This window comes from Cyrtonyx montezumae, unplaced genomic scaffold (assembly GCF_038088225.1).
Source record: "Cyrtonyx montezumae isolate F1298 unplaced genomic scaffold, pur_monq_1.0 scaffold_30, whole genome shotgun sequence".
In the NCBI taxonomy this organism is placed as follows: domain Eukaryota; kingdom Metazoa; phylum Chordata; class Aves; order Galliformes; family Odontophoridae; genus Cyrtonyx; species Cyrtonyx montezumae.
Window position 1 is genome coordinate 3,797,125 of NW_027072035.1, and position 288,358 is coordinate 4,085,482.

Here is a 288,358-nt window from a genome sequence, read left to right on the forward strand (position 1 = left end):
AATACTGGCACTACAGTATTGAATATCCTTTCAAACTTCAGTACAAGGACTTGGAGCACTAATGCATGGCAGCTCTCTGAACTCAGGCAATTCATATAACAGGATTCATGTCAAACTGAAGTGGTTGTTGAGTCAGAAGAATTGAGTATAACGAGTACATCCATGTACTAGAGAATTTCTAGCTGGTGTCTTCCATTCTCCATCTTATAGGTAAACGGAGTAGTTCAGACAGAAGTGTGCTGTTCATGCATGCCTGATGCGTGGTTTTGAATGCGCTGTTTTGAATGCTTACACATAGAAGTGTGCCTATGAGATGACAAGGACTCTATTTTACTTCATGTTCATAAGATGCACCCTGCAGTTCCTTGCTAGACTCAGCATGGTGAGTCACCTGTAATTTCCAGCCAAAATCAGGCTCTCTGCAACCAGCTTTTCAAACATGTTGTAGGTCATAGTGTCTGGTATGATAAATGTACCCTGTAAGCAACAAGGTCAACAAAGTATTTAGAAAGAAAGTGCAATTTTACACCAGGGACTTGAGGCACAGAGGAATTTAAGATACTTGCCCAAGGTCATGCTAGATGCTCTTAGGCATAAGTCTGAGAATAGAGCTGTGGTCTGGAGCATGCCCCATGGGGCACCTAGCCTTTTCACCTTGCCTGCAGTCCTGCTACATTCCATGCTGGTCTGTATGAAATTGCCTCTTGTGGACCATTTTAGAAGTCCTGTGAACAGAACAGGCCTGTGGTTGTGTTTTCTTTTTGCAATTGTATTCTAACTCTCATGTGTGGCTATTTGTTTTTCTCTGAAGGCCCATACACTATTAGCAATATGAAGTCAGATTTAAGTTCTGTGGTGAGTTTGGTGTTATTATTGAAGCTTGAGATCTCTGCATGGCCACCAGTCTACAGCCAAAGCCTCACAGGTTGTGAAGCTCTGCAGTCTCAGTGGCTTAGGAACAAATGGAAGAGCCACAGGAAAAAAAACAGCTGAGCTTACTGCTTTCTATCAGGAAGCATCAAAATACATGTTGGCAATCACAAGGACATCTACGAGAGCAGGGTGCTTCCTTAGTATGATGCTGGCCAAGACAGGTTTCCCTACTGCCCATCTGCAGGTGGCAGGGGCATAGCAGGGATACCACTGTAAACTTGCCCCCTTCACGCAGTGAAGCATCTAATTCCCATTTTCCTTCCTGCTGGCTGTGCGGTCTAGGTGTTGGGACAGGATATGGCATCATTTCTGCTTCCTGTTGTTAGGCTTATATTATGAACATATATATTACTTTGCTAATATCTCTTATTCATAACTCCCTGGCTTTTTCTCACACCTTCATCTAATGATAACACTCTCCATTATTGTTTTACACGTTCTTTCACAAACTCCATAGAATTCATTCTGACACAGCCTTCATGCAGATGTGTGGTTTGACAACTGCTACATGCCTGGTGCTCATTTTATGTGGGGCTTCTTCAGGGACCCTGCTTCAGTACCCTGACTATACATGGTAGCAAACTTTCTGTGGAAACACTTCTGTTTGGTGTGGGAAGCTATTCCTGAAGCATCTCAAAAATAACTCGACTGCAAACTCTAGCAGCCGTGAGGCTAATATCCCTCTTTGCTATCATCAAGCTTTGGATCTTCTGCCAGAAACGAATCTGAATATCAACAGTACAACAAAGCTTGGACTGATGAAAGTACACTTTAGTAATCTTCCCCAGAATAGCATAAACTCTAAATCAACACTATCAGCTAGCCTTTAAAGACCTTAATGTTCTGGGGAGAGGCGTGTGTTGGTTTTTTTTTAATTTTTTATTTTTTTAATCACCATAGCTTTCTCTTTCTCTTCTCTTGATTTCTATTCAAAATTATCTGCTTTATTCTGGGTGTTCAATAGGTGAGGCTGATAGCAATCTTTCTTGCTCATGTTATGCCACCAGTCAATGTAATTGTCTACAAAAGAAACAAAATCAATTACTTATCTCCCCTCCCCCATGTGTTGCTTAGAGAAAGGGAATAAATTATCTAACTACCAGATGTGGACATTGCTTCCCTTCTTTAAGGTAGGATTGTGGTGGATGTATGACAAATACAGACCTTTCATGTGATAAGTGCAAAAAATGAACCTCTTCAAAGCCCTTCCTGCTGTTCATCTTGACTCTGTACTGAGAGCAAAGCAGCTTCTGTTACAAATGTCTGCATTTCAAAAATACTTAAAATCCATAATCAGAGAAATCTTATCAAAAATAATCTTGCACTTCAGTCCTGATTCATTTAAATTAAAAAAAAATCAGTCTGAGATAAATTTTATAATGGTAAGTAGACTTCCTGCCCTACCCATAAAAATAGGTGAATTATATATCAAACATTCCTTCTTATGGCATGAATATTGAAATATTAATCTTTTTGACTCCACAAAGCTCATGAAGGAAATATGTTGCTGTCTGCTTCTGCAGATAGGCTTGGACAAAGGTGTCAAATTAGAAAAAAAATTATGTTCAAGAAAAAATACTATACATCTATAAGAGTTGATGGATCTTTTATACTGTCTATGTGATATATACTTAACAAACCATACATTTCAAATCTGATGTGACATACTGGAGAAATGTGTTAAGATGTGTTAAAGTATCTGTATAGGCTGGATCATAGTCATACACATCTATGTATACACACATGGCTATGTGGAGGTATATAAAATGTCATAATGACTACAGTAACAAAATGCTGGAGGTATAACCATTGCACTATATGAAACTAAATCAAAATGTAAATGAGACATCTTAGGAAAATTATTAATGCTTCTGTTTCTGCCTTTAGAAGCAGAGCCCTTGCTCTGGATTTTGTTTGTTTGTTTTTTCCAGAAATTAGCAAGTGGCTGATTAGAAAGTGTGAAGAACCATTTGCCTGGTAGAATACACTTTGAAGGTAGTTCAGACTGAATCTCTTATATCCCCTGCCTCCAAAATTTATTCTTCTCAACATTTCTCCTTCAAGTTTGTTGGAAACAGTATTTAAGAACTAGAAAAGTTTCAGCAAAAGAAATCCATTCAGTGAACAGGCATCAGTGAAATACTAAGACAGCATAACACTGCTGTACAAAGGAACCCACAACGGAATCAATCAGTGGCAGATGAAAAACTTGACAAAAGTAGCCTGGAAAGAAAAAGCTTTAAAGTAAACTTTCATGTATTTAATCCATTCTTCTTCACCTAAACAGCAGATTCTGCTGACTGAAACAGGAGTGGGAGTGGGCCCTGTAAATCAAGTGATGATGGCTGAACAAGGGACAAATCTATGTGCAAAGACTGCAAGTGAAAAAAAATTGGTCAGAAATAAATTTTCTCACTTGGAAAAGTACTCTCATAAAAAGTGTAAGTTTTTTTTTTTTAATTGAAAGCATTTTGTAAGCAGATTAATAAGCCTTTTAAAAAGGTTTTTAATAGCCTGTAAACCAGAAAAGTTAGTGAATTGAGGTCAGACAGGCCTAATGAAGGATGTTACCTGGGTCAGATTTCACCTGGTCATGAGGTCTGTGACACTCTCCGGCATCTGGGTAGGTGGGTTGCATTCTGAAGGGACAAGTGCACATTCAGTAATAAGAAAGAAGAAACTGCATGTCTTAAATCCTAATCCCAGTTAAACAGAGTATTCTATAGTCACGTTATCTATTATTGCTAGCAGTAGTTATTGGAGGCGGTAGATGTGGCAAATCAAATGAGATGTGGAAAATCATGAGCATGAGAAAGGAGAATTCCCACAGCATCAACACAAGAACACAACAGGGAATAAGCATGTAAGAAGCAGATTGTGATCTCCTAAGGTTAATAAGTAAAACTGTTGAAATAACAGAAGATATGGAGCAAGACTAAGATACAAATGAATTAACTACTGAAAATATGCTAAAAGAAGGCAGGGTAATATCAAAAAGCTTTCAATTATTTACACTTTATTGCACCGAATCTATAAGTGCACTTTATTGCACTGAATCTGTAAGTGTCATGTCATGCTTTGTCTCATTTCGGGGCCATGTGGAGAGAGCAACCACAGGAATAATACCACCAGCAATTTGTCCCCCATTTACAGTCATACTGATCCTCTTCCTCATTTACAAGTGAGATTTTACACAAGGAGGACTTACTGAAAAGTCACCTGCTGGGAAAATAGCTTCTTGATCACTGGTCGGAACGTGTTTGGGTACAGCAAGCAGCTAACAGGGTGTTGCTTGGAACTACCCTTTTAATAAAAAGAAAACAAGGCTTACAAAATCTTTATCCCTTATTTATTTGGTGTTTTATTTTGAAATACTGGGATATTTTGGGGGTATATGACTTCCTGGACTGTGACGAAGGGTTTCATGGATTGCTCTCACATGCTCTCTCTGTCTCTTTTTCTACATAACTATACTGTATGTAGTTATGCATGTTTGGCATTGTCCATAGAAAAGTATATCTCATTTGTGTGAAGTAGATTATATCCACTTTACTCATGTGTGTTTTACTGATAGCCATGTTTAGACTAGACCATGGAGAATATTTTATTTATTATAAAGACAAAAGACCCTTGATGTAATGTTTCACCTCTTGAGGGGGTCATTGTGTATCTTTTGTCCATTTGCTTTTAGCAAGGTAGAAGCTTGTCAGGAGAAAATCAGTATCTGCACAAACACCACTTCAGTCCTTTTACTTCAGGTCCCAATGCTTGCATCAGCAACAGTATTTCAGGAATCACGTGGTTTCACTGTCCTCACAGAGGCATATTTTCTTCACTTTTATTCATCCATGAATATAAAGACATTGCAAATTCTATTAATGCTTGGCAAATCATGGAGGAGGCTATGTGAGATGTTACATACCATCGATCATTTACAGTGTATCAGCAAGTTGCTCCCTGGTCTGACAACATGATACATGCCATAAGAGCTAAAAGATCATGATCACCCATATGCACTAGTAAAAACATGATCTCTGAGAGGTAATGGACTTGCTATGAAGTACACATCTGATGAAGACGATGTCAGAAAGAATAAAAGTTTCCTCTGCACTATTAGCACGTTGCCCCTTCTCACAGGAAAATCCTGTGAATTCATGATGCAGGACAAGTTTTTACAAACACAGAGAGTACTTACATGGAGTCATACACACATCAGCCCTAAAACCATTTTTTGAGAGCCCAAGACATTTTACTTTACAATAAATGTGTATTTAATTCAAGTGATCCCTTTTTTCCATGCAGCAGAGAATGGGAATTCAGCCTGGGCCTCTTGCCACATGTCACAAGCAGCTATCTGTGTGCCCAGTAGTGAGGCAAACCCTTACTGTTGTCAGATGTTTCCCCGTTTCTAGTAATGGGCAATAGTGGGTGTCTGGGGGCACTGGCCATTACTTGTGCCTCTTTCTCACTGCTGTCCCTGTGTTCTTATACTTCTTCAGTTTTTTCTTTTCTGCATGAATAAATTGATTTCTTTAATAAGTACTGATATTAAGGAATTTGTGGTAGCCTTCATTTTTCAAAAGTGCTGTGGCCCTGACCTATAGAAGCAATGATAAGCCCTAGATCATGCCCAAGGTGCATTTTAGAAGGAAATTCACAGTACAAATTTAGTTAAAATCAGAAAAAGTCCTTTGCTTGTGCAAACTCATTTTATGAATTGTGTGAAATCACTGTGGTAAAAACGAACACAAAACACTCATCTTGAATATTGAATTTAATTCAAAAAGTTGAAAACTTGGAAGGTTATAGTTTCAAATGAAAACATCTTCCTTTCCACTCTGAAAACATTTCTGTGGACAGATAAACTCCACATACACGTACATAACACGTTTGTAAACACAGATACATTCATACACTCACTTGAAGAATTACACAACAGCTTTCATTTCAGACTGGCAATGTCAAAATAAATACACAGTAATTGTGATATGCCATATTTGGCATGTGGATCCAGATAGCTGACATCACATCCACTTTTTGCTACAAATTAGCTATGAGGAACAAAAGAAATTATTTCTTTAGTCTTTATCCACTGATTTTTGATAAGAAGACACATATGTTCAGTGGGCTTGTGCACACAATACAGAGCACCTAGCATCAGTACATCCCTGAAAAGTGCTGTATGTCTTATAACTTGCTGTTGGCGCTGAGGTCTTTTATAAACACAAATATTATGATCAAACATCTGCACATCAATCAGTGCTTCTGTTCTTATTTTTCAGTCACAAAGATCAATCAGTAACACACCAAGATTTCACAATTATCACACACATCTTATTAAGTTCCTGCTGGTTATAACAAAATACCTTGGGCTTTTACTATCACCCACACCATTTTATTAGAAGCATTACTTTTGGAGCAACCAGCACATTTGGAGAGATGCTGAGATTTCACAGAGTGGTAAGTCTGTTCTCTGCCAATGCATACATGAGGCAGCCTAGCTCTGCCTTTAAGCTGGGCAGCCTCTTTCGTCCATGGAGCTTTCCAGGATGTGGCTAGGCATTCAGAGAGCAACAGAAATCAAATTACTGTTGCAGAGTAGGTGCAACAGAGCAGTACCTTACCTACAGCCCTTTGGGGGGTGTGGGTAAGGGTGTCCCCACAGCAGGTGGGGTGTAGGTAATGGGGTGTCCCCACAGCAGAATTTACATTTCAATCCCAGAGCTCCTGAGGCTGTGAAACAAGGGCAACAGGATAGAGTTTCTCAAGCAGGACTGAATTTTCCATGTATACTAGCAAAGAGGATTTCCCACAGAAAAGAGGAAAAGCAGATACTGAGAAACAGTGGAGAAGCATGCAGTGTACTTTTCTATCTCTCTTTGACTTTGCAAAACTTGCTTGCTCAAGCTTTATGAGAGGCAGAAATTAATCAACAGTAAAGCGACAGTGATAAATCACACCAACTCCCCATATACAGAAATACTCAAGTGTGAGCACAGAAGTATCTTTTTCTTTATTTATATCTATTGATATATATGTAAATCATCCAAGACTCATACTGCCACAATAACATTTGAATTACATCTGAAATCAGTCAACCTAATTAATACCTGCCCCATGGCTGCCATAATTGCTCTTATTCCAGCCAATCTGCTTTAGCAGCTACCACTGACATGAGCATCTTAATGAAGTGGCAATTATCTGTGTGTGATCACCTCCACTCAAGCATTCGCTCATTTACTTGCATAATTTTTATGGCTTTTTTTTGTCATGAGAAAATCCTTTATGAAGACATGTTAGCAACACTTACAGTGAGAGAGGAAGAGCAAAAGTAATCTCCAATAGCCGATATTTCAGCTCCCATTGTAAAAAGAGATTAATTCAATTATATTAAATATATGGCATCCAGGAACAGGGGTCAGAGTCAGTGACAGGAACTGAGAAATGGGAGCTAATCTCTTATTAGCACAGCACCAAAGAGGAAGAAAAAACCTAAGGTAAAGGCACAGGAAGCAAGAAGTGCCACTTTAGACAACTATTTCTCTGAAGCCTTACCTTTAAGATTCATATAACTTGAAGTTATTTATAACCACCTAAGAATTTCCCATCTTTATTTCTGTTTTTGGAGCTGCTTTCCAGTTACCTCCTAAACAGATACGATTGTTTACTGCGTTTTGTGCTTGCCACTGTTCTCAGCCTCTCTCTTCCTTATCATACTTTTTGAGATGATCATTGGTATACATAAATGTTTCAAATTAGATCTGAGTAATCTCTTTACTTCCATCCTTTTCAGTAGGAGTCAATTCAAATCCACTAATCTTTCTCCAAGTTTTAACTTCAAAACACACAATACTTCACAGTGAAAGGCAACAATACCCCATCATGATTAAAATCTTGCTAAGATTTTTTCTATGCATAATGTATATGGACTTTTGCAACTCCTTTTGCATTGAAGCACTTAATTATTATTGCAAATCTTTGCCAATTCTGCAGGAAATTCTCACAGAAATGAAATCTTTTTTTTTTTTTTTTCCATTTTAGGCCTCTACTGATATGATCAGACATTTCTCTTGCCTTTTTTTGTTACCCACCATAACACAATGCATTAGAAAAATCAGACTTCTGCTTAGAACTTACACTTTTATTAGAAAAAATTGTCCTTTTAGCTTTGGTGAATTAACACACATGGAATTACAGCATCAGGATGTCCCTATGAAATTTACCATATTATCACAGTAGAAAGTGAAAAGTAACCCACATGTGACCATGAGGACACCTCATTTACTCTTGTTTTTACCCTAAGTTACTTCTTACTTATCAGGATAAGAGATTTTTACCTCTAGCTTTTGATGTCACTTCATGTCCACAGCTACCTTCAGAGCAGGAGCTGGCACACTCTTTTGCAGAGATATGATTGAAATGAGACACCTGCAGTTCTTGCACAGCGTATGCTCTTGAGATGGAATTTCAATATATGCAAGAAATACTTCCTCAGTTGAGGAGTATGGAAAACACTCTGTATTTTTAAGTAGGTGTTTATTTTAGCTCTGACTGCTGTCACTAAAAGGGCCCAGCAAATGCATCTCTAAAAATATAGAGATTATTTTTCAGCTATAAATAGGTGCTTTGAGAAATGAATACTGAGAGATTTTAGCTGTTGCAGACACATGTAATGGCTTGCCCTGTGGTAAACGTAAGACACCTTGCACTTATAGCAATAGGTAAGAATGTGCAGCTGGGTGATAGATGGCCACTGATGAGCCACACATTCAGCCCTTTGCTCCAAATTGTTTCTCTGAGTAGCTGGTCTGAGCTTTTTGGATAAAGTACAGCTGCAAGCTCCCAGTCAAGATGTCATGAAGGTGAGAGCAAAGAGATTTGTTGTGTCTGCCCAGCTGACAGGAACAAGTGTGGTCAGCCCACTCCTGCAGAAACTACAGGAAAGGCTGGGGGATGCACAAAAGCAGCACTTGTCCCTCACTCTGCAACATCTTCACTTCAGCAGAGGTCGAACGAAAGGGCCTGAACTGTATTTGTCATCTCTACAGTTAGATTCAGTGGCTCTCTCCCCTCTCCACCCCTCCCCACCCCTCCCCTCCCCTCCCTTCCCCTCCCTTCCCATCCTTCTATTAATTTTGCTGCAGTTTAAGGAGATGCTCAAAGATGCACAAATTTTCACAAAAATGTGTCTGGCAAGATAATGAGTATTGTTATCTCTTGAGTATGATACATTCCCCAAAAAAGACTATTCAACATTTGTTCATTTCCTTTTCTTTTATTTAATAGCAAAAACCAACCAAACAAAAAACAGCACAGGAACTAAGAATGTTTCCCCTTACAAAAAAAAAAAAAAAAAAAAAACGGAATTACAACAAAACCCCAAAATGCTGTTTAAATCAGTATGCTATTTTTACATTAAATGATGATGTGCCAGAAGTTCCTAAAAGTGCACTTGAGACTTTGCTATACATCCTGATTTATATGGAAAACACTTAAGTGACAGACTCTTACAAATGCCTCAGACTGATACCAAGCTTGGTTAGTGAAGCCACAAAGGATGCTGAGGCTGGAAGTGAGGAGTCACTGACTCCCCTGTCTGTTGCTAAACTGCTAGCTCATGTCTTTCTATTAATGTTGCTTATATTTTTAGAAATGCTCCATGTTACTCTTTGCTTAACCATTCAAACATAAATTTCTTTTCTCTTGACCTATTGGCTGAATTTTACTTACTGTTTTCACCTTTTATAGCAAAAGGGGCTGATGTCTATCTGTACTTCAACATTCCTGTTGATGTCTCCTAGCTGTAGACTGAAGTCAGGCTACCATAAAGACAGCATCTGTTTTCCTTGCTTTTGTTTAACACTGTTTTTAATCCTTAACTTTTACTAGGCAAAATAGCCTAGTATTATATTGCAATAGTATAGCCTACTATTGCAATCCAGAGAGAGATTTTAATTACAGACTAACTCAAACATCAAAGTTCACCAGCCTCTAGGCCTCAATTTTGCAATATGCTGATCCATCTCACCTGGCTAATCATGCTGATGTGGCCAAGAGCTGGATGGTCTTTGCAACTGTGCTTTTCTGTCTCAAAGGGAATAGAGCAGAAACCAGGAAAGACCAGCAAAAGTCAGGGATGACGAGAGAGAAGGTACAGCCTCTTCCTGAGGTACTGGAATTATTACATTGGAGAACTACTGACTGAGGTATGGTGGCCCTGCAGAGATCTGAGAGCTGGGGCACATGGACAGAGCTGGGGCAAGGGCTTGATGCCCACTGCAGTACATGCCCTGCTGCCAGGCACAGGTTTTCACATGGCTGTGGCTAAACTGGGGAACACTTCCACACAGGATATGGAGGTGCTGAAGTCCTACTGTGGTGCAAAGGATACTAAAGTTCACCATAAAAAAAGCCAGAAAGATGTCAAATACAGACCTAGCTTGCTAGATGATAGGGCAATACACAGGGCTGCTTTGCTGCATTCTTGCTCTGCCCAGCCCTGAACATTGGCTGTTGACAGTTGCCACTGGTGGGACAGAAGGTGAAGCTTTAGTCTGATCTGGTAAAGTACTTCATAGGCATTCCCTTCTCAAAATTTCTTACTTGCTTTATCCTGATGCTTTCACAGCATCAAGACATGTTGCCAAACAGAAAAATTTTATTTCAAAGTGAAAGGACAAAAAACAAAACAAACAAACAAACAAAACAAAGAAAAAAACATCCTAATATCTGAATGTACAAATGTGATAATTTCTGTACACCAGGCCATGGGAACAGGTCCAGAGGATGGCCATGAAGATGATCAGAAGGCTGGAGAACCTCTTGTATGAAGGAAAGTTTGAGAGAGCTGGCCTTGATGAGACTGGAGAAGAGAAGGCTGTGGTAAGGCCTGATTGAGGCTGGTGGTGGCAACCCTGCCCATGGTAGGGGTGTGCAGATGGAAGATCTTCCACACTCTCCTGTGTAACTCACTCTAGGGAACCTGCTGTAGCTTAGACTTTATGATCTCCAGAGATTCCTTCCACTACCTATGATTCTATGATTATGTGATTGTCTGGCTTTATTTGCTTCTTTGGAACAGGGGAAAGTCAATGGACCTAATTGCTAGTGTTGAAAGAAATTATCTCTTTGCACATTTTCCCTCAATTTCAGGGAGATGTTTTGTAACCCAGCTGAGCATTGCTGGGTGAGATGTTGTGATGGCTTAGTCAACTATATTGTAGGTTATATCTAGAAAGTCTATCAAAAAATGGTTCTTCATAAAAAAACCAAAAAAACTTCTTCACAAAGAACTATTAATTTGCTTCAGTGGGAGAAAGTAGGAAAAAAACAAATCACAAACTGAAGAACAAACAAAAACTAGACAATTCTAGTTTTAAAGAACTCTGCTTTCGCAATGCTACTTTGCTACTCACATAGCACCAGGAACAAATACTAGCTGAACAGCCTCCTAGAAATATGAATATAAAACACATCAAGCACTAAAACAAGATTTGTATAAACTGGAGAATATAAGGTTATAAAAGCATACAGGACACCCAGCCAAGATTCAAGTGCTGAATGACTGTAGAATGGAAAAGTTGCAAATCTGCCAAAACACAGAATTCTGTGTTCCCTTCAGAATGAAAACTTTTTCTCAAAACCACCATGCACGAAAGAGGCAAGGCTATAACTGCTGTTAGAATGGGGTGAAGGGAGTTTACTTTGAAGAACATTAATGAATCTACAAAAGGTACAGCTGTGTGGGCATGGCTTGGGATTCAACATAAACTGCATTTAAGAAAAGCCTGTCAGAAGCAGCTCTCATTTGCCAGATTTGGCTAAAGCATTTTCAAACTGAGAAGAGACAAGACAGATACAGGATCACACACTGGTATGCTCATCAACATACTTTCTACTACCTTTACCCAACTGAACCTGCTGTAGCGCTATTTTGCTTTAGGAATAATTCTCAGGGAGGGTTCTCATTGTAAACAGCGCTGTGGTCCACTGTCCATCCCCATAGAATGTAGTCCGCATTTACAGTCCTCTGTGGCTTGTGAAGGGCAAAGCTGCACCTTCTGTCACCTGTCTATAGAGACCATCCTTCTTTCAGAGGCTACAGGAAAAATGGCCATCCATGTTTCCTCATAGAATCTGATGCAGTGAGGTTGATCTATGGATGAGTCCCCTGCAAACACCATCCTGATTTGAATATGCAGGCCAGTGAAAACCTGGTGGAGCCAGACAGGATTCAAAGCTGCTGTGAGGGCTCCTGCCCATCTGTACAGAGAAGCACTAAGCTGTGGTCTGGTCATGGAAACTTACGGTCTTTCGTGATGCACTTCTGAATCAATATCTGCTGATTACAGATGAGATGAAATTTTGTTCTGACGACATTTCACAAAAAAATAACAAAGCATGAAAATCTCTCTGATGCATTTACCTGTCCTTTTAGGAGCTGTGCAGAGTATTTTGTTACTTGGATAATTATTGAGTTCCCAGAGTATTTCATACAAGCAGTCTTTGGTCTAGTGGTTTGATATATAAACAGAGCATGCACTCACAGCAGCGTTTAGCTCCCCTGTGTTGCCTTCACTGCAATGGGATGCTCAGATGTGTTTTCTGGGAATGTTTGAAACCAGGTCCTTAGTTCTTAGTAACTGCTGGTGTTGGCACAATCTTCTGGATATTTACAACACTCATTTTTGGTTTTATGTCACCATTACTCTCTTTTTTTGATAAACATTACTTTTTTTTTTCTCACACAGATACTTGCTTTGAAACTCAGGCTTTTTTTCTGTGCCATTTTTTAATGGTTCTTGTTAATTTCTAGCTTCTTAAGCCACTCATCGGCTTTACTTCTTTATGGGTTTGCATGACATTTGTTACATCAGGTTTTTAGAAGCTCTGTGCTAAACCTCTGCTTTGATAGCTCTATTCAAAACAACTCCTTGAAGGAACATGGCTTCCTCCAGGTATACACCAACTGTTGGTAGCCATGTAGGAGGGATAGGCTGCACTCAGGGACTTGCAGAGTTTTTATTACACTGCACCCCTTTAAGAGGTGTGGAAAACAGAAGCTCAGGAAAGGAAAGGCAAACTGAGAACATGAGGGACAGATGGAGGCCTGGTGAAGGTGGTAATGACGGGCAACATAGAATCATAGAATCATTAAGGAAGAAAAGACCACCATGCCCACTAACCATATCCCTTAGTGTTGACACATTTCTTGAACACTTTCAGAGATGGTGACTGCACCATTTCCATGGGCAAAAGAAAACATGAGAGCATGGAATGTGGGCTGCTGGAAGATAGCCTGATGTCTTTGCAGCAACCAGATGTCCAGAGCATGGTGAGTGCTGCCAGGAGGCAACAGGACTCAAGGCACAGTGACATGGAGGGCAGGTGCCTCAGAGAAGAATCACAGAATCCTAGAATCATAGGGGTTGGAAGGGACTCAAGAGATCATTGAGTCCAACACCCCTGCCAAAGCAAGTTCCCTACACCAGGTCGCACACGTAGGCGTTCAGGCAGGTCTTGAACATCTCCAGAGAAGGAGACTCCACACCCCCCCTGTGCAGCCTGTGCCAGTGCTCCGTCACCCTCACCGTAAAGAAGTTCTTGTGCACATTTGTGCAGAACCTCCTGTGCTGCAGTTTCTGTCCGTTCCCCCTTATCCTGTCTCCAAACACTGCTGAAAAGAGTCTGGCCTCACCACTTTGTCCCCCACACCTCAGATATTTATAAACCTGGATCAGGTCCCCTCTCAGTCTTCTTTTCTCAAGGATAAACAGACCCAGTTCACTTAGCCTTTCTTCATAGGGGAGATCCTCCAGGCCCTTCACCATCTCTGTGGCCCTGCACTGGACTCTTTCCAAGAGATCCCTGGTTTTTTTTTATACTGGGGAGCCCAGAACTGGACACAGTACTCCAGATGAGGCCTCACCAGGGCAGAGTAGAGGGGGAGGATCAGCTCCCTTGACCTGCTGGCCACGCTCTTTTTAATGCATCCCAGAATGCCACTGGCCCTCTTCGCCATGAGGGCACACTGCTGGCTCATGGTCAACCTGTCGTCCACCAGGACACCTAGGTCCCTCTCTACAGAGCTCTTCTCCAGCAGCTCATCCCCCAGCCTGTACTGGTGCATGCAATTATTACTCCCTAAATGCAAAACTCTACACTTGCTTTTGTTAAATTTCATTCTGTTTCTGACTGCCCAGCTCTCCAGCCTGTCCAGGTCTTACTGAATGGCAGCACAGCCTTCAGGTGTGTCAGCCAATCCTCCCAACTTCATATCACCAGCAAACTTGCTGAGGGTGGCCACTATCCCCTCATCAGGGTCACTGATGAAGATGTTGAACAAGACTGGACCCAGCATGGACCTCTGGGGGACACCGCTGGTTACAGGCCTCTGGTTGGACTCTGCACCGCCAATGACAACCCTCTGCACTCTGCCAGTCAACCAGCTCTCAACCCACTTGACTGTCCGCTCGTCTACCCCACACATCCTTAGCTTTGTTATAACGATGTCATGGGGGACAGTACCAAATTCCTTGCTGAAAAGAGAAGTAAAGTGGCTGAGCTGCTTGAAACTCTGGGACCACTCTGCAGGCTGGTCCTGCAGCTGCAAATCACGGGGGCTGGGGATCCCATCCTGTGTAGCACTGTGGTAGGACTGTCCCTCTCACAGCTTTCACTAGATACCTGTCTGCACCTCTCTTGGAGATAGCTGTGTTACCTGGACCAATAATTCATACCTGGAGCAGATGCTGTTATGGTTTTTTAACTAAACTAGAGGAATTAATGGAACCATTCCTACCTTAAGATCTTAACTCCTGACACATCCTTAGATGAAGACTGGGAATTTTGAATTAAAACATGTGGGTGAGAGAATTGGCCTAGAAAACTGCTCTATTGATTAATTACATTTACCAATTTTTTTAAAGTACTTCTATTTTTTTTGACTGTGAATTCATCTGGCTTATTCTTCCAGCCATTTGATCTCATTAAGTCTCTGTCTGCTAAAGAGCTCTCTGCTAGCAGTACAGCCTCTGCAGGCAGCTGCTTCTAAACAGGGAGCGAGTCACCTCTTAACCTTTCCTTGGCTGACTAAACTGTGCTTCTTTGTTAAATTGCTTTTCCTGGTCGCCCCATAACTCTCGTTGTTTTCTTCTGAGCTCTTTTCAGTGCTGCAATGTATCCATCCTATGGGCTCCAAACAGAGGTATGGGATTTCATAGTGACTGAACAGATATCAGACGTAGCTGCAGGATAACATCTTCCTGCTTCTTCTGAGCAGCAGCCCTGTATTTACTATTTACTTCACAAGGCACACTTGAAGGGCAGGGTACAAGGGATAATCTGCCCTTTAAAAATGCTTGAATCCTTTATTTCCAAATTTTATCTATATTTGTGTGTCTCGTATCCCTCACTGCAACATAAATGGATGTAATTAGAACAGAATAATAATAACAATTCAATAATAACAAATTATCAGTGAGACACTGCCTTACTGTTGTGATATGGGTCTGAAAATAATCATGATCTATTCACCATTCCACCAGTTTTGTCTCATCCTCCAAATTTTCCAGCTGTATATTTATCAGTATCTAAGAGAAAATACTCCAAATGGCACTGTATTGCAAACAGACTCCTCACAGACCCACAGAAATGCCTCCATTTATCATCTATCCTTGTAACTTTGAGATCTAACAGCAGGCAGACATCTGAACTTGGGTCTGCCAAGCTGATGCACGAAGGATCTTCTTGTCCAGATTTACACTGGCAGGTAGGGTTCATCCAGTGTCTGACTCAACAATGGTCTGAAAACTCTGCTGAAGTAATGCTTGGTAGAGATCCAGGATCTGTGTGCTTCATAATTCATTCCAGTCTTCAGACTATGGACAGTCCCCCGTGGCTGATTAACAGTGATTTTCCAGAAGTTAAGCTACAAAGTATGTCCTGTGTGTAAAGGAAAGCTTAAAAAATAATAGTAATAATTAAAAAATAAGAAAAATAAAAAGAGGATAGGAAACAAACAAACAAAACAACAGTGACAGAACCCCAGCAACAAGAAATTCCCCTTCTGCTGCCCCTCAAATAAAATAAAAAACAAAACAAAACAAAAAAAAAGAGTACTTACTGGATTTAGTAACAGAAAAAGAGAGAGCTGTGCTGGTTCTAAGAGATTCACATCGAAGTGCAGGCCTGCTAGGCTGCAGTTCTGGACAAAGCTTACATTCTGTTGGACCAGTAGCTGCCATCTGTGCTGGTCTTGCTTGTTTGTTTTTAGACCTATTGCTCTGAAATCCTTGCCCAGATCCCAGGACTGCTGCTAGCTGGATCAGTTCTGTCCCCCAGCCCTGCAAAGTGGACACAGCGTGCTCATCCTGACCCCCTGGCCCCCTCAGAGCTTCTGCTTCAGGCACAGAGGGTGTTTAGGGCACAGGGCAGACCCTAACTCCTGCTGAAAATAGTATTGGTATTTGAAGCAAGGAGAGCAGATGGCACACTGGGGAGTTTCAAGGTGGAGAGGGACAGGGGAAAACAAACAGGTAGTGCTATGGATGGGGAGAATAGTATTTAAGGATGACTTAGGCTCCTTGAAGCTGCATTGTGGAGCAGGAAGACATGGAGTGGAGGGGACAAGCTCAGGGGCTGGTGGAGGAGATTTTATGGGCCAGGAGGCTGTGCTGGAGTAGTAGAGAACATCCGGATAATTCCATGAAGCATTCTTGCCCTTCTGGACACATAATGCTCTTATGCACGCAAATAGGAATAACAAAGGCCCAGAAAATATTTGATAGGAAAAAAGGCATTCACTGCAGAACTAAAAAGAAGTCCCAGCAACGCATACTTCTGCCAAAATTCCTCTATCTCTTCGGGAGGGGGCAGGGGGAAGTGAAAGAAAGGCTAGACCTGGTTACTAGGAGGTAAGCGTCTGAACAAAGGGAAAGTTTAATGGGATTGTGGTCATCAGCCCTGCAAGCTACTATGCTGGAAAATGATCTATGGCTTCCCAGCTTTTCCTGTGGTGAAGACAGTAAAATAGAAATAGGGCACCACAGTTCAAAGGTGAAGAGCACTGGCAGGCCTCATCCACTGTTTTTCTTAATGTGTTTACTGTGAACTTCACAGACGGTGAGTATCGGTTCTTTTTAGAGGTCTTTTATGTGACAGTTCTATTATCTATAAAGTCAGAGCAGTTGTGGCTTTGTCCTCAGCACACAATTTCAAACAACTGGTCATCAAGGTGGTAGCTGATAGATTTTTGTGGATGTGACATCTTTACCTCTCCTTCTCAAAGAGATGTTGATTGAGTGCTTAAGTACAGCTGTTTTTGTCTTTTTTTTAATTATTATTATTTTTAATATCTATCCTCTAATTAGAGATAAGAACCAGTGTTGGTGAGAAAATGAAGCTTAAATAGTCTGATATGATTGTTCATTTATCACCTATGGATGTAGTAAAAAATATTTTCCAAATAAAGCCTTGCATATTGTCTCCCATTCAGTGGCCAAAGAAAAGCAAGTTTGAATAAATAATAATAATTAAAACAAAATAAAACAACAAAAAAAATCTACTTACTGCAGAAAAACCAAACAAAAGCCCATCTACTTACAGTGGATTGTTTCCTAAAGGCTGCAGAAAATACAAATGTTCATTAAAAATATATTCCATATCTCAGAGGCAGCATCAATAGCTGTATGATGTGGCAGTTTCTATAGTGACTGCTTTCATTTGAAAGCCCGTTAAGCAGTCAGACAAAACCAGAGCAACTGGTATAGTATGTGTTCCCCCCTCCTACAAATACTGAATACACAGATTTTCTGCTGTGAATCGGGAATGCCCCTCCCTGTGAAAGAGCCTTTGTTGCACACTGGAGAGTAGTGGGAAGGCTGCAGAAACAGCCGAGCAGAAAAATTATTCATCTTCCCACTGGCACGTGGCTGGCTCCCACAGGACCTTGTTGGGGCTGTCCCCTGTGCCATGAAACCATCTCAGTCTCCCTGTCCTCAGAAGTAAAGCACAAAGCAAAGTAATGTTAAAAAAGCACCAGAAGCTGAGATTCGTATTTTGGGCTTCCTGAAAACGTCTGGGCAATGCTGTTGGGTCACAGAGCACAGTTACAGTCCTTGGGAGAGAGATACACACTGGTCATTTCCAAGAAAAAAAAGTAGAACTCCTTTTATTTTCTTCTTCAGGAAGCCTTTGTTCTCCCCCAGCATCTTTGGCCTACTTTTATTTCATAGGGGGTTAACACTTTTTTGCCTTGTGATATGAGAGCTTTATGTCAGCGCACTGAGACATACCATGTGCCTGACTCCTAATGTAAATTTTCAGCTGATTTTCATGAATGCCTTGTTGTGCACTAATTCCCAGAGAATGGAGAACAAGAGGTACGCTCAACAAAAGTTTTATACATATATATATTTCCCTTGTGGCTGCTTCTTACTCTATTAGTAGTGTCATCCTCCTCGATGCTATCCAGATTGTCCCCAGTGGCTGACTGACGACAAGAGGGTATAAGCACTTCAGTCCTGTGGAAAAGGAAAAATAAAATAAAATAATAATAATAATAATAATAATAAACCTACCTCTGCTCAGTGTCCAAAGAAATATGACTCACTCTGCCGTAACACTGAGTTACCCTCACCTCTAATATAACGATCCAAGTGTGCCCGGGCTATTTCTGAGTAAATAATTCAATGGAGCATGATTTACTTCATTCATCTCAGATCTCTGCTTACGGAATGGTGGTGAGACGATCTTAATTTCCTACCTCCTGTTGAGTTTCTGAGTTGAATTTCCCCTTTCCAAATGAAATGTTTTGCTTGAGAATTGAGTGCTTAAAGTGGAAGGCACACCGGCCAGAAGCATCAATCACATGGCATTGCTTTGTTGCATTTCTTGCATTTTCTGGTCAGACAGTGCTTGAGATTATAAGTGTGGGGATGCTCCATTTAGGAGAGGGGTGTTTTAGGTATCAAAATTCTGAATTCAAAATAGGCTTTCTGCAGGTGAGAACAAAATTAACTTGTAACAATAATCATGAAAAATAAACACACACACACACTTCCCATATTTCAAGGAATAGATCGAGAAAAATACCTGCATACCTTTGCTTAACTCTAAAAGATAAGCTGGCACACTGACCATGAGCCATTCTTACAGTAATTAGCTTTTTATCAGGAGAAAACATCATCAACATTGTTTCTTCTCTTAACATACAACGCAAATAGATAATGCTTTAATTAAAAAAAAAAATAAAAAGTGTGCAGTCAAAGTAGACCTTAATGCCCTTTAAATTGATCAAATAAAACTGTGTTGTGGACAAGAAAATGATCTCAGTAATTCATGTTCAACCTGATGCACTATTGTTCTTCAGCATCTGTGACAAAACCAGAGGTTATAGGTGCACTTCAGAAAGAAGCTTGATAAATTAATGCAGTGTCCATACACAAACACTGAAAGAAGGGTGACATGCTGGTTGCTATGGCAGTTGCAGCAGTGCTGCAGAAATTAGAAGAGCTGATTTTGGTACCTGAGCATGCTACAGAACTCTTCTGAGATCTCACACAAGCTACTGACATTGGTTGTGGAAGCCCCATCCCTGATGGATTTCAAGGCAAGGCTGGATGTGGCTCTGGGCAGCCTGATTTAGTGGTTGGCAACTCTGCTCACCACAGGGGGTTGAAACTAGATGACCTTTGAGGTTCTTTTCAACTCAGGCCATTCTGTGATATGATTCTATGGTATGTTATGGTCCACATGTGGCACTGGGACATGTTCTGAGCTGCAGTACTGCGCAGAGTTAGCAGCCATGTGCTACAGCCATGCACTGTGCTGCTGGGATGGTTTATTGCCTGTCCAGAGGCATGTGTTCTTCATTGTTATAAGCCATAAAGCTCACAACTGTGATTTTCAGTAGTTCCTAGGGCTGACCTAGTTTTCTTCAAGAGAGTTCAGCAGGATCAGAGTAGAGGTAATTCAAGGTGGCTTTGAAAAAAGGGCCCTACAATGTCCTTTCTGTGTTACTTCTAGCTCTGGTCACAAAAGGAATAGAAAATAGCATCTGAATCATTTCTGTGATATCTTTACCATTCTTCTATATAAATGGTGCTCAGAGAATTTGAGTAAATTGCTTCATACTGAAATCCATTGGTTCACTGCTACCTGCCAGGGATTGTTTACAAATTGCAAATGGGCATGCTACAGAAGAAATCAGCCATGTCATTTGTCAAAGTTATTTATCACCTCAGCTGAGTTTACTGAGCACAGGCATAGTTGTGCAATTTGCAGGTAGGATGAAGAAGAGTTTGGAGAAACCTTGCCTTTTTATTAGACACACAGGCAGGCTTTTGTGTGAAACAGCAAGTTTGTGTTGTAAATCACCTTTCTGATGCATATTGAGCCTCCACAGGAGACAAAAGCACTGACAGACCTTGCTCCTTTGACTCTGACCCCATACTCCCTGCCACCTGGGAGCAAGCTGTCGCTGCAATGTTTTCTATGTCAGCAGAGTTGGGTTTCCCAGCTGGTTCCCTGCGAGTCCCTCCTTGCACAGCACAGAGCTCTGTCACCCACTGGTGCTCAGGTGAGTGGTGGGCTGGTCTAGCTTTCTCTTGCTATTGGAGCCTGGAATAATGTGCTAATGACAAATGGATGCACATGTTTCTGAAGCACAGAGGAGGATTGCTGCTGACTTCAAGCCCTTACATTTTTCTAGGTCTAAGATCTGCTTCTTTACACTCTGTATAATGCCCCATGCATTGCATTTCCAGAAAATACCCCACTTACTGCATTTCCACATATTTTGTTCTTCATTTTGAAAGTACAAATGCTTATTTTCAGTGAAATCTCACCTGTTCCTATGCTACATAGCTCCCCTGCACTAAGCAGCCTCCACCTGCCCTCAAGAGCAACATCGCCGCTGGAAGCCCCCAGCATGGCACAGTTGCTGCTGGGCACAGGATCCTCTCCATAAGCTGCAGGCCAACCCACCACGCTGCCTGGAGCTCACCTCCTACTTGTGAGTGCCAAAGAGAATGTGGGATCTGACACTTTTGCTGTGTTAAGAAAAAAGGACAAGTGGCTTTGACAGTCTTGATTAAAATCCCACCGTGATGTGAGAAAATATACTTCAGGTATTTGAATTGACACTTTCTTCCCAACCAATCTCTCTGTAAAGTCATCCATTCTTTTATCATGTCTTGGCTATCTGGGACACATTGGCTATAGTGGGCACATAAGAATTGCCTTTGCACGAATCCTCCGCGTGGTGAAGCAGAACTTCAACTCCAGGTGTTTGGAACAGCTTCATGCCCTGGGATAAACACTGCTCTGGATGAGATCTCTATGACCAGCTGTCCACAGCAAAACAGTCAGCAGCAAGTCTAATGCAGCAACGCGTTTTGCAATGAGATTTTGTGACCAGATACTCACTCTGACCATTTTGTAATGAAAAACATGCAAGAGGAGGACAAAAACTAAAATGATACTCAGTTATTCTTGTTGTCTGAAGGATATTCAAAAGGAAAAAAATATATACGTCCTTTGTTGAAATTAAATTAGAAAACATTGAAATGCATCATTAAATTTTAACACTTGACCGTAATAAAAAGGGGAATGCAGAAGGAAATTGGACAAATGATTGATGTAGGCCTGGCACATCTCAGTTCCATTAAGGCAGTGAGATGTCTGGTAAGCCTGAAGCACTTTGCATTAACTTGCCAACCCCACCCATTCTGCTGCTGCTGCACTGTGCCTGGCTGCTGTTGCAAAGGAGCAGGGCTGATGCAGCCATGAGCTCTCAGCTTGCTGCCACTCCTGCACTGTGAGATCTGCTGCTTCCTCTGAGCAAGGGATGGGAGGGGGCAGCAGTGAAAGCTCTCTTCAGTTTTGAAAGGAAGATTTATTGATTCTTGAGAATATTGCATTTTATAGTGATCTGCCTTTTCCAGTTAATGCAACGTGAATCTGAACCTGGAAAATTTATGATGGCTTTTTAGATCAATACAAGCCTGCCCAGAAGCACGTTGCTTATGCAGTGACCAAAAAAAAGAGAGAGAGGACAAGGTTAGATATTTCAGCTGCAGACCAAAGAACAATAAATATTGTTTGTGGATCAATTTCCCTATGAGGTGATCCAGCTGCTGAACCTCCAAGAGATCACAAAATAAACCACAGCCAACAAGTAATTTTTTTTTAATTGAAAACAGAGATTTTGGGCAAGGACAGCGTTGAAAAAGCTCACTTAAATAAAAATAAAATAAAATAAAGCATGAAGAAAGCAATCATCTCTCTTTCATGTACTGCCAGGAAAAAAAAAAACAACAAAAAAACAACCCACTGTTTTCTAATGGATGACTATCACTAGCCTTAACAGCACAGCTGAGTTCTGCAGTGAGTTTTCTGCATCAACATGCAGCTTGCACATTTCAGGAATCCTGTCCACTACTGAGATCTCAGCTGTTCTTTGCAGTGGGCCAGTCTGGGTGATATGTCTTAGTCTCTAACAGACTTCCCATTCCCTTGAGACTGCATCTCAGGATCTGAGAGGTAAGAACACGTGTTCTTAAAGCAGAATCCATTATAATTTTTTTATTATGAAGTTTAGGGTGGTTTTGTGTGTGTGTTCTTTTTTTTCAGTAATTATTATTTTTCTTAGATATGGTCTTTATCTGTGATAATGTGCTGAGGCAAATAAATACTCATATAAACAGTTAGAAGAGTGCTAAGAGCTCTATACATGGTAGAGCTAAAAACATGGTAAACATGGTAGCCCTCCACAATATCTTATAACAGATACCGTAGCAGTGGAGTGTGTGGCCAACAGATGGTTGAGCAGTGTTCTCTTTTAATTTTTAATCTTTTTGCTGCATTTCATAACCACAATGATTGTCATCCAAGCTTTGTACATCTCTTATGCTGGGTGTGAAATCAAGTGACACCTCTTCCCTATTCTTCCCACACCCCAGCTTTACTTTAATGAAATGGTGTTCCTCTGAGTCCCCAATAAACTCTGTTAAATATGAATTACCTGCTTTATGAGATGTAACCTTAACACTCTCTTGTATGCTCCACATGTAAATAGTGCTGAGAACCTCTTCACTCCAATCGATTATTACTGTTATTTTTTCAGAAACATGTCCCAGATATATCAATCTCAGAATCTCAAAGACCTTCAACTCCAAACCTTTGGTGCAGTGAAGATACTGTTGTTTTTCTGGACAGTGCCAGGTGCATTAAAACTGCCTTGAGTTGTCAATACTTGGCATTCAGCTAACAGGAGAGCACAAGCTGTAGCTCAGTAGCCAGATAAAAAGAAGGCCTGTTACACCGAGTTTGTTGACTGTTTATAAGTTTCAGCCATTGCCATGCTGAAGACTGTGCCCATCCTGGGGAAGCTACCAAAGGGTTTCTATTCAGTGGCACCAAGAGAAGAGACTGAAGAGTTGAGGAGGAAAGACAGCCAGATGTGGGCCATAGTTACATCAGATGGCCTGACCGCTTTACCTGTGGTTGATCTCCATAAATTAGGTAATCCAGTATTGGCTTTCACCTGGAAAACTGTACAGTGTCCTAAATAGTGCTCTTGGGTAGAGTCTGGGTGTGCAGAAACTTTTGTTAGGAGACAATGAACGTGGCCTTTATGTTGCTGGGAAAAAATGCTGATGTTGTAAGAACCTGAGTGATTAGTGAATAGGTTGTGAAACAGAAACAAAATAGTTTCTTGCCTCTGTTTTGTAGAAAATGCCCAAGCGCTGCAGTCAAGACCCTGCTGCCAAATGCCACTGAGTTCTGGAATTCACCCAGTCCCCTTTTAGTTTCCAAAATGCTTCATATAGGAGCCTAGGATTCACTAAGATTGTGAGTTGCACAAACAGTAATAGTATGAAGAAAATGAGAGAAATGCTTTTAAAAGAATGAAAAGTCAACAAAGAAATGTGTTAGAGAAGAATCAAAATGTCAATTCCTGGCAGACCTTTGTTTTCATTTTGGTAGGGGCTTGCAATGTGCTTTGCCTTTTGAAGAAATTGTGGGGTCCTCTATAATAAACTTCTAATCTCAAGCATTTTATGGTTTTCCACCACTGCTCCCCCAATACAGCTGCAGTATATTGCTAAGACCCTGTGATTCAGCCCTTTTGCCTGACAGTCTGCAGACAAATGCGTTCATTTTCAATAGAGGTCATAAGTTAAAGGGAAGCAGGAGAGCTATAAAATGAAAACGTATGCCATCTGAAACTCTGTGACAGAAACAATATAGGGCAGATATTGGTAATGCAATGTAAACATTGGATGCAAGCCCAGCAACAAAGCTGGAAAAGCAGCATTTCAACCAGCACAACTCAGAAAGAACTGGATCTCTGGGAAAGAGTTCTAAGCCTGTCAGTTTCTGTTTTGCCCCAATAGTTTGAAATTGTAGCAGCAGGGGCTCTTGCTTAGAAAGGCCATCTTTCATCTCCCATGCTGCCAGGGACAGCGAAAGGCATCACACGCTTATTTTTCCCCAGACACTTTGAACAATGAGGCAAATCAGAAGGGAAGGTGTAGCAAGGACTTTTGTGAAAGTAAGGAGTGAAATGATGTGGGATAATAGGTAGTGAGCTTGAAACCTGTTCTGTGCAGAGCCAGACCTGCTTTCATTTGCTGCAGCTTTCTGCTGGAGGTGCATTTCCCTGATTTAATGGCCCAGATTTGACTGGGGATGCTCACTTGCCATGCTGAAGCTTTATTTGAAGCTTGATCTTTAGGTTACTTATCGCTTCAGTGGAATCTCTTCCTGGCCTTATTTTGGATCAATTCAAAGCCTCCCACTCTTCTCATTTTTGCACATTTCTCTGGATCACAGTTAGTCACTGGTAAAGGTCAAAACAGCAGAGAAATTCAAACTGCTAAATGAGTTCTCATGTGTGTATGGTGAACTTCCATTTATTTCTGCATTCAGTATTAGCATTTGCATATGTATGCAAAGCCCAACTAATAAGAACCTAGCAATGAATGCATGAATTCAAATGAATGAATATCCACTTGCATGTAAAAAGGCATGCCTTTCATCAGTTTCACTTACGGTTTTAGAGGAAGGAGTTTTAAAAATAGTACTGAAAATAGAAACTTAAGATAGGTAGAACTAGCTAGAGGCTGGAGAAAACTTGATAATGACAGCCGGAAGGAACTCCAGAGCTTACAAGAAACGTCTACAATACCAAAGTTGACTTGCATAAGGGTAATCAGTAGCAATATTGCTGTGGGTGGTTCAATGACTAATGAATTTCAAGTTTTAAATGCTGCATCTATCATGGAATATACTATTACCCATCCAAAGGGGACTAATATGAACAGTGATTAAATCTTGCAACTCTTAAAGCAAATTCTGTGTTGGAAATGCAACATTCCAAATCTGTCACCAAGTGTTATGCTAATCTCCCATTCACTTTTCTGGCAGTTCCCCTTTCACAATGGTGGCAAATGCCCAAGGGCTCTGAGACAGGTGGCCCTGACCCAAAGAATAGTAAAAAAGAGAAATCAGATTTTTTTAAAAATAGGCATGTAGGGATTCAAACCATCCTGCTATCATTTAAGAGGCCTTTATAAGAGGTATTATAGGAAGGACTTCATCTTCAGTATTAAGACTCCCCAACAATACAAAGTGAACAAACTGAAGTCTCCAAAGATTGGACGTTGGTAAATGATGGTAAATACTCTGGTAGAGAATGACATGAGAATATCAAAAGCTACTTATAATGCTTTAAAATGAGAGGGCAAGAATGTGAGAAACTATTACATGTCAATGCAGGAAATAGGACACATCTTGCCACTGCATCCAAAGAATGCAAGAGCTGGGGCAGGGCATTCTCAAAAACTCTGTCATACAGAAGCCCTTACCATGGAAAAGGCTGCATGTCAGGCTAAACATCTTTCCTTTTCATTAATTTGTTTCCTATCTTGTACACAAAATATCTTTATCTGTTGATTTTATTTTGCATAAGCAGAGCATCCATTGCCATGATTTTGTAGTGTTTGGGTTCCCCTCTTACATGGACTTTGATAGAGGGTAGTGTTTCATTACAAATCCACCATGACTTGCAATTTTCTGTTTTCTTGCATTGCTCCTAAAGGCTGTGTTGATGATTATTTAAATGCCCTCTTATTAGCAAATGTCCTCCTAAGCTGAGCAAATAAACATCAGCTTTTTAAAATAAAATTTCCTCTACAAATGTTGGCAATTAGAAAGTAATTGGAAAGCAAAAACAGACAAAAAAAATAAAAAAACTGAGTTTAAGAGCGCACTTAGCAGCATGGAAATATGAATCTGAAGGAATAAAGCATTAAATAAAAGTGGGGAGGAGGTTTGGTCAATTTTCTAAGTTCCTGCTTTGTCACACAAATATTTTTGTGTTCAGATTCTCCTTTCAGTAAGCATGTAAAGTAGAGGACAGTATCCAATGCCATTAAAATCTACCTTTTTTAAGTATTGAGCCAAGGGGATAGAAGGGAAGAATACAGCACTGAGTGGAAAGATGGATTCACCAAATCAAAAATAAACACAGCAGGACAAAAGAAAGCAGTGGAGGTGGGGAAGACTGTGTGTAAACTTGAGGCTTTGTTGCAGGCAGAGGGCTTCCAGGAGGCTGCTGGAACAGGGGAGGGTCCTTGCTGCGTGTCACAGAGCTTGTCTGCATGCTTACATACAAGCAACAGACACTGTTCTGCTCCTGCTGATGAGTGATGAGCAGGGCCCAGCTCCTTCTGCTTGCTTGACATTCTCTCAGGCTTGTGAGGCTGTAGAATTTCAGACTTTGGTGTTTCTTTCCCACTCCACTTTTTAAAGAAGATTAATATATAGACATGTATATATGTTTTTCATATTGAGACTCTGCCTGCATGCAGCCTTATGGCTTCTGGGACTCTCATGAAGCCAAAAGGATGTTGCTGTCACAAATCAAACTGGGACATTCCTCAGACTTCAAGGATGCAGGACCCAGGGTTACAAAATTTTTACTTTAGTTTAGCCATGACCAAAGGACCCCTGCTCTGGTAGGAAATGAGAGGCAGAGACCCATGGCAACCTGAAGTGGCGCCACACCCCAGACAGACAAGGTGCACACACCTGGACTCAGCCCTGCCCAGCCCTGATCCCACAGAAGCCATGAGCAGCTCTAGCGCAGGGCGGGTGGGCAGGCTCTGGCCCTGGCTCTGTTCCTGCACGTCTTGCTCTTCTGAGGAGCTGTTTTTGTCAAAACAATACTGCAGTTGTTTTGTTGCATGAGCAGTGTGTTGTTCTTTGTACATCCTGTGAAACTGCTCAGGCCTGAGATTACAGCCACGGCAGACACAAAACAATCTGAAGGGTAGTGGTAAACATGTGGTGCCTGAGTTACTCAGCTGTATGTTTTGTCTGGAAAATTGATAGCAGAGTGTTGTGTTTGCTCATATTTTGAGAGCAATTGGTCAATGTATTTGTTTCCTTCTGGTTCGAAGCTGAACAAAAAATTCATTCAAGAAATACACTGAGACTTGTTAATTTTCCACTGATTCTGAAAAAGGAGAATTTTCCCTATAGCTAGTATGCTTATTGCAGTAATTAGTAACTAATGTGCTGAAACCCGCGTTTGGATTTTTGCCACCAGCTATCTGACGTTAATGCACTTCTAATATCCCTTTACAAAAGTGTTCATCCTAAAGCACGCTGGTGTATAGATTGCATGTGTATTGAAGTGTGATTGTGATGTTTGTCTGTGAATGTAGAGACAGCAAGTGCATACAGGCATACAGATCAGTCTCTCGTCATAGCATATACCTTATATATATTTAAAGAACCATAGTGCTGGGATGTGGCACATATTTTTAGCATGGCTGAAATGCAGTCACGTTATGGTTGGAAGGAGGAAGACCATTAGCAAACCATTGTGCAGGAAACAGCCATTGCAGTCAAATGCATCAGGCAGATTCTCGCTCTTTTGTGAAACCCAGTGCTATCTTGAGCATGCAGGTAGCAAGGAGGCAGCTGGTGGGTTAAATTGTTTCAGTATCTAATCTATGCTAGCACATGCTTACCTTATCCTGCTTTATCCTCCTCCTCATGAATCTGTTTGCTTCAGGCAATTGTTTAGTTATGTTGTTGGAAAAACACTGTCCTTGAGTACTGCAAAGCTGGCTCTCCTACAGGGCCAGCAAGGGCTGCACCAGAGAGGGATGTTCCCATCAGTCTGAAGCATTTATTGTTCTTTTCTTTCAGACACCTGCAGCACACAGCACCAAATCACTCAGCCAGGATTTGGGTTACTGGGTAATGATGTGAAACAAATTAATAATGATGAGGTACTCCTGTGTGTAGATGAAGGAAAACTAAATAATTTAAATAAAAAAAAATAGAAAAAGAATTTTCTATGAAAAACTTATACTTCTAATGAGGTGCAGTAAGGGACTGTGATCTCTATGTGTACCTTTGCTCTGTACAGCAATACTATGTAGTTGTTTCTCACAGTAGAAATCTGCATCTTCTTTATCCTGGCAGTCTTCTTTGAAAGCTGGGGGCATTCCCCTCATTCACACACAGGCCTGGAGCAGGCCTAGGCCCAGCTAGAGTCAAAGCAAAGCAAGAAAGCACTGCCAGGAGCTGTTCTTTAGACTACCAAACATCCTCTGTCCCAGGTATGTCTCCCTGTGACCCCCCCAGCATCAGGCATCACTGGGGCATCCACCCCCTGACATCTCTGTTGTTGCTGGTGGATCTTCACTGGGGATGGTGGAAGATAGACTGTGTCCAACTTGGCTGCAGCTGAGGCATGCTGTAAGAATCATAGAATTGTTTGAGTTGAAAGAAACCCTTACCAGCCATCTAGTTCAACTCCCCTGCAATGAACAGGGACACCCACAGCTAGATCAGGTGCTCAGAGCCCTGTCCAGCCGGACCTCGAGTGTCTCCAAAAATGGGGCATTCACCACGTCCCTGGGCAACCTGCAAGGGGCTGTGGGGGTGTCCCACCTGCTCCCAGACATGTGCAGGGAAGTGTGTGTATGTGGTGACACAGGGCATGCTCCCATGGGGATCCCTTCTTGGAGAAGAAAGGACACATACAGTCCCAGACATGCAGTCACTCGTGGGTGGGGAAGCATTGTATGTCCCTGCAGGGCTGCAGGGTAAAATGTGCTTAGAGCAGAAATCCGCATGCACTGGGAAAAAGGTGTGCATTGGATTGCCATTTCTTTTATCTTTAGAACTGTACTGTGACTATTTTAAGTCAGTACACTCCACACAAGATCCAGAGTCAAAATGAGCTCACTTCTGTTTTTTTTTCTTGTTATTTATTTATTTTTCCTTGCAAATAAGATGGTGTCTGTGCTGTATAAGCCTTTGAAGTTAATCAAACTGCATATAAAAGGCTGGCACACATTTCATTTCAAGATGCCATCCTATTCTCCATTTGCTGTAGCTTCACATGCAGCAGGCAGGATGCTGATCTAATTTCTGCCCTTATGAATCCAGAATAACACCACCAGCTTTGATGTCAACATGTGGCAGCAAGAACCTGGCAGCACATCGCTCTCACTCATTTACCAGCTGCCATCTATTAATTGTTGCTTTCATGCTCCTGACACATAGTTCAACCTGAGCAGCAGCAGGGCCATCCTAGCCAACCCTATGGCCTTGGACTAAGGTTTGGCTGTGAGAGATGTTGTGCATGTGCTCTGTGAGCTTCCTGGTTAAAAGCCATGAGGTACACAAGGATAAGTAGTTTGGTCTGTATTGGGCTTCCTAGACCAGCTAGAACAGTTCTGCCCACATGTGCAGATGTGCAGATGATTGGGATGTGCAGCCAGCATCAGATCAATGTGGTAGGGCAGCATTCAGACTGCTGGGGTTGAGAGAGGAGACAGGATGGCACTGAGAAGAGATTTTAACACAGCAGACAGCTAACTGCAGGTTATTTTGCCTGATGTTTCAAAAGGGCCTTCTTGTCTGAAACCTTTGCATTCTGAAGAGCAGGGATGAGTCATCACTTTGAAAATTTCTAAGTCACTTCAGAGCCCTTGGGACTCCTTTCTGAAAATTCTGGCAGCTGGATTTTCTCTGCTTCTTATAGTAAACCTTGCTGAACCAGCTCTGGCTGCTCAATATAGTCTCAAAATAGTACTGCAAAGTGGAAAGTCTGTACTGTTTCTCATTTCTTGAATAAGAATTTGACAAGAGGTGTAAATATTAGGATCAAATCCAGCCATCATGATTCCTACACAAATTTTCTGTCCCATCTATTAGTAAACTTTGTCTGTGTGTGCAATTAAATAATGCCTGCTCGAGGGATGAGATTAATAAGTTAGTATAAATCAGTGCAATTCCTTTTGAAACCAGTGCCCAGACTCACAGTGACTGGCTCTGGACAATAAGACAGAAGCAATGTTTTCTGTTGTTGTTGTTGGGTTTTCTTTTTTTTTCTTTCCTTTTTTTTTTTTTTTTTTTTTTTCTGACAGAAGAAAGGCTGCTCTGTGAGTCTGCTCCTGGTGTTTCATTCTGGTGCATTCAAATGCCCACCAGCTTCCTTCTGCGTCCTCTGAAAAGCAAGTTTTGTACATAAGTGAATGAATAGAATATCTGCCTAGTATTTTGGAACCCCATCATTTAATTTATTTTCTATTGCTGTAGTCCAGAAGTGTGGCATAGAAGTTGTAGCTGCTGTGAATCACTGTCTTACTACAGTGATACAAAGCATATGTGTCCCTGCTTTGAAAGAAAGCACTGCTCCTTTGTAGTCTTTTCCACTTTTGCCAGGTGTGGCATAATATATGTGTATATGCATATGTATAAAAAATATCCCATGCATTAAATATGAAAGGCAATGTCATTTCTCAGTTAAACAATATAATTTTTCGTCTTAGCAGTCAAAGGTTATCTCTCATTCTAAGATGATCTCTGTATGCATTTAATATTTTTACTATTGCATTCCCAGCCTTTCCAGCTGAGACAGGAGTGTGAATCCCAGTGAAATAAAGATGTCTTGGTTTTGGCAAATCAAGTGAAAGACTTTGCTACACTGGTATTTAACAAAAAATCAGAGAATCTGTGCTAATGAGCTTCTTCTGAGTGAGGGAAAACAGCATTCATAAGGTAATGTTTAAAGAAATGGGGAAAGAAAAAAAACCCAAAAACCTAGAAGAGTTTCATGAATAGCCAGCCTTCACTGCATCTGCCAGTTATTTGATGTATTAATTGACAAGCACTACATATACTAATTCCAATACATGCATGTAAGAAACTTAAATGACATGCAAAAATATATGTAAAATAACAACATGAAGATTATAATTCTATCATAAGGTAAAAAAAACCTGAACCTATAAAGGCAGAAGTATGGAAGTGTTCCTTTACAGGGCCTTTCATCATAAGCTTATAACTGCAGGGTATGAAATTCAAAATTGCAGGGAATGACATGCCACGATTGTAAGAAATCCCATCATCAGCCTCCTGGGATATCATTAAACTGATTGAGGACAAGATCAAAATCGTCTGGGTAGTGATTTCCGGAGTCATACTGATGACGTCTATCCAACAGCCCCACTATCACTCAGGTTGCAAATTAAAGAACTGTCATGAAAACATCATGTGGAACCACAGACCATTGTTTTATGCTGAAGGCCTTTCTTCACACAAAGGAAACATTATGTCACTTTATTTTTTTCAAATGTTGAGTGCTGGTATGCACGTATATCCATTGTGAAGACAGCCTCAAGACATATTTTGACTAAGCTATCACTGGAATATCCCATTAATATTTTGTTCATATTAGAGGAAGGGAGGAAAGAATAAATAAGGGCTTAAGTGTGGGCAAAATGATACCCGTGTCATATTCCTCTAGTTTGGTAAATGCAGCGTTGACAGAAGAAGAAATTTAATGTTTCTTCTGTATTTGTACTGCTACAGTATTTTCCAGCTTCTGGTGCCAGCAGTGAGGAGTACTGAATCACTGTTTTGGATATCAGGTGTCCTGGTTACCAGAAACTATGCTCAAGGAAGTGATTAGAAAATATGTTCTGAATATCACACTAGAAATAGAACTGAACAAATATTCATTTAAAGCAATATGTAAACCATTCTAACCTATGAGAATGTCTCCCATGACATCCTTGTGGTTAAGCTCTGGAAGTGTGTGCTTGATGAGTGGACAGTGAGGTTGACAGAGAACTGTCTGACTGGCAGAGATCAGCGAGTTGTGATCACTGGTCCAGGAGGAAGCCTGTAGTTAAAGGCCTGTAACTATCAGTGCTCCACAGGAATAGGTACTGGATCCAGTCTTTCAACATCTTCATTAATAACCTGGATGAAGGGATAGAGTGCAGCCTCAGCAGGTTTGCTGATTATACAAAGCTGGGAGGAGTGGCTGACACAACAGAAGGCTGTGCTGTCATTCACCAAGATCTGAACAGGCTGGAGAGCTGGGCAGAAAGGAATCTAATGAAGTTCCACAAGGGCAAGCATAGTCTTACACTTGGGCAGGAATAACCACACGCATCAGTACAGGTTAGGGGATGACCTGTAGGAAAGAAGCTCTGCAGAGAAAGATCTGGGTGTCCTCATGGACAACAGGTTGATCATGAGCCAGCAGTGTCGCCTTGCAGCCATGAAAGCCAATGATATCCCAAATAGAGAGGCCAGGAGGTCAAGGGAGGTGATCCTCCCCATCTGTGATGCCCTGGTGAGGCTACTTCTGGAGTACTGTGCCCAGGTCTGGGCTCCCCATTTCACGAAAGACCAGACACTACTGGACAGAGTCCAGCTGAGGGCTGCAAAGATTGTTGAGCCCTGGAGCATCTCTCATACAAGAAAAGGCTGAGAAAGCTGGGAGTGTTCAGCCTGGAGAAGGTAAGAGTGAGAGGGGATCTTATCAATGCTTACCTAACATGCATGAGTCCAGTGAATGTGGCCAGTCTCTTTTCAGAGGTACCCAGCAAGTGGACAAGGGCCCTGAGCACAAAAAGGAACACAGGTAGTTCCACATGAACATCAGGAAAGTCTTATTTTGAAGGTGACAGAGAACTGGAACAGGTTATCTAGAGAGGTTGTGGAATCTCCTTCTCTGGAGATATTTAAAACACATCTGGGTGCATTCTTGTGCAACCTTCTGTAGGTAATTTGCTTTAGCAGGGGGTTGGACCAGATGATTTCCAGAGATCCCTTCCAACCTCTACAATTCTGTAATTAAGTAACTGCTTATCTCCTATGAAACTTTTATTTGCCACGTCCCTTTGAAATGTCCCAGGCAAGATGTTGTCATCTAAATCAGAATAATTTCATTAATCACCATGGCATTGCTCCTGCACTCTCTAATGGACTTGGGGTTAGGCCTGTTTTTCACCTGGAGCTGCAGTTACCTAAGCCTGCAGGAACCATGTTTCAGAAACTCAAGGCTGTTTTTTGACTGAAGATTCTTAGCTGAGTGTTCATCATTTCATCAAAGCAATTCCTGTGCTTTCGTTAGGAAAAAATAAGACCCAGCTACTGAAATTTTCAAGGATTGGAGATCAGAATTAAAGGTATTATTCATTCTTTATTGGGAATGAAATTGCCTATGACAATAGAAGAAGAGTTTATATGGCTCTTAATTTATGTCTGTTGTAATTTTCCTATTCAGTTTGGTGGCGTTTGGCCACACCTCATCCCCAAAATTCAGGATGCTAGGAGTGCTTTATCAAAGGCAGATATTTGTCCCAAACAGATAGGATATTCCTAAGCAATGGGATTTGAGGGTTTATGTATTTATTTACTCTGGGGATTTCAAACTGTTTGGCCTATTGGAGTAATCAATGAATTGGGCTAGAATATTATTTATTGGTGCTTAATAGTATGTGAAGATATGGAATTTCAAAGCTTTGTACTGCCTTCATAGGTGTAAAAGGAGTTTCACATCCCATCTTTGGGGTATTGCATTGCACTGACTGTTCAAGAGACAGCTCTCTGAGCTGCAGATGCCGTGTGCTTTGTCAAGATGTAAAAATGTTTCTTTCTTCCTGTGCTAGCTGCAGAAATCTAAATAAAGCCATTCAGACTAAAGGCGTGCATGAGCTGATAAGATGCACAATACTGTGTTTCATGGAATAACATAACAGCATTGGTTGTGAATTTATAATGCAACTGTGTGTGGACTTTTTAAATTTAGGAAGTAAACTGTTTTCAGTGAAGGAGCATAATAAACCATGAAAATTGTTCTTGCTGTAGAGCAAATGAGGAACAAGCTATCAGGCTCTGTGAACATTTCTTTGACAGAAAATGCATAGATTGAACTATCAGACAAGCCCTTTTTTTTCAGAGACTCTGATGTCAAGACTGCTTTCATTTTTCTCCTCTGTTGAAATAAATGGACAGTATTCCTGTCTGCTAGTGACTACAAGGGAGCTACAAGCTTCATGAATAAGCCTTCTTAAAAACCTCCTTTGGCCCAATTCTGCTTTAGACAACTAACTGAATTAAAAAATTGGAAACAAATAAAACAAAACAAAACCCCCAACTGATCTAGGAATCTTTAGTCTTTCCTCAGAATTTCAGCTAATTAATTGGTTTCTCAGATCTCTGCATTGCTTCAGATGTGGTATTTCTGTTCTCACAGTTACTGGTTGTTGTGGTTTAACCCAGCAGGCAGCTCAACACCACACAGCTGTGAGCCTGCTGCCGCCAAGTAGGATGTGGGAGGGAATCAAAAAAGGTAAGTGTGAGAACCTGTGGGTTGAGATACCGACAGTTTAATAAGAAGAAGGGAAAAAGAATAAAAATACACAAAACAACCAATTCACAACAGAATTGTTTGCCACCAGCCAACTGATGTCCAGCCAGCCCATGAGCACAAGCAGCCCCCTAGTCAACTCCCCTCAGTTCATTATTGTTCAGCATGATTTCCTATAGTACAAGACATTCTTGTGGTCAGCTGTCCTGCTTCTGTTCTCAGCCGTGTGCAGCCCCTTGCTGGCACAGCAGTGTGAGAAGCTGAGACATCCTTGGCTCTGTGCAGTGCTGCTCTGCAATAACTGAAACATCAGTGTGTGATAAGCACTGTTATTTTTCCGACAGCCAAAACACAGCACCACATCAGTTGCTGGCAGAAAACTAATTCTGTCCCTGCTGAAACCAGGGCACTGGTGACCTTACCCTTACAGCTACCCTTAACTGTTTTGTTAGCTTGGCACTGCTGTGTGTAGAAGTATCCTGGGGCTACTTATCCACCCTCAGATCTCTATAACACTCTGGTGAAGGTGATAAAGTTTACCACTGTTGTAACACTTCTCAGTGATCTTCATGACAGTGAATTGAACTACTCACACTGAACATGATGACACTTGAAAAAGGAGACAGGAAAAAGGGCTGAAGAAATTGGTTCTTACATAAGAAAATGAACAAATTTTCATTCAAGGTACAAGATATTAGGAACTTAGTTATCAATCAGGATTCACCCAAATCCATTAACCATAATTCCCCCCACAGAGACAGATGAGTTATCTTTGTATGGAGGAAGAGTGCAGAATGGTTCCTGCAACATGAATACTGTGTGGACAAAAAAGCAGGAGACAATGTCAGTCTGCAGTTTAACAAGTATTTATGTCTTTCAAAGCTATAAAAACAGTGAATCGCTGTGTTGTACCTCAGAGAAAGGCTGAAGCCTGACTTCTTATTTCACCTTTCAGGTCATAAACGGAGGCTGACAGTAAGTAGCCGACACTGAGTTTCTTCTGAGCATGCCTAGCAGGGGGGGCTTGCTTTTTGCAAAGCGCATTTTCTATCTTAAGGAGAGAAGGATGGAACTGAGTTGTGCTGTATCACTCTCCTTGCAATCTGTTCTGGCACGGCTCCCAGCTCTGTGTGAGGGAGTTCAGCCATCCTGCAGCCTTGTCTTCGGATAGCAGTGAGGCTAACGAAGGCGGGAGGCATCACAGCAGAAAGAGCTGAAAATATTGTCATATTTTAGGAGGTGAAGGATGCAAATACTGTAGCATAAAGCCCCTTGCTTTGTATGAAGCGGTTGCTGGAGTGAAATACTAACCTATTTTCATAGCAAGGTATGTGTGAGAAGCCTCGAGGGCCCCCATTTAGCTGGTCTGGATAAAATGTGAGAAAAACAAAACAAACAACAACAAAAACAAACACAAAGGAATTCTTAAGTGCCATTGTTTGATAGAAACAACCTTCCTTGCCTGCATTTAAGAGATTGCTCTCTGTGTAGCTCAGCTGATCGTAGGCTTTGCTTTATCATCACCACTGAGCCTCCAGTTGGACAGGATCCTAGAGCTAAAAGCCTGAAGCTTCCAGAGAAGGAGCACACTTGGCAGCAGTTACTGATGGTGTAGCACCTTTTGGGTCAGCTTGCTTTGGAGAAATCAAACTGGAAAATTTCTTCAGCCTAGTTGTACAGACACTTGTCTTCTGTAGCCACCTGCAGATCTTAACCACTTTTGGAGCATCAAGGAGAGAGGCACAGTGTGAAAAATCTTCATCTGCATACCTTTATTTCACTCTTTTTGCCATTTGTACTGTATAGAAATCTCCATAGATGGCACTTCTCATTGGGCATGCAACAGCAAGTTAAATCTTACAGCAGAATTTGCTGTGCTGTGCTCTCCAGTGTTACAGGGCATGCAGAATGTTTTGATACTGGGCCATGGAGGTAGTGCTAGGCTAAGTGTCTTCTCACCTGCCAGAAAAGCATGAGGCAGTGTGGCTGCTCCAGGTGTGGCTGATGAACGCTGCAGCAGCTCACTTATCTGGTACAGCTTGGCTCTTGGAAACACAGAACAGATCCTCTGGTGGCTGTGTTACTATAGAGACAGTGCCCAGTGCCACTCGCCCTTCTACTGCTTCAGCACCTTGCATAGATAAACCCTGCCAGAAGAATTCTGCTCAGTGTTTTCCCCAAGATGAAAGTCTTGAACAATGTGTAAATATGCAGTCAGACATTCTTCTTGTTAATCTACATTAAAATCTTGCAGGTTCTTGATTTCTTCAAGAAGAATGTCAGTTCTGCATGATTTTTTGCCTTGATTAGATTGATTTAAACAGGTTAACACTGCGCTCCCTCAACCTATATATGGATACACAACTCTGCCTGCAGCACTCATCTCCTTTAGCCCACATCTACAGCCCAATTATTGGTCACTCTTATGCTGATTATATATTATAATAATATATAATTATATAATATAATTTTATATATATATATATATATAATTTCCATCAAACAATTGTATTACTAGATGCTACATCAAGTACAAGCAAACCAGCTGGGGACAGGTGAGAAATCAAATCACAGAATCATCAATTGTTTCACTTGGAGGGGACCCTTAAAGGTCATGTAGTCCAACTGTCCTGCAATGAACAGGGAGACACCCAATGCTAGATCAGGTTGCTCAGAGTCCCATCCAGCCTGACCTAGGATGTCTCCAGGGATGGGGCATCCACCCACCTCTCTAAGCAACTTCTTCCAGTGCCTCACCACTCTTAGCATAAAAAAAAATTCTTCCTTATATACAATCTTATACAATCTCCACTCCTTTAGTTTGAGACAGTTTCCCCTTGCCCTACCACAACAGAGCCTGCTGAAAAATCTGTCCCCTTCTGTCTTACAGCCACTCTTTAGATACTGGAGGGCCACTGCCAGGTCACCTTGAAGCCTTCTCTTCTCCAGGCTAAACAGCCCCAGCTCTCTCAGCCTGTCCTCGTAAAAGAGGTGTTCCACCCCTTGAATCATTTTTGTAGCTGTCCTCTGGATGCACTCCAACAGGTTTATGTGTCTCCTGTACTGAGGTCTCCCTATCTGGATGTAGTACTCCAGGTGAGGTGTCACCAGCACATACTAGAGAAGCAGGATCATCTCCCTCAACCTGCTGGCCATGCTTCTTTTGATGCAGCCTAGGGTAATGGTTGGCTTTCTGGGCTGTGAAGGCACACTGCTGGCTCACGTCTAGCTTCTCATCCACCAGCACCCTCAAGTTCTTTTCAGCAGAGATGTGTTCCAACCATACATCCCCCAGCTTGTACTGATAGTGGGATTGCTGTGGCCCAGGTGCAAGACCTTACACCTGGCTTTGTTGAACCTCAAGAGGACTTCCTAGGCCCACTGCTTGAGCCTGTCGAGATCCAATGGCATCCTAGGTCTCCACCCATTCCCTCTGACCAAGCCATGTATAAAAACAAGTCATCACTAGATGGCCACTTAAAATATTCAGCTGCTGAAACAGGCAATTAAAATTACCACTTCACATTATGAATTTCTTTCTGTTTCACAGTGGATTGCAAAGACTAGTGGAATTTAATCAGTATTTCCAGCTAGGTTTCAAAGGGCGTGGGACTGGCATGAATCACACCATCTGTCGGCTTCCCTCCTTCCCACTGTCTGTGACTTCTGTTTTTAGGGAAAGGTTTCAATCAAGTTTGAAAAAGTGAACAACATCTGAAATGCAGTTAGGTTTTTGCATATATTATTAGCACTAGTGGCAGGCAGGAGGAGGCAATCGGCACCCCTCTTTCAGAGAAGGCAGTAAGAATGCAGTTACCACCCACTGCTTGGCAGTAATCCCCAGCTAGCAGCAGTGGTGTCCCGCTCAGCTGTGTGTGTGTGGTGCTTCGATAGGCTGTATGCACACGCAGGTGGTGGTAACACTGAAAACAAAGCCAGGAAAGCTGGGCTTCTTGTGTCAGAATCTAAACAAAGGAGTCGAAGAATACCAGAAGGGACTAGAATAACCTTTCTTTGAATATTTAGCATTGGAATCCCATTAATATAAGATTCTGCTTTCATTTAACAAGAGTTTCTAGCTTTCAGTATTCTGAGGAAAGCTGGAAAATAAGATTTATGGGTATCAAAAAGCAATTTTTAAACAATAAAACCTACAAAATATATATATTTTTCAATCTCATATTTAAAAATAAAGATCACATAAGCTGAGATGAGAGGACAGAGCTTATTCTTAATGCCACAAATACACTTGTTTTAACTCAATAAGAAAGAACCTTTATCAAATGTTCTGCAGCATGGTAATATATCTGTAGTCAGACTACTTGCCCCATTACTTCCTTGAGATGAATTCTGCTACAAGTAGAATAATTGATACCCCAGAGGTAGATTCTATGTAAGTGAAAATCTAAAGCAAGAGTGAGCTTGTTTTCAGACATTGTGTCTCTCCCTGAGCAAAAGTCACTTTAATGAGTTGGTGGGAAGTCAAGTCAATAAATCTTTTACATAAAATATTGGTATAATGCTTATGGTAACCAAGTGTGTATATAGATGTGGTAATGTTGTAATGCTGTAAAGTTAGAAAAAATGTTCTCTTGTATTTAATCTTCATTTAGGTTCAAGTTTGAGATCAATATTTTTCTTGTGTTTAGGCTGTTTTTAAGTTACAAATTTTAAGTCTTTCCCGGTTTCACAGTGTGTTGAAAAGGGTATGTCTTGAATATAGTTTGTAGATAAGCTTAGAACTAGAAAACCACCACTGAAAACAAAGAAACAAAAAACACATAGAAACAATCAAAGAAGGAGTTTTCTATCAACATCAGTATTTAATATATTTTTTCTTTCAGTGATATTTCCTCCAGGTTTTGCTAGTTTACTTATTTATTTATTTTTTTACTAAAATAAGAAAATTATAATGCAATTCTGGTTCAGACAACCACATCAAACTACACAATAAAATGGTTAGGAGAACACTGCTGACAGCAGAAACCAAACGTGCTTCTTGTTATCTCTGCCAACAGTGCAGTTGAACTGTGAAGTTCTTATTAGTATCTTGAAGACAGCTGAGTCAGCTTCATAAAACTCAGCAGGTGCACAAAACCCATAGACACAAACCTGTTCCTTCACTGTTCAGTGATGCTTCCTTCACAACTATAGTCCCACAGAGGTTTGCTAGTGTTTGTCCATAATGTAGGGCTTTATCCCCTTGAGCCTTACTTCCCAGGTAGAGTTAAGCGCACAGAGAATGCATTAGAAAACTAGGGCTTCAGTCAAAAATTGTATAGTTAAGAATATTACTGGATCACAAGTTTAACATCAGGCAGGGTGTACACGAAACTGAGGACAATTGCTCTGGTTCTTGAGTTGAATATTTGAACCAGAAACTGTTGGGACTTGGCTTAAAATGGTTGAAAAGTTGTTCTGCATTCCAGTTGCACTGTATTGTAAAATATGTGGTAATTCATATTTATTTACATTTTATTTGGGAATTATCTTGATTTATTATACATTTCTCTGCAGATGGCATACCTATTATCAATCGGTTACTCAGAGCTATGTTAATTTAAACCTAAATAACAGATTTACAAGTCTCCAGGGACACAAAAGATTAGAAAATAGAATGCAGGGAGACAACTGTTTTGTCACTGGGACATGCTATATATTTTATTTGCTTTTTGAGGTGTCTGGAGTAAAATTCTTTGTCTATAGAAAGTCAGTATGTAAATTCCACTTCAAAATTAGATTTTGCTTTAAGTACAGATAAGGGTTTCTAGTTTCAGGAGCCTTTTAAAATGTCTGTTCTCATGCCTCCTGAGTCTGATGACAAAATGATTTGCATCACTTTGTGACAACACTTTCAGAAAACATTGTCCATTTTACACCAATACAAAAATGCAGTAAAACTTCTTGGCCAGCCAGGCCAGCCCCGTCAGGCACTGGGGTCTCCAAACCTTACAATGAGCATGTGAAACAGAATCTTTGTCTCTCAGAACATAGCAAGACTTTCAGGAAAGAAAGAATGAAGCAAAATGATGCCATGGGGGTGAAAAACCTTCCTGCCCATTCCTGAGAATTTTTTTCAAAGCTGATTTCTTGAACAGCTGTTGCAAAGGGTTTGGCCTGACCTGTGAAGCTCAGCCAATAGGTGGTGAAAAGCATGGTAAGGAGTCAAGGCAAAGCCTTGCTGGATAAAAGTGACAAATTTGCAAGCTGTTTCAGGAATTAGACAGCTTGTCTAGAGAAGATGCCCTTCTCTTACGTTGTGCTCTGTTCCTATCACCAGGTTGATCAATACATTGTTTTAAAGAACCAACCATATTCACCATCAGCCACAGACTCACAAAGGGACTAACGTCAATACTGTACTCAGTCAGGCCTCTTGGGTAAGAATGATCAGTGCTCTCGTTTAGCACTTAGAATAAAAAGGGAAAACAGTGTGATGGGTTTTCTAAAGGCATAAACTTGTAGGCAGGAAAAGAAGCTGAGTTGCAGCTATTTGCCTCACCATGAACACCGTTAATTTATAAAATATCTCTGCTCCAATTTTAGTTGGAATATTTCTAAAGAAAATAACCCTTAATTGTAATTGATTTGTAGGTGGTCCATAGAATTTTGTGTTAATGTATTTATTCAACTTGCATTCTGAGGTATAAAGAAACCAGTACAAAATGATGCTTTAAAGGCAACACTCAAGGCAAAACAGCTTGTAGGCCCTTGACATATTTAAGAACAAGAAAATCAATTTTCCCCTCAAACACCGTATTGGACAGTACTTCTAAGCATCTGAATAATGGCATGTATTAATGATTTTGTACAGTGACTCGCTGATTTATTGTGAAGATTCAGAGAGAGCTGAATGCTTAGTAAAGTCCCACCAAGCTTTTCTCATTGAGGAAGTAAGAACACAGGGCACAATCCATGTGCCAAAACAAGGATTTTGGAAATCCAGCATGAATGCATACTGCTTGGCACATATCTAAAGTATCCCATTGCAGACATTTACAGCAGTTACCTCCGTTGGAAGGCTTCTTTTTTTCATCTTCAATTTCTGTTTACACAGTGGAAGGTAGGGAAATACTTGCACTAATTCAAATATTGCTTGCACATTTGGGGTACTTTCCATTATTTCATTGAATTTAGGTTTCAATAGCAGGGAAACTTATTTGATAGAAAACAAATCTTTTGTAAAATGATCTGCACAGCAAAATGTTTGTGACACATGTGTGTCACTAGAGAAGCAGGTGATACACACTGAAAACAAATGCAAATCAGTATTATAGGATGAGGTTATGGGTCACCATCTACCAATATGACATGGAGGCGGAGGGAAAAAAGGCAAAGTAAATGAGCTCTCTTTCATCTAAAGTGTACATCAATGCTTTTTCCCTCTGGGGATCCTGGTAGCCAATGAATATTTCAAGAAGAAAAGTCAGGGGGTTTGTCTTCAGTTGTAATTTAGCCATCATTTTATTTGGACATTTAAGATTAGATGAAGGGCAGCAATAAGTCTACTGAACAAGCAACAGCGTGTTCGTTCACTTCAGTAGAATTTCACATTCCACCTGTGCATGCCAATGATAGGACGTTGTGTCTTCTAAGAACCAATGTCCTTGTGACTTGCCATCAGCTGAGCATCCAGAGCTACTTTAGCTTTCATTCAGAACTCAAGTTTCTTTCAGTAAACAATACAAAACATCACAGTTTTAAGATCTAGTTACCACAGAGTTTTTTAGGCATTTAAACTAGTGGCCCAAATTGAAAAGTTTGTTTCCCTCATTGAATACCTAGAGAAGGGAAGCACTGCCACTGGGTACTGCTCACAGTTCTGAACATCATCTCATACTGTCCTGATGACACATGGAGCATTTTCTTCCCAACTTGGGACACCCAAGTTTGTCATCTTGCTTAGAGAACTGGGAGTTCCCAATACTCATGGTGCATTTTCCAAACATAGCTTGAAATTGCTGTTGTTGGGAAACGCTAACATAATCATTACCCTATGCACGTATATGTAACATAAGTGGTAATGCACAAAGACAGACCATTACATCATTATGGCTGCTATAAGACAAGGGATGCAGTTATAGCGGTCTCAACTCAAGAAATGCTGAAGCTGCAAAACAACCAGGCTTCAATTTTCTTCCCATTAAAACATGCAAGATATTTGCAGTGAGTTCATTATGTCCCAGATTTGACACAGTGTGAGATAAAGCCTGGAGAGATGCACAAGCAAATCTGAAAAACAAGGCAATAATCGATTAAACTGGACGTAAGAAGAAGAGAACAAAGTGTCCACATTAAGGATAGTCCAATTTCTGCAAACCTGACCTTCTAGGACATGGTAAGCCAATTGCATGAAAATATGTGAAGTATTTCCAAAAGGAAGTCTAGAAGTTCTTCAGGGCCACTTACACATTATTATAACCCCTAGGAAATTTTAAGCATACATTTAAATGAAGTGGCTCATGCACACCTTTTTCCATTGGTATACCCCATGCTTACCCATGGATGCTCATGCCCATCATCCAAACTTGAAATACTTGCTGTCAGTCTCAGCTTATAATAACACCCACAGCTGCATTTCAGGGCCTTGCCTGGGGACTAATTGCTATGCCTTGAGCCATGTGTTTATACCTGTCAGTCATTAAACCAGCAGCAGTGCTCATCCCTGATCATTAATACTAGTTCAATATCAGCCTAGTTACAAAGCAGATGAGCTTTTACTGAGGTAGTTAGGATGCGATAACTGTATAGCTGCGAGCAAATCAGATCATTCCCAACCACTATCCATGCTGTGTATAAAAATAATTCTTCCAGGTGGTTTAAAGCAATTGGCTGTGAGCCAAACAACTCACCTAAGCATTCCGGGATTGCATAATGAAATACTACTTGCCATGCCTTATTGCTTAATTATTGCTATCAGCTTCCAGAATTTCAGTAAACTAAACATGCTGCACAATGAGAATAAGCCAGAGGCACTGTGTAATGGGTAAAAAGAGAACTGTAGTACTATATTATACTGAATATACTATTACCCCAACACAGTAAACTTTTCAATCTCTTCTATTTTGACTTGAAATAAAATGTGTTTATAGCGTACTTTTATTCCAGTGTGCCTGGATTTTAAATTCTCTGAATTATAATGGAACTCCCTTTGTTAATACTACCACAGCAAATAAAAGCGCATCTGGAGAGTAGATGAGCAAACTCCTCAAGCTGAGACAGCAAAAGAGAAAGCAAAAGGAGAACAATCATTGTTTCATGCTATGAAATCTCAACTTCGCTCCTTTGCATAGTGACAATATCTCTCTTTTTAGTCAGTAACATATAATCACGAAATCGTAGAATGGTTTGGATTGGAGGAGACCTTAAAGATAAGTTTCCAACACCCTACCATAAGCATGCCTGCCACTCATCAGATAGGAAAACCAGGGCCCCATCTAACTGAACACCTCCAGGGATGAGGCATCCACAGTTTCTCTGGGCAGCTCATTCTAGTGCCTCAACACTCTGAGTCAAAAATTCCTTCCTACCATCTAACTGAAATCTCCCCTCTTTCAGTTTAAAGCCATTCCCCCTTGTCCTATCACTATCATACTGTGTAAAACTGGTCTCCCTCTTGTTTGTAAGATCCCCTCAAGTACTGAAAGGCCATGATGAAGAGAGAAACACTTAGTAAACAACAGAGTAAAAATTAGAGAAAAAAAACCCCTTAAAAGTAAAACATACAGGGAGGAAATTGATTAGAAGAAATGAAATGTCAACATAAAGAAATACTATTGGTTTTGCTGTTCTCCAAGAATTTAATATTTTCTGGAAGAATATGGCTAAAAGTGGCCTAAAATCTGAGAAATGATTAATCCCTGTTACATCTATGTTTTCTCCCATGTATTTCAAGCAGCTTTCCAAAGCTCAGCAAGTATTCCTATCTGCAGCTTTTAAACGAGAGAACAGGATACTAATGAAGGTCAAAGATGTAAGTTGTGATAAATCCACTTATGTGACAAATATAAAAGATGTTGTTTCACTTGGAGTGGCTCCTTTCACTCATTCAGAATTGCCTAAGTTTACTTTCCTCACTAAAATAAGGTTTTAATAAGCTTTACTGATATTAGCAGTGGAGAACAAATTCAGCTCTTGGAAGATCCGCTGAATTTTATTCAGTTTATTTACCATCAGAAGAAATGTTAATTAAATTCTCAGTGCAAAATATCACTGTAGTTGCATCAATCCAAAATAACTCAGCTTGACATTCAGTGTTTATCAGATTCTAGAGTGTGTGTTCTTCCTCAGGCACAAGGAAACAAACTAAAAGAAAAAAACCAAAACAATAAAACCAAACCCTAAAAAAAGCTTATAAATGGAAATGTGTCTTGGAAATCACTGGAAAATAACTCTTATGAAAGCTTTAGTGGCTACTGCAAATCAGACAACAAGGCAGTGCCAGGCTGGAGATACATCAGATGCCGCAGATTATTGCCCATGCACTTGTTGCTGGTGACATATGTAGTTTGTGAACAGCCATCAGTGGCACAGTGGAAAGTTAAGGGAGTCAGGCAAGCAGCCTTGGGAAATATTTCTCCCCAAAAAAGAGCAGTTCTGAGAGATCACAACACACTCAGTCTGGAAAATGCTTACTCACAAGAGCATCCCATTAGCATTCGGACCCGGAGCCAGAGCACATTGGCATTGCTTGAAAAGCAGCTGACAAGCAGCATGCTGTATAGCAACCCCTCAGTATGATACTGTGCTTCTTCATTGGACAAACAGCCGTGTTAAAGGCAGCAGGGTTTGTTACTGAGGGCTGGAGCTCCATAGGAATCTGCAGGTGCCTTCTCAGATGTCGTGGAAGGCAAATAAAGAATTCTAGTCTGTTGTCAAGAATTTAAATTCTGTGTGGTAATCAGCATCTCTTAGGGACCGACTGCACACATGATAAAGGCTGGAATTTGATTAAAATTATAGGGATGGGAAAATGGGTGCCACGGGGATTCTGGCAGCAGATTGTAGGGTGCAGCCTGTGTGGCCAGCACTCTTCATGGGAAAGGCAGAAGAACATGACTGTGAGGAGTTACTCCTTCCTGAGGGGAAGAGGTGACTGCTTTGGGAAGTGCCTGCCTTGGCATACCTCTGTGCTTTGGCATACCTTGGGCTTTGCAGGGCAGAGGCAGAAAGGAAAAAAGTGCTAGAATCAACACTCTCTCCCTTATTTTTTCCCAAATTATGAATTGCTGCCCCACTGACTCTCTTAAGGAGAAAGAATCATAGAATGATAGAATCCTAGAATCATAGGGGTTGGAAGGGACTCAAGAGATCATTGAGTCCAACCCCCCCTGCCAAAGCAGGTTCCCAACACCAGGTCGCACACATAGGCGTCCAGGCAGGTCTTGAATATCTCCAGAGAAGACTCCACATCCCCCTGTGCAGCTGTGCCAGTGCTCCGTCACCCTCACTGTAAAGAAGTTCTTGCGCACGCTCGTGTGGAACCTCCTGTGCTGCAGTTTCTGTCCGTTCCCCCTTGTCCTGTCTCCACACACTGCTGAAAAGAGTCTGGCCTCACCACTTTGTCCCCCACACCTCAGATATTTATAAACCTGGATCAGGTCCCCTCTCAGTCTTTTTTTCTCAAGGCTAAAGAGACCTAGTTCACTCAGTCTTTCTTCATAGGGGAGATCCTCCAGGCCCTTCACCATCTTTGTGGCCCTGCGCTGGACTCTTTCCAACAGATCCCTGTCTTTTTTTATACTGGGGAGCCCAGAACTGGACACAGAACTCCAGATGAGGCCTCACCAGGGCAGAGTAGAGGGGGAGGATCACCTCCCTTGACCTGCTGGCCACACTTTTTAATGTATCCCAGAATGCCACTGGCCCTCCTGGCCACGAGAGCACACTGCTGGCTCATGGCCAACATGTCGTCCAGAACACCCAGGTCCCTCTCTACAGAGCTCTTCTCCAGCAGCTCATCCCCCAGCCTGTACTGGTGCGTGCAATTATTCCTCCCTAAATGCAAAACTCTACACTTGCTTTTGTTAAATTTCATTCTGTTTCTGACTGCCCAGCTCTCCAGCCTGTCCAGGTCTTGCTGAATGGCAGCACAGCCTTCAGGTTTGTCAGCCAATCCTCCCAACTTCATATCATCAGCAAACTTGCTGAGGGTGGCCACTATCCCCTCATCAGGGTCATTGACAAAGATGTTTAAAAACATTGAGAGGCCGTTGACTAAAGTTTGCAGAATGATCCTTGCTAAACAAATCCCAGCCTCCTGCAAAACACTGATGACCAGGAATAACTTATCAAATTAAAGAACAAATATAGCAGAAAGAATGGAAATGTCACAGGAAAAACATCCTTAAATCATCTTCACTATGCATCACTATTGGAGTGCATGGAACAGACAGATAAATGGTAGACAAAACACAAGGGGACATCAGAAACAAGACAAAATTATGCTGAAAAACTGAGTGATAGCAATGTTGCTAATAAGCCACAACAGAAAGGGCAAGAAGGTAGAAAGGAAGCAGATGGTCAGTCTTGCAGGTGGTACAAATAAACAATTATGGTGTTTTGTTTTCAGGCAGGTAAAATGAAGCTAACGATTCCTCTTGATCATATTGTAGCCATACCAAGTTCTATTGAAAATTAACATGTTTTGATGTAACTCCAATAGTTTAAAGTATTGGATTATTATGAGTGTAACACTAAAGGGGACTTTAGTACTAGGCCTGCTCTGAAAGTAAAGCCTATTTTATTGTGTTGGCCCACAACAACAGAGGTGAACACTGGTGGTATGGCAGTAGAAGTTGACCTATGTAGAAAGACTAAAACTTGTTTAGGCAGAGCCACAAATCATTCTCATAGAGATAGGCTGCATTTCATTGCAATTTACTACACATATCTTTAGGTAAAATCCAGAATGAACAGCCATAACAAAACCCATGCAAGAACTTGGTCTGTACGTACATTAAGTCCTGCACCAGCATGCAGAATAGTGCAGTGCCCTGGTTACAGCTGCATATTACATGAAATTGTTGTGGCCTTGAAGAGGTAGTAGTGCAGGAGTATGATCTACTAAACCAGTGCAGTATGCTGGTGAAGTAATGCTCACCTAGATTTCTTGTTTCCTATTCAATTCCAATACAGCACTTCTGCTTTGGCATGCTTAAAGGAATATGCAAATTGTAACCTTCCTGCACGTGTCTGCAGTGACTAACAAGGCTGACACTGAAGAATACCACTTACAGTTCTCCAAAGGGCCCCTGAAGGGGTGCAGCATGGGGAGGGAGTTAGAGCATTTCATGCATGCAGGCAGCACAGTGTCCAGCACCAGCTCATGAGAGCCCTCAGCTTCTAGCTGCTCCCAAAGTTGAGATGACAGTGCAAATGTCATCATTCAAAACCTGAGCCTCGGTTTTCTCCTACCTCTCCAATCAAGGAAGAGCTTTAAAGCAGGCTTGGAAGGAAGCACATGTTGGAATTCAAGGCTACAGTGCTTCTTAGGTTAGTGTCATCAGGAGAATTAGCACTTTGCCCTTAGAAGGCAAAGGATGTCCTTAAACAAGTATTAAAAAAAACCTGCAGAACTCAACTCCTATAAATTCAAGCCATATCCTGTACCAACAGATCACTTTTCTCTCTCTTTTTCATAAGGGCTTATGAAATGATCTACATTCTCTTACCATTAGTTTTGTTGATGGTATTTTGATTATATATCCAGCTTTGCAGTACAATAAATATAATCTCTTTTATTGTTCTTATTATCAACTATTACTGAATTTTAAGTGTCATCCTTACCAGTAAACAGGATCTTGAAATAACTTTTTTACTTGAAATAACTTTATTTTCCCTCAGTGGAAAGAAATATATTTTTTTCCACTCAAAACAATGAGGTTTTTGTAATGTATGAGGATAATTTTGTTCAAAATAATTAATTTCTGATTTCTTCTTTTTAACACTCAAGAGAAAATTCCTTTTTTTTCACATTTCTTTCTCATTAAAGTGAAATATATTTCCATTTCCCTCTTATTTTCATCCTCTTCTTTTTCCACAGAACAAATAGGGGAAAATTACTCTGAACATACATATATATGTGTGTATATATATATATACTTATATATATATTGCAATTGGAATTACAGCAAAATGTTACTTGGTGTTATTTTTCTCTCACTTCAAGAAAGAGAGAGTCAAAAGTGAGAGAAAATGTTATTTTTGAAAGCGGCAGTGTTGCTTTCCTCACTTTTTTTCTTCTTTTGCAATGGTTTTATTCATTTATTTATTTATTTTCCTTCTTTCTTCACTTTTTTCTTCAGGGAAAGTGGGAGGAATGGGAAACAGCAGAAATGCTATCTGAAATGGGTATTTCACCACAAGCAAATGGAAACTTCTTGCTTTTGCTGTTTAGAAACTAGTCACTGAAATTGAAGAATTTAAATCACTTTAAATGAATGTCAGCCAAGTAGTTTTTATTTACGATGTAGTTAAGCACAAAGCTCACCATATTAAGAAGTCAATGTCTCCTCTTAGTATGTCCTTCCCAGAGTTAGTCCTTTGATGCTCTCCCAGCTCCCTCTGCTACTACTGCCCCTGACTCCTGTTCCCGACTGACAGAAGGGGGAATAAGAAAGAGCTCCACACCTGCTTCCTGCAGCCTGCTTTGCTGGGCTGGCATCAGAGCTATTCAGGCTATGAGGAGTCTGGGACATGAGGGGTGGACTGAGTGGGCTCAACGCACCACGCAGCCCTCACTGTTTTGGGGGGAACGAGGAGTGTAGAGTCACACACGGGGGAACACGGGGAGTAGGTAATTTGAGGAAGGCAGTGGTATGAAATGTTACAGGTATTATTTGCTGTGTTGGAGGTGGCATATTCTTGGCTGCCCAGAGGCTGTGGGGTTCCCTCCTCAGAGATCTCCAAAAGCTGCCTGACATGGCCCTAGGCACCCTGCTGTGGGTGTCCCTCCTGGGGCAGGGTTTGGGCCAGAGCGACACCGTGGCCCCTGCCAGCCTCAGCAAAGCTTAATTTCCAAAATAAACAGCATTGCCTCTTATGAAAAACCACCCACTTTGTGAACCCATTTCATGACATGTTCTGCAGCCTTCTGATTAATGTTTTACTTAGCCAAGAGAGACTACATACAGAGCCTCCTGAACATTAAGTTCTTAAATTGGTCTGAAGCAGCTTACGTGGACATGTATTTATTTTCTGCTGGTGGTGACATCTAGCCTTGGTCAAGGGGTCAACCTGAGGGCTTGGGCATCACTAAGATCTCATTTAAAGTCTGAAGACATGATTTGAACAAAACGTGAATGCTAGTCGGTAACAAATCACAAGCACCACCAAGAAGTGTCTTCTAGTTTTAAAGTGCTTTATTTAAAACAATCTGTTTACTTTAGAAAACACCATATTCACAAGAAAAATACAGCTTTATGTGCAAGGTTTGACTATATTCAGTTGTGGGAAACCAATCTGGTATTAAATGTCCTGGAGAAACAAAACCAAACTAAAGAAAGCAAGAAGACAAGGAACACTGGATATCAATCACTGTCCCGTTAAAACAGCAAGACACATAGTCCTCCTTCCTCCACTGAAGTGGCACACTTACGTGATTTAGCTGCAGCCAGAAAGCTGACATCACTTCAAACATGGAAGGTCACATGACACTGAGTCAGCTTTACACAGCACATCTCCACATTTCACCTAGCAGTGGATCTGATGATGCACTCCATACTGCAGAACACAAATGGGTTTCCAGCTACATAAAGGCAATGACAAACAGACATGGGAGTGGCCAGCTGGGCCAGTTGCAGTGTGCCCAACTGGCCATGGAGCTGGGAGCCTACCTTTCTCAGAGGCATACTTATGGGGTTAAAGCATCTCCTCTAGTCTGACTTTCATCTCAGATAAAGTGCCTTAAGCTGGTGAAAACCAGACAGACGTTGGCAGACGTTTCTGTCCCTTGTAGCACAAGGCCATTTTCTCCCAAAGGCAGCTCCTGGTGCTAAGAGTTTAATATGTGAAACATCCCCATCACCACAGGGGTTGGCTGTAACACTTCACCTGCTGTCACACAATGTGTTTACTGCACATTCTTTATGGTGCAAAATTCTCATAAAACAGAGGACTACCTCAGCAGGCTATTTCAGGTATAACTGCAGCACCTATCTGTAAGTCAGCATTTTCTTCTTTGACTCAGTACTTCAATGAGCCTTTTACTCTGAATCTCTGCAAGTATTTTTCCACAGGTGTGTGTCTTCACTTTTTCTTAAAAAACAAAAACAAAAAAGGACATGCTAAAAAGGAAGTGTAATGCCTTTTGCATATTTGCATTTCCCAGAATGCCAGATGTACAGGTCATCGTTTTACCTTTATGTCTGGGAATGACTGCCCACATTTTGGAAGCAGTGAGCAGATCCTTGAAGACCCTTCCACACCAGAGATCAGATACTCAAGTTGGTGACTGGCACAGGGGCACGCCCCAAAGCCATGTACTGCAAGGAACCAGTGGGCACCATGTGGTAAAACTTGCACTTAGAATACAGACTATCAGGGTGGGAGCATCACAGATAAGCAGGTACGCACACATCTTGAATTGGGCCCATGTACTCTATCTCATGGAAACTGCCAGGCTCAGCAGAGAAGTGCCATAGAACAGAGGTGCCCACGAACACTAGCTTTAGAAGAACTGCTACTAGTCCCTGGACATCTGCATGACTTCATTTGTTCTACGAGAAATGTCAGCCCTAACTCAGGAGGAGTGCAGCTCTCACCACGTCATCTCAGCCACCTGACATGGCTGTAAAAATGCCTGCAGCTCTCAGCGTAGGCAGCTCAGCAGAAGTCTCACTTGGATGCAACCTCCAATCACATTGCGCCGTGCTAGCCAAGGAGCTTAGTGCTGAATTCAGGCAGAACTATTCATACTAAAGCTTCCAGGTACTGTGGGGTGATATGATGCTATGGACCAGCAACTGGAGTAACAGTTTCAATCCAAGACTGATTGGCAGAGACAGTCTGTAACTATCAATTAAATGACAAGTGTATTGACAAGTATGTCAATTGGAATGATTACACTGTGCCACAAAACAAAGTGCTTATTCTAAGAAAGGAGACTTGGGGTATCAGTCCCTTCAGGCAAGCACTGGGTGTAACCAGTGTGCACCAGGCCATGGGAAGCAGTGAGAGCTGGAAGGAGCTGCACGCTGACATCTCCTCAGCCAGCAACCAGAGCTTATCTGGTAAACCAGGCTAACGTTTGCATCCTCTCCCAGGTGCCGCATCACTTCAGTCACACAAATGATGCTCAGTGTAACCAGGGCCTAGCTTCTGACAGTGAGAGGAACATCTCCAGGAGGCTGATTTATCCCAGAGTGCTGCATCCTGTTTTAGGGGAGGATCAAACACTTCTATAAGGTAACTGAATCTACCTCTCGAGGGGGTTTTGGTGAGCATGGGAGAGCGAATGTCTGTCTTCTACATGGATTTCCTGAGGAGCCCGCCCTTTCCTTTTGTGATGGAAGGCGTTTTCACTGGAGCTGTTTGAGTGTGGTAAAAAGCAGCCACCTGAAGCCCTTTGAAATTCCGTGGCCTTAGCTATATGTTTTCTCCAGAAACACCACGGGAAGCACCCTATCCATAACCCCTGGGGTGAGTCACAAATCCATGCACCCTGAAGGCAGGCAGGAGCCCTACGTTTGAAACATCTCATGAAGCAAACTGTAAGAATATCACTTAAAATAGCTAGCAGTTAAGGTCTAGTGAGCAGCGCTGCAGCATCGCAGGGCGATGCAGAGGTCCCGGAGCCGCATCCCACCCGGCCAGGCGCAGCCGTAGCCCGGCAGTGTCCTGCACCAGCCAGGGCCGGGGGCTGCGAGACCGCGGGGCGGTGGGGTCCGCCGCCGACCCTCGGGCGTTGTTCGCACCCCGCGTCCTTCCTGCTTCCGGGGGCCGCCGCGGGGAGGATTTGCTGCAGATGACATCAGCCGTGGATGCTGGAAAAGCGGCGGCGGGGATGCGCGGCTCCCCCCCTTCCTCCTCCTCCTCCTTCTCCTCGGCAGGTCCCTGCCCTGCCCCGTCTCCGTATAAAAGCGCGGCCGCCTCCCCGCCCGCCCTCACTCCCTGCCGCCTGCGGAGCCGCCGCTGAGCGGGCCTACCTTTTCCCCTCAGCGCCCCGGAGCCGCGGGGTGGAGCGGGGGGTGCGATGGCCACGGTAGTGGTGGAAGCGGACTCGGAGCCCTCCTGCAGCCTCCCGAACCCGGCCGCCCCATCGCCCAGCCTGTCGCACCGCTTCCTGGACAGCAAGTTCTACCTGCTGGTGGTCATCGGCGAGCTGGTGACCGAGGAGCACCTGCGCCGGGCGATCGCCACCATCGAACGAGGTGAGGTGGCGGCGGCGGAGCGCACGGAGCGAGCGCGGCAGCCCCCGCCCGCACGGCCCCGCCGGCCGCTCCCCGCTCGATGCCCGCGGCACCCCGGCGGGGGGCTCCGTGCTGCCGCTCCCGCTGCCTCCCCCTCCCCCCCCACGGCCGGGATGGGGAGCGCCCAGCCCGGCTCCGAGCCCCAGCGCTCGTCCTTTCTTTAACCGCGGGTCCCGACCCCGCCCGCACCCCGGGGCGCCCCGCGGGGTACTCCCGCCCCGCTCCCGCAGCCCCTACCCCGCGCTCCCGCCCTGCACCATTGTCGGGGCTGCGGCGGACGCCCAGTCTGTCTGCCCGGAGACACCGGCGGGTGGGCGTGGCGCAGTCCGCACTGCGGTCCCTATGGCAGCCCGGAGCGGACAAAGGGCGCCCGCGCCGCCGCCGCCGGGGAAGGGGCTGGGTGGGGGATGCAGCCCATCCCCGTCCCCATCCCCGTCCCCATCCCCGTCCCCGTCGCAGCGCCTCAGACCCCGGCGACGGCGGGGCGATTTCCCATCGACCGCAGGGCTGCGGCTCCATCCCTGCGCATTGTGCCCCAAGTTTCGGCAGCTCGATGCGGAATCCTACGGGACCCGAGCATGACACACACCCACCCCTATGCTGAAAGAAATAAAAAGGATGCGGGTAACGAGGCTGCAGTCTGAGTCTGCCCAGCCCCGTTATTGTCGAGCTCAGGCTGCTGTAGCTCGCTGCTCGTTTGTCCTTTCGCTAAGACGGCTTTGGGTGAAGGTACCACACGTAAAATGACTGAGTTCTGTAAGTTCTTAACGCGGTTTCTAATAAAGGAGGTTGCGTTGTGCATGGAGGGGCAAAAAGCCCTGTTGCCATAACAGTGGTATGAAGCACAAAGGAAACGATTGGCAGATCCCATAGTTGGCTAAACTCGCTTAAGATGTGACATTTTTTTTTAGTGTATACCTTGTTCTGGGCTGATAGAAGTGCAAAAATCAGAAATACGCTATTGTTAGAAAGGAGAGAGGGAGCCTGCAAGGGAGATTTGGTAGCAGCTTTGCATGTAGGTGTGGTTCAGCACTCCAGCTAGGACTTTGCTAGCCTCTATTGTTGTGTTCCCAACCCTTGTTGCTGCAGTTGGCAGTTTCTCCTGGTTCTTTTTTGTGGCTGTTCATGGTAAAGAGCTGCCACATCCCAGCTTACCAGCTTCACCATGACCCGTTGATCTTTATCATAACCATTGTCTCCTAGGAAGAACAACCAATGCAGATGCTTTGTCATTCAGAGCCTCTTGAGCACTGCGCTTCTCTCATTCTAACTAATTGTTGATTGTGTTGAAAGTGGATTAGCTGAATTTCAAATAAATTAATGCAATTTATAGAGCAAATGGATAAAACTTCTATAAAGACATCTGATGTTGACCTTCCTCTGAGGAAATGTTCTTCAGTTGCTTCTTGAAGCTTCTATTGTACAGCTCATGCTGCGTAGCTCTGTTGCTGCTACCTCTGTCCAATAAGCGTAACACCTGGTTACAGTTTTAGGTATTAAAAGGAAAAATTTTGGCATTTTTATTCATCATTTTGGATGAGAAGTCGCCTCACTCTTCCTGATGTCAGATGATCTGATTGGGATCTTGCCTGCTAGGAAAAAAACCTTGGTCAGATTTTGGGGTGCGCTGTTCTAAATCAGTACACTAAGAGTCTGAAGTTCTGTCTGCTTGAAGGCTTGACTAGTCTTTCTCTTTGGAAAGTACTCTGTAGTTGGGAAAAACCTTTGTCCTCAGCAGAGCCTTAAATGGTTTTAGGGTTCTTGATAACTCTGCCTCAGGGTCTTCTCTTGTGCTTCTCCTAAGTACCACCACAGAAAAGTGTGGATTCATGCCCTGAACTGCAGAGCAATATGCCAGCAAAAACATCTCCTGATCGGACATCAGTGGCGTGATGCTACGTAACCTGGTGGAATGCAGAGTCATTTCTTAATATATCATGAAGTGGGAATTGCTTGGCAAGCTGCATTTTCAGTAATTACATTTGGGATGTCATTTTGCTGAGGGGGCAGTCCTCCAACCCATCATCCAGTAAAGAAGAAGAGGAGAGTAAGGAGAAAGCTTCAGGATCTTTCCACTGATTTGTCAGATGCTGCGGGGTGTGCCCTGTCTGCTGACTGATTAGCCCTGTGTCTGGTGGCGCTGTGCTCCAGACACTGCAGAAAGAAGGAAATCGCTACAACTCAGTTGTCCTCCAAGTAGTTTCTTCCATGCTGATAATAATACACATCATTGGACTGACCTTGCATTTTTGCTCCAGATTTAGTTTCATTGTACCTAAACTCGATTTGGTTGTATGTACTTGATACATTTATACTACATTTTAAGGTATTTGTAGAATTCTTGCATCCAAAATGCTGAATCATGCATCTGTGAATCTGGCCTATTTTAACAAAATCTCATCTTCAGTCTCTGTTTTGATAGCACGCCTAGGCTTTTCTTTTTAGTTAGTTTGCGCTGAGTGCTGCATTTTGGACATTGATGGGCTCAGTGATCTGACTGTGCCTAGTCAGAATCATACCCCACTGCAAATCTGGATTCACAACAAAAATGATTTGGGATGGTGGGCAGGCTCTGTCATTTGCAGAAGTGCTGAATCATAGTCCATATTGCTTAACTGACCTCCAGAAAGCTTTGCAGCCTTCCCACACAGGCTTGCTGTTGGAGGCCAGTGGACTGCTGTCTTCTTGCTTCTTCATGTTCAACACTCAGTGTACTCTTATCTTCATGGTCAGCATCAGTTCACTACTCATACATTTAATCTGTGCTGTACATGTGCAGCAATATATCATATTTACTTTCTTGCTCTCAAATATTCCAACACCTGGAAGATATTAAAGCTTGCTGAGCTGTGTCTGCCTGCCAAAACTACGCCCTGAAAATGCGCCATATGGCCAAGAGATTTTTGAGAAATGAAAAAAAGGGAGACTTGCAGAAGAGTCATCACTTATGCCTCTGAACGGTGATGCATCGGAAGTGATTGATGATAGTTCCATTATTATACTTTGGAGTGGTTGTGAAACATAGATGATACTGTGTTTTCAGATCTTTTTAGAGCTTAATATTGCATCTGCTTAACAGGGAGGATATCAGAGACAAACATGCTCATGCCTTGACTGGACTGCTAACAAGGAAGAAGTGCTCAATGAATTCTCTCTAAAGAAACTCTTGAAATGCAGATACCCATATTTGCATGTTCAGAGCTGCAATGGGAGAACAGCAGAGCAGATCTGGTTTCTCTACTCTTTTTCCTCCTCATCCTTCAGCTCTGCAATATGACGTCTGCCAGAAGAAGCCCTGATGTTTCTGCTGACTTTAAAGATAAAGCATAGGAGGCAGTACTGGCAGGAAAGTTAGCAGACTGAAAACCAGATCAGTTCACCAGCAGAAGTGCTAGTAATTGTACAGTGTAAGGAGCTGGCCATATGCCTTTTCAAGCTTCTTCAGCCCCAAAGTACCAAGCCCCAAAATGGTTTAACCCAATGCCTTCATGCAAAGACATGGCCAAGCTTCTGGGAAGGGGTCAACAGATGCTTCGTCATCTGCGATTCCTTTGGCATTTGCTACCTAGTTTGTATATGTCTCATTACAAAAATCACAATAATGCTGGTGTTCAAAACCACAGCAGTGTCTGGACCTACCTGAAGTGCAACTGTCTGTTCATAGTTTTTGACAAGAAAACTATAGAAAAGTATTAAAATGTATTCTGTTAATTTGACTTTTTTAAGAAGTAGTCATCAAAATTGTACAGTAGGAAAATAAAATTATCTTTTGGTTGCAGTGGTTTCCCCCTTCCTCCCCCATCCAATGTCAATCCTTAAAATATATGATTTCAAAATATGTTTTTAAGATTGTATGTCAAGTGTCTCATTTTTCTCTGTAGCCTAGGAGAGAATAAAGATGTGACATTAATGTTTTTTCAAAGAAAAAAAGATCAAGCATAGTGTTTCTAAATATCAAAACTAGAGTTCTGATACTTCATAAATAAAAGATCACTTAATTTTTAATTTTAAATATTGTATGCTTCAAAGCTTTTGAATAAAGAAGTCATAGAATCACAGAGTGATTTAGGTTAGAAGGGACTTTAAAGATCAAATAGTTCCACACCCCTGGATGTGGGGAGGGCTGTCTACTCCAGCTCAGGCTGCCCAGGGCTCCATCCAGCCTGGCCTTTAACATCTCCAGGGATAGGGCATCCACAGCTTCTCTGGGCAGCCTGTGCCAGTGCCTCATTACCCTCTGAGTAAAGAATTCCCTCCTAATCTCTAATCTAAAACTCCCCTCTTGTGGTTTAAAGCCATTTCCCCTTGTCTTACTGTTATTTGACTGTGTAAAAATTTGGTCTCCAACTCCATTGTGGAAGGCCACAATGAAGTCTATCCAGAGTCTTCTCTAAGCCAAACAAGCCCAGCTCCCTCAGCCTGTCCTTCTAGGAGAAGGTGCTCCACCTCTTCAGTCATTTCTGTATCCCTCCTCTGAACCACTCAAACAGCTTCATGTCCTTATAGCCTTGACAGCTTTAGTACTTGATATTTTAATATTAACTTTCAACATGCTAGTTAATGCTATCCTTCTTTCAGGGGACAAACACAATATCACCGAAGTGATTCACGTTTTCACTTTTGTAAATCAGTCTTTTGCTATTTTTAAGTCAGTCCAAGGACATCAGTGACTTCTCACCATGTAGCCACTAGGGTGTGGGACAATCAGTCATAAAGCAGTGGCTTGAAAGGACTTCTGCCATTTGGAAAGGCGCTTTTCTCTTGCCCCTCTCCAGAGTGCTTCTGGGCATTCAACACTTTGCAAAAGATGTCTGTGAGGTGTGACAGGAATCAAGGCTGGGTTTGGGATTTAGAGATACACAAATAATGTGGATGTAAACCAAGAAATTTTCCAGTGCTGATATATCAAGATAGGTGTGTTTTTGTATTTTGAATTTTAGGAATCCGATCATGGGACACAAACCTGATTGAATGCAACTTGGATCAAGAACTGAAACTTTTTGTGTCTCGCCATTCTGCTCGATTCTCTCCTGAAGTTCGAGGTGAGCATATTTGACAAAGTGTTACATGTCCCATTATTTTCATTTGTGGATCTTTACAATGAATACTTTTTTTCTGTTCTTGTGTTGTTTTTTTGGTGTTATTGTTGTTTGTTTGTTTTTATTTTGTTTTAATATTGCTTGAAAGTTACATGTTTTTTAAACATTATGGCAAAAGGAAATGTCAGAAACGTTAAACTAATCAGGTTAGCATGATATATATCACTGTGATTAATTGTGGGGCCCCATTAACGTAAGATGAATCTCAGTTTTTGACTTAACTGTTTGTGTATGTAGTGCTAATCTATGTACCTAATTGCAGAGACTGAAGCTGTTACCTGTGGTAGGCAGAGCACATACAGAAAATAACCTGAAAGGTTAGCTCTGAAATTTGACAGAACCAGAAAGGTGTCACAGCTGCTATGCAAGTGTGGATTAAGAGCTTGGTATCTTGTCATGAAAAGCTAAGGGCTGGAGGGTCTGCCTTTACTCACAGGAACTTTCATAGGCTTTTCTGAGGAAACTAGAACTCTACAGGCTTTATGAAATTCAGTCAATTCTCCTGCCTTTTCTTCAAGCCTCTGCATTCTTTAGGAGATTCACAAAGATTTTGAAGAGTAACTAAACAACCAAATGAAACCAGCTCCACCAACTTGCCTCCCTAATAATTTTGTGAATTGTAAAATCCAATTTTGTTGCGATTATGTGGGAATACAGTTTGGTATGTTGTTTTGTTTGTTTTTTTTCCCTTTTGTTTATTTGTTTGTCTTGGTTTTGTTTGTTTTTTGTTGTTGTTTTTTCCCTTCTTTTTAACCATCTCCTTACTTTAACACAAATGCTAATTGTTCGTATCTAAAATTAATCTTTTTTATAAGTATATATGCACTTCTCAAAGGAGTATAACTTGATTTCATTGGTGAAATCATTGTGATAATGATCGCATTGACAAGTACAACATAGAAGTGACAAATGTTCTAAATTCTGGCTTCAGGACCATGATGAAAAGTGCTCTGAAATGTTGTGTCATACCACCACTTCACATGCATAGGGTCTTTTGCTGTTCACAGTTGATGAAGATACCATGGTGTCTTGCTAGCACGATAGCACTGACCTGATGGTTTTCCTACCAAACTGTCTAATGTAATGAATTCTTCCTCTTGCAGCATTGGATATAGCAAATTTTGCCGTTATTTCTCCATATCTAATGAGCCAGATTCAAGACAAAGATGTACCTCTATAGTTTTTCACCTGGTTCAAAAAACAACTGGTAAAGCAATACTCAGGACTTAATTACTCAGGGCTAGAATACATACATTTTGCTTTGTATTAAATAAATGCTCCTAATCAGTGACACCAATTGCTTCATTTTGCAGAAAGTTTATACAGATAAATGAAATTAAGAGAATATATTTTTAATAAACACATTGTGCAGTACAATGCATCTTCAACATAGACATATTTTACTTTAAAACTTCGGGAAAAAAAATAACCCACACTTCTCCTTCAGAAAAAGTATTCCTACGTATTTTATGGTTTTTGTTGTCTCATTAAGATGTTACTTCTTCATAGCGCTGAATGAATTAAAATAAAGCTAGTTTCAAATGGTTAAATACTGTGGTTTCATGTAGTAAATGAAAGAACTTTATGCACCTCTTTTTTTCAATTCAAATTTGAATTCAGTTTCAACCAATACTATCGAGTCTTCTAGGAATTCTCTAGAATTACATATTCCATTGTTTTATTATTATTTTTTTCTTGTTTGTCTAGACTTGTCTGTTTTGTCTGTCATTGTGTTGAATTACAGCTTAATTGCATGTGACTGGAATTCATCAACATCTCTATGACAAGCAGTAATGAATGTGTTTTTCAGCACTGCACAATCTTTAAACAATAAGCTGCCAAAATCCACATTGAAAGAGTATTGAGAGAGCTGTAAACCTGGAAAAAAGAGAAACATCCAAGAATAAAACTAACCCTCTTTACCAGTTTCTTCTCTCAGATTGAGTGGAAACCCACTGGTGCTTTTTGAGACTCATGGTACAGATTAGAGGACAAGATTTGTATCTCTGGTTCTTCAGTGTTGAATCTGCCTGAGGCTCCCTCTGAGTTTTCACTACTGATAGATAGATAGCAAGGAGGGTGGGATTCTTTTTGTTGCCTTGTGTTGATAAAATTTCAAAATATTTTCTGTTACAGTGCTCAGTTGTTGAATTTTGGTGAGTGCTCAACCTGTTAACTGGCCATACATACTATACATATTAAAGAGACTATTGTGGATACAAATCCCTTTTGGTCTCAAACTCAGAAATTCAGTGGGCTCTGGGTAACTAGGTGATCTCTTGTCTAAGAGAAATATTCATCCCAGGTGATGGGAAAGTGTGTGGCATGTCATATGGGATGTAATTAAACAGCCTTTTTTTCAGTCTTTTGAGACTCAACTCTTTGTATGACTCAAACATAGGGACAGTTTACTCTTGAGGAGTGGTAGAGTCATTTAGTTAGTCTGCACATCTCTTAGTACAGTGAGGTCTGAATACTAACTGAAGCCTATTTGATTATCATGTTTAATTATGATAATTTCTGTGCTGGCTCAATACATGCTTGTATACTTCTCAAATCAGCTCAAGGATACATGCAGCAGAAATGTGAACAGTATGACTTGTTCTCCCAGACGACGCTTGGAGGAAATGCGACCAACCCTGACCCTGTAACCATATGCCTGCAGTGTTGAAAGGAAGACATGAGAGATGTCAGTCAGAACAATAATTTATGTGTTTTCTCTTGAGGAATTTGAGGGGCAATCCTTGTTTGCAGCGGGTAGCCATGTAGATATTGATATAGAATCAAGCATGAGTGGATCTGAACACTTTTTGTGCTCTTAATAAGGGAATGGATAGTCACAGTGGTATTCATGTATCCTATATTCAGCTTCTAAGCAATGTGAGGATGATTTATGATACCCTGAAAAATTGAATTCAGATTGGAAATGCTAGTGAGATCTTCTCTGATACCTTGTAAAGCAGCTGAGTTTGCACTCTCTTTAATAATACCAAATCTGCAGAGATGTTGTCAGGTGCTGGTGAAAAATGAGTAACGGCGCTTATTAACTGGTTGCCAAGACAACAAGCAACATGACTTAAAATGGGTATTTGCCTCTGTTTTCTCTGTCACGTACTGGCATTGACTTCCATCTTACATTACCTTCAAAAGGACAAAAAATTCAAACAATGTACATGCTGGAAAAAGAGCCGTGTATCTGGTAAGGAGGCAGAACAAATGGAGATTATTCAAACTGCAGCTGTTGCTAATGATCCTTTCTCAATTAATGTATGTATGTATGTTTCAGCTGCATAAAGCTGAATATCCTGCTTCACAAAAGGCTGATTAAGTGGACTTTGCTTAGGGGTGAAACCCTTGAAGGCCTTCCACAAGGTATTGATATCTGCCATTTGCCCCCCTGCTTCCACCTGGTAACTCAGCAGTTGCACTGGTGTGTATGCAAATCCTTTAGTTTTTATTTAGATAGTTGATCAATACCTAGCCTTTCCTAACCTTGTTCCCCTGAAGAATTACTGCTCAAGTAGCATTCTGTGGCTTATACTTGAAGCATGTTTTTCATAAAAAACAGCTATCTGTGGAAAAATGAGCCTGAGCAGCTTCAGGTCTCCGTTGGCCACAAGTCAACAGCTGATCACTGCACTATCTTTAGCGAGTCCTTCCATACCTTCCTTACCTTTCATTTTCAGAAGCCTTCCTGTGGCTATAGAGGAACCTGTCAAAGAGCAAGAGGTGTCTGGTGTCCCTGCAGCATCCTCCTGCTTCAGCTGTGGCTGTGGGCTGATGTCCTTCAGGCTTCTTGATGAAGGCTCTCATACTCTGAAATTTGACCTCAAAAGCCTAACACCCTTCATTCTGAAAGTTAAAATCTCAGAAGTTATAATTAAGGATTATTAGTGTTCTGGGGTTTTGGGTCAAGAAGATTTTGGTCTCTGAAACCCACAGCTCTATTGTTTGCCAAGTCAGTCTTTAGTCCCATTGGGTATTACCAAAGCAGATGTACACCCTGTTAGTATATGTCTAGTACGTTGTGCGAGCTCTTGGAGTTGCTGATAAAATCCTATATTTCAGTGTCTTCGTACGTATTAAAAAATTACAGGAAGTCAAAATTCATCAAGTCAGATGACATAGATTCTTACGCAAAACCTATCAATTGCAATGAAACAAAAATGAGCCAGGATAGCAAGGCCTAATCTCATTTTTGCTTAGCTCATCTGAGGCAGAGGGGCAGAGATCATCAGTCTCACCCTCTGCCCACTGCTGCTGTGAGGTCTGTCCTGTTGATGGTACAGTCCTGTGCAGATGAGTGGAAGAGGTGAACTCAGCTGGTGTCTGAGCCCTGCTATCAAGCGCCTGGAAGTTAATTCAGACCAGGAACTCAAGTAGTCTAGTAGGCATATTCAGGAGCAATCTATAAATATGCTGCCAAAGATATTAAAGGCTGTGATAGCTGGAATAGCTATCAAGTGGAGTAATTTGAGCTCATTGTATGTTTGGAAAGGTTAATTTTAGCTGGCTACCAGACTTGTGTTTTAGATTATGTATGTATTGGAAGAATGAAAATGGAGGTGAAACAGGACTTGAATAGGGAATCTATCTGACTCATGCCACTGCAGCAGTGGCTGGTGGCCCCACAGGGTACTGCTGCTGGTAGCACAAGGGTGCAGGCCAACAGTGGGAGCAGGAGGAAGCAGGAATGAACAGAGTGGCTCAGTGGCACGAGCTCTTTTGTGTGTGATGCTGGGGTTTGTTAGCTTAGGAGAGGCTTACAGCATAACTGTTTCTGTGCTGGGGTACATTAATCATCAAAGCCTTCCTTTTCTAGTACTAATCAGAATGTCAGGGATGAGCAAATAAGTGATTCTATTTTTTTCTTCATTTTCAGTGAATTTATTGAACTTTTGCAACAATCATTCGGGCACTGAATTTCACTTCTGCTTTTCTTAGGAATGATCTCAAAGAAAATTAGCATGAATTTACATTAGTGCCACAGCACTAGTACCTGCTAATGCTAAGCTGCTAATATGAATCAGCAAAATGACTGAATTTATTTTTAAATGCCTTACAACTCCTCAATCTTTCTTCGTTACTATTTTGTTTTTGTTGCATGTCTAAAACTTAAGACTTAAACAATTATAATTCTTTTACCCTCGCTAAGTATTATTTACAGATGAACTACTTTTCATCCCTTCCATCATGGATTTATAATAAATATGTAACCAAAGCATCATTGCAGTTTTTTCATGTATTTTCTGGTTGTCACAAGTAACTTCTTTTTTTGCAATATCTATTTCTCTTCATTCTTAATTGTCCGTGTTTTCTATTACTTCTTGGTAACTGATTGTCAATCATTTGAGAAACTATGAAATGTTTCTAATTGGACTTTATCGTGAGGGAAAAATTTTGATCCATGCTTCCTGGTATTTTTAAGGTCAAACAACAACCAAGTGTTTGTGGTAAAAATGGAGAAAAGGCAATTTTAAACTTCTGCTTATTTCCAGATTAAAGCAGTCCTTGGTTTGCAGTGAGTTGCTTACCATTATGTTCCTCAGTAAGATCAAGCCCAGCCTGCATTGGGAAGAAGAGTTTAGAGACTCACTGTCTCCATGCTTGGTGGAGAGGGGAGCACATTATCAGTCCCTCTTGCCCGGTTTTGCATAAGAAGTACTACCGTGGGGTGCTGCATGAAGAGCTCCAGCCCTAACTCACTTTGTAGTGACAGAGGCAGGAGTCATGGCAAGAGATGCCTTACTGCCAGCCACAGGTCCAGGTGCTCCTTCTGACTGTAGCCCTCTGGGGGCAGTCCCAGTCCTCCAGAGTCCGTATGAGTAAGAGGAGATAATATGTGCATTAGTTGGTAAAAGACATAAATAGAAAGGTGAGTATTTCTGTAGCAGAAAGCTATGTATTTGCATGAAATCCTCCAATGGTTCCATCAAAGACATGATGGGTACTGGTTGCAAACTGTTTGTAGAGTCAAGTAGGAAAGTCTATATTTCTGATGTTATGCACTCACTGGCTATGTGTGAGTGACACGTAAACTCATGTAAGTAAGGATGTGATTCTTCTGATTCCTGGCTATTCTACTGGTTGGAACATGTCTTTTGTAATTCAAGTCTGGTTGCTGATATAAGGCATATTAAGTTTAAAAATAATAAACATAACAACCAAGCACTGCTTTTAGAAGTGAGTTTGTGAATTTCAGTATTCTTTTGATACAGCAACTTTGCATGCTTTGGTAATTGAGAGCTTCTCTGTAATGGTCAGCTGAATCATTCTTCTGTCTTCTATGTAACTGTATGTGGGAAGCATAGGGTATAGGGTTTAACAAAACAAACAAAACAACAACAAAGCAAAAATCCTTCCAAGGAGGTAAATCATATTCTTAGTGGTATAATCTCAGGCTTTGTGATCTCTGAGTGACACTAATGTGCTGTAGAGATTTCCAGCTGGAAGTTAAGTCCCCTGTGGAAGTTGTTCCAGTGTTATGACAAAGAAGATCGGTCCCAGCTTTGGCTCCTCTCTCTGGGGGCACAAATCAAGCTTTACTAGCTCTTATGAGCTGTTTGTGGTGGGTTGATCTGGCCAGCAGCCAAGCACCCACAGCTGCTCACTTGCTCTCCCCATCCCTGCCCCTCCCAGGAGGGATCAGAAAGTGAAAAAGCAATAAAACTCATGTATTTGGATAAAGACAGCTTAATAGGCAAAGTAGAGGGTGGTGAGGGGAAGGGGAAGAAAGGCAAAGCAAAGCAAGTCACTCACATTATTGCATGTGCATTCACACAGGCATATCACATTGGCCAGCCAGTCTTTTAAGCTATGGATTACCTTGGAAACTGAAACCTATACGTCTTTCTTGACCCTGACTTTAATTGCAGAGCATGAGTTATACATCATGTGTTTGATCAGTGAAAGTCAGCTGTTCCAGCCTTGTCTCCAGAGTTTTTGCCACCCCCCAGCCATTGTGGGGGGGGTCATCTATGAAATTGCCTGCATCCTCCAATGGTTTTCAGGCCATTCTAGGTATGCTGAGATACTGACACAGTGCTGGCTATTTCTAGGGAGGTCATAACCTGGTGTTTTCAGCCTACAGCAGTGTTTTATTTGTCACAATAACTCTTTCTCCCTTCCTGTCTTGACTTGTCACAAAAAAAAAAAAAGCAGAGATGACTTTAAAAGAAAGGGCCACTCCAGAATATTTTTTTCACTATCAGATGTGGAAGTGCCGTGCAGTGCAAGGCAGTCCTGCAGAGCTACTACTGTACCTGGTGAGCCATTGCCTCCAGCCAGGGCAGGGCAGAGCTGTGCAGGCACAGCCCCAGATTCCACTCTTGGGAACCAAGTGATAACATCAGTGATGGATGAGATTCTCAGAAGACCTGCAGGAGGGATCATCCTCCTTATTACATCACTATTCAGTTTTGCTGCAGTACTGTATTGGCAGAGACCTACTGCTGATTTTCACAGGCAGTTTTGCCTCTGCGATGGAAGTTTTTGCATAGACAGTACAGATCAGAAACATATTTGATGACATTTGCATCCAAAGCTTTTTTCCGTTTTCCTGATTCATTTTGTTATTTCTTCAGCTCGTTTTAAAAATTACATCCCATGCCGTTCTTCTTTCCTTGAATGAAATGCTGAGTTTGGATATTAGCAGATGTTTTCAAGGTGACAGTGAAGCTAGTATTTACCTTAGATGACACTCTTCCTCCTTTTTCCACTGCTGTTTCTCCTCCAGTCTTCCTGTGTGTCATAGTAACTCAAGGTGATACGGTGGTAAAATGCAAATTGCACATAGCTAGTACTGGGACTTTCAAACTTCCTCTCTCCTTGAAGCCACAGTGTAGCTGGGAACAAATCATTTATTTTATTTATTTATTTTTTTAAGAGTGTAGAAAAAAACTGTGGTCAGAAATATCTCTGCTCACACATAATGCTTTGTAATTTTTAATCCTTCTACTTTTGCTTTCTTCTGGCAATTCTAGTGTCTTCTTTGATCTTCCTTTTGAGCAGATTGCAGTATCTGACAGGGATTCTTATCTTAGTCTGGGCAGTGATCAGATTAGATTTAGACCTAAGTCCTTTTTAAGCTACATGAAATCTTAGTCCTCGTACTATTCCACATCTGCTGCTTATTTGCAGAGATGGGACACTCTAAGAGAATAGCATTTTGATGTGAGACCAGCTGTTTGTCACTGGATGCTCTAGCTAAGTTGATAGTTGGCTAAGCATGGACTGAACGCAAGTGAAATCTCATCAATAATTATTTAAAAAGGAAAATGGATAACGCAGAGGTGTAGATTAAGGGGATCTGCTTTGTCAAAGTACTATGACAATAGTTACTGCTTTGTAAGTAGAGTTAATAGATCTGATATTCTCTGCTGGGATGTTTGCTATCAAATCATGCTCTGGCTGTGTAAAGCTTGGAATTAGTGTTGCTAGAGCTGGCAGCCTGATAACAAAGACTCACTGTTGAGTTTGACATTGTTATAGGTTTTAAAGTTAAAAGCTTAAACTCAATATTCCAACCAAATATTTGAAGAGCTCTTGAGACTCATTTTTGAGATCCTATGAAATAAGAGTAATCGCAGGAAGGCAAAAGAAATGTTGGTCTTTCAGCTCTACTCATATTTTATCATTCTCTTATATCTTTTAAATTGCTGCTGTTTTCAAACATTACCTTTCTTCTGTAATAATACTTCTTGTAATAATAGCTTTCGGATGCAGAACTCATTTCAAGTAGATTTTCTGCATAGAAATCAGCATTGCATAATGCAGTTACAACTATGGAAATAAATAAATAAATAAATAGCCAACTTAATGGGCAGTTAATACAAAACACACTAGCAACCCGTATCATGTTTTCTTTCTTTTTTTGGAAGTACCATGTTGTGGAATTAATGCTCAGTCATGCCTTTTTGCCAGTAGATGGCATTCTCAATGCACATAGTTGCTGCGGTGCTGCAATCAAGCACAATTTAACCCCAGCAGGAACACTTGTCGACAGTTCTGAGGTCATAGTACCTAATATGATATGTATGTTTCTGTTTATTCTGAGATTTTCCTTGGAGTTTCATATAAATGAGATTGTTAACTGTGAAGGAGATGCATCCTTGAGTGCCAAACACACTCAGCAAACTTGAGGTCTCTCATAGCCAGCGTGGTAGCTCTCACAGTATGAATACCACAGGTAGCAGTTACTTAAGGTTGCATTAAATCTGTATAACCAGTAAGGAAAAAAGTAAGACCACTGTACATGTGATTGTATTTGTGCATAAATTAATGCACGCTGTAGACACATCTGAGGAAATACTTGTTAACAATACAGATTATGCATTCCATGTATTGTCAAGTTGTCTCCAGCAGACCTGAGCTTCCTTTCTTTTGAAACTGGAATACAATAATCACACCAAGTGTGATACCTCCTCTCTGGTGTTGAATTTAGGTTACAACATGAAGTAACAGACCTGAGACCTAGGCAGGTAGTCTCTGACTCGCTTGTCAAGTCTAGTACATCTCAGTTTTTTTCCTGTCTCAGTCCGCTGTGTGACTGTCTCTTAGGAACAGAATAATACAATAGCATGTCGTTTGACAAAGCACTCCGTTCAGTACTGTCTGTCTAAAAATACTTATTCATACAAATTAAATCCCAGAGAGAGATTTTTGTATTTCTTAGGAAAAAAAAATGTGGCTAAGTAATTGCAAAACACTGTATTTCCTAAATTAAGAGATATGGACCTTTGTCCTTCACTTCGTCCATCCACAGCATAACAACTTTGATACTCATTTGTTGTGGAAAAGCCTTGATCTGGATTATTCAGTTGCAGAGATATAATGACATTTAATTCTTTTTGTCTTGCTTCAGTTTCCCATCAAAGACTGTTCTGCCAAGTGTGCCAGTAGGGAATCTCGTGTCAGTGATTTATGCTGCATGGTCATCATTAGAATTCAGAATGAGGCCACCATCTCTCTTCAAATAAGCCACCAGCCAGCTGTTAGAAAATAATCACTACAGAGACCACTCAACTTGCCTTGAAAATAACATAAAAGATGAAAAGCTGAGATTAGCCGTTCACCATTTTAACTCCTTCAGATTTTGGTCCTGTATTTTTAAAGGAGAAATGAAAAAAGACCATTTGATAAAACTGAACACCTGCATCCATCTGTATGGGCAAAACCTTCCAATGTGTGCAAATACTGATAAACATTCAATACATGTCCCTTCAGCTGATTTAGCTGTGGGTAATGTAGCAGGGCTTTGAATGCTTTCAGGGGGCAAGTGTCTGTTACCACTTATAAGCAAACACAGCCATCAGTTTGTCTTAAATTGAGATTACTCCATCTCTTTGGCAAATTCTGCTTCTAGTATGTGTAAATTCTTCGTAATTTTACTGACAACCTAAGAGTCCCTCTACATTTACCCAGCTATTAGAGTATCACTGGAGAGCTTTTGAATAATTGCAGCATGCTGAGCCTATCAATAGATGGTTTGAAGGAACTGGCAATAGAGAGCTGATCTGTATTTTATCACAGGGTTGCACACAGAATGAAAGGCAGTACTGCTGAGTTGCTGTGGCACCACTTGAAGTAAAATCCTTGCTAGTTTTGGCATTGCTGGAGCTGGAAATAAATCACCTGACTTCCATTAAAACTAAACTCCTGTAGGAAGCTGAACGCTTGTGTGAAGTGTAATCCAAGATGGTAAAATACTGTCTGCCATTGCTAACAAAGCTTCATGTCAAGTGGGAGTGAAATGCTTTCAAGTAGTGCCACGTGTCCATGGCAGTGTGTGCTCTTTGATTACTGAAACGTTCTTGCCACTCCCAACTCCAGAAATGCTTACTGGGTAAGGTTAAAATGCCATGGAGAGTTGAAATAAAAAGAGATTTTGATTACTTCTTAGAGCTTGACTTAATGACTAACACAAGCTTCAAATCCTGGGGGAAGTGGGAAGCGGGGGTCCTTGCTTTTTGTCATCTCTGCAGTGCCATCCCCACCTCCTCACGACTGCTTATCTCATGGCAGAGGGTTAATGAGAAGACTGTGGGGCTGGAGTTGTGGAAGGCAATTTGAATTCCATCTGTGTGGATTATGATCTGGTGGAGTTCATTAGCATGCAGGCGGGCTTGAGCACATATCTTCCAAGAGGCCTGTGACTTCCAGGCATTTTCACACTGGCAGATCTGCTGTGCCTTATGTGTTTGGGCCACATTTTCATATTAGCACAGTTTAATTAGGCAAGGAGAGATTGCAGCATTTCCAGAATGATCTACTGATATGATAGATCAATACTTATTACAAGGACTCTTTCAAATAAATTTCTTTTCTGTTACACAGGTTTGCTCTTCAAGGGCCATAGAGCCATTTATGAAACAATTAAATAATCTCTGGTGTGAAGTAGAATATTAAAAAGGATTAGCTCTGGCAGGGTGAGGATTCCCACTAGTTTCTGCTATGTTCCCATGTCTTGTTTTTCTAATCTCATATTTAGGTTTGATGAAAGGGGCTGTGTTCAGAGACTGCTTCTGTTTCTTGCAGTAGTGTAATGGCAAAAAAAAAAAAAAAAAAAAGGTCAAGACCTTGGCTAAAAATGGTCAGTCCCAAAGGCGTTGAGGAATATGCAAATGCTCTGATGAGAGGAATGTTAGATAGCTCAATTCCATACATTTAGTGGTTATTCAAATTAGAAATTAAAGGCAAATATGAAATCATCCAGTCTTCTTAATATTCACATGGACAGACAGCATTTCAATAGCCATCCAGTGAATGTTAAATTAGGAGAGGTTGTATGTTCAAGTCAGTGTTGATTTTTTTGCTATAGAGTCCAATAAAGGCAGGACTTCCCTCAACATTATTTATTATTCTTGTTTTCCATGCGTAAGTACCTCTTCTCAAATTAAGAAATAATGTTCTGCAATTGTTCCTCTCTGAACTATCAGGAGGTGTAGGTGAGTTGGTTAACATCTAAGATTTCTCCTTGAAGTGTAATTCCCTTAGACGATGAAGCGTGTCAGACATAATGTGAATTGCACTTCATATGAAAAAAAAAAAGAAAAAGAATAAAATTCTGCCTATAATACAAGATAGTGAAAGGTTCTGATAGAGATCTAATGTCAATCTTAATATTTGTCTGTCAAGAGAAAATACGAAAATGTCAGAGGATACCTTCTCTCAAAGATGAGAAAATACATTAAATACTGGATTATTTTAATCTTTGAGAGGCAGAGTGGAACTATGTTGATATTTTGTACCTTAAATGTTCCCTGCACTTGGTGTTCAACTGATCATTATCCTAAAGTGTACTTGTATAATGTTCATTTAATATTAAGCATGTTAAATATCTTACCAGTGCTGACACTTTGTCATTCTAATGAAGTATAATTCAGGAATGTCTGTAATTATACAGTCTGTGTATAATTAGCAAAATTTCTGAAGGGAATGTATCACATCTAAAAGAACATTTTCTGCTTCACATACACTTCTTTCACCTGACATTTTGCCAGTCAGGGTGCAAGTTTTCTGCAAGAAACTCCGGTCTCCCTTTGAAATATAAGATGGAAAATTAACTCTTCTTCTAATTATGTCCACTGAATATGAAATCATGTGGATTGACCTGATGGAGATCATAGATACTTCTTTTATTGTTTTAGTAATTTGCTGTATTTGTTATGCATGAAAAATGCTTTTGATAACCCATGTTGATCACAGTCGCTAATGAACCAGTGCCTACAATTATTGTACTTAAATAAATATTTAGAACATACAGTGTTAGAAGGTTGATAATGAACACACACATAAGCTGAAGACACTGATTAATTTAATCAGGGTTATTTTGTTTGCTGGCAAACTATGGGTGAGTATGGGTGATGCCACTGGAAACTGTGGAAGTATTTATGCCATGGCTTTATATCTAGAGCAGAAATCAATTTCTGTTTCAGAAATATTGGTAGTGCTAAGTATTTTCTTTATTATAAAAGCAGTAGACATTTTTTTACTACTGTGTTGAGATTGATTATTTACAAAGCAGCTCAACAGTTAATACTATGAATCTTAATAATACTTGGAAGCATTCAGATTGAAATTGCATTCACATTTGATTTTCTCACTTAAGCAACAATGATAGTATAAAGCTAAGCACAGAGATCCAGTCATTTACAAACATCCATCTCCTAATTCTGAAAGATTCATCTTTTAATTTACAGCTTCAAGTTTCTAAGTTAGATGAGTATTTTAAAGACATACTTAAACTTCTGTAGGTTTTTTTTGTTGTTGTTATTGTTTGTTTTGTTGTGTTTTTTGTTTGTTCGTTTTTTCTTGTGTGTTTGTTTTGGTTTGTGGCTTTTTAGCTTTTATTTTATTTTTGTTGAATGTGGAAAACTGAATATTTGCTACTGGTTCCCCTGAGTCAAAGGAGGATACTCATCATCAAGGGCTATGGGGCCTTCCTTAGGGAAAACCTCTGTCAACCCACCTGATTGATAGAAAAGGTGTGATAAACACAATGTTCGTGAAAAAGTAAGGGCTCAGCACAACATTTTTCTGTGGTTAGAAACCAGACGTGCAAGAGATGCACTTGTCTTTGAGATGAGTGTATACTGGTAATGGAGAGTTGCCCATAAGAGCATTCAGTGTCAGGTGGTAGATCAAGCACTAGTACAGCCTCTCAAAAGCTGCTTATAGCAGAGGAATATGTTACTGACAGCAGTACTCAGAGGGAACATCAAGGGGAAAACGGGTGATGAGCAGACTAGATGGCTATTGTTTGTGGAATCCTGAGATGTCTCTGATGACTACAGAGGATTCGAATGGCGGAAATTCACTGTAGTTGCATCCATCACTAACCCATGGACTGAAAGAAGTTATTTCAATTCTGTTAGTTTTACTTTGCCCAGTTTTACAGTATTTTCGTGTCAGAACACTGTGGCTGCCAGCTGAAGGGATGGGGAGCTCCTGAACTTCTTAGGTTCATAGGTTCATAAGGTTGGAAAGGACCTACAAGATCATCTAGTCCAACCATCCTCCTATCACTATCCCTACCCAACTACTAAATCAAATCCCTTAGCACCTCATCTAAATGCTTCTTGAACAGCGCTAGGGATGGTGCCTCAACCACCTCCCTAGGCAGGCCATTCCAGTGCCTGACCACTCTTTCAGAGAAAAAGTGTTTCCTCAGGTCTAATCTAAATCTTCCCTGGCGCAACTTGTGGCCATTCCCTCTCGTCCTGTCGTTATTTATCAGGGAGAAGAGGCCCACCCCCTCCTCACCACAACCCCCCTTCAGGAAGTGGTAGAGTGCAATAAGGTCTCCTCTGAGCCTCCTCTTCTCCAGACTAAACAATCCCAGCTCCCTCAGCTGCTCCTCATAAGACTTGTGCTCCAGACCCCTCACCAGTTTTGTTGCCCTTCTCTGAACACGCTCCAGGGCCTCAATGTCCTTCTTGTAGTGAGGGGCCCAAAACTGAACACAGTACTCCAGGTGCGGCCGTAAACATTCTTGTTCTGCTCCTCAGTGTTCTCTTCCCAGCACCTGACTACTACCCCTGGGGCAGGTCCTGCAGCCTGCTCAGATCTCCTGCTGCACCTCAGCTCTTGGCTTTCTGTTCCTGACAGGCTCAGGCATTTATGGGAACCTCCAGGCACAGTTGGCTAGAAACAGCTCATTTTCCACAGCTCCCACCAGCTCTCTTTATCATCAGATCATAGAAAGCTGTGGAACTAAAATGGCAAATGCATTTACTCTTTGCTTTTCTTACTGACTGTGGTCTAGGTAAAGCTAGAAAGAAAGAGAGAAAAGAGCTAGAGAGTCACTCTGGATTTTATAATGAAGAGCTGGATTTATTTTGTGTAAGCTTTATTTTGAGAGGTTTTCAAACAAGGCTGCTGCAAACCAGTAAACTTGGCATATCCCTCCTGCTGCACTACCTATAAAGTAAATTAGAGCGATGATGAGAAGCATGGGATGCCTGGATGCCTACCTGTGCGACCTGGTGTAGGGAACCTGCTTTGGCAGGGAGAGTAGACTCGATGATCTCTAGAGGTCCCTTCCAACTCCTACGATTCTGTGATTCTGCTGCAGTGTGGCTATTACTGTCTTCATCAAAATGTTATGTTAAAAAAACTGAAGAAAATGTGTTGAACACAGACTGTTAAAAAGAAAAAAGTAAAAAAGGAAAAGACCATTTTCTTTATACTAACCCAAGGGAAATCTTGACATTTTGAAGTACGATAGATTTTTCCCAGGGGCAGTGCTTATTAATAACCTAAGGTGAAATACAGACCTGGAAATTGCTATCATGTTCTTGTGAAAAACAATGCAATATACACTGCTTGTTTTGTGTACTATTTAATACATTTTTCAGGTTAATAATTACTAAAGAAGAATTCTTAGAAAACTTAGACCTTTCAAACTATTACTAGATGAGTGACTCCTCAATAGATAGATGACCTGCTTCAGACCACTTCTCTGAACAGTAATGTTCAAATGTAGAGGTAATGAGCTATTGCGTTTTTCCTTACAGTTTTTTTTCAGTTGTTCGTTTTTTCATTATCCCATTCCTTTGCTAAAAGTACCTTTCTAATCTGATAATCAAGGAGGAATTGCAGCAAATCTTGACATGGCCAAATACTTCAGAACTTGAATGGTTAGTTTAATTATGAAGAAATAAATGTTTGTGAACAGAGTAATAAAATGCAGAACAAGGGAGTAAGTCCCCAAGTGGGAGATCATACATGCTGCTACTGATCTTGCAAAGGAATGCTTACTCTGCATAAATCGTTAGCTATTTTTATGCATTTGTATAATTTGCATAAACAGTGTAAATGCCAAAGCTGACATGAGACACTTAGATAAATGTATTTATCCTTTTAGTATTAAGGAAAGCCAAAACTTGCTTTTGTTTAAACCAATTTCCATTCTGAAATTCTATGGAAAAAAAGGAAAATTGTCATTAATACCAGAGGAACTCAGTATAGTCCTTCAATTATCAAGTATTACAAGATAGTGCTGTTAACAAACTATTGTATCTACAGAAGTTCTGCAGACGTCACCTTGGTCTTACAGTGCTTATAGCTGTGTGGACCGCAGGACGGTGGAGGCTAGAAATGAGGGTATACAGATTTGATTTCCCCCAACAGGAGTCTGTGTAGTAAAGATGTCCTGGATGTAGGAGTTTGGGACCACAGGACACCATGGTGTACCTGTCCTTTTGGAAATCCTTTATATTCCAAAGCCTGTCAGGTTCTTCTCCTGGCAGCTGCCAGCTCAGCTCCTCTTCAGTGAAGGATCCTCACTCAGCAGTACTCTTTGCATTACCATTTTTCAACGCTTCTTTGGATTCTCTCATATAGTCCTTATTCTGCTCCACTTCCTTTGTGGGTTTCCCATCAAGTTAGACTCTAAAGCTGTCAGCATAGGAAATATGCAATTTTCATGAAAGGGAAGACCACCAAAGGCAGAAGCAGAGATTCACAGGGAAAATTTAATTTGTGGGAGATCGTTTAAAATGAGTTTGTTCTTGTCTTTGTAGAAGGAACAAAAAGAAACTTTGCAGTGGAAATGTGATGAAAACCCAATGTTCTTGTGAACTTTCATTAATAATCAAAAAATAGTACAATAGATCTTCTGCCTATGTATTTTTCTAAGGGAAGCAATTTACAACAGTCAAATTCTAAAACTCACCATGAGCAGTTTGTGAAAAAAGTGCTGACAGTGTCTTATTTGTAGACAAAATGCAGAGCAAATCCTGTTAGGAGATTACACTCTAGCTTTGATAGGTGTACTACAAAGGATCTTGTACTGTCAGATGTCTTCTGAGTAGAAATATACCTGCATCTCAGGAGGAAATGCAAATAAAACTGATTTTTGTCAGGAAATTATATTACGGTTATATCTGGTTCTGTGAACTTCCTTTGCCAGATGAGATGACTTCACAGAGACTGCCATGGATCCAGACACTGTCATATGTTTTTTCTGTACTCCCTACAGAAATAGGGAGGGCAGCTTACGACTGGTCTGTGTGTAAGTCTTATTATCTGATGCATTATTATAAAAGGTAGCCAGGACTTTGAGAATAATCTTGTAATGATATGATGCAAAACAAACTCAAGAAGACAGTACAGGAAATTCAACCGTTGTATCAAGAGAGCAAGAATTTAAGATAAGAATTCTTAAATCTGTCTTAGACTAGGAAAGTGATGAAGTATGAGCTTTAGTTTTAGGCCTTAAGTCACAAAGTTCAAAAGCATAAAGAACTTTGAGAAGATCTGTTTGCCTACATCAGGTCCCTAGGCTGCAAAAGATAGAATTTTAATGCTTTCTCCATTTTTGTCCACAGAGTTCATGAACATAAGTGTTCAGTTGTCTCACTGCTGAGTGATCAATTTGAAGTTAGTAGCCATATAATTTTGCAGTCCTTATTACTTTATATTGAATTATCACTGTCCTGAACTAGTGAAATTAGCTAGGTACACAGTACAGAATTCTGTACCCTTAGCTGAAGAGATCAGTCTGGATTTTGTGGTCTGCAAGTAGAGAATGTGACCTGAGTCTGTTAACACCAAATTCCAATACTAGTTTTAATATGTAATAAAAACTGCCTTGTTTGTTAATTAATAGGGAAACCTTTGCAGTGCAGTGTGTTTCAGACCTTCCTATTAAAAATGCACAGCCCCTAATTTTGGGTGGGGAAGTTATTTTTACATGTCTTCAAACAGGACAGAACATCAAGTATCTTTCCCTTTTTGAAATACCTACCATGATGCACCAAAATGTTAATCCCTTGTAATTTAAAAAACCTATTCAGAGGTAGTGAAGGATCCATGGTCAAGCACTCAGAGCTCTGGAGGTCTGGTTGTCTCACTAATTTGAAGATCCTTCCTGCTCCTTCTCAGATGACCAAGCAGAAGTGCTGTTAAGTGGAGTCATTCTTGACCTGCTGCTGACAGCTGCCCATCTGAAGCACGCTTAGTTGGAAGCTCTGTTGCCTCTTTCACAGATTGTCCCTGTTCAGACCAGTAACAGTGTGATCCCACACATCCTTGAACCCAGCTGTCTTGCTGCACTCCTCGAACTGTAGAAAGATAAAGTTTGTGTCAATGTAACAGAAGCTAATGATAAAAATGGTGTCTTTGAGCTGTTCCTAATCTAGTAATGTAACTGATATCGCTGTCTGAGAACCTGAATCTTTGTGTGCTCCATTGCAAGGTGCAAATGCAACAACTGATAGAAAAATTTAATCTATTAGGAGGATATTGAATTTTTTTGTTTGTTTCAGCCACATGCAAAATATACTGAATGTTCTTGATTCTCAAAATCTGATTTCACCTATTAATTACAGCCAGAGAGAAGACAGTCTTTTCTTTTCACATTTGTTAAGGCCATATAGAAAAGAAAGCAAGATATGGGAAAGCACACAAAAATGAATGTAGAAAATGCTTCCAATTCTGTGACTCAAGCTTTTTTCCTTCTATGGTTTCCCCCATGCGCAAGGGGCAAAGGCAGGTGCTCATTGCTGGTTGTGAGGGCAAAAAAGAGAAAACTTGTAAATAAAAGTTTAAACTGGGGACTTCAGCTTTTCAGGGAATGTTCCCTGACCCTTTTAATGAGACAAATAAGGAAACAAGAATGTTAATATCCATTTATGATATTTTCCTTGGTTGTTTTTTTTTTTTTTTCCCTCTGGAATTGAACAACTTCCCTCCCAGACATCACTAGGCTGATCTGGACCTCATGCCTGCAACTTGGACTAATACTGTATATGAGATGCTTGTGGCTTTTACCAAGCCAGCTCTCTTTCATGCCTTCAAGCAATTGTTTATTAAAGATATTACAAATATATTAAGCATATTAAAACATTACAAACAATTTATTAAATACAAGAACTGAAGTTGTTGATTTTTAAATCACTCTGTATAGGCAATATTGCTGTATTTTTCTATTGAGACCTCAAAGATCACCCCGTTATTCAAGGTGCCTGAGAAATAAACTAATAACTCATTGCTAGTAGCATTTCAAATGGCACTGCAATTTGAGAGATGTGAGAAGACAACTGTACCTACCCTTAGGGAGAAGGGTAGAAGTCTGACCCGGCAGTTTATTTATATTTACATTTAGCAAACCTCTCCTGCTGTTGTAGAATATTTATTGTGCATTTGTCTTTGTGTCAGTTAATAAGCTGTATGCTGTAGAGCTGGAGATCACAAAAGACAGACAAATGAAATCAGACATGCTAGCTGATAAGAGAGGGAAGGGAAATAACTTCTTTCTAACTTTCAGTTGCCCTTAAATTGTCTCTGGACAAGTATCTAATATGATAGGACTTGTCCTCAACACCAAAAAGGATATAAACTGGAAGGTACTTTATGATTTCTTTATGGGCTTCAGTGGTACTTAAGATTTCTTTATGGACCAAAAAAGGGTGGCAGTTCAGGTGGTGACTTCCACGCACACTTAAAGTCATAGGCATCTGTGAATATTAAGAGGTGACAGTTTAAAACAGATGATTCTCAACTATCTTTATTTAAAATATATTTTTAACATACTAAGATACAATAAAAAGCTAAAGAGTAAGATTAATATTCAGAAGGCAAGAGATTGTCCTCAGAAATTTTTAGAACAGCTTAGGTATTCCAGTAGCGTACTGTGTGATTGAACATATTTCTGAATTTAGGCGACTCATTCAGTGGTCTTCTGGATTTGTCTGGATTGCACCTTAATGATCATTTTACAGATTAAGGAAAATGGCACTTAGAAGTGTAGAGGTTTTTTTTAAACTTTGTCTTCTGTTCTGTCTCCTGGATCTGATTTCTTTCAGAAAAGCTTGAATGAGATGATAGAAAATGCACAAATCTCTGCAGATACTTGGGATGCTTGCACCTAAATGACTGGAATGTCAATACCTTTAATGTAAAAACAAAAACAAAAAAAAAGGTTAAAGGACATTTTTTTCCTACTTGTTGCGCTGGAATGCTGGTTTTTCTCTATACTATACTCTGGTATTGCTGCTACTTGCATGTATCAAAATGCAGTCCACACGATCTGCTCAGTTATTAAAGATATTAGAAAGTAGAATTTCTTCAGCCTACTGCTAAGTACATGCTACAGACAGAATAACTGAATTTACTGTTGTTATGCCAATTTATATTAAGTGGAATCTGAGCCAGGAGGTAATTTCCATATAACTTGCAGATGGGATGCAGAGCTATACGAGAAAGGATGAATAATTTATGGCTGAGTTCATAATATTATAGAATCAATCTACAATTTACTTATTCTTGAAGCCATGGGAAAACATAGATTGTGGTACATGGTGAATGTATTAATTCATTGAAATCTGTCACCATTGAGGTTTCTTGGGATTATTAATTAGCAAGTTAAAATATTTTTGGCAGTGATTTTATCTTGTAAAACATATTTCCTGGGAAGTTACTTGTAGTGATTCTGTCTCTAGTGGTTTTGTCCAACTCCCACTGAAGTCATAGGTTCATAGGTTCATAAGGTTGGAAAGGACCTACAAGATCATCTAGTCCAACCATCCTCCTATCACTATCCCTACCCAACTACTAAATCAAATCCCTTAGCACCTCATCTAAACGCTTCTTGAACAGCGCTAGGGATGGTGCCTCAACCACCTCCCTAGGCAGGCCATTCCAGAGTCAATGGAGTCAATGGAGAATGTTCTATTGTCTGAAGATCAGAGGAATCAGCCCTTATTCCATGTAACATAGGTTGGTTTTTTTGTTCTTGTTTTATAATTATCACCAAAACTGGAAGTATATTAGCCAGGGAGATACTAGCATGTGGAATGCAAACTACTTGTATGTGGGAATTGTGTTGTGAGATGCAAACTATTCTGCAAGATGCCAGGAGATGCTTTATGGACAGGATCTTGGTGTTACATCTAGATAAGTCAGCACTGCTGTCAGTGTGTCCTGATAACTAGATGTTAGATATGAGTCCCTGCAAGATCCTTTGAACATTTCCCATTCTGAACTGGAATAGGTACCACTGATTCTGCTGCTGCTTTTCAGAGATTATTTACCCCAGGCATAGCTAGAAGAGGGAATAAAAAAGGAGGAGGAGGAGAGCTGGGGGAGGACTAATGCCTACCTATTCACACTAAGGGTGCACTGAAAATCCCAGAGGTCCATTAAGAAACAAAGTGCTCTTGTTGTTAGTGTCCCAGTCTTGAGTTTTAAGAGCCCTGATGTCATAGCCGGGGGCACTGGTGCAATTTCCAATCCCAGGGCTCCTCTCCTCCCTGTCTTCCCCTGAATATAATGTTTTTGTCAGAGGCGTTCTTTGGTTTTGGAGGCAATGATGTATGTATGTATCTTTTGGAGGTACAGCAGGGCATGGATGACAGTGCTATTTGAAAGCAGAGGGAAACAAACAAGATTAAATTGCACTCAAACATTTTCTGAGAAGAATGACTGAAAGCTGTTTTTGCAGCAGGAGTGGCAGAGAAGTTAGTTGCCGTAAGGATGTGCACCTTCATCCTGCTCTTCACAGGAGATCTGCCTTCCTGCACTTGTACATTAACACCTTGAATACTCTCTGCCACATTACACTGAAGCGTGTGAATTGGGGTTGTGTACAATCATTGTTGCAGAAAACTTCCATGGATTTTGCATAGAGATGTGATGCTGGGAAATCCAACAAAGTAACTTGACACAACAATGCAATATGTCAAGCAGGTATTCCCTTTATTACAGCGCTGGGTACATGGGGGATCTCTCCACCAAACGTGCACACCAAAGAGAGAAACGAATACGTATTTATATAGCACATGCATATTCATCACATTCCAAACTCTGGTTATCGAGGGAATTAAACCTAAGGGTCAATTTTGCTGTAAATTTTCAAACCTTGAAGGGGGAGTGCTCCTCATTATTCCTGAGGAGAGACACCTGTTTGGTTATCTTGTTGGGAGAACAGGATGTCCATCCTACTTTCTTATCGACAAGCTTATTAGTTCGATTTATGCCCATCCAACACATCTGGCCTAACAGATAAATCAAGAGGGAGTAGCACCTTTGTATCTGGATGATTCGCAGTTGTCTTTACTGTAGAGAAGCTGTTCTCATGATTCAAATGTTACATCTTCTCTCTGTCTTTGCTTTCTTGTTTATCTCCCCTAAAATAGTTATTTACAATGCTGTCTGCAGTTATTTGTTTGTATGTGGCAGTAGCCTCCTAAAGGGGTCTCCAAATCCTGTATCAGTGCAAGTGAGAAATTACCTAAAAGATGTGAGAATAGGTCTATAATAGGTAATAATCTCTGAATTGAAAATTCCACCTAAGAAACAGGAACTGTTACAGTGAAAATACTTGAGGGAATTAAAAAAAATAAATAAAAAAAGAGGAAGAGTCATTAAACATCCCTTTTTACTTTTTCTATTTTTGTATTGCACTGTTTTTGGAATAATACTGTAATTTGCTTAAATTTGTTTAAACCTATTGAAACTAGATTATCATCAGCTGAAGAAAATGTTCCCACTTTAAATTATGGCTTTTGACATATAGATAGTCTGGATCTCACTTGACAGTGTACTCAGAATTAGGGACAGTGCAGTTTTACCAAGTTTGCCATGTTTCAGTGCTTCAGTAGCTGAGTCATATTAATAAAGGGTATTTGTTTTCTAGGCAGAACTGCAATTTATTTTATACTTTATTGCTGCTAACAACTCTGTTTGAAATGTGAGTAATAGCAAAACCAAACCAAAACAAAACAAAAAAATGGTTGGCCAACAGCTGCAGCTGTGAAACATAGTGCTCACTCCTAGTAAATGCAGCCCACAGGGAAGAGCCACCAGCCCTGAGGCCTGGGGGTTGTCCAGGATAAAAGAGGCAAGTGGAGAGGAAGTGATCTGGAAGGAGCACTGGAGAGAAACCAGAAGGAGAATTTCTACTTCTATAACAAAAAATAAAAATATAAAAAATAAAAACAAAAATAAAAGAAGAAGAAGATTGTGGAGCTGCTCAAAGGGTCAGATAAGTATAGTTTAGTGGAAAGTTTCCTTTAAATAAAATTTGTGTTAGGTTAAAAATGCCCTTTTTTATTCTATGTTAAGTAAAAGCTGTTTCAGATAGAAGCAACAAATGCCACATTCTATCTTCCTTCTGCTGCCCACAGAATCTCCAACATGAACATGGTGCAGAAGTTCAGCTCCGTCAAAAACCATTGCGTTGGTTCATATACTCCTCAGGAGAGCTTTCATCCTGAACATTGCAAGCTGTGTTGAAAAACAGTCAGGCCAGAGTCTCATGGGCTGCTGGCTTTTCCTTCAATGGCTGCAGTTTCTCTGATAGATCTGTAGCCTTTGTGTTTGCAAACAGGGAAGAGCAGATTGCTGGAATACGTTGTTGAGAGCCATAATTAAGATCTTGTGTGATTCAGAAACGGTAAGGATTTACAGGCTGTAAAAACTGAAAGGGTACTTGTGTTCATTAGGCTTAAGTCACTGAATTGAACATACTGTTTGATGTATTTTCTGTTGCTTAGATGGGCAACGAATAAACATTCATATATGGTAAGGTTTGGAGTGGTTATTGAAAATGTGGGCATGTTGCTGAAGGCACATACCGTATTTCAGCAAAGTGAGAATGAAGAACCATCTCAAAGGAATGGCAGTATACAAGAGAAGCCACATGGGCAAAAAAAAAACTTACGGAGGATGCACGGAACTTTATTACTGTCATTAAATTTTAATTCAAACATCCTAACTGATTTTATGCTTATGAATATATCCCTCCCCCCAAAATGGTCTGCACATTCCACTTATGGCTTGAAAGATTACCCATACTCTGGTGATAGAAATAAGCCTTTAAGATTTTCAAAGACTGTCTGATATGACTGTTGAATGCTATAAAGTCTTTCTGAGTGTTAGTCCATTAAAAGAAATATTACAATGCCAACTGAAGTCTCACTGTCCCTGAGCAAATCATGAAAGCAATTTATAGCATTCAAAGGAGAGTGGCAGGGGACATTTTATAAATATATTAAAATAATAGCAGACATGCTGTGGCTTGGTGATACATCTATAAAATATAAGTCCACGTTTGACCTGAGGGAACAGCAGAGATGTGTTTACAGTTGCATATCAAGATTTAATATTCACTAACAGCTAATGGATTAAATCTTTATACAATGAGATCTGTGCCAAAGAACTTGTTATTTTCATGTTACAGCAACCAAGCCAATGACAGTTTGCAAATAAATGTGCCAGTTCTCTTGGGATTCTTTGATTTCATTCTACTTTTTTTATTCTTTGTCACATTAGGGAGAAAATATTTTCCCCAGTTATATATATAATTATGGGAAGTTAACTATTGAACATAGAAATATTGTCTTGGTCTAATGTTCATGCCAGATCACAACTGTGCTTAGAATTTGATTGGATAGTAGTCCATGCTTTGTTGTCTTCTAAATTAGAAACAAAAGCAGATAAACTTGTCTCATGGTATTTGGGAAAAAAAGAACAAGTTATTGGAAATCCTGGAATCCTACTGAAGACTGGGAAATGAGAGTTGTAAGGGATGTTAGGGAGAGGAGACAGAGGCATTATTTTGAAATCTCAGTCTAGTTTATTCCTACACCTTTGGTCATTGCTTAAAGCATTGGAAAGCATGGCTTTTATTCACAAGCCTTTTCCTGGAGGTGATGGGCATGTAGATTTACTCGCTTCCCTGATACCTGCACACAGCCCTGAACCCTCGACTGCAGTTCTCAGGAAATTGGTTCTCTAATTGGTATTAAGACAGGGGAGATTATGGTAGAGTAGTCTGTGTCCATGTGATATTTGCTCTTCTTGAAGGGGACATTCATTTATTTCTAAAGTCCCTACTCCTGGCTGACCAAAACGTATGTCTTCTGGTTCTTTCCTGTAACAGTATTAAGTGTAGCTTCAGGATAAGTATGAGGTGTTCCCAGCAGCACAGTCCCAGTATACAGTGGGATAACTGTAAACATGTTTACCTTTTTCTTCCTTTCTTAGACATGTGAAGAAAATAAATATTCTCTGTATTTAAAGAAATGATAACCCTTGCTCACAAAGAGTTGTATAAGAATATTAGCTAAAATTGAACAAAATTTTTCCCATGGAATGATATATAAAAAGCTGACCAACAGTCTGGTATCTAGCCTATTCTACTTGGCTCATGTAGAGAAGCCATGGAATCCAACAGGTTATTTTATTATCATGGAGTACCTAGTTTTCTTCAGGTGCTCTTAAAACAGTCTGAGGGGCTATTTCAGCAGTGAGCTATGACAGTTCAGATGAGAATGGTAGACAACAATCAGGATTGAGTGGTTTTCTTCAGTCAAACTTGGACGCTGTGGTAATGAAGAGTGTGGGTTATAGAGCATATCCTGCGTCATTGTGTGGGCGTGATATTGCATAAGAGGCTCATTTTATGTATAAGATGAGAATAGGTTAAGAAATGCTCTTAAGAGAACGAAGTGAAGTCCTACCTGGTGTGCAAAGGTGACATTGCTTTGCCTCATGCCACATGTGCAGTTCTAATGCATGTTACTGGCCTTAAGGCAGATGTGGTCTAAGAGTCACATTCAGTTTCAGTTGGTACGACAGTTGTCTGACTTGTGGACTTGACTTGCCTTATTTACTCCACAGATACCCATTCCTTGGCAGTACAAAGCATTGTACCATCATAGCTGAATAAGGAAAATGTTTTTCTCTTGATTGTTCTGTTTAACATGAAGATAATTCAACAGTATAACCTACAGGGCTACAGCTGAGGTCCTACAGAGGTGAGAACTGCTGAAGCTTGTTTACAGGGACAGTTTGTGTAAGGTGATGGCAATGCCTGCAGCGGGCCAGGGAGACAAGCAAAAGAAGTGGAAGGACCATCTTTATGACAAAAAAAGTCTCTCAAAATCTATATTTTTTTCTAAGTCAAATAGTTTAAATAGAACCTTTATATCTCTAGGATTCACCAATAATTGTTTAAAAGCTGTAAATGTAGATAAGTTATCAATGTGAATCATGAGATCCGCAGATGGAACATGTATCTACAAAACATGTACAAAGCACACAAAATAAAAGTACAGTACATTTATTTCTTCATTGTTTCCCTGATAATTGGAGCTCTCATTTCTCTATCTCCATATCAACAGATGAGCTGCATTAATAATGTTCTGCCAAGTCATCTCTCTAGATTTCGGTTTCGACACATTTGTAAATTCGTATTATTCGCTAGTTATCTTTTAAGTCTCATCTTGGCAATTAATTGCTGGAGGCTAGTTGGTGTCTATTGCCAAAAGTAATTACAAAGATGAAGTTTGTTTTAAAAGCTGGTAATCACTGCTCGTCCTGCTTGTGTCCTAAATCATTACAACTGGATGCAAGCCAGAAGAAATCAATTCTAACTTGTGCCCACTGTAAATGTCTTCCACTAAAGTTTAAATTTCCTACATTTCTTGATTCCAAATACAGAGCAGGGGCTGCCAAATTTATATATTTTATTCACATGATTGTGGAATTTGAATGATAAAACCTGCTTTAATTATTTAGTTGGTGCCTACAAATGGTTGCTTGATCATTGTTGTCCTTTCTGTTCAAATATGTGGGAAAACCAATTTGTAGGCTAGGACACTATCTAGTGTAAGTCAGCGAGACCCTGTTGATTTAAATGGTATACATTATTAACATAGCTAAAAAAAATCGCCACTCTAATTTAAGAATACTGTAGATAGCCTCTACAGTAGTGATGACGAAAGATAGAGGTGTCTCAAATGCTTTTCAATGTACTCATTTCTCTTGTACAGACATTTCTATTTTCTCTCATTGCTGTACTTAAGAGTTCTTAAAATCAGCCTTGCAGTGATTGTCCTTTCAGAAGTACTAGGTGAATCTGATCAAGAGGTCCATCCTGTGTGAGGATTGTACTGAAAAGCATCACAGTATGTTCATTCCCAAATTAACATCTCTGTACTTGAATCCATGACTCTCCACCTCACCTCAACAAAATAATGATGTTTTAAGTATCTACAGCTAAAAATAATTTAAAATGCTTCATACTTCAGTTTCAGATATTCAAACTGAAAATAAAACACATGTTGTTCTCAGTGGGGGAGAAAGTGTCAGGAGAATAGAATCGTAGCAGCTTAAAGATTAATCTGCTTGGCAGAGACCAGTCACTCCATGTGTTGAGGGAGCAGCCTTCCAGTTACAGGGCACCAGGTGGTCACCTATGGTTGATTTAAGAAGCAAACACTGCCGCAAATGCTATTAGTAGTGTGTAATGAGATTAACTCTGCATAGTATTTGCAATATCCTTGAGGTTTTTCCTGAAGCAGCACTGTGCTGATCACCACATCTTAAACAATGGAGAGTTTAATCTTTCATTGTTGTATGCACATAAATCTCACGGCCATTAATAGGTGTTAATCATTCACATAAAAGGAAGAATAGACCTTAAAGTTTAATGAGTTGTGGTGTGTAAAGGTTTCTAACAATTTCACAAAGGACCAGACTGAAATTGGAGGACTATTCCTGGTGGGTGAAATTATTAAGTATCTTCAGAGATTTGTACTTTTGAGGCATAAAAGGTGATTAGAGCTTCCCAAATAACAATGAAGATTTAGGAAAAGGCAGGAAGACTTAGCTGCAAGGGTCAGAACCTAGGGTAGAGTTCATATTTAATTATTTTTTTTCCTTTTCCACTGCAGGGTAAGCCTTTGCTTGCATGAAAATTTAAAGTAAGAAGTAGATCTATTCTTCACTTTTTTTTTTTAAACCATTTTTGTTTTTTTTCATATTTAAGCAGGTGTAGAGAGAATGAACAGAGACAGGAAAAAAAAAAGCTAAAATCCAAGTTGGACTTTTGACTGGCAACTGGAATCTGCCCACTTTTGTCATAGAAATGGCAGGCTTCTACTGTCACACTTACTGGTTCATTGATTTCTGATTTCCAAGCCCTTCTGATAAGAAGTATTTTTTTCTTTGTTCTTTGCCAGTGAATATGAGCTATCTCCATTGTTCATGTATTGCCAATGATACTGCAGTTTACAACAATAACTAGTGTAATTGCATAGTGAAATTTTAGATTTTAGGTATTAAAAGGCACATTTTTCAAGATAATATGGGTTCATATTTCCTGAAAATACTGTTTTTCTTTCCCATCTGTACTTGTTTTTGGTATTTCAGCTACAGGATAGCATTGTTTGTTTGTTTTTCACTATATATAATGTTTCAACTGGTTATTCTTAAGCACGTCAATGGTTAATTTAAGGACAGATACTGGAAGGACTAATTTGTGCTTTACTTTAATTATAGAAAAGAAAGCAAAAGGTCTTTTCCCATTGTGCAGTAACACATCACTAGCAGGTGTGCTTTCTCATTTTCTTTATGAAAATTTTGTATTTTGTTCACTGTGTTGTATGCACAGGTAAGTTATTTCATATTACATTTGCAATTTGTACAAGACTGTCATGGTGATGAACTAGATTATCACATCCAGTAAAAAATCAGAGGATTAAGGTGTTTTGAGGCTTTCAAGTGAGTCTCCCACTTGGCAGAATAAGGATCTATGTCTTGGAGTAAAGCAGTTGCTCTCCACTTTCAAATCAGAAAAGTTTATGCTGCTAGAATATGATGGTGAATGCAAACTCAGAAACCATTTAGTAATGCTTTTTCTCTCTCTCTCCTTTCCTTTTCTTTCTTTCTTTCTTTCTTTCTTTCTTTCTTTCTTTCTTTCTTTCTTTCTTTCTTTCTTTCTTTCTTTCTTTCTTTCTTTCTTTCTTTCTTTCTTTCTTTCTTTCTTTCTTTCTTTCTTTCTTTCTTTCTTTCTTTCTTTCTTTCTCTCTCTTCTTTCTTTCTTTCTGTCTTTCTTTCTTTCTTTCTGTCTTTCTTTCTTTCTTTCTTTCTTTCTTTCTTTCTTTCTTTCTTTCTTTCTTTCTTTCTTTCTTTCTTTCTTTCTTTCTTTCTTTCTTTCTTTCTTTCTTTCTTTCTTTCTTTCTTTCTTTCTTTCTTTCTTTCTTTCTTTCTTTCTTTCTTTCTTTCTTTCTTTCTCTCTTTCTTTCTTTCTCTTTCTTTCTCTCTTTCTTTCTTTCTTTCTTTCTTTCTTTCTTTCTTTCTTTCTTTCTTTCTTTCTTTCTTTCTTTCTTTCTTTCTTTCTTTCTTTCTTTCTTTCTTTCTTTCTTTCTTTCTTTCTTTCTGTCTTTCTTTCTGTCTTTCTTTCTTTCTTTCTGTCTTTCTTTCTTTCTGTCTTTCTTTCTTTCTTTCTGTCTTTCTTTCTTTCTGTTTTTCTGTCTTTCTGTCTTTCTGTCTTTCTTTCTTTCTTTCTTTCTTTCTTTCTTCTTTCTTCACTGACTATATGCGAAGCAAAATAAAAAGCTTTTAACAAGTTCTCCCATGGAGCTGAGAAGCTGAATGGTTGCCGAGGGAAAAGCTTAAACCCAGTTCTCATTAAGGGCTTAGAAACAGGGCATCTTGTTACGTTTTACAGTGTTTGCAAAAGCTCAGAGATATTCCACAGCTGGTAAATTAATCGATAGTAATAATGTGTATTTGTCAGACTTACAAGTTTCTATAGGTCATAAAAGTAAACTCAAGCATTCAAAAATATAACTTTTCTTCTGCAACACAGCTATTACCATTCTGTAATTTGTTCTGGAAACAACAATCAAGCTATAATGTTACTTGCAAAAGAGTAACTTCACCAGAACACAAACAGCATCATTAGGTGAATTATGTTTAAGGAGTTATTTTATGTATCAAATACCATACCACAAGAATCTAGAGTAGGTTGCAAACTAGTATTTGTTTTCCAAGAAAATGTATTGATTGGCAGGCTTAAGGAAGATTCAACCATTAATAATTTTATATATGGGAAATTAAGTGTCTGGTCTGAAGTGCCAGGCTTCCTTCAGCAGCTCTTAGTGCTTGCAAGCCGATCTTTCATTCATTATTAATGGACACTGTTCATGGCCACACCAATTCTTCTTTCAGCTGAAATAGGAGGAAGAACAGAAAGTATTATAGACTGAGAAACTGTAATTACTTAATAAATACATATATAAAAATACCTTCTTGAAGGAAGGAATGGATTCTCGACATGCAAGACCACTATACCTTGTCTTAAGAACTGTCTGATTTTCACAGGGATAGTAGATGAACTTAAAACCAAGTTCCATTTGCAGTAATGACCCCAAGACCAGAAATATCCCCCAGAGGATTTTAATGGCAGTATTGAGTTTGGCTTCAGCTGCCATAGCGATTAAAGCCCATTAGTACGTAAGCTAAAGCAATTTGGTAATGTTAACAGGGACTTTTTGAAATGATCAAAATCCATACTTTCCTTGAAAGGAGAGAGTGAAAGACTAGAAATTTGTTCAGATAGATATGTCTGGGAAGAGAATTTCTGAAATTATTTCTTTTTTTGAAATATTCATGTTGGTTTTCATCCCTCTGGTGCACATTTTGCATTTACATTCCCTAATGCTGCTGTGCTCCATTTTGCACATGAAGCTGTGAGTTATGGAGAAGTTCAAGCAAGCTTCTGCACAGAGTGCTGCAAGGAGAGGGAAGAAACTCCTGAAAAACTTCCCTTTAGCAGTTAGGATGGTGTGGGCAGGATGGTGGGAGCACAGCCCACCACTGCAGGACAGGGAGGTAAAATTGAAAGACTGCTGAAAAGAGGCTTTAGCAACTGCAGTGTTAGAAGGAAAGTGAAGTCTATTTTGCAGGTTTTTATTTTTTTATTACAAGGATCTTGGCTACTTGCTTAAATTCCATTAAGGAGAAACATGATGCTGACGTTTCCTGTCTTGGTTTCAGCAGTATGCGTTTATAATTAGAGAAATTCTTCCAGTCCACATTGAGCTCATTGGCAATTTTCCTACTGATTTCATTTGGATTTGTGTTAGGCACCATGTTGCTTAATAAAAGATTGGCACAATCATCCTTTATTTTAAGAATTTGTTAAAATTAATCTGATGCTTTTTTTTTTTTCCATAAAAAGCATTATTTGGTAATTTGTTTTTTTTCCATAAAAAGCAATATTTACAAATTTGCTTATCATTTTTAACAGCTAGTAAATGGTCTTCTGTGTACACTGAGTGCTCATTATAGCAAAGGAACACATATGCTTCTAACCATTCTATGATACGTGGTGCTGCTTGGTAAACCCGGAGTGTGAGGTAATGAGCCACAGAGGTATTGAGAAAGAAGTCATATTTTTCCCAAATAAAATTCTCTTTGGCTGTTTGACAGTTACTCCAACCTAGGATGTGAAGGAGAGGTTCTTTTTTTGTATACCTCAGCAAAATTAAAAATCATATTGTTGCAATAATTGCATAAGCAATTACACTGGGAAATCAACTACTCTGCTCATGGTTATTTTAGTTTTTGGGTCTAAGGTATTTTCTGGTGGTCTAAGAAGAAATGTCCTTCATTGCAGACAGAAAAGATTGTCTCTAGAATAGATCTGATGTACAGTTCTCTTTAATTTTCCCTGGTTAGTAGTGCTCCCAATGGCAGACTTGAATGCAGATTTTTTGTGACCTTCAGGATGATGAGTCAGCTCTGCATCACTGCAGTCCCCAGTCGGTGTATGTTGGCTGCCAATTTCTATGCAGTACCAGAGCAAAGTGCTGTGCAGCTGAAAACCCAAGGTCCAGATCTTTTCATCAGTTTTGCAGCTCATCTTAGAGCTGTCCTTGCCATCTTCCATGCATTTAAATTTTAATGTCAGGAGAGAGATTAGTATGAGTCAATTAAAAGGTTGCTGCCTGTGTTTTTATATAGGGTTGACCATAGCATGCATGTCATTAGCTTTCTAACCAGCTGCTGACAGCTTTTTACGATTACTACATGTAATGGAAATATGTAACTCAAGACCACTGCTTACACTTGTCCTGCCTGCTTGTATCAATTTTATGAGGTACAAATTCTGAGTGAAAAAGATGAAATTCATATAGTTTTGCTAGACAGTCCTGTCCAAATCTCTCACTAACTTCAGGGGATCCTGTATCTCCATTCTTCTGCTATTTGTAGCTAGAGCTCTAATGTCTGGAGTGATAAAGTTATTATTTGTTAAATAATATCTTGATAGCCAGGCATATGGCTTATGGAAGAATTTTAGCTGTGGAAAGTGGTTAATGGTGACTTAAGGAGATCTTCTGAAAAATAATCCATTATGCATAGCTTTTAAATATTCATTTTTTTATAAACCACTACACAGTGATGTACCCAGCAAAACCAAAAGGATTGCATGGCTAAGGCATTCTGCCTAGCTTCTAAAGATTCAGGTTTCTGTTTCTGTATGACATTGAAAAATATTTCCTTATCTCTATTTTATGAAGTTAAAATGCTTTCATACCTACCAGATGTGTTCAAAAGATAAAATAAATTTCCAATCTATGAAGCAGATATATGGAAATATTCCTAAATAAGATTAAAATATGCATTTCAGGAAGCCACTGTGAATCACAAATACTTTGTGTTGTATTTATATGAAGCATTAGTAAGTGCTAACTATTGCCCTGAAAATGAAATAATATATGATTTATATAAAAAGGCATTAAGAGCAAAATAGTTTAAGACAGAAAGCTGCCTATGTACATTTTTCATTTGATGAGTGTTGCAGTCTTCCAGCTGTCACGGAAACCTCTCATGAGTTTGCAGGTGTGATCCTTGAGGAAGATGGTGACTTCAGGTGAATGTCATTCCCTATCAGATACTTCAGAGAGAATGACATAGTGTGGCCACAGTATAGAACAAGGCAGTTCATATGATCAGATGATTGTATGGCCTTCTGGTAAGTAATCATTCATGGAGTAGTAGAATCATAAAGACTGGAAAGGACCAATAAGATCATAAAGTTTAGCCATCAACCCATGCCCACCATGCCCACTAAACATGTCCCTCAGTGTTACATCCACACAGTTCTTTAACACCTCCAGGGACAGTAACTCCACCATTTCCATGGGCAGGCTCTTCCAATGCGTCACCACTATTTCTTAGAATGTCTTCTTTTTTTTTTCCCCTAAAATACATATTCCTATATACTGAAGAAGCTGGATTTCTACCATAGGCACCAGTGCACCATGATTGCATAGCACCGACCATAGCTTAAGCCCCACGAGGACTCTGGAGCCACACACCTGTGTGTTTTCAGGGCTAATACCCAGACTATTTACAGAATCACAGAATTATAAGGGCTGAAAGGGACCTCTAGAGATTGAGTCCAACAATTGTCCTCACACCTTCCTTTGTCCTGCAGCCATGTCCTTTCAGTAGTGCCTGGCTGCTCTTCCCTTATATTTTGCCTATATAGAAAATTGCCCTGCTCTTTAAACACCACTTTTGTTCCTGCAATTAGATGGTGTCATTATTTGCAGTAGAGTCACAATGCTGTACTCATCTGTCTAAAAGCATAATTCTATAGCCATGCTTGTTTAAATTTATGTCCTTTGCTTGCCGTCTTCTCACTGAGTTTACACACTGAGTGCGTCCAAACAGAGTTGGACAGGGCTTCTGGGATTTGAGCTTTACTCACCTACTAGTCCTTAAATGGTCCAGGTCCCTGAAATAATAAAAGTGCCAGAGTTCTGAAACAACCGTGCCTGCCTGTAGCAACAATTGGGCATAAAAATAGCAAAGACTGCTGCTAGAAGGCCGGTACCTCAGCAACAGTTGGGTGGTATACTAGGTATGAAATAGAAGTACGAAATATTAGTCATTGGCAATGTTTTGTTACCCTAGAGTGGATAAGGAATGTTTGGTCTAGTAATGAAAGAAGTTATTAAAGGCGGCCACTCACTCAGAGAGCACTTTTGTCTGCAACTGCTCCTTAAAATATTTCAGTGTTCTTTAACTGTTGGTTAAAATGGACAGTGATAAACTGCTTTCTTTACCAAATGGCTTGTCCTTTTCCCTGTTGGTAGCAAATTTTAGTGCTAGAAGACTAATTTGCAAGTGAATTTATTGAACAAATTGGTGCTGCTGTTGACTGACTACTGGTTATAATTCTTCCTTAAACAAAGTGAAGGACGAACCCATTAATCAGGGGCATGGGACTCCACTATTGCAAGTGCAGTATGTAAACAGGAGGTATATTAGTTTCTTCAGCTCTGATTTTATTGAGCTACCTTTGATTCTAGTTTCACTCATAGCCTTAGTGAAATAGTAACAAAAACCATAAGTGACATAGTTAAGTTTCTGTGATATTTAAATGATTACAAGGAAAACAGTGACGCTCTACACTCCGTGTTAGTCTTCTAAATCTTTGTCACTGTCGAAAGGCTCAGCAATGTTAGTAGAACTGACTTTCCATTCACAGATGTCACGCCAGTTCAGCATGCTAGCCAGAATGCATTTTATTTTCAATCAAAAATGAACAAAGTACTCTGATATTCCTACAGATCAATAAGAGTTCCTGCAGGTAATAATGATTTTTCTTTCCTTGCACCCACTTAAATGTAAGAAGTCATTGGGTTACACTGAGCCCTGGGGGCAATTAATCTATCTTCATTGACATAAATGGAGTTACGCCTGTTTTGCTTACCCCATCCTGTCAGCTAGTTGTAAGACTGACTGATTATTCTTTGCAACTTCTTGCATTACCTGCAAGACTCTTAGAATGTGCCTGGAAGGGACTTTCTGAAACTCCGCTCCCGTACTCCAGTGCCTCAACATCATGCAACCATTTCTCTATCGTGTCTATGAATTCTACCCTTGCAGACAGAGAACTCCAAATTTTTATATCAGGATTTGTTTTGGCAGCTCTGCAAAACACTCTGTTTAATGCTTTAAATTTACCTGTTTCAGTATCTTGCAGTTCAGGTCTGCAATAAAGTACTCTGGTGACCCTATCTCAACTGAGAAAGTGGATGGAATGCTGCCTATCACTTATGCAAGATTACTTCAGATAACAGCTAATATGCTATAAAGGAGGTTCTTCTTCCTTTTTCCTTGATCTGGAATTGCTGCAATACTATGTTTTCAGGTTGACAGCCATGAAGTTTAGGGGCTGGTCACAATTACTGAGCTATTTGTTAATTTATGCCTGTTGATCTTTGTGATGAAAACAAGAAAAAAATGATTTATTCAATAAGTATAAGAAATAGCAACCGCTAGATGAACAGTCATCTGGAACTCAGAATACCCTGTTGATAAAGCAACCACACTGACAACCGTGTTATCATGACCTTTTTGAAGTCTCCACTGGAGAATAAGGTGAAACAACTAGCAGTTCGATGTTAGTGCAAAGGTAAAGGCTACGATTGTTTGCTAGGCAAAAGCTCAAAGGTAATTTATTACTTTAAATGAATCACATATAAAGGATACAGTAACCTCATAGTACCCTTCATCCAGCATGGTACATCTGAAGAGAGGTGGTTGAGATGACAAACATCAATTACTCCTTTCCATAAAAGTGATTGGCATACCTCCCCTCATGCACAAAAGATTTTTCTTCCCCTCAGTTTACAAAAGTTCTTCCACAAAAAGCAAGCAGCTAGGGAGTTGTGGACATTGCAGCTATTTTCAACTGCAAAGTACTAAACATTTCCAGCTGCAGAGAGTTCAGTGTCTATTGAATGCTTGTGAAGAAAAGTTTGTGAAAAAGTTTCTCTAGGAATCCTTGCAAGATGTGCCATCTGTTAATGCCACCAGGGTAGTGACTGGCATAATATACTGTTAAAGTGAAAGACAAACTATAAAGCTTTTTACAATAAAAAGCACATTAAAAGTTGCTGAAAAGCTGTATCTGAATGTTAGTTCAGGCATGAAACAGTCAATATCTGCAGAGAGATGTTCTCCCATTGCGCTTTCTCAAAGAATCAGAAAAGATTTTTCTGCTTTCTCTGTGGATGAGTAGTTCTGAATTTGACTTGATCTGATTGCATGGGAATAACCACAGTGAGAGTAAGGGAGTACTGATGTCCATCTCATTGGTGGGAAGGGCTGATAGTAACTATTCTGCTGAGTAGCATGTTGCCTAAAGTATGGATCCCCATGGGCTGGTGTTGCACAATCAAAGCCAATGAGAACAGTGTTAGAAATGGTCCTTGCTTGAAAAGGACTTGAAGCAGCAGTTACTTGCTTTCCCTTACCATTTGATCATATGTTGTGTTTGCACAAAATTAACTGCAATATAGTCCCTGCTAAAAGTGGGTCCCATGATCATTCTGCTCAATTGCCCTGAAAAGACCAACATAGAAAACTGTTGTGTCACTTCCCTAGAAGTAGTTCTAATCTCAGTAATCCTAGTTTAAATATCATAAATATTAGGTCAAACAGTGATCTATGAGATCCTCTGGCCATAGGAACTGGGGTGATTCTGGGATGAAGTAATTGTCGTGTGCTGTTTACTTCTCTACACTTTTGGACTGAATCTGAATCATACAGCTTTCATGACTCAATCTGTTTTTAATGTGAAACTTAAATTACTAAAATTTACGATGAACAGATACTTAAATTTCTTACAGTCAGAATTAATATTTATTTCCTGAATCTTTAGATAGGATTTTGACTTGCTTTCCAGAAACTAAAGGTGGATAACATCTGGCCACCCAACCACTACTGTGCAGTCTGGAAATTTCTTCCCTTCCTCTCTATCGTCACAAAACCATTCCAACAAAAGGGTAGAGATAGGCTGTAAAAATGATGTAGAGTTAATTTAGAGCAACCCCAGATGTTCTACACACATCCCCAGTTCTCCCACTCCATCTTTAATTTAGTAAGTCACAATATATAACCAGTGATGATCAGCAAATGTGCCTCCTCAGGTCAGTTCTGTCTCATCTGCAGAGGTGGCTTGGAGCCACGTCAGTGCAGCCTCACTCAAGTCAGTATTTCAAGTGGGATGGACACTGTCTAACTTTGCATGTGGCTAAATTCATTTCCAGCTACATTTAACATGTTAACATCTAATCATATATGAGGCTTTGTTTGGCCTGAAGCAAGTGTGTGTTCTGTGTCAGCAGCTATAACATGAGAAATTCCTGTGGCAGCCAGAGGGTGACAGTTTCTTTTGTTTCCTTCCCAGCAAGATTCAATAAACTCTTTTTAATCTCTCAATTTGACAGAAGCCTGTATAATAACTAAAATATCTGATCATAGGGCATGTTCTGAAGGAGTCTGTAGTAACAAAGCCATATAGATGTCTTATTGAATGCAATCTTATGTATGTATTCCTCTTAGTCAAGGAAGCAGACCCATTAAAATAAATTGAATTACAAAGGCTGATGCCAGCACTGGATGCTACAGAGGGTTACCTACCCTCCTCCCCCTCTGTAATATGCAGTCTGTCTCATTCTTTCAAATGAGTACACAAAAAGGCACAGGTCCTAAGAAAAGTAGGTTTATTTAAATAGATTTGCTTATTATCTACAAGTCTCCAGCCATTGTTAAGCACAAGAAAATAAGAGTAAACCAATTTCACATTTTAACCGAGAACATTTTTTTTCCCTTTATATCATTGGATTGCAAGCTGTTATGCTTATAAATGCAAAGCAAAAGCAGAAGTTGTAGTGAATAGAGACCTTGGTGAGCTCAGGGTGAGGAGGAGGAGGGTGCAGGACAAGCAAAGGCAGGACCAGGGCTGTGTGGGAACGGCTGGTGACCCACCCTCTCAGACTGCCTTGATGCTGCTCTTGTGTTTTCAGGAATGCAGAGCTCTTTTCACTGTCACTGTTCTTGGACTTGTTATTTTAAATCTCTTTGCAGGGGAGTTATTCGAAGTTGGCAAATAGGTGACTTGTTCTGTTCCCCCCTACTTCCTTCCAAGCTCCGTTAATTATTTTAATTAATTAATATTATTTGAGTGGTTTGCTTGGAAGGGAAAGTTATTCTGGTTTTGAACTAATTACCAGTCTGGATTTCTGAATGACAATACAGCTGCTAATTAATCTCACTGCAGTTCTCACAGAAAAAGATGCTGATAAGGGTTTGCCAATTACCATAAGAAAAAAAAATGTCGAGTCCTGTTGTGTTTTTTTGGCATCCACTCACAGTCAGATGAATATCACTGTTAAATACACAGACAAACTAACTACTAAGTAGGAGAGCCAGAAGGCTGTGCGGTGCACCAAAACTACCCAGACATTATTCATTCAGGAGCTAGCTGTTACTATGCATGTGTGTTCACCCTTGTTGTCTAACATTAACTTGTTACAGTTTTGTGAGTAGGGAGATGAAGCAGTATGGCAGGGCAGCATGGCAAGTGTCAGACCATCCTGTTGAGATTTTTTTTGGTGTCTCTTTGTTAGAGAACATTAGGGAAGTGGCTGAAATGGGAGTTTTGTCAGGCTTGGTCTCAGCTTTAATGAACTTGGTTTGTTTGGTGCAACTGGGCGGGGCTGGGATCTGCTTGGTGCACTGCTGGCAGAGAGGAGTGGGGACGGCCCCTGGCCTGCTCTGCTCTGCTCCCCTCACCAGCTGTGCTTGGTGGGTTGTGCCAGTGTATGGTGCAAATGTTCACTTTCCTTCTCGCAGCCCATGAAGACTTGGCTGCTGCTGCAACTGAGCTGCCTGTAGTTCCTGGGAAAGCTCATTTAAATCCACTTGGGGCTGTGTAGTCTCAGCAGTATTTGTGGTGCAGTTATGTCCTTGAAAACATGGGCCCAGGTGCTCTGCTGGTTGATGGTTACCTCAGTCCCTGATCACACCAGCTCAGTGGCACCAGGGTGAGTAACAGTGAAGGCACAACACCCACTATTGCCAGTATATTTACATTACCTTGCATTTCTGGAGATTCTGGCTTGTGGAACCCCATGGCATTGATGTTTCTGAAAACATGAGCCTGTGCAGTATCTGTGTCTGTGGGGAACCAGGGAGCTTTCATAAAGTATATGTAGCTTGCTAATGGAAAGAACTGGTTTGAACCTTGCTGCATGGCTGGTTTAATTTCATTTCTTTTTTTATTTCTTTTTATGCTTTGCAGGTCAGAAGATTCTTCACCACAGAAGTGATGTCTTAGAAACTGTAGTCTTGATCAATCCTTCGGATGAAGCAGTTAGTACCGAGGTAAGTCACTCAGAAATATTTCACTAGGTTGGTCATAAAAGCCCTTTTGTTTTTTTCACTAGGTGGGCAAGGTGAGAGCAGGTCTTAGCTGTGGATGAAAACACATTAGGAGTAAATACCATCAACATTATCAGCTATCCCTTGATCTTCTTTCTAGTTTTTTAGACTACTGGTAAAATGTCAGATGTGTAGAACAAGAGTAGATCTCTGATCCTAGCACTCTTTTCCCCATAATGCATGAAGTTCCCTTCCTGATGAAGTGGAAGCACCAGTGATGAAACTACAACTGTTCTGTTTTTCCACTGCTAATAGCTCTGGACGCCTACTTTACACATAACAAAATGTCTGAAAAGAAACAAGGTAACCTGAGACAAATTTAGGTCTCAGAACTCCAGCCTACATAGTGGTGACTCTGGTGTGATCTATGTGATTTGTCCTTCAGAGAGCGCATGACACGATCTATGGACTCTTGAGAGTGCCAGTTCCTCATAAACTTTAACTAGAGTTGAAGAACTAAGCAGGGAGTTTGAAGACAAAATTGAGAAGTTTGTCTAGTGAGACTAAAGGTTGGAAAAAGGAATAATAGTATTGTTTGCTGGTGCTGGGAAACACTGACATAGTATGATTCCTTTGAAGAAATGAAGTTACTCTGCTTATAGTACTTCGTAAAAAAAAATCTGTTTTTTACCAACATGAAGAAATACTGAAGTAAATGAAATTTATTAAGTTTTACAAATTTTTAAAAGTTTTTAAAAGTGACTAATACACCTCAGTTAATGGCAGCTCAATTTACTAAAAATTATGTGTGAAAATCTTTTACATTGCATTAGATTTGGAAGGGCAGCTGGATAGCAGCTCTTTTAAGATTGTCTTTAATGCATTTAGGCTTTCAGAGTAGAAAGCTTCAAAGTGTGTACAGAAGGAACTGCCAAAGCAGGGAAATGCTGTTTATGTCACTGTTGCCTATCTCCTTTTGTTGGGTGACTACATGGAAGAACATCACCAGTTAATGATTTCTGAACCCTGGCTTTACTCCTTGGGCTCAGGAAAATATTTGGCTGGGTTACCATTAATTTCCTCTCACTAGACTGTGGGAGGCAGTCTTTGCTTTGCCTTGACTGTGCCAAGCTGGTCACAGCCAGAAGTTAGAAGCTGACATTTACCTTGGCTGGCTAAGCAAGATTCTCACTGGACAAAAGCCAGAAGAGACGATAAGAAAGAGTTAGGAGAATTACACTGAAAATTGAAAGAGACATCATTTGCCCATTATGGGGCAATAGTTTCACATATAAAAAGTCTTCCAGCTTGCAGTTGAGGAGTCAGTGATAATACAGTAGAGGTCTGACTTCATCAGAAGAGGAAACTGAATATATCAGTTTAGGAAGAATAAAAGCAAAAGATTTTAGAACAAACTGCTAAGTAGGCTAGTAACAGATGTACTGGTGGTAGTTTGAGCATGATTCTGCCAGTAGCTCTTATCTTGTTCTGTCAGCTACCAAAGACATCACAAAAGAGAGAAGCCCAAAAGGAGAGAATTGCCCTAAGAGAACAAGTTTCTGAAAACTCTATTATAGTTAATTTATATTAAAACCCCATTCTATTACCATAATACTTCCTCAGCTGTACCTTAAGTAACCTGCTTTTGGCTGGGGCTATGTTTTGCCATTCAGTTACTTTAAACAATTTGGAATGTTAACCAAGGGTAAAGTTGAATGGAATCATCACCTCGTGGTATTTTTTCTTGAAAGTCTTGAAATCAGCAGACAAGATTCTGGCAGTCCCTCAGAATGCCTTGATTATAGCCAGATGCAGAATTAATGTGTCTCGAAATTTTTCTGTGTGTATAATATGTTATGCTTTGCAGTCTGCAAGCATTTATTTTCCTTTTTCTCCTGCCATCATTTTTTGACTCTGCAGAGCCAATTTATTCTGCAGAACCATCAATTAATAAAATAGGTTGAAGGGGAATTATGTGACCGTCATGTATTACTGGTTCACAAGTCAGGAAATAATTTTGCTGTTGGAAAACTAGTGATACATAAGCTGCCTAGAGCTACTGCCAGCAGTGGGAGAAAAAACAGCATTGGAAAACAGTTCTTTTGTAGTTTTAATACAACTAAAACAGATAGGGTTTCAGGACACACATCATACACTCCACTGCACTTCTCTATATTCTTTTGAAATAGAAATAGATAGACTTGATCCAGTTGGACACTGTTGAATCATAGTCATCTAGTGCAATTGCTGATCAGCCAGCGTTAGTCCTGTGTTTAATAAAGGAAACTTTCTGCTGCTTAAAGTCAGCACCGCTTAGTTAATAAAATAACAATGAAGATGCAGTAACCATCTTCTTTCAGACACAAACTCTTCAGTGTCTGCTTTCTATTTGTACTGAAAACATGAGCTGTTCAGCAGAAATTTAGATGAGGCCTTCCTGGCTCAGCTTCCTTGTCGTGAGAGAGAATTATTTAGAACAACTGCTTGTTCTAAATTGCTTAACAGTCAATATATGAATTTGAAAGAATGGCTTTCTGGGAGTGCTGAGGTGATGATGTCATCTCCATGGAGATGGTGTTTGGAAGCAATATCTACATGTGTAGTTGTTTGAGATGGACTCTTCTCATTTAGTTAGGATACTGTATAGGATCTTACAAAGGTTTTATTTAACTTTATTCTTCAATCTAAGTTGAGTTTAGACAACAGAACTGTAGTGAGAGTATGGATTTTTCTTAGCATGCGGTTAAATAGGTAAAAACTGGAATTATTACTGGCTGTACTGAGAGTCAAGCAAAGTAATGGGAATCTACTTAAAGAAGATCAGAGTTATTTCAAAATGGAGAAGAAGGCTATTTCTCATTGGTAAGTTCCCTTGGAACATCAAGCACCCACATAGTTTACTACGCGTGTATTAAATAAGCACACTACGGGAAGCTCATAGTTAATGGTATCAAGGTACATGAATGATGCTTGTGACTGTATCTGAGTGCCTGATGTTTAAATTTATGATTTTGTTGAAGCAGAGTTATTACTTGTGTCTGTTACTTTTCAGTGATATTTTTGCACATGAATGACAAGAAATCACAGAATTGTAGGGGTTGGAAGGGACCTCTAGAGAACAAGTCCAGCTCCCCTGCCAAAGCAGCTCCCTAGCCCAGGTTGCACCGGTAGGCGTCCAGGCGGGTCTGGAACGTCTCCAGAGAAGGAGACTCCACCACCTCTCTGTGCAGCTGTGCCACTGCTCCGTCACTGCACTGGGAAGAAGTTCCCACGCACATTTGTGCAGAATTTCCTATGCTTCAGTTTGTGGCCATTTCCTCTCTTCTTATCACCACACATTGTGAGCAGAGTCCAGCCTTGTCCTTTTGCCTCCCACTCCTTAGATATTTATAGACATGGATCAGATCTCCTCTGATTCATCTTCTCTCAAGGCTGAACAGACCCAGGTCTCTCAGCCTGTCCTCATAAGAGAAGTGTTCCACGCCCTTTATCATCTTTGTAGCCCTCTGCTGAACTCTTTCCAGGGGTTCCCTGTCTTTGTTGTACCGGGGAACCGAGAACTGGACACAGTACTCCAAGTGAGGCCTCACCAGGGAAAAGTAGGGTATAAATGCTGTATACAGGGTTAAAAAGAATGATTTTCCAAAAACAAAGTGTAGTTGTCCCTCATTAGCACATACAAGATAGTTATCAAAGGCTATCCCAATATTGGATCCCAATACTACTAAAATTTACCAAGAGTTATACAAAGAATGTATTTGTTCACTGAAAATATTACTTATCATTTGAGTTTTATTCTCTTTTGCTCCCAGCTTTTTTCCCCACATCTCTAGTTTGATTCTGTCTAATCACTTCTTATGCCACATTTTGCTCCTTTTCATTGTCTTTTTTTATCAGATCTGTAATGAACATGATTCAGCAGTCCTGGAATACTGCTGCAAAACGTGTTTTAAATTAAGTGAGGTAAACTGCAGTTTCTTAGAGGAATAGAAAAACACATGGTAACTCCCATTATTGATCTGTTTCTCTCCTTTGTTCTAGGTGCGTTTAATGATCACAGATGCTGCAAGGCACAAGCTCCTTGTACTGACTGGACAGTGTTTTGAAAACACTGGAGAGATCATCCTTCAGTCAGGATCCTTCTCCTTCCAGAACTTCATTGAGATCTTCACGGATCAAGAGGTATGTTTGGAAAAGTACCTTCCATTAATTGACATGCGATGGCACAGGCTTCAAGAACATGAAAAATGGTGTTATGTATTAAGTTAGTGTTGATGGTGTCATATTGATGTTCTTTATTGTTCATCATAGGCTTTTTTTTTTCAAACATCTATTCCATTTACTTTAGATTTTGTGTGAATTGTTTAACTAAAGAATTTCATTATTATTTGGAGGACTAAGATTTAACTTTGAGAAACAAAAACAAATTAACCTTTCACAGTAGAAGTAAATAGAGTTGTTCCTGAAATGTACAGGTGATTTATCTGAGCTGCAAACATGAAGATGTAAAATTGAATTTGACAGAGGTTCTCGCCTGTTGGCAGCTGAGCCATAGGTGACATTAAATAGAACAGAAGCAGTCTGTACAACTGTAGTATTTTGCACACTTATTTGCTTGCCTTCTTTACTGTGTGTTTAAAATTTGGCCAGTGAAATCTGTAAATGTGATTTTTATGATCCAAAATATAAAGCATACCAACATTTAATGCTGTTTGTTTCATGGCTTGTTATTTTGCTGTACTGCTTAATGTGCTGTGTCTGAAAGCTCCCATAGGGCAGGAACCCACAGTAAACAAGCTGTCACACTTAATTTGGTTGTTGTGTAAGTCATATATTTGAATAAACTATATGGCTGCATCCATAGGATTTTTGTTTCCAAAGTTAATTAGGATTTCAGTGGAGTAAGATTTGAAAGTTCAGCGTTGAGAAAAGTTTTCATGAATGTGGCTTTATTGTATCTGTTTGATAGTGTTCCCAAATCAAAGTTGTTCATTCTGTGGTTGTAAGACTGGGTGAAGAACTAGATTCCTGCTCTTTGAATTGCATGTGACCCCAAAAATAACTGTCAGTTTGCAGTTACTTTTTTTCAAATAGCAAGCCTGAACTCCATGCCTGAACTGCTCTGGCTTAGGAGGGACATGTGAGACTTCATGCAAAACTAGGGGCAAATCATAGAATCATAGAATGGCTTGGATTGGAAGGGATCTTAAAGATTAGCTAGTTACAATCCTTCTACAGGCAGGATTGCCACTCACTGCATTAGGCTGCCCAGGGTCTCAGCCAACCTGGCCTTGAGCACCTCCTGGGATTAGATCTTCAACCACAACTTCTCTGGGCAACCTGTTCCTGTGCCTCACCACTCTCTAGTGAAAATTTTCCTCTGAAGATCTAATCTTAATTTCCCCTCTCTTAGTTTAAAGCCATCCCCCCCTTGTCTTATCAGTATTAGACCATGTAAAAGTCAGTATATCTCTGTTTATAAGCTCTTCACAAGTACTGAAAGGCTGTAGTGAGGTCTCCCAGAAGCCTTCTTTTCTTCAAGCTCAACACACTCAGCCACTCTTTTCATAAGAGAGATACTCCACTCCTTTGATAATCTTTGTGGCCCTCCTCTGGACCTGTTGCAACAGCTCCATGTTCTGTGTTAGTGGCCCCACGTCTGGACTCAGTACTTCAAATGGGGCCTTACAAGGGCAGAATAGAGGGGGATAATCACTTCCCTTGCCCTGCTGGCCACCCTTCTCTTGATGTGATCCAGTACACAACTGTCTTCTGGGCTGCAACTGCATACTGCTGGCTCATGTCCACATTTTCATTTACCTGCTCTCGATCAACCCTACCACCCAAACACCTTGCACTTGGCCTTGCTGGCCTTGATGAACCTTATTCAGTTAACATGGGCCCACTTTTTATGCCTGTTCAGGTACATCTGGATGGCATTCCTTCCATCTGTTGTGTCAACTGCACTACACTACTCAGGATGATGCCATCTTCAAACTGTCTGTGGATACACTCAGTCAATTAATAAGAAAGTGAAAGAGCACAGGTCCCAAGATGGACCTCTGGAGGGCACCACTTGTGACCAGCTTCCACCTGAACATAGAGCCATTGACAACAACTCTCTGGCTGTGACTGTCCAAACAGTTCCTCATCTACTGAATAGTCCATATCCCTCACTAGGAGTAGTTCCATCTGTGCCTTGGCTTTTCTGATCTCGTCTCTGCATGTCTGGAATCCTACCGTTAGGAATCCAGATGTTTGGCTTGAGAGTGGTGTGGTGATGGCTGGCAATGTGCTAGAGCCACAGGAGGCCTTCTGCATGGCACGCGGGACACATTCCCATGGTCTCCAAGGAGTATTCCATGGCTTCTCCCTGCTACTGGCATGCTTGCCAGCTAGCACAGACCTTCAGAAAAGTGTGGTGTCCAGGTTGTTGTCACTGAGCCTTGACTTCTCACTGCTTCTACGTGTTTCAGAAATCCAAAGAAAGATCCTGCTTGACATACTGCAATTAGTGGGTGTGACATTTTTTACATAATCCCATTAATGTGAACTTTTCAAGGCATCTGTGAACTGGGAGAATGATTAAAAGGAAAAGCTAGAAAAAATTTATTAGTGGATTTCCAGATGGTAATTAGAGAATTCGTGTTCTGTCCTGACCCATAAGCAAGAAAGGTTTGATGAGTATAGTGTGAAGTTTGTGTTTCTGGTTTTTGTTCGTTTTCATTCCACTGGACCAAACCTGAACTATGGTCATGGAGTGAGATTCCAAATAAGTAAAAATCGTTTCCCTTCATCAAGGGAATACTTTTCTTCTTCAGGAAACTACCTCTAGCTTGTAGACCTTTCTACAGGCAAAACTTAATAGAGTCTTAAACTTCTGTAGTGCCAGAATGTTGAAGATGTCCCATTTTGCTGCCTTTCCAACAGCAGCTAGTGGAGGAAAACTTTTCTTTTTCCCTTTGTGGTCCAGGTTATGAATCAATCTTGTATTCTCTCTGAGCAGATGCCTTGCTCTTTATCTTCTCTGAAACTTGAGAATTCCTCAACAGATGTACTGCAGTACTTGAAAAGATGGCTGGGTTCATAAACATAGTATGTTGCTCCTGTGCTGAGTTTGAATCCAGGGAAGAGAATGAGGAGTCACATCTTTGTACTATAAAAGAGTAAATGGTGAAACTGCTTCCTGAGCAACTACTGAGGGCTATGAAGATGATGAAAGGGCTGGCACAACTCTCATATGAAGAAAGGCTGAGGTTGTAGGGCTTGTTTAGTTGGGAGAAGAGAAGGCTCTGGGGAGACCTCATTGCAGCCTTTCAGTGCTTGAAGGGGGCTTACTAGCAGGAGGGGGACCGACTTTTTACATGGGCTGATAGTGATAGGACAAGGGGGAATGACTTTAAACTAGAAGAGGAAAGAATTAGCTTTATATGTTAGGAAGAAATATTTACTCAGCAGATGGTGAGGCACTGGAACAGGTTGCCCAGAGAGATTGTGGCTGTCCTGTCTCTGGAAGCATTCAAGGCCAGGTTGGATGGGATCCTGGAAAGCCTGAATTAGTGGACATTTTCTAAGATCTCCTCCAACCTAAGCCATTCTGTGATTCTATGAAATTGTCACTGTACTTTGTGTCACTGTTAGACATGCAAATCTTATTTTTGCCATGAACAACCAGAATGTCTCCCATTTTCCTTCTCTTTTATCCTTTTCCATCAATACTGCTTTCATTTTGTTTTCTTTTGCATTTTTGTTTGCTCTTTTTCAAACAAAGACGTGTCTGACATATGGGTAAAATGTCTTTATACTCCTATCACATGGTTTGAATGCTATGTAAGGCTCACAATAGAAGATAGAAAATATTTACATATTGCTTTATTTAGATATTGCTTGGATTATTTTTGTCTGGGTAGCAGATACTGCATCTTTGCTGAGTCTTATTTTTAGTAAATGCTGAAAATAAATAATGTAACACAAGGAAAGGAAGCAAGGCATACACAGAGGCCCACAGAGGTCTACTGCAATCAAACATTATTCATTAGTATGTACACGTTTTTTTCTGCTGATTCAGTCTGCAGTCTTAGACTTCCAAATTATTCAGCTGGAGCATAATGTATAACATTTTTGTGTAAACTGTTCTTATAGCTTAACTGAAAATTGAGTTTCTATAAAAAAGATTGTCATATTTTATGTCTGAATTACTCCTTAAAGAATTATATATAGTTTGGTGTTCTCTTTATTAATAAAGACCTGATACAATAGAGGTGGGCTATGTTTCCCCACCTTTGGGACAATATTTAAAATATGTTGTTATTTCTCATGTTTGTTTAAGTACTAACCTGGAACTATTAAATGCCATTTTTTAGTTCAGATTGGAACAGAAAAAAAAGCTTTTCATACTATGGCATCTGATGCTTTCACACTCATAGGTAGCTCAGCACCACCATGCTGACTTCTCACTCCTCAATAGAACAGAGAATGAAAATATGATGGAAACAATGCATGGCTTTAGATAAGGACAGGGAGCCCACTTATGAATGAGCAAAACAAATTCAGTATAAGCAAGGTTAGTGTAATGTATAGGCTATTGCTAACAGACTAGAGCAGTGAGAGCTAAAAGCAATCTACAAGCAACTTCTTCCCATCCATCCTCTTCTACCACCACCTTCTGCCCTCCTCTCCACTGACCTTAGTGGCTGCAGGGTTGCTTTTCTCACATTTCTTACTCCTCTCTCCCAGCCGCTTTTGGCAGAGTTTTCCCCTTTCTTGACCATGCTTTCCCAGAACACACCCAGTTTCACTCATTGCTCAGCTCTGGCAGAGGCAAGTCCTTGTTGGAGCAGCTGGAGCTGGCTGAGTTCTGACGTAGGCCACTGTTGGGCTTTGCTTGCAGAGGCCACTTCTGCAACCCCCTCACTGCTAAAACTGTGCCACCAAAGTGTAACACACCCTGTTAAGGGAATGTGCTGTTTCCCATAGGCATTTGCATGGATCTCTTGGATCTATTATAGACTTCATCTATTAGTAGCTTTATAGACTTCATCCTCTCTGAATAAAGAAGATTGTACCGTCCTCCCATAAAGAGAGAAGAAGGAAAGGGAAAGCCCTGTGATAATTTCCTGCTTTCAGCAGTGAGGAAAGGACCAGGAGTAAATTGTTCCTTTGTATTTTTAAATATGTAGCAGTAAACTAATTATGGTAGCACATTCCTCTAGCTTCTATGATCAGGGAATATTATGTTCTGACATTAATTAACATTAAAAAAATTATATGCATTTTCTTGTTTTTATTTTACAACCCTAGATTGGTGAATTACTGAGCACCACACACCCTGCCAACAAAGCCAGTTTAACTCTTTTCTGCCCCGAGGAAGGGGACTGGAAGAATTCCAACCTTGACCGACACAACCTTCAAGACTTCATTAACATTAAGCTCAACTCATCGTCCATATTGCCTGAAATGGAAGGACTTTCTGAATTTACAGAGTACCTGTCAGAATCAGTAGAAGTGCCATCACCCTTTGACATTTTAGAACCTCCAACCTCAGGAGGCTTCTTGAAACTCTCAAAACCCTGCTGTTACATTTTCCCAGGTGGAAGAGGGGACTCTGCATTGTTTGCAGTGAATGGATTCAATATGCTTATCAACGGAGGATCTGAAAGAAAATCTTGCTTTTGGAAACTTATTCGACATTTGGACAGAGTAGATTCCATACTGCTTACTCATATTGGGGATGATAACTTGCCGGGAATCAATAGCATGCTTCAGCGAAAGATAGCTGAATTAGAGGAAGAACAATCTCAAGGATCTACTACAAACAGTGACTGGATGAAAAATCTTATCTCACCTGATTTAGGAGTTGTATTCCTTAATGTACCTGAAAACTTGAAGAACATGGACCCAAGCTTCAGAGTTAAAAGAAGTGTGGAAGAAGCTTGTTTCACTCTCCAGTACTTAAATAAATTGTCTATGAAACCAGAACCTCTTTTCAGAAATGTAGGAAATACAATTGACCCAATCATTTTATTTCAAAAAATGGGAGTTGGCAAACTTGAGATGTATGTGCTTAATCCTGTCAAAAGCAGCAAAGAGATGCAATATTTTATGCATCAGTGGAGTGGTACTAGCAAAGATAAAGTCGAATTTCTGCTTCCAAATGGCCAAGAACTAGACATTCCATTATCCTATTTCACTTCTGTCTCATCCCTGATAGTGTGGCATCCAGCTAATCCTGCAGAAAAAATAATCCGAGTTCTGTTTCCTGGAAACAGCACCCAATATAATATTCTAGAAGGACTAGAAAAACTCAAACACCTAGACTTCCTTAAACAACCACTGGTTACACAAAAAGACCTAACTGGAAATATTGCTAGTTCATCTGTGAAACAAGCAAAGCTGAAATCACGAACAGACAGCAAGGAGAGTCTGAAGCCTGCTGCAAAGGCACCACCAACTAAGACTGTCAAAAAAGAATCTAAAGTAGAAACACTGGAGCCTGCAAAGCCTAATCCAACACTGGAAAAGCCACAGAAAATAGAAAGCAAAGAAAAAAATTCAGTTAAAAAATTAAAAACAGCAAAACCAGAAACCAAAATTATTGTGGCAGAAAAAGATGCAACCAGTAAGGAAGAGCAGTTAGGGAAACCTGAAACTTCCGAAAAACAAGCTACAGATGTGAAACCAAAAGTAACAAAGGAGAAGACAGTGAAAAAGGAAGTCAAAGCAAAACCTGAAGAAAAGAAAGAGGAAAAAGCAAAACCAAAGAAAGAGTTTTCTAAAAAAGAGGAGAAAATACCCATCAAAAAAGAAGAAAAGCCCAAAAAAGAAGAGATCAAGAAAGGAGTTAAAAAGGAGGTGAAAAAGGAAGAAAAAAAGGAAACCAAGAAGGAAGTAAAGAAAGAAGCTCCACCAAAGGAAGCTAAAAAAGAAGTTAAAAAGGAAGAGAAGAAAGAAATTAAGGAAGAAAAGGAAGCCAAAAAGGACATAAAAAAGGTTCCTAAAGAATCAAAAAAGACATCTGCTCCTTCAACTGAAGCCAAAAAGCCAGCAGCAAAACCTAAGCCACAAAAGGAAGAACCTGATAAAAAAGAAGCAGTACCTGTGGGAAAAGCAAAGGAAAAAGGAAAAATTAAGACTGTGAAGAAGGAGATCAAAGTCAGTGGAGCACAAACTGCCCTTGCAGCAGTTGGAGCTGCTGCCATTACTGTAGCAGCTGCAGAAATTACAGCTAGTGGAAAAGAACTTGAAGCAGAAAGATCCCTTATGTCTTCACCAGAAGATTTGACAAAAGATTTTGAAGAATTAAAAGCTGAAGAAGTAGAAACAATAAAAGCAACAAGACCACAGGTTGCACTCATAGAGGATGAACTGAAACTCACTGGCAAAGAACATAAAGAGGCCTTTGAAATCCAAAAGGAAAAATTAGATAATGAAGGACCTGCTGAATCCTCTGATGAAGGCATAACAACCACAGAGGCTGAGGGTGAGTGTGAACAGACACCTGAAGAATTGGAACCTGTAGAAAAGCACAGAGTTGATGACATTGAAAAGTTTGAAGATGAGGGAACTGGCTTGGAAGAATCATCAGAAGCAGGAGATTATGAGGAAAAGGCAGAGACAGAAGAAGCTGAAGAACGAGATGAAGATGAGGAAGAAAAGATACCACTCGACACCACAAAACCATACATAGAAGAACCAAGAAGAATTCATGACTATTCAGAAGAAATAATGTCTGAAGCAGATGCTAACATTAAAGATGAAAAATATATTGAAAAGGCAGATTATGAGACATCAGATGAACGGGCTGAGGAAGACAGGGAAGAAGCAGTAGAAAAGGCAGAAACTGAAGAGACTGAAGAGCAGGAGGAAGACAAAGAAGATGACATCAGAGCTGAAGAGGAGACTGAAAAAATAGAAGCTGAAGAAGATTATGTGATGGCTGTGGTAGACAAAGCTGCAGAAGCTGGTGAAGTTGAAGATAAATATGGCCTGCTTGTAATTACGCCAACAAAATGCTCAGAGCCTCAGTCTCCAGCAGTTGAACCAGCCTCTTCTATCCATGATGAGACATTACCTGGTGGTTCAGAAAGTGAAGCCACTGTTTCTGATGAAGAAAATAGAGAAGATCAGCCCGAGGAATTCACAGCTACTTCGGGTTATACACAGTCTACAATTGAAATATCTAGTGAACCAACTCCTATGGATGAAATGTCTACACCCCGGGATGTCATGAGTGATGAAACTAACAATGAGGAAAGTGAATCACCTTCTCAGGAGTATGTGAACATTACTAAGTATGAAACATCACTGTACTCTCAAGAGTTTGGTAGACCTAAACTTTCTCCACTTCCAGATGCTTTCAACGGATTATCTGAAGGATCCAAAACAGAGGCCACAGAAGGTAAAGACTATAATGCCTCAGCTTCTACCATCTCACCACCTTCTTCATTAGAAGAAGACAAGTTCTGCAAGTCTGCATTCCAGGATGTGTACCGTCAAAAAGAAAGTGAGATTGTCAAGTTAGAAATCAAAGAAACCTGTCCAGAAGACGTCGATGTTGCTGCAAAACGTAGTCCAACCAAGAGTCCAGCTGATAGTTTGTCCCCTCCATCACCAGTTGCCAGAACACCATTGGGTGAACGTAGTGTGAACTTTTCTCTCACTCCCAATGAGATCAAGGTCTCAGCTGAGACTGCCTCCATTACTGCATTGCCCAGTGTACCTCAAGAAATTGCTGAAGAGCACTGTGCAAGCCCTGAAGATAAGACATTAGAAGTAGCATCTCCCTCACAATCTGCTGCTGGTAGTGCTGGCCACACGCCTTACTATCAGTCTCCCACTGATGAAAAATCCAGTCAGCTTCCATCTGAAACAAGTGAAAAGTCAACAGAAGCTCCAGTTAGTGTTGAATTCAGTGAAGTCAAAGATGGATCTGCAAAACCCAGAATAAGCCCTATGGATGAGCCTGTGCCAGATTCAGAATCTCCTATTGAAAAGGTTCTCTCACCTCTACGGAGTCCACCACTGATAGGTTCAGAGACACCTTATGATACATTTTTGAGTGCTGACGTAAAATCCCCCACTAGAGATTATGGAAGTCTTTCTGAAGGGAAACCTGAAAAGGAAAAATCACCTGTTCAGATGAGCCCAGCTTCTGAAGCCAGTTCAGTGGGCCTTTTCCAAGAAAAACAAGATGAGAAAAGCATGGAGTTTATGGTAATTAAGGAAAGCTTCAGCTTAGAAAGAAAAATGGAAGATACAGAACCCAGCAGCTCTCAGTCTTCACTAGTCTTGGATGAACGGAAGTTAACAGGTGATCTCTCACCTACTCAAATAGATATCAGTCAGTTTGGTTCTCTAAAAGAAGACACTAAAATGTCAATTTCGGAAGGCACTGTTTCTGACAAGTCTGCAACACCTGTTGATGAGGTTGTAGCAGAAGATACCTATTCCCACATTGAAGGAGTAGCTTCTGTCTCCACAGCATCTGTTGCTACTAGTTCATTTCCAGAACCAACCACTGATGATGTATCCCCGTCTTTGCATGCTGAGGTTGGATCCCCTCACTCAACAGAAGTTGATGATTCCCTTTCAGTCTCTGTTGTTCAAACACCAACAACGTTTCAGGAAACAGAAATGTCTCCATCTAAAGAGGAATGCCCAAGGCCTATGTCCATTTCTCCACCAGATTTCTCACCTAAGACAGCAAAATCAAGAACCCCAGTGCATGATCATAGATCTCCTGAGCAGTCAACTATGTCAGTAGAATTTGGTCAGGAGTCCCCTGAGCAGTCTTTAGCAATGGACTTCAGTAGACAGTCTCCTGAATATCCTACTGTAGGCACTGGAATACACCATATATCTGAAAATGGACCGACAGAAGTAGATTATAGCCCTTCGGATATACAGGAACCCACTTTTGCAAGGAAGATTTCCCCTGTGGAGCACACATCTTACTCTCAGGAGAAGGATATTTCAGAAATTATTTCAGTTTCTCAAATTGAAGCTTCATCTTCTAGCTCATCAGCTCATACACCTTCCCAGGTAACTTCACCACTGCCAGAGGAAACCTTTTCAGGTGCTGTTCCACCCAGAGATATGTCACTTCATTCTTTTACCTCAGAAAAGGTTCAGAGCCTAGGAGAAAAGTCACCAAAGTCTGACCTATCTCCATTAACTCCAAGAGAATCTTCTCCTCTATGCTCTCCTACTTTTCCAGATTCACCTCCTGCAGTCACAGAAACAGTGTCAGCTAGTCACACATCTCCACTGTCACTGCAAGTGTCCTCTGATAAAGTGTTTGGTTACCAGGCTGTCACATTAGAAGAAACCCTAACAAAGCATAGCCCAGAACCATTATTCAGCCCAGAAAAAGAGGATTCAGAGAAGAGCAGCAGATCACCAGAGGAACTTAGTTATTCTTATGAGGCCACAGAGAAAACCACTAGGTCACCAGAGGATATTAGCTACTCTTATGAGGCAGTTGGAAAACCTACTAGATCACCTCAGGCCACCGATTATTCCTATGAGACAATGGGAAAAATTACAAGGTCACCCGAGGAGACACATTATTCCTATGAGATTAGAGGGAAAATCACCAGGTCAACAGGTGCTGCAGATTATTCCTACGACATGACACAGAAGACCACTGTGTCACCTGGGGGTACAGGTTACTCCTATGAGATGACTCAGAAGACCACCTTGTCACCTGGAGATGCAGATTATTCCTATGAGATGACAGGGAAAACAAGCAGGTCACCTGCTGATACAGATTATTCCCATGACATAATTGGGAAAACTACCAAGTCACTTGATGTCACAGATTATTCATACGAGAGAACTGGGGAAGCTACCCAATCACTTGATGCTATGGATTCGTGTGAGGCAATGAGGAAAACCAGTGAGTCACCAGAAGCCATTAGCTACCACTGTGAGACAGGTGGCAGAACCACCAGGTCAGCAGAAGCCACAGCTTACTCCTGTGTGACAACTGGGAAATCCACCAGCTCACCTGAAGCCACTAGCTATTCATATGAGGCAAGTGCACATTTTACTCCAGGAAAATCATTAGCAGAATCTCGTCAAGATGTTGATTTATGCCTTGTGTCATCCTGTGAATATAAGCATCCTAAAACTGAACTTTCACCTTCATTTATCAACCCAAATCCCCTTGAGTGGTTTGCAAGTGAAGAACAATCTCAAGACCAAGAAAAGCTGCTAACTCAATCTGGGGGAGCCCAGCCACCCTCTGGGGGAAAGCAGCAAGGGCGGCAGTGTGATGAAACCCCTCCAACTTCAGTTAGTGAGTCTGCCCCTTCTCAGACTGATTCGGATGTTCCTCCAGAGACTGAGGAATGCCCTTCCATCACTGCAGATGCTAACATTGACTCGGAAGATGAATCGGAAACCATTCCAACAGACAAGACAATTACATACAAATACATTGACCCACCACCTGTCCCAATGCTGGATCGCAGCCCTTCCCCTAGGCACCCTGATGTCTCCATGGTTGATCCAGAGGCTTTGCCTATTGATCAGAATTTGGGTAAACCTTTGAAGAAAGACCTTAAAGAAAAGACTAAAACAAAGAAAACTGGTACTAAGACCAAGTCATCTTCTCCTGTTAAAAGAAGTGATGGTAAATCAAAACAAATGGCTTCTCTAAAGCCAGCTGCAAAAGAATCTTTGGAAAAAAATCCCAAAACAGCTTTTTCAAAAAAGATGGAGTCTGTGGAGAAGGTCAGCAAAAATATCTCTATTCCAGAAATAAAGACCCGAGTGGAAGAGAAAGATAAGGACACCAAGAATGCAGTGAATACAACAGCATCCAAGTCAGCAAAGACCGCCACCACAGGTAAAAGCAGATAGGTGCTCTCTAGTATTAAGATTTTCCTAGCTGTTCAAGTGAAGTTTGGTTGTCTTCATATATGCTGAGAATGTGGTTTACAGTAAACTCTCAAAGAAGGTCCATGTTTTGGACATAAATCCAGTGTGTAAAGGACGCATTCAAATGAATGAAATTCACTGAATTAATTCTTAAAATCTGAGAAGCTAGATGTCTCTGTTTGCTAAGACATGAATTAAGAGTAAGTACATCAAGTATAAAAAGCTTAAAACTGGCTGTCTAAATTGTTAACCAACTTACAGAATTAAAAGTACTACTCATCTAGGTGAAGTGAATTTACTAGTGAAGCGACAGACTTTATCAGAATCATGGGCACAATGCTCTTAATTAATGCAGTTCAATTCCGTGAGAGGCAAAGATACTATAGGACATTGGACACTTTTATTACTTTGCTGGATTATTTTTAAAAAGAGTATTTTAGAATATGATAACAGTAGTAAGAGCACTTACAGTGGGCTAAGCATGTATATCACATAATCCGGTTAAAGTCTTATGCCATCAGTGATGACTAAACACACGGAAAGTTAATGTCATTTTGAATGACTATGTTTTCTAAGCAATAATAAAATACTAATTAGATTACTTAAGGAGGCATTGTTGTTATGGTGAATCTTGTTATGGTGAATTTTGAAAATACTTTGATTTTGCAGTTGTCATCAGGATTGATGTTCTGTTGAAAGCTTTTTACTAGCAGCAGATCTGGGATTCAGTACAAGCAGACCAACATTCAGTTGTCTGTAGCTTCTCTATTTTAAGTCATCCACTAATTTCTTCTCACACCACTTTCTGCATGTCCCTCCTAGTGGATGGTTTTCAAAGCAGCAGTTCCCCATGCTGTACATTTCTACAGCACTTCCCTTCTGTGTTAGATTCTTTCTCCATGAGTCATACTTCTCAGGCATACACTAGAACTTAAGATGAGGCTCTATTTGATACTGACATTTGGTAGTAGAATATCATGCCTAATATTTTGTTCAACGTTGATATCCACAATTCAAGAAGATGTCACAGATTTTTTTTGTGATAAAAGATCATAAAAGATTTTGTAACAAACCAAATAGATAAAAATGTAAATGTAAAAATGTGGGAAGTGGCTGACTTACGTATGTAAATAAAGATTGATTCAAATCTGCATGGCTTCTTGTATAACTCTAGGTTTCATGATGATGCAGATCTGAAACATTTGAAAAGCTGCACTACTTAACTTAGAAATTAATACTTCCATTTATCAAATGTGATTCAGTAATCTCAGATCTTTGTTACAATTTTTGGAGCATAGTAGTATTTTACTGGGAAAGGTTCAGTCAATGTTTGTTTATGTGGCAATGTGATTTTATTGTATTATACAGTTAGTTAGGTCTGTTCAGTTTTTTTTCTCAAAGTACAACCATTGGGATACAACAAAAATGGAACCTGTAGTAATGCCATAGTTGTTTCAGAAGACAAAGGAGTACCCTATACCTAACCAACATTAGCTAACTTTAAGAAATACCACCTCAGCAATTATAGCAGTTGTTAATAAATGCCCATTTTTAACCAACCTGGGGTGTATTCTTTTGTTGTTTGATTTCCAAAGGACCTAGTACTACTAAGTCAGCAAAATCTACAGCAGTGCCCCCAGGACCTCCGGTGTATTTGGATCTGGTGTACATTCCCAACCACAGCAACAGCAAGAATGTTGATGTTGAGTTTTTCAAGAGGGTGCGGTCATCCTACTATGTGGTGAGCGGGAATGATGCTGCAGCTGAGGAGCCAAGCAGGGCTGTTCTGGACTCCCTGCTGGAGGGCAAGGCCCAGTGGGAGAACAACATGCAGGTAGGCTCTTGGCTCATTTTTCCTTGTTCCACCAGTGATGTGATCAGAAACGCAAGTGAAGCGCAGAGCCGCAACATTCCCAGCCACTCCCCTATTCTTAGCCCTGCTGATCAGTCTCTGGAGAATAAAACAGATTGAAACTCTTGTTTTACAAGGCTGTTCGGCTATTTATTACTGTACTGTATTCAACCTAAGCTTGGAAATCTTGCATTGGAAAACAAAGTCAATATTCCATAGTTCGGACAGCCATCATGTATAGCTGAAAATTTCTTATGCATTTTCAGTGTGATAAAAAAAATTAAAATACTTGGCCATAATCTAAAGGACTATTGATGCAGACTATGCTTTTCTGAAAAGCTACATCTCAACACCTTTCAAGACAGAGCCAAGGTTTTACTTCCATAAACTGCTTCTTTTTACCTACGTAATTATTTCCTTTTATCCATCCTTTTTATCTTTCTACTTATGTCATAAAGATCCACCCTTTACAAAAGGAAAGCATACTTGGTGGAAAATTTAAGAGAGTCACTTCTTATCAGTTTTTTCTGCTGCCCATGTCTGAAGAGCTCTCCTTTCTTGTTGTTGCAGGTGACCTTAATCCCAACCCATGACTCAGAAGTGATGAGGGAATGGTACCAAGAGACCCATGAGAAACAGCAGGACCTCAACATCATGGTTTTGGCAAGCAGCAGCACCGTTGTTATGCAAGATGAATCTTTTCCTGCATGCAAGATAGAACTGTAAGAGCAGGCCATGCACCACAACGTTAAACTTTGTTTCCAGAAATTCTTCAATTTGAAAACACTTTTTCTAAAAGTTCAACCTATCTATTTCAACTGCTGAACTATATACCTGCCAAATACTATACTGTGTCATGGTGATGTAAGTCACTAATATTTTTCAGTCTTTGCTGATTGCTAAGGGAAATAACAGCATTCCCATATTAGGGTTCAAATTACTGGGAAAATACAGATCCAGTTTCATCTCTGCTGAACTTTTGGAAACCATGCACTAGCAATCCTAACTGACTTCTGCCAGGTATAGGAGTTTGCCCTCTAAAGAGAGGACAAAGAGAGAGAAAGAGGGGTAGGAGGAGAAGGTAATAACTACTTAGATTTGCATTAGTCTCATGGCAATAGATGTAATGCTTACTGCAGTCTGCTTATGCTCTCGTATGAAAAGAAATTTTAAACTTTTTATCTATCTGAGCTATCACAATGGGGATACTTACTTTACAAAGTCAAATTATCTAGAAAATAAGAAGAAACGGAATGTGTCTAGGAAGGGACGTTCAACCTAAACTCTCATTTGCAGTTTTCCACTTTAATTTGAACTCTGCATACTGACATACCATAGCAATCATAGGTCAAGTATGAACACATTGTCTGTATCCCATCCAGAATTCTCAAACTTTGCTTTCAACATACAGAATTGTTGGTCTAAGGCATGCTCCCAGTGAAAGTCCACTTACTCCACTCAGAATTGACCAATCCATGTGCTTAAACACCCATGTCAAGTGTTGATTGACTGAAGCAAAATACCAAAGCAGTTGGGAGTACAGTAGACAATTTGCCTTAGAAAGTAACTTGAATGTACAAAGAAACTTGATGCACTTATTTTTTACTGTTGAGACAGCAAATTTATAAAACAGCTGTTTTAGGATCATAGTTACACCAATAAAGAAGTGTGAGTGTGGTACTGGAAGCCTGTCTGACTGGTCAAACAGTTTGGTGCTATGAATTACGTATGTTAGTCATGTGAACACTTCATTGATGCACCTGGACAGCTCAACAATGCAAGACGAGCATTTTTTGAAAGTTTCTTTTGTGCTGTGAAAGTAAGATTGAAGGGGTGTCCAGTATCAGAATTGCAAACCTTAGTGAAATATTGAGAATGATAAAAAGGTTGCCTGCGAGTCTGTACAGTATTCAACCTTCTTTTGACTTACCTTATTTTTTTTTGTTTAATTTAAGAGTGAATATGGGAACAAATGTACAGAAACGTTTTTCAGCGTTGCGTGAACTTTTAATAGATGAATTTTTAACAAAAAGATTTCATTTACAGGAAAATGCAAAGAAAAAATTTCAGGTGAAGGCAATCTTTTTAGTTGTTTTGTAAGGTAAATGAATAATGTTGTTTAAGGTTCTAGTGAGAATGGATATTGAGGTAAAATTAGTTGAAAATCATTAACTGACAAAACCTTCTTTCGAGGTGGTTGAGGGGGCATTTTGATGGTAAAATTAATCTATTGATGATGACAGAAGATAGGATTTGAAATGCTGATTGCCTAATATTTATGGGGATGTAGGCTACATTTTCTCTCTCATAAGGTCTTGAAAAATGATAGAACAAGCAATAAGCTAAAATAGGTATTTTTCCTTTCCCTCTCCTTCTGCTTCTCCCTTTCCCTTCTCCTTCCATTTCCCTTTCCCCATTCCCCTTTCCTTTTCCCTCCTTCCTTTACTTCTTCCCTTTCCCTCTTTCTTTCATTTCTTCTGTCTTTCTTATTTCTTTCTTTCCTTTTCCCCTTTTCTCTTCCCTTTCCTTCTCTAGACTGCCTGCAAAGGAACAGCATCTACAATAGTTATACAATTCAAGACAGTTTAGATTTTTTAGTCTCATAAATATTACCCAAATAATGAAAGAAATATATTGCATTGAGAATTGGAAGTTACAGAAGGTGTAAAGGCCTCCAAAATGGGGATATGTGCTGGTCTGTATGATTCGCTGTTATGGCTGGTATTACATTTCAAACTGTAGTGAACTATGACCTTATTTTATTTTCTTTACTTCTAATTTATTTCAAATTTACATTTTTTGGATGTTTTTGTTTAATAGGTATATGTTTGCACTCCTAATTTTTATGGGTTTTTTTCTTTATTATGCTTTAGGGTCCTTTAATTGTGGGCTCCTAAGGCCCATTCAATGCTGTGAATTACTGTTCCTCAGTTGTTGAGGTTTTTGATTTATTTTTCGTGTTTTCCTTTTTTTTTTTTTTTTTTTTTAGGTATCTCTAGCAATACTGTTTTATTTATTGCTGTACTTTTTAAGTGTTTAAGAATAACTCAGAACGACTATAGCACAAAAGGCAGTTAGAAATATGTTGTGAAACCAAACATACTTGCTGGGCTCATAATCATTTACTTTAAATTGCTTTAGTAATACATAATCTTCAAAGTTTTAGGCAATGTGTTTGACAAAAATAGTTGTACTGTTTCTGCAGTTCTTTCTGCTTTGTACATTTTCATATGTAGGTAAGATTTCAAATTTTTTGAGAGGATGGGAACAGATCTTCTGGTTTTCTGACTAAATCTGAAACAGTTTGTACCTTTGCTTTGGTAGAAAATGTTTTAGGCACAGCAGTGGTCCTGAGACAAATCTCACCAGTGTGAGTCAGGAGCAATTTTGCTACAATCAGGGAAGTTACAGTCACTTGATCCTACTGTAAATTAGAATCAAGCCTTAAATCTCTCAAAGTAAGTTTGTGATGGCTCAAGCACTTGTTTTACTTATTAAAAAAAAGAAAAAAAAAAGAAAAAAAAAAAGGAAAAGGCAGTTAAAGCCAATCTTAAAATGTACATTCATTTTCTGCTGCTACAATAATATTAAAAGCCCAGCCTGGCTCCTCTGAGGTATTGTAATGCCTGTTCCATCCATTTCCTTTTAAATGGCAACCATGCCTGGGTACAACATAGTGATGAACTCCCTCCTCTTGCCCTTAATGTCTTTCCTGTCTGTGGAACTAATCTAACTGTGCTAGTCGTAATACTACACAATTAGCTTAGTAACAGTCATCAAAATGTACCATGTACATTAATGATGAGTGCTGTTGATCGGCATAGATTTCTAGGAGCATGGTTTGTTATTGATTACTCTAATTATAAAGATTCAATATCCGAGTGTAAAGGACACTCCATTTAAGTGATGGTGTTATCCATAATAGCATCCCAGTCATGATCGTTATGCTACTAACTATTCTACTTAATAAAATTCAATGAAGAATTACCTTTAGAGATCATCCCCCACTCCTGAACTTGGACAGGGCCTCTCATGCATGCCTTTTCAAAGTCCTGTGGTGGGCCCAATGTCATTGACCTCTACTTTTTATCCCATCTTTCATAGAATCCACTTTTGATTTTTTAAAATTACCTTACATGCAGTGGTTAATGGAGATAACTGTGTATATGAATGTTTTTTTAAAAATTGTCTATGATAGCTTACTCTATTTAGGAGAGTTCCAGTACTCATTTTACTAAGATTTAATTGATTTGTTAATTGAATTTCGAATCCCTCCCACTACAAGCAAGTCAGCTCCAAAGAGCGCTTACTGTACATCTGGGACATTTCTGTCATATGCTTCTCTTTGTTCATCTGTTGCCAGAGGTTCTTGCTCAGTAATGATGTTTTGAGAGAAATAGTCATTTTGTTGGTCTGGATTTACTAGAAAGGGAGAAGTATAATCTTTACATTTGAAAGAAACAGTAAGCTTTCATCTTTTCGCATAGTAATTGAACAAAACACTAAAAGCAATTAGGGATAAGCATTTCTTAGAATGAGGTTATGTGGTCCACCTGGTTTAAAAATGTTTCGTACTTAAAAAAAAAGCCCGATTGTTGTGACTTCACAAAAAATCCAGTAAATTAAACAACTGAATAAAACAGTGGCATACAAAATATCAAAAGGTTAAAAAAGCAAAAATAAGAAAAAGTAATACAAAAGCTTCTCTGCACTAGACTTGCTAGGAGCTCCAGATGGCAGGAGCCGCCTCTTCAAGACTGGGCTGTAATCACAACTTTAAAAGAACAAATCTGAAATACGCTTTCACGCATTTGCATGCAGCCATTTTCTTCCCAACTATGGAAAGAAACAGTCTTGTTGCTACTGAGAAGCACCTCACACACCTCCTCTCTCTTGTTCTGAATGGTGTTTGTGTCAGTCTGCAGCTGTGTATGGTATTATGTCTTATAATCCTGCATCACTTCTATTCTATCCAGTCATATCTAATGTAGAAAATTAGTTTCCAGTGAAAGTAATATGTAGTGCTTTTATGATATTTGTGTGCAATATCCCCTCTTCTATTGAGGATATTTGATGTAAAAGAAATAAACTGAGTTCCACAATAAAATACAAAAGTGATAAAGTGGTGTCAGCATGTTTCTTGTTTTTGTGTATATACGTACTTGTAAGATTCCCCTTCCCTTCAGTCACGATTACCTATTACGTGGGATTTTGCTTAAAGTATCAGTGACTAATTAGATATCATATAAGAATCAATCTCTATTCAGAAATCTGAAAATAAACGAAGGTAACTTTTATCTCTTTAGGTGTAAAACATTACCATGGTGTACCATGATGTGACTTCTTTCCATTCTCATTTCTGTATTCCCCAGCACCATGAGAAAACACCTCATTTTCAGTAAGTACACTTTCAGCTGACAGTGTCGGAGATGATACTCGGTAGAAAAACCAAGCCCACCCTGGTTTGAAAATAGATCTTTTACAAACCAGGGAGTTGGCTGCAGTTTAGCACGAGTGCATTGCTTGTTTCCAGTGAACACAACCTCCATTGCCCATTGATCTTGCTGAGCAGGACAGGGTTGGTCAGCACAAAGAATGTGGAAGAGGCTGGGAGTCGAGCCTTCGTTGTTTTGCTCAGGGCTGTGATGGCAGCCATAACAAGGTGCAACAGCGATCGTGTATGTGTTTCTCCTCCGTGAGCTGTAAGCCAGTGGGTGATGGTAACCATCATGCAACCAGGGGAGCTGGCTCCCAGAGAAGCTGTGTCACTGAGGAGTTTCCCTCCTCCTCAGCCATCCTTTTTGTGAACCCTTCTCTTTCTCCAATTTCTGAGTTTACATTTCTGACATCTAATGGTATCAGTAAGAAATACTGTGCTTGGCTTGGATTGAGCTGAGTGCAGTCAAGTAGAGAGAAATGAAGACCAGACGAGGGAAGTGAATGCTATGAATCCTATACCTCAAGTATAATCCTGCATATGTTTGTGCCAAGGCTTTTGGAGCTTTGTGGTAGAGTAGCCCAATCCTACTTAAAATATATTAAAATGAATGTTTTAGACAGGTCAGGTCAGGTTTCCATCCCAATTACTCATCTGTAATTGAAAGATAAGGCTCTAGATTACCATTGGTGATACCACTCGTGGTGCCTCTGTGGAAAAGGGTAGCCCAGCTTAGTCTCTGACGCTGGCTTTCTGTTTCCAGTGCCAAATAAAAATCTTTTCTTCGATGCAGCCTATGAGGAGGAAGATTTTTGTTTCCACCAGTATTGTTAATGAATTCAATCAGCTTGTGAAACATTTCAGAAGACACAGGAAAATTACAATCCTTCATGATTGGCCACTTGGGTCTTTCTAAAATGACCTGCTTTGTTGCATCCCAGACCTGGAGGCTGTTCAATACTGATTTTTAATGCTTTATGCCTGGGAGGAAATCATAACTTTCCATTGCTCCTAGAAGAGAGACATGCAGAGTTCACTGGAGTGATGTCCATGGAGACGCGACATAGATCAGCATGTCCCCAGGGTTACAGCAGTCTTTCACTGCTGACTGCTCCTGCAGCCCTTACTTCACCTCCCATGGCCTCCATTGGCACTGCTCGAGGCCCACAGGGCACTGTCCTCCTTGTACTTAGCCCAAAGCTGCAGAGGATGAAGGTCTCCAGAGGAAACTTAATACCCTCAGCTTCTAGGGGATTTACTGGCTTTTGACTCCATGCACAGCACCATTTCCACCAGAATGGAAAGTATTTGCATTTCCTTAAATGTTGAGAACTAAGGAACCAAATCAGTGGGTTCTGCATGCTTTCCATTCTCTATCTGCTGGTTTTTGTGGATCCCTACCATTTGAGGCAGCTGCTTCTACACCTTTCAACTACTACAGCATCACTGCTCTCAGTGTGAGGAGCTGTCGGAGGAGGAAGAGTGTGACTGCATCTGCTGCCATCTTCCCTGCCAGAGTGACTGCATGTGCCATGACTGACATGTTGCACTGCTGCTCTGCCCACCACTTAGGCTTGTAGGTGATGGAGAGGGTACATGAAATAGAAGGGGTCTATATCCTGGTATAAACAAAGCTAACAATTTCTGTATAAACCGCAGCTACATCCAGTATACCTGTGAAGGTCCAGAAACGTGAACAGATCTTAGCTCAGCCCAGCTGTATTGCTGAGCTTGAACAGCTGAAAGTAAACAGAACCACTGAGCCATTTAAATACTTAATACAAACCCCCTGGACAGCAGGCCAGGGTTTCCAGCAAGGGTTTACAGTTTCCATAGATAAAATTACAGCAGCAGTTGCCCAGTGTGTTAGAGCAGAATAGACTTGAAAGTTTCATTCTCAGTTCATTCTGGGAAAGAACTGTCAGAATTTGCAGTGAACAAGATATACTGGTAATCCTGATAATTTAATGGGCTGCAGTGCTCCTTCTGTGCCTTGGGCATTTCTAATTCAGAATGTGTTGGGAGCACTAGTGTGTATCAGAGGGTTTTACAGCAGCAGCAGAGATGGTATCATGTTGGCTGCTCAGAGTTCAGTGACAGCTTTGTGGGTGCTGAATCACAGAATCATTAAGACTGGAAATACCAGCAAGATCATCTAGTCCAACCCATGCCTGTGATTGCTCTAGACTATCTTTATCTACATATTTCTTGAACACCTCCAGGTATGATGACTCCACCACCCCCATGGACAGCCTGTTGCAGTGCCTTAGCACTCCTCCTGAGAAGAAATGCCTCCTACCTGAACATCCCCTGGTACAACTGAAGGCCTTTGTCTCTTGTTCCATCAAAAAGCTGAAGGCAGATCTGAGGGCTCTGTATATCTCTGCAGACCTTGGTCCATGGTGGATAGAACAGTTTACTAAATTTACTATTGAACAGATGTTTCATGACTAACATCTCATTCACAACAGTTATATTCCGACTGAACTTGTCCTGAGGTCAAGCTGTTGCTTACTTATATCAACAGCAGGTTTTCTTCTGCAGCAAAAGTGCCATGTCCTGGTATGATCATTCCCTACAAGAGCCCTTCTGGGAAGTTAAATATAACTTTCCACAAATGCACTCAATCATTCTCTAGACCTTTTTGCAAGGTTAACTGTACTTTCCCCCAGAACAGCCCGAGCAAGACTCAGCAGCACAACCTGCAGGGTGGGATGGTGCTCTGTGAACCAGGTCTGAAGTGAGGACCCTTTGGTGACCATCCCCTTCTAGCAGTGTGTGGCAGTGCACCAGCACCATGTGTACCAGGTCTGGTGTTACCACAAATAGGGCCCATCTGCACCAGGCTCCAGGCAATGCTTATTTGAGGTGCAAGGGAATAAATATGTGTTTTCCCCCATGTGAATAATGCATATGCCTTTGAGAGCTCTGCTGGGAGTATTCTGCCAGTGACACTTGTGGAAGAGCTACATATTTGCATACCTAATCAGCAGCATGTTTGGTGTCTGCAGTGGGTTTAAATGGGAAGCTGCAGACTTCCCAGTTGGGTAGAGTTGACGGTAGAACTCTGAGGTGCTGGTGCTTTTCCCAGCTGTAGCAAAGCTTGCGCAGACACACTGAAGAAGCTCTGCTCCTTAGGGGTTGGTTTCCTTCGCTGCACTGCAAGGGGATTGGGCATGCACACAGCACTGTGACTGCAGGCAGATGCAGTGCTCCTAGCACAGCGAGTTCTCCTGGGCTTTAATCACGTAGATAACAGGATAACAAGTAGGGAAATCATTCAGAAACTGTTACGAAGATTATGCAAATCCCTCCAGTGATTTACAAATATACTCCTAAGAAAGAAACAGAAATAGCTTTAATTCAAATCACAGCTATAGTCATGGGAGAAAACAAGATGTGAAGGAATATTTCCAAGAGAGACAGTCCACAGAGAGGAGGTAGTGTTACCACCAAGGGTGATTCCTGCAGGGAGCACTTTGACAGCCCCGTCACGTACAGCAGTGTCCAGCAGCTGTCTGACATGCAGCAAGGGGCAGCCATATTGCAGAAAGCCTGAGCGTGGCCTTGTGAGTGAGGAGGGCTCGCTGGGCGGTGAGCTTGCATCTAACTTGCACCAAGGTGAACAACTGGAGGAACTTTGAACCTTTTGGTGTTCACAGAGAACAAAAAAGTAGGGGTTTTGTGTGTTCATATGCACGTATATTAATACTTTGGCATCCAAGCTTGTGTTTAAGCCACAGTGGATCGGACACTGCTGTACAGCCTCTGCTCACCCCTTCTAGATGAAGCCAGCTGCACCACTGCAGGCGATGGCTGCCACAGAGCCATGGGCACCTGGTTAGAAGGGCTCTTGGTTATCTGGGACCCAGACTCCCTCCCTGGTGCAGGACGCTGGGGCAGATGTACAAAGATTTTACTGAAGTTTAGCCATGGACCACAGGACCCCCGCTCTGTTAAGGAAATGAGAGGCAGAACCCCACAGCGACTTGCAGTGGCTCCACGCCTCAGCTGGATGCGGTGCACACACCTGGTCCCAGCCCTGCCCAGCCCTGATCACACAGACCATCTCCCTTGGTCCACACACAGCGCAGCTCCTAGTGCGGGGTGGGTGTAACCCTGGGCAGGCTCTGGCTGTGCTCCAGCACACCCTGCTCTTCTGCAGAGAGAACAAATGCAAGATAACAACTGGGTTAAGTACCAAAAACACTTGCTGATTTATAATCAAGAGCTGACAAACAGCACGTGAAGTGCTGTCTGAAGATGGGAAATTAAATTCAAAATTGCTCATTAATCAAGCAATTTTTTTTAAGCAGCACTGGTATATCTTCAGGAAATACTTATCTAAGGCCTCTATAATACTATGTTTAGTGGAGGGACTGGGAACCCATTACAGACAGGGGGCTGGTATGTGTGCACTGCATCTGCAAATGGGTGCTACCAACCTGCTGACTATGAGCAGGGGCCTGAAGCTTCGGGTGCCCTGAGGTGGGTGCACTGAGTACCTGCTGCCTGACACAGCGAGGGTGTAGAGGCAGGGCAGGCAGGAAGGAAATGAAGGTGGCTGGGTGCTCAGGAGGATCAGTGGGGAGGTTAGAGGGGAAGCAGGTGGGAGTAGGTTCAAGTCCAGCACAAATTATCTGTTTTATCCAGAGTGAGGAAAATCTCTCCTGAAGAGATCATGCAAGAGGTGGAGAAATAATGGTGGAGAACAACAGAACTTCCCCTTCAAGAACCTTGGTTCTTGTATGAAGGGGAAGTTCTGTTGTTCTCCACCATTATTTTAAAGCTTACACCTGGATGAAAGGCTGTATCTAGAGTGTTCTGGCTACAGGCTGGGCCAAAAGCATTCAAATCCAGAGCTTAAGAGTGAAAAAAAGGGAGGCAGCCTGCAGTATTAACAGTTGGTCAGTGCTTAGAGGAGGATTTTTTTCCTGCTGCTATAGCAGTTCTATCTAAATAAATGGTCAGGGGGCTTCAGCTGTGTGGGAAGTGACGTGTGCTCTGTGAGATAGCAGGGATGTGGCAGCTGCCTGCTTGCTGCAGCTTGATGAGCATTAGCAGCCTGGCATGTCCACCGAGCAGGATGAGCAAGCAGAGATGGGGCCAGAAACGGGCTCTGTGCGCTGCCAAGGAACAGATTCCTCCAAGCAGCTAGGAGCATGTCAGTGTACTCGGGGGCCTAGACAGATAGTATCTCATAACCATGGGAGCAACAGCCGAGATGGCTGAGGCTTTGCAGCAGCATGGAGTGGTATACAGAAGGTCCCTGGAGGGAGAGCTGGTGCTTTTATCAAGAAGCTGAGAACAAAACTGGATGATGCAGGATCAATTGTGAACCTTTGGAGGTATAACCCATGTTCTGATGCTGAAAAGCTGAACACAGGCACAAGAAGGATGCTTCATTCTCTTGTGGCTAGCTAGGATTGATGATCTTTAAGCCACCAGTTTTAACAAAATTGTTCTTCAAAGTGTGTTTGGCCTCCCACTCTCTCATAAGGCTAGAAAGCACTAGAAGCACTTAAGAAGAAACTTCAAGACTGATAAAAGTTGCCTGTAAAGGCTTCTGCTGAATTAGGCCAAAACACAGAATAATCATGATCTGATGGAGACTGCACTCCTACTGCACTATGGGAGAGACCACAGGACTTGCTGACAAGATGAGCTAAGGACCCTATTGTCATGTTCTCAGATATGAAGGATCAATCAAGTTGTGAGTGTGCTCACTGGGAATAGCCAAAGCATTTGGTGAATGCCAGTAAGATGCCTTCCTACAAATAAGTTCACAGAATTGCAGCATGTTCTTTTCTCACAGGATTCAGTTTGAGTGTGATGTGAGATTTAGAGCTGTAAGGCTAGACAGGTGCATTATAAAACTGGAAACACTTCTCAGATACTGTGGTAGAGCAGGCTGAGGCACTACTGTTACCACAACAAGGTGCGATACAGAAAGGCTGTTGTCAGGGTCTTCCTCTTTTTAAGGAACTTGCCCTACATTCAAGAAGCTGCAAAAAATTGTCACTTGATCAGCTTCTGTGGCAACAGGGAATATAAACATGATGCAACCCACAACCTTTACTCTCTTGCTATCTTCTGCTCTGCATAAACAGCTACATCGTTTTCACAATCCACTGAATAGGGCATGGGATTATGTATGCAGCTAAGGCAAAAATGGGATTAGGTCAAAAAAGAACCAAGAAACAGTGCCCAGAATGTTAAAGGAAAAGCAGTGCACTTCTGCGGAGGTGACTGCCTGTTTCTCTACTGACCTTAAAAGTGGAGCATGGAAGTGCTAGAGAAGTCAGAAATTTCTCAATTCCTTACAGGGAAACATTTTTATAGGCACATCTAAGTGCCTCTGCGAGTGCTAATTCCCTGTTTCAAAAACAGTCTAAAGGAGGCTTCTGCTCCACACAGACTAGCCTGAATTTTCCAAGTGGGTGGGAAAAAAAAGCAGTCAACATACATTAATCCTCTTAGTGGCTAAGTTCAGAGTGGCCCAGGCATTCTTTTCTGTGAGAAACTCACACTAAAATGACTTGTGTTTGAAATTTTTCCCTCTTCTTCTTTTTTCTTGCACCCTCTATAACTTCTACCACAGGCAACACCTTTCTTTCTTTGTGTCGTCTCCATACCACCCCCTGCCTGGCTGCATACAGGAGGAAAATAAATCATGGACATGATGGTTTCTAAACTACACATGCTTCACTTCAGGAAACAGGCAAAATGGAGACAGATTTATTTGCATATAGTAGTCACATACAGTCACATTTGCAGCAGTATTTAAGTGAAATATTAATAGTGAACAGTTCACATACACAAGAATGCATACCATTATGGCAGTCTGAATTCCAGTATTAAGCAGATGCCTTTGCTTGCTTCCTAGCTTCCAGTTCCTGCTTAGCTTTTTCTCTCATTTCTCTTTCTCTCTCAATGAGAAGCGCTTGCTCTTGCTCCCACTCCTTCAGCTTCTGCTCATGTTTTGCGATGTCCTCCTCTTCACATGCTGCCAGCTTTTCCCTGGCGAGATGGGTGGTCAGGGTTAACAGCCCTTCAGATTCAACCTTGCCAAGTGAATGCAGCTTAGAGTACAGCTCCTGCCACAGAAATGGGGATTTGATGGGGACAGAGAAGGACAGAGACAGTCACAAAATAATCAGTGACAAAGCACTTCCCTCTAAAAACCAATATATAGTTGTTTGAATCTAATGACTAGCTGTGCTGATCCAGGCTGGCTATTTTGTCCTAGCTAAGGATTATACCTGCTACCACAGTCAAAATTTCTTCCCCTTGAAATGCTAACCTCTAGAAAAATCTTTTTTCTGAGCAATAAAATTGAAATAAGGAAGTTTCATTACTTACTGAAATTCTTTCCATTTTTCCAAGTGTAGTTAGGTATAAACAGAGATCAGCTGACCAGCCAATTCTGAAAATACAAGTTAAGCACCTTTTTTTTGTCTTAACTCAAAGCTGAATGATTGATTTGCTCCCCACCACCTGCACTCTCCACAGATGCAAATCACTTTAAATGCTTGCTTACTAATAGCATACTAAGTAGCTCTCATGGTTTTTTGCCAACAGTTACTGTGATCTGAGGCTTGACTGTGTTTACATACACTGTACAATAGAGCTTAAGTAAGTAATATTTATTCAGGCATACTCTACAGTGTAACTAAGAACACTGCCTCAGTAAGAAACTGCACTACTTCTTTCTTGAGCTTTACTTACTCAGAACTCATGCAGAATAAATATATTATTTCACTCAAGATGATGACTCATCAAGTGCTACTATTTCTGTCTTTGTGAAATATTTGTCCTGATGGCTCACTAACAAGCTGATTAATTGCCTTAAAAGTGCAGATACACAGAGCCAGGAAAGAGTTTCCTGGGGGAGGAAGACAACATGGCACTGGAACATTCCTAAACCCTTGCTTATTTATTAGATAGGAACACATTTTCCCTGTCATTCTTTCAAATAAAATGTTTTACTGAAACAAGCACTTGCAGAAATGTTTGAAGTAAGTAGGTGTCATAAAGAAAGGTACCTCCATGTGCTTCTTTCATGTGCTCTTTGAATAAACCCTACTGATTTGCACTGCAAGATAACTGAACAGAGATAATTCACTGTAGAACAAAATCTTGACTCTGAGGGCATGATGACATTCTATCATTCTAACCCAGCTATCACTGGGAGCTTGCGTGCTATGCAGCTGGCCCACAGTGTTCCTCTTACCCAGCACCCACTGCAAAAATCTGCAAAGGCACTGCAGCTCAACTCCAGCCTTGAGGTTATACCTTATTCTGAAAAAGGAAACTGGAGCACCTCTTCTGGTATCTTTTCACTTCTTTCCAACAACAAATTACAACGGGTTTGCTGTTTCGCCAGGCCCAGAAGTTTGAACAGGACAGACAGAAGATAAAAAGCTCTTTAAACACTAGGTGTGCGGGTCTGAGGTGCTTGGGAACTTGGCTCTGTTGCCTTTGATTTTATAGCAAAGTTTATAAACAGAAACAATGTCCTTGACATTACTGAACTAAAACCAAAATTAGTAGTATCTGTGTATTTATCTCTCTTTTGCTTGAGATACGAGTACATTTATAGTACATCCAGCATAAATATGAAGACAGTGTGGTTTGGGTCTGGGAAAGGAACACAATTCCTGATAACTGATTCGGGTCTTTCTGCTACCCACTACTGAGAACATGCTGAAAAGGGAGTTTGTGTGCTAAAACTAAGCAGGATGAAATTGAAATAGAAGAAATGCATGAAGTGGAAACTAGCTGGGCCTCTCTCCTAACCCATTACTGGTACTATTGAACTATGGAACCTTCCCTGTTTTGCTGTAACACATTAGTGAAATTCATTTAGGAAAGCAGCCATACCCTGCAGGTACCAGAAGGGTACATTCTTAAATGGCAAACTCATTGATTTTTATAAGCAGTCTCCAGGGCTCTGTAAGCACTGTTTTTAAAAAGGGTGCTCGCAGCATTTATCTGATGAAATGTTTGTCCACTGATCACTCACAAAGGTGGAAGGAATTGTCTAAGGAGCACTGTACTGAGTAGTATGCCTCAGAATATGAGATCTGGAAAAAGGTAGTTACAACATGAATGACAGTGTCAGACACAAGATTCTAAATTACTGCTCTGAAGGCTTTATCTGGAGAGAGACAAAGGCCCTCAAGTCCTTCCTTGTTGTAAGTGAAGGACGTTCTGCCTCTCACACACCTGATTTCCTAGTCTCAGCTTTTTGAGGTACTTCTAGAAATGGCTGTTTCAGAGGTTCTTACTAGACATGAAGTCCAAGGCAGTGCAGAAAACCATCCAGAATGTGCTACCAGGAACTGTATGTCTGGATAAAGTCCAGATGCCTTTCCTTGCATGCCCTGGTGTATTACTTGTGAAAGAGAACTGGACAAGAATGAGAGAGAAGCCATCTATTTTGAGCACCAGGAGGAACACCAGGACATGCTTGCTAACACAGAGCTGGACAAAGTGCAACAGCCTTCTCAGCAGTGTAAGCGAGACATGCTGGGATTAAACAACATATGCCAGGACACTGGCAATGAATGCCAACATCACCAGGTTTTTTCAGAGCAGACAGATCCATAACTTCCCTTAGGTCTATGTGTATTTCTAGTGTCCTGCCACTGTCCAAGGGTTCAGCTGGGAAAACTGCTGCTGGCTTAATGGATTTGAGAGAGAAGTATAAGAGCTCCTCCAGACTTAGCAGGAGTGGCATTCTGTCCTGAAAGCTTTTTTCTCTTCAAGACAATTGGAAATTATGGCTTCTTATATATATAACTTACTGCTGGATACCTACACTTCACATAAGGGCTATGTTTTTCCTTAGATTCAGACTTCTCAGAGACCTTAGAGATAAGGATGGACAAAGCTGTTGGTTGGACTGATGTCAGGGGACTTGTTACTACATCAGGGAATGCCTGAAACAGGGTTAATTAAGGAACTTGAACAAGGCTGAAGTGATGAGAAAAATATCCTCTTGGCACCACTCTTCCCCACTATTTGACATTTAGACCTCGTTTTGAGCATTCATCATTATTTTGTTCAAGGGTAGACAATGGATGGACAGTGACAGACACACAAAAATGCCTCATTCTCTCCTTCAAAGGGCATTTGTGTTTACCTAACTCACTGTAATTCACCCAAGCATTAATTATCAATGGTGTCCACTCATTCTCAAACACTTCAAATACAAAGTTCTAAGAGCTTAAGTGTTATATTCAGAGATTAGTGGTAAATAGTCTATGTAAATAGAAACCAAAGTAGATAAAAGCATGTGTTGGTAATGTGAAACCATAGGATACAAGTCATCTAATTTTTGAAATTTCTTTATAGCAACTTTCTGTATTCATAGCTGTTCAAGGTCATGACAGCAACAATGGAAACTGATGGTCTAAGGAGAGAGTACTGCTCCTGGAATTATCGGCCAGACTAGTTTTAATCCTGGGTATTTGCTTTTTATCACAACACATATCAGAGATGATAAAATAAAATGTGCTTTTCTAAAAAAGAAATACCATATAGCTATGCTGTAATGTCTGAATTTCATACTGTTATCACTACTGTGACAAACTAAAGATAAAAGGGAAGAGATATGTCCTTACTTTATCATCTAGACTGAAAGTATAGAATGCAACTTTTGTACTTAATGTACATAAATGGACAATAAATTTAGGATGGTCTCATCTCTAGTATGATTTGTTTTAATAAGCAAGAACCCACACAAGGTCAGATAATGGATCTCTAATGACATACCACTTTCACAAACCGCATCTGGATTTATCATTCTGATGTATGAAAAGTGAAGATAAAATCCCAGCAGACAGACAAAAGACAAGTGGCCTTGAGCACTGATTTGTCTGAAGGCTGCTTCCTCTTTGAGTAAGTGAAAATCTGAGGTGACATCAGTTTCAAAAATGCCAGGTAGACTCCTGATGCACTGAAAGACTGTCAGTCTACTAGCTATAACTTGCAAGCTTATTTATCTTCTAGTATGTACTAAGGAGACCTACAGCTTAGAATATGTAGATGAAGGAAAGTTTCCTACCTTGAATCGGCTGTAGTACTCAGGTACTTTAGACTGCTCAGTTTCTTCCGATTCTGCATATTCTGACTTCTGTTCTAGTTCCTTGGCTTCTTCAGATGATTCTGGCCCAGGTTTTGCTTCAAGGACAGACTGCAGAACAGCCTCCAGAACATCAATCTGAGCAATCACATTTGTCATTGTTAGCATAAGCTGTTTCACACTATAATCTGAGTAATACCATTGTCAACTTTATTAACAGCTTTGTAAGTTAGCATGTAGCTCCAGATGACTGCTCTAAATGGCAAATTCTAAAAGCAAATGGACTCTTTCTTATAAGAATTCCATGCTGCATTTCGGACTTTTGTGGTTGGACATTTTGAAGTCCCTGCAGCAGAACAACTCTGTCAGACGCTGTCAACAAATAAAACTCACCCATGAGTCAGGTGCTGACTGGTATTTGAGGATGTGTCAGGTACTAGACTAATGTCTCCTCTAGGTCTGATGCTTAGCCATAAAAACTAACGTTAAATAGTAGTCCTTGTGATAGTGTGATACATAGTCACGGATACATCTAAATAAGATGTTACTGTGGAGCACTCAAACAGTACAGTACTTAAAGATCATCCTGATTCCTCTTTAGTGAAAATAAGAGGAAAATAATTTCTTCAACATTTGCTCACTCCTGTCATAGGTTGGATAATTTAACAGGAAGAATGGCAATATGGCATACAATATGTTGGTAAAAGTATATTTTTAATCTCTATGACTCTTGGTTTTTTCATGTTCTCCTCTTGAGAATTATCAAGAGAACCACCATCTCCTAACTGTAACTGCATAAAAAGAACTCATTAGCATAACCATGGGACTTACTATATTATTTCTTTATATATTATTGATACAAAATATGGAATTGCTGTATAGATGCTGCTGTTGTTCTGGGATTAATATGACTGTCATAACTTAAGTTACTCAATGCAGGTTGCCTGCATTTTAAAGTTCAGCCTTTATATCTGTAAAGAGCTGCTACCCTTCTGTGAATCTTTACTCTGAATCTTTATCAGTTAGAAGAAGTAACTGTGTAACCCTGGAATCTATGAAACTTGACACAAGCAAAAGGCCTCTTGATACCTATATGGTTTCATTTCTGTAGCATAAGTATATAATGCTAAAGAATAAAAATGAAGCTTACCTGAAAAAACATTCAGAACTAAAAGGTAATCCATAAACTACTATTACTGAAATAGGATTTTAAAAAAAGTGAAATTCTATGTGCCAGGAAATTCATAAATTCTCACCTGGAGAGTTACTCCCAACAATCCCACAGACCAAAATTTGCTCGTTCACAGTTAAACAACATAGCACAATACTCAAACAGTATTTCTGTAGTTACAATTGTAACAGAAATTCTTTCTGCTAGTACTAATGACAGAGAGAAAAGAGACCTTGCTAGTCTGAAACAGAGGAAAGCTTAGAGCCTGAAAAATAAGTCACTGATAACGATCAGCCAAATCACTTGAAAATGTTTACATCAAAACTGTGCAATTAAAGAAGTTTCAGTTCAAAAACTTATTGTTTCGATAACAAAATTTGTTCATCTACAATATCGCATTTTAGAAAAGAACAATGTTTAAAAAACAGGATTATATCTTTCTCAAGTGACCAGTATTATGCAGGTATGTCAGGACAATGATGTACAACAGGGCCCATACTTAATAGTGCTATGACCTGATACACCAGAAATATATGCAATCCTGTTTCAGCATTAGGATGTTTGCAGACTTGCCAGAAAACCTTGAGGAGTTCCTTAATTTTTCTAATGTTTCAAGTGGAAAAAATCACAAATTTATTAGGTTGAGTTCTTCAGACTTGGATTAAGAAAGGAAACTGCTGAATCACACCCCAAAAAAGAAAACATTTGGGGTTTCAGATGTAATGCTTCCTTCCTTGTGTTATCCATTATTATGCCGACCTGCTTCTTGGTATGGAGGATCAGGACAACCTGCTGATTGGTGACCTGGCCTCTTCATGTCAAGGGAAATGAAGAGCCTAGTACTGGTGTGAGCAAAAGGGAGACTCCCATCACCAGGCAGCCCTTCCGGAAAGAACACCAAGAAGAGATGTTGAGAGCCTCAGTGGTTTTTCTATGTAGCATCCCACATGGTATATTCCACCTAAACTGGCTGGTCCAGGAGCAGCTTGAAGACCCACAGTGATGGAAATTCCAACGTCCCTTTAGCCAGAGCTACCCTCACAAAAAGACCAAATCCATCCACCCTCTTCATCAGAGCACACTACAACCCTTCTAGAACCATCTCTGGAACAGCACCATTTAGGACATAAAACCACTTGAAAGGACACATGGAATTAGCCTTGAGCAGCACAAGATCTGACATTTCATCTTCAAGTAAGACTCTGAGTGAGGTGGGAAGTACCTCAACTGGAACATAAATGGCACATGACAACAGTACACATTCACTCCCAAGGACATGGTGGTAGATATAATTGCTGGCTTGTCAACTGAAACACTGCCTCTGTTCTTAACTTCCTCTCCTGGACTCCAAAGACCCCTGAAAAGTTGCTGGGTCTGAAAAGGTTTGGTATCTTCTCATTAGCAAGAGCAGGTAATTTACAAGTTTTACTGGAGTTTGGCTTGTATGTAATTTCTTGTTTCATGCAGGTTATACACAGTTTTCATACTTACAGCTTCTTGGCAGATTTTGTTGTCTCCTGGCAAAGAGGCTACATTCTCCATCACCTGCAAGGCTCTATTTAAGTATCCAGGCGTCCACATCAATGGCATTAAGTTGTATACAGCCCTTAGACCTTTATTCAACTCCACTTTCCCTGTGATAAAACAGTACTTTCAGATTAGTACTTGAAGACTCAAGACCTAAGTAAATCTACAAGAGTTGATGCTGTTCTCTGTGAAAAAGCAAGTCTCTAGGTTTCTCTGGTAAAAACAAACATTATTTTCTACAGAGATCCTTCGACAGAAATGTTACTGTACTTAAATAAAGTGCCTGCTGTTTGCCCAGTTTCAAAACTATCCTTCGACAAAAATGTTACTGTACTTAAATAAAGTGCCTGCTGTTTGCCCAGTTTCAAAACTATCACCTGCTTGTCTCCTGTTCCTCTCTACTTTTTTTTTCCATCACCTGGAACTTTTTTTTCACATGGAAAGGAAGAAAAGTGGCAACGTTTTCTAGTTGTTTGATGCTTGTTACAGCAGTTCCAAGCAGGATTTCTGAAGATCTCAGACAAACAGTTCCAGAGACTTCATGGACTCTGTGCAACGTGTCCACTAAATCTGAGAAGCTGGACTCACACCTGTGGTTTGTAAGGTCTATTCACACATATATCAAGGCCAGATCGTGTGCGATTAACAGTACATGTTCTGGGCAACTTGTCAGCTAAGTATTCTTATTTCTAGTTGGAACATCCTGAGAGAAAATACAGGAAACCTGCCAAAATGATATCTTGGTTATTGGTTTGTGGTACTGTGCACCAAGGTTTTTGTGACTTTGGCAGGACCACAATGTGATGTTTCTTCTGAGGGTGACAGTAGAGAAACATGAAATTCCCATTCTACACAACAGGGAAATGCAAGTCACATTTGTTTGTGGGTACTAACTGGCAATGAATGTCACCTTAAGATCTCAATTTTGTCATTTTCAATGTAAAAAAAAAATAAATACTGACTTCAGCATAGCTTATCAGAGTTGTGCATCCAAGTTCTCAATTGAATTTAAACTCTGGCTACAGTAATGCAGAACTGTAAAGAAACACCTTACTCTTAGAAAAGTAAGATAATATGAGCACAAAGGTTATAAACTACAGATAAATTAAAATAGTTAAGGTGCTTTAGGCCACTCTGTGCCTGAAGACATCTCTTCCTCTTTCAGAGGTTGGTTCCATTAGTGCTGGCAAATCAGTGGAATATGTGACATAACAGTAAATAGCTTTTGATCTACTGAATGTCAGTGTCATGGAACAAGTACTACTGCTCACAAACACAGAAATACAATCCTGAAATACAGATGCTACTCAACCAATCTACATGGCACAGAAAACATCCCAAACTGAATGACAGCAACAACAGCTCCATTAAATATTATATTTCCAATTGATTTTCATATTTATCCCTTTTTTTTACTAAAAACAAGGTTTTTATTTTACAATAATCATAAATCATAATCAGCAACCTAACTCTGTCACTACATATTATATTTTGATGTCATATCTTAAGAATGTGTACACTTAATATTATCCTGAATGAATTCTAGAATGAAATATAATTTTATAATGGAACAACTGCACAATGACACATTCTAAACTAGTTTATTTCTTTCAATCAAATAATCATTTTGCAGAGGACAAATACTGACTGGACTACACTCCTGTGAAGGTTACAGGAAATTCAATAATTGCTTATTTCTTCTTTCCCATCCTGTATCTTCATTCCCTCCTATCCTGGATGCACTCTGATCTAACTGTTCTTCAAATAGTACTGCATATCATTAGTAGTGAAGGCTCCTTAAAAGATAAAGGATACAGATGGTGCTATCTGCTGTTCACAACAGAAACATTAACTTTATTTAAATATTCTAAACACGGTGTCTTTCAGGTTGTGGTCTCTAAACGTCTTGGGGTTTAAGGATTATTTGAAGGTCAGTAACTTGAATTAGGAAAAAAAGCTGATTCTTTATAACTGTAGGTTTGTTCTGTGGAACTCTGTTTTTTGGGGTTTTATTTGGTAAATATGTTGGTCCCTAAGCAAACCAACTTTACTCCTCTCTAAGATTATCTTCCTTCATTCAGTCTTAACTCTGAAATTGTTCCTCCCATGATTTCCTTTTCCTTTTTTCCTCAGACTTTTTGTTGATAACATTTTCATTAAGCACAGACACCAGTTTAGTTTGTCTACTGAACAAGAGGGGAAATAACACTGTGAAGGAGGTAAAACTTACCAAGAAATGCATAACCATACAGCTGGGAGCTAAATCCCACAGTGCTTGTTTGCTTTAGACCTATCAGCATTAGTGATGCACCAAGATTTCTCTCTTCTTCCCACTGCAAATAGTAAACTAAGATGTAAACTAAGTTTGCGTTCCTTGACAAGCACAAACAAAAAAGATGCAGCAGCCAAAGAAACCACATAGCCTTAATCATGCCATACTAATAAAGTACAATAAATAAATAAATAAATAAATAATAATAAAATACAAATCATGCAACAAGTTCAGTATTCAGAGTTACAGTGAGTATATGCTGAGGAACAGTATATTTATGCAAAGGAACACCTCTTTCTAAACAAAAATAAAATGTGAGGAGCCAACATGCTGAAGGGGAGTAAGTCAAGTGTGTTTACTTAAGGATAAGGATTACACTGATTTGCAATGGCCAAGCTCTGCCTCTGTCCTGTATGTCCTCACATTTGCTTCAGTCTGATGCTGCTTAAGACAAAAATTATGTGGCTTCTATATTGGAAAAGTCCTTTAAGTGTGTGGTAAGATTCAGGCTCCACTATATTCTGCTAGAATAGGAAAATGCTGAGAAGCCATTCTGGGTATACCTGACCGGGAATTGAACCCAGGCTGTGGCCATGCAAACCAGCTCCTAACCACTACACCACAGCATTAACTCCTTAACTCCCAATACACCACATGATGTTATGATGTGGAATATCAATAATACAACAGAAATCATAAAACCATAACACCTAACGATGACCCTTCTGTAAAATCAGAAAAAATGCCACTTCCCAGAGTCCGAATTGTCATGTAGGCCTTAAGCAAGACAGATATGAATAAGAAACTATAATCCTTAATATTTGGAAAAATGAAAGTTGTAACAAACTTAGTTTTAGATAGCTTCTAAAAACAGCTGGCTCAAAGACAAATGTGGTAGATAAAGTCCTAGTGAAATACTTTGTTTACCGAGCTCCAATGGTGAGGAATACTCACCTTAACAGTGTCCTATTATAACTGTAACCATTTTCTTGTTAACTGACAGAGTCCTCTTTGAACTGAAGTGAAATGTCACTTCATTACCTTGCAATGATCATATACCAACTCTGAAAATCCTGACATGCCTTCAGAGAACGAAGCAACATAAAGGGATGACACACGATTTGCTCGTTTTCCTCCACTTGCTTTTTTTTCCATTTCTTTTATAGTCGTCAAAAAGATAAAGAAAACTTGGAGCATTTAATTTTTTACATAAACTTAATGGAAAGTTTATACTCAGAACAGAATGCCCAGCTGACTGCAACACAACACTGAGAAACAGAAACAGAAGTGCCATGTATCATTCTGAGTATGGCCAGCTTACTGTATGCTCAGACTTGGTCGCTAGGTACTGGTATAAAACGTAGAGAGAAAGAAGCTGTGTTGAGAACTCATCAAAACTTTCTTGCAGCATGATCTCTGTTACTACTGATACAGCATCTGTGGAGGAAATAAACACATGTAAGTAAAAAAATTACACAGCTCGTTCTTCTGCATCCATTAATGTTCACTGATGTTTTATTGCTGTAGTGTACTTCACAGTAATTAGGAAGAAAGTTAAAGATTTCCTATGACTAACAGTAGAGAATTAGTCTTATCCACTTGGGTCATTCTAACAGAAGGAGAAAGCAGAATCAACTGAATTACCTGTAAGATGACAAGAAGCTTTCTAAATACATCTTAACCCAATGTTCTCAGACCTTGATTGCTTTTCCTTTGCTCAGCCCTTCCATCATCAACATTAAAATCTTAAAAAAACTTATTTCTTCTTGTATGTAGACTAAAAAGGAAAGAAGACTGGCTTAAATTCATTGCCTTCAAGGTGACAGGAGTGCACAGTGGAGAAGAAACCACCCATAGCATTCACCGTATTCAGCAAACAGTACTCTTGAGTAGCTCCACAGGGAGTTCCAGTGGCACTCCCTCTCATGAAGGCCAATTTTTAATCTGAAGGCCCTGAGCCTGTCAGAGGAAAAAATACAGATAGAATAAGGGGGAATTCATAGATAGCAGCCTCACAAATGAAAAAAATGTATTAACTTGCCACTCAGCAAAACCTTCAAGACAAAAGCTTCAGAGAAGTCCCTCAACAGTTGTTTTCCTTCTCTGTTGTCTGGTTTGCAAAAGGTTTATGCAAAGAAAGATCACTTCAAGTCTATAGTGACAAAAAAAATCTGCAGTGAAATGCAGATTTGTCATCAAACATGAGAGGATTATTCTTCTCAGCACTTCCTCCAGCAACAGACAAATCTAGACAAATAGCTCAGCTTAAATGCACAGCTTTTTCATTGGCTTACAACTGGACAAAGTTGTTGAATTTTCACTACCATCTTCTAACATAATTTTAGCATGTAGATTGGAATTCTGAAAGTTAAGAAGATAACTTACATTTTGAATAGGATTAATGATCATAGAAACACCGTGAATTCCATGTTTCAAAATCATACAATGAAAGAGATCCCAACTGAAGTGACATATAAATATGCAGAAAAGTAGTAGATAAGGAAAGAGAAAAGGTGTTTTCATGGTGACTTTAGAGAAAATATGGCATTATTTTTGTTAATATGAAGGAAGGCTCTGTTAATTAAAGAGCATATAACTGAGGATGAAGAGCTGTTAATGCTTACCTTCATATTTCTTCTGTTTTATAAAACAATCCAACAAAATATTGAATGTAAAATTATCTGGGAAAATTCCATATTGGACCTGAAGAGAAGAAAGAAAAAATGAGTGTGAAAATCTGCTGTTCAAATACTGCAAAGCAGAACACTGCAGGTATCAGAAGGAGCAAAACCACGGTGTAGCACAGTGGTGCAGTATGACAGTCAGGCAATATTAGAAGCTTATTAATATAGTTCCTATGATGTGGGCCTGCTATCCTTTTGTGTACTGGGTTGTTTCAGTATTTTGTCTAGGCCTTTGGGACCAAGAAAGGCACTGGCTATCAGGATGTTTGTATTCCATTTCCATTTAGAGCACTATAGACACCAGCTCTATTTAAAATCAAAACGTTCAAACAGAAAGGACAGAAAAACTGTAAAGAGCTTTTGCTGAAACTAAAGTTTGACTTGAATTTCAGCAAGTCAAGTCAAATTTTAGTTTAGTTTTGACAATTACATATCAGAACTTAAAACCAAAGTATTCACAACAGGCTGTAATAGGAATTCCAGGTAGCTCACAAGTGTCCCAAAACACTGATCAAATACAGTTAGGGTTTTTCCTTGTAAAAGCTTACCTTGTTTTTTAATGTGTACAAGGCTTTGTCTTGTGCTCCATACTTTAAGCATTGTCTGATCCAGCTGTGAATGGTCCAATCTCTCAAGTACCAGCAATTTGGACTATGGCGAAACCTAAAGATTGATAAACAGTCCAGGTGACTATTCTCTGTTCTCACTGGAAAAAAAATCTATAAGCACAGAACCACAGGGGTTGGAAGGAACTTCAAGAAATTATGAAGCCCAACCACCCTGCTAAAGCAGGTACATTACAATAGGTTGCACAGATAGGAATCCATACAGGTCTGTCTCCATAGAAGGAGACTTCACAACCTCTCTGGGCGACCTCTTCCAGTGCTCTATCACCCTTACTTTAAAGAAGTTCTTCCACATGCTAGTACAGAACTTCCAGTGTTCAAGTTTTAGGTCATTCTTCCTTGTCCTCTCGCTGTGCACCACTGAGAAGAGCCTGGCCTCATCCATTTGCCTCCTACCTCCCTTTAGATATCCATAGACATTTACCTGATCCCTTCTCAGTCTTCTTTTACCCAGGCTGACAGACCCAGGTCACTCAGCCTTTCCTCATTTGGGAGATGCACCAGGCCTTTTATCATCCCAGTGGCTCTCCACTGGACTCCTTCTAGGAGATCTCTGTGTTTTTTTAACTAGGGAGCCCAGAACAAGACACAGTAGATTAAATGTGGACTTGTCAGTGTAAAGGGGAAGGATCACCTTCCTTGACTTGACGGCCATGTTCTTTCTAATGCACCCAATATACCACTGGTGTTCATGGCCACAAGAGAGCACTGCCAGCTCGTGGCCAACCTGATGTCCACAAATCAATAATCAGTGGATTGTGTTTCAATATCCCTGCCTTTCATGGTCTTCAATATACATCTTTCTGCATTTAACTTTGCAGCCAACCACTGCTCTCCAAAGAGCTCTAGCTAGCCCTTTCAGTAAGAAAAACTATACTCTGATACACTTTAGTAGTTTGTTTGAAAGGAAAATCTGATCTTTTCATGAATGCAAAATATTTTAAATTTCTCACTTTCCAAAAAGTCTGCTTCTTTTCCTCTGAGAAGAGGAATCTTTTTAACACTAAGGCACCTGCTGCCCAGACAGGTCGTGGAGTCTCCTTCTCTGGAGATGTTCCAGACCCTCCTGGACGCCTACCTGTGCAACCTGGGCTAGGGAGCTGCTTTGGCAGGGAGGTTGGAGTAGATGATCTCTATAAGTCCCCTCCAACCCCGACAGTTCTGCGATTCTGTGAATACCATAAAATAATAGCTTGGTATATTTATGATGGCAGCTGAGATTGCTATCAACACTGCAGTACTTTTTAGCATTGTCCTTCTGATTGTACAACACTGTATTATTAGTCTTTTCAAAATACAATACCACTCCATAACTGACAATGTTAGTAAGTATCAGAATTAAATCAAAATACTGCTGTCTTTGAGCCTTCAGAATTTGCGTACCTGGTATCTCCAAACACTTAACCCATACCTCACTTCAGCCACTTAAGAAATCTCTGCACCTCTACCTCCTCAGACTGCTGCAGACTTCATTTGTGTTGAAAAATGCCTCATCAGAGAAGCATTCCTCAAGCACTGGGAATCTGTTGGACATTTCTCTCTGTCATTCATTCCTTCAGCTCACACCAATCCTAGAACAATTTGTAAAACTGAACAACTGGAGTTCAGCCTCTTTTGTTTCATCCTTATTTAGTCATATATTATTTACTTAATGATTGCAAAAGTATTGACTAAGAACGTACAGAGATTTACCTTTGACAGAGTTGCAAAAAGCAATTAAGAATCCAATGGTAGGAGCAGCTGCCTTGATCTTGAGCTGAATTTCACACCTCAGGTATCAAGAGATACAAACAACTTTTCTCAATTCAAACTGAACCTATGAAAATCAAACTTGGTCCCCAGTGCAGAAATGAGTGCTACTTCCTGAAGCAAACAGCAGTGACTGAGCTGGGCTCATGTGCAGATGCTTGCAGCCTCGAGTCAAGCTGCAGCACCATTTAGAGGCAGGGCTGGCTCTTCCATCTGAGTGAGCATCCTTTCCAGAACATTTATCAGATTAATGTGGCCACCAACTCTCTTTTTCCCCTCCAGTGAATCTCTGCATATTGTATCCCATGGCTAAGGGCAATACAGATTGCCAAGTCTGGAAAAGCATTCCTGTTATAGACTCCATAGCATCCAAAAGACTTCAGTGCCAAGAACAGCATTACACAACTACAAAGAGTCTAAATATATTACTCCTTCAGTGGCACATGAAACCACTCTTGTCAATGTGAATTTAACAGAAAAAAAAAGTCTGCTTTGAATATTAAATTATGAACATCCATTTTGCTGCTCTAATTGCTTTCCACTTTCTTCCCTCTGGAATTCAAATACTGGGCAAGCAAGAATATCTATTTGATTTCACTGAAGTTCTGTTTCAATAATGCTTACAGGAAGCATCAATTACAGGAATTTGGATTTAATCATATGTTGACAAAACAATTATCTAATTGCTAGACTGTTCCACCAGCCATTTACGATGGGTCAGAGCGCAACAGCAGCACCCAGCAAAAAGCTGTCCGCATCTTCTCAGGCTGCTTTATTAAATGGTTAATATTGTTTCAAAAGTGGAAACAACAATCCTCTAAACACGTAACACTGATGCTCTCAAAGACTTAGGCCTTTCCTTTGATATAATCTTTGTCATCCTTCCTACAATTTGTTACAGTGGGAAGTGAACATTAAAAAAAAATGCAGGTTTTAAAAGGTTTGAGTGTTCACCTTTAAGCAAATAAACTTACTCTTAAGTGCATTTAGACTCAAGCATCCCATACTGAGACAGAACATTCCAGGACCTCATACACCTTGGGAATGCTATAAGCTTACTGTAATGGAGAAAGGCTTGTAGGCTCCCAGTCACACTCGGACAGTAAAAGGTGTAAGAAGAATGTGGTGAGATCTACAAAATGCGATGAAACTGATCACAGAGTCATAGAATGGCTTGGGTTGGAAGAGATCCCAAGGATCATCAAGCTGTAACTCCCCAGGAGATCCTCAGTCCTAACAAGTTTCTGGAATCAATATGCACAAAATTCATGCATATATTGTTAAAACTCTTTAAAAAAGCCTGCATATAAGCTTTGAAAGCCTGGGAGCATGTGTGCAGACACATGTTTATATGCATACACACAGATCACAGACATAATTTTTATATGTTACTATTAATATCCATAGCCCTGCACTCCATCTCCATTGTGTTGGACACTATACAGAAAACTCTAAGAGATTCCAAGATAAAAAATTTTCTAGTTAATTCTAATAATTCATTACAAAACAGTTGCATGGGGATGAAGAAGGGAAATGGTGCCAAATCTGCAGTCCCCATGTCAACAAGAATCCATTTCAACATATACAAAATCCCTCAGCATTACACACTTCCATGAATCTATGATGTACTAGAAGGAAATCTGGAAGTTAAATTAAAGAGAAAAAAGCAGAGTGAAAACTTTAATTGTTTCAAACCATATAATGCTGAAATGAGCTGCCTCTGTTCTATAAGCTGAGAAGAGAAACCAAGGCAAACAAAACAAATTTTGTAGCAGACATTTTTATTTCAGATGGAACAGAAAGGACGAGACTGCTGGTAATTCTGAGTCTTCCTCCTTCTCCACAAGACACAAAACAGGATATAATTACACAAGGCAATATGTTCAGAGACAGATGAAAAGACAAAAGGAAGTTATAACTACAGAAAGCAGAGTATTCATCGTGAATTAAATAAAGGAAGCCTCTAGAAATTGCTGTGTGTTTAATGGAAAGACCAGGAGGTTATCTTGCAGATGTCTGCTGCTGAAACTCATTTTTCTGAGAACTAATGAAAACCTGAGAAGAACAAGGCTCTTATAAAGCACTCAGAAAAGGCAAGGAGAAACATCCATAATGTTATTAGGGGAGCTCACTGTTGGTACACTTAAATGCGAACAGCTGAATAATCAATATGGTGACCCTCTTTGTCATTAACATTTTGTGCCAAAGAGAACGAGAAGAATAATATCTGTAGGACAGCAGGTACTGAAGTGCCAAAATTACTGCAAATCTAATAACACAGGGCACAACAGTGCTAGAATCCCCCTCATTTTGGAAAATTGTTCAAATGATCCAGTTCAGAAACATGAATTTCATGAAAACATTACTTTTTATTGCATTATGACAATTACTATGTAGAAGAGATACTGTGAGTAAACAGCACAAGGAAACCAGAATATTTTTAGCCAAGCAAGTGCACACTCTCTCTTGCTTAGAAACTGACCTGCCTATCAGGCTAGGAATGCATTCCTAGTTTAGTAATTCCCAGCACAAGGCCCCATTGCTAATTATTTACAAGTGCTGAAGTGCTCACGCTGTGTTAAAGAAACTGAATAATGGCAAAGTTTATCAGATGCTGTGAGTGTCTTACAAAGTACTTTATTTTATATACAACAACATGACTCATTGGTGTCATCCCACAACACAGAAATGCTGCCATGCCTCCCTTCTTCCTTTTAAATTGTCTTTCAAATTTGTTTGGTGCCATCCAGTGGTGATACTGATTTCACACAACTCCCACTTTCAAGAGAAATAATATAGAAAAGCTGAAAATAAAGAGAAGCACTAAGGTGCCATACTGCACCCTTTTCCCTACTTTTGTTGCCAAGAGTGTTGTTTTGGGACAGCCAAAAATGAGGAGGATTGTGAAGGAAAATCTGCTTGGGCAGCTGCTGCAGAAGTATATTATCAGGAACAGCTCAGCTGTATGGGGGTATAGCTCAGCATTTTCTTTGCTAAAAGGATTTCTTTTTGCACTCTATGGCTTTCCTGAGGGTATACTCAGCTCCTAGTACTGCCAGAGTCATTCCTAGTGCAATTCATAATGTTTGTTCTTCTCCCATCTGTGAAACATAACAGAGCTTTCATTTGTCCAATATGTCTGACCTAACAAGAAGGTACTGTTAAGACCTACGCTTACTGTACACACAACAGTACGATCTCTTAGGCCTCCAGATCTCTTACAGACTTTCTAAACTACACCAGTATTTTGCTGTGTTGATTTTTAATTTCCACATATGTAGGTTGCTCCAAAATCAATATCTCCTATTTGTTTTCATGGAAACTACAACTGATATAAGAGCATAGTGATATTATTTGACAAAGCAAATTCTCAGCTACAAAACACTATTTTTCAGCAAAGTCATCCCCATAAGCTATGCACTTTTACCAGTGATGAACGAGAGCCTGCATTCTGAGCTAAACAAAAATCTCCACCAGTGGAGGTGAGCCACTGGTGCTGTTGCCACAGCTGAAACGCACCACCCACCGGCTCACTGTGCTCACATCCACTGTCTGGTCTCCAGAAACAGCAATGAATGGCATTTTTTTCTACATGGAGAAATTCAGTGACATCATATGCAACTCTGTCAGATGCCATATTGTCAGCGTGCCCCTATGTTGCCACCTATCACAAAGCAACACGTAACGGAATATTGGAGGGAAGGTTCAACCTCTGCTGCCATACAATGAACAGCTGCCTCTAACACTGTCAGCCAATGCAGGAACCATTACTTTTGGAGCAGCCCTCATATAAAACCACTTCTCTAAATAAAATCTCATGTAAAATAGAACTTTTTTATGTGTTAGAGGTTCCTAAATGGTCTTCTGCCATATTGTGAAGTATAGAAATTGAAATAGAAGAACCCTAAGTACTCTCCATTCTTTCATTATTTTTGATATATATTATTGTAATGCATTGCTCTGCTCTCCTCAGAGCTAAAACCCCGAAGTTTCATATACTATTAGTTCACTTGCAGGTTCTACTCCTACTTCTGGGAAGAAGCACACCTTGTAGCTATAGTACATCTATTCCATATAGTTCTCAGATCTCTTTTACTTCTTTAAGAATTACAGAGAAGTTTGCGTGTTAATTTGTTTTAATTGGGAAAGCACCAGAAAGCTTCTTCTCACCCATTTAAAATTCTAAAAATTATGAAAGTAAAATGTAAGGAGACTTAAAATGAAAAAGAATATATCCTAAGAAATATCTCTGAGAATCAGGAAAAAGCTCTCAGTGCAACGATTCCAAAGACACTTCACATTTTACACAAGTCATACAGGGCTATGAAGTTCCTTGTCAATGCCATGCTATTTACTTCACAGGCACATTTTTTAAGCGACAGTGCGTAATGATCAAACAGATTCCATGCAGGCTTAGCTTGGAAACTGGAAGGCTAAGGAAATGTCACCCAGAAGTCTCCCTTTGTTTGTGATTTCAAGCCATAGGCCTTGGGAAAAATCCTCTCCATTTTAAATGGCACCAGAGGCATCGCTCACGTTTCAGCAACAAAGACAACAGGCCTGAAAAAATCTTTGCTGATTGAAATTTCCTCCCATAAATGAAAGATCAAAGAAACTGCTTTTCTGTTTCTTTTTTTTTTGGGGGGGGAGGGCCTTCATCTAGGCCTAAACCTTTCTTTGCATGTATCCTTTTAAAAATTTCACATATAATCATATAAGTTATATAGGAAATATTTCATACACCAACTGCTAACTCAGGTGAAAGCAGAGAGAACCCTTTTCTTTAGTGGCAAAATAAAAAAAAACTTAAATAGTGTCCATAGTAAATTTATTTCTAGCTAATGATGTCTATATTATTTACAGAAAGCATATGGATGCTTTCTAACAAAAGAAGGAAGAGGAGAGGTGAAAAAAAAGCAGATAAGTCAGCTGCAGTAGAGGACAGTCTAATGTTCTGTACTCTTGTACAAGAAGCAGCATGCAAACTCCCTAAAAAAAAGATCATGTTCAGCATTTGTTTCAATTTTTATTGACTTCCCCCAGACTTGATTGCTTCAACCAGAAAAATTCTTCTAATTTAGGCTTACTCCACCTACATATGAATGCATACTTCTTGCATAGTATTTTTTAGTTCAGGAGACTGCATAGAGCTGTAATGTTACTGATGAACGCAACCTCAAGACAGCCCTCATTTCACACAGTGGCAAGCCACAGTACAGAAACAGATTCTAAGATTAAGTTTAAGCAGAAGACTTCCAAGAATGTTTGTAACATGCAGTCTTGCTTTCCAGCTATACACATTCATCTTTTATTTCTGTCCAGCTGTCATGGACAAAAAAAAAAAAAATCATAAAACTGTGGCACCAGTCCAATGCTACAGACTCATTTTTCTCTTAACCCTTATACTTTGCAAAAAACAAGAACTGGGAAGCAAGATGTTTTTAGTGGCAGTACATACTACACAGTCCCTTAAGCAATCTCAGGACCTTGCTCTCTCTATAACCTCTCTTAACAGCAGAAGGGACCAAATTCACCCCTCAGCAGTGTCAGTGTGCCACTCAATTCATTATATCACTCAAAACCACCTTTCTGCGAAGAAATCTGCTCAGCTTTGCAGTCTTTTCAACATATATCATACACAGCAATCAACTACACGGTAGCTGGAATTTAGTGCCTCCTTCACCAGCCTAGCCACTTTTTCTGACAGTCAGTTCTTAGAGTTGCTTAATGAAATGGCAAGCTGAATTTCTGACAAAAAAGAAGATTTTCTGCTTATAATATCAAGCTCCACTAATACATCACTAAAAAATCATCTTCCTCTTGATAGATTTAAGGCACTTTTGTGAATAAACAGTGAACAACATTAATACACTAAAAAGAATAAATCAAATAGTCATAAACCCCAGTTATATGTTGTAAATTTCATGAAAATGAATGAACAGAGGAGCAGCTTACTGCAGCATAAAAGAAACTACTCTACTTGCACATAAATTTAGAGAAGGAACACTTGAAATGGTAAATGCAAAGACCCAGAGCCTGAAGCAAAGTGTGAAGCTACTTACTGAGATTCCTGGCTATGGAATGTACCTGAATTATTTACTGTCCTTCCCTTCACAGGCAGACAATGTTAGCAATTGCAGTAGAGCAGCTCTTCCATAAGGCCAGACCAGGCAGTCATTAACTATGTTAAAGCAGAGAGGAAAACTCCTTCAGACATCTTTATCAACCTCAGTAATCCTCAGTAATCAGTAATTGCACTGAATTCTTCAAAACTTCATACTAAGTTCCTAGCCAGACCAAAAAGGTGCAGTACAGACTGTGCACTCAAATGACATACTACTTCTTAGGACACCATTTTATCCATAGGTACATTCTAGGCTGCAAAATACATTTGCTAAAAAGCTCCTGAAACATCCGCATTGACTCAAAATGCTCCGAAACTACACACTCCCCTGTAGGACAGCAATGGAATTTCATTTCTGCAAAGTATATTTGCTTCCAGTATTATCTGGACAACATGTTCCGCTGTCTTATCTCTCTCTTAGTAAAAAACTTGCCCCACATCTAAGATGAATCTCCGTTCTTTTAGAATTTAAACCATTCTCCCTTGTCCTAATACTGTCTACCCTTGTAAAAAAGTCTATTTCCCTCGTTTATAAACTCCTTGTAAATATTGCAAGGCCACAATAAAGTCTTCCCACAGCCTTCTCTTATCCAGAATGAACAAGCTCAGTTGCTTTAGCTTATCTCCAAAGGAGAGGTGCTCCAGCCCTTTGATGACCTTTGTGGTGATCCTTGGAATCCGCTCCAAAAGTGCCACATCCTTCATGTGTTGGGGGCCCCAGACTTGAACGTAGAAGTACAGCTGGGGCCTCACAAAGGCAGAGGGGTGGGGGACAATCACCTCCCTCACCCTACCAATTACCCTTCTCCAATGGGTTCCAGGATACCAATGGCTTTCTGGGCTACAAGCACACACTGCTGCCTCATGCTGTTTTTCATGACCAAGACTCCTAAGTCCTTCTCAGTAGGGTACTGTCAAGGAGTTCTTCTCCCAGTTTGTATACATACCTCAGATTACCATGACCCAATTGCAGAATTTTGCATTTTTTGTTTGTTGAATGTCATTAGGTTCACAAGGGCTCACCTTCTGAGTTTATCAAGGCTCCTCTGGATAGTGTCCCTTCCTTCTGCTGTACCAACCCCACTACTCAGCTTGATATCATCAGCAAACATGCTGAGAGTGCAGCCAATCCATGTCATCGATAAAGATATCAAAAGTACTGGTCCCAAGACAGACACTGTGGGACACTGCTCATCACCAGCCTCCACTTGGACAGAGTCATTGTCCACAATCCTCTGGCTCCAACCTTCCAAGCAATTCCTCATCCATCAAATAGTCCACCCTTCAAATCTATGCCTCTCCATATTTCCAGTTTTGGGGGACTTCACCTGACAGACATGACTTTTCAGATATGGTAGAAAGCAGCTCTGCAACCACATCAGCTCAGCTCCATTACGACCCTGGGATGTGTATCATTCAGTGCCGCAGACATGTACACACTGAGTCTCATAAGTCAGTCTCAGACTTGCTGGAAAGAAAGCACTCATGGAGCTATTCCTGAAGTAACCAACATCATGTTTAAGAGAGCCTCTCAAGCTTTCAAACTAGCATAGAAAATGGGAGATAGTGAGGGAGCTGAAAAACCTGGGGACATGCTAGAGTTTTAGCAAATAAGGCAAGGGGTATGATGATAAGGAGGTAAAATGAGCTGATACGAGGGTTGGGGTTTATATCTAAGTGTTGTCATCCTCACCTCACCAGCCAGCCATTCCCCTCCAAAAATGGGGTACAGAGGTTATTCTCTCCATGAGCTGAAGATTTACCAAGTACAGAACACAGAGACACTGAAAATGCAACAGGCCTCATTCCAGCAGACAGTATAGATGCATTATCTGGAGAATGAAGCTTTAAAAATAGCTAACTATTAAAGCAGCGTTCTTTTTTTTCCTATATTTCTTTTCTCTCTTTTTTTTTTTCTTTTCTCTTTTCTTCTCTTCTCCTCCCCTTTCCCCTCTTCCCCTCCCCTCCCCTCCCCTCCCTCCTTTGAAGCAGACACTTTGAATTCTGTTTTTTCACCTGGCATATAGTTATGTTACATTGAGAAATTTGCACGAAGACAGAGAGAGACGGGGAGAGGGGGAGGAAGGGAGGGAGGGAGGGAGAAAGAGAGAGAGAAAGAGATGTGACCTCAGAAAGCACCCCCAGAAAATGTTAAGCTATGACTTCTGCTTAGCAGAACCTCTATTCAATTACAGTAAAGAATTGTGCTGCAGGTCTGTTCGCAACACAAGCTTCTTCCCCTCTTATTAAGTAGAACAGTTTTTCACAAGCAGGACTGTACATGTTCCAGAAATAAGCAGCAATACAAGATGGATAAATGTACCTGCTCCCTCTCCTTTTTATCCCTGAACATTTTGGACTTTTTGAGTAAAATGGTAGTATTTAGAAAAAAATGCTTCATCAGAATCAAGCAATTTAAGTTAGCTAGTCAAAACTCTTTGTTACTACGGCTAACAAGAAATCTACAACCCAATGGACATAATCAAAATGGCTTTGTTTTGTAAAATGGCTTTGTAACTGACTGTTCACCAAACGTCTTCAGACCTACCAAAGTGCAAACATCCTTTTGAATAAACAAACAGTCCAGTTACTCTGTGCTAGAGAAAGATGCATGCTTGAAACAGGTTTCTCCCTGACAAGTGATTCTGACTTTATTTTGTCCACAATTGCATGTAACAGAACAAGATAAGATCATATCAATCTGTAATGCACTAATTCACCCTTTACCAAGATCCTTTCAACAATCTTCCAATTACCAAAAGCATTAATATTCTGGAACCTGAACCATTTCTACTATATGTTGCTACATACTGTTCAGCAACACACAGATACACCGAGAAGTTATCAGAGCACAACACAACACATTTTGTACTGGAGCATTTTACTAATCCAACTGTCTTTGCTGTTACCAGGAAAGTACAGAACACTTTTTTTTCATACTAGGAAGTCTAATAAGATGCTTGATCAGAGTGTGTTCATCTTAAATGCTGCTTGTAACCTAACAAGCCTGTATACAATGATTCATTTAAAATTCAGGTTATGTGGGTTTTTCGTTGTATTACACTAAAAGCTAGTTTAGTTACAGCTTTATGCCAAAGAAAGAATTAAGTAACTAGTAGGATTTTGTGTTTGTTTATTCTCCTTTTTCTATTTGTGCTGGAACAGTTTAGTGGGACTCATTACATTTTGCAGATGTATCAAGTTAGATGTATCAAGTTATTGCTCAGTGGAAATGAATGGCATGCACAGTGTTTGCCAAGAGTCAACTTCTTTTTATGGGTGCACTGTGACCATTTATTACAAACAATACTTCAGAGTAACTAAATGTTTTCAGAAAGTTAAACTGATTGCCACTGAAGAATCAAACATTGCAATGTTCACAACTGAAAATCAGATATGCAAATGAAAATAGTACAGGTGAAACTTATTTCACACACATTACTGGAGTAACTGACACTCTAGCACTAAAAGGAGTAAGCAAATTTTCATACATACGGAAACTGCTGTTATCCCAAAATCACTTAATTGCTACAATTAGACTGTAAAAATGCCACTTTCTACCATGAAAGATATAATGGCATTATTATCTAGTATTGCCTCCAGGTAACAAGCACTAAAATCTGTAAAACTAACTTAATTTCCAACAAACAACTATCAGACAAGGAAAGCCAAAAATTCCAGTAAGGTTGTGCAAGAATTTGGAGAGCACATCCAAAGACAAACACCTGCACTTTATAGAAAATGCATATGTTTTTTTCTACACTGTGATCATGAGTTCAGTGCAATTAAAATACCTCTCAAGAAATCTCAACATAAAATTTCCACAATAGCTTTCAAACACATTGAAAATCATTCTTGGCACAAGAATGTGTGTACTGAATCAGCAAAGTTACCTCTCCATAAAACCACCATTATGCTAATGTTTTGATCATCTAAAACCACCCCGATGTGAGAAACAGTGACATTTCAGTGAGACAGGACAAAGTTAGGCAAACTACAGGTCTTTGATCTGGCAGAAAGTGCATTCTGATTAGTATTTCTACTGAGAGACTAGGAGATTAAAGGACTTTTAAGTCTGACAGTTAGGGTGGGAAGGTATTCAGAAGAGAACAAAAAGAGGAGTACTGAAAGCAGGTGATGTCATGCCTTTACCATTTTACTGACACGCTCCACAGTGTTGCATAGTAGTTTCCACATAACTATTTATGAGTGCTGAAGATCCTCTGTGGAGACAGCATGGCTAAATATTCACTGCTTTAAAGGCACAAAAGTTGAAACGGAACTAAATATAATGTGTACACTGTGTTTTGTGGCCCTGAACATATTACAGTAATACTCCAAAATGCTACTTTTCAAAACTATTTCCTGTCTGACATAACAGAAGAAAAACCCACTGTACAGAGCTTACAAACTCTGGCACTCCTGTCTTCACAAAAAAACAAACAAACAAACAAACAAAATAACCCACAGTGAAAATTGAAATGCCATTGTTTTTCCCCGAATCCTCCCGCTGGCAAAGTTTGCCCTTTCATACCACAAACATCTTTCAAAATTTTAAGGGCCTTGAAAATGACTACCCTTCAACTCAGATTGCCAGAAACACACAACACCGAGGAAAGAGATTAAAATCTCCCCTTTACACTCTATAAGTAGTTATGAGGAAAAACACAGAACTTTGGGGGTATCTTTCGTATCTTCATTCAGGCAAGTGCACATATAGTCAGTTTACCAGGAAATATATACGACATTTGCTCACAATTTGTATGCTTTAGAAAAAAAAAAAAAAACAACCCTTTTTCATGATTCTGCTTTTCTCTCTTTTCAAAAAGCTCACTTCCATCACGGAACAAAAATAATGTGCTTTGAACTGTTTTTCACTAAGGAAGTAACAAGCTAGAAAAAGATTTCTTGACAAAGCTTCTCTATTCCTTAACTCTCCCTCTCTTCCACGTCCTTTAAGTCTCACGGTGTGGCCACTTTTGCAAGACTCCATGACAACATCCTTCCAGCTGCCAAAAGATATCTTTATCTTTATAGACGTGTCCTTCATTTGAACTCTAGCCTAAGCACAAAATGTAAAGAATAATAAAAGAGACCTTGTGGGTACCAACCACATCTTGTATTTCCTGAAGCTAGCAAACTTATTTTCATTTGAAAGGGAAGCTTATGTTATAATTGGGATTTTTACATTTTCAAATGAAGTACAGACCTCTTTATAGTGTGCTTCACTGCCTGCATGCTAATGCATTTTGAGAATGGTTTCATATAACATGCTGGAGTGAAGTCTCCTGAAAAACATGCTAACATCACCAAAAGATTAGACATTTTATAACAGCAGAACCAAGCAATGTTATAAGGAAACAAAGAAGAAAAATGTCAGCTAAAGCATGCCTGACACTTCAGTACCATTCCATTTTCTCCTTTATTAGCTACTAAAATTGGTATCAATTACAAACGATCATACTTGATGCACACATAACTAATCTTACTAACTGCAGATTATATCTTAAGAAAAGTACTAAATAACATTTTTGAACTGCAAACCTCTACTTTACAAAGTGCTCTTAAGGATTAAAAAAAACGCTGTATTTTAAGCTGAGGTACTTGTCAGCCATAGATAGAGTGGAAAAGATACTTATGTTAAAGATTTCCACTCAGATTTCTCAGTTTTTTCCACTCTCTCACCTTCGTGTTTTCAAGAAGGAAGAAAAAGCTATTATATTACATATGAACAGCAAGATTTTACCTGTTGCATTTTGAAGCTTAGAAACTAAACTATCAAACCTTCCCCTTGGTGTCAGGGCAGTCAAAGGTTCCTTACCCAAAAAGCCCCAACTCAACCAGCAAGAACTAGAGTCTTAGTGGCACATTTTATGTAATAAACTTCAAGAATGCTAAAACAAGATACTAACAGTGCACCTGTAAAATAAAAAAAAGGATAGCCTGAAAGGGACTTCACTACTCAGTTTTCTTCTCAGCAGGGCTTGCTGAAGTATCTAAGACTGATTTCTACACTTCTTATGCCAGGACAAATGAAATTTCGTCCAGAAGTAACTGAAACTTCACTAACCTGCAATCTTAGTAAGAGATACTTCTTCCTTTTATTTTTTCATTGTAAGATATGTGGATTCTTTTGTTTACAGCTTGAAGCTGAAGTTCATTTATTGCTCAGAAATACCAGAAGATCATAGAGCTCTTAAGTTTCATGTAGTCATGCACTGCTACTACAACCATACATCTACCTGAAGCACCAATACCATAAACTTCTTCAACAACTATTCACATATAACAACATGGCATTCTTAATAAACATGCTTTCTCATGCACTTTGACAGTATCAGTTACTTTCTCCATCAGGAAATCCACATTTCAAAATGTGTACGTAATCATTCATGAAAGTACCAATTTATTTTCGAGATCAGCAAGATTTACTGCCCCCTCCAAGTCAATATTGAGATGTATTGACCTGAAGCAAGCAAGCATTCACCCTGATACTAGCAGCAACACAAACCTAGTTGTGGAAAACCCAAACAGTGAGTGCAATAAGGTTAACATCGCTTATCTGGGACATAGTGAACAAAGGAGATTTTTAAAAAAGACAATAAAACCTCACTGTTTAGCCTCACTGTCTTGATCATTACCACAGCAACCCAGTTTACAGTTCTGTACATTCTGAGAAAACAAGCTAGTCCCCCTACACTTACACAAGCAAATATGCATATAACCATTTTAGTTAAATTATCACTTGAAAGACAAAAAAACTGTAAACAGATGTAATTCCTTATAACAACAGCACCCATAATTTGAACTTTCAATGCTGGCAGTAGTTCTAGCTGTTCAGCAGCTCAGACTAACATGCATGACAGGATTTAATGGCAAAGGTCTGGGAAAAAGGTAGTCAAAACAATGGAGAAGTATTCATGAAGGCCCTTGGGTGTGAGCTGAAAGATAGAAGATGCATGTACTTCTGCAGCACATAAATCAGAGTCAATAAGCTGTAAAGGGTCACAGTCTTAAAAGGACAAGATCTTACGATATTTATTTGTATTCCTCAAAGTTCATGTTGGAGGTAAAGGCACTTACTTGTAAAGATAATATTCAGCTTGATCCACTTCCTCTCGGGAAGAAATGTTGTCAACAAACTGGTTAAAAAATAAGAAATAAAAGCTTACAAGGGGGCACTTATCTAGCATATTAGAAGAAAATGTCACTTGGATAAACACAACACATTTGTTCTGCATATTTAGGTATCTGACAATAATTGAGATCTTCAAGTCTTCAGTTGCTCCTAGTCATGTTCCTTCTAGGCTGCAGAACATAAAATCCTCCTAAATTCAGCCAACTCTCCCCAAGCTATATGCAGGGCCACGTATCTGAAAACATGGAGACAATCTGAATAACATGTCCCTACAGCAGAGTATGCACTATTTTGATTGCTTTTCTCTCCATTTTCTTCACTTAATCCCTAGAGCATTTCTAACTTTTTTCCAATTTTCAATGAGTCTCAACATTCCTTCGTTCTCTTTCTAAAACGCTTTCTTTTCCCCTTTGCCTTTTTTGTACACTATAATTTCTGAAGGACAATGGCATCTTTTATTTTATCATACATACAAATAACGGTAAGAAAAAGAAATCAACCTCCAAGCTGCAAAGTACAACTTACCTCCCACTTTCAACTTCATAAAATTCCCAGTGCTATCAACTACTTAAACTAAAGCAAGGCTTTAAATCAGACTTTATATGGTAACAGTGAACCTTCTTTTTCTATCTGTTCAACATGAGCATAAAGTTACACAATGCCTTTAGCTCAGAATGCACAAACAGAAAAACAGTTTAAGCTGACTGGTACTTGTTCTTCGCTTTCTTAACTTTCCTTGTGCATGTGTACATGTAAATCTCATCTCTGAGTGTGGCAGCAGCATGACTGTGTACTCTATGTACATTTGAGAAAATCAGAATTACACATGAGATCCAGGTATTAGAAAGCGAGACTGTTTGAAAATCTGAGAATGTCTTTTATCTAGTGCAGAAGTCAGCCCAAAGCAGAAACATGAGGACAGAAAGGAAATCTGATTGAACAATAAGAAAGGAGAACACCCATTTCCTCTAAGGATTAGTTTCAAAGCCAATAATCAAGGATGTTCAGTAACTGCACAAACTGTCCTGTGACTCCATGGTTAGCAAGTGCTAATGATTCTAATTAGCATTAGCATACCAGTATGCTGTTACCACGTTGGTGATTCAGTATGAAGGCAGTGTGCTAACATACTGCATTCCCTTAGCAGGTTGAGTTATTATAAAGTACCTGAAAGGACATTAAAGCTCTCACTAACAAAGACAGAAAACACAGGAAGGGAGAACACATCTATTAAGAAAAAATGTAGCCCACTAAGTGAAGCCCAACTTTGCTGAGAAATGTTCTATTTTGAAGACTCAACAGTCCAGGTGCTAACTAATGAGCACAAAGAAACAACAGAGGAGTCTTATGCAGCAATTTAACAGCGTAACAAGACATTTATGATTCCACAGCACCCAGCAGAAGTGATATCATTTATATCCTCTGAGCTCAAATGATTCCGTAAGCATTCTATTATCATTTCCATCACATCGTGACTGGAATTTATTTATTTTCTTACCCGGGCTATCGTCAAAGAGCTGACAGGGAGCTTTCTTTCATAGGTTCTGTCCATTAAGCTGGCTAATTCAGCTAGAGAAAAAAAAGAACAGTATGTTTAATCAACTGATATTACAGAAAAACTTCCAGAGTTATCATGTAACATGGAACAACTGGGGATGTTCAGCCTGGAGAAGGCTCCAAGGTGACCTGATAGAGACCTTTCAATGTCTAAAGGGGAGCGACAGAAAAGAAAGGAACAGATTCTTCAGCAGAATCTGTTGTGACACAAGAAGGGGAAATGTTTTCAAGCTTAAAGATGTTGGAGATTTATACTAGATATAAGGAAAAAGTCTTTTAAAATGAGGGTAGTGAGGTGGAACAGGCTGCTGAGAGATGTGGTTAGTGCCTTATCCCTGGAGACGTTCAAGGCAGTGTTGGATCAGGTCCTGAGCAACCTGGTCTTGCTGTGCATGCCCCTGCTCATTGTGAGGGAGTTGGACTAGATGCCTTTTAAAGGTCCCTTCCAACTCTAAGGATTCTATCATTCTATGAATCTAACCCGAGTCTATGAAATTAAATTGATTCCTTATTAAAATCTCATTTTGAAGTTGTATGAAAATAATAGTTATTTTTAAATACTCCAACAGGAAATAATTTGTGGAAAGGTTCTCAACCTTATAATGTCTTGGATAACATAACTAATATAATTCTAAAAAGCCTAAGTGAATGTCCTGATAATTCATGCTTGCTTTCAAGCTTCACATATGCTGGACAATGCCTTTGGTGTTTGTCCTTTCTTCTTTGATGAAACAAAGGAACACAAAAACAAGCTTCACCATACTCATACACCCTACAGCAAGAAACAGCAGGTTGGAAGAAATTCTGTTAATGAAACTGGGCACTGGGCCAGTGCCTCATTAACTTAATAGCATTTTGCTTCAGCAGTCACCTAACAGTATTAAATTGACCATAGAGGAATTTTAAGCTTTTGAGTGTTGGACAGGTAGATTAACAACAAACTTCATGAATTTAATCCGTAGTTTTAGTTTAGTAAAATTACCAGAAACTGATGACTCAGAGATCAAAGTGTTTAGTGTCAGCTGTTAGTGTTAGTGTCAGCATTCTTTTCCTAGACAAGAACTGATGATTTCAATCTATAATATTTAAGGACTTCAACCATACTCTTTTCTTTCAGTTTTCCATGTGCAGGTATCCAATATATTATCTGTAACACTAGCACCTCCTTTTCTCCTTTGCACTCTACAGCTTCTGGATCAGCCCCATTGGCTGCACTGCAAGAGGTCATGGCTTGGCTTGTTTTACAATTCATGTTCCAAAAAGGTCATCTGACCTCAACACCTGAGGTGAGCACCAAATCAGACATGGCTAAGCCATTTATTCTGGCAATACTGGCAAGGACAGAAAGCAGCACTGTACCAGTAATCATAGAAGTGATTTAAAATTGCTCTTGTACCTCAGATAACACTGATAGGTATACAGTTCTAACACTACAAATTGTATTCAATGCTACTTTGACCTTAAAGCTACTGTCTAATTACAAGGTGCATGCGAATACTTTTTGCTACCATAAAATGAAGAGTCCTGGTTAGCTCTTAAGTTTGGATAATGCTGCTGTCTGCTGCATGCCAGTATTTTGTATTTATGTAACACCTTCCTTTCTGAGGCACTTGAAGGTGTTCTCAGAAACACCAAAAGATCAGCTTTGACTAGCAGTTTACCTCCAACTAAGAGAAAGTGAGCATTTCATCACCATGAAATGAAAGGTAAACTGAAAGCAAAGGTGACAAGGCAAGGACCAGCTCTTGCAAAATATAACAAGGTATGCTGAAATGACGTAGGCCACCAAAACCAGGCTAGACCACAAAGCCACTAAGAGAGCAGATCAACTTTTAGATGGTAAAGAGTTTTCTGTGGGAATATCCTTACAGAAAGTATCTGTATTTCACTTTGCATTTTCCGTCTCTCCAGCACTCAGGAAGGAGCACTCCAAGGGCATCTCTAGCAGTGACAGAAACAAGAGAAGAGAAATTCTGCAGCCAGGTCAACATGACAGGAAATGGCTAGGTTCACAACTAAGCATACCAAGCCAACTGTCAGCCAACATTCATCATCTGTGTTTTCTGACAGCTGAAGAGTACTCACCCAGAAATCTCCTGTACTTGATCATGAAGCAAAAGGGATCTGACACAGACACCTGCACAGGTTGTGGCATAATTATCTACTCCAAAGCAAACACCTCACTGAAAGCTGGAAGGTGATACCTAAGACCACTGTAAGCCATACTCAGCTACTGAGTCTAGCATTTATCTTATCCAGGAGCTCATGAAGACAAAAAGCGTACTTTATTAAACATGAAGTATGTAAGGAAAATGTAATTCCAATGAATACAATGCCATGAGTACAAGACCTCAAGACAGTCAGAAATTTATGCATACATCTAGACTGGCAGAGTTCACACACAGAATTTTAATTACTGACCGTTTATACTGTCTACAAAGACAGAATACTCCATGAAAACTTCAGCATGGAAAGCAACATGAAGTGATGATTTATCAGCTCCAGTGTAAGGGTCACAATAAAACAGGAGTTAATTAAATATGAGGAATAGGAAACAAACCAAGTTAATTGGAAATCAGTTTGTTTCAAGAAAAATTGTAGTTTCTGGTACGGTTTCTAGATATGAATAATTAGCAGTAAGTAATTCCTTCTTAGTTTGTTTTTCTGAACAGTGCCTAAGAGCAGACTTCTCTCTCAGAGTTGGATTTGAAGTAATTCAGCTATCTTTTTTTGAACCAAGCTTACTTTTGAAGTTCCTACCATTTAATCAAGATTAAAGTTTGCTCTCAAGTTAAAAATGTTCTGACAGAAGTGTTAGAATGTGAATGTCCCATTCTCCTACTAAAGTTTGTGGTGAAACCTGAACAACGCTGGTGTAGAAACTAAGCAAATATTTTAATGGCAAAAGCAAAATTCTGTGTATATGGTGACAGACAGACATTGCAAATGCTTTCACACTGTATACCTGCTAGTCGTTATTAGAGAAGACAGCAGTACAAACAGTATACACTGTCTGCCTAAAAATTTCCACAACATAAACTTCTGCATAATTTTAATTCCTCTAAAGATATACTTTTGCATACTGCAGTACCTCATGAATTTAAGCAAACTAATAAAACAAACCATAATTCTGAGCTACAGTCACAAATTTAGGACACAATTTCACAGCTGATTTCATGTTCTGAGATTTCTTGTTCACCTTTATTTCACCTACTCATAGAAATTCAATTTCTTGTTGCCTATAGGGGTGATCCAAGATAACCATTAGGAAAATATTGTCCCTCACCTACCAAGTCACTATTTATGACATCTAATACCTGTTTGGGGGCCTAAACAAATAAAGTAAAAATCAATATAGTTTCAGTTTGACTCCAATTTCTACCTAAACATGGAATGTGGATGCCCTACAAGTAGCCCGCTTGGCTACTATGTAAGGTCACAGAACATGAAATAACCTTAACTCTTTGAAGTGGTCCAGGACAGGTCGAAAACCCAGTGATGGGACAGCAACTTAAAAGCTCATGCGATTGAGATTTGAATTTTTTCCAGAAAGAAAAACATGAAGTAAGGTTGGAGTGAGTACAAGCTTATGTTTAACGTTTCTCAATTTACCCACATTCCTAGCAGCTTCTGGAAAGAACTGTGGCCTTGTACCAAAGAATGTTTCAATTGGGAATCAAGGAAGTTTGCAAAAGGAAGCACTGCCACCTGGTGTTTTGGATAAGCCGTTTCAGGCATCAGAAGGCTTTTTTTTATTCTTTTAATTTCAACAGAAAAACACTGTTTTGGTTGACAGTAAAGAGTTTCAAGGCACTACTGAATCCAGGCTTATATTCATTAGCACCCACCAGCTGTTCTGGTCCACAAAGCATAAAGCACTGACAAACCAGTTCATCTCTTTACAGGCAAACAACAGAAATAAATTAGTGCACAAAAAATCATAATTTTCTCTGTCCTCCTGACTGAGAAATGACCTCAAATTTTACCTCCTGATTCTTCTTTCAGATTGATGATTTGTGTTACAGGTAACAAATATAGTTCAAGTGACATGGAAAATAGAAGGCAAAGATTATGCATTAAGGAGGTCTCCATAACTGTTTCACTTACAGTACAAAATAATTCTACCCCTATAAAATAATGTATATGCATCTGTAGAATAGAAAAACATTTTCCACGATGGCTGACAAGCAAAATAATCACCAATAAGATGGTGGCAAGTCATCTGAAATTTACCTCAAAAGAAAAATCTAAAACTTCAACATGATATGTATTTTTCAATTATCAAGAAAATACTCATGATAAGCATTTTTTAAGGGGACTGTCTTTTAATACTTACAGAATGAGTCTCTTTTGCAATGCATTAAAACTAAAACATTAGTTGTAATCAGAAGTAGTCGTCACATATTTCAGACAAAAATGTCACATTCATAAATAGTCTGAATTTTGTGGGCAAAAAAATTAAACAGCTTGCAGAAACCAAATATTGTGTAAATGGGCAAATCCTGACCATTTTTTTCAGCTTCACAGCTTTGAGTAAAACATAAGACATTGATAATGTCAGGCAGATTTCCACACAGAACCACTGAACCATTTTGGCCCACTATTTTTATTGTTCATATGTGGTTTAAAATTATTTCAGGTGCAATTAAAATAGCCAATGTGGTGGAAAAATAAATAAACGCTTCTCACCCAGGTTATGCTCCTCTTTTCGTCTCTTTTCCCATTTTGAGCTGTCCACATATGCTGCAGAAAGAAGAGATCTTCGACCTTAAAAAAAAGTCACAATGTAAGCTGGGTTGACTATGTCTAAGGAAGCATATAAACTTTTCATCAAGTATCTTCATTCTGTCACATTTACTGAATCAAATGCACTAAACTATCTGTATGACACAGTTGTTAGCAGCAGAAGCTATCAAAACAGCCTGGATTCCCTGTAACTGGAAAAGCCATTACCTTGCTATTTTTAAAACTGAAGAGTTTCCACCTAAAAGATTTTTCCAGCACACAACAGTTTTTCCCCAAACTGAACTGTGTATTTAAGAATATAAGAGATTTGTAAAGGTGGGGAAAGAACAAACAATAAAGGATGTCTTATTTGTGCTCATGGGCTCTTTCATCAGATGTTAGAACTTAGCTAGATGTAGACATAAGTGGTGAATATGCACAGAAAGGCTTCTTTGTTGTTGGCTTTTATTTTTTTCACCCTCATGGATTTGTCTCACTGGAAGTCAAAGCTGAACATTCACATATGAAGCACTACACATTTGATCAACTCTTCTGTTTGCAGCTCCTGTGATCCACAGGGTGCCCAAACTTTCTTCCAGATACTATTCATATCTTCAAAATTTTCATAAGCAAACTTTCTGAAGCAAAATAAATGCTTTCAATGGAGGAGCATGGGCCATGTTCGTGCACCACTGACAGATGGTAAGGTCCTGAAGATGCACGACGGACAGAACTGGCTAAAGGAAGGTAAAGAAATAACCGCAGACATTTGCAGAAAGGAGCCCATAGAATTACCCAACGCTATGACGTTCAGTTCCTTCAAACGGGTAATCGGATTTTTTTTTTTTTAATCAAAGACAGCCTGGACTGCACTTCAGTCACCTCAACCATGTGACAGGTTCCGCAGGGCGCTGCCCAGCTCAGGCCCCGTGTCCCACAGCGGCAATCGCAAGCTCGGAGCTGCCAGGACGGCGAAGTACGGCTCTCTCAGTCTCGCACTCTCAAAGCTGCCCCAGTCCCGGTGTCGGAGCGAGTGCCTCCGCGCTAAGCCCGTCCCCACCCCGTTCCCCGCAAGACGTCGGCGCCCACAGAGGCCCGGCCCGACAGGCACGGCCCCACGCCGTACCGCACGGCCCCGCCGCGGACCACTGACCTGCCCTGGCGCCGAGGGCCTTCCCGCCCCGCAGCGCGCCTCGCACGAGCACGGAGGCAGCCATGGCGCCGAGGGAGGAGGCGGTGGGGAATGGGCAGGCCCGGCAGCGCTCCGCCCCCGGCAGGCCGGGCGAAAGATGGCGGCAGTGCTCTCCGGCCGATCGCAGCGGGTGATGCGGGTGGCGGTGCGGCGCTCTCCGGTTTGCCTGCCCATCCCAGGCTGCTGGGGATGCGCGGCCTCAGGTAAGTGCGCAGCGCCGTGGCACTCACTGGGGTGGGAGAGGAGGGCGGGTGGAGTACTGGAGGACGGGTGGAGTACTGTAGTTCCCAGCATGCGTGGCGGGTGCTGCCAGCCGTCTGCGTGTCGGGAGTTGTAGTCCCGTCGCGCCTGGCGGTGGATTTTTGGGGGGGGGAGGTGTATTTCAGGAGGCTGAGTTGAAGAACGGTAAAGCTCTGCTGCTCAGAGCTTCTCGCAGGGCTGCCTGTCCGCTCCCTGAGAAGCACGGGCCGCGGGTGAAGGCGCCGTGGGGCGCCCCACGAGGCGGTGCAGTCTGGGTAACCGCGGCCTGTTTGGCCCGCTGGAAATCTTCCCATTAAATTTCGGGGGTAAGCGTGCTGCTTTGTGGGTTCTTAGCAAGTACACTGGTTACGTGCCTCACGCAGAAAGCAAGTGTTGCTGTTTGTGTGGCTTGCAGCATCTTCTGGGCAGATACAAAGTGTAACCTCCCTGAGATCAGTACTTGCTCCCACCCCCTCTGATTAAGAGCCGTTCTTTTCACAAGGTTGGAGAGCAGATTATGACAATGTGAGCTGCTTGCAGCAAATAGGAATCCACTGCTGGAGAACTGGCTTTGTGACAGCAAACACTTGACAAATGGCATTTCCATGACACCTTTTCTAGGCATCTTACGGAGCCAAACAGCTTACGTTGGAACCCAGAGATAGCTTTCAGATTCTGAATTTGTATTTGTCTTCCTCTGGTGTCTGCCTGTGCCAGAGCTTCACTGGGTCTCTTGAGTATTACTACAATCCAAATTATAACCTTTGTATGTTCATCTTTTGTCTTCTCACAGTAACTGGGGCAGCCAGCGTCAGGTGTACTGTGGTTATGATGGCAGCTGTACTGCCAAGGAGTTCTCAGTGTCAGAGAGATGGCATGGCAGACCCTTACAAAAGCACACCAGCAGGGTTCTTCTGCAGAATGCACTTGTATCTTAGCTAGGCAAGAGAGGAACATCTGTAGCTTTTATTTTGCACATCCAATAAATATATGCCTTTTTATCCTTGTATGTATTAATACTGGAAAGCTGTGATGTATTGATTGCTGGGTTGGTTTGTTTGTTTACTCAGTGATGTGAGGAATTGCAGTTCTTGTTGTCTAAACTAAAAACACTAAAAAAATGTTGCGCTGCCAGTAGTTTGGTATCATTAACAGCTGTAAATTATAAGTGTGAAGTTCTGTAATATTAAAGCAGTTGGTAGAATGTAAATCTCAAATTTCTGTTTCTTATTGCAGGGAAGCGGTATTTGCTAACAGAAGAAAATATGAAGTTAGAAGAATTTCAGCAGGCAAAAGCGGCAATTAGAAATGAATTTCATGGCAATAAAGGTATTTGTTTCCTTGATAATCACCATTTGTAATTTTAATGTGTGTACTGGAAAGAAGACAGTCGAAGCCTTTGTAGACAGAAAATTAACCACGTTGAAAGGCATCAGTTTGTATCTTCCTCTTGCAAATTGCAGCTAAAAATATCAGAGCTGAAGTTTTGAAGAATGACATTAGTTATGCCATTTTGAAAAATGTACAGGAGCGCTAAAGTGTGCAAGGAGTTTACAAAAGGACCTGAAGTGTTTGTGTCCTTGCATTTTCAATTCCATCGTGTAGTCTGATGTAAAGTACTGTTTCAGTCTACAAATTGTGCTTCAAATAAGTATTCAGCAGAGAAGGTTAATACTAAGCCTGGTAGCTACTTAACAGTCCAGAGCAGGCCTATGCCACTAATTGATTTAATTTGATCTGTAAATTTACTGAGTTCATTCTCTTAGCTTTTTTTTTTTTTGTTTTGCCTTATAAAATTTCTCAGTTTTATACCTGATTTTAGATAATGTCTGTAAACTCTGAATATGAAAAACAAGTTTTGGTTCCCTAAATCTACCAAAGAGGAAGATCGGTGTATTTTTTCGCTGATGAAGGCCTTGTCATGCCAGTTTAAAGTATGTATACGTTGTATACTTCAGAGAGGATAAATGTAAACATAAATCTATCCTTAAAATCAACATAAATCTATCCTTAAAATCTATCTCTGGCACCTTTTCCACCATATGTAGGTATTTGGTGATACCAAACACTAAACTTTGATAGTTCTTCCAAATACTGCAGTTTGGGTTTTTTGGTTTTTTTTAAATGACAAGGAAAGGACATATATCAAATTTAATTTTATATAAGCCAGTCATCTGAAAGAGAGTTGACTGAAATCAAAATAATAATTTTTCTATACTAAGTAATAGCGAAGTTTGAATCAGACATCGATAAATCATGATGTCATTTTTTTGCTGTGATTGACATACTCATATTGGACATGGTTCATACTGTTGCTATGTAGAAGCCACATGTTTGGGTTTTCATATCACAGTTCACCTTTTTGTTATTATACAAGTTGTAACCTGAGGTAACATGGATTAAAACAGTCTACTAAACATATATTTGTATGTATGTGCACATGTATATGTACTTGGTATTTAGGCTAGCAACTGAGAGATGAAAAGAAGTAAATAAGGCTTGTAATAAACTTCCATTTATAAGTGGAAAATGCAGTAAGAATTTTTGTTACACAAAATATGTAAGAACTACTATTTATTTTAGTTAATTATGCTACTGTACGTATAATTGTATATTAGCTATACTAGTAACTGTAACAGCTAAACAATTAACTACAATAGTTTAAATAGCTGTTATATCTTTACAAATACAGTTCAGATCGCAGGTATTTTTAAATTTCACTGCATCTTTAAACCCATATCAAATATGTATATACCTACTTCTATGTGTATGCTTTTCTCACTATGCAGGACTCATCCCAGCATCTAAGACTTGCACTTACATGTAGCAACATCTATATCACATCCAATAGTTGAATATGTTGTTCTCTGGGGTGCCCACTTTGCCACACTTGTGGAGTGCTTCTAGCTTAGAAGCAGCAGTAGCCCAGGAGCTGCTACATAAGTTTCCTTCTCTGTCCATGAGGGTGTGCAGCACCAGCAGGGTAAGGGGGCAGCCAGGTGATGTGTGTATGTGTCTCAAACACAGCATTAAAATTAGCAGCTGAAGGACTGGTCTTTGTTTTTGCTTTGTCATATTAAAAAAAAAAGTCCTGGATAGAGAACTGTCAAGGAAAAGGAAAGAAACACTAAGTTTAAGGCTATATATAAATATATATGTATGTATATATAACCTCCATATGTGTATTGTGTAGTAAACTCTCTTTGCATCAATTATCAAGGAGTTTAAATTAGTGATGTTTATCTATATACAACAGTGCTGAGTAGGAGTTCTTAGGATAGTTTGAATGCTGTTTTTTAAGACTCTTGTAGTATGTAAATGTCACTTTGAAAACATCCTTCCTCTTTGAATTTTTTTTGTATTATCTCATGCATTACATACCATACTTAATGGAACCAAGTTCACTATAACCATCTACTCAGTTTTCCTGAGTCTGTTCTGACTGTGGGGATGCCCCAGCATGCTACTCTTTGTGGAAATGTTTCACTTTTTTATTGATGGGGAAAAAAAGGTTTTTCTGTGTTTCAAGTAGCAGGCATGCAACACAAATAATGGAATTATCTATAGACTGCTCTTACAATGTGCTTCATTTTCAGATCCGTATTTCAAAAATATGAAAGAAAAATTAAAGGAAAATAGAATGATTCTCAAAAATGAATTAAAAATTTTACTGCACTTATGTCAGACTACTTCTGATGTGGAACTAGCCAAAAAAGTAATTTACAGGTACTTGTAACAATCCAGGTAACATTGTTTTCTCCCTTTATTTTACACTTCTATTATTAGATCTACTGAAGTGATGTCTGCAGGTGACGGTTTGCCTGAATTCAGGGACAGTTTGCACGCTTAGTTTGGTGAAGACTGCATTTTCATTTACTTTGCATTTTCCAACCCTTCAGAGACTCTCAGATCAAAGGAGAGTCAAGATATGGGAATGAACTGGTGCCCTGCTGTGTGTAGAATCAAAAGTGAGCCACACAGCCTTCACTTTTCAGCTGGGAGATACTGATGTGCTTAGAGGCATCTTCCAGCTAAGACATACCTGCTTATTAACTGGAAACATTAGTGGCAGGTCAGGAGGTTTTGTGAATGAAATCCTTCTGAGCAATTACATACAGAATTTTTGGGAAGAAAAAAAAATTAGCAAAACATATATTTTTAGTGTGGGTTAGAAAAAGTTTGAATACCTCAGCAGGTATCACTGCTAAAATGGACCAATGCAATTTCTTGTGCAATATATGATCTGTGAATAGGTGGTAAAGTAGCTGTCAATTCTGGTGAAGGGGGTGCATTCTATAACGAATCAGATATTAATGTCTTTACCATAAATAGAATATTTTACATATTGCTAGTTTGCTTTGTTAGTTCAGTCAAAATTACATTTTTCTATAAAATGTCTCTTCAGTTAATCTGAATTCCAGCACATGCAGATAGAAAAGCGGTTCCTCTGTCATTGTACATGCAGGTTGTGCTGCCTATTTAAAGCTGTTTCCCCTTGGCAAATTCTATGTGTTGTGTGATTAACTCTTTTGAGTCTTTCTGATAGGTACCATGAACAGAATGGGATCACAGACTTACATGGTTTTAAATTTGGGCCCCTCTTTATGAGACTGTGTTATGAGCTAGACCTTGAAACACCTGCAGTAGAACTTATCAAAGATCAGGTAATTTCCTTTAAATATATTTCCGTAATATCAGTGGTACATATTACTTCACTACAGGTGATTGCCGTGCCTTGCATGAGATAGACATCTTTTCTATTGCAACTGATACACATCATACTTAAAGTTTCTAAGGTTGCTGTTCTTCATGTAGTGTTTGTTTTAAAAAAAATTGAGTTAAACAGCATTTAAAAGTAAATGTTAATTTGACTGACTTTTTTATTATTGCACTTCTGTATAATTGCATAATTACAATAAAGAGTTATCAATTCAAGGATAATTCCTCAAAATAGCACTGATGTGTATTTTCCTGCCTCCTCTGTTTCCTGTATCCATCCTGTATAGATAATTCTTGGAAGTGAGCGCTTCTGAATTTTTCTGTAGCAGTTTTCTTAAATTCTTTAGATTGTTTACATCAGCAGATATACTTTGCTACTCTGTACTTCAGACTCCCTCCAAAGTGCTGAGAAAAATCAAGGAGAACATCTCTAAAGTGCTGTGTGCACTATCATGAAAAATATTGATTGTACTCAGTATCTAATAGATGTACATGATTCTGTGCAATAATATTCTGTTTTGAAAACTCCTGAGGGGCGGTGGAAAGTCAGCTCTATGTTAATTAATCAAAGTATGGGATATACCTAGTAAAAATTGGAAGTATTGCTTGGCCTACTGTTCTTAAATTAGGAACAGTATAAAGTATATGAGGGTGTTATTTGGTTATGGTTGAGTTCTGTCACTAGGATAAGTCCTGTAGTACTTACAGAACTTAGTAACTGATGGATGGTAATGTACTGTACCACTTCTTCAAACCCTGCTTCAGAAATTATCTTAATGTCTTTGACATTTAATCTGTCTATTCAGATTGTCATAACATGCAAAGACTGCTGTGGAATGTAAAACATACTTACTCTTTTTTTTCTGCTGCTATGCCTGTCATGACCTAAGTCCTAGTGTGGATCTATTCAGCATTTGATACTGTGATTATCAGAAAATTCTTTCATATGAGTTGTGCATTACCTCAAAGATACTGTTAATCAGCTGCAGCTGCATATCTGCTAAGCTTTTGGAGTAGCAATTAGTCAGACTTCTGCTTGTACTAACTTAAAGGTCACAATCTGTCACTGAAAAAAACAGAAGTAGGAATGTCTTTTAAATATCTGTAATTTTTAAGTGTGCTCTTGACTGTAGTGAGACTCCACTGTTTTAGAGGTTACATGACTGAGGAGTCAGGGAGTCTAAATAATTGAATACTGAACTTCTAAAAATGGGGCTCATTCCAATGGGAAGTCCTAATAAATACTCTGCACAATAATAATGCTCAGTCATCCTAACCTTCTTTAAAGTTTGCTCTATTTGTATGTTTTTCTACAGAATTTGCATGGTTTTTTCTCAGAAAGTACATCATTCCATATCTTGATGACTATGTTGTTTAAAAAGGGTCGTTACAAAAGTAAGTACTGAGTTACTAATGGAAAAGCACTTAGAATAACATGCTTCTCTCCATGAGTGTGTATATGAATACCGATTGGCCTTATGAGTATGAAATACTGACAGGGTTTTAGAAGACCAAACATCATATAAATCAGTATAGATGCAAAGTAGTTGTACTGTATTGTATAATAAAAATGGAAGGCTTTATCTGTTTCATACTTGGGATGGCATTCTTACCATCTTGTAGTTGTATGGAATTGTGATCAGTACTTTTCTTTTAAGTGTCCTCTAAAGACTTATCTTCTCTCTGTGTTGTAATTTTGTGTATCAATTTGGGTTCATTTTATTTTATTTGTGAAATATGTGTATGTTTCCCTATTCTGTTTGTTTTATATGTTTTTTGGAACAGTAAGTTCTCCAACAGTTTTCTGGCAGTTCATTTCGTAGAATCACCAAGGTTGGAAAAGGCTTACAAGATCATCCAGTTCAACCATCCACCTATTAGCAATATTTCTGTACCCCTCAGTACAGCATTAAGTGTTTCTTATACCCTCCAGGAATGGTAATTCTACTACCCTTCTGGGCAGCCCATTCCAGCACTTAACTACTTTTACAGAGAAGTTTTTTTTTTCGAATGTTTAACCTTAATCTCCCCTGGTGCAACTTGAGGCTATTTCTTCTAGTCCTATTGCTAGTTACACATGAGAGGAGGCAGACAGCCAGCTCACCACAACCTCCCCTCAGGTAGTTATAAAGTTCAGTGAGGTCTCTTCTGAGCCTTCTCTTCAAAGGAAATAATCCCAGTTCCCTCAAGCTACTTCTCAAAAGGTTTGTGCACCTGACCCCTCACCAGCTTCACTGCCCTTCTCTGGACACACTACAGGACCTCAATTTCTTTTATATGTTGAAAGGCCCATAATTGAATGCTGTACTCAAGGTGTGTTCTCACCAGTGCCAAGTATGGAATTATATTCACAGCTGGCAACACTTTTTGATACAAGCCAGGATGCCCTTGGCCTTTTTGCACCTGGATACACTCCTGGCTCATATTCAGATAGAAAAGCTGAGCATTGGCCAACACCTTTTGGTCTATTTCTTCTTCAGCCACTCTGCACCGTGCCTGTAGTGTTCTCAGAGTTGTTGTGGCCAAAATGCAGGACCTGGCATTTGGTGTTCATTGAATGTCATCCTGCTGGCCTCAACTCAGTTATCTATCCTATTCAGATCCTTCTGCAGAGCCTTCCTGGTCCCAGGCAGGTTGACACTTCCTCCCAACTCAGTGTCATCTGCAAACTTACTCAAGGTGCACTAAATGCCGTCATCCAGGTCATCGATATAGATATTGAAGAGGACTGGCCCCGTTACTGACTCCTGGGGAATGTCACTTGTGACTATTTGCCAGCTGGATGTGACTCCATTCACCACCATACTCTGGGCCCAGCTATCCAGCCAATTATGTGCCCAGCAAAGAGTGTACTTGTCCAAGCTACAGGCTGCCAGCTTCTGCAAGAGAATACTGTGGGAGACAGTGTCAAAGGTTTTGGTGAAGTCTAAGTAAACTATGTCAGCAGCCTTTCCTTCATCCATCAGGCAGGTCACTCAATCATAGAAGGAGATCAGGTTGGTCAAACAGGATCTGCCTTTTGTGAGCCTATGCTAGCTGGGCCTGATCACCCCAGTTGTTCTGCGTATGCTGTGTGATCTCCCTCAAGGTGATTTATTGGCTGACATGATCTACTGACAGGCCTGTAGTTCCCCAGATCCTCCTTACAACCCTTTTTGTAGATGGGAGTCACACTGGCAAGCCTCCAGTCCTCTTGGTTCTCTCTGTTTGACCAAGAGTGATGAGAGGTGATGGAAAGCAGCTTGGCTATCACCTCCACCAGCACCCTTGGCACCCTCAGGTGAATCCCATCCAAGCTTCCTGTTCATCCATGATAGTCTTCTTTTCCATCAGCTCATCTTGTGGCGCAGGAGGACAGCCTGGTCCTGAACATTTAAGATTTCCTTCTTGAGGAGTGATCAGCCTTCTTTAGCCCCTTTACTCTTCAGGTCTGAATCCCAAGGGGTTGGAATATCAGCATCCTGAACAGTTCAGAGTCCACCTTCTGAAGTCCATGGTAGCAGTTTTGCTGCCCCATTTCCAAGAATTTTGTTATTCTGTCCAAGACAGCTCCCAGCCTCCTCAGCTCCCACCAGTCCTCTGTGAACTGTATGTCTAGCAGGGCATATCCTCTACTAGTTTCTTCTTACCAGCTGCATCTGGAAGTTATCTTCTATACATTCTTGAAACTTCCTAGACTGCTTCTTCTGTTCTGTATTTTACTTCCAGCATATATCAGGAAAGTTGAAGTTCCCTGTGAGAACAAGGGCTGGTACTTGCACTTCTGCCAGCTGCTTGTAGTATGCCCCATCCATCTCTTCATCATGCTTAGCTGATCTATAACAGACGCCCACCAGCATGTCAGCCTTGTTGTTGGCTGTCCCCCTGATCCTTACCCATAGATTCAACCTTATCATTTGCAGCACCAAGCTTAACAACATCAAACATAGAGAGCCATACCACCCCCCCTCCTTTCTTACATATCCGTTCTACTCCATTCATAGGAGCGATTGTACCATGTTTCCATAATGGCAACTAAGTTTTGAGTAAACCTCTTCATGGTGAAAAAAACAAAATTCTAGTACTAGGCACTAGCTTCTCAGCCATGTATTTATGAGAAGGATTTTCTCACCTCTCGGTATTGTTCCCTGCTAATGAAGGTACAGAGGAAAATATGAACTGTACATCCACTCTGCACATTGACCAGCCCGGTCCCCAGAAGTGATTTTTGATAGTCCTCAGGCTTCTTTCAGTGACTTAATCACTGCCGACCTGAACTGTCAATGAAGGATAATAATCAGAGGGGCAAATCAGACTAGGAAGTTTCCTAGAAATATCTCTGACCCAAGCCTGAGGGAGGCAGCACACTTCCATATGGATAGGGTTTGGATGACATGAATGGCCCCTCCGTTCCTCTCAGAAAGGAGTCACCTATGACAGTCATATTTCTTTCCTTCTTGGTGGTGGCAGTCTTGAGGCATGAAGTCAACTGCTTCACCTTAGACAATCTTGTGGGTGTACCTCCCTTCTCATTTGTGTCAGAACAGAGAAAAGTACCCTTTTTCCTTTGTTAAGAAAACAGGCTGGAGCCTTCTCTTGGTTTGTCTTACTTAGTGTCCATACACAGAGTGGCTATTGCAGTATTTAAGGCAAGTGTATAAAATCACTGTTTGGCCTTTGGATATGACAAGGAATCATCTGATTTGATTGAAAAGAATATGGAATAAGTTTGTCAAGCAAATCGCTCTCTTTGGAATTTGTTGAATGTGCAGTACTTAAGACTTTCAAAGTTTGGAAAATCAACATTTGTCCTAAAGGCTGAGACTGAATAGTTGTTAAAGTAATTAGATCAGAGCCAGAACAGAGTGTTACAGTGTAATGAAGCATATGCTTTAGTGAGGAGCTTTTAGATAGCTTACTGAAAATGGTTGAAACTTTTGTTGTGATTTGTCTTCATTCTGGACTATTAGGAAGGAAGTGGCTTTGTTTTAAGTTTGTGTGAAAATAATAGAATAGTAAAGCCAGGTGCTAATGCAGATTGAAAGCCTCCTTTCTGGGAAACAGTATCTCACATACTTGTGATCCTGTTAAGGTTCTTAAAATGTATTTGTAAAAAGTTATTAGGTATCAGTTTGCATTCTGATTTTGAAGTAAAGTTCCCGAGTTCATAGCGTGCTGAGATTTTTTTCAAGTCATTGAACATATAGCATTAAATTTCTAAAACGAGTAATACTACTGTATTTTTGGCAGGTGCTTTGGAAGTCCTAGTAGAAATGAAAAAACAAGGAATACCTTTCAACAAGGAAACCTATTTACTGGCGTTTGCAATATGCTACAAACTGGTAAATATTTTCAGTTTATATTATGAACTAATTGAAATGCCTTCTCTATGTCTTCCTTTTTGGAATTCTGAAATTTACACGTGTTCCCAGTCATGATTTCACATCTAATGCAAGTATTTTATACATAATGAAGTCATAAATCACTTCATTTGTGATCTTTTATACATACGTATGGCTTCTTTTACCAACTAATGTCACAAAGCAAATCTCTGAGAGAATTAAAAGGACATTAGCATTAAGAAACAAATCTGATACAGCCTTTGATTAACTGTTAGCATTCTTCCTCTGGGATCTGTGTCAAGGTGTACAGCCACAATATTAGAGGTATAGTCTGGTTTATTTGGGAGACAGGATGCATGATATGTTCTGTTTGACAGATAACTCCCTCCGAGATAACTTCTCTTCCAAGTAATTTTTGGACCATTTTTACAATTGCATCCAAATTTGAAAGGATTAACATTCTCAAAGGTAATCTGTTCTTACATGCCAGCTGAGTAAAGAAAAGAAAGATAAATGAATGCTTCAGTGAGAGACAGGCTTCCCCTAGACCTTAATTGTATTTTTAGTTTGGAGAAAAACATGAAGGCAATAAGGAATTAGTAACAGTTTCCTTAGAGTAGCTTCCCATTTGTAGAAAAGCGAGTCCACCAGATATTTTTCTTTATATAGATCTCTCCAGATTTGAATCAATTCTGCAATTTGAAGTATTAACAAAGGCCCTTCCTAAACACTGTAGGACCTCTTTTTCAATTTCACTGTGCTTTTTGAAAGAGAAAGTAGCTGAAGAAAAACAATACTACTCTACAAAGCTTCCTCTTATTTCTCAGTTAGCCATACAACGAACTGAGCACATGTGTGATAAAAATGAGTCAGCCAAAAATGGTAACTCTTAAGTACTTTCTGAGGTGCTTTTGAAAGCCTCAGTTCTAATGAATTGCAGATACTTTTAGGTTGGGGAAATAGAGATAGCAATTTGGCTCTGCTGTTTGTAGGCTGGGGCAGTAGGTAGAGCTCAAAAAGAGCTGTAGAAAGTTTGCACTTAAAACCAAATAGAGATTTATGTTTATTTAGGGGTGCTTCCAGTTCTACCCAGAGAGTGCCTTTTTTAGGAAATACTCAATGTAGAGAGACAATGACACTATGCTACAAAAGTAGTTTATAAGCTTGTGTTTGCTTCTAGCATCTACCTAGACAATATTTATGGCTATAACATTATTTCTTGGTCTGCACTCTGTCCCTTCCACTCTCTGAAAAGTGCTGGTTTTCACTGAATCCTGTTGTGTTTCTCTGAGGTCTGCTGTAGATACAGTAGCTTTACATAATCTCTTAAAATACTAACATATTACTTTACATGGGCTGTTGCGTGAGGGCTTGAATCCTTAGCATATAAAAGAGGAAGATGTTTCTGAGACTTTTGCTTTTCTACTATCATCTCTGCCTCGGTTTTCAGCAGTGAATTTGGTATGTTGTTATTTAGAATCATAGAGTCATTAAGGCCGATAAAGACCTCTAAGATCATGTAGTCCAACCATTACCCCACTAAACCACATGCTTCAGTTTCACATTTACACATTTTTTGAACACCTCCAGGGACAGTGATCCACCAGTTTTCTGGGTAGCCTGTTCCAATCCTTGATAACGCTTTCAGAGAATAAATTTTTCCTCGTATCCAACCTGAATCACCCCTGCTGTGTAGCGTGAGACCATTAGCTCTTGTTCTGTCACTAGTTAGATGGGAGAAGACACCAACCCTCACCTCATTACAGCCTAGTTGCAGAGCATAGTAAAGGCTCCCTTGAGCCTTATCTTCTCCAGACTGAATAATCCTAGTTCCCTCAGCCCCTTGGCACAGGACTTGTGCTTCAGACCCTTCGCTAGCTTTGTTGCCCTGCTTTGGACATGCTCCAGGACCTCAGTGTCTTTCTTTTAATGAGTTAGATCACAGCTGCTATTTACATGAATGGCATTTTGAACAGTAGGGATAGAAATCAATGCCTGATGCTGAGAAGGAACATGAAGGATGTTTTCCAAGACAGTGGTGCAGGTTGTTAAAAAACTTTCCTCCTGCCAACTTAAAGTTTGAAAGGTTTTAAATTGTTTGGGGTCCAGTTAGCTCTCTTTACCATTTCCATTTTGAGGAGCATTATTTTTGATGGTTTGTGGTTTTTGAAATGGTGCACGGGTGATGACTTTGCCTTTTACTCTAGACTTCGTTGAAAATAGTGACATTAATGTTATTACTATATATCATTCACTACAAATAAGATGCAGATTATTTATGCCCATAAAGTAAACTGTGCTGGTAATTCTTGACCTTTGGAGTGCTTAATTGCTAACTCAATTTGAAGTTGGAGCACTGATACAATTTATTGCTTCCCGTTAATAATGCAAGCTCTTTTTGTTGGAAAACGTATTACATTAGAGTAAAGGTAAAAAAAGGTATTATATTAGAGTGTATAAGAGACATCTTGCCAAATGTAATCCTTAAGAGAGAGGCTCAAAATTGCTGAATATTCAAATTCACTTGTGTGCAGATTTCTGTAATACAATGGTGCTGATTAATTCAGTGTTTAGTAAACACTGATCATTAATTACTCCATGTAGTTTTTAGAATAAAGAGAAAAATTCAGCCTTTTTGCTTATTTGGCAATGGTATGAAAATTGAAATTGTTGCTTTTAGCTGACTGCCATGGGTTGTTGTCTCTTCTGTAGAAGCCAAAACACTCAAGGGAATGTCTGATAGTTATTTTTACCCTCTTCTGAGCACGGTAGCACAGAGTATCACCTTTTGGCATTGTGTATCTTAAGAAATACAGAATCTGCTAGGTTCAGATATAGTTTGCCTTGCTGGCCTTATGGTGTATTTATTTCTGAATGCCTTCTGAATGTCATTGCAATTGCCTACAGTATTTTCAGATCACATTATTAGTAAAGGCAACATATGTATGAAATTTCTACGTAGGGCAACCTGGAGTCTTCCAAAATCTCTGCAAAACTGCTTGAAGAAGCACAGCTAAAAGGTGACTCATTACCACTGCGAGCATTCTACTTTGCTGTGGCATCTGCTCTGAAGCAGGTATAGTGTCTTTTTCTTTTGATTTATACCTCAATAGGTTATTTTGTTATATGATAGTCAGATGAAGAAAGCTAACGCAGAGAAAGCATAACTGATCTAGGCAATTATTTTAAGTACTATAATCTTTATGGCCCTGAAGAAAGGGTTATGGGTAACTTCCACATAAACTGAATGTCAGAATTCCAAAGTCTAACCTATGACTTGAATCTAATGCACAGATGTATTGTGCCACTCACAATTCCACATAGAATTTTCTTACAAAATAGAAGAAGGTTGGGCTAGTAGTTTAGATATACCCATGACTCAGTCCTGCAGATGCTGATGCATAGCAATGATTTACTTCAAATGGAACAAAAATAATTATAAATACTCATGCAGTAAGCTCTTCAAACTGTTTATCTGTAGAGACAAATTCAAGGGCTGTGATATGTATTGCCCTTTTGCTTGAGATATGGCCTGTTCTTGGTAGCATGTTGCTTCAAGGTGAGGTTTTTCATCTATCTCAAGTGCCTAAGCATCAACTTAAGCAGATCAGAATGGAAGATTGAACAGGAGAATACGAGTTAGGAAATCCTTTTGTCTGCTGTTTCTAGTTTACATGCAAACTCCAGTGTGGGGTGTTCCTTTCATAGGCTGGATGCTACATGGGGCTGTGGGACCTGGTGAAGGTTTTGTAGATGTAGTTTGTATTTCAGTGAGAAGATGTAACAGCTTGTTTTTCTTAAGCTTTTCCTTATTTTGGGAACGTTATCACATTTTTAGCTATATATTTTCTTAAATTATTTTTAATTCCTTTCCAGGATGATATAGCACAAGCCCAATTTTATTGTTCTCAGATAAGGAAAACAGAGAATAATCTATACAGTAACCTTAAAGTAAGTATGCTTGCTTTGTGTTAGAGTTTTACAATAGAAATATTCAATATGCTGTAGTCAACAACTCTCGTGTGCAGAGCACCAGAAGGCTCCAGGTTCTCTCTTCCTTTCCAGGTCTCAGCTGCAAAACAAAACAAAAAAAACCAACAAAACAATTGTGTGGAAATTGACCCTCTGCCTTCACAATTAATGGATTTTATCAGCCTAGCATCTAGAAAAGTATTTTGGTCATTCTTTCATTCATAATGTTTTTTTCAAATGTATTCTTTAAGGCTTTCTTTCTTTCTAATGATTATTCTGTGGATTTATCTAATTTTACTTTTAAGGTTCTTGTCCAGCTCAGATCTGGCTTGTTAGAAGAAGTGATAAAGACTTTAGAGGAAGTAATGGATGTAGATACTCCTCCATTTGTGAAAAAAATTGAATTTTCTGAGCAAGTGGTAAGTATACAATAATGGCCCTAATCAGGCAGCAAGTATGGCATCACAGATCTGTCCTGGTTGGGGATACAGGCCTGGGGGTGATAAGGCAAGTCTGAGAGGAGGTCTTGATTGCTTAGCTAAGCTATGATGTGCAGTTACAGAGCTTCAAGTTCCTGAGTTCATCCTGCTAAAACTGTTTTGGTTCTGATGCATTCAGATGCCAAAGCAGCTGACTGGTTTATTGTGCTGCTGGGCAAAGTACTTAGCTGTCTGCTTCCCTTTTTATTGAGGGCCTAGCTTTTAGAAGCTCAAATTTCAACCAAGGGAAGATGAAGAGTTCCCTGGTGGCCTTAAATTATTTAATCTCTTGCTTTATATGCTGGCTTCATTTGATGTATAAATGAGGATAAAGTTATGATCATGGTCATACTGTTAGCTTTGTAGTATTTGCAAGCATCTGTGATGCTGTGCAGAGAAGTGTGATATAGGAAATAATAGCTTCCTTACAGCACTGATCACTGTGGAGGATGCATGTATGAATCTTTCAGCTTGCCAGTGCTGCTTCTTTTCCTGAAATTTATTAATGTGCTCATTTTGAACATGTGTATAGAACAAGGTATTTTAAATCTGTTAATAATTAAATTATCACCCTTTTAAAGCTGCTTAGTAGCAGAATAATTGATACATAACCAGTAGATAAAATGGAGATATGCCTTTCAAAGCATAGTTAATGGATATTTGTTGCAATAAAAGCTGTATGTGTCAATGTTGTATTTTATTTTTGTTTGGCAAATCTTTAACAGTTCCTAGGAAGACCATGCCTTTGTTCTAGCCCATTCCTTCTACAGTAGTTTATTAACCAACAACAATTTTTAACAGATTGACTCATTCTTTAGCTCATTCTCCATGTATGGCATAGTTTACTGAAATTTCCAGTGTTCTTTTATATGACTTTTACTTTTTATTTGAACTCTACATTTAGCTTTGTATGGAATAATAATTATAATTGTGCCCATCTGGAAATTAGATTTGGGTAAGAACTTTTGTTCCCTGAGTTTAAATAGAGAACAATTGCTTAGTCTGTTCTAGGATTGAAAATAAGACTGTGCAGCTTTGAGGAAGCTTTTAATCTAATAAACTTTCTCTGATAGGTATCTAGTACATTTCCAGTATCATAGAATCAGCAAGTTTGGAAAAGACCTACGAGATCATCCAGCCCAACTGTCCACATGTCACTAATAGTTCTCTCTTAACCTTGTCCCTAAATACAATGTCTAAACATTCCTTGAACACTTCCAGGGTTGGTGACTCCACCACCTCCCTTGGCATCCCATTCCAGCCTCAGAACACTCTTTTGAAGAAGTAGTATTTCCTGACATCCAGACTGAATCTCCTCTGGTACAACTTGAAGCCATTCCCTCTAGTCTTATCATCAGTTACACAAGAAAAGAGGCCACTTCCCAGCTCACTATTACCTCCCTTTAGGTAGTCACAGAGAGCAGTAAGGTCTACCCAGAGTCTCCTCTTCTTCAGACTGAACAAACCCAGCTCAGCCACTTTTCATAAGGCTCCAAACTCCTCACCAGCTTCACTGCCCTTCACTGGACACGCTTCAGGACCTCTGTGTCTTTCTTGCAGTGAGGGGCCCAAAACTGGACACAGTACTTGAGGTGCGGCCTCACATGTGCTGAGTACAGAGGGACAGTAACTTCCTTGTTCCTGCTAGCCAGGATGTTTTCAGTATTTCCAATATTGTCAACTAATGTATAATGTGTGTACTGCTTAAATTCCTTTTATTGTAAGCCATTGCACTAGCTGTATATCTTATGCTGGGTTTGGGGGTTTTTTGTGTGATTGTTTGTCTTCAATATGGTTTTTGATTGAGATCTTTATTATTTTCCCCTCTTCAGCTGGCAATAGCCAGGGAAAAGATGGAAAAATACCCTGACTTTTCAGACAAACTGAGAGATATTTCTACAAAACTACAAGTTTCAGGACGGATAACCACATGCACACTGGAAGACATGCTTTTCCAGATTCCTCGTTCAAAGAAGACACCAGCAAAACTTTTAAATAAAAAACAATTGGGTTATAAGGCTGCTAAACTGCTTCGGTCAAATCTAGTGTTGGAATAGTTCAATATTTATTGATAAACTGAAGTAATGTCACCTAGAAGCATGTTTGAATAAAATGTCTTCTCCCCTTCTCCACTGTGGGAAGTTGTTTAAGTTTCTTGTGTGAAACTGAATTTTAAATTTAGATCATATTGGTTATTTATTTGAATTTTTATGCTAAAATGTGCCCTGATGCTGGGTACTCGTGTTTTGTTTAGAAAATGAGTGATCAGAATAATCTGAACTTTTTCCTCAAAGACCATCCTTTGGGTCACAGCCAAAGGATTGTGGTCACCACCTCAACATCCAGGTAGAGACCAATGAGGAGTGATGTCTGTCTTGGGACTGTTGCTCTTCAGCATCTTTATCAGTTATCTGGATAGTGGAACTGAGTGCACCCTTAGCAAGTTTCCTGATGATGCGAAGCTAAACCGGGCTCACCTGAACCTAATGAGGTTTAACAAGACCAAATGCAAGGTGTTGCACTTGGGTCAGTGCATTTCTAGATACATGTATAAGCTGGAAAGAGAACTCATCGAGAGCATCCTCATGGAGGACTTCATAATTTTGGTGAGTGAAATGCTGGACATGAGACAGCAGTGTGCTCTTGCAGCACAAAAGGCCAGCAGTATCCTGGGCTGCATTAAAAGACCTGATAGCAGTCTTCTGATACTTAAATAGAACTTACAAGCAGGAGGGAAACATCACATGGATAGGTAGTAATACAAGTGGGAATTATTTTAAACTAAAAGTTGAGAGATTTAAATTAGATGTCAGGGGAAAGTTTTTTACTCAGAGCATGGTGAGAAACTGGCACACACTGCCAAGAGAAGCTGTGGATGCCTGTGATGCAGACACTCAAGGCCAGGTTGGATAGGGCCCTGGGAAGCCTGATCGGGTTTCACAACCCTCCCCACACCCAAAGCCTAAATGAGGGAATATCAAAGCACATAAACTGTTTTTTCAAGTTCCATACATCACAAGAAAATCACAGAGGAAGTCAAGCATCCTTGGTGGTTTTTAATACATATATATAGAGAGAGATTTTCAAAGTAATATGTCAGTTTGTTTGGTTTTGTTTGTTTATTTGTTTATCAAATGGTTTTATGGGAGGTGGCATGGTAACTATCTGTTTGTTTTGTTACTTGAAGAAGAATCCTCAACAGAAGTCTTTTCAGAGTAAGTGACTACACACACTGCATATATACTACATAAATGTGCCATATATCCTTCAAGTTTGCTTATATTAGGCTAATCAAGATAATCATATCCTGGTAAAAATTTGCAATTAAGTCCTTATAAGTTGCTTAGAGTAAGTATAATCACTTCTAAGATTAGAATTATTTCTCATCTGTGTAAGTTGCTCAGAGCAAGTGATCATAAAAGCAGTACAGTGAAGATTCATGTTCAGCCAGCATTAAGAACTAGGCCAAATGTATTTAGGCCTAGAAACTTGTAAAAATCAGTAAAAGCTGTTTTGAAACTGTGAGTCCTGTGTACCCCCAAAATCTTTTCTCATTCGCATTCCAGAGTAGAAGAAACTGAAAACAGCAGTAGTCTATCTAATGCCTGGGTGTTTTTAGGATATCTGTGTATAGAGCAACTAACCTCTAACTAACTTCTTTACGGTGAAGGTGACTGGCACAGCTGCACAGGGGCGTTGTGGAATCTCCTTTTCTGGAGATATTCAAGACCCGCCTGGACGCCTACCTGTGCGACCTGGTGTAGGGAACCTGCTTTGGCAGGGGGGTTGGACTCGATGATCTCTTGAGGTCCCTTCCAACCCCTACAATTCTATTATTCTAACCTGTTGATACAGAATATGGCATATATGTGAGCGTAAGAATGAGTGGAACCCAGCTTGGTATTCTCCAGAAAGGGACATTTCATCTGTGTTGTAATCTGTGATCTTTTATACTACACTGTTTCACGTCTCCCTAGTTGTAAAGGAGGCCCCAGTCAAGCAAAGGTCAGAACTCAAAGGATTCATTTTGGGGATGGATCTGTGTACACAGTGTGAAGCTTTGTTGAAGCCAGTGAATTACTATGAAGAAACAAGAACACATCCATACAGAAAGACATTGTCAGCCTTTACAGCAAGGGGGACCAAAGCAAGTTTCCTTGTGAGGTGTTGAGAGAAACTTGTTTTCATTGTTGATGTGTCTTGCTGATAAGTGCATTACTATACAGTGGTTAGAATTGCATGTATAAGTGAAGAATAATCTGAAGTTCATATCAGAATTTTGTGATAAGTATGCACATTAAGGTTAAACTACTACTTACTTTAGGTATGCAGCTGATTTTTGGAATTACTAAATTTTGGAATATTCATTATAATGTTATATGTCTTGTAGTTTCACTCATAATATAGGAGTTTACTGATTTTTTACAGTTCTGATTGGCTTCAGCTGGAATTTCTTTCAAGATTCAGAACAATAAAATGAAGAATTAGCTCCAAGTCTTTTCTTTGTAAATAAGTTTGATGCAGGGTTTGTAAAGGCTGAGTGCAGTGTGGCAAAGATTAATTTGAGATAAATGAAACGGGAGTGGTACGTTTGAATTTATTCAGGTTGTTGCTGCCATTAGATAAAACTGTTTTATATTAAACTACTTTTTTAAATACAACAGAAGATACATAATTTGTTGTATTGCAAATGCGTAAGGTCAGTACCATTTAATTTCCTTAAATGTCACTTGGAAACATACTTTAATTGCAGGAGGCTGGTTTGTCCTAGGACCTAGAAGTGCCTATTGTGTTTTGTTTAGTTTTTACTGAATGGTTACATTCCTGTCTGAGGCTGTTTCCTACCTGTAAGTGAAGAAGTAATAGTTTCTGTTGCAATTCACTGTCATGATAGCTGACATTTCTATGTTCTGTGGACTACTGGTTTTCTTGAGACTGATTTATTTAAGCAAGCTATAAGCTTGTTAGTTTATTTTAAAGAAACTCCATCCAAAGAGGATGCTGGATCTGTCACAAGCCTATGTCAGCCTGCACCACTCAAGGGATATATGCTTATAAGGAACACTGGTTGCAAAGCAGGCCATTTATAAAACCCTACACTAGGTTCCTGCACTACTGCCCCTTCCTCAGCTGAAAAGGATCAAGAGAGTGCAAACGTGTGAAGTGAGACAGTGAGGCAGGTGTTCCTACCCATCAGTCTGGTTACAGCCCTCTGCAGTGAGTAGCATAGAAAACCTTGGTGTTTAAATAACCAGCAGTACTTGAGAGGAAAAAGAGAGAGGGTGGCGATACAGGGCTAAAGGGTAAATTCAAAGGAACACAGACAAAATTAAGACAGAGGTAAGCATTAGAATATGAAAGGTTGATCCAGAAGCTCTTTGGAACATTGATAATATCTTCCCTTTGGAAAAAAAGTCAGCGAAAACAGCATCAAACAAAGTCTGTTTTGCTCTGTGCAAGCTGCACAGCATCTTGTTGAACCAGAACACCTAGATTTTAACGTTGTTATGATTTGTTTCATAAATTTAGCTTTTATGTGTCAGGGTGCTGAGCACTCTGGCTTTTGTACAGAAAAGTCTTCAACTGTGTGCTTAATTTGGTGTGTTAAGGTGTAGCTGGCTTCTAGTTTCTAGTGCTAAAGCTCAGGAAACCAAACTTGACTAGTGATAAGCAAACACTTCAGAGGTTTTGGGGATCAGAGTTTTTGGAACGCCAGTGACTGAATTACCAGAGAACACTTCTTGGAGACAGCCTCATAGGACAGGATATGCAGTATAATATTGCAGACAGCAGAGTAATTATACTTTGCATATATATAGAATATTCATCAAGATGAACCTTGGAATTAAAGAGGAGACAAGACTGCAATTTATTTAATATATGGTTTTGGTTAGCAATCTGTAAAAAAAACCAAGACATATACTTTCAAACCAGTCTGTATTTCTCAGTTTTTCTTTCAGCGTGAAAAACTTCTTTATGAAATGCTCAAAACTTCATACTGTGTGTAGCTGTAGTGAGGATCTGAGGGCTCTTCTGGGTAGTGTTATGTGAGGAAGGACTTTTATTTACTGTGTTCAAATGTGCTTCCTCAAATTGAAACATGAGCTTTGTGTGTGTCCTTATACTCCAGTAGCTTTTTGGAATAGTAGTCCAGGAGACAGCAGGTGGCGTCTCTTGATCATACGTTCTTACCAACCCAGTTTCTGGGGTTAGTTTTTACCTGCGGTGTCAGTTATGTAAAGGCAGGGCAGAATGAAGTTTGCCCATGTTTAATGCATGCCATCTTTAAATGGAAAATCCAGAATTTGTTCAACAGTCTGTAGTGGTTGGAAGTCAACACAGGCTACAAACTAGAGATTAATAGTTTTTAATTTAGAACATTACTTTTGTTGAAAAAATAATAATTTATGTCAGTGGTCATGCTGCAGTTTTTATGATATTCTACAGAAATATTTATTAATGACCCAAGAGGAAGGCTGCTGCTATTACTTACAGAACACGATTGTCACGTAATGTCATACTTTGTATGGCCTGCTCTATGTTTAAGAGAAGGCCAGAAACCTTTTCCAACTTGAATTTGAAAAATGCTCATTTTTACATTCACATAAGATCTGAATTGTGCAGTCTTCAAAGTAGTGATGTTATTCTGCTGTAGATGCTTCTGCTTTCCTCCAGGAATTAATACCTCTGTCTTTATCATACCCTTCTCCCTACGCCTATGCGTCTTACTTCTCCCAAGTTAATTTTCAGCTTCAAAGCAAAACGAAGGTGAAAGGCTTAGTCATTGCATGGGAGCTCAGAAATGTTTCCAGGTCTCAGGAGGAGTATAACTTATTTTAATGAACCTTGTAAACATGTTTTAAAAAGTTTTGGAAATAAGGCTTGTTAGATCTTTGTAGCACCACAGAAAGTAGACAGGCTTATAGAGTATAGCAGCTATTCGACTTTATTATTTTACTTTTTCTCAATATGAATATTGTTTCAGATTGATTCCTTCCAAAAATGTTATATTGCAAAATAAGCAGAGGCTGGTTTGTTTGTTTTAAAGCTATGCCTGTTGAGACTGTTTACATGCCTTTGTGCTGAATCATACTCCTTAATAAAGAATTAATAAAGAGTATGTGAGCGCCCATGATGCTGACAGGAGTAACCTGTAGCACATTAAAGCAGCTACAGAGCCCTGTGGGTAAGAGCAGAGGGGATGAGGTGAGGTTTCCTGAAACCTGTCAGTGAGGTGGCAAAGCCTGTACAGAATTGCACTCGTTTGGTAAGTAAAGGCTTGGAAACGTGGCTTATTTCAAGAGCAATCACAGGATCCTCTTTGAGGAATGAGGGCTACAGAGCTGGTATGGAATGTATGACAAACATGGCTTTCCATGTCTTCCAACAGGTTTGCTCACTAAGTGAGGAAAGCTTTGTATTAAATGTGCCAGGAATTGACACCATAACCTGCAGAAAAGTATGAGCACAAATGGTGGATCAGTTCTGGGAGACAGCATGATAGGAGATTCGCACTCTTCAACCAGTAAAAGAATCCTAGACTTGGAGCCATCTCAATAATCTGTATAGAAATGCATGTAGCATGAGGAACAAGCAGACTTGACAGCCTATGCACAGCTGCAGTGCTCAGTCCTCATAGGGACTGTGGAGATGTGATAGCTTTCATGACTAGTGTGCTACAATGGAAGGATGTAAGAAAGACATGGTGAACAGCAGTGATGGAGATGTTGGACTCTGTGTAAGGTAATTGTAGGTATGGTGCTTTGCCTCAGCACAAGTGATTAGCCAGTAGAGATATTGGTGAGGAAGAATCAGACAACAGACAGCACAGGTGATGCTGTAGTGGGTATCTGCAACTGGCCATTTGGTCAAGAAAAGGAGCCAGGTGAAACCATCTTTAAGCAGCTATATTAAATGTCAGTCACAAGCCATGTCATCTGTGACTTGAACCATCCAGATATCTGTTGGAAGGGCAATGAGACTGGACAGAACCAATTCAGGAGGTTTCTGGAGTGTATAGAAGACAGTTTCTTGCTGCAGGTGATGATGCAGTACACTGCAGGTGAGGGGAGGTGCTCTGCTTGATGTGCTGCTTTGCTGCAGTGACAATAAGACTCGTGGAGTTTAGGATCTTGAGAGGGATGAACAAGACCCCAGAATGTAAAAGAGCAGGATTTGTTTGTTCAGGAATCTTCTTGCAGGATCTTGTAGGAAACTGTCCTGGAAGGAAGAAGCCAGTAAGTGTTGGCTGATCTTCAAGGATTTCTTCCTCGGAGCCCAGGAATGATCCACATCAATGTGTGGAAAGTCGGGCAAACTGGCCAAAGGCCAGTGTGGATGGACACAGAGGTCCTGACTGAGCTTAGATATAAAAAGGGTGCAAGCAGAAGGTGGAAGCAGGAATAGTATACCTAGGAGGGATGAAAAGACATTTCCCATGAGTGTAGAAATGGGTTGGATAAACCAAAGTTTAGATGAGGCTGAAGCCATTGAGGAGGTAGAGAGTGAGAAGAATGTTTTTTCTAAGTACACTGGTATCAAAAGAAAAATTAGGGTGAATGAGCCTACCGATCAATGGGGCAATGGAACTGGTGACAGGGGAGAGATTGAGGTACCCTGAATTTCTGCTATCAAGCTGACGAGGGACAGAAGAATATGACTTATAAAGAGATAGTGAGTGGTCTGGGATTGTTCAGTCTTAAAGAGAAAGCCCTGGGAAGGCTTTATTTCTGTCTACAGTAGCTTGATCAGAGGACATAGAGAGGAGTTTTCTCAGAGGGACACAATGATTGAACAGGAGGCAATGGACACGAGGTAAAACGTGTGCTTCTGATCAGATATTAGAAAAGGAAAACTACAGTAAGGGCGATCAAATACTGCAGCAGGTTGCCCAGAGAAGATACAAAACATCCGTTCTTGGGGGTTTTGTAGACTGGACACAAGTCTACAAGACCCCAAGCTAACCTCATTAGAACTGCTCTAAGCAAGTGTTTGTACAAGGTAACCATTGAGATTTCATTCAAAACGGAGTTGTTCTGCTTTGCATCGGGGTGGGTTATAGCCCTACAGGACAGTAGAAATGTAACCCCAGAAAGCAAAAAAAAAAAAACTTACAAGCAAAAATCCTCACATACACCAAAGAAAACTCACCTCTCAGCATCTACCATGTAGCAGGCTGAGTGGCTGACTTCTTATTTCCATAGTAAAAGCTCTCTTCATGTTCTCTTTCAAACAGAAGATGATGACCACCCAGATGGGGAGTGGTCTGGTCCTGATGCTTATATGGGGTTTCAGGGCTACATGTTATGAAGAAAATTCTGGACTCAGACCCCTCTCCTGACCTCTCTGATGTCCTTTTGCCATCCAGATCACAGCTGTGCAAGTTTCCAGATAATGTGACAATCATGTGCTATACAAATAAACGAGGTGATAGAATCTAGTTAGTTCCACTCTTCAGTCTGGAAATCACTGAACATAGCTAGACGTGATATAGTAAAAATAAGGTGGCCTTGGAACCTAATAGTCAGCAAGGATCTGTTAGTCTTCCTGAGCAGGCATGAGTAGTCTTTTCATCCATTCTCTGTATGACCTCTGTTGTACTATCAAACATTACCCAGTTTTGATGATATACAGCTCTTCAGATAAAATGTCCAAAATTCTTTGGGGATTTGAAATGAACTCAAGAACAAAATCAAATATTTTCTTCCACAAATTGAACTGTAGCACTTTTTCTTCCTCTTCTGCTATGTGTCTCATATTCTAAAATCCAAGACTGAGAGGGATAAGATGTATTGTTTCTTGGATTGTTTTAAACAAGACTGTTCTCATCCTCTGATTCAAATTCTTAGTTCCCAGATTCCTCACTTAGACCCAGAATTATTGGTACTTCTTTGGTTTGTTTGAATTTAACATCTCCTGATATTTTGGCTTGAAATGCTGGTGCAGAGGTTTTCACAGACAGGTTGTGTATTTCACATGTTATCAGATTTACTTGTCTTCTAAAATGCCGGAATTTGACAGCAGAAGTAAAAATATACATCTCCAGCAAGCATTGTTTTACTGTATCAGTAAAAACAGGTCGTTAGAGCAACAGTTTTAATGTTTCTTGCCACAGTTGAAGCAATGGAAGGAGAAGACCACTTTTCAGACGCTGCATCAAAGCAGGTAATGATGATCACACTCTCTGACTGCTTCAGAAATAAGGCAGAATAAATCCACTTGCTTCTGTCGAGAATAAAGCTTTGACTTAGCTGCTGGTGTGACAGCACACTTGGACAGCTGATACAAGTGCTGCTTGTCTGTGTCAGCTGGAGCTCTTTATTCCTGGAATCTCATGGGGAGTGCACTCAGCAACCGACCCCCTGCATCCACTCTGACATCTATTCCAAAAGAGAAAATGTCCTTTTAGTTCCCTTAAGGGTGATTTTTCAAGGCTTTGTACTCAGGATAGATTGTAGGAGGTACCCTTCATGTCCAATTTCCTAAGTCCTGAACTATTTTGTTTTCAATTTCTATGCACTTAGTCTGTGGTTTCTCAGCCCCATTGCTCTTTATGAGATGCTTGAAGAGAGATTAGGACTTCAGCCATATCCAGCATAAACTCCAAAATAAAAAATAAAATAGAAAATTGCCAACCTTCAGTCTTGCCAGTGCTAAGTAATTCAGGCTGACTACTATTCAAGAAATTACATTTACTTTTTGAACAGGAAATGTCATATATCAGGATACTTGTCAGCACCATTCTTAAGGGAAATTTTCAGAAAAAGAATAATGGAAAAGGTAACAATAATAACATTTGAAACAGATGAGAGTGCACTGTGAATTCCCAGGTAGCAACTCATTTGAAGTTACTCCATACATAACTACTTACCAGGGCTGTAGCACTTTTTAATCTCTATGGCAATGAATGGTTCTTGCTCTGGATGACAGGATTTTAATGATTACTCTTTTTACATCTCTGGCTTAACTGTTAGAGAATGGTCCTTTTCTCCTTACAGGCCTCAAGTGCTGCAGAAAAGTTATGACAGTTCCATCCACTGAAGAATAGAAAATGGAATCAGTTCACAGTTTTATCTTGCCTAATTGACTTGTATCGTTAAACATAAGCAAAAATGCTTAAGAAATTTCTCATTTCTGTACCATCACTTGGTGTGGCGTAAGAGGAAGGGAGGAAAAGAAAGGAGAAACAGAAGGCAGGGACATTGTAGGGAACTTCTTCTTTATGTTTGAAGTTTTATCAGTTCTCACATCAGAAGGATAGAAAAACAGAACTGTGATGGAGAAAGGATGATACATCTACAAAATTGCACTAGCGGTTATGTACTTTCAGGGGAAATTCAGGCCACAGAATCTTCTCTGCTGCACTTTTACTACCCTTTGGAAAGGTTCAAGATTTGTAAGCACTAGCAAATGAAAGCTTCGAAATTGTATGCTTCACAAAATGCTAAAGTAAGTACATTTTAGAAAAGAACTTGTAGTGTCTATGACTCTAATACAGCTCTCTATGGCCAGAAGCACAGATAAAAAGGTTAACCTGAAAGATTTCATGCACCTTTGAATGGGCAGAACTGATCAGCCCGCAAGGTGTATTCTCTCTAGCTGAAGTGTGCCTATTTCTGTCGTGAGTACGCAGACAGAATACTTTGCTACCTGAAAGAATGTGATATGAAGGAAGCATGGTGTGTTGTCATATTAGCATTACCAAAGCCATTTCTAGATTTATTTATTTCTTTTTTTGCCTTGCATGTATTTGTAAACATGTAAGTGACACTACATCTTGAATTCAATTTTTTTATCCTTGAGAAAAAATTCTAAGAACCATAGAATATCTGTCACTGGAAGGGGGTTCTGGTGGTCATCTTGTCCTACTTCTATTACATATCAGCAAAGACAAACACTGGAATTTTAAGTCAGATAAGGGAAAGAAAAATTATTGCATATGCAATTGTAGAAGTATGGGTGAAGCTCCCTTTTTCTCCAGTGGAACCATGCCCATTATTTCACTTTTTTTTTTAGGAACCACAGATTTTTTGTGAAGTGCTTGCTTCTTAACTGTTAATAGTTAGCTCTTGTTCCTGTTTACTCCTAATATGACTGTGCTTCATGTTCAGAAAAGTGTTTTAAGCAAAGGTTGAGAACTCCCTTGAATGAGGGCCTGTACCTGTAACTAGCTTTTATTATTTTCTTACAAAGCAGTGGTGCATAGTAATGCCCCCTGGCCTCCAGAGTGCCGGACAAAGAAATGTTCCTCCATTGTTTAATTGTGTAAAATATCTTGCCATAGCACTGCTTAACTGCCCAGTTCACTTCTCACCTACTGGCTAAATTTCATCAGTCACCTTATAACAGTGAATCTTTCCTACCAATTAACATACAATTTAAAGTCCCATTTACTTCACTAACATTCTTTTTATATTTACAGTGCTCTTTTAAAAACTTTTTCCTTAGGGTTATACTACTTCCTGAACTAAATCAGCACTTCCTCTATACTTGTTTAATGAAGTATCTGTATAATTACCAAATTTTTTCCCAAGTACAGTTGCCTAAAGATTTCTTGCCGAATCCTGCTGACAAAATACAAATTGTCAATTTCCATGAAATGAAAACATGGAAGGGGTTTGCATAGTGCCAAAACAGCAGGAAAAAGAAGCTGTGTCCCAGCATGACTGATTATTCCTGATGAGGTGTATGTTGAGCATAAGGCCAATGAGCGATAGGGCTTTCTGTACTATCTGTTCTCCCTTACTCATACCTGGATGTCCCACCCAAAGAGCAAGCTGTTATCTTCCTGAAATGAGTCTCAGAGTTGAGAAGTTTTCCATGGTCCCGAGATGGCATGGCTCCATACATTTCTTCTCCTTTACTGTACATTGCTGTACTTTGCTGAAAGGCTAAGTGAACTAGGTCTCTTTAGCCTGGAGAAAAGAAGACTGAGAGGGGACCTGATCCAGGTTTATAAATATCTGAGATGTGGGGGACAAAGTGGTGAGGCCAGACTCTTTCCAGCGGTGTGTGGAGACAAGGACAAGGGGGAACGGACAGAAACTGCAGCTCAGGAGGTTCCGCACGAATGTGCGCATGAACTTCTTTACAGTGAGGGTGACGGAGCACTGGCACAGCTGCACGGGGGGGGTGTGGAGTCTCCTTCTCTGGAGATATTCAAGACCTGCCTGGACGCCTACCTGTGTGACCTGGTGTAGGGAACCTGCTTTGGCAGGGGGGTTGGACTCGGTGATTTCTTGAAGTCCCTTCCAACCCCTATAATTCTGTGATCCATTCAGAGCCAGGTGTGGTGGTGGCATCTTTTCCATTGTGTTCTGCTGCTTCTGTAATTCAGTAAGAAGTGTAACATCTTGTGCTCAATTTGCCAATGATAATATCATACATGTTCTTAGGTCATTTTGCTTGCCTAAATGCTTATTCTTCCTGTTAGCTGAAGGGAGTAATTTACACATGTGGTTTTTGTCTTATAAATATTCAAGGTCAGAATTATAAATAGCAAGTGAGACCATTAGTGTGTGTTTTGAGCAAGACAGCTCATTTAAGTAGTCTGGGTATTTATTCAGACAATCTGAAAGCTGCAAGTCATAGTAGTGTTGTGCTGATATTCTTGATATTTCTTTCCTTAAATTTGCACACTTCGAGAAGAAGCACATGAAAATGGAGTGATGTGGAAGAGGAACCGAGAATGTCTTCACTTCATGTTGGAAAAAAATGACATCAGTGGGTTTTTGCTTCATCAGAGCTGTTCTATCTTGCATGTGGCCATAATTCTTGACGTAAGTTAGGGCAAATCAGATAAATGAGGGTATGTATAAGGAAACTACCTGGCTGACAGGTATGCCAACTCTTACCCAACTGTTTCAGTACCTGTGACGTCCTATGAAATAGCACAATATGCTTGTGATTGATATACTTAAAGGAAAACTTGTAGAAAATTAGTGTTGAATAACTGAATCAGTTTCATTATGCATTGTGATGACTTACAAAATGTATCAGTATGAAGGAGTGGCATCTTTCTCCAATTCTGAGCGCAGGTAAAGATATATCCTTTGTATGCCACCATAATAATATCCATTAACTATTGTAAGGACTGAAATCTATCCATTTTGGAGCCTATGAAGTAGTTTGGTTGATGTTTTTCATAACTTTCTGGTCATTTGCTTTATAGACATCTATTCCATTTGCTTAATAGAATAATTTGTACTTTCAATCAACTTTTGATGCTGGCTCAGACTTGGAGAGATCATGTCTTTGTTAATGTAGGGACAGACCTTTCAGATGCTCATTTTCTGCTATTAGAGAATTTTCTGCTAGGTTCCAACACCAGAGATCCAGTCTGTAGACTTCATAATTGTGGTTAAAAGGGCATCTCAGAGAAAGCTGTTTAAACAATGAGCAAAAACATAATGAGAGTGCTTCCTGTTTCCGTAAATGACCTTAGGGGAAAAAATGAAGGTATACATCTGAAAATATCACACATTTCAAGAGAGTGCTTTTTTTAGTAATACAACCATTTTCAATCCAGAAACATAGGAAAAAAAATCATGTTAGATTTGAAATCTATTGCACAAATCTAATTTTGACCTAATTTAATGTGTTTTTTTTTCATTCTGTGAGGGAATAAATCCTGGATTTTTTGTATGATTGATATCTCATCATTGGCAAGGTTATTTTAGTTTTCACTGATCTGCAAGCCAGCAAGCAGGGAAAATTATTGATGTTTATCCATGTAGGTAGTTTTCCTCTGGTGGGGCAGTGTTGGAGCTAGGCAGCTGAGCATATACCTTGCCTTCAGCTGGGCAGAGACTCTGTTATAACAGTCTTTGCTATAAACAGGTAATTCTTTGTGTGCCTCATGGCTGCTACTGCTGCCTGTATCTCCAGTCCTTCATTACAATGGCTGTTCAGGCTCTAAAATCATAGTTTCTCAGCAAAATGTTTGCAAAGATGTTTCACTGAATCTAGATCCACCTATGTTGTATTTGTGAAGCTTGGGTGGGACTGCAAATTTTTACTGACGGATTCAGATATTCAAAAACTATCAACTTGTATGTAAGGCCAAAGGGCTTTGAGAGGAAAGAAAATGTTCTTTTCATACCCCATTGAAAACCAGCTGGTGTTTTGTGTACTTCCTCTCGTTAATGATAAATATGATACTGCACTTCTGGCATAGAAAAAACACTTGTGTGCATAAACTGTATATTGTAGTTGTATGTTGTAAATTTTAGCAGCAGTGACAGAAACTGGGCAAATACCCAGAACAGTGTTTTGCTGTTTCATGGGACCAGATATTCACACATGCACTTTGAAGCATGAGAGACAAAATAAAAGGGATTGGCTCACAATATTACAACATTTACTGCTGGAATCAGAATTAGTATTGCAGATATCATCATGCTGAATCAGCTACAGCCAGCTGCAAAGGAACAAAGATAATGTGAGAAGTGTTGAAGCACTGAAAAAACAGTATCTCTAATTCCCATGTGTCAATTACAGAGACAGAAGTTCAAGCAAACTCTAGGTATGCAGGAGAGATGTGCGCCTGGGGATCCAGAAAACAAGTGAAGCTTTTCTGTTTTTTTTTCTAAAAAAAGTCTGTCAAAACACTGTAGAAGAATTCTATATATCGTTAGGAGACTATGTTTTACCTAAGTAAGTTACTTTAAAATAGTAATAAAGTGTGACACAAACAAAGAAAAAATTCTTTCCACGTGGAGTATATGGAGAAGTATACAATTAATGTTTCTGGTGCATTAGGAGCACAGCTGTAATTTTCTCACTGAATTTATAAGAATTGTTACCTAAGTCCAACTACTTAACAGTATTTTCAAAATAGTAATTTTGTGTTTGATATCTACCTGATAAAAATTTTTGAAGAGATCCTTTGCAAACACATGTGATTTCTGATATCTATTGCATTCTTGCTGAATTCTGTACTGTGCTTAGTGGTATTTTTATATAGAGAAGGCATTTAATGTCTTCACTGACCTTGCAAATAGTTAGACGATGCACTGCTTTTTAGACTGTCATTGTGTTTGCAATTTTAGTTGACTATGCTCTTATTTTCAGCTATCAAAAGAGATAAAATTGAGGAAACACCTTGTTGCGTGAAAGGTTTTCTTCACCGAATTAAAATTTTTCTTATCATGACTGGGCTACAATAAAAAATTGCCCTCTATCATTTTCAGCTTGAGATACTAACTTTCAAGAGCTTCACAAACTGTATTTCTATCAAAGTGATTGCATCTTTGGAACAGTTTCAAAAAGTAGTAGAAATAAAGAATAATGCTGAAGTTATTTATGTATGGTTTAAAGAAGCCCTAGAGACTGTGATGACCTTCATCCATCCACATCTACACATAAAAGAACAATTAGAAAAACACTGCAGTCAAAGACATTTTCTGCTCTTGATTTACAGATTGTATATCACCAAAACACTAAATCAAAACTAAATATCCCATCATGCTCACTAAATAAGATGGATCTTCTTATTCTTAATGTGTTTTTAATTGCATTACACAGGCACCCAGTACGTTTCCAAGATTCATATCCACTACTCTGAGTTGCTAGAAGTGTAGTAATACCTAAACAATACTATATTTATAGAAAACTCCTGAAATATATGAAAAATGCCCACATGCTGCTCCACAGCATGTGAGTGGAATGCAACTGATAGTTAACTTTAATGCTAAAACAGAAATTCAGAGTTAGCTGTTCTTGCATCTTGTCTCTGCATCTAAACATAGACTTTCACATGTCATTATAAATATGAAATTTCAATCAGTCTTTTCTTTGAGATCTAATATTATGGTAAGAAAAGTTTTTTCCATTATACTCCAGATGATCAACCTTTAAGAGCGGTGGCTGCACAGCAACAAACCTAACCATTTCGTTTACTTTCTACTCATAATTTTCCCGTATATTATGAGCAAGATGAATAAATCTTGTCTTAATTTATCTGTGAGCTACAAAATACTTCAAAACTGCATTAGACTTTCAGGGCCAGTAACACTTATCCTAAATCACACTTCATCTATATGTACTCTATTTCAGTCACATATGCCGACTTCTAAAACAACAACAAGGTGGGATGGAACTGGGAGAGACATACAGATCTAGCGATTTTTCCTATCTTTTGAGGACTGAGTTATGTGGTACAATATAGTGGAGCTAAGCAGAGAAAGATAACATTCAGGTGAGGCAAGGGGAAAAGTAATACCCTTGTTTTTGAGTAAGTAAGACTTTTCTTTGTGCATATACTAGATACTCTGGAATCATGTGCTAGAAGCAGTGAATTTTTATTCACCTGAAGACCTGAAAACAATGGATATGAGCACAGTAATGTGGTGGATGGTGTGTTTCAGTGGTGACAGCAATGTGAAAGGCAATCCATGTTCTGGACAGCCATGCAGATTTTTACAAGTACAGCATGCAAGCTCCTGCTCATGGCTGGCAAAAATACATAGACAATGATGGTGGCTCTGTTGAAAAACAGCATTTTGCAGCGGAGAATTTGCTCAACCAAATAGCATTATTGTGTTCTTTATACCTTCTGTAGTTTCTGTGGAAATAAATAGGAGGCATTACTTTCGAAGCAACCTGTGTATAATTCATTTGCTGTCTTGCTCTTCACAAGTTTTTCCAGTGATGGAAAAAGAAAATAAATAACCCCGTTGCTATTAGGCTACTGGATGAAATAGGATCTGGATGTAGAGTACAAGCAAAAATAAAAAATAAAAATAGAAAAAAGGAAAAAAGATTAGATGCTTGAAAATCATGGGGTTAAAAAAAAAGCTTTTGATACTGTGGGATGGATTTTTTCCATGGTAAACTCACGCAGTCACTAGCTCATTAATTATACATGTGCCTCTATAGCATATATTAATGTAATTTCCTTTATAGTTTGCACGCTCTTCTTTACTTTTCATATATGGGAGAACAATAGAAGGAAGGAGAAGTATGTGTGGATTGTTTAAACTGAGGAAGGGACAGGTGCAAAATTAGGTGAGTTCTAGTTTAATAGCACAAAATGTTTACACAATTTCAGTTGGGAACCACTAAAGTATCTGCTAGAAAGATATTTGCAAGAACTGATGTCATGGAAGGATAATGATACACAAGCTACTATTCTAACACTTTGACTGCAAGGTACAAGGAAGTAGTTGCAATATCCTGAGAAAAAATGTAGTGGAGATTTGCTAAAGCATGTTAAGTATTTATGAGGTCACGTGGATGTTGAGGACAAGGAAAACAGGTCTGAGGTCTGAAGAATCAGACATACCGGTCAACTCTTATTTGTTTCCCCTAACACCATATGATTATTTTAGCGTTTGTAAATGAGTGTGGTTATCCTAAATTATAGAAGTATTTTAAGGGAAAAAAACCAAAACAATCAACACTAGCTTGTATCTACTAAACTGTGCTGACAAGATTGGTGATGTTGTGTGCGTAGTTTGGATATTCAAACACACACTTGAAATGATTTTGATTAATTTCAACATATGTTTGAATAGAGGCTTTCAGGCAATCTTTCTATTGCTACAGTGACTTTGGGGATTTTACAAAGTGAATATAATTGTACGATTAAGTTCTGTCTTAACTTTTAAATGACAGGACTTAATTTTTAGCTAGGTTCCAGTGACACACCACACCTACTTCTAGCTGACAGATTGGACGTATTTTCTAAACTGCACTTCAGGAGAAAACTAAGTTTTTGATATTTTTTTCCCAGCAGGTTTTTAGTTTATCATGAAGGAAAAAAAACAAACACAGAGTTCCTCAAAATCTGTAAATGTTTTCTTTGTGCCCGAAGTTTATCACATTCAATTGACATCAATGATTTTTTTTCTTTTTTCTGAATGCTATCTTTGCAAAGTGTTGACTATCGATAATGTTTGAACTGCAACTTCTATCATACATTTTGGCTATGCAAGCACAGTATGTAACCTTCCTTTAAGGTAAGAAGATATGCTGCCTTCCCAGAGTCTTCAGCAAGGTAGGGATCCTGGCCAGTAGAGGAAAATATCACTCTATCAAACAGATGTGGTGCATACCAAGAGCCATAAAAAATCATGTGTGCCTTTCTACGTAGGTGCCTATTCCTTCCTTCACTCCTTTGACATGACCTTCAAGTCATAGAACAGTACAAGATCAATTGACTACAGAAAATCATTAAATTTTAATAGCTGGCTGAGAGGTGCCAGAAATAGTCAAATTTCTGGAGAAATGACATGACCGGAACCTCATGAAGAATAACAAGTTCAAAGTCTTGGTGTGGAATAAACTAATGCAATACTATGGAGTGACTGGAAATCATCTTTGCAGTGAATATCTTTGTACTAAATAAAACTGTATCATTGGGAACATATAGATTATACAGAGCTAGACTCTTCTTGGATGTGCACAGTGACAGGACAGGAGGCAACAGACACAAACTGAAACACAGGAATAAGAAAAAATTTTCACAGGGAGTGATGCACTGGAACAGGTTTCTCAAAGACATGTTAGAGTCTCCATCCTTGGGAAATACTCAGAACTCAACTGATAAATGTTCTGAGCAATTTGATAAAGTTGTACCTGTTTTGAAATGCAATCTAGATGTCCAGAAGTCATCTAGAAGTCCAGAAGTCCCTCTCAACTTCATTTATTCAATGATTGTCTTATATATATCATGTTCTCTTCAGCTGCTGAAATTATTAATGCAATAAATCTGTTTTCTTCTGTCATGTGCCACGTTGAAATTTCCATGGTAACATGGAATTATTCTTTGTCAGTTTTTCTAACCTGTTAGAACAATTACCATATTTTAAGAAAGAAGACTTAACTGAAGATAAATTATTGAGTACTACAGGGTTTGTTTTATTTACCGTACCATACTATTCACTTAATCAGATTATCAGGTGGACATTCTGGAAGACAGTGTTCAGCAAGTTGTCTGCACAGTGACTACAGATACCAGTAAAATATGTGAAGAGACATTTCATCTTCTGCATAGTGCTTAGCAGAGAAGTGGCCAAAGAAAGGAAAAATGCTCTCACCTTCTTTGCTATACTCTGGTTAGCAGACATCAGAACAACCTGACTTCAAATTAGGAGTTCTTTCTCATTTTCTGCATAAGAAGGCTATTAAGTTATGCTCATGTGTTTAAAACCACTAGTAAAAGTGAAAAATAAGTTAATTAAGACATCTTTCTGTGGAAAGGAGCAGTAAGGTTTTGAATACCTACTGAAATCTGTGAACCCTTTGCAGACATTGCCTTGCATTCCGCCTGACTTAGAGACTGATACCCAGTTTCAGTGAATTGTCTGCTGTGCTGTGAAACAAAGGTTTTGCTAGCTGCTATTTGCCTTAGTAAGTATTCAGATTGCATCCTACATAGCTACAAAAAGGGAAACATCAGCTATATTTACAGTAATGTCAAGAAAGACAACATTTTTTTCATTAAGCTTTCATCTTGTTTGCTCCCTGAAAACACTAAAAATGAATAGAAAAGTATTTCCTGGGGAAAACTCTGAAACACTTAGATAAAACAGAAGGAAATGACAGTGAAAGAGAATGACAGTACTGTGTGTCATGGATGGGGGTGGGAGACTTCAAATTATGAAGCAGGGGGTAAGAAGTAAAGAGCTTCTTACCAGTCAGTGGCTAAGAAGTCATGACATTATTAATCATTTTCATAAAAGAAATGTGCATGGGTCTGTGCTATGAAAGATAAACAAATAGAAAGATCTGTCATGGGTTTACATTTTAAAGGAAGGGGAAAAGTCAAAGGAACACAACACATATAACCATTTGAGCTTTCAAGCTTTAGAGAACAGTAAGTTTTTATAAGGCCAGAAGTGACTACGGCTGAGAAACTTCCTAAATAATGTGTCAGAGAAAAATATTTCAAATCAACCTATTTCTCTCCCACTAAGCAATATTGATTTCAATTAGATTTTTATTTTTTTTTCTTTTCCTGTCAGAAAGGGTTTTACTTCAGAAAATATTCAGTGATTCTTTTGAAATCTATTCTGAAAGAAAATGTATATTATTTGATGTTGTCAGATGATATGATATAAAAAATGTAAGTTTTTTTCATCATTTATTCCCAGCATCAGTTACCAGATTTTCTAACCCCCCTCCAGCTCTTCTTTTTTTCTAGAGTAAAACATGAACTAGATTTTTCTTTATATTCAAATATTTTGGGGAGATAAGCATGTATTTATGCTATTTACCTTTATCCAGGTAAGATGACAGCTCATTAAGAAGCCAGTCACTTTGCATAGCTGGCAGAGGGAGATGCAAGTGTGTTTACTGTGAGGTCTATAGATGGTAATACAGAAGGACAGGAAGAGTGCATTTAAAGGTCAAGACAATCACTGTCCATTTGCTAAAAGGGAATCCTGCGAAGCTCGAGTGCAGGGCTTTTTTAAGGCAATTTTCAGTAACTCAGAGCTATTGCTATCAATCAATTTTTAGAGTGAAAACAGAATTTGGCACTATTGGTTTAAAAATAGTATGAAAGTACAACAGAAAAAACATCCATGAAGCAAGTAAGTGTAAAAACCTCTTGTAACTATGAAATCGTCTCAGAAAATTCAGAAGTTTATAAACTTGGATTCTTTTTGTTTCCAGGATCAGAATTCCTAAGATTTACAATTCCACAGATATTCACTTTCCTTCGAATGAAACCGCCATTCACATTAGCTGGATTTCTAAAATTCAGGAACAGTAAGTGGCTTGCTCACATGATTTTTTCCATTGATGAATTAAATGAACGAGCCATGGACATGTCGCCCTCCCAAGCATTTACTAAATTGCAGTATTCTCATGTCATATCTATCAGCCACTGCTGCTGGGAGCAAATTTGGCAGAGAAATTGCATTGTTACACTCTTCTGTTTTGTGTATCATCAAGAGTTATTTTTCAGAACAGTGCTGAGTGCATGTTACATATTGCTTCAAGCATGTCAGCATATATTAATATTACACTGACCAGACGTATTTCATTTTCATGGGTGTCATGAGAGGAGCCAGGGAGGTAATCATTGTGTTTTTGGCTCACAAGGTGATCTTCGATGTTTTGCAACCAAACTAATTTTAAAGTAGGGAACCTGCATTTAATTCCTGTTTTGTATACTGTTTTTCAGAATAAAACCTCACGTAGCTTAACTCAAATTCAAAGGGAATTTTATCATATCAGAATCAAGATGCTTTACTACATAACAATCTGAAGCTGTTTGGATGTTTCTGTAAATGGACATCTTTAATTAATTCAGACCCATCCTCTCCATTTCAATCATGCATCCTCCTGGTTGAATTTCTGTGTGTACTAACTTGTTTTCTTACAATAAACACAACAATTTGTTAGGCTGCAGGATGCTGCTTGGGCTCAGAGCTGACATATCAGTGGATATAGTTGTTAGGATGGCTGACTGACTGGCTACTTGTGTCATAGAAGGTCACATAAAATAATTCAGTATCCTTTCATTTGTCAACAAATGAAACCATAGAAACTGCTACCCAAATACAGACCAGGAAGGTTCTAAGGAAAACCACAGTACCACCCAAAAAACTTCATCTGTGACATTCTGCAAATGCTGATGATGGATTCTGACTCAACTGCAAAGGTGCATGTGTGCAAGTGAGAAGTGAACCTAACAAAACTTCAATCAAAATCAGCTAGGGACAGTCAAGGAAGAACCAGTAGAATAAACCTGGAAGAAATACAACAAGGGAGATAAAGGACTAATTTTGGACAGAATGCTGGCATAAAACTGGTTTGATTTACTGAACAAAGAAACTGCCTCCTGTTCTTTGTCTCTGCTGTATTCATGGAGACAGAATTCTGTGTATGTTCTTTGTAAATGGAGAACAACACACCCCCAGATCCCCAGCTCTCCAGAAGTAATTTGTTTTACATCAGGAGCCCTGTCTGAATGCAGAATTAAATGCTAGGGTACTTGTTATTCCATTCATAGCCACAGTTTTTCTAAAATCTGTTGCCTTCATCAACTTTATTCCACAGCTTTTGCACAAGTTTAAATGGCTATAGATCCTGGTCAGAAAAAAAAAAATGGACCAGGAATCTAAACACCACTTGCTATTTCTCCTTGCATATATTGCTGTAATAAGCAGAAGTTATCACTGCATCTTTCTCTCCCTGACCACATGCTGGTGACATGAACCGCTCCTACATGAAGATGTGGTTAGCACAAAGACTTCACTTCTGGGGGAAGTTCCCTGGGTACTGGCCTCTGTAACCTTGGCTGCTTTTGGCCAGTGTTGCTCTGAGAGCAGCTCTTGGCAGCTTTGGGAGAAAGTGCGTTGCCTGAGCATATGAAGAGACCTGGGGGAGAAGTTACTGTCCAAAGGATAATGCTCTTGAATTATTCCTGCTGTAAATTTCTTACTCTTATGATGTAGAGAAGTAATCCTCACACCATGAATTACAACAAAGTTTCAGGGTTTTCCATTTCCTTGAGCACTTCTACCAAGTCTTACCATGGACTTTGATTTCCAGTTACTTGTCTGAAGTGTAAGGCAGATCCGTAGCACTTGCCATCCTTCTTCCAGGGCTGGAAAGTAAACCAGTCCCACAGATACACTCATGATACCATGGCATAACAAACAAGGAGGAAGAGTAAAAACTACAGGAGTGTGTGATAGTGTGAGCCATCACAGAGCATTCCTGCTTGAATTAAGATCAAAAATAAGAATTTTCATTTCTTTTCTTCTTCTACTCCAATCCTTTCCTTTCTCCTTCTCATAAAAGTTGCTAATGAGAGCCTGATGTAGCCCTTTTGAAACACATAGCTTACTCTGGTGCCTTGATGTCTTTAGATTGCATGACTAATCTTTCTAACTTCTTTTTCTCCAGACACTGTGTTGTTCAGCAGTTCAAGTGATGAGATTAATGAAGCCCACTGAAGGCTGGTGCAGCCTTATTTTTTTCTTTTGTAGAATGGTTTCCATGAGGAGGGAAATTGAGAGGAAGAAATGACCTCACATAACCAGTTTGATCCTCTGATGATGAAGCCTGTTGTAATAGGTTCTTGAAGCAAGATGTATCTAATCAAATTTGGCAGTGGCATCTTGAATTCTAATTGAGATTATGGTTACCCAATGTAGTTATCAGAGATTTCCAAATCTCTTTCATGTGAGTATGAAATGAGTGCTATTATAGGATCTGTAACAGAAACTCTATTTAGAAATATAACTGTTTGGTCTTCCTAGGATCTGCCACAGGTAGCAATGAGTTTTGCTGCTGATTAGCACAATGAAGCTGAAGTATAGCCGTGAGTCAAAACATGTATCTTTGCAGTCAAATTGCTCTTTGTCTAACTCAGCATTTTTGACTGCCTGCATTGCTGCTCAGGCAGCAGAAGAAGGAAGTTTGCATGTCAGAAAGATTGCTTCCTATTGCAGCATGAATAACTCAACTGGTAGCAACTTGGCTGTGTGCCATTCAAAATTGAACATTAAGTCAAAATGGGTCAGGTTTGTTCTTCATGGGCGTAATGCTGTCTGGTCACACACTGGTGCAGGAATGTTTTGAGATCAGAGCATGCTCAGGCTGTGGGAGGAGGAAGAGAGAGCAAAGGAAGTTTGGCTGTCAGCAACCTTGTTTTATCTCTTATTGTAAATAGACAACTGGCAGCTGATCAGTCATTCAAAGTTGAAAGGTCTGGTGACACCTGTTTTAGGTACATCCCTTCCTCCATTAATGAGCTGGAACCATAAGCACCAGGCAGCAGCCTGATCTGATAGCTAAAGTCATTTTCTGTTTCAGCTGTACAGTGGACTACATCAATCTGTAGGAGCTGCATCTATTCCTTGCTTACAGGAAAAACAGCTCAGGCTGATATTGTCATGTACAGTATTTTAGCTGTCAGGCCCAATCCACTGCCCGTTCGAGAAATGGAACAGATCTGAACTCATGCTTGTTCATGCTGAACTGGCTTTATGAAATACTCTTTACACTTGTAAGTGTTAAAATAGGTTTGTGGTAAAGTGAAATTCAGTTCTGAAAAACATCCCTGTGGACCATGGTTTTAAAACATACCCTTTTAAAAACAACATGGCTAAATCAAGATACCTAAATATTTCATTCAAAGGTGGAAAGTACAATCACACTGACCATAAATATGAAGTTATTATTTTCATGCATAGAAAACCTTAATGTGCTTCTGCTGCACAATTAGGGCAGCATGCAGTTTTGTTTTGTATTTTCATTTGGCTTCATAGTCTGACTTACAACCACCTACTGCTGCCTGCCTGAAGAGAGGATGTTGGCAGTTGCCTCTGCCTGGAGGAAGGATAAATTAATATGTGAAGAGTAGAAAGGATAGGGGGCAAAAATATTGCTAAAAGAGAGATGGTGCAAACTAATATGTCACATGAGGTGAGTGATATTATTAGGAAGGGCTCCTTGATAACACAAAGTATACCCTGACAGGACATTATTCAGACTGCAAAGGCTCGAAGGTGTGTACTCTGGGTACAAAAAGAAAATTAAAGAAGGTATGATGAGTTAGGTTCTTATCAAGTGAGGAAGATATGCAGATTCCTCCATCAGCATGGGAACAGTGGGCCTGCATGAGCTCACTAACCCAGGAAATACTGGTCAGTGGGAGCTGTGAGATGGACAGAGGCAGACAGGCTCTGGAGGAAAGAAGTTCTGTGTCTCAAGGAAAACGATGAGGTTTTGATATGTAGCACAGAAAAACGAGAAGAGCACAAGGATCAGTTATCCTTGTCAAAGTGGTTTATGAAGGTACTGTGAGAAAGGCTCGTACTTCATGGTAGTGGAGTACTTCAGAAAATAGAGATGATGCTAAGAGAAGGGAGGAACAAGAAGAAGCAAAAGACCTAAGAGCATCTACGTTATGACTGGTTTTTAGTCCCTTAATCAGCTCAGGGTGATAGTATTCAGTACATCTGCAAGTTATGAGAGTGTTTGTGCTCTTGGGTAAAGAGTGTTTCCTGAAATAATTCCTGTTAACTCATGTTGCAAGTTGAAATGAGACCAAATCTCTTGCATCCACCCAGACTGAGCTGTACACAAAAATAAAAGTTCAGGTTACTGTTGGTAATGGTGAGGCACACTGCTGGCATGATGTAGTCTTTTTTTTTGTACAGTTTTGCATCCCTTTGTCTTGACAGTTAAGACGGATCTCACTGTTCCAGCTCTAGGGCTTCCTCAACAAGTGATTCCCACAACTTTCTGTCAAGACTTTTTTGCTCCTCATTGTAAACAATAGAGAGAAAACTGTGCTGAAGGGGGAATCTAAATCAGTGCTTGATGCTGTATTCCAGTCATTTTAAAAAGGTGGAGGCTTACTGAGTACATAATACTGACATTTCCTGTGGAACCTCTACATCAGGCTGACTAACATAAAGAAACTAACATAAGGAAACTAATGTATAGTTCACTCAGAGGAGCATCTCCTCAGCCTTATCTCTCCCAGCTTCTTCAGAGGTCTAGTAAGGTAAACCATCTCCAAAGACTGGCCCACAGCCCGTCTGAAAATCATAAGCTGGTATATGTCCCACATAAATGAGTGATCTCACTACATAGTTTTTCATGGGAGGGGTTGGAAGGTGTAATACTTGAAAAGTTACATATTTAATGAAGTATTTTTAAAGATTCTACAGGTTTGAACAGTGTAGGATAACTTTCTAATTGCTCAGTGACTAAGCCTTGTCTCCATTTCAACATCATAAAGAAGCTCTGAAACAGAAGAAACTTTAATGATTTTTAATAAACAAGCTGGAAAGTGTTTGCTACTGGCAAGATGGTCTTTTTTATCTGCCTAGATTTCCAAAATACTTATGCTGTCTTCAATAACTTTTTTGTATGAATAATGGTAATTCAGATTGAGTCAAAAGTTGAAAAAGTTGAAAAAATAAAACGGGGAAAATATTCTGATGTACAAGCAAGCGCTTCTCTGCCTTTGACACCACTGCTCTTAACACCTTCAAACTGCAGAAAAGGTAGCAGATTATTTTTTATAAGGAGCTTTACTCGCAAAACTTTTGCACAAGCCCAGGCTTGCAGAATATGCTGCCTTATGAAGCTGTTGTTTTGTGATTGTACACACTGGACGAGATCAACCTTCATAATCCTGATTGGCAGGGTTTTATGTTTTCTGTCTATCAAAAGGGATTTTTTTTGCTGGTGCCTTTCAAAAAGTAATATATAGAAACAGCTGCGTCATAAACATACTCTGTTTGGCACATCTGTTAATTCATGGAATATAAACCTGTAAAGATAAACGGGAAGATAGTCAGTTTTGTCCACCATGAGTATATTTATATGTTTCCACTGCCTCTTACTCGCACATTCAATCCATAATCTAAAAATAAAATAAAACATAACAAAACAAGTACTAAAATATTTTTAACTTTTATTCTTCTAAAATCTGACCAGAAATTAGGACTAATATGGCATGTTCATGGTACTGGCATTTGCAAATAACATTAAATCACTTGGATTTGTCAATCTTTATGCTTGCTTGTTATACTGAGGTATACTTTATTTTTCTTTCAAGCATTTCATAAGAATGGAAAGGGCACTGCAGCAGTACTCAGAGTAGGTCACCCCAAACACTTGCAGTCCCCTGAAGGAAACTAATCAGTGTGCACTATGTTCCTGAAGAGTTAGTCAGAGAAAGTCAAATGTAAAAAGGTGGAATCGTTTTTAAAAATACAGAAAAGCAAAGATATAAGAAAATATAATTTGCTAGGTGCCACCATCTGCCAAAAATGCTTATAGGTAGTCAGACTTTCTTCAGGATACTTGGTAACATCTATGCAAAATTAGTTCTACTTAGAAACCAGAAAATCAAGACTTGGAAAAATTAAGTTGGAAGTTTATAAGTAAGTAAGAAAATAAATTAATTCATCTGCATAACTATTAAACTTCCATTATGAGACTACTGGTGTAATGCAAGTGAAAAAGTCCTACAAGTACAAGTAGCTGGGTGGTTTCATGCTACAGAGGGTCTGGATGTATCCATAAAATTTGAGTAGAGGTACCACTGACCCCACTGCTGATGAGTAGATGTCTTAATTAGATGATCATTAGTAAAATGCATGCACATATTTACATTGTTCATGTCTTGCAGCTGCTTGTCACTGAAAAGTGGGTGGAAAAAGCTGCTTCAGAACTCTTCATCCCCTCCAGAGTGAAACTGATCACTTCTGTTTAACCTGAGGATGATGTAATTAAAATAGACCAACTGCACTGGTGTGAGTGACACTTGTACACTGGTAGAGGTGACCAGCTCTACTTGTTGTCTGCAAGATAGTTGCCTCCTACAGTGTGATGGTAACAAATGTTTACAACTTTCTGTTACTGCGAGCCGATTCCGTAGGAAATATTTTAGAGTGGTAATAGTTTTGCCAGTGTCTGCTCCCAACTGCTTGCTGACATGAAATCTTGACACACAATCCTTTTAAGAATGGCAATGTAGTTAATCCCAGTTTAACAAAATTTCACATTTAGGGACTAGCTTTTTTTTTTTTTTTTTTCCAATTTGAGTAAGACCACATTATTACCCAAGTAAATTAATTAGAATCTTGCAGGTCTTGGTGCTACTCTCACAGAATTCCAGGTACCATGCACAATCCTGTTTCAATTTTAGAGTAACTTTCTTTACAGTAGGTCTTCAGCATTTTTATCAGTTTTCATGACACTTTATGTGGCTGTCAGAAAAGCTGATTCTCTCTTGTATAAATATGTCATATACTGTTATATAAAAAAATAGGCATATTAGTCTATATACTAATCAAAAGATTTACATACTTCTAGAAAAGTCATATAACTTGCATAGATGTATGTGAAAAATTAAGTAGCTTGCAGATTTCTACTCTGTACTGATAGATATTTTGGGAGTTTGGAATGGGGAACATTTGTGCCACTTATCTTGTTATACTGCCTTTTAGACTATTTCTTCTAGGATAATTTCTGTGTTAGTTTGTCTAATGTCTTTACACTGTTTTCCTCTTAATTGATTTATACAGTAGAAACAAATTAATTTATATAGGTTAGAAATGCTTCTTAATTCTCATACATCATTCTCATTTAGCACACCTTTTCTTTTAATAAGTCAGCTGGTGACTCAATCATAAATTATTCTTTAATGATTTTCCACTGAGAAAGAGTAAAGAGAAGTGGAATAAGTGCAGTATAAATAGACAAGCTCATCTCCAAAAATATAGGTCTGTTGAACAAAAATGCTCACACTACAAAATATTTTTCAATCCAGGAAGCAATTAACTGAGTGGAAATGGTGACTGACTCCACTGAAATTATTTATAATAATGGACTCAATATACAGTATTTTTTCAGATAAAACAAATAGAATGGTAATAAATCAGAAAGTTAATTCACAAAGACCCTGTTCTCTGTTTTTTGTTGTTTGTTGGTTTTTGTTTTTTTTTTTCTCTCTGTAGGCTGATCACTAAGTAATTTATGGAAGATGATTCAACACTCCACCATACCCAAGAATAGCACTGGTCATGATCCATATTTGGTGTTTCATCACTACAAATGTTGAAATGACTGACAGTCATATGTTTTTGTCTGATCTTTGCATTTTGAACCAGTGTGCAAACCCATTTAGCTGTACTAAACTGTACAAGACACAGAGTGTACAAATGGGGCATGTTTGGCAAGGAGTTGAGTATATTGTCCTCATACTTAAAGTTTTAATCTCAAGTAGATCAGTCACACTGGACCTTCAGAGTGACTGCATTCATTGCTTTAATCAAAGATCACAGAATCACAGAATTGTGGATGTTGGAGGGACCTCTGGAAATCACCTGGTCCAACTCTCTACTAAAGCAAGTTCCTACAGCAGGTCACACAGGGAAGTGTTGAGTCGGGTTTTGAAAATCTCCATAGCGGGAGATCTCAGAGTCACTCTGGGCAGCCTGTTCCAGTGCTCTGTCATGCTCTGTCACAGTAAATAAGTATTTCATCGTGTATATATGGAACTACCTGTGTTCCTGTTTGTTGCCACTGCCCCTTGTTCTGCCTTGGGCACTACTAAGAGAGCTTGGCCCCATCTTCTTGATACCCACCCTTAACGTGTTTATAAGTATTGATAAGATCCCCTCTTAGCCTTCTTTTTTTCCATGCTGAACACTCCCAGGTCTCTCAGCCTTTCTCTGTAATGGAATGTTCCAGGCCCCTAATCTTTCCAGCCCTCAGCTAGACTCTCTCCAGCAGTTCCCTGTCTCGGGAGCCTAGACCTGAACACAATAATCCAGATGTGGCCACACCAGGGCAGCATAGAGAGGGAGAAGAACCTCCATCGACTTGCTGGCCACACTCTTTTCAATGCATCCCAGATATCTTATCCAGATATCCTATTTCATTTGCATGAGTGCTGCCTTTTTTCCTATCAGTAGTCCAACTCTTCTGTTCTAACACAGGAATAGTTTAGATACATTCAGCCTTTCTCTTCATTTTACTACAGATAGAGAAATAATGCTACACTAGAAATATCTGAGAGGCTCTCATTCTCTTCTACTTCTTTCTGTTTATTTGAAGATGTAAACTAACACAATAAAAATTTCAACAAAATCATGAAGATTGTGAAAAGGACCGATTGGATGCTTTTTGTAAATTTCATTGTTGCAGCTGGCAATGAAGAAACACTGAGAATCAATGATATTCATACAGGAATGGGGAAGGTAATTCTCCAGCTAATTAAACATACCTACCTCCTCCTCATAGAATCATAGAATTATAGAGTGGTTTGTGTTGGAAGGAACCTTAAAGAACAGATAGCTCCAAATCCCCTGCCATGAGCCACTAGGTCAGGTTAACCAGGATCCCATGTAACCTGGCCTTGAATGTTTCCAGAGACCTTCAAAAAACATTTTATCCAACTTCCCTACAATAAGCCAGGGATAAGGTTGGACTCAATGATCTCTCGAGGTCCCTTCCAACCCCTACAATTTTGTAGGATAGGCCTGGATGCTGTTTTCAGGCAGCTGGAAGAAAAGAGAATTATCAGGACTAGTCAGCATGGGTTCACCAGGGGGAAATTGAGCTCAGCCAACCTGGTAGCCTTCTATGATGTCATTACTGGCTGGGTGGATTTAGGGAGAGCAGTGGATGTAGTCTACCTTGAATTCAGCAAGGCATTTGACACTGTCTCCCACAGCATCCCTGTAACTGAGTTGAGGAGGTGTGGAATAGATAAGTGGACAGTGAGGTGGGTAGAGAACTGTCTGACTGGCAGAGCTCAGAGGGTTGGGATCTGGGGCAGAGAGTCCAGCTGGAGGCCTGTACTTAGCGGTGTTCCTCAGGGGTCAGTGCTGGGTCTGGTCCTGTTCAACATCTTCATCAATGACCTTGATGAGGGGATAGATTCCACTCTCAGCAAGTTCACTGACAATACAAAGCTGGGAGGAATGGCTGACACGCTTGAAGGCTGTGCTGCCACTCAGTGAGACCTGGACAGTCTGGAGAGTTGGGCGGAAAGAAACCAGATAAGGTTTAACAAGAGCAAGTGTAGATTCTTTCACCAAGGGAGGAATAACCGCATGCACCAGTACAGGCTGGGGAGTGACCTGCTGGAGAGAAGCTATGAGAGGGACCTGAGTGTCCTGGTGGATGACAGCCCTGGTGGCCAAGAAGGCCAAAGAGATGCTGGGGTGCATTAAAAAGAATGTGACCTGCAGGTCAATGGAGGTTATTCTAAGCCTCTACTCTGCCCTGATCAGGCCTCACCTGGAGTATTGTGTCCAGTTCTGGGTTCCTTGGTACAAAGAAGACAGAGATCTCCTCAAAAGTGTTCAGAGGAGGGCTATGAAGATGATAAAGGGCATGGAACATCTCCCTTACAATGAGAGCCTGAGAGACTTGGGTCTGTTCAGTCTTGAGAAAAGCAGACTCAGAGGGGATCTGATCCATGTCTACAAATATCTAAGGAGTGGGAGGCAAAAGGATGAGGCTGAACTCTCCGAACTCATCTCAGCAGTGTTTGGTGAAAGGACGAGGGGAAATGGCCACAAATTGAGGCATAGGAAGTTCTGCACAAATGTGCAAAATAACTTCTACACAGTGAGGGTAGCAGAGCACTGGCACAGGCTGCCCAGAGAGGTGGTGGAGTCTCCTTCTCTGGAGATGTTCAAGACCCACCTGGACACTTACCTGTGCGACCTGGTCTAGGGAGCTGCTTTGGCAGGGGGATTGGACTCAGTGGTTTCTAGAGGTCTCTTCCAATCCCTACCATTTTGTGATTCTGTGATTCTGTGATATATAAAATTAGATAAAATTGCCCAGAACCTGATTCAGCCTCCTCTTGAAAGTCTCCAGACCAGATTTTTACACAGTCTAGTAGTGACAGAACAAAGCAAATGTCTTCAAACTAGAAGAGGGGAGATTTAGGTTAGATGTTAGGAATTAATTTCTTACTCAGAGGGTGGTGAAGTACTGGAACAGGTTGCCCAGAGAGATTGTGGATGCCATCTCTGGAGACTTTCAAGGCAAAGCTGGAACAGGCTCTGGGCAACCTGATCTAACTGTGGATGTCCCTGCTCTTGCATGGGAGTTGGATTAGGTGGCATTTAAAGATCCCCTCCAACTCTAAGGATTCTATGATTGTATGACAAACTCATTAAGTCCCTCTTATTGTGTTAACTCTACCACTCAGATTGGTGTCATCAGCAAACTTGCTGAAGATAGATTCAATCTCACTGTCTAAATCATTGATAAAGATGTTGAAGAGCATCATTTCCGAGACAGACTAATGACCAAACTTCACCTGAACATAGAGCTATTGAGGACAACACTCTGTCTGTGATCATGCAACCAATTCTTAATCCACCTAATAGTCCAACATAAAAATACCTATCTTTCAATTTAGAGATAAAGATGTTGTGCAGGACCATGTCAAAGGCCTTGCACATGTCCAGGTAGATGATATCAATTGCCCTTCCTTTGTCCAGTGATGCCATCACTCCATCATAGAAGACCACCAGATTGATGAAGCATAGCCTGGTGAACCATACTGACTATCTCAAATCACCTCATCTCACATATCATCTCCTCATCTGTGCCTTAGCATCTCTTCCAGAAGGATCCATTCCATTATCTTCCCAGGCACAGACATGAGGTTCACCTGCTTGTTGTCCTCCAGGTCTTTATTTCTCCCTCTCTTGAATATGAGAGTGATGCTTCCCTTTTTCCAGTCACTGGGGACTTCACCTGAAAGCCACAGTTTTTCAAATGCTATAGAGAGCAGCTTGGCAATCATACCATCCAGTTCCACATCAGAATCCTGGGATGCGTGTCATCTGGCCCCAAAGACTTGTACATATTCAGCCTCATTATGTGGTTTCAGACTTGCTTTGTTTTTACTCTGGAAAGGATTTTTCTCCCCCCCAACCCCTCTTAGAAGTTTAGGAACATGAGAGGCTCCTGAAATTCAGAATCCTGACTCCACTCTTTGCCAGACCCACACTCCTCAAGATCACTAATTTGACCTTGTTATGGTTGCTGCAGTCCAGGCTTCCTCTGATCTTAACCTTCTATATTGGTGAGCCCCAGGTCCAGAAACACTTCACTTCTGAGTCTGAACCAGAAAATTGTCACCAATGGACTCCAGGACTTGCTTGCAGTTCACCATGTTGTTTTCCCACCAGATACCTGGGTGGTTGAAATCCCCCATCATGATGAGAGCCTGTGAGCACAACGCTTCTTGCAGCTGAAGCAAAGAAACCTTGTCAACAGGCTCCCCTTGATCAGGCTGCTTGTATTAGATTCTGAGCACCAGCTGTCTTTTATTGGTCTAGTCCCCAGTTTTTAAACCACAGACTCCCAGTCTGCTCCTGACTGTTTCTTAGAGGGAGCTCTTTGCAGTCTACAGACTTCTTAACATAGTGAACAACTCCCCAGCTCCTCCTACCTTGCCTATCCCTTCTAAAAGGCTCAGACCCTTCAGTGGTGGTATGCCAGTCATGTTTCTGTGATAGCAGTGAGACCACAGATTTCCAATTGCACTGTGGTTTCCTGCTTTTTTCCTACACTACATGCATTGGTATGGAGGTACTTCAGCTGGGCTTTTAGTTGCATTTCCTTCTTCATGGAACCTTCCCACAAGACTCCAGGACAAATGAGGTTTTCCCCCACTGCTTCATAAAGAGGCAGTGTTCTATGACACTCCTCTGTTCCTCAACAGTACACCTCCTTCCCCTATTAACTGTAATTTAAAGCCCTAGTGATGAGCCCTGCCAGCTTGCTGCCTAATATATTCTTTTGCTTTCTGGTCAGTTGTGTCTCATTCCAACTGATTCATGTAGACAACTCTACTCATATACAACTAATTTATAAACTATATTGTGGTTGCTCCTTGGAATCAAAAAAGAAGGGGGGACTAGGGGGGGGGGGAGGTGGGAAGAAGAAAACAAACAAGAAATCAAAAAAGGTTTAGTTCTGTTTCACTTAGTCTCAATGTATTTCGGGTGTTTAGATGAGTGTTTTGGGCTTCTTCAAAGATGAATACCTCAGAGAATTAGAAACTGAACATATTTTCTTTATGGCTTGGTTTATTTTATAGCCAGTATTCCAATGGCTTTCCCTCAGTGTTCAAAAATAACTTTAAATGATCTCTGTGAAATCTGATGATGCCAATTCCATCAGGACCTTGTTAAAAAAAAAAATCCAGTAGTTTACTCCTCACTTAAAAGTGTTTTCCATCAGAGAAAGGAACTCTGAAACTCAGAGTTTCTGCCTATTCCTGAAATTATAAAGGAATTCAATTTCTTTAACTTCAATTCCAATTCAAGATGCCGATAATTGAAATATCATTGAGATAAATGTTAATTTTTTGGCTTGTCTAAGGCTTAATTAACAAATGCCAAAATCAGTCTTAATCATTTTTATTTTCTCTCTGCAGTCTGTAATAATAAAATGAACTGTCTTTCTTAGGGAACCCGGCAGCTCTTATTCCCTTGTCTTTTAATTGCCCCTCTGTCATACATTTAGGCTTCCCTTGAAAAGGACCACTCTTCACACGTGATTTTGTCAAATCATCCCCATGTGTTTATTATATGAAATAGCAAAGGTGCCAAGAACTCCAGATCCATTTCAAAACAAAGTACAGCAGCATCTCTAGTACATATTTAAGGTAATACATCATATATGGTTTTACTATTGAAATTGAATGCCAAAAATTAAGTATTCAGAAAGTTGGTCTGTTTTTTGAGTTTGGGTTTCAAATAACAACCAAGCATGTTGTGTGAAATAAATATACACCATGTTATATGCAAAATTTGTTAGGAGTACAAAGTGTTAGCTTTGTTATATCTTGTTCAGCTAAGCAGACACAATTTATTTTCAAAACTGTTAATAATTATTAGAAACGTCTTGGTGTAATAAATACAGTACTTATATTACTTCTTAACCGTACAGTAATAATAGCAGAGTCGAGCAGCACCATATGAAGAGAGAAATCAGAGAATAGCTGTGGGATCAAGACAGATTTATAAAGAGGTGAGTGCAGTAGAATTACATGGTGTTTCTTGTAACTTTCCAAGAGTGAGTTCTGTAAGACACAGCACAGGATAAAATTCTGTTAAAGCATTATTGTTTTATACTTTAATTTGCTGAGCACATTGCACCTATCCTTGTTATCAGAAATCAGAGGCTGCTCTGCCAGAAGCGCTCCACATCACAAGCAGATGGCTGCATCCCAGGGGCCAAATCAAAATGTCACTAATTTCAGATTACAACTTCTCTTTCTTAATAAGTATATCATGTTATCCTCAGATTTCCTTAATCCAGCTTTTGAATTTTCATCCGCTTCTCTGTGCCAACAGTGTCTTCCAGAATCTTCATTGCTGCTCTAAAGAGCAGAAAAATCTCCTATTTAACAAGCTGCATGCCTTCACTTGCTCAAACTCATTATGGTTTTGCGCATTTACTCTTACTCAGCAAGGCTTCCTGAGCATCTGTTTTAGAGAACATCTCAGCTGTATGAGTTTGTGCTCACTTTCATTTGATTTGATGCTTCCCAAGAGAATGAACTTAGGCTTTCGTAATAATGCAGGAAAATCATATAGATGTGATTTGTGTGATGAAGATTGGATTTAATATTGTATCAAAGTTGAAAACTCAAATAGCAGAGAAGAGTCAGATATAAGCACTTTTGTCTGAAGTATTGCAAGAATAGAGTAGACAGACTCATTTTAGGAAGCAGTAAAGAAAAAAAAAGTTTGTCCCAAGGTCAGTACACAGAAAATTTCTCTACAGGATTGTTAGGTCTCTATTCAAAGCAAAACAAGGAAGCTAATCCCTCAAAATGCAGAGATGGGAAATAGCTTCATTATGAGAGTAAACTTCTATAAAGCATTTTCAAAGCTATTAAAAAGCAAAGGCTGTTACTGTCTGTTCCCAGAATGGTGCCAATGTAAATAGTGTGAAAATAACTTATGTTTGACAAGCAAGGTGCTTCGCAATGAAGGCTGTTATTTCACTTACAATTTGTCCCTTGAGGCCTCTTTATAACAAGCATATTAAACTCAGATAAATTTCGTTCTGGAGCAGGGAGTGCTACCGGCTCCTAACCCTTTTGCCTGGGTCACTTGACAGTTGACCCTTTGTCTCAGTATTGCTTTTGTTTACAATTCTTCTGACTGGTGGCTTAGGCTTTTAAACAAATTCTTTACTACTCTAACATGAGTTAACCTGAGGTACTTGCAAATGAGCTCACAGTGACTGTGACTGGGCACATTCTCCAAATCTCATTGAAATGAAATATTCACCACTTTCTAGGAAGAATGCAGGAAAAGTGATGTATGTCACAACTTAATCCCAAATAGCATTGCCATTCTGGATACTCCTATTCCTTTCTAACTTTCTGCATGTATATGTTTAGTAAATTATATAAATATATGTTATGTAAATTGCATTAAAGAAAAATGCAGTCATGTTGCTGATTTCTTGCTCATTCGTGTAATTATAGGAATTACTATGGCTGCAAAAGTGGAATGGTAGTGTATCAGCTTGACAGAGACATTTCTGAGAGTTTGTGGTAGACAGCTGTTGGCTCTATGAATTCTAAAACAGAAGCTTCTGTCTGGTAGATCCAAGACATTGGCAGGAAGGTAACTGTCATTTTTCCTATTTCTAAGAGACAATCTTGTAGATCACACTGAATTTCTATCTGATCACTTCTCCTATAGTCCAAGAAAGAATGCAGCTGTACACATTAGACTTTGAAGAGGAATTATCTTTCAGCTGAAGCAAGTTACAAGTTGAAGATTTCTAAGAAAACAGTTCTTATCTGAAAAACAACACCCTATTTTGCAAGACATTATTCAGTCTAGTCCTGAAGTCGCCTACATTCCACATTAATTTTGTATGTCCTCTTTATTTTTATTAGTGTGTACATCAATTACAGTTAATCAGAAGAGTGAACTGTACTGCATAACTTCATACACCAACAGCTTTCTCTCCTAATCATTCAGAATTCTTATCATGCCAGGTTTGAATCTTGAAAAATAGAACCATTACCTACAACCTTAGCCTATACAAACACAGTTTTGTATACTAAATAAGTACTGCTGCTTTCTGATTGCTGATTAACTGGTGTGAGAATTATTCCTTCTGTAACATGAGAGGTTTCTTATAATGGCAGAGAGCTGCAGCAACAGGCTTCTTGTGTAAGCAAGCCATAAAACTTCAATATATCTAACAATGGCTGCTCTGAAAGTAATGCCTCCAATGTTATGCTGGCCTGTGACATCAGAGGTGGATGCTGGTGGTATGGCAGCAAAGGCTGAACCTTCCCACCAATATCCCATTACATGTTGCTGCCATATGACAAATGGCAGCAGAGGGGCACTCTGACAAAATGGCATCTGACAGGAAAGTGTGTACAGTGCAAAGGTGAATCTGAGTTCTTCCATGAGGAAAAAATGGCTGGCATTCACTGATGTTTGCTGGCTGTTTTTGCAGACCTAACAGTGGATGTGAGCACACTGGAGTGGTGGGTGATGTTTCAGCAGTGGTTGCAGCAACAGCAGCTCACCTCCACCTGTGCAGATCATTAAGGGCTTGCCACGCAGGCACTTCTTCATCACTGGTGACAATGCATAGCTAATGGTGGTGACTATTGTAATCACCTGTGTTCTGTAGCTGAGAATTTTTTCTATCAAATAGAAAAAGCTGTTATTGTGCTTTTTGTATCTTCTGCAGTTCCCATGGAAATAAATAGAAGACATTACTTTTGTCAAGCATGATAACAAGGTACTCCAAATCATGATACTGGGGGGGAAATAAAGAAGGTAGCAATATTTGGAAATGAAATACTGTACTTCAGGGAGTTTAGTCTATTGAGCTATAATTTCATAAAAAGATATAGGAATAATTAAATGACTATTCAATCTTCATTTCCTTACAAGCAACAGAATAGCTTGGGGCCACTCGTCTTGTATGTTGAAGATGTAGGATTTAAGATGCTGGCCAAACAATGATATTGATGGGATATTCTTAATGGAATGTGCTTCTAGCATATTTGTTACAAAGATATAATTGTATGGGAATCAGAATAAAAAGCTGGGAATAACTCACTAAGACAGCAGGAGTGGAATTCTTATGAAAAGCCACTGGTCAAGCTGTGTTAATGAGGGAAAAATTCTGACTCAGATAAGAGAAAATAAAAAACCTGTCTTTGTTTGTGAAGTACTGCTTCACCCTTACAAGGCTCTTTTTTGGAAACACTTCCAAAATAAAATCTGGGCTTTGTATTTTTAAAATCATATCGACTTGACAGGATAAACTGGAAGATAAATGGCAAAACTACATCATTCTCTCAATGAAATGACTCACTTTTCTATGTGGATTTACAGCAATATTTGCAAATGCTATGTGTTGCTGCTCATTAAATGTATTGGTGTGAGCAGCCATTAGAACAAAATGTCAGCACAGCACCTGCCATTTCATTTGAAGAACTGCTGAATACTTCCATACTGACTGAAACACAGCAAAACACAGGCAATCCTTTTGCCAGAGGAAAAGCTTCTGTGACCATTAAAAATTCCAGCCTTTACAAAGCCTTGTACTTTTGCACTTCACTGTCTCATAAGACAAAGATGTTAGCATTTCTCCATACTTTTTTTCCCATTCCTCATTGTAAGTCATGGCAGTACATGAAGTGATCTGAATCGTGTTAGTTCTGAGATGGACTGCATTTTTATGCACCCCGTCTATAACATTTCTCTTGCTTATGCTGTGAAATACTTAATATTATCAGATTTTTTTAGACTTGTGGTTAGAACTGGTCAAATATGTTTAGTCAGATAATAAATTAAATACTAAAGTATTTTCTTTCTGGTAACTAGAAAGTTGAGTGTAATATATACTACCCCAGATATCTGAAAATAAAACTCTGTACCCCCCCTATTGTCTGCTTGTATACCAAATGAATAAGTATGAAAATCTTATAGTTCAAAACCTATTGCATTTCTTGACATCTATGGACTGCTTTGTTCTTTTCATGTGTGCTTTTTTACTGTAATGTATTTTTATTGTTTTGGCTTGTTAATTTCTAAAGACTACTGCAAAATTCCAGGCTTTGGTGAATTACACTTCCTGCTCAAAGGTATCTGTTTCTCATTTTCCAACTGTTTAAAAATGTCCATTAAATGCCTATAAGCGTTGTCTGTTTTTCCATTTTTCTTTCCAGTAATTCTTTCAGACTCTTGTTCCTGTGCTTGAAATATAGGTAATCAGAGAGTGAATGCCCCAGACTGACCTTTTCAAAGGCTCTAAAGCTCAGGTGCTCCTTGTCATTTGCAAGGTCTCTCTCTCCTGGGCTCTCCTGATTGTCGGAATCTCTTCCTCTCTTCTCCAGTCCTCCCTCACTTAAAATTTCTTCTTTCTCACTGCAATAGGACTCTCTGAAGCCCTTCATCATGCACTGTGGTTTGCCAGACAGATCTTGAGGAACATACAGCTTGTTGTTGTCATGATGGAACACACCAGGGCTGTACTGTTCTGCCTCATAGCAGTTGTCTTCCTCTTCTTCTTGGCATGAGCTTTCCTTGGCACTCTCGCCATCTGAATGAAATGAGATCCCCCTCCCTTGGCTTTTCTGGGAAAGATCAAAGGGCTCTTCCTGTTCCAAGCTTCTCAACACATTTGTCTGGGACAGAGCAATTCTCCCTCTTCCAAAACCTTGCAGTGTTTCAAGAGAAAAGGAAGAATTCACATATAGCAAATGCTTCTACATGATACTGGTTAAACATAAAACCTGAGATAGCCTTTGTTTAATATTTTACCTTTGTCTTCCACTCAGCTATCTTCAAGCCCTTTAATGTTTATATCTTCTTTGAGTTACTGTTAAAAGAAGCACTACTGTATGTACCTTGCAGCCAAGTCAGGACACACATAACATTTTGCTGTACATGCCAGACCCTTGATGAGAGAGCTAGGAATAAAAGTGAAGAGTCTGGGCTCTTGTAAACTATTTTTTGCCAGTGAACCTACCCACTTCCTTCTTCCTATTTTTTTAGTGAAGGCTTTGATCTAAACCATCACATGCCATAATCAAAGTTCCAGTTTTTGTATTTTTTTTTCCAGAAGAGTGGAAGAGATTAAAAATGTTTTAATGTGGTTGTTCTGTGGACACTCCAGTTCAAAGATTACTACAAAGAGAAAATGCAATCCTGTTCCATCAGTCTAAAACTTCATCTCTCATTGACTTTTGTACTCATCCAGTGCCACTGAAATGTTCTATGCCCATCAGGTTAAGGTAATCATCATAATCAAATGTTCATTTTTGAGCTGCACAGTCTAAGTCTGAATGTGGTCCTTGGCTTGTTTTGCCTTAAAATTTATCAGAGCATCTCCTCTCTGTTGGAAACCCAGGTGTTGCTCAGGATGCAGCAGCAGACTCAAATGTGCTCTGGCCATCAGGAGAAGCAGAGGAAAATCTAGACATTACAGGCATAGTCCATCTTAATTTAAACAAAAGTGACACTATTAGAATGAGCATTTAACTCAGCAGCAAAAATGTGTGATACAAACTGTTTTATTTACTTGGCTTTTTTTTTCTGTTTTCTTTTTCCTCTGAGTAATTTGATCCAGTGTCTTTAGGATATACGCAGCCACACTAGATCCAGCTGCTCCTTTGTAACTGTGTTGTGTTTTTTAAAGGGGCTCATGAGCAGGTGGCAGCCCTAACAAATTGTCTCCTGTCTGATAAGCCTCAAGGGCTGAAGAATCTCTGTACGCTGAAAAGCACTTAGGCTGTGTTCAATTACACGTAGCTGTATAACTCGCACAGCGCTGTAGGAGACTAGAGGGAAAAAAAGGAGCCATTTATCCCATTACTTGTTAGCATCTTTGAACGTTTTATGCCAAATATCATTAGAAGATGTGTTTCCCATATGTGTTAGGTTGCATTAAAGCCTGAATTTGAGAAACACTGTGAAATATTACCCATGATAGAATAATTTATCCAGAAACTCTAAACAAACAAAACATTTTTGTTACTCAGATTCTCCAAACAATCCTCCCTAATTCCATAACTTCTTTAGGATTGTTACATATGTACACAAGGCTGATTTTAGGAAATGTATGTGTACATGGTAGAAAATACTCCCTGAGCAGTCAGAACTCCATATACTTTGAAATAAGGGAGGATTGTCCTCTTCCATTCATGTGTCTCTGTAACATGAACTTGAGCTTATGGCTTTTGTTTAGCATCAGATACATCAGTATGGCACGGAATAAATGTATCTTGAGCAGAAAGAATCCTGGATGTAGAGCTTGAGCTTGGGCTTCCTTTCCCACTGTCACCAGGAATCCAATTAAAGGGAAAAAAAAAAAAAGAGAAAAAAAGAAAAAGCAACACCTGTGAAAATTTCCAGACTTTTTTTGCTTCTGTCAGCTTTGAATGGATTTATGGTCATCACCATGTAGACATACCTCAAATATAAGAGAAAACATACAAACTAGATGAGTCTGGGGCAAAATGTCTGCTTGCTCACGTCTGCTTGCTCATGGCTGCTAGGCCATGATCTGTCAGTATTCAGGAGTCAAACTCCCAAAACAGTAACATTTATTCAGAATTTGTGTAATTGCAATCTCCATTAGGAAGATCAATGTGATATCATCCATGTCCTAGCCAGCTGTGTGTCCTGAAGTCTCACAAAAGCTGAATGCACACCTGTTCACTATCATTTGTGTGTCAGGGTTACCCACATACTAGGAGCAGCTTTGCAGGGCTGTTGATCACGGCACATTTCCTGCCTTGATGGAGCTAGTGAGCTTAAGTACATTTGCTATGGCTTGATAAATCCTCTGCTTTAGCACTACTGATTGCATTTTCCCTAACATCTGAAAATAGCAAGTTTGTGTGCCAAAATGACTTTCTTGGCATTACATTCTCATTTTGTCTCCAACTACTACTCCGTCTCAATCTGTACTTCTGTGTCATCAGAAATCTTGTTTGGAAGGTCTCAGAGAACAGAGTTGCTATCTTGGGCACAAAAGTAATATAGTTAGTTAATAACAAACTCTGAGCCTTACAGGATTCAATCGTTTCTTCCAGCAACATTGGATCTATGATATAAGACTGTGGGTTTGTAGAAAAGGCTCATGGAAGATTACTGATAACCATGTCCAAACCTCATAGAGAGTAACTTTGCTCATAAATATTACCTTGAGAATGAAATCCTCTTTCCATGACCCCGTGTTTGACTTTCATATGCCTGGTTAGGTTCCCCTTCAAGGTGAATTTGCTGGGACAGTAGAGGCACTTGAAAGGCTTACTGTCGGAGTGCAAGTGCATATGTCCCATTAAATTGTGCATTCTGTTAAACTCCTTTCCACAAAGCTGTCAAAATAAATAAATAAATAAATAAAATAATTTAGGGAAGAAAAAAAAACACAGTAATATCAAAATAATTAGTTTATAGAGGAATTTCTAAGGTCAGTATTTTTAAAGGCAAATAGAACCCATCCTTCCCAGCTCAAGCCTTGGCAACTTCTGGCTGCAGTTTATTATAAGAGTGAAACTCTACAGACATGAAAATATGGTTGAGTGTGATTTCTCAAGGGCTTTCTGTTTTGCTGCTACTTTTAAAAATTGGTGACTAGAAGAGATACTTGGTCAATGATTACTTGCAATCAGGGAATGTTTTAAGTAGTGGGGAGTGTTAAACATGAAACCCCAAAGGCTCTTAACTTGAATGAAATTCTAAGTATAACTTTCTGTCCCACTGAACTGTTTTGTTTGTAGTTTATAAAACTATCCATTATTCAAAAATAATTCTAGGCAGAGATATATGATTAAACTAGTAGTTTCTGTGGAACAGTCAAACAGAATAGCACTTCTCCTTTAGTGCATTGGAAATGACTGCACATTTTGCTTAAAGCCAGGAAAAAAAACAATTCCTTTTTTTCTTTGCTTCTTGCTCTTCCATTTGTCTTTGATTTTCTCATCTTCTGTTTACCAGCTTTTGTGTTTTGATGTCTCTGGTGAGTAAGCTGGAATTTAAAAATGCATGGGGCCATAAGAATGACTCAGCTTTCCCTGAAGCCTGTTCCTGTCAACTTGAGCCATTGATCCTACAGGTTTCCCTTTGATGAAACAATAAAGAATTTTTTCATTGTTGTTTTTCAAGATGGGTCCTTTTGTAGTTCCATTCCTTATAAATCAAATGTAGTCTCAAGACATGGGACTTTGACATCACTACTATTAGCTTCTAGCCTTACTTGTCTTCTGGTCTTTCCTTGGTAGGATTTATAATTTTATTCACATTCAAGTGGCTATTTCCATCCTATGTAAAATTCTGTTTGCTTTCTACTTCTACCTTTTTTTTTGCATTGATTTTAGACAAATAATTTTACTATCTAAGTAATTTTACCACCAAACTATAATCACTATAATTGAGTAACAAGAATTTTATCAAGCAGCACACTTATCTGGCAGAAAATTATTAAAAAGCAATTAATGAAGCTCCACCAAACTTTTGGTCTAATCTGGCTTTTGATTCCATTGTTTGTTTATTTATTTTGTAGTACAGTAGATCTGTTTTGCTACTTTTGGATTCAGGTTCACAAAGCCGTCATCTGCAGTATCCAGATGGAACTCAGGTGGCAAAATGATCTCCTGTGAAGCAGCAGTGCAACCTTTGCTCTCGAAACCAAAACAGAGAAGAAGTTTTCTAATATAAAATTTTTGAAATGTATCGCTTTTTAAAGAAGCAGAACTGAGTGAATGCTGCAAAAATTCTGGAAATATTCATCTGCGTTTAAAATTATTTACTTCAGATGCATTATTTTTTTTTCTCTCTGATTTTAATAAAATCAATGTTCTAGGTAATAAATTTATCAGCAAGGTGTTTGCCGAGAAAGTGTGGGAAAATAATAACTAGTGAAAATTAGTAATTTGTAAAAGTAAGATATCTGGTTGTATGGGTCATCCATCTACTCAGGAATGAGCACTGTCTCTCCTTTGTGTTCAAAGAAAGCCAATGTATCTGATGAATTATATTCAGTGAAACAGAAGCACCAAAACATCTTCTGAAAGTGGTGTGAGGAGACAAAGAGGAGAAGCCCTCAGCAGCACAGAAAAATCACAGGAGCAGCTGGTTAGATTTTGACAGCTGCTTCAACAGTCTGTGATGTGTCAGTATTTCTCTGCCTATAAGAATGTCAATAACAGTACTTCTCTAAGGCTCCTTGGCAGAAGGCTTCTGGCTATCTGCTTCCATTCTTTCTGACCTATGATCTCAGCTTTTACTTCTAGGTATTCTCCATCTGTACTGATATTAGTGGAAAATACGATTCAATGGGCAACTGGCTAGAGTGCTTCATGCAAATTGGTGTCTTTACAGAATACCGATATTCAAGTTTGTTTAATAGCAGCATTTTGGTTTTTTGAAGGGCACCTTAGTCCCTTACAGTACAATATTTTTGTGTCTCTGAAGAAAGAAGGTAGGTTTTCCATTCCCCAAAGTCCTGCATCTTAGCGATGCGTAATTTCTTCCTGTCCTGAAGTCTTGTCTGAGGACTTGAAGAAATGGTACCTGAGAAGAGAGGTGTGGCAGAAAAATGAAGGAAGTGCAGATATGAAAAATATTTTTGGGGCTGATGTCCCTATGTGGCATGGTATCTGGTAAGTCAACCCTTTCAAAAGACACAAGACCACTTTCAGATGAGTGCCCATGATTCAGAGTGTGAAGGGAACAGTTCAAAGGCTCACATGCTGGAAGATAGCCAAGTAGGTGCTAGCTGAGATTCATAGCTAACAGTTACACAACTGACTGGGTCTGCAGATCAAAACAGAAAAATGCAAATGTTTAATTCCTCAGTAGGACATGGCTGGGAGCACTGATGATTCAAAACCATGGAAACGAACATAACATGGAATCTGAGCATTCAGAAGGATGGAGATCTAGTGTAAAAGATGTGGAAAAGGAATGGTGTGGTTACTTGTGGACCTTATTTTATGCTCTCCAGTTTAGATAAAATAACATTATCATTTATAAGAGAAGGACACTGGCTGTAAGTCCTCTGAAGGTGTTTTGATGCACTGGCTGGACTTCAGCACGGTGTGTTAGAAGTGCTGATTCAGATTAACAATAAATTTTGTCTTCCTAATCCACTGCATGAAATAGCACCCATGAATAGCACCCTCAAATGTAGATTTGCCAGTCTGATTCATTTATTCCCTAAGTCCTTCTCTCTCTTTTTTGTTGTTGTTATTTAAACTTCTGATTTAAAACCACGATTTCTCATGCAATGGGTAAAAGTGACTGAAACTTCAGAAAAAGCAACACCAAATGGGCATACATCTCATAGAAGACTGCTTCCAGCCAAGGGCAGGGTCCAGTTGATCCAAAATTAGTGAGCTCCTTCATACTTGGAAAGAAGATATTTTGATCAGTAGTCATCTGCTTAGGCTCACCTTTAGCTGTGTATTTACAGCAGCAAGTTAAAAATATCTGCTGCAACGTGCATTTGGCTGGCTGCATGTGAGAAACTATCACATTTCTTATTGCTGATAAGGAAAAGTATTAAGTTCTGCACAAAAAAGAAACAGAATTTCAGAGAACCATCCTTTCCCAGTCACAATGAACACCATTACACCATTTGGAGCAACTCCTAAAGAACTCTTCTGTGGTTTTGTCTAAAACAAATAAGAAAGCATGGTCTCAGGCCTTTAGAAGCTATGGGGATGTTCATTCTTCAGAGAAAAATCAAACACAGATCCAGGCTTCAGCTGGGTGAGGAAACAGAAAGGACAACTATTCGCTACTCCCTCTTTTCAGATAGTCTGTGCTTAGCTGTGATTAGATACATAGGAAAGCATCATGTTTTCTTTGCTGTGAGAAAAACGTAAAGAAAACCACTGCATGTGGTAAAGTAGAAAGGCTACTGCTGTGCTCTCTTTCCCTTGCATTCTTCTTTTTTTTTTTTTTTTTTTCCTTCATAAGAAGGGTGTTCCTTTCCTCAAAGAGAGAGGGAGAGGGAGAAAGACTGTAAACTGTCCAAAAGGACCGTGAGAAAACAGGAAGCTTTGAAAAGTACAAGAGAAAGCAAGATGAAATCTATTTGCAGGCAGTTCCCTGGGGACATGTGAGCCATTGTTAAGCAGGCTGTTCATACAGCTATATCCTTCCTTCTGCCGAGGAGGAGCTTGGTGCCAAAAGGCTGCTATCTGGTCATTGCCTTAACCCTCTGAATACCAGCCAGAAAAACTTGTGAGACCTTTGAAGGCTCTGCCAGTGAGACTAGGGACATTCCTAGTGCCAAAGAGCAAACACTTGTTCTCCCTTTGCTTATTGTTATGATCTCCAGTCCATTTAGGGTCATTAATGTCGATTCATACTGCATTAGCCATTGTAGATACTGATTCACTGAACTCGTCGTTTCTTTTCTCCTAGGAACACTGGGTAATGATGAAGAAGTGAAAATAAAAAATAAAAATAAAAAATATAAATATAAAACGAAAAATAAATATAAATAAATAAATAAGAAAACCAGTTGTTCCTGAAGAACTTTTGTTCCTGGATGGAAAGTATACTATTGGCACTCCAACAGTTCCTGGCTCACACTGTTGACATTCTAAGTTGTAATAGTCAGTTATTACCAAACCCATCAGGAACACAAGCTTCCAGCTACTCAACACCTGTCTCAGAAATAGCATGGGTCCAGATACTTCATCCAGAATACCTGTTTAAACAATTGAGTTTCTCTTCTGAAATTTGAAAGGTAGTGGATGACTTTGTCCAAAAGGGAATGAAAACAAGGTTGCAAGTGTGTTCAAAGAATAAAGATCTCCAGCAGACTACTCAAGCTTTTCAGTAGCTTGAGTAATTATTTTGTCAATATTTTGATATTGATACTAATACTGAGAAATTATTTTCTCAATATAGAATAAGTGCTAGTATACTAAATAACATTTTAATAGGATGTAAATTAAAATGTAACAAAACACTGACACTGAATGTCTTTGAAACAAAGTCGTTCAATGTTGTCAAAGAAAAAATAAATTCAAAAATATTAATTTTGATATTTTCCTATTAAAACTATTGCTGAAAGCAATAATTTTATATAACATTTTGAAGTTCTACACTTCTCATGACAAAATATTTGCATTCAGTTTTTTTCATCCAGGTCTACTTCTGAATGCAAGAGACCGTTTAAGAAAATATTTAATTCCATAAGGATACTGGATGAAAGTGTTCTAGAGATTGTTTCCAGATCAATCTTCTGTTACTTAGGTGTAAACTGAATAATATACTCCTCTCCATATCCAGTGTCTTCTTAGAGCAGAACAAAGTAGAAAAAGCCCACAATCTTTGCCTTTACAAGGTATGATTATAATTATGGACCAGAAAATAAGCAAAAATAATAGATGTAGAGTCTGATAACAGGTAAAAAGGTAAGCATGAATAATTCATAAGGAAGGAATTGGAGATGAAATAGTCGAGAAAGTGAAAGCCTCCAAAACTTCTGGGGAAGGGAAGGAAGAAGGGATGGAGAGGGAATGTCCAGACAGTGCAGGAGGGAGGCATTGATCTGCCATTCCCAAATGGCCTTAGAAGCCAGTTTGTTAAGATACTGATGCCCTGCCTTGAGTTTTAGTCTGGTAACTACATTTGGCCCATTCAAATGCCTTCTGCAGTTCTATACTGCTGTGACTTTCTTTGAGTTCTCCTGCAAACTATCACAAAGCATCGCTGTGTGAAGTCCAGGTTGCTGCTTTTCCTCTGTGGAGCACCCAAGTTGATCTGTGTGTTTATTCACCACCTGAAACTGCTAAAAACTTAAATACTCAGACTTCAGATTGGTTGGCCATTGTGGGCAATTGTCAGCTATGTTTGTTGCCCTCAAACTGGGGTGGCATTTGTATGCTCACTACGTGGAAAACTTCGAGATTGAAGTCACAGATATTGAAAAGAAAGGGAGCAAATCACTGAAATTTAACTTCAATTTTTTGTGCTACCTAAGCAGAGCCTGGATCAAGAATAAAAAGTGGACTGTTTTATGCTAATTCAAAGGTAACTGTAGAATGTAAGCAAGTCATGTTTTTCTTTCTTATATCATGTCAGAAGGTGGTAATATCCCAGAAACAGTAAATGATATTATGTCTTTGCCACAGAGAAGATTCACTCACCTTGCACTTAAAGGGTTTGACATCAGAGTGAACAATCATGTGTGCCTTGAGAGTCTGCTTTTGCACAAAGCTCTTGAAGCACAAATGGCACTGATAGGCTCTGATATTGGTGTGGATCAGCACGTGTCTTTTCATGTTGGCCAGCAGAGTAAACTCCCGGCCACATATTCCACATTTGTGCTCTTTCACACCCTGAAAGAAAAAAGGAAAAAATCAGTAGATAGAATAGTTTCTAAATTATTTCATCTTCAGTATGGCAATACATTCATTCTGCTTTAGCAAAGCAGAAAATGAATTATTTTGCCTTTAACATAACTTGTTCAAGTTATACATACTTAAGTTTTGTGGGTTTTTTCTTGGCAAATTGTTACAAGACTCTGAGAGGCAGAGGAGAACAACATCTAAGTGTAATGAACTCAGGATGTCTGTCTCCATCTTTAAATTAACACGTCACTGAGATGTATTAGCAAGGCTTCTTTGTCCTTCTCTTCTGCTTATGTAAAGTATTGGTCAAAAGTGCACACTGACGGACCAAAAGTAAAAGTTAACCACTTAAGAGATCAAATACAGTGTTTGGCTATTATAAGTGTACATCTTGTAACAGCTTGTAACTAAGAACTACTCATGTTTTGCAGAGAGCTATTGAAAATAACCCAAAATAAATTCGAAGTAATAAAATAATGTCACCAAACAAACTCTAGATATTATATTCAATGGAGAAAAAATATTTTCAATTCTTTGTGGAATTTACACTAACCCTAATGGAATGTCCCCGCTCTAACTTGTGTTTACAGAAGATTTCTAGCACCCTCTATGCCATGCAGTCAATTCATTGATATATAATTAAATATTCTTTGGATTGGACATACATATGTGCTCTAACTGTCAGCTCCCATGAGACATTTAGATATTAGGAAAATCAGTGAATTTACTATGAAACACTTGAAGAGTTCGAGCATAATTTGCTGCAGGTAGTGAAAATTTATTAGTACAGTGCCAAGAGCAATTACTCCTCCGATAGAACTCATTACAAAGAAGACTTGAAATGTCAGTCACTTTTGTGCCCGTCAGTGGTTTCCAGAGAGATAATTGCAAAGCTGAAGCTGTGAACATCCCCAGCAATTCTAACCATCAAGCTATCTGATTCGAGGATCTGTTTGGGCAGCTAACTACTGTTAATTATGTTAGCAGCTGAATCCACCTGCAGCTATGGACAGAGAAGCAGAAGCTCTCTAAAGGCTCAAGGGCATTGCATTTCCCATGACAAGAAAAAAACAACCAAGTTCTAAATCAGTAGAATTTTTGTATGGTAAATCTAAGGAGCATCCATATAGAGTAGAAATATTAACAGCAAATAGAGAAAATAAAAAGCAAATGTGGAAGTAGAGCCTGAGGTTTTTTTGAAGAAAAAAAAAGTGTTTATATGATTAAAATGTAGTAGCTTTCTATATTTTTAATGGTTTTTTTTAAAACAAAATCCAAAATTCAAATGTTAACAGGAAAGATATTCAAAACTGGAAGTAATTTCTTATAAAATATGTGGATTTTTAATTCATTTTTATTGTATTTTTATAAAGGTGGATAACCTAATTTCAGACATTCTTGAATTGAATGCTTACATATTTCCTATTTTAAAAGGGATTTTTCTGGATGTTTTTCAAAGCTTGCTCCTGATCTAAACTGAAATATCTGTCATTCTTCGCAGCTGTGGTAAGACTGTTGCTTGATACAAATGGGCTGGGATTATGGTCTTTGTCCACTTTCATTAAGTGGCATTCTAGATAATTTATGCACCAATGAAGTTGTCTTGGGTCTCTCCCCCCACCCCTTCCCACTTGTCTCATTATAATGACTCTTCAAAATTGGATGAGTAATATACTTTCTCCTTCTGCACACATACATCCTACTGCATATCCTCCTACTTCCCAATTAGGGGAAGCAAAGATACACATATAGTTTTCAGAAGAAAATTTCTGGTACATTCTTGTGAGGTTAGATAGATTTGTAAAATGCTGTTCTACAGAAGCTCATGCTGAAGGGAAAAGCCAGAAACAGAGAGAGTTCAACTGTGGCAAGTAATGCAGGTGGTTTAACTGAAGTCTTGTTTATAAAAAAATGTTTTTGCATATACTCTCTCCTTATTCTGACATAGACATCTAGCTTCTACTGATGCCAGTAATACTTGGGACTTTTGCTCTGCATGAAATACTACTGCTGGCAAAGGGCCAGCATGAGGCTTTATAGGCTGGTTACCCACTCTTCAAGGAGGTGGGCATATTTTTAGCAGTCTGTAATCCCTGTGCTTCTGTGCGATGCAAGGTTAGAGTCCAACATGTAATGGCTTACCTTGTGAGTTAGAGAGTGTTGTTTGAGATGGTGGGGCTGCACAAACTCCATGCCACACTCAGTGCAAATATATGGACGGATGTCTTTGTGCTTCATCATATGGTTTTGCAACTGACTTGGGTACTGGAAGGTCTTATCACATTCAGTGCAATTGTACTGTATTGGACCACGATGGGAGGTTAAGTGTCTCTTCAGTTGGGCGAGTGTGGGGAAGTCCAGACCACACTCTACACAGATGTTCTCTCGGCCACTCTCATGCTTCGATTCATGTGCCTTCAGCTCACTGGGATAGGCAAAACCTCTTCCACAGATCCTGCAGTTGTAAGGCTTGATGTCGCTGTGCTGCATCATGTGTCTTTTAAGGTGACTAGTTTGAGTGAAAGACTTGTGGCACACTTGGCACTTATGTGGCCTTGTGCCCTGGTGTGTTAGCATATGAGTGTGCAAGTGGCTCAGCTGCTTGAAAAGCTTGCCACATCGATTGCAAGCATGTGGCTTAATGCCGCTGTGCCCCAAGATGTGGGTGACCAAATTGTACTTGGATGTGTAGGACTTTTCACACATTGGGCATTGCCAGCGTTTCTGTTCACCCCCAACATCAACATAGTAGCTGTCATCTATCTGAAGGTTGACATCTACTCTTTCCACTTTCTGTTTCTTTTCACCACTTTCTCTTACTTCAGCCCTCTGGTAGGATGGCTCTGGAGGCCTTTTCATTTGAAAGGGGCTCCTGAAGTGCAGATTTGGGGGCATGATAAAAGGAAACATTAAGCCAGGATGGACTTTAGGATAATAAGGATAAGGAGCCTGAACGAATGCTGGACTACTACTGGGCCATGCCAAATTGGGCTTCACTGGTTCTTGCTTAATGGACTTGGCTCCAAAGTGCTCCAGAGATCTGTAGAACTGGAAACCAAAGTTGCAGAGATCAATCATCTGGGAACTGTACTTCGGCTGTGCTGGTTGTTGAAACACCACAGGAAGACCGGAAGAATCTATATCATTATGATCTTCAAGCCTGTGTAATGGGGATGAGGAGCCCTCAAGAGCAATAGAAGGGGGCATCTTTGTTGGCATGCTCTTGCGTTTCCGAGACCCTCCTTCCAAGGACCCCTGTAAACTTTCCGTGTCTCCAAGAGGAGGAGGGCCATAGTGGAAATGTGAAAGATGCTGTCTGAATTCTTCACCAAAATGAGTTGCTCTGTGTGGCTTTGTAATGGGACTCAGTGGCTGTAGGCAGCGGGAAAAGGGAGAAGTCTGTGTGCTGTCCACACTACAATTTGCATCTTCATTCTTCATCATATTTATTTCTTTTTTAATTCCTTAAAACAGACAAACAAAGATCTTTATTTCTTTCTTTTCTCCTGAGCTTAACACTTTATTGTCTAGTTTATTCATTTTGAGGTTTGTTTTTTTTTTTAATAAAAGCAATTAAGGATGCCTTGCTTAAGCTCATAAAAGATGAACATCTAAAGCAGAATGAAATTTGCTACAGGAGAAAAAAGAATCTTCGGTCTTCCTGTGGTAGAAATGGTGGCTTAAATCAGATTTGACTCATACAATACCTCTGTAACATAAACATGTACTATGACTCCCTACTTAGCAGATGAATCTGTATGGCAGTGCCTGTGCTTAATTGAATTCAGCCACTTGTGGGCAAAGTCCTGTCCTTGGCTGTGCAAGAACAGGCTCTAGAAATTGGCGGTGCATCTGAAGGATATGGCAATACGAACAATAATGTGCACATTTATTATGGTTGTGACATGAAAAGTCAAAGCCAAAAACTTTAAACTTCTTTGTATCATTAGCATGTGCTGCTGTGAGAGAAAACAATGGCCAAGTGATCTAAGGACACGGTGTACCATCAGGTTTTGCACTGTGTTTCCTGGCTTCCCTCACTCTGTATTGTAACAAGAAGGTGGAGATTGATTCATTTTCTTTGTTTTAATCCTAGTGATATTTACCTGGCAAATTCAGGGGAGGAAAAGCCTCTGACCACTCTCCAGAGTTCATTCAGTTTTATGGACATAATCTATGTGTTTTTTCTGTGTTTCTGAAGTAGAGCACAACCCCCCCCCCCCCCCCCCCAGTTTAAAACTAAGCATGGAATTTCAATGGTCCCCATGGCTCTCAGTGTAATTGACACCTGAGAATGCTCAACTCTTTTCTAGTATCATGACAATGTAGATTAGTAACTGCTCCTTGGCAAATTTTGGTTGTCTGGAGAATATCACTTGGAGAACTCCTGAATTTGGAGTTCATCTGACGCACTGGTTATGCATTTAACTTCACCTTAAACAAGGTTGCTAACTTTTGCCTTGGCTCTTTGGAAGTGTTCTCATCCAAATGTCTGTGTGTGAGTTTGTCTGTGTTTGTGTATATGTTTGGTCGTTGTGTTTGTGTACATGTTTTGTCGTTGCTCATCTGCCCAAGAAAGCGGAGGTTAGCCTGGAAAATGGGACATATTTTCCCTCTGTCATCTGTGACACTTTGATTCTATTTACAGCACCATTCTTGGAAATGTTGGGTGGAGAGTATGAAGGTGGTTAGAGTACTAAAGACACCCATGTTTCCTTTTCAGGAAGTTCTGTACTGAATAAACTGGCTTCTAAAGATAGATAAAAGCACATCAGTGACCTACTTAGGCCGTGGACAGCATAAGGCAGCTTAAAAAGCTGCTTGGAAACAAGTCACCTCTGTCTGGAAGTTTGATACTGGAACTGCTTATGAAATGCTGTATAAATCTGAGGGCTTGGGGCCAAAACTATAAGATGGAAACTTTAGACAAAGGGATCAATTAATGCATAAGAACGAACAAAGAAGGGAAATTTGTAGGATCTCTTAAGGTGGGATGCTTAAAACACTTGTGATAGGGCAAAAACAGACAAACAAAAAAAGCAATTTAGCCTATGGTAGTTATCTAGTATACTTATATCAGGATGTGAATTTCAGACCCTAGCATGTTGGCTGGTAGCATATGTATGGGTACACTGTGCATATATGCACACGCATGTGCTTGCATATGTATATTTAATACATGAAGGTGTGTGTATGTGCATGTGTGCATTTCATCAGAGAGTGCTGCAAGGGAGTTTGCATTCTCTTATGTTTCCTTGTCAATCCTAAGTAACTAGGCAGAATAAGGAACCATCAGATCTTGAAGATTCTTTCTGTATAAAGGCTTTACTTTTTTCTGAGCACTAAAAATATTCCACTTTCTTCCAAAGAATGGAAAAAGGTTTTTTCAGATTTCATTTTAAGCAATGTTAAACTCACACAATTAGAACATAAAATGTTCCTGTAGACCTAAGTCTGCCCTTTAAAATATGGGCCTGTCCATCAGATGTCTTTCTTGCTGTGTACCTGATTCTTTTCATACAGAATTAGTGTAAAAATGCATCAGAAAGCTCTTAGCAATTGAGAACCCAGCTATGTTATTTACTGGCTTTGTTAGATTATTGAAATGTTGCCAAAGTGACATTGAGTTGTGTCTAATTGCTCTCTTGTCTCTTGGCTGCCAGTTCCTTGCTTCATCCACAGCCTATTTTGTACAAAATTTCTATTGATCTGGAACAGAGTTATGACAGAAGCTACAGAGTTGCTTGAAATTACTGGAAAGAAATAATCTCCTCACACAACTGACCTTTGATGGCTTTCACTGAGTGTACAGTTTTATTCCACTGTCCATGGCTACACACAGCATGGGATCCTACAGGAGAAAGTTAAAAAAGTTAGTGAACAGCACAGTCAGAGAAGTTCTGTGTAATCAGACAATTAACTTCCATGAGGAGAAGAAAAGTACAAATTTACAGCCTAAATAGAGAAATTAATAAATATAATAAATCAACTTTCAAACTGCCAGACCCCTACAGTGTACAAATTCATAGAGGGAAAAGTAAATCTGGCCTGTCATCTTGTCTTCTTTTCTGCTGGTAGCCAGCCTTTTCTTCACCATGCTCAGAACTTAATTCCGTATAAATGTGTGTCCTACACAAACTGAAGAAGAGACTGCAGATTCAACCACTGTGTGAGAAATAGCTCCTTCATACATAAGAAGTCTTCTTTAAGTAAATTCAGTAGAGAACTTAAAGCTTATGATAATGCTGTTTCCTATTATTTTTCTTCTCTCTGACTTTGCAGTAGCTGAACCCACCTTCATACTCAACTATAAATAAAAAAGGAGGAAGGACTTGAAAAATTATTGAATTAAATATCTCATTGGGACCTTTTTTCTTTCCTGCATAAGCACTTTGAAACTTCATTCCTTCTACAATATGTAGTTATTTAGGTTGGAATGCTATGTAGAACACTGGCATGTGATTATAAACAATCAGTTCATTTTAAATCTGGGTAAACATTGAAAGTTCTAACATCTAAAGCTTTTATCTGCAGTGTTCCATATTTTCAGTTTTGAAAACTTAATCTGGAAAATTCAGTGACAAAAATTTATGAACTTTCTAGAGTTAAAATTATAAAGGTTAATTTCTTCAGAACAGGCAAGCATCCTCACAGTTTTTCTCTGTATGTAATTAAATATATTTTGAAATACAGTGTTTTGACAAAATAGAGCCACAAATAAGATATTTTGCTGCCCTTTCAGAAAGGAAAAGCTTCAGGGAGTTTGGATATTCAGTCTGGAAGTACCTCCACAACAATTTATGCAGCAGCTTATAATAATGTTAGTTTCCCTGAAAGAAAAAAATTTAAGGCAAATTATGAATCACCATTTACTTTCTCATTTCCATCCAGTGTACTTCTTTCTGAAGACAAAGGATAAAATAAAGCGTGTAAATCATGTTATCCACACAGCAAGCACACACACTGTTATACTCCCCAATTAATAATCCCTACTGATGTCAACAGCACAATTTCTTCAGACTTCAGCAGAACCAGAATTCTGCTTCCTGTATGAAAGTGCCTTCTATCTATAGAATAACAATAAGCCCAGCAACACAAATATCAGGTTATGAAGTTGCTCCAGCTTGAATGCAGACTACAACTGTCCTGATTTTGTTCTTGGTACTCACGATTGTCATAAAGGAAATGAGACCAAAAAAAGTTAAATTGATGCATATCCTGTGACAAGAGGACACTGGCTACTTAGTACAAAGTTTGCATTTGTGTTTGCCATCTCAGGACAAGACAAAAGAGAGGAAAGAGTATGAAGCCTAAAGGCAAATGAGTAGGCTGAAAGGTGTCTCTTAGCTGGTAGAGAAAACCTGTGTTTAAATGGACATAAAAAGTTGTAGACACTGTACCATAAGTGTACATCATGAGAGTGTTTCTGTTCTACTCTTGAGAATGAATACTGGCAGCTATAAGGAAAGACTGAATGTAACATCTGTTTCTGTGTAGGGATTAATGAGAATCAGTGTCAAATGACACACTACTACATTTCTTGGGCCAGAATTGACCAGCTGGAGACCTTGAGCCTTAATGAGCAACCAGCAGTGCTTTTCAATGGATAGCTGTTAGTGCAAAGGTGCTTGCAAGTTGTCTCAATCAGTTTTATGGGATCTCCTTCATTCAATTCACCCTTCATTGTAGTTTCTGATTATAAATGTATTCAGTCATAATATTGTTGAAATAAATACCGAAGTTGTTACTTGGTTTTCACTTACTATTTAAGCAAAACTTGCATCAGTTACAGGATCTGACTGCAGGGGTTTTCCTATGCTGAATTCATCTTGTTTCAGCACTGATGCAGTGTTCCCTGCAAAAAAACTACACTGCTTTGAAGTATAGTCGTAGTTTGAAAATCTCTGGGATACCTGCACAAATTTGAATATATCCACTACATGTAACCAAGTGATTTTTAGATAGGAAACATCTACTGCCTCCTCCAAAGGCAACATTAACTCTCCATGAGCCATTTTTTCTTTCCCTTTTTTTTTTTCATATCTTTTTTCATGCTACTTCCTGTGTGTACGAGTGATCTCCCACAATGTTGCCATTTGCCATTTCCTTTTCTTTTGGAAGTTTCATAATTTCTGAAAGTTGGAAAATAATAAAGTGGCCTATTTTAACCTCTAGCTATCATGTATATCTTATCTGATTTGCTGGCTATATGGCCTTGCAAAGAGGGATTAGATTATGGTAATTTTCTGAACCTGTAAAATCCATGCATCTGCATGGCATTTGTATAAATCAGATTTTTATTTGTAGGTACTACCTCACAGAACATTGTAGGCTCTATAAATATGCTCAAAATATCATACCAGGCTTTCTAGATATTGGTTACGTTGTTCGACAACAGGTCATTTGTATAGCTTCTTTTTTCAAATAAAGGCATTTTATTTTATCTAGGCTTTCATGACTGCAGTCATTAGAGGAGGGCAGGAGGTAAAAGATACTGATCAAATCTAAACCAGAAATTCCCTAAGATCAGCGTCAACTCTATTTTATTCTTTAAGAAAGAATAGAAAATGTGTTTTTTATCCATCTTTTTCAGGCATCAGTAGCCACATTTTCAAGATGCAAGTAACAGTCTCAATTTACAAATACTGAGTATATAGTAATATACAGCAAAGAACATGATAATACTATTTGGTAGAGCAGATTCTCAGTTACAAAGCACTATTTTTCAACACAGCCATCACCATTAGCTGTGTATTTTCACCAGCAGTGAACAAGAGCCTGCATACCAAACCGAAAACAATCTGCACAAGTGGAAGTGAACTGTTGTTGCTGTCACCACTGCTGAAACGCACCACTTGCCACTTCATTGTGCTCACATCCACTGTTTGGTCTGCAGAAACATTCAATGAACACCAGTTAATGTCAGTGAGTGCCACTTTTTCCTCGTGGAAGAATTCAGATGCACCTTTGCGCTGTATACACTTCCATGTCAGATGTCATTCTGTCAGAGTGCCCCTCTGCTGCCATCTGTCATACGGCAACAACGTAACAGGACATTGGCGGGAAGGTTCAGCCTCTGCTGTCATGCCACCACCATCTGCCTCTGATGTCATGGGCCAATATCATAGAACAGAAGGTATTACTTTCAGAGCAGCCCTTGTATATTTCTCTTCCCCCTTTTGTATTGCTATCCTTAATACAATTGGAATTGGGAACAAGTAAGCAATCATTCATGAACACATCCTGGAATTACTGAAAATGAGAAGTGGACCAGACCAGGTTTTTTCTTCCTACAGTAGTATGATTGTACAAAAGAGTTCTATGCCTTTTCACTTCTCTCTGGGAAATTACCTTCGTCTGCTGATATCAAGCTTTGGGATAAAACTTCTTCTTTCCAACAGATGCATTTTTATCTCAGCAAATATTTAGCAAAGTAAGACTAATAACTTTGGTAATTCTATGGCAAGATTTCCAATAAGCTCTAAAACTCATTCCTCATGAACTGTTGTTTTGCAATTTACAGTCTTTTTCTAGTCTCTGTTGTCCAAAGTGATATAACCCATTTACAGCATGACCAAAATTTAATACTTTTGGCAAATTCAGTGTATACCTACAAAACAAATACCTAATATCCTGTGTCAATATCTTTACAAACAAATAATGGAAGTCACACACACCTAAGAAGCTTGATTGTTCAAAATATTTGATATTTAAAAAGCTGAATGAGACACTATATTCACCTGCAACAAACAGTGAATTTTGTAAGATATTTTTAATATATTTTTAATCTATTTATATAATATTCTAATTATTATTATTTTAGTCTGTTTTGGCATTTCTTCCTTGTTTCTTGTTTGAGTTTTGGACATATTTAGTATTTTGACTGCTGTAGGGTCTTATCACTGTGTATCTGCATTTGTGTCATCTGGGAGACAATATTGAGTATGAAGAAATGAATCTTCTTCCTCAGAAAGCTGTTCAGGAGCTCACTACACTTCATCTCTGTAATTCCCAAGTTTTAACATTCTAACTTACATCATTCTTCTTTATTTCAGCTTCAAAATACAAGCATTTTGTAAACATCTTGCTTGCAGTGCCACTAGAGTGTCTGGAATCACCTTGATTATATGCACAACTCCTTCATCTCCTAAGTTTTCAGAGTGGAAGATGCTATAAGCAATCTTAGGTAAGTGCAGCTACTTTAGTATTTCTTTTAATAGCAAAAAAGCATAAAGCAGTATGAAAATAAATACATGTTCACTTTTTTATAGCTTACAAATTATTGGCTTTTTTTTTTTAATAGGTAAATGCAAAAGTTAAATGAGATTCTGAACTTTTCTGCGCTGAGAATCTGAAGCAGTCCTATCACCTTCACTGCCACATCATATACATTTATTGACTGGTTCATTGCATGATTTGTTTCTCAGTGGTAGAACTGGTTGGATACAAAGAAAATTTCTGGGAGCTGTAGGAGGTAGACGTAGCTATTTTCCTTCCTTCTAATATGAGTGGTCTGTTCTCAGTTTATCCAAATGCTTTGCTTTCCCTGTCATTGTTTTTAAGTATGCTTTGTCCTTATTTTAGCCAACGTTGGGTACCATTCTCATTGGTTTTCTGTTGCCTAACAAGACAAGTGGGTGGAAGCTACATTAGGCACAGAAATATGCAGTAGGACCTTACTGGTACTGACCCTAGCAATACCTCATACTCCTTGTCCATCCATCCCTAGTCACTTCAGTATACATATGAAGGGACTTTTGAATACAATTTGTTCTTGCTTCTATTCTAGCTTTTATTTCTCTTTTCCTCATTCTTCTTTCTCTTTTTTTTTCTTCTGCTTTGTTAAACATCTTAGTTCTCTTATGTTTCCTTCCCTCATCACTTCTCTGTTCCATCTGTGTTCACAGCCTCTCTGCTTCTCTATTCTATCTGCCAACATGATCAGCAACATGTAGATAATGTGGGTAGTGAAGTGAGAGTAAAGTTCAGAAGTTTTCAAACATTATCTGTTTATAAAGTCACCCCAAACCACAAGTATGCATGGTGGGAGACTGCAAGCTACAGCAAATTCTCTGGTCTATAGGGGACAAAGGTCATATGTCCTCAGCTGAACACCTCCATCTCTTTGACTGTCTGTTACTAACAGCACATTCAAAGTTTTGTTGGAATGAGCAGGGGGAGAAAATGATGTACTCGCAGATCTACCTCTGTGTCCACAGCACATCCCTGCCCATCTCTGCCTACAGCAGCTCTAGCCCAACTTCTTGCCTTTCTTTTTCCCTCCTCAGGTCAATGTAATCTGAAAATGACATACCAGTAAGGTACAGAAAGGTATAAAACCAGCTGCGTTAGTTCTAGGGATTAGAATAAAACCAAAGTCTTGTGAAGAATAAAACAGGAAAGGGTGTAATCAAAACTTTGCTTCATGGTCTGTGGACCACCAGCTGTCTGTGGCTCAAAGGTTTCCGAATCTAAGATGGTGACTTCTGATTGTTTTTCTTTTTTCATGAAGGATAGATTTTTATAAAAGTTAGGAAAATATGAAAACATGGTATAATTATGTAAGACACCTTTTTTATTACAGGCTGAGGCTGTCCTGGGGAAGTGAGGTATCTTTAAATGCTTTGTGCCCCCAGAGTCAGGAGAGACACTGTGCCAGCAGGGTTAGGAGGTTAGGACAGTGAGAGCTTTAGTGTGCAGGTGTAAAGAGAGGAGAGATGCCTGCTTATTCTCTTCTAATCTATATCTCTCTGAAACACTTCTACTACTTATCCTTAAAAAACCCTGAAACCCAGAGATACTGTGAGTCATTCCTTTAATGCCAATTTTTTCCATCTCCCTACCACTTCCCAAATAACAGATTATGTCCTGCTTCTGTTTCTTCATCTTGAGAAACAGATCTTTTGACACTGTATAGCTGAATCAATTTTGCTGATAACATTTCAGCTACATGGTTATGTTGGTTGGCATTTTTTATGTGCAGTGCACTCTTATTTATTCGGGTTTTAACCAAAACATAAAAGGTAAATATATTCGTACTCTGAATAAATTATGAATTTGGGAGGATACACAGGAGTAAACTACTGCCTTAAGCTGCGTAACCAGTACATGGCATTCAGCCATTTTTGAAGTCACTCATGTTTTCGTCAAGAAGAAATTGTCGTAGACATTCCAGACTACTTTTATCTGTTTTGAAAAGAAAGAAAGGAACAAGATTGAGTGCTGAGAGGGTAGGTCCAGGACCAGAGGACAGGTCTGCCTTTAGACTGAGGAAGTTCCAGGCCTAGAAAAATACCCTGGCAAATTGCATTCAACCATACTAAACTCTTCAGCACTTCAGAGAAAGGGCTACCAGGAAGAATAATTGAAAGGAGCTTGACTGAACCACTCAGGAGGGTGAGGTGTGTCTGTCACTGCAGAAGTGACACCTGGAGGAGGACTCAGATCTATCTCTAAAGAGAATAAAGTCTACAGCCCCTAACCATTCCACCTGATCTCTCTACTCCCCAGCACTCAGAAGTGCCATTTTTGCTGTGTAATAGTCCTGTGATGTAGAGCAGTTAGCCTCAAAACCCAGGAGTCTGGTTAGGGTGATCCTCTAAGAGACTAGGAACGGGGATCAAAATCTTCCAAGGGAAGATGGAGGGAAATGAATCAAAGTCTCTGACTTTATGACTGTTATCTTTTGCACTGATTTCATGCAATTAGTTTCATATAAATATTTATGCAGGACTGGACCCCCAGGAGCTTTTGGACATGGGTATACTGAATTTCTAGACCCTGTGCAGGCTTCAGAGATGATGAGATCAGACTGGGCAGTGTGGTGGCATCAGGAGTACATAAAGGTAGAGCTTCACATGTGTAAAGCTTAGCTGGTACCAGAAGACTATTTGGGAATACAACTTGGTCCTACCTTCAGTAATTACTAGAAGGAAGTACAAATTGCCCATCTAGTTTAACCACTCAATTAAATGGTGCCAGCAATTCATCCTATGTAACAGTCTTAAACTTTTTCCATGGTTTCATAATTCATGGTTTGACTTTGCATGGCAGAATTGGTGTAGAAAAATTGGTGTGTACCTGATAACAGCATCAGGGATTCTGTTATTATAAAGCAATGTCAGTCAGATACATCTCTTCCTTTTCTTAACTGGATAAAGAGCTCTAGTGTCGGAAACCAAAAACATGGATCTGCTGCTGCCCTTTAAAATTATGAGGACCCACTTTAATAACGCTTTAAATAATCCTATCACTAAATCCCTATTTCCTGTCTACCTGTGTATCTGCCACTGCAAATTAGAATTGTGTGAAACTGATACTGCTAAAGTGGCAAATATTGTGTGTTGCAGTAAGGTATGCACTGTCCTACAATTTTTTGGCATCACAAGAATAATATGCTCTAAAATGTAAAAAAAAATACAGTAATTCAGATTTAGTGTTTGCTTGTTTTTCTCACCAATCTGATATTATAAGATGGTGTGAACTGAAGAATAAATAAGTACTAAAAATATAAGGAGGAATCTATTGGTGAATTAGTAATACTGAACTGAATGTTGAGTTCTTGAAAGTGCTTTGGACAGAATCTCTTTACATACAAAATACAGACTTTAAATTCTATAGGTGAAGTTCAAAAGAATGGGCTTCTGAGCTTTACTGTAGTATAATTTCAAAAATCTAAAGGATTTATGCAGAACTCTTGAAATTAAAATGACCAGAAAACATGCCCCTCCATAACCTTCATGCTGTTCTGTTTGGGGTATTGTTTTGAAAATAAATCATTCACTGGCATTCATGACCTTTTAAAAGGAAGTAGTTTGAGCTTTCCTTCCTGCTGCAGTCCCAGTATCGTTATCACCTCTGTGGAGGCCAGAGAGATGGTCTAGTCTCCTCCCAGCAGTTTGTTACTCTTAAAGAGTAGCTGAGGGGCACCTTCAGCTTTGGTTCCTCAAGCCAGCCTACTGCAGTGCTCCCACACCATTAGCAGTTACTATATGAGGAAGAGACAATAACTCCTGAATCTTCTGTAAATTAACAGGTACCTAAATAAATAAATAAATAAATAAAATAGTGAATTGTGTGCATATGCTTGCAGAAAAGCAGAGGGATATTATAACATAGTCGAGTTTTAAGTTTCTAAAACATTATTAGATTAAGATTACATTTTAATGAAAGTCTTGTTTTAGTTAAACATGGAATATAATGTTACTCGTCAACAGGACCAAGAGCATGTGTTTAATGCTTATTTTTCTTTCAGTTTACTTCATTCCATGCAAAATTCACAGTAAAACTGATGTTGCTGAAGTGGCAAGCATTGTGTGTTGCAGCAAAGTATGCACTGTTCTACAATAACTGAAAGAAGAGTTGAGAAAAATATTGAGAAAAAATAAATCTACTTCTGAACACTCCTTTCAGTGTCCAGTTCCTTAAAAGTAATTTCCAGGTGAAGCTTTCCTGGTCATTTAGGGTGTATGAATTTAGGATATATGAATATGTAATATAAAACATATAAAAATGTGGTTTCAGCTGATGTTTGAACAGACTTCTTTCTGGAAATGCTACTTTGCTGAGGAAAGGGATTAATCCTATTAAACTCTACTACTCACAGTTAAGCTGACTTCATATTGACATAGCAATTACCATCTGAAGAGAAGTTCAAAAGGAAATAATTGAGCAAAAGAATTTGAGATGCCTATTTGATTCCTAGGACACTATTGTGTTTATCCAAATCATAGGATATCCAAATGATAAAAAGAAAAAAAACTAAGAATCATGAGCAACAAGAGTGAGTTGAGAATTACTCTTAAGGCAAAGTACTGGAGGAATGGAAGGAAACCACTTCTGATATATCTGCTCTGTGCATAGGAAGCACTGTTTTCCAGACTGCCAGGGCATAAAATCTGTATTAAAGCATCCAAAACATGCAGAACTGAAATATGCATTTCTTTTTCAGAGAAAGATCACCTTCACATATATCTCATAATTGCATGCAGGTGAGGACTCGTTTTTTAAAATCAATTTATTTCTTGTTATTTAAAGAACAATCTGCTTAGTTCTTCAATTCCAGTACTAAATGTTCGTGTTTTTTTACTATTACATGAACTGTCTTCAAGGAATTAATTTATGGTAATCCCCTCTGGCTTTGCCCTTCACCTGTGGTGCCAGACTTGAATCTTTGCATTGACTGAACAGCAAGAAGTAAATGTTTTCTCTTTCTGATTCCCAAAATGCATCCTGCATATAGCACTTAATAATTTTATAGAATGTTTTAAAAATAAGAATTAATTTGCTTCCACAACTAAATAAATCTGAAATTTAAAACAAATTTCAGGTAGCTTATATGATTTTGATCACTTGGAAAAAAAAAAAAACCTCTAAAAAACTAACAGGGAGGAATTCTTGAGGTTAATTATTTTAAATTGAAAGATTTTAAATGCCACTTTTATTGAATTCAATAAACTAGCATACAGAATGGGAATGGCAGCTCAGACTTAGCCAAATGCCATAAGCAGATACTGGAAGAGTCTAAAGCTACATACAAATAAGTAAATTTTGCCAAAAAGAAAAAAGTAAAAAGGAAGAAACAGGAAGAAAATCAATGCTGAAATTTGAAATGAATGTTGAAGTTTGAAACATGAAATTTCAATATTTCTAAAACCACATTAATGCTAATCATTCACCATTACAGATGGAAAAGTCTGCCATATATATATGTTATATCTTTCAGTTTATATATATTATCCTAATTGGAGGTCATTACCTGGAAAATATGCAAAGTGACAAACACAAAGTCCTAGAAGATGTGATAGAAATTATTGTTGTGTTTCCATAGGAATGGCAGCTTTATCCACTCCTATAAACAGTAGGCAATGATCTGGGGAACAGTACTCAAGTGTAAACATCTGTGTGAATCATGCCTTGACTTAGTGGTCTAACCATGCTAACTGGTGTACTCTGGATACTTGTACATGCTTTTTTGTTTGTTTGTGTGTTTGTTTGTTTGTTTGTTGTGTCTACTAATGAACAGTGAAAATCTTCTCTGAAGTTGTTAGAGGGAATTTTGAGTCCTGACCACTTGCCTACAGAGTCCAGCAACTTCTACTCAATGCTTTACCTCTGCGTAAAGTCAGAAAAGTCTCCCCTTTTCTTGGATAGGAAAAAAATAATCATAATAATTAATGAGATCAAAATTTGATTACTGTTTTTATTTTTATTTTTTGGCACAGAGGAGAGGTGATTTGTACGGGGAGTCAGACAGCACCCACTCTCTGATAGATTTGACTATTTCTATAGCATCTTAAAATGCTACCTATAGGCACATAACCATTGTGGGAACTGTGCTGATAACATATGGTGAAAGTAGCTTTATTTAGAAGTCTTATTTTATGTAACAGTCACACTGGTAAACCTTAAGAACACATTTTGGTGAACTTGCTCGTCCAGGAGGACCACTATAGTTTTGTATAATTCCTGTCACAAAATGATAGTTAGAGATTGATACTGGATGCTCTTCATGGCTTCAGAAATCTGCACTAGCAAACCAATCTAGACTGGGCTGGAACCTCCCAAATGGTTCCAACAAGCTCTGCTCTTCCCTACAAGCTGATGGATGCTCTAGAAACATGTCATCTTTTTTCTCTTCACCTTCTGGTGATGTTTTTATTACACTAATTTCTAAATAATTTTATGAAGAATTAGACAAATAGAAAAATATTCTACTATCTGGGTGTGTTACATGAAAGATACCCTCCTTGCCAAAGAATGTTTTCAAATAAATTTTCTCTGGAGCTGAAACAAGGGGATACTTGCTTTAGAAACCAACTGAAGAGAGATGAAAATACTCAAAGTAGTAATTATATCCCACAATGTGTTATTCTCTGATGTCTTTAAATGTTTTAGAACTAGCAGACTGAATGTTAGTAAGAGCAACAAATATTTCCAGTTTCAAAGACCATACAACACCTTTGAATTTCAAACATTTATTTCCAGATGTATAGTATCATAACCAACATAGAACCCTTCACATAGCAAAAAGTCTTTCAGCACTGTAAAAAGAGCCTAGAGTTATATTGCAACTAACAGAGAAAATTAAAGCATAAGTGCATTTTTCACAGCTGGGAAACCAGCGTAGAAGACTGGAAATCATCTTGTCGCTACCATTAAACACCCTGGTTGCTTCTCTGAGCACTCGTTGTCTGGCATGGGAAGAATAAGCTGCTCCCTGAAAAGAGGTATAGCCATCTGCTCCCATCCTAGAGCCACTACCCCTGCTTCTCTTATATCCTTCACTCTGGAAACACCAGGGACCACCACCATTTGGATTTCTGCACATGCAGTGAAATTTGTTGGTTTCTATTCCTCATCAGGCCTCCAAACAGAGGATTGTGTAATTAACACCTCTTTGCTCCACATTTGCATTATTTGTAGTACAGCATTGTGTAAGAATAACAACTGGAATTGTATGACCCTGCTCATAGCTGTAGTTCAGCTCCAATTCAGTTCTACCTTTCTCTCATTCACTAGTGAGAAGTGATATTATCCATGTATGAGTCTTGGTTTACCTTGTAGATGCTGTAATTTATTAATATTTGGATTCAACTGACATTTTCTTTTCTAAGTGTTCGCTGAATTCTGACATTTCTATAAGGTGTAAGAAACTTGAAAGTAGGAAGCTTGCAGGTTTACCTTTTACAAATATTGTAGATTTTCAGGAAACATAATTTTTTTGATAAGATTTTTCTTTTAAATCATACCAAAATTTATACAGATGAATTTACACACATCCACAAAGTGTAAGAAAAAATGTGTTGGTGTTTTAGATTTCTTAGTTTAAAAGGAGAGAAAGACAGAAAAGTAACATTTTCATTCTTAGTTCATATTAGTAATAATGTTTCTTTCTAACATACAAAGCAGGAAATAAGGAGTGAAAGTTAAAAAAGGGCAAGTATTCAGATAAATTCTTTTCCTAACCTTCAACATGAAAATATTTTCTTTTCATAGTTTGTTGCTTAGCTTAACTTCTTCCAGTGTCACTGAAGGTCTTTACAATACATTGGGTGTTGTTAGATTAGAAGGTAAATATTTGTCTTATTAAGATCAGAATAGCAGTAGTATAAAATGACTTATTTTAAAACAGCTCCCAAAATTACTAAGCTTAGTATGAACCAAAACAAAGATTAAATAATAATTTTCGTGGATCACTAGCATTGTAAAAGCCATGTAAGAAGGACTTATATCTGCCAGACAGATTTAAAGAAAAAAAGACATCCACTGTGGAACGCAGTATGTGTTTTAAATAACAAGTATTATTTACTTAATTATCTTCACTGGATGAATATCTCAATATCATTCACTAAATTCGACTGGAATTTTTATAATAGTGGAGAGCTACAGTCTCGGATTCAAAATACCTTTTTTTCAACAATAAAGAGAATAAGCATGAGTAATCCTCTTTTTTTTCACTCAAACTTGTTTATTTCTTTTGAAACTTTTCATACTGTCTCTACAATTCTTTCTCAAGCTGATATTTTTTTCTTTTAATGGTTTCTGGAAGTGGTAAGGAAGCATAGGGATAGCTACTATATTGAAGAGGAAAATGTTCACTGTGCTTTAACATTTAGTATATTTGAAAACATTTGTTGTGTTAAAAAATCACTTCACCTGATCATCTATAGCAGTCCACACAGCACTGTTCAAAGGAGAAGTTTGCTTCTTTGGATCAGTTTCTACTCAGGGACATGCACTGTGCTCAGAAATTATGTGTAATTTCTGATCAACAAACAAGAGGCCACGTTTCCTTACACACCTTTGGCTGACTCGTATCCTTATATAATCATCATACAAAAAGTCTATTATTGTACACAGCTTTCACTACTTCTGTTTTTCAGACTAATATTCTGCTGACAAATCAGAGTGATTGGAGTGGTCCATTCAGATAGATAACTTTCTCCATATGTAGCTCTATAATATCATAGACTGGAAACAGAATAAGTGCTATCTGGGGCAATCTGTACTCTTCCACCACTTGTCCTGGATTGCTACCAGTACTCATCCTTCTGTGCTTCGTTCATTCTAAATAATGGGTGCCTATCTGGCACTATTAGAAACATCACCTAAAAGACATGCCAATGTGTGAATCTCTGGGATATATTTGGTACCTCTCAGTACACCAGTGTCTGCTCTACACCCAGTCAGTCCTAAGGCTATTTGAAATACATACTCATTTGAGAGAATGAGAAAACAATAAAGACTCTTTATTAAAAGCCAAATATTCACATTCTCTACTTGTCAAAAATCTGTATTAGAGACTTCAAAATCGTAGTGGTAATATAGCTCAGTGCTAGTATTCTGTGCCCAACATCCATTAAAGATTCTGGTCCTAAGTGCAAAAAGTCAACTAACATGTACAGGAAGACTGCTATCAGTTTCTGCACTTTGCCTATCAGACCTGTTAATTTGGGATTTCCATAGACTATAAATTGTTTCCATATTGTTGTTGCCATCATCACTGTGTGGGGGTTTCATTCATTCTTTGGAAAAACAAGCAAAATCTATCTATATTTTATTTCATTATTGAAATAATGCGTTTATATAAGACTGTGGGAAAATGTTTATCAGAAATACATATACTGACTATTTACTTTCTAGTTATATAGAATGATACAGCTTTTAGCTGTAGCTGTAGTGAGGTTTTGAGCAAAATAAATATGAACATCTCTCTTTTCATTCTTAGTTGTTTTGCTTCAATGAGTTTTATTCTTTTTAATCACATTGAGGAAAATAACTGAAAACTTGTTTCACACACATTTAATTTGTGCCAAGCTGGTTGTAGATAGATATTCAGCCTAACCTCAGAATATACCCCTCTATGCATGTAGATATATCAACAAGGTGGGAAAAGGCTATCAAACCAGCCCAAAACCGCCTCTTCCTGAGCCTTGGAAAAAGATACTGGTAGTGTTACAAACTACCATTATACTAGACAGTGTTGTGTTTATTCTAATGATAACATATACAAAACGAAAGCAAGTAAGATCCAAAACACAGGAAAGAAAAAACAGATTATTTGAAAGAAAATGGAACCTTAGAGATGAAATCTAAGAATGTAAAAAGCTCACAGTTGACCGTCATTATTAAATTACTTATCTCTCCTATTAAAATGATCTCTCATTGCGCTTGTTATTTAGGAATGGGTTTAGAAATAGCATTAATATGAGTGTGAGCATGTATATACTTATGTATTTCAGACAGTCTCCTTTTTACACTCTCTTGGAGAAAGAATTTATCATACACGTGGTCCAAATAAAGAATATATTAAAGTTTAGAATCTTCAAAATCAAGATCCATACTTAAATGCTCCAAACAGCTCTACCTACAAGTTAAACTGAACTTCTGAACTAGTCAAATCAAAACTTAGTGACGATTGCAATCCAGAGTAACACTTTTACAGCACAAAGAAAACAAAAACACAGAGTAATACAGTGGCTTCCATACACAGAGTTTAAATGTCTTTGAATATTTAGGCCACTCTTCTACTAAGTGTCCAGATATTTTATATGTAATTGTCAAAACAGCTTACCAAGCCCTCTACTTAATGTGAATCAATATTTACACAAGAAAAATGTAAATGCGGGTATATCATGGGACAGATGTGGCAAGTTGTTTTTTGTTTTTTATGTTATTTTTATTATATATATATATAAAAAATAATTTTTTATGGCAATATGTGACATTTTCATGCTATTAGCAAAGAAGGGACAACTACTATCATGTAAACCTACCAACTGGTACCAAACAGGATGGAACTCAACCAAACACTGAGCTATGACATTCTAGAAGGATGCTGTATTTAGTAGCAAGCTCCGACTGCTACACTTAAAGTGAAGGCAATCTACAACTTACCAAAGAATCAGGTTGAATTTGGGCAGAACACTCCTTCCAATGGAATCACCTACAGACATGTACCAGATGGAGGAGTAGGAAGGTCTGTTCTGCCAACTCATTGAGCAAGGGATGAAAGGGGTGAGGGCTGTGTCAAGGTGGCAGAGCAACTCAACTGCCCTCCAAGAACAGGATCAGTCAGGCTGCCCAACAGTCCCCACAGTGCCTGCCCGACATCCAGGATTTCTCCGCCTGGGCTCTGGACACCCTGCAGAGCATTTTGCACTTCAGAGAGCTTGAATAAAGAATGGGTTAGAATATGGCCAAGCTCTCCTGTGGAGAAATCATCACCTTTCCTAATTCTTCCCCCTATCACTGCATCCTACTTTTATAAAAGCATGGGGGAGGATTTTTTCTTCCACTATTTGAAATACACTTTTAATTTAATCACTAAATTCATGCTCTACTCTGATGGTTCTGCAACATTTATGCCCAAGAAGAAAAAAAAATCTACCAATACCTACAATTCAAGTGACAAAAAAGCAGACAACTTCCGAGTCCATCCTATGCTGGTGATCAGCATAGTTACGTACTGTGCAACAACAACTTACTTTCTTTTTTTTCTTATCCGTGTGACAATCTGGAACTGCCTTAGCACAGCTTAACTGTCACTCTTTCTAGACTATTCATATACACAGACTAGTGGAGATAAATGCATAGTATCATAAACACAATACCATCTGAAGGAAAAAGAGGACCTAGTAACACATCTTTCCATGCAGCACAGGAGGTTGGCAGGTTGGTGCAGATCTCAGGAGTGGCAGATGATATACGAAATACATCAATTTTCATATAACACGGCTTCTCTCATTATTTCAGCATTGGCCCAGCGCAGCTTGCTGAAACATTCAGGATAAAGTGAGTGAAGCCTGTAACAAGATTCTGGTAGAGTCACTAAATGCAAAATGCACAGCAGATTATGAATATTATCAGCCTCAGCAGAAAAGACTTTCCTTTCCATGTTTGTTAAACCGCGTGTTGTTATCACCAGTATCTAAAAAAACAGACTAGAGACATTTGTAGAATAAATATACTGCTTGTCAATGTATATGATCATTATCTTCTTATCAGTTAAATGTGTATCTGATAAATGCCTTTTCTTAATGCAAAAGTATACATATATTGCACTTCTGAAAAGTTAACCATAAAAGCATTTTCACTCAACTTACCAGATGTTGAAGCTGGAAGGAATCTTGCCCTACACTCTACCTGCTCTCGTGTTCGTAATCTCTCTCTCTCTCCCTCTCCCCCTGTGCAGAGGTTGCAGTAAACTTAGAAAACTAGCAGGGACAGTGTTTCAAATGACTTAAGAAAGAGAACAGGAACAATTATTTCGTTCTCTTTTTTTCAGATGAGTACAGTACCTTCAGAAAGAAGGAAGGAAGGGAGGGGAGAGGAAGTCAACAACCCTTTGCTTTCCTGCAAAAAAATAAGGAAACAGCAGATAGCAATCTCATTTTCTCTCAAACAAAATGTTTGGAAAAATAAATACAACCAAACCAAAAGGAATTCCTCAAGTATTATATCTGCATTATTAGCTTCATAAACCTCCTTTACAGCTTGCTACGTGTAACTGCATTAAAACAAATGAATTTCCGAAGTACTGTCTAGGTGTAAGATACCCATATCTCACACAGAACAATCAGTCATAAACATGTACAGACAATGCAGACTTTTTCTCCAGTCAAGAATGATCATACCTGAGTACACATATCTTCTTTGCACAGTAGTAGTGACTCAGATTTCTTAAACTCCCTCTTCAGTGATTGTAAGAAAAGCAGTAGAACATTCTCAAACTGCTGTTAAATACAAAGCACAAAAAGAGGGAGCATGAAAATGGTAAGGATTCTATCCTGATATTATGCTTGCAGTAACAAGTAATTTATCACAAAGATTTGTAATGTGTAGGAGGCATTCTGATTTCTCTAAGTAAAAACTACGTGCTGTCTTCTAGAACACATTCTGTACTTTGCTTTGTTTCTTTCTTTCCCCATCAAGCATATTCTGACAAAGAGATACTGGCCAGCTGGCTGCAGTTATACTTGGGATAAGATTAATCCATTGTGTTCCATGCTGGTTTTGTTCGCTTCTGGGTTTTTCCCCAACTTTATCTGTTATTTGAAATCTACCTACAGCGAATAGATGTTCCCTTTTTTCCCAATAATCTGTTTTCGTCCCCATGTTCTTGCATGGAAACATCTTCACACTGTCACAAGGCCTGTGTTTTTAGTTTGCTCTGTAATGTGGTACCTACGGCAGAACTACATGTGGACAAGATTCAGCACTGTGCTCTTTGTCAGACAGGAAAATAAAGGCTCTTCCCTAAAAAATGTGCATTCAGACTTTGCTGTGGGATTGACAGCTAGATGAATGATGCTAAGGCAAATTAAGTTACAGCTGTAAATCCATTGTTAATTGGAGGACAAGCTGGTACCCTACCCCATACAGATTATAAAGATTGCTTCTTTTATTGTTCAATAATGAAAAACTGCAAACCAACATAGGAAGCAGCTCTTTGGCACCTGTGTACCTTCACACAGTTCTTGATGCTGTTTCCAGAGGATGTCTAGCAGCAGTAATCTAGCAGCAGAAATCTTTCATTTTAGTATTTAAAACTGGAAGATTTGACTGTGAACATCAGCAGCTGACAGAGCAGTACAGGTGCTGCGGGTGATCTCTGGCCTTACAGCATCACCAGCATTTCCTGGTGGTGAGAGGTTAATTGTAAAAGCAAAAGAATGCAACATACTTAGGGAACGTGCTGTAAATGAAGTACTCTATAATCCCTTGGGAACCGAGTTCTAGTGCATACCAAGCACAAGGAAAATAAAGAAGCACAGAAAGCCAGCAAATTAAAATATCATGCTGAAGAGTTAATATAATAGCTGATCAAACTTGATTTTATTTTTAAACAGTTTTTCCACTGTCCTCATGAGTTCTTAAAAATGATAGCAGCTTCCATCTTATTAAAGTTTATTTTATCTACTCCTTTGCCAGGTATTCTGAATTTGTGAGAGCCTGAAGACTGATATCAGACATAATTTGTTTCTCTCTGTTGGGAGCACATTGCAGAATGCCTATATTCCCCCTATATTCAAAGGCCACAGACCTCATTGACCCTTACCCATTGTTCCTTACTTCTACACAATGTAGGTTTCACTTTTAGTTTTGTGGACTGCAAAGCTAAGATGCTGGTCATAAACAACCACATGGCTGCTTCACTAATAAAGTGGCTTTGATATTCTGAAAGGTTTGAGCCTGGTGGTGCTGCAAGGAGAGCAGAAGCTGTAAAGGTCTATGCTCATCCCACCTCAGGTCCTCCTGTCAGCAGTCTTTCTACCACCGAAAGCTGAAGCCAGTGCCCTTGAATGCATGCTGCTGCTACTGCCACACTTCAAGCTCTGATGAAACAGAAAGGCAAAGGGAAATAGACTCCTGTGGGTAGCCCTCTTTGTCAAACAGTGCTATGCCAAGTGCTCAGAACATCTTTGCTTCATCAGAGTCCAGGTAGTCCTTCCCACAGAACAGCTGTGTATGCTTGACCTGTTCTGCCCATCTCTCACCACTGCCACCAGAAAAAATACAATGAAAGAGGGAGAGGCTTTGCTACTGACATTTTCATGACTGAAAATACCTTGGAAGATCATTCCCATACAATTTATGACTGTGGAGAAACATAGCAAGACCAAAATCTTTAGTTTCTGAAGTCAAGCAAACAAAGTCACAATGGATAACACTATGGCATTTAATTTTTGTTATTGTTGTTGTTTGTTTGTTTCTTTGTTAAGTGACAAGTACATTTTGTTTTAAGAATATATTTCTGGAAGGAGTTTTATACATTATTTCACTTTATACATTATTTCACCTTTCCTCACTGTGCTTTTACCAAAATGAATCCACATACACAAGTACCTAGAAGTGCAATCCCAGTTCCAATGCAGACAAGGGAACAACTTCAAGTGTAGTTGCTTTCCAGGTCCAATAAATTGTCTGTGTTAGGCAGAAGAGCAGACAAAAAAATCATATTTGTGGTTACAGTCATGCTCAGTCCATATAGGCACATTTGATCTCCCATCAGACTAACATCTGTGTTAAGAACTTATCTTTTTTTCTCTGTAGTTGTTTGTTTGTTTGTTCATTTGTTCTTAGTTTGTTAGGAAATAAATGCTCTTCCCAATGACAGGAGGGAAGCTTGCTTACATCTCAAAGTAAGAATGAAATAATACACATTCAGCACTCTAATAAGCATGAGAAAATGGTTGCAAATAAAAGCCTTTGTGCCACCACCCAGCAAAGATAAGAGAAAGCAGAGTTAACTGTGGAAGCGATAACACTCCAGTTCATCCTGAGAAAATGAGACTAGAGGCAAAAAACACATATGCTTGCCTGAATTTTTTAGGGAACGTCTTCATACATATGAATTGTCTATGAAACAATAAGATGAATATCTTCCTTCAGGGTTATAGTCCACCTGTGGAATTTAAAATAATAATACTTAAAGATAAAAAAGAAGAAGGAAAAAAAACCATCTGGAGAACACTTCATTGTTCTCCATATGTCACTCTGCTATATTTTCCCAGCCACTCTTCTGCAGTGAATGTCTATTGTATACTGCTCATGACTGCCAGCAGAATGCTAATGGAATCAGCAGTGTACAGAGCTGAATCTAAAGGACTTCCCTTCTGCGCTGCAACATTAAGAATGGGGCTCTAATTATCAACATTCAGCTACTCTACTACTCTTTGTTATATTGCTTTGCACTTCATGCACTGTCAAGGTGTGAAAGATATGATATATTCCTTTTTTTTTAATTATTGCAGTCATACTGGCTTTCACTTAGTTTGTCAGATTAGAAAATGTTAGAATGTAAGAAAATACTATACAACTATCTGTGTCTCATGATTATGGTATGATTAGAGTATTCTCCCCACTATGTGCTTGTACAACTAAATATAACACTTTCATCTAATTCCTTTTTTTTTTTTTTCTATCAGGTAATATATAATCAACGTTTTAATGAGCTTTTAATATTTCTAGACTATAACAGCATTTCTCTGTTGTTCCGGATAAAGAAAGTGGAAATTGAAATTAAGAACATTTTAAAGAGAAGGTCTTTCCTGGTAATAACTACCTTACTATAATCTGAAGTCACCTATATAACTCATCCTGGGGCAAGCTCATTTCTGGTAAATGCCGCTGTCTGAAGTCATCTGAACACATGCTTTTCTTGACCCTTGTATGTAAGCATCACAAATGCTCTTATTAAGGCATTATCATTAAAAAACATTGTAAAATAAGATCGTATGATTAAGAGGATGTGTATGCATCTTCTAGCATGCACAGATTCATGTGAGCAGAACTGCAAGCCCTATTCAGGGCAGTGGTAGAAAAGAACTTGGCTTTGGTTTGTGTGTCTGAGTTGGGTGGCATCTACAGAAGCGTAACATGTAGAAGGATGCCAAAGAATCTACCAAATTTCTTCATAGTTCCTCAAATATGGCCATCTGACCAAAGTAAAAGTTGCATTCTATCTTTATTAGTAGTACTGGGAAGATAATACAGCCCTCCCTGGTGTTGTTACTTTTCTAAGAGTGTTCATGTACTCTCATGTCCATTAACTGTAATGTAACACCTGAAATAACCTAAGATGTTTATAAGCTTAGGTTCAGCAAACATAAAATGTGGAAAATACGTTGTTCTTTGTAAACTTCAGAAAATAACAACAAAAAGATTGTTAATATTTTATTATGTTTCTTGCCTTATTAGCTCCTGTAATACAACATGATCTCTTCTGGAAGCCTGGCAATACATTTAAAAATGAATTTGAGAAAAATATGAATTTATCTAAGTTTTGTGATCACTCTGGAATTGCAGTCTTTTCTATTTCAGATATTTCAGTCACCAAACTTGGCTGAAGTACACTATCTTATATGAACTAAAATAGTAGTAATGATTTTTGAAATATTCTCCTGTCCCTTAGTTCATGATATTTTTTCCAACTATTCAGTCGCTACTCAGCTTCTCAGATTTTGCTAAAGCTGTAGTTCTGTGGGTATTTCAAAATGGCCATTTCTGGGAACAAAACAGAGACACTGAAAACCCACCACCACTGCTACCAAGCAGTGTATCTCTGATCTACAGCTGCTGGGCAGTGAATCCAGAAAAGCTCTTGGGAAAACTGTACACATCTGCATGAATTATGATAAATTGCATCTCTAAGTTTTTTACTCATTCTATTCCCAAGAGAAAGAAAAGAAAGGAAGGAATTCGGAATTCGGAATTCGGAATTCGGAATTCGGAATTCGGAATTCGGAAGGAAGGAAGGAAGGAAGGAAGGAAGGAAGGAAGGAAGGAAGGAAGGAAGGAAGGAAGGAAGGAAGGAAGGAAGGAAGGAAGGAAGGAAGGAAGGAAGGAAGGAAGGAAGGAAGGAAGGAAGGAAGGAAGGAAGGAAGGAAGGAAGGAAGGAAGGAAGGAAGGAATTCGGAAGGAAGGAAGGAAGGAAGGAAGGAATTCGGAAGGAAGGAATTCGGAAGGAAGGAATTCGGAAGGAAGGAAGGAAGGAAGGAAGGAAGGAAGGAAGGAAGGAAGGAAGGAAGGAAGGAAGGAAGGAAGGAAGGAAGGAAGGAAGGAAGGAAGGAAGGAAGGAAGGAAGGAAGGAAGGAAGGAAGGAAGGAAGGAAGGAAGGAAGGAAGGAAGGAAGGAAGGAAGGAAGGAAGGAAGGAAGGAAGGAAGGAAGGAAGGAAGGAAGGAAGGAAGGAAGGAAGGAAGGAAGGAAGGAAGGAAGGAAGGAAGGAAGGAAGGAAGGAAGGAAGGAAGGAAGGAAGGAAGGAAGGAAGGAAGGAAGGAAGGAAGGAAGGAAGGAAGGAAGGAAGGAAGGAAGGAAGGAAGGAAGGAAGGAAGGAAGGAAGGAAGGAAGGAAGGAAGGAAGGAAGGAAGGAAGGAAGGAAGGAAAGGAAAACAAGGAAGGAAAGAAAAGGAAGGAAGGAAAGAAAAGGAAGGAAGGAAAGAAAAGGAAGGAAGGAAGGAAGGAAAAAGGAAAAAGGAAAGAAGGTGGAAAAAGGAAAGAAGGTAGAAAAAGGAAAGGAAGGCAGGAAAAAGGAAAGGAAGGAAGGAAAAAGGAAAGGAAGGAAAGGAAAGGAAGGAAAAGGAAGGAAAGTTGGGGTTTTTTATTTGTTTGTTTGGGGTTTCTTGTATTTCATGGTTTGTTTTGTTTCCTGGCTCCAGAGAAATACTAGGCAGAGCAGATATAGTGCTCCTGCTGTCCTTGTTTGTTGAATGCTTTCACTGACTGCTGCAAGATTTCCTCATAGCTAGAGATAATTGTATTAGGTCCCACATGCATTAAGGGTTACTGTCAGTAGTCAATGCAAACAAATTGACTGAATGTGACAGAGGATTGGGACTGACACACAAGCAGATATTCAGTGTATTTATCAGAATATAAAAAGCGACTAGACATCTAGCCAAGAATAATTAGGGGAAAGTAAAAGCAGAACACTTAGATCTGTCTGATTTCCTCTGTTCTTCAAAAAGTTTTAAAGAGTCTTGGTTTTAGCTCACTCTTTTTTTTTTTATTTTAGCTGGGATTGCTACTGTTCTGTGGAAAATATTTTGTTTATAACTTAAAGCACAGGAAAAAAAAAACATTTATGGGAAAAACCTCAGACTACACTAGAAGTCTTGCCACTGGGATTTCTTCAGCTGTGCATTTCCCTTTTGTTCATCAAGAACTGCTGACTTTGGTTCTTATGCCAAAAGCAAACCCTGATGGAAAACCATGATGGTCATTCTGTATAATCAGAATATTCCTGCTAAGATGTTATTACTCAGTAAACAGTGCTACATGGCTCTGGGATATTTCTGGAGAAATCATGTATGTGTGTTTGTAGTGATTTGGGAAGTTTTAATATCTTTGTAAAGTAGGTGAGATGTTTTGACCAGCAACATGTGGTGTTAGTCATATCTTATTAAAAAGATGGATGGTAGAAAAAATTGGGCAGAACTGAAGACCGGCATTACAGAATAAGCATTACATTTGGATTGTTAGGCTTGCAAGATAGTGTGCTCTCTGGATTTCTGTCTCCTGTCAGCTATGCAGACTTGAATGCTGAACATTTTCTCTTACTGACTGAGGTAGAGCAATGGAAATGGAAATTAGAAGCTGTTCAGGGTGACAGTCCCATATTTTTTGCCACTTATTTGCTGTCTACCTTGAATAAGAAATACTTCATAAAAAGTGCTGTTAGGTCTGATTTCTTTATGCTGTTACAAGACTTCTGACTTGATTAGCTCATTCTTTCTAATGTGTTAAACCATTTTTCCATTTTCACAGGCGTAGGTTAGCCCATTATCACATAATCATTGGTGCTGCATGGCTTCCTCTTCACTAGTCCATTGAGAGATTTTCTCAACCCTGAAACTCAATCTAAAATGCTTTATAAATAAATCACAATTTCATTTCTTGTTATGTTTTTGGTGGTGCTTGGTTAGTTGCACGTTGGTTTGTGGGACTGTGACATCCAGCTGTGCAGGTTTTTCCCCAGACCTGACACATTCTACCTGCATTCTTTCCTGAGCAGGAGCAAGACCCAACCACACAGTAGCACAGTGAATCCAGCCCTGGACAGAAACTCAGAATCAGTAGGTTACAGTCTATGGAAAGTTACCTGAGGCTGAACATTCCGTCTAGATACAACGTTGGCCTTTTCAGTTTGTCATGCAGCTTCTGGCAGTGAGTAGGTTCATAATCTGGAGAAAGAGAAAAGAAACCCAAACGAGCTCCTGAGTCATCCCTTAGCGTGGGGAAGCCATCAGACAAGCCTGTTGTTCCATTCTCAAATATGCTGTTTGTCTTTCTTCTATTTGTCTCAAACCACCTACACTGCAGAGATTGGTAGCTTGCATAACGAGGCAACCTACATTTGCCAGGCTGCAGGCATGAGAGGAGGAGGATAAATTGTATGCTCTCTCTTTGGCAGCTGTCCCATCCACAGAGGTTATATCTGCAGTGTGTGCCCAAGTGCTTCTAAATCAGATGGTTAACAAAGAGCAATAGCATAAGTAATGGATTTCTTCTCTTTTCTTTTCTTAATAACTATAATGTCACAGTTCAGGTTGTGGGAGTGAATCAGCACTCTCAAGACAATTCTGTAAATAGCTGTCAAAAGGGTGCAACTGGTAGTCAAATTATCCTCATGCTCAGCTGCAATATTGCTTTTGTTAATTTTCCACATGTAAAGTTATGTTGTGGATTATTATTTTTATAATGCATGTCTAGATTGGTTCCAGCCTGTCCTATATAACTGTAAAGCTGATCTTAATCTCTTATATCAGCATGAATCCTTTGAAGTTAACTGAAGTATTTTGGATTTAATGAGTATTTTTTAGTTATTGTGCAGAAGCTATCACCAATTGTTTTTCTTGTAATTATTGTTTCTTCAAGAAATATCTTCTTTCTCAAGCAGATAAAACCACGGATATTAAAAACTTATTTTATATGGCAGAAATAACATGACAGCAAATTCAAGTTTTCTCTGGCTCCTGAGCTGACTGCTTTCTAATAGAGAATTTTTAGATCACTTATGAAATTTTTCATTATTATTATTTTGGTCTAAAGACTAAAATAATCTATGATGAGCAAAAATTTACATGTAAATTGCAAAAACATTATGACTTCAAACTTCAGTGTTGTTTTCCAAGCTTTGCCTCCTAAATCACATGCATTCCCAACCAACAGCTTGAGCTTTGATTCTGTGTGTGAAACAGGGACATGGACAATATATATGTACTTGGCCACTCTGGAAGTCAGTTTTTCACTGTGCTTACTGAAAAGCTCTGTGCTCTACTCAACATCTTTTAACTTGTTTGTATGCTGGGGACTCAGAGCAATATACCCGGTTTTCCCAATTGCTAACCTGCTCAGAAATCACATTCGAGATGAAACCAAATCAGAAGTGAAATGCCTGATTCTGGCTGCGTCTTGATTTTCTTCACTCAGAATGAAAACAGAATGAAAATAAATGGGAGTTTGAAAGGTTCAAGATGAAGGAGAGGGGAGACCCTGAGGGGAGTGCATGGTTCCTGCTGACAACAGGGATATAAGGCAATTTTATTTGGAGAGGGTCTGATACTCTTTCAGAATCTAGAAAACAGCTCTGGCTGAAAATTGCCACATAGCAACTTGGAATAGCAGGGAACCGTAAATTTGAGTGAAAGGGAACAAGGTCAAAATTCATTTCCCACAATCTCTGGATAGCCAATGGATCAGAAGATAAACTGAATTTAAATCTGTTACAGACCAAGGCATTCTGTGAGCTGGAAGAAGGAGCAAACTTCAGGCTAGGCGTTGTAGGGGAAACCGTGACTGTCCTTGTAAGAGCATGTGATTTTCAGCTCCTTCCGTAAGATGCATTTTCAGGAATGCATATGAATGTATGTCAGGATTACAAAATAACACAACAAAAACAACAAACCAAACACACTCAAATAAGCCAATGTTTTGTTGTTTTTTTCAGTGCTCAGAGTCACTGCTCAGAACAGCATGAGAAGTGGAGGATCGCAGTCATTGAGGGACAGTTGCCCATGATAATTTGTTGTATCCACATGGTACAAAGGCTGAACTACTCCTTTAGTATCCATGTCCGAGTGTGGGTATTATAGCATGTGCATTACACCATGAGGGTGTAATGGAGTGTCTGTGTAAATAAGGGTCCCAACTCCACAGCAAGGAGCAGTCTCCAGGCACTTTCAGAGCAAGTTTGGTTAGCCATTTTTACCCCAGTAGAACCAGGAGTACTTGATTATTTAATTTCAGTAGTATTATTTTTTCAAATCCACATATTTTTCACTGTTTTTCATGTTAGTTTAGTGTTTGTTTTCATTCGTTTCAGAAATATTAGATTAATTAGATACACTATGCTAATAAATCAGGTTTGGTATCATGTATAAGTTCTTAAAAAATCCAAAGCAAAATTCGTCTTTCAATGACATATTCGTCCGCAAGATATTTCAATAATCTTTAGGTTTTATGAACTTTTATGTTACTGTTTCAAGAGCAATAAAATTTGGATTTGAAGTACCCATCAATTACTTTCAACATTTTTATTGTGACTAGGAAATAGAACACTCCCATAACTTCTTTATTGCACTAATAAAAAAAAACAATCCACAAAATATGAAGACATTTTTCTTTCCTACTCACTCTCCCACAGCAGAATTCTTTTCCGTCTTCTTTGCTAGCAGCTGACACTAAAACAAATAAATGGAGATGTCAGCCACACAATGATCCTTCACTTGTGAGTGTTAATAGCTTGCTCCCATAATCCACTAAGCAAGAGTTGTCTTAGTCTTAGGTGTGCCCCATCCTTTTCACAAGCTTCAAAAAATGCAGTGTCACAAATGGACAAGATTTTAAGCACTCTACAGTCACAAAAGAGAGAATCATAGAATTGTAGAATCATAGCATGGCTTGGAGAGGAAGGAATCTCAAGGATGATGTAGTTACAAACTACTGCCATGAGTATGGTTGATGACTGCAAGATCAAACACTAGATCAGGCTGCCCAGGCTGGTCTGGCCATCTGAACCTGGCCTTGAACACTTACAGGAATGAGGCATATACAGCCTCTCTGTATAATGTGTCCCGGTGCTTTACCACCAGCTCTGAGAAAAAATTTTCTCCAACTTCTAATCTAAATTGCCTTCCTTTAGTTTAAAACCAGTCCCCCTTTGTCCTATCATAATCTACCCATGTAAAAAGTTGACTTCCCTCCTGTTTATAATCTTTTAAATACTGGAAGGTCATAACAAGTTCTCCCTTCAGCCTTTTCTTCCCCAGGCTAAACAAGCCCAGTTCCTTCAGCCTGTTTTTGTAGAAGAGCTGCTTCAGTCCTCTGATCACTTCTGTGGCCCTCATCTGGACCCATTCCAAAAGCTCCATATCTTTCATGTGTTGAGGACACCAGACCTGGACGCAATACTCCAGATGGGAGCTTACAAGGGCAGAGCAGATGGAGACAATCCCCTCCCTCTCCCTGATCGACAACCCTCTTTTGATGAAGCCCAGGATACTATTGGCCTTCTGGGTGGCAAGAGCATGCTTCTGGCTCATGTCAAGCTTTTCATCACTAGGACCCCCAAGTTGTTCTCTGTAGGGCTGCTCTTCAGCAGTTCTTCTGTAGACATATCTGGGATTGCCCCCCAACCTTGCACTTGGCTTTGTTGAGCTTCATTAGATTTACCCAGGCCCAACATTCAAATTTGTCGAGGTTCCTCTGGATGGCATCCCTTACTTCTGCCATCTCAGCTGCACCACTCAGCTCAGTGCTGTCTGCAAATTTCCTGAGAGTGCAGTTCATCCTATCATCTATGTAAATGACAAAGATATTAATGAGTATCAGATCCGAGACAGACTCCTGCATGACATCATTCGTCACCAGCCTCCATCTGGACATAAAACCATTCACCACAACCCTTTGGCTGTGACCAATTTCTTATGCACCAAATAATCCACCCTCTGAACCCATATCTCTCCAATTTAGAGAAAAGGATGAGGTGTAAGACCATGTCAGCAGCCTTGCAGAAGTTCAGGTAGATGATATCAGTTGCCTTCCCCTTGTTCAGTGATGTTATCACACCATTACAGAAGGCCACCAGATGGTGAGGTGTGACCTGCCCTTGGACATTTCACATCCTATTACAGAACAAAGCAGGAGCAGAGCCCCCTCATAAATATATCATCCATTGCTGGAAATGGTCAAAATGCTGTTGTGCAGATCTTACTCTTGTGCCTTTGTTACAGCAGTCTCGTGAGCCTGTTTGCTCCCTCCTTCTCATGGTAGGGACTGGGACATAAGGATGGAAAACACCAGGCATTCTCTACATACACACAAAGTTTCCCAGCATGCTCCCCCACACTTGAAGTTGTTCTCCTAGGGCAGTGTACTACAGGCACTTTGCAGGGCAGAAAGTGTCCCACAGGCAGTGCTGAGATATTGGGACTGAGTTACAGTCCCACTCAAAATCACAGAATTGTAGGGGCTGGAAGGGACCTCACTGGGGATCATTGAGTCCAGCCCCCTGCCAAAGCAGCTCCCTAGCCCGGGTTGCACAGGTAGGCATCCAGGTGGGTCTTGAACGTCTCCAGAGAAGGAGACTCCACCACCTCTCTGTGCAGCTGTGCCACTGCTCTGTCACTGCACTGTGAAGAAGTTCTTACGCACATTTGTGTGGAACTTCCTGTGCTTCAGTTTGTGGCCATTTCCCCTTGTCCTTTCATCACTCACTGCAGTGATTCAGCTATCCCAAAGGGGAGAGTAATGGTCTGTGTTTGTTGGTCACCTGGAAACAGCAGAATTGCCATGCTGCACCCACAGGGAGGGATTGTGCTTGCTTTTTCTACCCGGGATGAAATAGTCAGCTATATTTTACACTGTTACAAATGGTAAAGAAAAGACAAAACAGTGAAACGTGATGTTATGCCTGCCTGACTGACTGCCGAAGTCTGACACAAGGGAAGTAACAGGAACATAGGAGGAGGGAAAGCAGTGGGCCACTTCTGACAAGTGTAGTGTCACCTTGGATCATTTAAAAACCTTCTGGATTACACCTCCATGAGGAATGCTCCTCCTCCCCCAGTACTACCTGCAGTTGCCAGATTAGGTTTTGCTCAAAGGGTATCAGCTGTTTAATCTGAGGACAGTCCTGGTGTACTGCAATCTGCACTGGCACATCTCATAGAAATGCAGGGAATTACCCTCTCTGACATCTCAGCTTTTCTTTGTTTTCACTCCCATTATTATTTAGGATTATTTAATTATTTAGGATTCCTGCTACCTTCTTGTGCTTTCTTACAAGGAAAATGTATTTAAATTCCACACTCTCGTCAGTATGATTCATATTCAGAAAAAGGATGGGGAAAGGGGCAAGAATTAGTGGACATTCACCTTATCATCTGTAGTTTTGTTCAGATGATAGCTAAATAGGATACCTGGAAATGACAGAAGAAAACAACCTGAGGATAATGGGCTTCAGCCTCTGCAACACTGCTTTCATATCAAAGCTATGGCAGGAGCTTTACAGTCTGGAAACTCTACTTTGAAACCTCTTCATTATACCTCACCAAACTTACAGCTCTTTCCACTCAATCCATTTGGAAAACTCATTCCTTTTACAATAGCCATAAAATTGCAAGTTCACAGCAATAATTCAGATTAATTACTTTAATATATCCATTCTTTTCCATCATGCCTCTTCTTTGTTATGTTGCTGGCACAAAGATATTAAAATATGATTTTTATTTGTTATTGCAGAGCAGTAAGCATTCTGTCAACATTAAGCAAATAGTTACGATGATTACATTTTGAAAAACATATCCTTAAATGAATACTTTCATAATAATATATTGCAGTTTTTGCCTTTTATATGCTTGTTTGACAAAGTAGAGTGATTACATTTTGTCAAAATGTACTAGTGGTGCACTGTGGTGCATTCCCTAATGAATCAGTAAATAGTGTTAATGTGCTTCAGATAAGATCCTAGATAAGCAGGTTGCAGAAAATGGTCTTAGTGCTTACAATATCAAAAGCATGAATTTAATTGTACTTAAATAGTTCTCCAGCTACAATTTGCTAGAGGAATATTTTCTTTACTTTGCATCAAATTGCAGTAAAAGGTGACACTGAATATTACCCAGTTCTCACAAAGTATTGAATTCCTCAATCCCTATTGGAAAGAAGTGAGGATGTTCAGGCACTTCTTCGATTTGTTAGGGGCCTTTGCAAATCCCAATCAAGGAAACTGTTACTTGAAGAGTCAGCCAATGGCTTCAGTACCCAGACATGGTCCACTGTCTTCACCTTCACAGCAAATGTCCCTACTTAAGGTTTAGCATAGCCCATGGTTCCCAAGACAAGACCATCCTAACAGTCTTTAAAAGATGTCCAGCTTGTGATTGACCACACAAGCGCTGTTTATGTGATTGTTTATTGGAAGACAGTAATATAGCAAGTACAGATGTTTTTGCATGACTCTTGTGCCTGTTCTTTCAGCCTCCAGCTTGCCTCTGTTGACTTGTCCCATCTGCTTTATCTCTGCTCCAGATGAGGCAGGTTGAGGAGGAGGCCTTCCACTGTGACCTGCAGCTGGAGCAGTGTCCGGCCAGACCTGCACATGGTGAGCTGGGCCTGTGCTCCTTCTCCCATGCTGAGGCCTGCACCATGCTGCAGCATGCTCCCAGATCAAACCTGCGTAGCTACGATGAGCTTGAAGAGGTTGCTACCCCATTCTCCTCATGTGCCAATTGCTTAGAGCTATCCTACTCCACCATGCCCAACTGTCTGCAAGTTGGGAACAGCCATGTTTGGTATGGCTCTGTGTTGTGAACTGCTTTTCTTTGCTGGAGCACAAAAAAATCAAGACTGTAAATTATGTTTTCTCATCTCCTCTACAAACCTATGTTTCAACAGTCTTTATTTGGTCTATACCAGTATATTTCTAAGTCAATAGAGTTTGTTTTCCTTTGCTTCATGCAGAATATTTTGAAGTTTAACTATTTCACCAATTACTTCACTGAGTCAAAGCACCGTAAATTAGTAATATCTCACAACTGTTCTTGAGAAGGGAAATGAAAGACAACATACTCAGTTTGAAAGTACAAGAGAGCTAATTGTCAGTGCAAGAGAGGTAAATCAGAACTTAATCAGGACAAAAAACAATCTTTTGTTATTGCCAGAAGTGCCAAATCTACAAATTCAGTAGCTCTCATCACCACACCTGGTCATTATTTCCTACTTTGAGAGGCAGCTTGTTATTACTAAGCCCCTGGAGTAACTTGTTATCTGCATAAAAAAGAGGTACAGCAGTCAAGCAGTAATACAAGAATACACAAAACAGTGAGGATAGTTAAAGATGCGAGTATATTTTCAGAAAAAGACATCACACCATATCTTTAGCATGGAATAGCAGTAAATGTTCTTAAAAAAGCTTTAGGGTAGTGAAAATCCACTGCCTTGTACTTGTCTTGAACTGCTTATTTGTTTCAGTTCTGTTTCATGTTTTCGACAGTATACATATTCAAACGAACTGCACATATTACATATTGTCATCATTTTAAATTTGAAATGAGAATTTTTAGACTGTTATGTGGTTCTGCATTTATCAAACAGGGTAGGGATATATTCAGGTTCCCATCTCTCTTCTCAGCCTCAGTTCTCAGTCTGGCTTTTGATTGTGGGAATGAATTATTTACATGGGTGTTTAATTAGAAATAATGAGATGAAATTAAGAGAAGGAAATTTTAGGATGAATGTCAGGAAAACCTTCTTGACAGCAAGACATTTTAAATTGTGAAATAGCCTCCTAAAGGAAATGGTGGAAACTCCAGTACTTAGGATGTTTTAAGGTGATTGGACAAAGCAGTGGAAACTATAATGTAGGAAACAAGCAGGCCATGCAGACAGAAGGGGACTAGACATGACCAAACACTTATTCTCTGGTAATTACATTTCATTGTTTAGACCTCCAGTAGCACAATGCAGCAAGCCATCTCAAAAGCAAAACTATGAGAATTTGTGCCAACATGGGCATAAGAAATCTCCAACTGTAAAGGCTTCATTACATAGCTGGGGTTAGTATCAACGCAGAAACATCAGCCAGACCATTTCCATTATCTCATGATCACCATATGAGCCAACTTTCTTCACACTTCCACAGAAGCACGTATCTCCTTCAGTCTTTTCTACTTATGTAAAAATTACAAAAAATTGTTATGCTACATGTGCTCCTCACAGTGTTACTATCTGGGTTCCTGAATATCTCCTAGGAGCAACGTCCAGTTACTTTGCTTGAAGTCAGCTCAATTTTGTAGAGACTTAAGTCACTGAAAAAAAAAAGAATAAAATTATGTAGACAAAAACTTAGTAGAAGAACTGATGATACTGCCTCTAAATCTGGTCCTAAATGAACTTTGTTGACTAATGAACAGGAACATCTTGACTCAACAACAGAATTGTTATTCCCCACTTTTCCTGCCCTGAAACTGATGTGGCACTGAAAATACAAGGACAGATCATGTATCCTGAGATGTCTGAGCAGGAAAAATCTCCTCTAGGGAAAAGATAGTGCTAGTCTGGTGCTGTGAGCATGTTTTGAGCCTTCCTGTCTTGTTTCCGAACTCAAAGTGGGAGCACAGAAATACAGGAGCCAACCCAGCACTTTAGAACAAACCAGCATTTGCACTATATACTAATAAAATCACTCCTGTTCCTCTGTGAATTGTTCAGCCTTCATAGATCACTGGTGAGAGTGTGTGGTTATTTTTTCTCCTGGATGTGCTCTACAGTATGTCAGTGGTTATCTAAATATGACCCCTAGTGTTCAACCTGGATGACAATAATTAAAAAAAACTAAAGCCCCTGCTAGACTTCCCTTAAACAGAGGACTGTATTTTCGGGTTATCCTCATAACCTCTCTTTCAGAAAAACACCGCAAATCATACTAAAAGAACCAACACTCAAAACAAACAAACACAGTTGTTCTTGCTTGTACACATTGTATTCATGGCATTAAAAAAAAAAAAAGGAAAAAGAAAAGAAAAACACAGCGAATCACATGGGAATCTAGAGGTAATCGTTACAGGCAAGAATAATCTACATAGAAAAATTTTATTTTAACATTACTCTATCTTCAGAAAAAGAAGGTGTTAACAAATGAATTTGCTAATGGTGGAGCATCAGTGTAAGCAAACACACACTGCTATGCATTACATTACAAAGACAGTGATGATGACTAGTACAGTGGCTGATACTAGAAATGGTGAGATAAGGCTATTCATTTTTGTTCAACTCCTGGTTTTCTACTGATTTTTCTATACGTTTTTGAGCAAACCATTTAATTTATCTGCTTTTTTGAAGGCAGACATTTTTCATTTGAGGGTTCTGGGGTTTAAAAATCACCTACAAAGTTGTGTCAGATGCTGGATAAAACACACACAAAAAATTGAATTTCTACCTGTTGTTTTTTTAAATATAAGTCAGGTCATAGAGAAAATCTACACATATTTTATTTGGTATAAACTATTAGAGACATGGTCTGGCATAGTCTGGAGCAGTGCAACAGACAACCAGGTAACACTGTGAGTTGTTACTTCAGATGCTGAGGGAAAAGGTGCATTCTTCAGCAGCAGAAGACTGCAGATGTCTAACACTAGTTCTGCCACAAGAAAGAATGAGCACAGTTAAACTAATGCTTTATCCATGTTTCCTTATTCCTGTTTTGATATTTGCTACACTGTCACTTTCTAAAAAAGGACAAACAATACCAACATAGACCAAAACATTGTCACTAGACGTTTAGAGAATTAGCAGTGACAAGCTGGTTTACAATGCAATCTTTCACTGATATTTTTAAGGTATGTCAGACTGTGCATATAAACTAGTGATTTATCACATCATGTAAAGCAGTGTGTATGACATGTATTGTGTAAACATATAATACAGGGCCTCCTACTTCCTGATAGCGTTTGTTAGCCTTGCGCACACTTAACATCTTGTTACTGAATAGTTTCCATAAATCTATTTCTTTTCTTATCTAAATGCCTTAGGCATTAGCATGTGTCTCTGATACGTGCAAAGTCCTGAGGGTTATTTGCCTGAGTAGTGCTATGACCAGAAAAATATCACCGGCAGTTCAGCTATGGCCTGCAGACCTCTTCTGCCTTATACTGCATCTTTACTCTCTTGTTGTGAAAATGTTTTCTTGAGCCTATTCATATTTGGCCTACCTGTTGGATAGAATGCATGTCCAGGTGGCAGAAATCTGGTATTATTTCTAATTTCAGTGTCACGTTCCACATAATGCTTTTAAGCCTAGCAGCAGAGTGCTACCACTTTCCATTTCTTCCAACATAATTGCCCTTGGCAGTGAGACAGGAACCAGGTCCAGCCTGCTACTCTGAGAACAGTCTGCCCTTGTAAGCTGACAGATGTTATGGAGGAATTATTCTTTACTCACCTTTACAACTTTCTTCTACATTGCTCCTGCAAGAAGCATGGAAGAAACACAGGACTATTCACATGGTTTGCTCATGCTTACCATAAAAAATGGTACAGAGTTCAAGACTGAAGCTTATTTCTCCATTCAGTATAACCAATGTCCTTTCTGTCCAAAGATTAAACACATCCCAGGAGTGTATGGAGTGGAAACTGTGCAGATGAAGGAGCACATATCTTTCAGCACACATGGAAGAATTGAAGGTTATTAGGAATAGTCAGCATGGGTTCTCCAAGGCTAAATGATGCTTGACTGTCTGGTGGCCTTCTACGATGCCATGACTGGATGGTTAGATGGGTGGAGAGCAGCGGAGTGTCCTCTAGAGAAAGAATCTACCTGGACACCTTCCTGTGTGACCTTCAGTAGAGAACCTTCTATAGCAGGGGGTTGGATTAAACTATCTCCAGGGTCCCTTCCAGCCACTATGATCCTGTGATACTGTGTGATCTCTTACACTGCTAGGAATAGGAAAGCTATTTTAATTCCAGAGATCAAGGTTTTACCTTCTCTCTTTTCAGAACTTTTACTGTACATCATGGGTATATCTGCAACTATTACTGTGTATTTGCAAAAGGTCCCAGCTCAGTGTTTCCCTACAAAAAGGCTGGATTTTCCAGTTAGCTATACAGCTTAGAGTTTGGGAATTTTCTGAACATGTGTGTGCTACTTACCTCTTACTTGTCTGCTACTTTGTCCTAGTGCTGAGCTGATCTAAGTTTCTTATCACACCCTGTCATGAGCAGTACGATCATAGCATCTGTATTGTGCTCATCATTGCTAATCATAGGACTATAGAATAGTATGGCTTGGAAGAGGCTTAGAAGTATCTAATTCTATACCTCAGCCACAGGCAAATGCATGCCTGAAAATGCCTAACAACTATGTATGTCACTCTACATAACTTTAAAGCACAGTGAAAAAAGTTACAGCAAAGATAAGTTACAGAACACCTTAAGTACCCACCAAAAAGCCTTGTTCTCTCTTTCTTGGCAAATGACTGGAAATGCATCTAGCATTTATTCCATGGTTAGGCCATCTCTATCTTGAGATATATGCCATTTATTTATTTATTTAGAAGACTTGTGTTTGTCCCCTAAGAAGTAGAATGGAGGCAGAACAGTTATTTCATTGTGACATCTTGTCCTCATAGAAAAGCAAAGGGAATCGCTAAATACAGATTGATACTTGAACAACCTAAGGTATTCGTGCAGAAATAATACAAGAAAGCTTGTTATTGTACTGGTGAAAGAGCCAAGAGATGACTGTTCTTTGAGTCCAATTAAATATCCATTTTCAGATGTTTACAGGAATGATCTTAAGCATCAACAAGCAGAAATACTCAGCTTACACATGAGTTTCTGAGAAGGTCTGGGGATTAATATAGTGCTAAAGACAGTTTAATGTGTAGAGGCAGGCAGAACACAATAATTCATATTAAGATATTTGAGTATTTCTTTTTAAAAGGACTGTTGCTTTTTTTGTTTGTTTTCTTTTCTTTCACACTCTTACAGGCTGGAAGACAACTTCCAAAATCTGCACTTTGATTCTGGAGCTAGAAAGGAACGATCATTTGTCTGGATGAACTTGTTGTTTCAGATTTTATCAAAAGATTCTACCGATATAAGTTAAACTGTGCTGACTTATACCAGCAAAATACTTGGCCCAGCAATTTAGTATAGCATCACAGATGGCATATTATCACTGGTTTGACAGTAGCTTGCAATTCCATTTCAGTGTGAACCACAGTTCATTAAATAAGACATAAAACCTACATTTTTCTCAAGTTCCAGGAAAACGAACAGATGAATTCAGAAAATAATAACTATAATGTCAAAGTGGCTCTGCTTGGCATTAATAATAATAAAAAAGATTTGTACAGTCCCCTAAGCAGAGCTTCAGTATGTCTTTCTGCTAAAGACTGATAATATAGATAAAATTTAATGTCACATTTCACAGGATTTCCTTCAGCGACACAAATGCAAAAAACATGTTATTAGCGCTGCATTGTAGTTAGTCAGGTCAAGTTCACTGTAATGTTTTCCATTATATGAGATCAGAAGTTGTATTGTCCCAAGCCTGTATGTTTCACAAACAACTTTAAATCCTGTTGGTACATGTTACCTTGTGTCTCTATATCATGTGAACATTTCCAACAGGCCAGATACAGATCTAAGGAAGTCTGAGGACTTAGTAGTAAAGACATCTGAGATGCTGTAAAATCTAGGTCTGATCCTAGCTGAAAAGTTCATAGGTTCATAGGTTCATTAGGTTGGAAAGGACCTACAAGATCATCTAGTCCAACCATCCTCCTATCACCATCCCTACCCACTGAACTACTAAATCAAATCCCTTAGCACCTCATCTAAACGCTTCCTGAACAACGCTAGGGATGGTGCCTCAACCACCTCCCTAGGCAGGCCATTCCAGTGCCTGACCACTCTTTCAGAGAAAAAATGTTTCCTCAGGTCTAATCTAAATCTTCCCCGGCGCAACTTGTGGCCATTCCCTCTCGTCCTGTCATTATTTATCAGGGAGAAGAGGCCCACCCCCTCCTCACCACAACCCCCCTTCAGGAAGTGGTAGAGTGCAATAAGGTCTCCTCTGAGCCTCCTCTTCTCCAGACTAAACAATCCCAGCTCCCTCAGCCGCTCCTCATAAGACTTGTGCTCCAGACCCCTCACCAGTTTTGTTGCCCTTCTCTGAACACGCTCCAGGGCCTCAATGTCCTTCTTGTAGTGAGGGGCCCAAAACTGAACACAGTACTCGAGGTGTGGCCGCACCAGAGCTGAGTACAGGGGGATGATCACCTCCCTGCTCCTGCTGGCTACACTATTTCTAATACAGGCCAGGATGCCGTTGGCCTTCTTGGCCACCTGGGCACACTGCCGGCTTAAGTTAAGCCGAGCATCAACCAACACCTCCAAGTCCTTTTCCTCTCTACATTCTTCAAGCCATTCTGCCCCAAGCCTATAGCATTGCATGGGGTTATTGTGGCCAAAGTGCAGGACCCGGCACTTGGTCTTATTGAACCTCATCCCATTGAGCTCAGCCCAGCTGTTCAGCCTATCCAAATCCCTCTGAAGGGCCTACCTACCCTCAGGCAGTTTGACACATCCTCCCAACTTGGTGTCATCTGCAAACTTACTGAGGGTACACTCAATCCCCTCATCTAGGTCATCAATAAAGATATTAAACAAGATGGGCCCCAAAACTGACCCTTGGGGGACACTACTCGTAACAGGACGCCAGCTGGACTTAACTCCATTAACCACTACCCTCTGGGCACGGCCCTCCAGCCAGTTCTCCATCCAGAGAAGAGTGAACCTGTCCGCACCAGGGGCTGCTAGTTTCCTCAGGAGAATACTGTGGGAGACCGTGTCAAAGGCCTTGCTGAAGTCCAGGTAGACTAGATCAACAGTCTTTCCCTCATCTACCAGTCTGGTCACCCAGTCATAGAAGGAGATGAGGTTGGACAAGCACGACCTGCCCCTGGTGAACCCGTGCTGGCTGGGTCTGATCGCCTGGTTGCCATGCACGTGTCGTGTGATCTCCCTCAAGATCATCTGCTCCATAACTTTCCCTGATACCGAGGTCAGGCTGACAGGCCTGTAGTTCCCCGGGTCTTCCTTACGGCCTTTCTTGTAGATGGGAGTCACATCGGCAAGCCTCCAATCTTGTGGGACCTCTCCAGATAACCAGGAATGATGATAGATGGCAGAAAGTGGCTCGGCAATCACCTCTGCTAGCTCCCTCAGCACCCTTGGGTGGATCCCATCTCGTCCCATGGACTTGTGGCAGTTCAGATGGAGGAGCAGGTCTCTGACTGTCTCTGCTTGGATCACAGGGGGTGCATTATGCACCCCGTCCCGGACTTCCATGTCAGGGCAAGTACCGTGTGGACAACTGCTTTGTCTATTAAAGACAGATGTGAAGAAGGCATTGAGAACCTCAGCCTTTTCCTTATCATCTGTGGTTACATTCCCAGCCTCATCAAGTAAAGGAGAGAAATTTTCCTTAGTTTTTCTCTTGCTGTTAATATATTTGTAAAAAGATTTCCTGTTCTCCTTTACAGCAGTAGCCAGTCTAAGTTCAAGCTGGGCTTTAGCATTTCTAACTTTCTGCCTGAAAATATTGGCCAGTTCTCTGTATTCTCCCTGAGTAGCCTGTCCCATCTTCCAGAGGACATAGACTCTCTTTTTCTCTCGGAGTCTCAACAAAAGTTCCCGGTTCATCCACACTGGTCTTTTTCTCCTCTGGCTCGACTTACGGGACTCCGGGACAGCCTGCTCCTGTGCCTTTAAGATTTCCATCTTGAGGAGCATCCAGGCTTCCTGGACTCCTTTACCCCTCAGGAGCGAGTTCCAAGGGACCCTTGCAACAAGCACCCTGAACAGGTCAAAGTCTGCCCTCCGGAAGTCCAAGGTAATAGTTTTGCTAGTCACCCTCTTGACATCACCCAGAATAGCAAACTCCACCATTTCATGGTCACTCTGGCCAAGACAATCTCCAACCTTCACATCCCCTACTAGTCCTTCCCTGTTAGTGAAGAGCAGGTGTAGCAGGGCATCTCCCCTGGTAGGCTCTTGCACCAGCTGTGTCAGGAAGCAATCATCCACACATTCTAGAAATCTCATGGACTGCTTCCTCTGCGCAGTATTATATTTCCAGCATATGTCAGGGAAGTTGAAGTCCCCCATGAGAATGAGTGCTGGCCATCGTGCAACATCTACTAGTTGTTTATAGAACACCTCGTCTATTTCTTCATCCTGACTAGGTGGTCTATAACAGACCCTCACCACGATGTCACTCCTAAAGGCCATCCCCCTGATCCTTATCCACAGGGACTCTACTTTATCATTTCCAACCTCAAGCTCTTCAACATCAAAACACTCTTTGATATATAGAGCTATGCCACCACCCTTTCTTCCCTGTCTATCCCTTCTGAAGAGCTTGTAGCCATCAATCCCAGTATTCCAGTCATGGGAGAGGTCCCACCATGTTTCTGTAATAGCCACAAGGTCATAGTTAGCCTGCTTCACAATGGCTTCAAGCTCTTCTTGTTTGTTGCCCATGCTGCGTGCATTGGTGTAGATGCACTTCAGCTGAGATATCTGCCTCACCCCCTTTCTCCAGCACAGCCTCCTTAGGCTCTTTACTGGAGAGCCCTGTTTTATCCCCTACCCCCGTCACAGCTAGTTTAAAGCTCTCTCAATGAGTTCAGCTAGCTCCTGTGCTAGGATTCGTTTCCCCATTTGAGACAGGTGCATCCCATCAACAGATAACAGGCCAGGAGCTGAATAAACTGCCCCATGGTCAAAAATCCCAAAGTGTCTCTCTCTACACCAACTTCTCAGCCAATTATTCATCACCTGTGTTTTCCTAGCCCATTCTGTGTCCTTCACCACCCCAGAAGGTATGGAAGCAAACACCACTTGTGCTCCCACCCCTTGAACTAATTGCCCTAAACCCCTGAAATCTCTTTTCATAGTTTGCAGACTTCTCTGAGTTATTTCATTGCAGTCTACCTGAACTATGACTAACGGTAATGCCATAAACTAATGCAACATAGGTTTGTGAAGGGACTGCAGAAGATGGGGACCAGGCAGCAGGAATTCAAATGGAGACTGAGACCCATTCCTTCAGTTCATTGCTTTCTTGTATTTAAATTTAACATGAAACCTTGTTACAAATACTGGGAAAATGAAGGAGAGGAGTTCAGGTGGTTGGTGAATCTTCAATATATGTTTGCCCACATCACCCAGAAGGTCACAACCTTATGTGAGCAAAGCTGACAAAAGCTCAGTCTCTTCATAAGGAGAAATAAAAGGCTACTGTTGTGTTTGGCTACCACTGTCCCTGCCCCAGCAGTGGTTATAGTAATTATTGCCATTCAGGCCTCCGCAATCCTCCCCTTTCTCACCTGGCTGACACTTTGGTTGAAATCTCTCTGTGGAGAAAAACAGACACACACTACAATGGGTGTGGGGGAGGAAGAATGTCTTCTGTCTCAGATCAAAATGAGATGCAGGGAAACATATGCTAGAAAGTCAAGGCTAGGTCAATGTTTTCCTTGCCAAAGAAGCAATAACAGCAATCAGGATTTTTTCTTTCTTTTTTTTTTTTTTCATCAGTATGTCTTGGGTCACACATCCTTCTGTTACATTGGAGCACATTCAGCATAAGTCCATTTAAATTGACAGTATTTCTGTATTTATTATTGTCTGGCTAGGAGGGGGAAAATTTTCCTTGTTCTTTTTCATTTCACTTTTTGCCTTTTCTTTATTATTCTATGTGCTCTTTTCTTCAGAGCTGTCTAGCCTGACATGAATCCTTCACATCCATTTTAAGAGTCCTTCAAGCTCAAAGATTGAGATCTCTTCAAGTCTGCAAGCATCAGACCTTGGGCAGAGGAAGCTAATAAGTGAACCATCCTGTCTTCTGGCTTAGTTGAGCTGCGATCACAAAATGTGACAGGCCTGATAATATTCATTAAAACACTTAATCATGAGCACTAGGAAATTGGCCCCTTGAGCAAATATGCATCCATATTAATACATGTGTATTTTGCATTAATGGTGGAAGGCCAAATTTGAGGCTGATAATTTGGCTATTGCTTATGGAACCAGTTTCCTTATTTCTTATTGCTGTGAGGAAAACATTACGTAACAAATGCAAGTCAAAGTGATTACAGATTTACTAATGAAGGCATTTCCATATTCTACAGCTACAGCGTCATTTTGTTCTTTTATTCTCCTCCTGCTTTACCATTTTCAGTATTATTTCCTACAAGAATATCAATAAATATCTGAGGGAAACACGTCACTTTTTCTTCTTGATTATCAAACTTTCCTATCATCTTCCAGCACCTGTGCATAACCATATGCTATGCAGGTTAGGTGAAGTCCTGCATTGACTTCAGTGAGTGCTGCATTGTATCAGGTCTGGACGGATGGACGCTGTTTCAAGTTCAGTTTTAGGCAGCTCTAAGTTAAATAAATAAATAATAAAAAAGAACAAGCTGAGTTATTTTTTATTTATCTTGAGACTGAAGTGAAAAGAAGGATTGGTAACACATATGAGGAGTACAAGGAATGGTTAAGTGCACATTTTCCCTTCTTCCCTCTATATCTCTGACATTTACATGGAATTTATTTATCCTGCAGAGGACCCAAGAAAGCAGCATTTTCCCAAGATTATCTGTTTCCAGTTTTCTCTCATCTTACCTGGAAATGGCACTTAGGTCATCAGTAGCAATGTCTTCAAGCACTCTCATGAAATGGATGCTTTCTGATTCATTATCTGATTGTCTTAATGGAGGGTTTAGTTTTGATTTTGCTCCCAGTGTTCAAATAGGAAAATTTCTTTAAGGGTTTAGAAAGAAAACCAAGAGTCAGGATGTTAGGGTTCTGCTTTCCCAATCAGCCGCTACTTCAACATACATAATTCATGTCACTCTCCACACTTCAATTTCTTCCACATAGCATTACATTATTTACTTCCAGGCTGTGTCCGTAATGCATAATTAATTCCATGTCCATGAGGATCATAAAGTCAAGAGAACTTAGTGATGTGTGTTACTGATATTTTTCTTACTTATTTTATTCCTTATTATTCATCCTAACTGAGGATGGAAGGCAAGCTAAACAAGTTTCCTGAAAATTGCAATGTTAGGTTTACATTGCATTGCTAAAAAAGCCAAGAAATGTCTTTCAAAAACCATTATTTCAAGGTTAGCTATTTTGTTTTAATATGAAGGCATTATTTTATTTATAAAATTAGGGCCTGACTCAGTCAGCTTTCCCACATGTAGGTAAATTCAATGTGCCTGGATAGTTAAGTAGAGGAGAAAAGGATTGCAGAATCAGAACCTTAATGTTTTTAATCATAATTGCCTCCAGTAGGGTTTACATTTCAATAAGTTACACTAATTTTAATGTCTTGTGGTGATTCTTTTTGAAATATACACAAAATTAGTGAGACCTCATAACACAAATATAATGCAGGCTCTACTCTTTGTTCCTGATGTTTCATTTCAATATGATTGAAAAGAATAGTATATAATATGTTTAATCTAACCACACTGTCTGTACAAGAATATCTTTCTGATTTTCATATAAAATTTCACTGATTGCTAACCATTCCTATTTTGGGAGTTTGATGAAGAGGTGCTGCTAGAGTCATGCAAGCTTCACATCAAATCGTATGATGGACGTGTTGAGAAATTATGTTATCAAGCTAATCCATTATGTTATCATGTTATCAAGATTAAATAGTATGTTTTATCTGAAAAGTTATCTGGACTTGACAGAAGTAGAGGAAGAATTTAATTAAAGCTATTTTGCTTTGGAGGAAGAAACAGGTAGGAAGATTTCTAGTATGTGCTATATATCTTCCCAAGCTGTCTTGACGTCTCTTAAGCTGCAAGTTTATTGACTGCTGTTAGCAAAAGATTAGAAGGAACAAATAATATGTTAATTAAATATTAATATGGTGGGTACATGCCCTGGGGATGAAAGGAAAAGGTAAAGAAACTGAGACTGAGGTCTGAACTGAGAACTTCTGCAGAGCTTGCATTTGGAATCAGATACCTACAGTTCTTTGTCTCCAGAAGAGCTGAAAAAGCACTTGCCATTTATTGGGAAAACACCTTTGAAATAAATGATACATAAAAAGATATGTTACTCTGTCAGGACCTTTTCGAGTAACGTGGTCCAAAGGTGATTTCCATGCACTTTCTCCCATAAGATAGCTACAATTGAGTTGGGTGTTTTGTATCTCTTTTCCTCCCATTCAGTGAGACTATCATATCTAACTGCAACTCTACAGTGAAATTGAGGAATCTATCTTTCACATCTTCATTTAAAATTTCTGTCTGGCTTTTTGTTATGAGCTTTACAACATTTGATGTATGTGAAATAATGCTGCGGTTTGAACCTCAATGTTTTCTTTTTTTTTACATTGCTTTAGCTGTAAGAAGCAGAAAGAGGTTGAAATGTGAACTGTAAGCGCATGGACAACAGTTACACATCTAGATGAAGAATTTTAACCACACTACTCTTCTGGCGTCTCCCTCTCTACCACCTAGAATATATGTTGCCCATCTTCTTTTTCATGGGACCTCTATAGCCTTCCTTTGTCCTGCTCAGTATGATAAGTTCAGCTCCCTCATCTGGTCAATCACAATTATGTCTTACATTTATCCCATGCTGTCTCTTCTGCTTTATGCTTTGCTGCTCCATTTGTTGTTCCATTTCTTAGGTGCTCCCTTGCTCTGTCATAGATCAGACTAATAAACCACCTTCTTAACTGTGGTTCCTACCAAAGCCTCTGCTTTCCTTAGAACTAAATTTCTTTTGCTCATCAAGCTGGTTTGAGTTGTTGTTTTTTTTTCTTGTAGTTCTCTGTCAATATCCATCTGTTTCGTTTGCGTTGCACTACACTGTTACTTTATGGATAATGAAGTCTCACTGTACTGCAGCTAGCTCGAGGTTTTGGATCATCTGTTTAGTTTTAGTTCCCTAAACAGGAACATTGGTCGCAGCAACATTGCCTACAGGAAAAAAAACTGGAGTACTAAGGTGAAATGGGTGTCACAGGTGTTATTTACTGAAGGAACAACATGTGATGAGAATTTAGGAAAGTATGTATGTTGATATGCTGAGAGCTGCAAAGGAAAGAAGGGCATGGGAATGGAAGAGAGTCAAAAGGGTGAAACAGAACAGAGGTGAATAAGGAAGAGTGTAGGAGAAGTGAAGAGAGAGCAGAGATATGGGAAGTTGAGGGCCTGAGAATGAAGAACTAGAAAGAGCATGGGGAAGGAGCGTCTAAGATTTCTGGTTGCTGTTTTACTGGTATGTTTGAATGCCTACCTTTGGATTAAGTCAAGTTCATGCATTAATACTCCTTGCCACATTTTTCCTCTTCCTTGTAGAGATACAGAAAACTATTTCTATCCGTACAAGAGTATTTTTCCTATCAGTGTGGTCTGGAACTTGGAACTGATAGCATCATGCCCTGGGACACTGCTGGTGTTCAAAGCCAGATCCTTTGAAGAACTGCTATGTGTCTTTCTACACTTTACATATATTTCTTGGTACTGAACAGTTATTTTTTTAATAGGCTTTTTAGTTCAGATGTTCCCATTCTTTCTTCCCCCATATTTTTTTTTCTGTACAAATGACAGATTGCATTGCATCTGACATGTCAGTTTGATCTACAAAGGGAAAAACAAACCAATAATGTTGCTTTTCTGTTCCTTCTGTCAAGCCACCTATGCTTCCCCCTTTTCCCAGATGTTTATTCTTAGACTTCCTCCTAAAGTTTTCTGTTTCATTTTCTGTACATTTATTTAAGTTGCCTTTCTGTTGTCTGTCTGTGTTTTAACATTTCTACAGGACCTTACAAATACCCTGCTAATTCTACCACTCTCTTTTGATCACAGAGATGTTGTTCCCACTTCACATACAGGGAAAATGAAGGAGAGAGGTTGTGAAGTTCATAGAAAGTACAGACCACAAAACCACAGAATATTCTCTTACTTATGCTCTAACCAATTCTGTGTTAGACTCTCATTCCCAAATCTACCCTTCTGAGTAATACGGACTCAAAGAGTGAAATACCTAGATACTGTGGTCATGAACAACTTATTCTGAGTGTAGTGACCTTTGTAGGTCAGGAGGGACTGTGTGAATCTCCTACTGCCTGGCAATGCATCTACAAAAGCAGCAGCTACAAGTACTGAGCCCAGGGGAACTGAATACACAATTGTTGCTTCTCTCTGTTTCTTTGATAGAGCCTTGCAACCTTGGAAACTCAAGAGGGTCGGGGTTTCTTTGTTTTGTTTCTTTGTTTTTCTTCTATTTTTCTCTCTTCTACCAAAAGAAAGAAGATAGAATTTTCAAGAAAAAGAATAGGAGAGCAAAAGCTGCTACTTCAGCTTTAAACACTTTCATCTAGAGCTAATGCTGGAGGAGATAACTGGAAGCACTAACTCATTAGGCAATATGTTTTTGCAGGTCAAGTATTGAACCTGTTTTTTGCTAAATCATGTTCCAAAATGCTATTGTAGCTATTACAAAATTAGTTTGCTCTCATCTTTCTAAACACTCCCTCTCCCCCCTTAATTTTACCAGAAGGAAAAAAAAAAAAAATCTCATCTCAAAAAAAAAAAAAAGAAAAAAGAAAAAATCAGCTATGTTCTTATTTGATCCAAACCTAAAACTTACATTTGTTTACACATGTATAAATTTCTCTTTATATGTGCTATTTCCTTTGTATGTGAGATTGCTTTTTTCATGCTTAATGAAAAACAGAATCTTATGGCTGGTATCAGAAGGGCTCACTCAGCTGGGAACAGAAAAACAGCTAATGCTATCACTAGCCTGATTGATAACAAGTAAGAAAAATGGTTAAGATTTAATTTGCTTCTTTGTGATCCCCAAAGCAAATAGCACAAACTAAAATTAACTAAACAAGTCTGAGAAAATAGTGTTCTTGAATATTTCAGAAAAAGGAACTAAATTCTCTCACTAAATTGCTCTGTCTTACAAGTCCATCCTGTACTAATATATATTCAGAACAGTCCTCCTATCTGTAGAAAAGTACACAATTCTTATTCCACTCACAATCATGTACATTCCATCCACATTCCATCTTTCTCTTCAAACTACATATAGAGAAAAATACTTGTTCTACTGAAATACTATTTTTTTAATGAGAATTTCTTATTATTTTTTTTAATTATTATTTTTCTTTTTTTAATTTTCTATGCTGCAGCATGGTAGAGAAGGTAGAAATGACAGGTGATTTGATCAGATGATCACTAGTGAAGTGATAAGTTATGGACAAAGATTATTTTTTGTCAGTAGTTGCTCATTTCACTTCAATCAACAGCACATGATTTTACATTATTATGCAAATAAGTTCTGTTTATCATCTAATTAACAATATATGATTTAGTTCAGTAGTAAAATCACCGTTAATACTGATAGTCACTGAAAAATCCCTCTAAATAATAATGATGGCAGCATTTCATTCATCGCTGTACATCTAATCACGAAAAGTATTTGCTGATTCATCTGGGCTCTAGGAACATTTGTATCCTCAAAATACTGATCTTATTTTCCCATGTTTTTAAGGTGTTTTTTTTTTTTGTAATGTATATATATACACACACACATATATACACACATCTATAATATTAATATATTTTATATATTATATATATTTATTTATATTTAAATTTTTACAATTTATGAAATACACATGCATAAAACAGTGTCAGATTCAACAACCTGAGTTGAGTCACACATCCCTCTAAAACAGCTCTACAGTGCAACAGTGTACAGAGAGTTTAGAGACCTCAAATCACTGCTTTTGGCAGTAGAAATGTACTGATGTGAAATTTTCATAGTTTTAAGAGATTTCACAAGATTAGGTAAATTGAAACAGGAAAATAATATGTTTTCTAAATGAACCTATCATTTCAAAGATTCAACAAACTACCAGAAGGACCTGGGAATCCTGCAGTACTCCTTGTCTTCTCTGCTACAAATACACCTAGTTTTCTATCTGTTCCCAATGCTATTAGTTTACCCATTGTTCCAGAGGAATGTAAAGTTAACTCATTTCAAATAGATATTTTCTGTGGGAATGCTTCAGTTAAATTTAGCTCTGAGGATTTCCCCCATATATCAATCTTATCATATTGTTAGCTGAAAATTCAGCACCTTCTTTCCATCTTCCAGTAATTTCTACAGTAAGCATATTTTCACCAACAACTGAACTGCATAGCAGCCTCTCCACTTTTACCTACTCATTCAAGCATACCTATTCATTCAAGCAAATATTTCTACCTTCATTCACACTAATGAATGAAATTCTTTAATGTCTTGCCCTAGGATCTGATGGCATTCATCCTTCTACTGAGTCTCCAACTTAGTCATATCCTCACAATGCTCAAAGCCACAGTAATTATTGCCCAGACCACTAATGTGTTGAAGCTGTTACTACTAAGAGCATAAGGTCTGTTAGGCTAGGTTATCCATGAAATATTTGTTTTGGTCTTCACAAATCTGAACTCTTATTCCTTGATACAGATGGAAATCTTCCACATTTTATTTTAAATTTTAAAATTCTTACAGTTGCTTGCAAATGGGACTGTACTCCATACTAAGATGCTGTATTGCTTGAGTATTTTGTATTGATGAGCCAAAGTTGGCTATTGTTTTGGGCTATGTGAGGTAGATCTCAATGTGGGTCAGCTGCTTCAAAGTTCAAAGGTACCAGGATGGCCATGGTGTCTGGGTGGGTAATGGCTTCACCATGTTATAATGGTGAATGATGTTCAGAGGGTAGCACTAAAGGTGCCCACCTTTCCAGCCCCTTCTCAATAAACTATCTTCTGAGCACATCTGAAAAAGAGGCCATGAAAATTCTTCTTGAAAATGGAAATTACCTTCTGTTTATTTCCCAAAAGGTGATGAACATGTTGGGATCTGCAGCAGGTTCCCCATGGATAAATAACTTACTGTGTAGAGTGCCTATGTTGAAGTATCTCCAAAGATCCAAATGCTCACTAGCCAAAATGTTTAATGAAAGACCAACATCTATTTATTTGTTTGTTTGCTTGTTTGTTTGTTTTGTGAATCCTAGGAAGGTTGTTAGAGTGAAGCTTTTATGTGTCTGTACAAAGCTCTTCTCCCCCATCATCAGGCTTTCTGTTCGTAAGCCCTCTGATTGTCGTTCTATTTATTATTTACAAAGTAGATAAAGTATTCAAATCATCTCTCAAACAAATGGAGATATAGCTGCTCACATGAGGAATTTACAATCTAAATGATTGTCAACGGTTTACGGGCAGGTTCGGCCCGGTTCCGTGACGATTGGTGCGGGGGACCCACGGACCCACGCCCCAGGAAAGGGGAAGGGGGAAAGGGAAAAGGGAAAAGGGAGATGGGCCTAGGAACAAAACAGCGGCAACGATCTGAGGAGGAAAGCTAATTTACTAAATAAGATATCGGAAAGCAAAATAACACAATATAATACAATATAATTGGAATTAAAGCTAATAAATCAAATAAAATGAGCAAGAGAGAGAGTGTCCAATAAACCGAAGGCCTTACGCTAACGCTGAAGGCGAACGGCAGCGAGCACCCACTGCTGAGTCGATCCCAAAGGAAAGAGAATGTCCCGTGACCGCAGACAGTTTTTATCTTTCCCTCTGAGCGTAAACACGTAAGAACGCAAAGCATCGCAAAGTCCTCTGGGGAATGGAGTTCTTCTTCTCTTCTGAGACAGGTATACCTGGAACTATCGATGATCCACGGAGCTGGAGCATTAACTCTTTAACTCTAAATGCACTACATGATGTTATGATGTGGAATACCAGTACCAAAAATCATAAAACCATGACAATGATGAAGCCTTGGGGCCAAATCCATCGCTGACATAGGCAGACAGAGCCCCACAAAGTTAGCTGAGTTGTGCTTGTGTGTTTGAGTAGCAAAAGATTAATCTTGTGTTTGCAAAATCAGATGTTACAACTGAAACAATTTTGATATATTGAATTTGATTAAGCAGTTTTATAGTAAGAGATGAAAACTGCTGTGCTGTGTAAGTTTCCTGGAATGTTTGAATGGAGTTTGACAATTAATATATGGAACAGTGATCTAAAAACCTCAACAATTAGTTATTCACCCCAGGAGCAGCATGTAACATAAAAAGCAAATTGTTTACATTATTATCCTCCTTAATTTGAAAAGTGAGGGTTGGAGATGTAAGGTAAAAAATAGTGAAGTTGGAATAGTGTAGTTTATCACTTCAGGTGAGTTTATGAATCAGAGAGCACTCAGTGATGATTTAGACCATTCATTCTTCCTGAACAACTCCAAGCATTTTGACACAGCCTTCAGTATCATAGAATTCTAGAATCACCAGTGTTGGAAAAGACCTATAAGATCATCCAGTCCAACTGTCTACCTACCATCAGTATTCTCCTACTAAACCATGTCCCTTATTACCACATCTGTTTCTTGAATGCTTTCAGGGACAGTAACTCCACCACCTCCCTGGACAGCCCATCCCAGCACCTGAACAATTTTTCAGAGAATAATTTTTTCTTAACATTCAGCCTGAACCTTCCCTGGTGCAACTGGAAGCCATTTCCTCTAGTCCTATTGCTAGTCAAGTGGGAGAAGAAGCTGATTCCCATCTCAACACGACTTTGCTTCAGTTGGTTATAGAGATCAATGAGGTCTTCCTTGAGTCTTCTCTTTTCCAGACTGGACAATCCCAGCACCCTCAGCTGCTCCTTGTAAGACTTGTGCTCCAGACCCCTCACCAGTTTCATTGCCCTTCTCTGGACACACTCCAGAGCTTCAATATCTTCCTTGTAGTGGGGGACCCAAAACTGAACACAGTGCTCTAAGTGCAGCCTCACCTGGCTGGCAACACTACTTCTGATGCAAGCCAGGATGCCACTGGCCTTCCAGGCCACTTGGGCACACTGCCTGCTCATTTTCAGCCAAAACTCCCAAGTCCATTTCTTCCACAGTCTCCCAGCCTTTCCGCCCCAAGCATGTAGCGCTGCCTGGAGTTGTTGTGGCTGAAGTGCAAGACCCAGCACTTGGTGTTGCTGAACTTCTTCCCATTGGCCTCATCCCAGTAATCCATCCTGTTCAGGTCCCTCTGCTGGGCCTTCCTAGTCCCAGGCAGATTGGCACTTCCTCCCAACTCAGTGTCATCTGCAAACTTACTGAGGGTGCACTCAGTGAACTCATCCAGGTCATCAATAAAGATATTCAGCAGGAGAGGCCCCAGCACTGACCCCTGGGGATTACCACTCATGAGTGTTTGCCAGCTGGATGTAACTCCATTCACCACTACAGCATATCCTTCTGTCATTAAACAGATAAATGCAAAAAGGCTTTTGGTTCTTTATTATCTATTATTGCTACAATTTTAGTACTGCAACCATAAGCTTTAAACTTCGAAATGTATTGAGAGTTTTAGGTATGATTCTCTTTTAAGTATCTGTACAACTGAAAAATAATAGATTTTAGATATTTCATATTTGCAGTGGAAATACATAACCATAAGTTTCAGAACTACTGTTTACCTGTGAAAAACATTGGACTGAAGACCATGTATTTTTAAAATAAAATCTTTGCTGTTTGACAGTTTTGGACAGTTACAGTGCTTGCTTTGTTCAGTAAGAACAATCTTTTTCTTGACAGCAAAGTTTATTTTATCCTTCTGTATGAGATTTTGTATAAACTTGCAAACACTTGGAAATCAGCCAAGTCTAACCTAAACTATGGAGTAGGTGTTAAAGAATAGCTACAATAATCTATCATACTGTAGTATAGTGGCTTAGCTGTATGAAGAGGCATTTGGGAAATCAGGTGGAGAGAAGGAGCCCAGGGTCAGGTGTAGTGCTGGAATGGTCAGGCAGGGCTGTGGGGACAAAGGTGGCTGGAGCTGACAGGGTGCAGGGCTCAGGGAGGCATTTTGGTGGGGAGCAGCTAGATGCTGCTTGGAGCAAAGGAAGAGTTTTACTTAAATCATACCTTTCCATATTTAATGCACTTAGAATAATTCAGATGTAGAATTATGGTGGAATCAAAACCACATGGCAATCTAGATTCAAGGGATGGAGATTTTACCTGAGAATTCTGAACTACAAAGTCACAAGTAATGCTTCTATATATCATGCAGTGTTTTCAGATATTTATCAGACTGCTGATATTCTCAAAATACAGATATTCATTCCTTTCCTTAGTAGTTACATATTAAATCAAGAGTGACAAATGTAACCTACAAGTTACTTCAGATTCATCTATCATTACCACTCTCATAACTTTTATTATTTTTTCACTAAGCATGAAAGTATGAAATTAATTATGTAAAGCAGAAAAATACACTAAACTAAATTGAAAACGGCATTAACAACAATTTTTGTTCATCATTTTTAATTACAAAGAGTGCAAATTTATTGTTCTGAGATCCACCGTGCATATTTGCATTCTGTAAACGGTTATGATTGCAGAGTTAAACAGACCACACAATTTCTGAGCCTTGTGCTGGTCCAGCAGCTCGATGGCTATGCAAGTTGCAGCTGGGCTGCACAGCCAACAGGCAGGACCACCTCCTCACTGAGCTATGCTGCACTGGGAGGTGTGCAAAGCTCACAGCTCATAGAAGTACTCTCCTACATTATCCATCTTATGAGCTTAATGAGACAGAAGCTTTAGGTGGGGGTTATTAAGTACAGGCAAGATCAGCAAAACTTGTCTCTAAACAAGCATTGCCTCATTGAGTACATTCATCAAGGACCTTGCTGTGTCTCCAGGGAGTAAGTTTGCCTTATAGCAACTCCGTCTGCTGAAAGCAATCCTGTGCTCCTTCACACGGTGTGAACTTGGCCCACAATCACATTCATGTTTTGTCATAAAGCACATATTTCTACATCTGCAGCTGAGCACAGACTATCTCACAGGTTGGTAAAATCATCACACTCCAGACAAGTTTTTATATCATGTCTTTTCAAAGGTTTAACATACTTGGCATCTCAGCTGCTGTAACTGGAGGTTGGTTTTTTGTTTGTTTGTTTTTGTTTTTCCCAGCATTGAGTTTAGAAATTAACCACTGCCAGCATGATATCATTTGGACTAGAATCTCATCTATTGCACCACAGTGTCTCCAGAGCAATTCTAAGTGTTCTCAGAGGCTTAAAACCAAGTAAAACGTGTATGGCAGAACATTTATGTACATTCTGATGAACATGCATTTAAATCATATTAGAATTCAATTCTCCTGCTTGTGTTCATAATGTGGCTGGTGGATGCAGTATGTAATTAGAATTTCATTTCAGGTTTCTCTTTGATCTGTACATTCCTTTTCCTGCAAATTAGATCAAAGCCAGAAGGATCTGAAAAGAAACATAGGAAAAGTGCTCTGATTTTGCAAAGATTTTTCCATTATTGTTTCTACAGTAAATTCATTTGAAGAAACGGAGATGTGGAATGCATAGACAAACAGTGTATAGGTCCAACTTACTTTTAACTAACTATGGTAGAATCTGGCCTATGAAGCTTAGGAAAAGAGCAACACGTAAAGTTTTCTCTTTTATTTTATGAGTAACATGTTGTACATTCTGTTCACTCCTAAAGAAAACAAATACTGTTTTCCTGCAGAAATCTTGATGGACTGGAAAAACAATGGAGGGATGATCAGAAAAGCAAACAAATTCCACCACGTGGATGTTGATTTTACCTCTCTCTGAACTGTGTCCAGGAATTAAATAACTGAACCATGATGTTACAGCAAGTAGCTGGAACTCCTTGTAACCTACAGTCACAAATTAAAATGAATGAGTAAATGCAATTGTTCACAGCAATGGTTTTGTTATTTTTTCTAGCAATACCTTCAGTATATAGTCAGTGTACCCTGGGGATCTGTGGGCTATTTCCAGATCTTTTGAAATAAGGTCTGAAAGACGGCCACATTGCAGTCTGTAGGTTTTTATTCTGTCAATATTTTTATTCTGTTTTTATTTTTAATTTTATTCCCACATTTCCTGGGAAATTTTCTATGGATCCTGAAGCTGCACCCAGTTGATCCATAATTCCCTATTTTATGCTACTCCAGGATGAACATGTTCCAGAAGATCCACCAGAAGTAAGTAACAAAATAATTATCAGTTGGAGTTTTGGAGTGCTGGGGGTGTTTGCATGTTTCCTTTCTTTAAGGGAGAATGCTCAGATCAGTGTGCCCAGACCAAGGGCAGACTGCACAGCCGTATGAAGTGCCACCACCTCCACACAACCCCTGCATATTGGCAGCAGGCTGCACGCTGCTGTTGCATGTGCTGCCAGCTCCTCCACCCATCCGGGTGCAGCCCAGGGCTCCACAGGGTACTGAGCCACCATCAGCACACTGGAGGAGAATGTTTCATCTTGCTGGGTGTTGCAGAGATATGGGTTCATATGTTAAGAAGACAGAGGTTAATTGGGATGCAGTTTTGCTCTGTTGATGTACGTTGCACAGGGATGCCTGCTGTGGAGGGAGAAATCCTGTCATGCATGTCTGAAGCATATGATTTCTGTGTTCTACTGCAGCTCAGAGCTGTGTGGCCTGGACAAATGTCAGAGAACAGTGTGTAAACAAATGCACAGATGAGGCTTTTTTTTTCTCTTGTAAGGGAGAGCTGCAACAGCTGTGTTCATATTTGCTTAGTACACATATGACTGGGCTTGACATCTGGGGGGGGCAGTTTCTTATTTTGCTGCTCTTTCCTTTTTTCCAGTAAAGAGCTAATAACAGTTTTAACTTTCCCTCTACGCTCCTGCTTATCATGCATTACCATTAGATTTTTAAGCCTCTTTATGCATACTATCAGATTTCTAAGAAAATAGCATTGTTAGAGCTGCATATTTTCCCAAAACACAGAGGGTTTCACAGCATCGAGAGATGGGATCAGTGTCTTGAAAAAATAATGCCTTCAGAGTCACCCGTTGAATATGGAAAGAGAACATTCCGTTGTGCACATGTAATGCTTGCATACTGACTGGCTCCATGGTACTACTTTTTAATCACTTGCTTGTTACACTCCTTTAGCTCTTCCTAATGTGGAAAGAAAAAGAGAGACCTATGCTATACACATTCTGTACCAGAAATATTAAGCTGTTCCCAAAAGTCCTGTTGTCGATGTTGCTCATTTTTCTTGTATTGGAATTAACACACAGAATACCTCCTGAGGAACAGGCACTGGCCAAGAAAAGTAATTAAAGTCCCAGTTAAGTGAGTCATATGGTTGTAAACTTCAGTCTCCCCAGAGGACGATGCTGTAGAATGTAATGCCAGCCTGGACCACAGAGCTATGTGGAAAGTCAGACCCATGAAGCACAGTAAAATTCAGTTGACCCAGGTATATCACCACGCTTCTCATTACATCTTTATCTTTAGAGAAAAGGAAGGCTTTTGTATACTGAGCTCCCTCATGGGAGCCATGCAGCTGGCATCTCCTCTCTGAGTAGTTTTTTTTTACCATTTCCATAATGAGAAGATTGTAGAGATCACTTTTTTCTTTTTTTTTTAATTAATTATGACCTAAACTGAACTCCTGCTGCCTTATGTTTCTGAAGCATTCTCATTCATTGTGGCATTTTTTTGACGATGTTTACCTTGTCAGCAACAACTTCAGTGAGTTATTTCAGTGAGTGTTCAGATCAGATCAAATATTTGTTCCCAGCTAAGAATTAAGTACAAGTAGCATTAGGTGGGCAAAATAATTAGTATCTGTTCCTAGAGTGTTTCTTTGAAATAGAAGTTCAGCCGTTCAGGTAATCTTCATGTATTTTTTAAATTTATGCTCACAATAAATTTCTAATAACACCTGGAGCAATTGTCCAAAGTATTTCTATTTCATTAACAATTCCAGAAAGAATTTAGTTGGAAAATATTATTTGAAAGTAATAGCATTTACAATAACATCATATTATGCATGAGAAGTGAGTGACATAGCAACAGTAGCATCACTCCCTTGTATTCATTCCAGTGTCTGAAAGCACTGACTGGTTTTGCCTTCTTCATCTTACTTAGCATGAGTACTTGTGAAGAATGTTCACAACCTAATCCTACCAATTGAAAGAGGTTTCAGTATTACAGAATCCACAAAAATATACATGAGACTGATAACTATTTCATTTGGCTCTCACACATGCACACACAAGAATGTTTCTGAAAGTATGTAAGATCCATTGGATCACTCTGTAGGATTACTTTAACTCTTGTTATTAAAGGGATGTACTTAAAATTCCGTGGAAAAATAATTCAGAGAAAATTTATTTTTCTTTGCAGACAGAAAAACAAGAAGTGTTCTAAGTAAAGCAGGGAAAAATCTGATCTCTCTTTATATGCAGATAAGGAAAACTCGGTATTTAGAATGAAGCTGAACCTGCAACAACATAAAGTTTGCCTCAAAATTACTGGTGAGTTTATTTAAGGGAAAATTCTATTAGCAGAATTTATAAAGTGGCTTGTAAGGTGGAAGTCACTGTCAACGTGATAGTCTGTAAAATCTGACCAGTGGCAGCTAGAATGGTTCCTGGGAGGCTATTGCACTCTTCTGAGTTCTAACATCTATATTTGTGACTTTTTATTAATTTATAGGGGTTAGGTGTATATATTATCAAGGAGCTTATATCAAATTTCTGTGGAAGTCATTTGTATTGTCAGTAAGACACTACTTAGAAGCACAAATAATTTTACATGTGTGTTCTCCCTTTTAGATTACAAAGAGTGGTAATAAAACTCATAATCTGTCTCACTAAATGCTCAGACTGGAGAAGATTTGAGCAGTTGCTGTGGCTTTTCCCCAGTACAAGGGTCCTTAGTTCTCTGGCAGAATTAAACCATACAATGGCATCGCTGATGTAACATAAATGTGACCACAAGAGGAGCCCGAGCACAGAAACTGTGGCACTCCACATTCCAGACTACTTTCTTTAGCAAGGCACCAGTTTGATGTATTCAGTGCTGAAAGGCAATGCTGCATTTTGAAAGGTGGGACCAAAAGGAGATGATCAGGGCACTGCAAAGTGGGGTTTTGCTGAGCCGAAAGCATTCCCAGCCAATGAAATGCGAGATATGATCTTCCAGGTGAGGCAAGGGACTTACATCCCCGATCACACATGGAAGCACTTGAAAGAACTGTGGACTTATTGCTGGTGGCTCACATTCCAGCCCACTTACTTTTGTGATGCAAAAGGTAATGACACTGTGTGATACCTGTTAGGGTCTGTCATCTAACACATTGTGCTGATAAGACTCCAAAATATGAGTGCCAAATCTGGGTAACCCTACAGTCCAGACCGAATGTGACATATTCACCATTGTGGTATTTTTGAGCAGTGAGGAAAAAACTTTCACTGACCTATAAATGGTATTTAAATTGTGTAACTATTGCAAAGATGGAATCTTTATGGAATGGTGCAGTGGAAGGTCCCAGCCTTAGAAGGAATGTGAAGATGACTCAGTACCATCTTTATCAGGGTGGTTTCAGCAGTTCATACCACCACTTCTGCTCTTCAGCAGGGGAGGGGCCTCCCCATTTAAGGCACTTCATTTGGCTTTGCTAGTGTAGTCAGCCCGGCAGAGCTGAGCAGAGATTCTTTCGTAACACCCAAATGATTTACAGCAGCAGCAGTTATGACTAAACTGGACCAAATCCAGAAAGCAGCTCTTAAACCACCCAGTGTAAACGGCAGCCAAATTCCACATACCAGTTAGAAAATTCACACAACATAGTGATCATCCAAGTGCTTAACTTGAATGTTCTGATACTGACAAATATATTCAGTTATTCCATTTTAATTTGCTACGAAGTCTTGGCAGAGCTTGAAATATATTCACTTCCAGACTCAGAGTCACTACAGCCCGAGGTAGGCAGCAGATTAGGCTCTGCTCACAGGATACCTTTCAACACCATCTATATATTTTCTTGAGTCGTGTGAAGATCTAACCTGACTATAGTCTGAGAATAGCCTGTTACTTCTGTGGTTTAATAAACTTTTCATTCCGTTTAGAATAAGACAGATTCTCTGCTCTTTTTTTAACTGTTTTCATGACTTACATGTGTATATATATGTTC

The 288,358-nt window shown here is 39.5% G+C and overlaps 4 protein-coding genes across 4 annotated transcripts; 2 read left to right on the forward strand and 2 right to left on the reverse strand.

The window, feature by feature from the left end:
- The first annotated feature begins 52,810 nt into the window (after window positions 1-52,810).
- Window positions 52,811-117,308, forward strand: MAP1B (microtubule associated protein 1B). Its single transcript, XM_065744191.1, has 7 exons — window positions 52,811-53,004; window positions 57,984-58,085; window positions 97,045-97,127; window positions 101,166-101,306; window positions 106,425-112,974; window positions 114,602-114,840; window positions 115,429-117,308. The coding sequence occupies exons 1-7, from the start codon at window positions 52,827-52,829 to the stop codon at window positions 115,582-115,584; spliced, it is 7,449 nt and encodes a 2,482-aa protein (XP_065600263.1). The 5' UTR covers window positions 52,811-52,826; the 3' UTR covers window positions 115,585-117,308.
- Window positions 117,309-127,018: 9,710 nt separating this feature from the next.
- On the reverse strand, window positions 127,019-162,192 carry MRPS27 (mitochondrial ribosomal protein S27). Its single transcript, XM_065744206.1, has 11 exons — window positions 162,111-162,192; window positions 160,922-160,999; window positions 156,174-156,244; window positions 154,621-154,679; window positions 139,587-139,701; window positions 138,979-139,057; window positions 137,676-137,791; window positions 136,313-136,415; window positions 134,047-134,189; window positions 131,367-131,522; window positions 127,019-127,392 (listed from the first exon to the last, which is right to left on the reverse strand). The coding sequence occupies exons 1-11, from the start codon at window positions 162,172-162,174 to the stop codon at window positions 127,153-127,155; spliced, it is 1,224 nt and encodes a 407-aa protein (XP_065600278.1). The 5' UTR covers window positions 162,175-162,192; the 3' UTR covers window positions 127,019-127,152.
- Window positions 162,173-179,030, forward strand: PTCD2 (pentatricopeptide repeat domain 2). Its single transcript, XM_065744207.1, is given in 11 exon segments — window positions 162,173-162,239; window positions 162,242-162,352; window positions 163,626-163,718; window positions 165,986-166,115; window positions 166,936-167,053; window positions 168,425-168,503; window positions 172,338-172,429; window positions 175,392-175,505; window positions 176,306-176,380; window positions 176,707-176,820; window positions 178,713-179,030. Coding segments are annotated over 11 exon segments (1,218 nt in total). The 3' UTR covers window positions 178,938-179,030.
- A 37,472-nt stretch (window positions 179,031-216,502) lies between these two features.
- On the reverse strand, window positions 216,503-247,929 carry ZNF366 (zinc finger protein 366). Its single transcript, XM_065744202.1, has 6 exons — window positions 247,831-247,929; window positions 231,510-231,575; window positions 227,867-229,188; window positions 225,521-225,712; window positions 219,553-219,727; window positions 216,503-217,062 (listed from the first exon to the last, which is right to left on the reverse strand). The coding sequence occupies exons 3-6, from the start codon at window positions 229,166-229,168 to the stop codon at window positions 216,527-216,529; spliced, it is 2,205 nt and encodes a 734-aa protein (XP_065600274.1). The 5' UTR covers window positions 229,169-229,188; window positions 231,510-231,575; window positions 247,831-247,929; the 3' UTR covers window positions 216,503-216,526.
- Between the last annotated feature and the right edge of the window lie 40,429 nt (window positions 247,930-288,358).

Bases quoted from the DNA above. Each gene is read 5' to 3' on its own strand.
- MAP1B (XM_065744191.1), top strand. From the start codon at position 52,827: ATGGCCACGGTAGTGGTGGAAGCGGACTCGGAGCCCTCCTGCAGCCTC. The intron at 58,086-97,044 runs GTGAGCATATTT...TATGCTTTGCAG, and splicing joins ATTCTCTCCTGAAGTTCGAG to GTCAGAAGATTCTTCACCAC. The intron at 112,975-114,601 runs GTAAAAGCAGAT...TGATTTCCAAAG, and splicing joins AGCAAAGACCGCCACCACAG to GACCTAGTACTACTAAGTCA.
- MRPS27 (XM_065744206.1), bottom strand. From the start codon at position 162,174: ATGGCTGCCTCCGTGCTCGTGCGAGGCGCGCTGCGGGGCGGGAAGGCC. The intron at 156,245-160,921 runs GTGAGAAGCGTT...TTTTTTCTCTAG, and splicing joins AAAAGAGGAGCATAACCTGG to CTGAATTAGCCAGCTTAATG. The intron at 137,792-138,978 runs GTAAGCATTAAC...TTTCCTCCACAG, and splicing joins AAAACAGAAGAAATATGAAG to ATGCTGTATCAGTAGTAACA.
- ZNF366 (XM_065744202.1), bottom strand. From the start codon at position 229,168: ATGATGAAGAATGAAGATGCAAATTGTAGTGTGGACAGCACACAGACT. The intron at 219,728-225,520 runs GTGAGTGAATCT...TTATTTTGACAG, and splicing joins TCAAACCCTTTAAGTGCAAG to CTTTGTGGAAAGGAGTTTAA. The intron at 217,063-219,552 runs GTAATATTTATG...AAACACTGCAAG, and splicing joins AAGAGGATTTCATTCTCAAG to GTTTTGGAAGAGGGAGAATT.